Below are 243,793 nucleotides of genomic sequence, written 5' to 3'. Positions count from 1 at the left end.
ATATGCCATAAGGAAGGGCTGGGAGGCCTGAGCGGCCATCTGCCTGGTATGAATTGTTTTGGTATTTTGGAGACAGGGTTTCTCTGTGTAGCTTTGGAGCCTGTTCTGGATCTCGCTCTGTAGACCAGGCTGGCCTCGAATTCACAAGAGATCCGCCTGCCTCTGCCTCCCAGTGCTGGGATTAAGGGCGTGTGCCACCAATGCCCGATGTCTGGTATGAGTTTGAGAGGGAATCATTCTATGCTTTCTCCGGGCCTCACAATTCATAACATCTACAGTGATTAGCAAAGATGCACTTAATTATACCTAAGGATACCAGTGTGCTGTTACTACCACCACTGGCATGTGCTTGGAAACACCCAGGAGTTTCTTGCACCCCCTGTAGCTGGCTGTAGAGGCAGAAACCGCAGCTTCTGTGTGTGGAAATCAAATATCTCTGGCACTTCCACAGAATGGAAGCTGGTTAGCATAACTGTCTCTCTCTCCTTCTTGCATTAATATTTATAGATAGAACCCACTCGGTCATTTATAAGCACCCAAAAGTAGATTACGCTAGCTTCAACAGCCTTTGTAGCTGAAGATGACCTTGACCTGCTGCCCCCCCCCCCCCCCAGCACTGGAATTAGGTCTTCACGTTTTAGTGTATAACATGGGCGCCATTACAGTTTCTCCACTACCGTTTGCTCCCGTCCCCGGTTGACCGCTGTTACCCTCCCTTGTTCCGTCTCTCCCAGTTTCCCCTTTCACCTCTCGTGTTAACTTAGTCAACTAAAGGTATGCACCCCACACCCAGCTTAGAAAACAGCCACTATTTACCTTTTCCTTTGTCCTATGTCACTCCCACTTTCATGTATATATGTACACACACACACACACACACACACACACACACACACACACACACACACTCAAGAGATGGCTTAGCAGTTAAAAGCACTTGCTGCTTTTGTAGAAGACCTGGGGTTTGGTTCCCAGCACCCACATGGCAACTTAGAACTATCTGAAACTTCAGTTTCTGGGGATACAATGCCCTTTGTGACCTCCAATGGGCACCACACACATCTATGGTACACATACATACATACATACATCATACGAAACACTCATACATAAAATGGAAACCTATAAATTCTGGGCCCGGAGAGACAGTTAAGAAACCTGGTTCTGTTTCAGGACACAGCCAGTGGCTGACCACCTTCTGTGACTCCAGCCCCTGGAATCTGTTGTGCTCTCCTGGCTTCCACAGGCACCACAGACAGACACACATACAGGCGGACCCCCCCCCCGACACACCGCCCCCCATATATGCCATAGTTTTTCATCCATCCATTCACTGATGGGCATCTAAACTGGTTCCATCCTGGCTATGGATGCACAAATATCTATGTGGTGTGTCAACATAGACCAGGCTGGCTCCATCTCACAGATCTGCCTGCCTTGCACCACCACTGCCCGGCCCCATATTATCTTAAGTAGCTGTTAAATTCTGTAGCTAAATTGTTTCAAACAAAACTTTATTTAGAAGATACCAAAAAGGGGCAGGTATGATGGTAGCACTCTGGAGCAATAGGCAGGATTGGGAGGAGTTCAAGGCTAGCCCCAGCTAATAGCAGGTTTGAGGTCAGCCTGCACTACATGAGACCCTGTTTTAAACAAATGAGTGAACAAAAAGTACCAGGAATTACACTAGCATCAGTTTACACACTACAGCCTCTTCCCCAGGAATAGCCATTATAGCTTAGTAAAATGAAATAAAAAATAATCCGCCGGGCGGTGGTGGCGCACGCCTTTAATCCCAGCACTCGGGAGGCAGAGCCAGGTGGATCTCTGTGAGTTCGAGGCCAGCCTGGGCTACCAAGTGAGCTCCAGGAAAGGCGCAAAGCTACACAGAGAAACCCTGTCTCGAAAAACCAAAAAAAAAAAAAAATCCAGGAATAAAATTTGAGCAGCTAGCCAGGTGGCGGCGGCGCACGCTTTTAATCCCAGCACTTGGGAGGCAAAGGCAGGCGGATCTCTATGAGTTCAAGGCCAGCCTGGTCTACAAAGCAAGTTCCAGGACAGCCAGTGCTACATGGAGAAACCCTGTCTCAAAAAACCCAAAACAAGAACAAAACAAAAATTTTGAATAGTTCATAATAAAAGAAATGACATAGGCAGTTAGGAAACTTTTCATACCTCAATTACTGTTTTAACATTTACTAAGAGACTTTCAAATATGAAAACACAGAAAAGAAACATAAACTTTGGAAAAGGTAGACTTTTAATAACTGCTTTTTTCATGAAGTCAATCATGCAGTTACAAAGTAGTTAGAAATTTCTGAAAGGATATTGTTAAAAAAAAAAGCACTCATTCTTATATAAATAATATCTGGTACTTCTGTGGAACACTCCTGTTCAAAAGCCCTGGCCAATGACTCCCAAACAAAAGTCAACTCCAGGCAGTCTCCAGCCTCCTGTTAGAGAAGTGGTGTGCAGAATGCAAAGCCTTGGAAGAAGGGGCACACAGTCAGTGGAGCCAGCCAGACTCCAAACGGGGAGTCCAAGGGTTTTTTCTGGGACACTATTTGAATTACAGCTCAATTACTCAACACAATGGATCTTTAATGAGAAGAACAAGTTATTTTCATGGTAAAGAGGTTACTGCACTCCCTGGATGGTGGTACAAATTTCCCAGAGTCCCTGTCACTTGCCGGTATGAGGAGAGTGCTCCCACAGTGCCACTTTGTTTCTCCTGGACAACAATGCAGTGCCAATGAGCTATAAATGATAGGTTATAAAAACTAGCGTCTTCCATTTACTATGTTTAAGCATTCACTGCTTGAGTCAAGGTTAGGCTTAAGTGATTAAAGGCAATTCATTACAGCAGCATGGACTCATTTTATTCTGAAAGAATAAAATACATAAGAGAAATAGCTTTATTTTTGTTTGCAACTTTGAAAACTGAGTTATTTTGCAGATGTGAAATAGCAATAACTCATTTGCGGACCATGCCACCTTTGGAAAATGCCACACACCTATTTCTTCTATGTGTCCAAGTTCCCAGACTTGTCCTGAAGTGGCTGACTGCTCTTGATTGCTTTCCCTGGCAACAGCACTGACCCTGTTGGGAAGGGCCCAGAGTAAGGCAGCACAGCCAGGAGGCAGGCAGAGACTTTACTTAGAAAAAGTACCTAAGCGGCTCTCGGATACACGTGATTCCTACTTTTACACATAGCTTGTACATGATCCTCTAACCTAATCTCTCTTAAGGGGCTGATTCAGACTGACTTGCTGGGAACAGTGTCCATTAACTAATGGGTCACAAGAACAGATTTCTGTGGTTACATGTAAACTTGTGACAGGTCTGCAGAGATTATAGGTGAAGTGGGTGGTAAAGAAGTCAGTCAGGACCTGTCTATGTGAAGGTCACACCAGCCTCGTTGTACACCTTGAAGACTTTCTCAATGGCGTTGACATAGGCAGCTGTTCTCAGGTCCAATCCCAGGTTGTACTTCATGGCTGTGCGCATAATTTGCTGGAATGAAGGAGAAAAGGCGGTGAGACCATCTGACTGAGTAGCCAGCCAGGAACACAAAAGATATGTGTGGATTCCTGGTACTAGTCACCCACCCCATGACCAAGTAAGTGTAAGACTTCAAGAGCCAAAGACAAATGATTGTAGCAGCAGCAATGTTTTTGGAGCAGTGACAAATTCTCTGTTGTCACTGTCCAGGGAACAGCAAGAAAGAACTCCGAGCACTAGAGATGTGAACGGTTCCTCTGCTTGTTAACTAGCCTGTCATCTGGAAGGAGCGCAGAGCACATACACACGCAGTGACTGTTTAAAATAACTAACAGAGCTGGGCGGTGGTGGCGCACGCCTTTAATCACAGCATTCGGGAGGCAGAGGCAGGCGGATCTCTATGAGTTCGAGGCCAACCTGGTCTACAGATTGAGTTCCAGGACAGGCACCAAAGCAACACAGAGAAACCCTGTCTCAAAAAACCAAAAAACTAACAGGACAATGAGAACATTTCAGAATTTCAGTGACGACAGCTACACAGCCTGTGATTACACTATAGGCTGATGAGTTCATTCTGTGTATGTGTATGCTGTGTATGCACACACCCATGTGCCAATGTGCATGGGATGTCAGAGCAGTACTTAAAAGGAGTTGGTTTTTCCCTCCTACCACGTGAGTCCCAAGAATTGAACTTAGATGATCAGATATATCCAAGGAGCCATCTTGCCAGCCCATTATAGTGTTTTAATTATATCTCAATTTAAAATAAAGCAGCAGAAATTAAGCATAGCAGCACATGCTAATAATAATTCAGTTCAGGCACTAGGTAGGTAGAGAAAGGATGGTAAGGAGTTCAGTCACATCCTCAGTTACATAGTGAGTTCAAGGCCAGCCTAGGACACATGAGACCCTGTTTTAAAACAAAACACAAAACCCCAGCAGACACAGCACACCAATCAGTGCCGCCTTCTTGAGCGGAATCTGTCTGTGCTGCTTCAACCTGGAAATCCAAATGGGCAGAATTTGATCAAGAGGAAACAAGCCTTTCTCCCCAGCACTTGGGAGGCAGAGGCAGGTAGATCTCTTTGTGTTCAAGCCCAGCCTGGTCTACATCTGAGAGTTCCAGGACAAGTCAGTGCTACATAGAGAGACTGACCCTATCTCAAAAGACAAAAAGAAGTCAGAAAAATTGTACTCAAATTGTGTTACATTTAAGGCCCTGGTGTAAAAAGGGTTCAAGTGATTTAAAAACAAAAAAACAAAAAAAACAAAAAACCTAACAAAACAAAACAAAAAAGCTAAAAGTAAAAAATTTCTTACTTAAACCAAAATCTATAGTCAGTCACCTTTGGGCTAATAAATAGCAATGGACTGATCAGCATTCTAGTTTGGCCAACCACCTTTTTGGTAAGAGTCAACTGCCTAACTCAGCCTGATTTCTTCCTAAAGATGTACTGACAGTAGTGCTCATCAACTGAGGATGAAACAGTACGTGTCCTGCTGTACATACATGGAAACCAGGTGACAGCATCACAAAACAATCTGCCTGCTGAGACAACATGCTTATCTGTGTTTCATGTTATTAACACAAAGGCAGCTATCATCTGCACACATACCCTGGCAGATCGCTCCATTGTGTAGGCCAAGCCAGAGTGCACGATGTCTTTCTCAGAGGCACCCTGTTAGGAAATAGAACATTAACTTAACAAAAACACATCAAAATATGCTTCAGGTCTCTAGAAGGATATCGAGGATTAAGCTGATACTGCAGTAATAAAGGAAAGACAATTTCTGTACTGTATCAGGATAGACACATCACATTTTCCAAACACAGTTGTTTTAATTATATGGGATAGCAACAAAAACTCATGAGTTAAGATCCCAATGAAAACAAACACAGAAAGCAGCCTGAGGGCAGGCAAGTAGTCAGATTAGCATCCTCCACTCAAGCTACCCTACCCAGCTGCTATCCTGTACACTGGACACCTCTCTCAGTGAGCAGAGCCACCAGACACAGAAGGGACATGGCTGCTGACCCAGACAGCAGCTCTGGGAAGCTCTTGCCTATGTTGTGTACTCAGTAGACAGCTGGAGGAGCTAAGAGCTTTCTGTTTCTACAGACTCTTCTATCTAATTTGCTTCTTGAGCAATTTCTTTAAAAATTAAGTGTAGCGCTGGGCATGGTGGTACACACCTTAAATCCCAGCACTTGGGAGGCAGAGGCAGGTGGATCTCTGTGAGTTCAAGGACAGCCTGCTCTACAAAGTGAGTTCTAGGACAGCCAGGGCTACACAAAGAAATCTTGTCTCAAAAACCAACCAACCAACCAACCAACCAACCAACCAACCAACCAACCAACCAACCAACCAAAGTGTAAGTTACTGCCACTCCCAGCGTGACACAAGACAGCTATACGATATATATCCTAAGTGCCAGATAAAAACCTGAAGTGGGTTACCAAAACCAGTGATCTGTTCTGGCAAGGCATATGGCACATGCCTGTGACTCCAGAATCTGGGATGTGGAGGAAGGAGGATCAGGAGTTCAAGCTCATCCTTGGCTACCTGTTGCAAAACAAAAACCCCAAAAACCAAAAACCTTCAAAGTTATTTATACTGAACATCTTGCAATTCAACCTGTGTTATACTTTGTTTTGGTCTATAAAATTAGGGAGATGAAACAAACTTGCTTATCAGGCAGAAGAGTGTGGTTTCTTTCACCCAAACATTTATTGAGAGGAAATACTATGTTCTAGGCATTAGGGACACAGCAAAGAATAAAATAATCAAAATCCTGAGCTTCCACAGAGCGTGTGTGTGTGTGTGTGTGTGTGTGTGTGTGTGTGTGTCGTAGATACATATGTATGTACGACACACACATGCTGGCCTTAAATTCATAGCAGCCCTCCGAGTTCTGCCTCTTGAGTTCCAGAGTACAGATACAAGACAAATGAGACACAGGACACTTGTAAATCATTATCTGGCACCAAATGCCTCCTAGGAGGTTACAGCGTAAGGGCCACCAACAGTCAAGAGCATCAGCGCTCCTCTTCTCAGTCCTCCCCTTCCCACTTTTTGCCCTCTGTGGTGCTATAGCACTTTATAACCCAAAATTTTCAAGAGAGTTCTACCTATCTGCAGTGTTGTTGGAATATAGGTTTGACTGTTCAACTGAGATAGTGAGTTTTTAAGATATGTTACTTGGGAATGGGGTTGTAGCTCAGTGACAGAGCACTTACCTGACATGCATAAGGTCCTGGGTTCAAGTCCCAGTACAATAGAAACAGAACCTAACAGTTAGGTTAAATATTTTTTCCCATGCATGTATGCTATGCCTTTGTAGCCCATACTTTCTGTAATGTCCTGGTAAGATCTTTGTAATATGTCTACACTATTGATATACCCGGCCAAAAACTGATTTATTTTTTCTAATCTGTTAACTCTATGTGTCCATGTAATTATTTCATATTTTCATATAATTCAGTCTCTGAAAGCTGAGTTAAAAAGTATGGCAACCCTTCACGATTATGTTGAATCATTAAGTACCCAAAGCAGAATTACTCATTTGCCATCATTTTTTGAATGATGACATATAACCACATACTACAATTATGGTTAAAATCCTTTGATAATACTCCATTTAATTTACCCAGCCTAAAAGACAGGGCAGGGAACATGTGGAAAGTGCCACCTTGGTGTCACCACACTCACCGATATCCTGTCCTGGAACTCTGCTGTAGGGACCACAGGAATAGTCCCACCATGCTTTCCAAACTTCCTCTCTAAACTCTCTTGAACAGACACTGTAAAGCCAAGACATCAAGGGGAGACACTGTTAATAGAGGGAGAAAAGAAACGTAGAACTTAAAGTAACTCTAACCTGTATGTGTAGCCCCAAACTAATGTTTTAGAAATCTTCACTCCTAATGACACAGAAGGGTTAACCATTAGAAACTCAGCAAGGAGAAGCCTGCCAAATTCCTATAGAAATGTGAATTTAGGTCACTGCTCTGTTTCCATAACACCCATCACTAGGGCTTTCTTTTCTTCTCTTGGCTCTGTTCGAAAATTCTGAGGGAAGAGAAAAGGACAGAGAGGAACATTCTCAGGGTGGCAGAGTACAGGGACACAGCTGGAGGTCTTGGTTTTATTTCAGCTTGGATGAGAAGTTCTAAACTTACTCTGGCCAAATAAAAACTCTTACCAGAGGACTCAAAAAGGGGTTTCCCCACTAGGTAGCACTTCTTTTAATCAGTGTAAAAGAATGGGTTTCATTGTAACCTTTTCATAAATGTTAGCTAGGAGTTTTCTGAGAACAATTAGAGATAGGGATGAATAAGATCAGTGGTGGAGTTCAGGCTTAAAAAAGACTTAGAGTATCATTAATTTACAGATATTATATTTGAGAAAAATGACATTATAAAAAAATGTGTCCTTTTGCTCTATGAACCAGGAAGACAGAAACACTTGTCTCCTGTTCTTAGGCGAAGGTCTCTGGCATTATCAGGAAAGGGTCTCCTCAGCGTGTGTGCTCTCCCAGCTCTACCTTTGGCTCAAAGGACAGTTTCTGGAGACACAAGCGATTCTGAGAACTCACTGAGCAAGTGGTAGTTAGAGTCCCTTTCGTATTTGAAGGTCAATCGGCCATAGCTGACATGATTTAGGTTCTTCAGCCACTCAAAGTAAGACACTGTCACTCCTCCAGCATTTAAGTAGAGATCCTACACACAAAACATGACATGGAAAAAAAAGGATGATGACTTCAATAACTGCCAGGCTTGGTGCTCAGGAAGGACCGTTAGCTGCTTCGCATTCTGTCAGGGCAGGAACTCAATTTCAATACCAAGGCCGATTAACATCTGTGCTGGACAGTTTTATGCCAACTTGACACAAGCTGAAGTCATCTGAGGAGGGAACCAGGGGTTCTCAACCTTCCTAATAAGTTGCAACCCTTTAATACAGGTCCTCAGGTTGGTGACCCCCAACAATAAAACCATTTTCACTGCTGCTTCATAACTAATTTTGCTATTGCTATGAATTGTAATGTAAATATTTTTGGAGATGAATGTTTGCCAAAGGGGTTGTAACCCAAAGGCTGAGAAATGTTACTGTAGGCATTTTTTTAACTAGTGATGTGGGAGGGCCTAGCCCATTGTGGGTGGGGCCTGCCTCTGGGCTGGTGGTTCTGGGTTGTATAAGAAAGCAGGCTGAGCAAGCCAGGGGGCGGGCCAGCAAGCAGTTCCCCTTCATGTCCTCTGCATCAGCTCCTCCTCCAGGTTCCTGCCCTGACTTCCTTTGATGGTGGACAGTGATGTGGATGTGTTGCTTTGGTCATCTAAGGGAACACTGCAAACGTATCTTAGCTAGCTTATTCTTACTGTGATCTCAGACTAAACTGTTGGTTTACCAACTAGTGGGCTGATGGTACCTCACCAGAAGATAGCATTACCTTTGCCACCACTTAAGGCAGCCTATTCCAGTTAAGTGAGTTTTTTTGTTTGTTTGTTTGATTGTTTTTAAAAACACATGCTTTCTACAAAGTGGTCTCTTCAGAGTCCATATGAAGTCCCAATAACACCCCACCCCCCCATTTTCACCCCAAACTCTGAACACATGTTTTTCTTCACAGTAGCAGGAAAACAAAACAAAACAACTAAGTGTGTATGTGTGGGTATGAGTGTCTATAGAGGCCAGAGAGGGTGTCAGATCCCTGGAGTTGGAGGTCTAGGCAGGCTGCGAGCCACCCAAGGATGACGCTCTGAACTTGCAAGAGCACTCACTACAGGCTTCTGATGGCTGTGCCATCTCTTTAGCACTCAGTTTTCCTTTCCTTTTCTTCTTCTTTCTTCAGTAAAGCAGTCAGAGACATTCAAAATGCATCAGGTTAGGAACTGGGTAACAAACCTTAAGAATTTAATTTAGAATTGTATTTCTAGCACAGTATATATTTATCCTAACTAGATTTTGAGGGTTACTAATACTCAAGTTACAGCTAGAAGCTAGACAAAGTATTCAGGACTAAGAGAAAAGTGACTGGCATATTATCATCTCTCTCTCTCTCATTTGTTTCTTGAGATGCTGCAGATTGAACCTTGAACTTGTGTGCTCTTGCAAGGGCCCTACCACTGAGCCTACCCTGGCCTCAGCCTTGCTGCCGTTATATTTTCTTGAAAGTAAATAAAGATTAACAATTTACTACAGCTGTGACACCGGTGTGTCCTCTCTCTGCCAATTGCTAGCAAAAGAAATGATCCCCAGAACATATAAAACTGAAGAACGTAGGCGACCTACCGGAATAACCATGATGTTCCTTTCCAGGAAGATCTTATCAGCCTCTGGAGTGGTCGGTCCATTGGCTCCTTCGGCAATGATCTGCAAGAGAATTGGGGACATGCACAGATGCCAGGAAATCCTCATAGGAAAGAGATGAGTGTATGTGTAAGGAGTTAAAAGGAAGAACATAATTTTGGTTAAAATTAAATTGCTCTACAAAGTGTATACAGTTACCTTTTATTTTTCTGTTTCTCTAATTTTCTTAACTATGTTTTGAAAGTGGTAATGGTGGTATAATTTTGTGACTCAAACAAAATCACCGACCAGACTTTTTATGATATTCCACACTGATGATGCCGATCTGTTTTTATAATGGTTTTACCTTGGCTTTGACTCTGGGTGCATTGGATTTGGTCAACTGCTTCTCACTGGCTGCAGGGATAAGGATGTCACAGTCAGCCTCCAAGATGCTTCCTTCGTAGACCTTTGCTTTGGGGAAGCCCAGAATTGACCCATGTTGCTGTAATTGATTGAAAATCAGAATTAATGGCTCCAACACAGTTTAAATGCTATCTTCAGTGCCTATTATACAAAATCTACTTATTTAGAGCTCTTTGAGAACCAGGTACAGTGGCTCACATCTATAATCTCTACATTAGGGATGCTGAGGCAAGGAGATTGCTGTGAGCGTAAAACCAGCCTGGGCTACCCAGGGAATGAGGCCAATCAAGCATACACAGCAAAAAAAAAAAAAAGAAAAAAAAAATTCCTACCAATACTTGGAAGAGGCAAGATGATCAACCCAAGCTTGAATACAAAGACCCAACACCACCACCGAAAAATAAAACCAAAAGACGAAAGAACACTAATGTCCCTGCCACCAAGCTTGATGATGATTTCAAGCACCCAGGATCCATGTGGCAGAAGAAGAAACAACTCCTGCAAGTTGTCCTCTACGTGTGCACGGTGGCACATGCCTCACCCACCTCAAAAGAAATAACAAAAACGTTGTTGTTATTATTTTTTAGGGCTGGTGAGATCTCAGTGCTTACGATCAATGACCTGAATTTGAGCCCCGGGACCCCTGTGGTGGAAGGTGAGAGCAGACTCCTGTAGAGTGTCCTCTGATCATGAATTGAATGCCACAGCATATGAACACATAATTAAATCCCCCAACCCCCAAAACCAAAAAAAAAACTATTCTCTTAAAATTTAAGACTGTTCAGCTATCAGAATAACATACCAACTTGAAATCTTCCAGTTCCTTTGGGTCAATACCATCTGGATTCCATATACTCCCATCAGATTCACCAACGCCAACACATTTAGCACCAAAACGATGTAAATACCTCATAGAGTGCAGGCCCACATTACCAAATCCCTGTGAAGAACAATTATGCAAGACACAGACTTGATGTAGATAGTATGGGTCATTTTGACCAACATAAATCTATGCTGATAATTTAGAAGCAAGTCTCAATATTTTTTGCTAAAAGTAGCAATTTCCTGGGCCAGTAGACGGCTTATGGGAAAGGTACTTGCCACCAAGTGTAACTCTGATGACCCGTACAGTGAAAGGAAAGAACCAACCACCATAAGTTTTCTCTGACCTCTACACGTACTGTATGGCACATAGATGTCCACACAAGTACTAACAGAATGAGTAAATATATTAGCAAAAAGAAGCAGTGTATGGAATGGCTTCTTCAACGACAATTTCTATGCTCAAGAATCTGAAACCCAACCTTGTTACCTACGAGACTGAGCCCTGGAGAAGTTTAGTTAGGGACCGTGCTTGCTTATAAAGCCCGGGCAGTGGGGACAACCCTTGTCAATGCAGTCAGAGCCTGTGGTCTTATGACTGTATAGATAAAGGTATGCTATCATTTTAAGGAAGTGCTGAATGTAAACTTCTAAGTGAAATACGTGTGGACACAGAAACAAATTTAGGTCAATGTGGAAATATTTCTGCACACTTACAATGGCTGCACAGTTGAGGCCTTTACCCTCTCAATGCAAATTTATGCTTAAATAAGGACCAAAAGAAGTGATAGTCATGTATTTAATATCTGAGAGATATTAAATTGGGTCTAATTCTATAAATCATATCAAAGTTAAGAAAAAAAAGATGTTTCACTCTGAAAACCTTCTAAAATCTAACAAACTCTCAAAGAATCTAATTTTAATGCCATAAATTGAAAAAAACTTTTAAAATTTTAGTGTATATCAGTTAAGAAAACAAAAATTGGGCTGGTAAGATGGATGAATGGGTAAAGGCATGTGTACCCAAGCCTGACAACCTGCATTTAATCTATGGAATTTACTTAGCGGAAGAACTGACTGCTGCTCTGACCCCCAATGTGCCCTGCAGCACGTATGTCTTCCCACATATATAAATAAACAGATGTAAGCAGCAGAACAAAACCAAACCCCCAATTGTTTTACCTGAACAACAAATGTCTTGTCACCAAACCCTGGTGTCATTCCTAAAATGCTCATGTAAGAAGCTTCATTGATGAAGTTTTCAATTCCATGGAAAACACCACGGCCAGTAGCGGAGATGCGCCCGTGGATGCCTCCTTGACTGATGGGTTTACCAGTAACACAGGCATGTGCATTGATATCCTGTAAGAGAGGGCTAGAGGTTTAACCCCTGATACCATGAAATAGTAATAATAATAATAATAATAATAATGATAGTAAATCCTTTGAGAGGAAAGGAGTCACAATTTAATGGAAGAATTTAAATTTCTTTTGAGACACATCACTGACCTTAAACTTGAGATCCTTGTCACAACCTTCTGAGTGCTGGGATTATAGGCATGTGCCACCATACCCAGTACTAAATTCTGTTTCTATGATCAAGCCAATACAACAGAGTGCATTCTCATTAGCTAAACATATTTTTAGTAACAGTGTGTGTAAGTTGGTATGGTGGCACTGCCTGTAACCCCAGCATTTGCTGAGGCAGGAGAAGCTCACGTTTAAGGGTACCCTGATTATAAAAACACAGAATCTACAAGCTTGTGCAAATCTCTGAGTATGTGTGAGTCATATAAGTTCATATTCATTAACAGGGAGGGGCCTTTTCCAACCATCTGTTCTTAGGAATCTAATAAGGTAGGCTGTTTTTTACACTAAGAGACAGTTTAGTAATTTAGTGTTAAGCACAAACAACAACACCATAAGCGTAGATATGATTCAGCTTGAAGCTATTACTCCTTCACCGAAAATCTAAGCCACATTAAGTTAGGGTGGGCAGTGCTGGGCAGTGGTGGTCCCAGCATTTGGAGGCAGAGGCAGAGGCAGGTGGATCTGTGAGTCCCAGGCCGGCCTGGTCTACAGAGTGAGTTCTAGGACAGCCAAGGCTACACAGAGAAGAAACCCTGTCTCGAAAAACAAAAAACAATAAGTTAGGGTTCACATTTCACTTGTGAGTGCCTTAAGATTGCCAAAACAAAAACCAAAAACTCAAGAACCAGAAAAAGCATTGCAATTTTCTTGAATGGAAAGATACTGTTTTATAATCTACCAAGCTAATTTTGAAATCTAACATGTCAAAAAAACCAAAAACCAAAAACAAACAAAAAACCCTGCCTCAAATGAAGAAAGAACTTCAAAAGAAAAATTTAAAATGGTGTTCATGGGCAAGATGCAGAAGCCTGTACCTTTGTAGCAGTAACAGATCTGCAAAGTGGATGGAGGGGTGATTTCAATCTTACCTACATTTTTACCTTCTTTAAATCACGGCTGTGCATGTCTTTTTGTTTACAAAGAGGCACAGTTGGTAAAACAGGGTCTTGAGGGCCTGGGTAGATGGCTCAGCTGGTAAAGCACAGCTTTGCAAGCTCAAACATCCCTGGGGCTGGCTGGCGAGTGAGGGTAGGCAAATCAGTGAGCTCCAGGTTCAACAAGATCCTGCCTCAAAAAATGAGGAGAGCAACTACAGAAGACAGTGCTGACCTCGGGTCACACATACACACGCACACACAAAAGAAAAGGAGAAAAAAGATGGGTGTGGGAGGGTTTCCCTTCCGAAGCACCACACATTATAAACATAGCAAGCAGAACATTGTGGAACAGACACAGTGATCACAGAACAGAAGATGGAGAATTTTACACCAGGGGCAAAAGCATGCCTAAGTGAATTTATTATCTCCTGCAATGAAGTGTTCATGTTCTATCCCTGCCCAGAAGTCACCTGAGTTTTACTCCTCTATTTAAGTATTTTCTACAGAGAACTTGGACTTGCATTACTTGTACAGTTACCAACAAAAGAATGAAAACAACTCTGAAAAGAAGGCAGTCTAGTAAAGCCCTCAGAATTAGTAGTTTTCCCACAGTTCTCTTTCATGAATAATTAACACCATGAATACAGAACTGCAAAGCTGGTGCCAGACAGTTCTAAACTGTGGAAATGCAAATGCTGGGGCAGAAGGAAATACTGTGTGTGTGAGGTCAGGCCTGGTGCCAGCTGACTCCCCAGCGTATGTGATGGTCTGGGAACCCAGGAGGTAGGGACCATGTCCATGCTCCCCCAACACCATCCTGTCAGTAGGGCTGGCTGACCAGTCATGATGGCTTCCTTACCGTGATCTGGGTCTTTAGGTTTCCTATCAGTTAAGGATGGAAGGGCTTTGACCAGCCACGTCCAAGGCTTACTTGGCAGAGCCTCATAAGACTTCCTCACACTGCCACATCTGTGAAGGAGCTAACAGTGCACTGCCTACCAGCTTGCAGTGGTCAGGGCAGAGCTCAAGAACAAGAGAGCACATCCAGTGCTTTTTTAGCATTAGGAGGCATGCAAGCTGGGGTGACGGTGGAGATGGTGAAGCTGCAAACCCAGCACTTGGGGAGCCTAAGCAAGAGGACAGCTCTATGTTTCCGTCTAAATTAGGCCAAAAAAAAAAAAAAAAAAAAAAAGAGGCATGAAAGCAGAGTGGTGGTCCAAATCTATCACTGTTGCACTTCACTTCATAGATTCACAACCCACACGGGGTAACACTTCCTTTTTTTTGTATTTCACTAAGGGCTGTGGACTATTCTAAGAGTCTTACGGAGACTTGATTGTTAGCTTACATTGAGGAAGCTAAAGCAGAGACTCCCAGCGCATGAAGCTGTGGGTGAAGGAGGCAGGACTAGAATGCAGATGGCTTGCCTGAGCTCCAAGCATTGTGCAACACCGCTTCAGGAAATGTGACCCCCCTCCAAAGCCTACCTTCCATGCAGGCCCCGGAAAGAACCCTGACAACCCCAGCATTTTACTCCCACGAAGGCTCCTATCCATTAACAGCCAGACAACAAAACTCTTGCAGGCAGCAGTGACCTTTTAGACTGCCATCCCTTTGCGTCTCTCCAACGCCACTTTTCTTAGCTGGACATTTCCTGGAAAGCTCCCATTTCCTTCTTTTCATGCGCTCCTGTGTCTGGGATCCTCTGTCCAGCCCTCAACAATTCCATCTCCTGCTATATATCCAGAGTGAAACACTGATTATAAGCTCACCATAGCTTCTTTTTCAGACAAAGACTGAAGTCCTTGATAGGCAGTAACCTGGCAGGAGCTCTCCTCTCTACTGATGGGGACAACACACGCTCCCTGCCCTTCAAGCTCACTGCTCTTCTGTACTTCAGGACTTCCTAAACACCTCTTTCTGCTTCCACCTCTCCTACACGAGTGCCCATCTTTCAGAGCTCAGAACATTCCCAAAGAGGGCCGCACTGACCCCATTTCCAAAGGCTCTGGTTAGGCCCCACTCTCCTTGTTCATAGCTTTGAAACAGCTTAGACACACACCAGTTGTAGTGCACACCTGACTTCTACTTAGTGCAAATGAGTATGTTTTTAAAAAATCCTTTTTTCCTAAGCTACTCACCCAACTTTATGTTCTTGTATTCTCTTTCTCTCTCATAAATAAATAAATATTCACTTCTTAGTTTATGGATGTTTCCTTTCCCAAGGTTTCATAGGTTTCAGGGACACGCTGTTCTCTCCAGCCCTGGGGTCGTGAGTCAGGGGCTGGTGTCACACAGACTGCCCCTCTTCCTAAGGATGAGTCACAGCAAAGCCGCTTCACTATCAGTAAAAGCCCCACTAGAGCTGACATCTGTGGCTCACTTACCTCCTCTGTCACCTTTACACAAGTGTCTTACCTTCTTCAATCTCAGCTGTTTCTCTTCCTCTTAGCCCCCAAATCTCCAGATGTTGAAATCCAACCCAAATTTCAAGGTTCAACTCAAATACCTCTTCAAAAAGGCCTTCTTCAGAACCCCAGACTCTACCTTTATATCACACCATTTTCATACCTCAGCTCATGGCCTTAGCTCCTCTCTAAGTGAAAGCACTCTGACGGGAAGGCAGAACTGAATGTACCGTCTAGTGCCTTGCAAGTGAGCTGCCCTGGTTGGGAACGTCAGGCCTCAGTGCTCAGTATAGTGCAGCATGTAAGTAAAAGCCCAATTCACGTAAACTCACTATGCTTACAGTTTCAGACTAGAGAGAGGGCAAAGTGATATGCATATCAAGTTTATGATTAAAAGGAAGGTGAACCCAGCAATTACCAACTTCTCATGAAATCAGATTAGTGTTACTTCTTATGGACAGCAATGCAGGAAGCCTTGGGAATCCGAGGATACTCACATAGTGCCCTATGGTGCTGGCATAGGTGTCAGCGATCCAGGACATCTCCCGCTCACCCGTGCTCATGTCTGGGGCAGGCACATCAATGCCAGGACCTGGGAGCACAGGGAAAGGGCAGTGCGCCAGTTTTTAAGATCAACTTATCCCAAACAAGATGCTTGCAATTCTCTAAGAGAACAATGTTACTGTGGCTAGAAAACTTTAGATCTCATTTTGGTAACAAACTGAAGCCACAAAAATACTCATTAAATGCCTCTTCTCTATGAAACTTGTATACATAATGTCACGTGGCTATTTTTTCCACTCAAATTTACTGGATTGTACCTGGAAGTTAGCTGCAGACAACAGACAGAAGTTACTCCTGGGACTTCAGAGTATGAAACTGGCAAATGTTTGGTCTCTCAACCTCAGTTTCCTAAACTGTACCATTCTGACCACCATGACAGGATCATTCTGGTTCCTGAGTAGATGGGTATGAAACAGTTTAGCTCCCTACTGGCTTAGGCCTTCTCACTAAGGGAAAAAAGGGGGGAACGTGACACTGCTCAAGATAGTATTTATAAGGTCTGTGATGCTCTCACTCATGGAACACTTTTGTTGGATTTAGCAGCCAATGGTTGGTATATAGAAAGGTTTTGGGCTTAGCATTTAGTTCACCAGAGCACAGCAAATTAAAATAAGTATGAGAGCCAGGCGGTGGTGGCGCACCACACCTTTAATCCCAGCACTAGGGAAGCAGAGCCAGGCAGATCTCTGTGAGTTCGAGGCCAGCCTGATATATAGAGCGAGCTCCAGGACCAAAACTACACAGAGAAAGCCTGTTTCAAAAAACTTTAAAAAAAAAAAAGTATGGGAATAGCAAACATTGGCTCACAATGACAGTACCACTGCTGTTTCTAAAACCACTGGATTTGGTGAACTTACTGAGCAACACATTCAGTGATATTCACCCCAACTGCAAAGGGAGAACTATGTAGAGATACTCCAAACTAAGATAAAAATTATTAAGATGCCAATTAAGTAAGATATGGCACAGCTACACAAAGTAATGGTCATTCAAAAGTTTTTTTTTTTAACCCATGTAAATAACTTGGAAATATTACGAAACCCACCATATAGAAAATGGCAGGTTTCATATCGCTATGTATGCTCTCATTTACATAAAATTCTATCCCCTTCTTCCTTCTCTTTCTATCCCCTCACATGCATGTCTACATACATATGCACACAGGTTTAGAAAGATAGGTATCAATAACTTTTGTTTACTATATTCTTGGATTTAAGCATTATAACTCTACAATATGCTGTTTGAATTATGTAAGTTATTTTCATAAAAATAACTTAAAAAATGCTCAAATTATTAAGCCCCTTCACAAAATAAAGCTCTTCCACAGGACCCAATCCTAGACACTAATTTTCTGAACAAATTGTGATGTCATAAATACAAGAGAGGCAAAATCAAAAATGAGAAAAATCTTTAGGTCAAGGTTCAAGTCTTATGTTCCTACCTAATCTGTCACTGCACCTGTTTTTAGGCATCTTTAAATCCAAGGACGTCTAGCCTCATAAGCCTGTCTTCCGTACAGTGCTTCTATCCCAAGGCCTGACGATCTAGCCTTACTCACTGTCTGCTTTGCTCGTGTTCCACTGACATACTCAGGCTATAGGGCACTACAACCTTGTTTAACCACAGTTCTTTCCTAAGCTACAAAGGAGAAATTGCCATCTAATCTGCTTAGAAATATCTAAGGAGTGTTATTCTAGTTTTCGGCAACATTTCTTGCTTCAAACAGCAATATGAACTGGTAAGTCTGAGGTAATCAGTTTGTAATCAGAAAGACATTCTGAAAAAAAAAACATAAAGACATGAATGTTGACTGATACTAAAGGCAAGACAGATTTCCTGCTAGGTTCATGAGTTTCCTGCCTCTCATAAAATCGATCTATGAGGATGTACATATCACAAGTAATTCCTGCAATACAGATAAATTCTTAATTCCATTTTGATTTAAAGGAAGGGCTAAAACCATGATAATGTTGGTGATGGAGATACAGGGGAAATAAGACAGAGATATGAGGAACCTGCAGGGTAAAGTTACAGGAGATAGGTACCATCTAAACACACACTAAGAATGAACATTTCCAAGCTTTCTCAAGAATCTAAAGGAGTATTTTCCAGTGTATTCTGTGAGGCTGGTATCACTTTATTACCAAGGCTGAACAAAGAATAGTTATAAAATGAGAAAACACTGCACAGAAATAAACAGCCATATTGGTCTACAGATGTCAAGTATCACTTATTTCCTTTTGTACAGGGGCAATTACTAAGTATCTTCAAAATAACAAACCAAAACCAAAACAAACCAAACCAACAGAAAAAGCCACCCCCAAACCCAACAAATCAATATCCCTTATAACAGCATCAACTAGACTATGTAGTTGTCTCTAGTACTAAGAAAGTGAGAAGCAAAGCTTAAGGAACTAAGAGGCTCAACAAACAGATGTCCATGTTCATGGGTTGGAAGACTTATTTTGGTAAACATGGCAATCCCCACAAAATGGTCTACAGATACCATTCCTATCAAAATCTTAGCTCTCCTCCTCTATCACCACATCACCCAATTTCCCATGGAATTTGACAAGCTGATCTTAAACCCACAAACTTAACAGGGTAAGAATTCGTACTCAAGTCTGAGTCACAGTGGAGAACTCTGACTCAAGTCTGAGTCACAGTGGAGAACTCTGCAGCAAGGGAAGTGAGGAAATAACAGAGGAGCTTTGAAAGTTTGCCCTCTGCAAGCAAAAGGCCCAAGTCTTCATAGTTAAGGTCTGCCTTCTTTCAGAGTTCCACCGAGTCACTTTGTACTTTGTGAAACTGTCATAACTAAGCTGATAAACACTCTAGATGGCAACAGCTATGGCGGAATGAAATCTAGAAACACAAGGATATTAAAATATATTAAGATTTTAGGCTAAGAGGAACCATTCTATTCAAACGACCACGAAGGCCATCACCAGGCTGAGAAATGATTTCAATTCACCATCTTGAAATAAAAAAGCATCCCTGTAGGTATGAGTGAGGTGCTCATTAACTTCTGTTAGCAAAATGTTCCTGGGCAATGAGGCACAAGTAAAGCTCATAACAGTGTTCATCTGAGGCATGTCAAGAACTAAGGATTTGAGACCAAATCTTATAACATTCTACCTCTCTGTGTATTCACTCCTGTATTAATGCATTTATTTCATATCTTATTTCCTAAAAACAGGGCAAGTTTCAAAATATAGCTTAATTTCATAGGAACTTGCCACTGGTGGAGGAAACATGGAGGAAAATACAAGGGCAGGAAGCAGAGCTAAGAGTGTGGTCGGGTGCCCCACCCCCTTTCAGCCAGTTCTCCTTTAACATTTCACTGAATAACCTTAATTACTGAAATAAACCAGAAGCCTTCTAGACCAAGAAATATAAGACAAATTGCTTAGAAATCAAAGAGTAAATAACATGTATACATCACAAAGAATACTCATATTTCACAAAGAACATCACAAATACAATGAAAAATGTCAAACAAATGGAAGCACCCTTAGAAATTTAGCATGCTTCACAAAAGCTCCTGTAACTACCGAGTACTCCTCAGAGACAGTGGTGGTGCATGGAGTAGTGAGTATATCACATCAGCCTCACTGTCAGTGCTCAGCGAACAGCTAATACACATTAAAAAAAAAAAAAATCACTGGCTTCAAGTAACATCACATTTTTATTGCTTCAGAAAAAACTGGATGGATTTAAAAAAAAATATTTTTTCCACATGTTAAAAACAGTTATAAAGCCAGTATTTGGTAGTCGTGTCCTTTTTCATGTTTCAGAAAAGAATGCAAACAAGGTAGCAGAGATTTCTCCTTGGTGTCCTTGTCCCACATTGCACAGTGAGAACCTAAACTTGCCTACTGGAGATGTGTCAAAACAAAAAACAAAAACCAAGATACGACTATGAGATCTATAAGAAACCTGGTTTCTGGAAGGGAAAGGACAACTATATCCTGGCACTTTATAAAGGCAGGAGTTTAATTCAAGACCATTACTTTTTAGGTGTTTCCACTTTATACAGAAATGCATAGAGCAATGAGCAATACACACCAATAAAACCCTTCTTTGCCAACTCCATAGTGAACCTCCGTGTGATCTTTTCTAATTCGTTGTCCTGCAGAGACAGAAAAAAACAATGAAAAACATTTTGAACTTACTATGTATCTCAGACTGGTTAAGAAAACTAGTGGTCAATAATCCTAGCATGAAAAATGATTAAAAGGTTTGTATGGAGATATTTTATCTGTGTACTCCAATAAAGTTTATCTGAGGATCAGAGGAAAAAGCCAGCCACAATAATAAACATAGAAGTCAGGCAATGGCCAGGCAGTGGTGGCATACCCCTTTAATCCCAGCACTTGGAAGGCAGAGCCAGACGGATCTCTGTGAGTTGAAGGCCAGTCTGGTCTACAGAGTGAGATCCAGGACAGGCACCAAAACTGCACAGAGAAACCTTGTCTCGAAAAAAACCAAAAAGAAGTCAAGCAATGGTAGCACACACCTTTAATCCTATCACTAGGAAGGTAGGGATCTGTCTGGATCTCTGTGAGTTCAAGAACACACTGGGAACAGAGCTGGGCATGGTGGCACATACTTTAAATTCCAATACTAGTTAACCATAAAAGTCTGGAGGTCTGTATAGACAGACAGGAAATGATGTAGCTGGGCGGAGAGGAAGTGAGATGCAGAACAGAAAGGCATATAGGCAATGGGTATACAGGAAGTAGATCTCTTTGGCGGAGGATCTCCACATGGTAGAACATGGCTGGCTTCTTTCTGCTTTTCTGATCTCTTAGCTTTTTACCCCGCTATCTGGCTCCGGGTTTTTATTAATAAGACTGTTTAGCAACTCGTCTACAGGCTTGCCTGGACTACAAAGATTTCAAGGCAACTCTATGAAACCCTGTTTCAGAATAAAAAAGCAAAGAGGGATAGGGAGATACAGCTTCGTGGTAGAGCATTTGCTAGTATGTGAGGATCAATCCTGTGTATGTGTGTGTGCATGGGGTGAAGACATGACTGAATTCTTTCTGAGAGTCTTAACTATGAGAGAGTCAACCCTGAATGGTGTTGAACTTGTTATATGGTCTATACTGGCTGCCAACTTAGAGATCCACCCACACCTGCCAGGTGTGGTTTCTGTAATTCCAGCACTGGGGACACTGAGGCAGAAGGATCTAGAGACAGAGATATCATCCCCAAACTCTTCCTTCTGTTTCTGTCTCTCTCTCACACACAAAACAATTATATCTCTATAGAACCCATGGTTCATGCCTGCATTTTCATTTACATGTGAATTTTAATATGGGTGTGACGGCTCATGCCTGCAATCCTGGGTCTCAGGAGGACTGAAGAGAATGAGGTAAACCTGGGCTACACAGTGAATTCCTGTCTTAAAAAAAAAAAAAAAAACCTCAGGCAAAAAAGCAAAATAGAGCTGGGGTTTAATAAAGATGTTTTAATATAGGCATGAAGGCTAATAGAAAGGTACTTAAAAAAAAAAAAAGGACAAGACACATCTGAGAGGATGGGCGTGGGCTGCTGCCTCCCTTCCCCCTCCCCCAGTGTTTCTCTGTGTAGCCCTGGCTGCCCTGGAACCAGCTCTGTAGAGCAGGCTGGCCTTGAACTCAGATCCACCTGCTTCTGCCTACCAAGTGCTGGGATAAAAGGTGTGTGCTACCACCATCCAGTGGGTGTGGGATTTTTTGTTTTTTAATTTTATTTATTTCATGTGCTTTGGTGTTTTGCCTGCATGTATATCTGTGTGAAGGTACCAGATCCCCTGGAACTAGAGTTACAGGCAGTTGTAAGCTGCCATGTGGGTACTGGGAATTGAACCTGGGTCCTCTGGCAGAGCAGTCAGTGCACTTAACCACTGAGCCATCTCTCCAGCCTGGGTGTGGGATTCTTAAAGAATTAACAGAAAAAATAAGACACACCCAAGTGTGGGTGATAGGATGCTCAAGGAAGTCATCAAAGGTGAATTTCAGAGTGAATAAAATCAGGTACATTTGTACACAGATCATTAATTTAGTCTATGTTGACCACTGTAGCAACCAGTTTTAATTAACTTGGAATTAACAGAATAAACATGATTTTTATTAGATTTGTTATTTATTGCAAGAACAAAATCTCTACATCTCTTCATGTCAAGGTGGGTGGTGGTGGTGGTGGTGGTGGTGGTGGTGGTGGTGGTGGTGGTGGTGGTGCACACCTTTAATGCCAGCATTCGGGAGGCAGGCGGATCTCTGCGTTACAGGGCAGCTAGGACTGTTAAAGAAACCCTGTCTCAGAACAAAACCAAAACCAACCAACCTCCCCCCCCCCAAAAAAAACAAACAAACCCAACACCCTTCCGGTCAAAATTTTGTTTAATTTTGGTTTTTCAGGACAGGGTTTCTCTGTATAGCTCTGGCTGTACTGGAACTCACTATGTAAATCAGGCTATCCTTAAACACAGGGATCTGACTGCCTCTGCCTCCCAATGCTGGGAACCCAGCTTAAAACTTCAGATCAAAATTTCACAACATGAATAGAAATGTCTAATAGCATGAAAATATTAACTCTTTACCAAGTAAGAAAAAGGTATCTGTGGCAAACAAGCAGGTAAACAAGTATGGCAAAATACAATACTTAGCTAATTTATTATTAATTCAATAGTTATTTCTTTCCTATTCCTTCAGGAAAGCAATGGAAACCATTAATCTCACTGTATGAGGAACCCACTTTCAGGCCCTGAGTATACAAACCCCACTTGGATACTTACTGTATAGCTCTTGGGATTGATCTTAACACCTGCTTTAGCACCTCCAAATGGCACATCTGAAAGAGAAGACTGAAAGATGTTGTTCCTTATAAAGCTTAAAAAGTGTAAAAACAAAAAGCATTGTCTAGCACAGGTCGGGTATTCCTCGTCTCAAGTGCTTATTTCTTCTCTCTCTCTCTCTCCGCCCCCTCCCCCCCCTCTCTTTTGTTGGAGGTAAGGACCTAACCCAGGGCCTTGTGCTTGCTAGGCAAGCACTCTACCACTGAGCTAAATCCCCAACCCCAAGTGCTTGTTTCTTGTATTTCAAATTTTTTATTTACATATACACAATTAGACATCTTGAGGATGGGATCCAGCTCTAGATGGGAATTTTGTTTCATATACACATAGACTACAGGTAATGGTGTAGGGCATTTTACTATTGCCTACATTTTGATAATATGGATCAGGTATGGAGCTTTCTACTGGGACATCATCTTGGTGATTATATAGTTTCAGATTCTGAAGCATTTCAGGTTAGGAATACTTAACTTTGTGGTGATAGATTGCGTACCCTAATAAAGCTTGCCTGAGGATCAGAGGACAGAGCCAGCCACTAGATTAGACATAGAGGTCAGACAGTGGTGGCACACACTTAATCCTATCACTTGGGAGGCAGCGATTGGTCTGGATCTCTGTGAGTTCAAGGCCACACTGGAAACAGCCAGGCAGTGGTGGCACATGCCTTTAATCCCAGGAGGTGACATGACTGGGCAGAGAACAGTATATAAGGTGTGAGGAAACAGGAACTAAGGCAGTTCAGCTGAGACCCTTTCGAGTCAAGACTCAGAGGATTTCAGTCAGAGGATTCGTGGAGTTGGTGAGGTAATAGGTGGTGGCCGTGGCTTGCTTTGCTTTTCTGATTTTTCAGCTTTCACCCTGATATCTGGCTCTGAGTTTTTTATTATAAGACCATTTAAGATTCGAACAATACGCCGGGCGGTGGTAGCGCACGCCTTTAATCCCAGCACTCGGGAGGCAGAGCCAGGTGGATCTCTGTGAGTTCGAGGCCAGCCTGGACTACCAAGTGAGTTCCAGGAAAGGCACAAAGTTACACAGAGAAACCCTGTCTCAAAAAACAAACAAACAAAAAAAAAAAAGATTCGAACAATACAACCTTTATCACAAAAATGTATGACTGTTTTAATTCTAGAAAATTCCAGAAATTTCTAGAATTAAAATCCACTGCTGAATGCTGAAGCTATAGCTTAGATGGTAGCGTGCCTGCCTAAGAGGCAAATGCCCTGGGTTCAGTTATCCGTATCACAAGAAAACAAAGATTGTAGGCTGGCTTCTTTCCTTGTTTATGTGTTTGCATGTGTGATGTATCAGTATAGATTGATGCACACATCAATATGTAATGCAATCTCTCTCTCTCTACACACACACACACACACACACACACACACACACACACACACACACACACACGTACACCAAGGAGATATTTGTCATCATTTCCAAAATGAAAGAGTGAAATTTGTATAAAAGCTAACTGGATTTTCTTTAAACATAAATCTTTGTTAAATGCTTATCTATACTTTATAAATAAGATCAAATCATAGTAGAAGGAAAATAAATGCAGTATTCTCTTAGACATAGAGTACTGGTTAACTCTAACACCTGGCTAGCATTATAATATCTGTTCAGTAAGATTTCATTTCAACCAACCAACCAACCAACCAACCAACCAACCAACCAACCAACCAACCAACCAGGCCCTTTAAAAACAAAACAATATAAGAACTCAAGAAACTAGACATCAAAGCACTGAACAGTCCAATTAAAAAATGGGCTAAAGAGCTAAACAGAGAATTCACAAAACAAGAACTACAAATGGCTGAAAGACATTTAAAGAAATGCTCAACATCCTTAATCATCAGAGAAATGCAAATCAAAACGACTCTGAGATACCATCTTACACCTGTTAGAATGGCTAAGATCAAAAACACCAATGACAACCAATGTTGGAGAGGATGTGGAGCAAAGGGAACACTCCTCCACTGTTGGTGGGAATGTAAACTTGTACAACCACTGTGGAAATCAGTATGGCGGTTTCTCAGAAAATTAGGAATCGAACTACCTCAAGACCCAGCCATCCCACTCTTGGGCATATACCCAAAGAATGCTGATACATACCATAAAGATACATGCTCAGCTATGTTCATAGCAGCACTATTTGTAATAGCCAGAACCTGGAAACAACCTAGATGCCCATCAACGGAAGAATGGATGAAAAAAATGTGGTACATATACACAATGGAGTACTACTCAGCAGAGAAAAACAATGAAAGCATGAAATTTGCAGGCAAATGGATGGAACTAGAAAAAATCATCCTGAGTGAGGTAACCCAAACCCAGAAAGACAGTTATGGTATGTACTCACTCATTGGTGGATTCTAGATATAAAATGAACAATCAGACCACAACCCATAGAACCATAGAGGCTATATATATAGCATGGAGGTCCCTAGGACGACTGTGGCATATAATAAATTTCAGTTTTACTCAATTATTGAAAAAAAATAGCCAAATGAATGGAAACACATGAACTATGAACCAAAGGCTGAGGGGCTCCCAGCTGGAGCAGGCCCTCTGAATAGGTGAGACAGTTGATTGGCTTGATCAGTTTGGGAGGCATCTAGGCAGTGGGACCAAGTCCTGTGCTCATTCCATGAGTTGGCTGTTTGAAACCAGGAACTTATGCAGGGGAGGAAGGGACTGGACCTCCCTGGACTGAGTCTACCAAGTTGATCACAGTCCTCGGGGGAGGACTTGTCCTGGAGGAGGTGGGAATGGAGGGTGGGCTGGGGGTAAGGGGAGGGCGTGGGAGGGGGGAGAATAGGGGAACCCATGGCTGATATGTAGAACTGAATGGTATTGTAAAATAAAAAATATATATCACAAAAAAAAACAAAAAAAAAAACAAAAAAAAAAAACAAAACAATAAATCAAAACAGTTCTGTTAAAAGAATAACAGTTCTGTTAAAAAATATTTGATATTTCGAGACGGGATTTCTCTGTGCAACAGCCTTGTCTGTCTTAGAACCAGTTCTGTAAACCAGGCTGGCCCTGAACTCTAAGATCTGCCTGCCTCTGCCTCTAGAGTGCTGGGATTAAATGTGTGTGCTACCACACCGCCTCTGTTAATTTTTTTAAAAATTTATTTATTTATTTTTTATTTATTTATTTATTTTTTGCCAAGGATGGCCTTGGACTTTTTTTTTTTTTTTTTTTTTTTTTTTTTTAAAGATTTGTTTATTTATTATGAACACAGAAGAGGGTGCCAGATCTCATTTCAGATGGTTGTTAGCCACCATGTGGGTGCTGGGAATTGAACTCAGGACCTCTGGAAGAACAGTCAGTGCTCTTAACCTCTGAGCCATCTCTCCAGCCCTGTTAATTATTTTTATAGCATACTAAAAGTAACCTTGGGGCCAATAAGTTGGCTCAGCAGGTTAATAGTACTTATAAGCCTGACAACCTGAGTTTGATTCTAGGAACCCAAGTAAAGGAAACAGGAGAGAACTCTACAATGTTGCCCCTGACCCCCTTACACATATATCATAATAAACACAGTAATAAAATGGAGTCATTTAAAAGTACCCTTGCACATGAACACACTTCTGCAGAGAGTCACTTACCAACCACTGCACACTTGTATGTCATCAAGGAAGCCAGCGCCTTCACTTCATCCACACTCACATCAGTGCTGTAACGGATACCTGGAGACAGTCATTTCAAGAGTTACCGATTTAAAGCAAACTTCTGGCCAGGTAATAACAAATAAGAGCTGTAAACTAAAAATGACTACACCATTTCTATTTTATAGCCATGCCATTTCTATAAACACTTGAAATATCTTATGTATAAGGAAATCATAAAAAGCAAAAAGGAAAGATGCTAATTAGACATCCAAAAGGAGTTACAGACTGGGTACTTAATTAATTTAATGTATTCTGATAACCAAGAGTGGTCATGAAGTCTAGTTTTTACTTATAAAGGAATTTGAAGATGACAGCAGTAAGTGATTTCACAAAGACAAGGTTCTCTCCCCGGGAGAAGAAGGCAAGGCGAGAGGGCTCAGTGGGCAAAACTGTTTCCTGAGAAAGTCTGACCGACTGGGCTGGACCCCCACCCCGGAAGCTAACAGTGAAAGGCGAGAACCGACTGCTGGAAGGTATTCTACCATCTTCACAATATGCTCTGGCATGTGTGCCTACACTTCAGACAAAGAATTCAACAACAACAACAACAACAAAAAAAAAAATTCAGAGGTATCTCTAGGGTGTGGAGAGATGGCTCAGCAGTTAAGAGCACTTATTCTTCCAGGGGACCCAGGTTTAGTTAGTTCCCAGGACTCTCATGGCAGCTAACAACTGCCTGCAACTCCGGTTCCAGGGGTCCAAATGCAGATGTAGTACATAAACAGGCAAAACATCTGTACACATAAAATAAGAATAAAATTTAAAAATCACAAACAGGGTTTCATATGGCCAAGGCTGACTTTGAACCCTTGACCATGCCAAGTGGTGAGATTACAAGGATGCTTACACTATTTCTTATGCTACATTTCAGTTAAGGCTTATTAATTTTCCTCTTACTCCTTGGTTTGGGTGATTTGGTGACAGGGATCTCAACACAGGCAAATGAACAGCTACAAACTCAATCTCATTACCCTATGTGTAATTCTAGCATTCGGGAAGCTGAGGCAGGAGGATTGGCAGAAGTTTGAGGCCAGTTTGGACTGTATAGTGAGTACCAGGTCAGTCTGGGCTACACAGTGAGAACCTGTAAACCCAAATGTGTCCCTACGTATCCTGGAAGGACTAAAGTAGAGTACTGTGAAGTATTAAGCCCTAAGCCAGGCATGGTAAAGCACACTGTTGGCAATCCAGCACTCAGGAGGTGGAAGCTGGATAACTAACAGCCATGAGTTTGTGTGCAGCCTGGGCTATTCAGTGAGTAGCCGGAACCTATCTGAAATGAAACACATAAAACTAACTGAACACTAGTCCAGGAAAGTAAGTTTGTAAATAAGATGAAATAGTTTTAATAACAAAATTTTGCTTAAATACTAAAATGTTATTTTTTGAAATTACTGAAAGAGCCATAGAGTAATCTATTAGTGTAAACTGCCAAAGCACCGGGCATGGTGACGCACGCCTTTGATCCCAGCACTCGGCAGGCAGAGGCAGGCGGATCTCTGAGTTCACGGCCAGTCTGGGCTACAGTTCCAGGACTGCCAAGGCTACACAGAGAAACCCTGACTCATAAAACATACAAGCAAACAACTACGCTAAAGCAAAAACTAGGTGTGGTGCCTTGCCCAGGTGACTAGCCCAGTACCTGGACAGGTGATAATACTGCTCTTCCCTGGGGTAAGCGCTGTGGAACTCGGCACAGAACCTTGTACTGTCAAGTCAACTAACTACTAGTTACTACTGTCACAAGCAATTACAAACTAGCAGCACACATCAAAGCAATTTACAGGCAGGGTCTTGCTGCACAGCTTAGGCTGGCCTTGAACTTGCTACCGTCCTGCCTTCATTTGCCAAGTGCTGGGATTATGGCTGTGAAGCAATTTACTTTTTCAAAAGGGTGTATTCTGACAGAAAACTGAACACACACATTAATTACCTTGGCTTTATTACTTCTCAAGATAAACCAGTAGAATTTGCATGTCTGCAATTTAAACACTCAGGAGGAGGGTTTGTGGCCAGCCAGGATTAGTGATTTCCAGGCTAGGGAGACTTGTCTCAAAAAACAAAAACAAAAAACCAAGGGCTGGATGGAGCTTAGGGTAGAGCAACTGCCTAGCACTGAAAAGGCTCGGGTTTGGCATGCAGCACTGTAAAACAAAACCAATCAACCAGCCGCCAGTGTGCGGGCTCAGCGGCTAACAGTGCTTGCCACGAAGCGTAACTACTTGCCTTTAATCCCTGGGACTCACATGACAGTAGATAACTGATATGCAAATGCTGTGGCACCCCAAACACACACAAATAAACAAAATCAAATAAAGTTACTACTTCCCTTACATATACCATTTAAAAATTACTAATGTTCTTTTATTACAAAAATCTTGGAAAGACAACAGTTAGAAATTGAGGGCATAACAAAACACGTGTTTCCAATTGATGGATCTCTGGGATTCTTGTTTGTGAAGTGAAGAAAAATTTCCCCAACTACACCCACGTGGAATTATTAGTCGAGCCTCAGGCATTTTCTTGCCGACTATGAACTAATGAGGAACTTGTACTGGAGGCATGGGAGGAGTCTCAGGAAAGCAGAAGCTGAGTGGATTAGCCCTGGAGCAGACAAAAGCAGGAAGAAAGGGGCATAATAGAGACTGTGGGGTCAAGAGGGTTTTCTAATTAATCACAGCACATATAGATGTTTTTACTACTGGACTAGCAGGCACAGTAGTATATGGTCAAGCTGTCATAAATAACAGGAGATGGCAAAGTAAACCCCAGGAAACAAGAGATAACCTACACTCCAGGAAAGCTAGCTATTCTCCCTCTGGGATCCAAAGACAGTCTTGGAAATTCTTCACCACATCTGAATAGACATTTAAGATCTTTATGTAAGAACAGGACTGCAGAAATGAAGATACAGTGGTAATTCATTCTGTTGAGGAATTAGCACAGTTGGAGTAGACGAAGAACAAACTATAATTCTAGAAACAGAAAGGTAAAGCATCTGAGTGTCACCTGTAGTCTCTATTGCTGTTGGCATTACTGTGCTTGGAAAGAACTCATCTGGGTTTGGGGCAGCAGTGCTAGTCGGTATAGAGATTAGCACTAAGAGGACTGAGTGTAGAGGATGGTAATAAAAAGCAATAGCCCCACTGGACACCTAGAATGGCCAATGGGTTGATTGCAGAACTGCGAACCACAGAATGGGTATCTTTAGAGGAGGGACCTCAAATCTGGGGCCATGTTCTGCTCTGCTGACAAAATAATCTATGCTCTGGTCCACCAGAGAAAACCACAACCGCCACTGTGACAATGTTGGTATCTACCCATTGGGGAACACTGGAAGGGCAGAGTCTTTGTTTTAAGGTCTCTACTGCTGTGATAAAACACCATCACCATAAAGAACTCGGGGAAGAAAGGGTTTATTTCAGATTACACTTCCACATTGTTGCCTATCATCAAAGGAAATCAGGGCAGGAACCCAAACAGGGCAGGAGCTGATACAGAGGTCATAAAAGAGTGCTGCTTACTGGCTTGCTCAGTCTGCTTTCTTACAGCACCCAGAACCATCAGCCCAGAAGTGAGGCTGCCCACAGTGAGCTGTGCCCTCAATTGCTAATCAGAAAACACCACAGCTTGTCCACAGGCCAATTTCTCAACTGAGGTTCCCTTTTCCAAAATTACTCTAGCTCTTGTCAAGTTAACTTAAAACCAGCCAGCACAGGCAGTGACAGAACGAAAAGTTTACTACCATGGGAAACTTTGAAATAGGACAGTTCCATCCCCGGGATTCACATGGTTGAAAGGGAGGACCAGATTCTTCCAAGTTGTCCTCTGACTTTCATGCACATACCCTCAACCCCCACAAAATAAGTTAAACAAAATAAAACCCACAAAAATAAAAAACAAAACCAAAGCAAACCAACCAAGTCTTCCACCCCTTCAAAACTAGCTGGAATTGCCATAGTGACAGAGAAAACAAACCACCAGCTCATAACATTAAAAAAAAAAAAAAAAAAAAAAAAGACTGAGTGAAAACCACAACTGACAGCTTAACATTTTTTCCCTTTTTCTAGCTGAATCAAAACCGAAGACCCACTGACACATCTCCTCAGCTACCATCTTTTGGTATGGTGAATCAGTAAATAAACATTTACGGAAATCAAAAAATTTTAAAATGACTTGAACTGGTATCTCTTTAATGGGGCATAGTTTATCCATCAGAAATTCAAATTCCGGCTGTGTTCTAGATGATCTACTTAATCAACTAGAGTTCTAAGCTGTGAATGCAGCTCAGGGCTAGAGCGCTTGTGCAAGGCCCTGGGCTTTGTCACTCACAGACAGGAGAAGGGAAAGGAAGGGAGAGGAGGAAGAAAACCAATCAGCTCCCGTGGTGGTGCCGAGGAACTGCTCTGTCTCAGAAGGCAGGAACATGCCTTTTAAGAACTGCCAACCCACTACTGTACCTGTTCACTTTAGCCCCTTGGAAGAGACAAACTCAAGCTTCCTGAGAAACAAAGTTTAGCCTCTTCACTGAAAATTTAAATTATGTCTTACACATGAATGTTTTTAAATCACAATTTAAGTCACTTGATCAGCACTTGTGACCAGCCTTTTCCTTTGGGAGTGGGCATTCTCAGTAACTTAAGTCTGCATCCTGGGAATGGGCTAATATATATTATTCATATCTTCCCAAATAATCTCTATGTGTTTGTTACTATAAACACTGTAGCTGTCTTTGTGCTTAAAGCTTATCACCCTGACAGATGAGAGATTATACATTAAAAAGGAATTTTTAAATAAAAATATTTCTTATTCTTTTCTTCTGACAATGACTTAGTCCTTCTTTCATTTCCAACAGGTTTGATGCTAAACTACTGAGTATAAAGTTGGGTGACAGCTAGGTATGATGGTGCATGCCTCTAATCCCAGCACACAGGGACCTGAGGCCAGCATGGGCTACATAGTCAATATGATAACCTGACCTCCAGATGATGATGGGTGAAATTTAGCAAAAGGCAACAGTAACTATCCTAACTTATTATGAAAAGATTCAAAGGGCTGAAGGATTAAAACCTCAGCTATCTAGTTTCAGTGGGTCTTCAGAGAGTAAGAGCGAGCAGAGTTACTACTAAAGAAAGGGGGGCAACCGACCACAGAGACAACTGTCAAGACGGGACTATGTACTATGCAAGGGCAGTCAAGAAAAATACACGTGTGACCGTTACACATCACTACACAATACAGCCTTCAACTTTTAAAGCCTTATCTTTAAAATGAGACATTTTCATTGATGTGTGTGTGTGTGTGTGTGTGTGTGTGTGTGTGTGTGTGTGTGAGAGAGAGAGAGAGAGAGAGAGAGAGAGAGAGAGAGAGAGAGAGAGAGAGAACGAGAGCGAGAGACCCAGTATGTGTGTGCAAGTCAGAGGACAATCTGGAGTTAGTTCTCTCCTACCATGTAGATCCCAGGGATGGAAATCAGGTCATGAGGCTTGGCAGCAAATGCATTTACCTGATGAACCATTTTGCTAACCCTATTCTCTTTACTGGGTTATGGTCTAAAGCCTCCAGGGGATAATTGAAAGTATGCATGATACCACACCCTTTAAATACTATGTATTTCCTAATCATATATACAAACCATATAAACTATTACTTTTCAATAAAAAACTTAAAAAAAAATAAGTTTGATGTGTATGGGTTTTTTGCCTGCCTGTATGTCTGTGCACTAAGTGCATGCCTGGTGCCCAGGGAGGTCAGAAGAGGGCACCGGATCACCTGGAACTAGAGTTCTAGGCAGTTTTGAGCAGCCGTGTGCTGAGAACTGAACCAGGGTTCTCAGAAAGGTGCCCTTAATGGCAGAGTTATCTCCCGAACTTCCATTTCATTTTCCCTTAATTTTTTTTAAGACTATGGCTTTGCAGCCTCAGCCCTCCTCCTACCTCAGCCCCCTAACTGATGGGATTGTAGGTGTGATCCATCACACTTGGCAAAGGAAGCTCTTTATGGCTGCTCTTTGGCATATCTAAATATCACAAAGCACAGGAATATGAATATGGCAAGACAAAGGTATGGCCATGAGGAAGCGGTTAGCATGAGATTGTATGCCACTTCCCAGAATGGCCCACAAGACTACTGATGGCCTATCTCTGGGATTTCCTACTTAATACATTAGACTATGCTTGAACGGCTTTTCAGGTGGGGCTGCTGTTGCCCCATTCTGTCCCTAGTACCATTACTTTTTCTATCAATCTCTTTGACTGGAAACTTTGTGGTTTTCCTGTCTCCATCTCATATATACTCACTATGGAATACCATCGTTCCTTCAAAATATTTTTACTTTAATTTACAAATACTGGGTTTGTGCCGGGTAGTGGTAGCAGCACTCAGGAGGCAGAGGCAGAGGCAGGCGGATCTCTGTGAGTTCGAGGCCAGCCTGGTCTACAGAGCAAGTTCCAGGACAGCCAGGGCTACAGAGAAACTCTGTCTCAAACAAAACAAAACAAAACAAAACAAAACAAAACAAAACAAATAAAACAAGAACTGGGAAGCTGGGCGGTGGTGGCGTACGCCTTTAATCCCAGCACTTGGGACACAGAGGCAGGGGGATCTCTGTGAGTTCGAGGCCAGCCTGGTCTACAGAGCAAGTTCCAGGAAAGGCTCCAAAGCTACAGAGAAACCCTGTCTTGAAAAACCAAAAACAACCAAGAACTGGGTTTGACTTGGATACAAATCCAGGGGTTTCGACAGACCCTCCTCAGGTTCCGCACTATGCTACTTGGACAAATACTTTACATATAACTAAGGATACAGGAAGCGAATTTCCTTCCCCAAGGAGCTAGGGGTACACCATCCTCCAGGCACATAGATGTACTCACCAACCTGGAAGCTCTCTGAACTTCCCATTTTTTCTTTCTTTCTTTCTTTCTCTCTCTCTCTCTCTCTCTTTCCTTTTTTTTTTTTTTGGTTTTTTGAGACAGGGTTTCTCTGTGTAGTTTTGGTGCCTGTCCTGGATCTTACTCTGTAGACCAGGCTGGCCTCGAACTCACAGAGATCATCCTGCCTCTGCCTCCCAAGTGCTGGGATTAAAGGTGTGCGCCACCACCGCCTGGCTGAACTTCCCATTTTCTTATCACCATTTTCTTTTTTTGTACAAGACCCACTATGTAGTCCCAGCTAACTTGGACTCTCTGGAGACCAGACTAGCCTTAAACTAAGAGTTCTTCCTGCTTCTGTCCTCAGTATCTATAACATTAGTGTTAGATAAAAACTGATTTTCATAAACAGTTTAAGTTGTCACAGTGGAAAATCCAACTTCTTTCTGTCACAAGCCCAAAAGCTCGCCTTCTCACTTCTTCTATGTACACATTAATCATTACCCATTTTCTGGAGTTCAGTGTGCACTGGGGCTTGGTTTCCGATCTATGACGTGCCAGTTTTTACAAAGTGTGCTCTACAAGTGACCTGTAACTAGTTAAGTGGACTTGCATACACAAAGAACGTGAGACAAGACAATCTGTAGCACACATTGCCTCAGGTTTCAGAGCTCCTCATTTGTTAGCACATTGGGGCTGGAGATACACGGATTTATGAAATGACAGGTCTTTCTTTATAAAGGCAAACGGTTTTGTATTTAACTAAAAAGTATTACAAACACCTCACAGCTAAGTACAAAAGAATGTATAAATCATCTGGCTTATAACACAGCCTAAATTCTGTATTTTATTTTGTACCAGCAAGATAGCCATGCTTTCAAAATATTAGAAGGTTATACAAGATACCCATCTACTGCTCACCATCTATATTTAAATGATGATTTGAACAAGTTCCAACATAGGAGAAAGAACCATTGATGGGATTTTTTGACTTAATGGTTTTAAGATCAAGACACTGAGGGGTAAGTTAGAAGACAAAGAAAAGTGACTCATAATCAGTTGATGGCTGAATTCTTTCTTCTAAACTTTTTATTTTAAAGTTTCATTTTGTGTGTATGAGTGTTTTGCCTGCATGTATGAACGTGCACCACATGATGTCTGGTGCTTGAGAAGGTCAGAAGTAGGCACATCACTGGAACTGGAGATGTGGATGGTTGTGAGTCACCATTGAGGGCCGGGAATCAAACCGGGTCCTCTGTAAGAGCAGCAAGTGCTCTCAACTGATGAGTTGTCCTCCAGGCCCCAAACTGAATTTTAAGATCTTTATGCTAGCTGTTAATAGAACAGTCTGCTGAGAAAGTTGCTCTCTTTCAGAATGCGTAGCTTCAGGAGAGATGCAAATGGAGAGGTGAGGGAAGGCACCCACCAAAATGCGACTCTACCCTGGCAAACAACCGTGTGACATGATGCACCCAGAACATCCTCATGCCTAATAGGAACAATCTCTACAATGCTTTAAAACATATCAGAACCTTTGAACAAGTCCTCTCAGATCAGTTCTTTACTACAATATCCATCTTTGCTACAGAATACAATTTTTTTTTTTGAACAGGGTCTATCTCTGTAGCCCAGGCTGGCCCTGAACTTCAGATCCCCTAGCTTTGCTTCTTTAGTGCTGAGGATTACAGAATAAGGTGCACACTGCCATACCTGGCTACTGATTAAATCTAAGACCTTGAATATGCTAGGCAAGGCTCCACTCAGTTAAGTCACTAGTCCCAGAGGCAAATCTAGTAGCCTCAGTTAAATATGACTTGGAAAAACAGAACCACCAAAGCAGGTTTATTAAATATTTACTTAGAATAAAGTACTCACCAGTACCCCCACGTCTTAAACTACCTCTTTTCATTATAGTTCAGACTACTGCTTCAATATGATTTGTTTTTGTTTTTTTGAGTCAGGGTCTTACTGAGTAGCTCAGGCTGAACTTCAACTCACAATTCTCCTGGCTCAGCCCTCAGAGCTAGGGTTGCAGGCAAGTTGTCACTGGGCCTGGTTCAACCTTGAGGATTTTATTTTAGGGAATTCAGGTCTAAGGTCACCATGGAGGAAAGATTAGATATAGAAAGTTGAAGTCTGGGAAAAGGATTTCAAGGAACAGATGAGGGTTCCCTTAATAAACACTGGGAGATCTGGGCATGAGGACACAGGCCTTATTTCCAGCAAGCAGGAAACTGAGGAAGGAGAAACAAAAACAGAATCCCCAAAATACCGAGAGAGAAGAGACTTTACTTGGGGGTGGTAGAGGCATTGTAAAAATATTTAAGAGTTAAGACTGTTCAACTGTACAGGGGTTATTTAAAGAAAATGTTTTGTCTTGTTTTTTTAAATCCCAAGCACCTAAGACATCCTATATTTCTAAGACTGGAGGCTATGATTAACAGCTTTCAAATGAGAGATTCGGTCCTATATTACCCAGACTCATCTCTAACTTCTGGGTTCCAATGGTCCCCCATATCTCAGTCTCCTGAGTAGCTGGGAGATGCATACTAAACAGTTGGCTTTTTGATAATTTTCTTAGATAGCTTTAGGTTTTTGGCAGAAAAAAATCCCCACTGAAAATAAGTTCCTCTTAAGCATGTTTTCTGCAGGAGTGCTGAGACTGCTAACACTTTGAAACAAATGATGGGAGTCCATAGCACTCAGATTTTGCTAATCATCTAATATACTATTTATTTATTTTCTTAAGGGCTTTCATGGTTATACAATCTCTGCCAGTTCATAAAGTTTAAAGATCATTTTTTTTCTTGCTGTATCATCATGCAGTGCGGTTGCTGTTAACTAACAACACATCAGTGTCTCTGTTTCTGTCCTGGAACTTAGCAGCTCTCTCTCTCAGTACCAGGCCTCTCTGTAGGATTTTGTCTTTCAATGTACTCTGGGCAAGTGCTATGGTTACTGGGTAAGGCTGATATTTGTTGCTACGTACATTATTTTGGTATTAAAACTTCTGTGACAACAAAAGCATTTAAAATGACACACTATGGCAAACTTGAATTGCTTATGGAGCTGTGACAAGACAGATAGAGGACCTGGGCTCAAAAACACCAAATCACAGGACACAGAAGAGCTATCCTAAGAGAATGGAAATGTTGCATGCCCTTTGTAAAGACAAGGATAACTTAGCATTTGCAATACAATGCCTCTTGCTCCAACATCCTTGTTTGCTCTGTAGCGGGCACAAAAGTGTTCCCGGCTTGGGGAATAAAGGAGTGGTAGGAAGAAGGAAGGTGCCGGACAATGACTACCCGTTTTATAGGATTTCCCAACTGCCTGGGAAATTAGAGGTCAAAGTGGTTCCAACAGCTGCTAGCAGAGGGAACTACTGAGTTAAGGGACAATTAGGCTCCAAAGGTACATCCTAGAAGTAGGTGGACTCAATGCAAATTTGGTAAATCATTGAACTCTCTTAGCCATAACCTTTGTTCCACCACCAAGAACACCACCCCAGCTTCAGCTTTTCCGGTGTAGAAACATTTTTACAATTTACCCTAAAAAAAAAAAACCTCAGCTGGTAGCAAAGACTACGGGATAACAGAGGCTGACAACGGTCTAGCCCAGTGGTTCTCAAACTGTGGGCCGAGACTCTACAGATTCATATAGCATTTATTTACATCACGATTCATAACAGTAGCAAAAATAGTTATGAAGTAGCAACGAAATAATTTTGTGGTTGGAGGTCACCACAACATGAGGAACTGTATTAAATAAAGGGTCGCAGCACTAGGAAGATTGAGACCCACTGGTCTAGTCCAAACTCCTCTGTGTTCACTTGCCAATCCAACCCCCGTCAAGGCTCCTACTCCACAGCAAAGGAACAAAGATGGTTTTCCCGTTACTCTTATGTCATTTTTTAGCACTCTTAAAGCTGTATTGTGAAATGTATTGGGGACAAAATGAAAAAAAGGTTTTTACTTGCCTAAAAAAAAAAAGCAACGTGACTAGAAAACCCAAATCTACACACATCCAAAAACTTAAACCACAGGATACCTTGATGACTGCGGAGGCTCAAATCTGGTACTAGCCAGGACAAGAACACACCCCCACGGCTATTTCATTCTATTGGCTGGCAGGTAGTTCTGTAGTCTACACCCTTTAGATTTAATGTCAGGACGCCCTATGTTTGTCAGAGACGGTTACAGCGCTCCATTTTTTTTTTTTTTTTGAAGGGGAGGAGAGGAAAGGGGCACAACACAAGAAGCCACCAGTGTAAAAATTCTATTAATTTGTAAGACTAGTGAGCTCCGTTGGTCAATAAAACTTTCTAGATTCCAACACCAGAAAGAAAATCATTTGCTCTGTTCTTGTATCATCGGCCACTGGTGTTTCGGGGCTCACGCTAGGTGACAGGCACTGAGGCCAAAAGGGAACCGGTGCAGCGTCCTCAGTGCGGACGACACCAACACATGCAGAGGCCCGGGTGAAGGTCTGCCCGGAAAGAAGGCTGGCAAATTACGTGGTAGTTTCAGGGTGGAAAAAATAAAAAAAAATCAGTATCCTCTAAGGCTGCCACACCCTAGGCGGGGAGCTTGGAGGGGGCCCGGCCTGCTGGGCTGGGCTGGGCCGAGTAGCGGCCCGGGCTGCTGGAGGCTGGAGGGGAGGGCGGGCGGGACGGGGCCGGCGGGCGCTCACCTCCCTTGCAGGGCGTGCGGTGCTGGCTGTGCTGGGCCCGGTAGCCTTCGATGACCTCCCAGGAGCCGTCGTCGCGCCGGATGGGGAAGGAGAGGCTCAACACATGGTTGCAGGGCTTGATGATCCGCAGGATGCCGCGCACCCGGTTCCGCTTCTGCTCCTCGCTCTCCCGGGTCTTCAGGTCTTCCACCAGCTTGTCCTCCACGATGCTGGCGCCACGGTCGAAGAAGCCCTCCACCATCTTGAAGAAGTTGGGGTCGTCTTCGCGGTCGGCGGCCGCCTCGCTGTAGTGGCGGCGGGCGGCGGGCGCGAGCCCGGAAAGCGGGGCAGCGGAGGGCTGACCGCGGGCCCAGCCCAGCAGCGCGGCCGAATCTGCGACCGCAGAGCCCAGGGCAGCGGGCCCGGAGCGGGACAGCAGCAGTGCTTCTCCCAGGCGGCGGTACATGGCGGCGGGCTGAGGAGAGAGCGGCGGGGCCCGAGGAGACCAGAGCTCGCAGGCCTGGACGGCGGGAGGAAGGGCTGGGCGCGCGCTGCCCTTTTAAGCCGCAGCTTCCTGCTTGCCTGGCTGTCCCCTCCCCTGCGCAGCTTCTCGCCCCACCGGGAGGACGGACTTCGGCGGCCGCGCGCCGCCCAGGGCGCTGGGCCTCCCCCTCCGCCGCGGCCTCGCCCGGCCTCCAGGCGGCGGCGGCGGCGGCGCGTGCCGGTGCGGCGTCGGGGGCGCGCAGGCGCAGACGGGGCTTGGTGCGCATGCTCGGCGGGGCGGGGCCAGCGCGGGCACGCGCGCGCGCGGGGGCCCCGGGGAGGGAGGCCTAGGGTCTCGGGGGCCGTCGGGAGCGTGGGCGGCCCGCGAGGTCGGTCCCCCGTCACTCGTGCGGAGGCCAGGTCGGGAGGAGCGGACTGCCGCCGGGCCACGCGGTCTGGCCAGCCACCCGGGGCCGCGAGAGTCACCAGGCCCCTCCTTTCCGCCCTCGGCCGGAGCGGAGTGTGCGGGTTCGCGGCGCGGCGCGGCCGGCCGGAGAGCGAGGCAGTGCAGCGGCCGCCGAGGCGCCGGGGGAGTTCAGACTGGGAAGCAAGAAGTCTTAGGACTAGAGGGAGGAGACCCAGGCCGCACTGGCCTTTCCGTTGCACACGGTTTTAGTGTGTTCTGTTCAACTGTTCAGCGATTTTGAGGTAACATAGTAATGCAAAGCATTGTTGTCTCTTGAAGTGTGCCAGTTTTTAATTTTTATTTTTTTTAAGCCAGTTTCACACTGTAGCCCCAGGCTAGCCTGAAACTCAGCGCCACATGCCTGCTTCATCCCCTCGAGTGCTAGGATTACCGGCATGGGTCACCACACCCACTCATTGTTGTAACTACAATGGACTGAGTGTGTGCCTAGCCTTTAGAATTATGTCGTAAAGTGCCATACATACGTACATATGTACGTACGTACGTATGTATGCTTTAAGTGGTCCAGGATCTGGTTTGTGAATTATGTTTCAAAATTTAAAATTTGTAAATTATGTTTCAAATTTTAAATTGTAAATTATATAAATTATAATGTATACTTACACACACATGTATAATGTTCTTTAAATGGTCCAGGATCTGATTTGTAAATTATAAGTTTCACAATGGTAGCCAGGCTTGGGGGTTGTATGCCTGGAACCCTAGGACTTGGGAGGTGAGGGTAAGGGATTGAGTTTGAGACCAGCCTGCGCTACATGACACATCCTTTTTTCTTCAAAACAAAAATGAATCTACATGAGAATTCATTCTCTCTCTCTGTCTCTCTCTCTCTCTCTCTCTCTCTCTCTCTCTCTCTCTCTCACACACACACACACACACACACACACACACACACACACACACACGTGCTTGCAAAGGCCCAATAACATCCTTTAAGGCAAGTCACCAAATGTCACATTGCCACATTACTAGTGAAAGCACCCCAGGTGACAACCTAGATCAGTTAAATGACATTCATTTACCTCCGTGTACTCTGAAGCAAAATCGATCTTTCTTTACCAGTGCAGCTTATATCTTACCCTACTTACCGAATAAATGATAACTGTTAATTATATTAGTATTGTTTTTTTTTTTTTTTTTTTTTTTTTTTTTTTTAGTAAAAAAGATTATCTGGCCTGCTTCATGATTTTGGCTTGATGTGAAAAGATTAAGGTACCGAAGAATATCCTTTTCACTTGATAATAGTATCACTTTATGATTTTTACATTGTAAGAAACAAAACATTCCCTCTCCTACCTGAAGCTCCAGGAGAAGAGAGCCCTCAGATCCTGAAGTTTAAGCAGGACCCTGCTAGTGTCCCTGAGCACATGGGCATGGTTTTCTTTCCATGTTAAAGTCTTTGATACGTTTTCAGAAGAATGGTTTAAGAACTTAGTTTTATCTTTCTTAGTTTTGGTTTAGTTTTTTGTTTTGAGACGAGAGTCTTACTCTATAACCCAGGCAAGTCTGTAACTGAAGTGGCTCAGGCTGGGATTGCCTCATAAGCTACCTTATCAGATAATTTTCTTTCTTTCTTGATAACCATAGCCTTCAAAATAAATAAATAAATAAATAAATGTTTAATATTGCTTTTTCTATGGTTTAGTTACCCGAATGGAAGATGGTGGAGTTGACATTTTTAGAAGTGATGAGAAACACAGCAGTAGAAACTGTTTTTTAAATTGCATTTTAATATACACAATTTATTTATACACATAATTAAATTTATGTATGTAAATTATGTACATAATAATATACATAATTAAATTAATATACATAATTTAAAAATATTGTTTGTCAGTATTATAAAAATGACTCTCAGATCAGTGAGCATGGTGGTACTGCCTTTTTTTCTCAGTGCTGGGCAGTTAAAGCAAGAGAATTGCCATGAATTTGAGGCTATCCTGGGCCACATAGTGAATTCCAGGATAGCCAGCAAGACACTGTATTAAGGAGAGAAAGACAAACCAACAAAATAACAACTCAGAATCTAATAATGTAGCTGCTTTTGTTAAGAATTTTTAATAATGTTTTAACATATGCAAGTTACACAACATTTAAACAGTGTATATTTATAGGTTCTAAAGAGCAAGAGTGAGTGGGCATGTGTTTGACAACATGCCTTTGATCTCTGGCAGAGGGGCTTGTATCTGATTTGGAGAGGAGCTTCGCCTACATAGTGAGAACCTATTCCCCTCCTCCTCACCCCCCCAAAAGGACGAACTTCTACAAGTCCACCTCTTTAACCCCTGTTTAGTATATATATAGTTGGAGTTTTCCTTCCACCTTGAAGGAGGTGTTGTAACCCCTTACTTGACAGGAGGCCCTGAGGCTGGGGGCACAAGTACATTGTCAGGGTTCACCTATCCAATAAATAGGCTGTGATTCAAACATGCATATATGACTCCAAAACTGTGTTACTTTTGCCTATTCAAAAATGTATATTTGTTTCATTTAGAATACATTTGACTGCTTTGTAAAATATATGAATAATGTCCAAATTACAGTTTAATTATTCATAGTAATTTTCATTTCAAAAAGAGACCAAAATTTAACTTGAAAGGAATTTTAGTCTTTGATGGCATCCAACAAAGACAAATTGGTTTTCTGCCTTTGAGGTTGATATGACTTTTTCTTGCTATTTTACAATCTTGCCCTGTTCTTGATCTATAGTGCTCTTTTGTACTTTCAAGTACTTGAAAAAGATTTTAGAAGAATGTTAGAACTTAGACATAGCATATAAATACAGGAGCAGAAATCATTGATGGATTATTTAGCTTGAAAGGGTTGTATACATTTTCTATTCTGTACATGTCATTTAAATGGAATCATTCGGTATATGATCCTTAGATGCTGTAAACATATATTAATGTAGCCACTTCATTGCCTGACTGTACCCCTCCTCCTCTCTTTGTTTATTATCTATCACTAAACTATACCCACAACTGTCACATTTTTAAGATTCGTTGGTTACAGACAGGCCTTTGCTTATTTTGATAGGAAGAGTATTTGTTATGAACAGTCTTATACAAGTTTTTGTGTAGAAGTAATTTGCCATTCTCGTGTGTGTTTACCTGGGAAGGGAATTGCTAGGCTATGTGGTAAGTTTGAGTTTTACCGTCTGAGAAATTGTCAAATTGTTTTCCACATTGACTGCACTGTTTTAATTTCCATTGACCGTGTAAATGGATTCCAGTTTCTCTCCTCACCAGTGTTTCTATCTTTTTCATTATAGCATCTTGTGGTGTTAAGTGGGATCATTTGCCTCTCCTTGGAGTCTAATAGTCTAGTAATGTGGAGATTGAGCAGCTTGCTGTGTGCGTGTGCGTGTGCGTGTGCGTGTGTGTGTGTGTGTGTGTGTTCTCTCTCTCTCTCTCTCTCTCTCTCTCTCTCTCTCTCTCTCTCTCTCTCTCTCTCTCTCTCTCTTTCTTGACAGGGTTTCTCTACGTTACAGCTCTGGCTGTCCTGGAACTCACTCTGTAGACCATGCTGGCCTGGAACTCAGAGATCCGCCTGCCTCTGCCTCTAAAGTGCTGGAATCAAAGGCATGTGCCATTATACCTGACTCTTCCTCTCCTCTCCTCTCCTCTCCTCTCCTCTCCTCTCCTCTCCTCTCCTCTCCTCTCCTCTCCTCTCCTCTCCTCTCCTCTCCTCTCCTCTCCTCTCTTCTCCTCCTTCCTCTCCTTCCCCCCCTTTCTTTTTTTCTTTTTGGGACAAGGTCTCATTTTATAGTTTAGGGTTGTCCAGTAACTTACTATGTAGCCCAGCCTATAGCAATCTTCCTACTTCAGCCACTTCAGTATTGAGCTTAGAGGAGTGAACTTTGAATCCTAGATTGTCTTTTTATTATATATATATATATATATTTGAGATAAGGAGGGTCTCATGTATTGTAGTGTGGCCACAAGATCACTTTGTAGTTGAGGATGACCTTGTGCCCCCAATCCTCCTGCCTCTTCCAAGTATTGGTATTACAGGCATGTGCCACCTCACTCAGTTCCCTTTTATTAATGAATTATGAGCATTCTTTTGGTACTTCGGCTGTAAGTGCTCTGTAGGATATGTGCTTGCAAGTGTTTTCCTTCTTTCTAAGCGTTATCTTCATGTGTGTGTACGATAGTATATCTCTGGAAAATAAACTTACTAAACTTGTTTGTAGATCTTCATTCATCCATATGCCCATTCTCTTATTTAAATTTTGTTGTTATTGTGTGTTGGGGGCTGTGCCTGTTGCAGCGCATATGTAGGTCAGAAGACAAGTTTTCAGAGTAGGTTTTCGTGGGGTTCCCTGCAGGTGTTATTCAGGGAAGTGAACCCCACGAAGAGATAAGAATGAAAACCCGGTGCAGATTGACTTTGTCAACCTCAATCAGACTTCTGGGAGTCTCATGCCAGGCAGTTCATTGTCGGCATATTTAAAGCAGTACCATTTGGGAAAAGGTTTCTGGGGACCAATTAGTCCAGTCAGTCCAATTTCAGGTGCACAGTAAAGCTTAAGGTGTGACTACGTGGAGATTCCTTTAGGTAGCACATGTGACCACGAGGGTGGATTCTATAGCTAAAGGCCTAGAATCTAGTGTGCTCTCTAACTGATAGCATAGTGGTCAGCAGGCCATAAAGTACTTGTGACTCTACCCTAGGGATGGGTAATGGTCTAGGAAGGGAAGATGGGAAAGGGCCTAGGGATAATCATTCTAGGGAATTAAGGTGAGGTCTGACCCCGCAGAGAGCAAACAGGTCACCAGGTCATTAACCTCCACTCTCAGCTTTCTGGATGGATGCAGGTATTTGATTGGTATCCCTTGAGGAGACACCCCTGTGTGATTAACATTCCTGGTTCTCTTAATACTCTTCTGTGAGTACAAGACCTCTGTGTCCCCAACAGGTTTTCTCTAGCGTGTGGGACCTGGGGATCCATTCAGGTCATCAGGCTTGGCAGCAAGCGCCTTTACCCACTGAGTCACCTCACTGGTCCTCATTCATTCTGATATCTGCGCCACACTGTCCTGATTATTGAAGCTTGTTTGTTTTCTGTTTCAGACAAGTTCTCGTAGCCCAGGTTGGCCTCAGCCTTGCTGTGTGACTGACTGGACTTTCCTGCCTCCTGAGTGCTGGTTCTATAGGTGTCTTCCTCTCTCTGGTCTTCTCTTTCTCCTTTTGCTCTAGCTTTGTTCTGTATCCAAACTTGTTCTTTTTTGTTCTCTGCCACTTGAATTTCCATATGAATTTTAAGATCTTGCTGATCTCTGTAAAGAATTAGGATGGGGATTATGTTGACTCTATAAGTCAATTTGGGACAATTCTGAAAAGTTATATGAGACTGTAACCATGAAATTTGGTAGACTAACAGAACTGGTGCCTCAGTGGTGAGCACATTTCAAACGCTGAGCACTTTGGTATCAGGAATAGAATTGAAAATCATAAAGACGTCAGTAGTATGTTTTGGATTTATAGATTTGTACACATCTGACTTAAGTGTTTTTGTAGAATTACCTTTTAAGACATCAGTCTGTGATTCCAAAATAAAATGTGTAGTAAACTAATACAAAATAAAATGTGCCCTTCCTTGAGTTTCCTTTAATTGTGTGGGTTTGTCCATCCATGTGTAATCTGTTTTAGCTTTCCACTTGCTGAGATTGCATTCCTGCACCGTCATTCCAAGTTTATACTTCTTTAGGCAAATTAATTGCCAAGTATTTTATTTTACTGTTTTGTGAGATATGGTCTCACTGTGTAGTCCAGGCTGACCTTGAGTTTAGTCTATGGCATAGGCTAACCTCAAACCCGAGATCCTTTTGTTTCTGCCTATCAAGTATTGGGATTATAGGCATGTGCTACCATGCTTGGCTTTCTTTTATTCTTTTAAATGTTTTTTTTTGTTGTTTGTTTGTTTTGTTTTTTTGAGACAGGGTTTCTCTGTGTAGTTTTGGTGCCTGTCCTGGATCTTGCTCTGTAGACCAGGCTGGCCTCAAACTCACAGAGATCTGCCTGGCTCTTCCTCCCAAGTTCTGGGATTGAAGGCATGTGCCACTGCTGCCTGGCCCTCTTTTAAATGTTTTTGTGATATTGCCCCAAGTAGCTTATGCTGACCTAAATTCAAGCATAGCCTACTCGGGCTGGAAGTTCTAACACTCTGGTCTCTGCTTCTCAGGTGCTGGGATTGCAGACATGTGCCATCAACGATGCCTAGGCTTTAGGTGTATTTTAGATGGAATTTAAAAAAACTAAAATTACATCTGCCCTGGTGTATATGTGGAGGTCCGAGGACAACTTGCTGGTACTGGTTCTCTCCTCCTCTCATGTGGGTCCTGGGAATTGACCTCATGTCATCAGGTGTCAAGCACCTTCACCTGCTGAGTCACTTGGCAGGTGGTTTTTAACTTCATTTTCATTATTAATGTAAGCAAACAGTTCTTTATTGTATGTAATGATGTTATAAAGGTCAGCCATACTGAAGTGACTTATTTTTATAGTTATCTTAGTAAAGTTCTTAGGATTTTCTCTCTATAAGATTGTGTCGTCTTCAAATAGTTCTATTGGGGCTGGAGAGATCTGATGGTTCAGATCACTTGCTGCCCTTCGAGAGGACCCTGGTTCAATTCATGGCATGGTGCCCACAAGGTGGCTCACAGCTATCTGTAACTCTAGCCCTAGGGGATCCACTGCCCTCTTCTGGCAACTGTTGGCACTGCACACATGTGGTGTACAGACATACATGCAGGCAGGACATACACATAAAATAAATACTTTAAATAGAAAAATCAGAAATTTATTTTAAGAAAGAGTTCTTTATTTCCAATTTTGTGTATACATAAATGAACATAAGTTTTAGATCTAAGGATTTCTGTTCCCCATGTAAGTACAGTAAACATTTTGTTTCCTAGTAGTAAAAATGATAATAAGACACACAGTCTAGCAGAAAAAGGCAGACATTATTTAATACATGATGAGAAATCTTGGCTAATTATACCTCTGTCCCTGGAAATATTAATTGTAATAGCAATTATAGCTAAAATTTAATACGTTTTCTGATATTTCAGCCATCTGATGTCTATTCCTCTTTTTCTCCTCAGTGCTCTTTTGTCTCCCCTCCTGAAGGGAAAATGAACGGAGGAGGACATGACTGTTCCTAAAGTGTGGAGAGAACAGAGAAAGCAGACTAGGAAGGAGTCCAGGCTAAACATGGCTGGCAGACTAAACTGGACCATGAGAGGAGATGGGGGGAGCAAGACAGGAGCCACCGACCAAGAGAAGTGGCCTAGGCAAGAGGCCAGCGTAGCCCCAATGGCTGGATTATACATCTGGCTGGGAGAAGGGAAGCAGAAGCCCAGCCCCTGGGAGGGAGAGGTGTAGGGTAGCGGTGGGATCATGAGTACTGAGTGATGCTGGGAGGGCTGGCCAGAGTCTGCTTTGATGTATTAATAGACGCCTCAGTTAGGCATGTGTCCTGGGTTCTGAGACCTAGCATCCAGCCTTTTGTTGATGATGAAGGGACTAGGTGATCTCTTATGTAACCACTTCCTGCTTAAACTGGGATGTCGTTGGGGCCCAGCAAGGCTGGGATGTCGTACAGAGCCGGGAGGGGAGAGGAGTGCAGGCTGGGGACACTTGCTTTGCTCACTGCCCGGGTTCTGAGGGACCGCCCGGGGCTAGTGGAGTGGTAGGCTGCTTTGGAGCCATCTGGGGTGTCGGTTCCAAGAACTGGCGCTGGCCCGTCGCAGGCAGGTTGGCAGCAGCCTGCAGCTGATTGGAAAGCTGCCAGGACAGACACAAACTAGAAGGAAAAGTTAAGGAGTGCAGGAGAAAAGTTTTGTCTTTTGTGTACATTTGAAACTTCCAGACTCACAGTCCTGGTAGCTGGGGGAGGGGAGTCCTAAGACCGGGGGAGAGAGAGAGAGTCCACCCCTAGGATAGGCAGGTGGGGAAATTTAGGACTACTTATCTGATGTCTGTTGGACCTGCAAGAGGTGGATCCACATGGATTCCCGGAAGCTTACATGAATTTTTTAAGTTTATTAAAAAAAGAAAAGAAAAGGCTGGGTGGTGGTGGAAGTGGCACATGTCTTTAATTCCAGCACTGGGGAGGCAGAGGCAGGTGGATCTGTGAGGTCGAGGCCAGCCTGGGCTACAGAGCTGTTTCCAGGGCAGCAGTGAAACACTGTCTTGAACACACCCTCTTCCCCACCAAAGAAAAAAAGTCCAAGGCAGCACAGCTTGCTGGGTGTGGCCAGTGCAACTGGCTGACACTCACTGTGGAAGTGTAGAAAGGTGGGGAACTCTTTCAGTAAGAACAGTTCATCATGTCTGCAGCCTCTGGGCAGTAACAGCAGGGACAGAGATGGGATGTCCAGAACCCAGCTCTGGCCCCATGGCTGTGCTCAGAAGAAAGAACAGGATGCTGTGAAAGTTAAGAAAACAACAACAAAAATTGAATGGCCTTTGGTAAGAAAGCTAAGTTAAAAGTTAGGGCGTATCTGTTAAGCAGTTAAAAGTCGACATAACTGAAAAGTATACTAGAAAAATAAAAAGTAATTTTCCCTTAATCATGGAAGACTTATGGCAGAAATAGTCATTTAATTTTTTTGGGGGGATCGTATTTTGAGACAGGGGTTCTCTGTGTAGCCCTGGCTGTGTTGGAACTCACTCTGTAGACCAGGCTGTCCTTGAACTCATAGAGATCTGCTTACTTCTGCCTCCCAAGTGCTGGGATTAAAGCCATGAGCCACCAGCACTCAAGAAACAGACTTTTACTTGAAGTCATAGATATGAGCATAATAGCACTTGTTCCTTAATTGCAATCAGAGTTTTCAAAAGGCAGAAGAGATATAGGCCAATGACAGTGATGTGTGGAGTCAACTGAGCAAGCAGGCTTCTGACTTCAGACTGGGCAGCATGGAGACAACAGGTATTTGCTAATGAGTTTAGTTAGGCTGTTTGGCATATCTAAATAAAAATGACTTAAACTCAAGCCATAAACTAAAATAACTGTTGCTTATCAAGAAGCCTGGAGATAGGGCTTCTCACTTTAAGTACAAAAGTCAGTGATAACGTCAGATACCAAAGTACTCTTTTTCCTGTTTTATGTTCAGATAGCTAGTGATAATTTTCCTAACGGTTATAAGATGCCTATCTTAGTTCCAGGAGTCATAGGCACACTAAGAAGGATCAGCAGTTCCTAACTTTATTAGTGCAGATAACCCTTTCCAAAGGTTACCATCTCTCTTCAGGTCTCTTAGGCCCTATTAGCTAGGTCTAAGTTACATGTCCATGCCCTGGCTGTGAAGAAGGCTAAGAGAAGGCAGGATTTAACAGCAAGGTGGAGGTATGCAAGAAGTAATTACTTGAAAGGCAACTTTCCTAGTTTGCTTTATCTTTCTGTGATGACAGTCATGCCCAAAACTGGTTTAGGGAGGAAAATCTTTGTTTTACATGCCCTGATCACAGTCCATCATAGTGGGAAACCGAGGCAGGAACTTTAGCCCAGCCCATGGAGGAATGCTGCTTACTGTCTTGTTCTTTGTGGTTTGTTTAATTTTCTTTTGTTGGTGTTTTTTCTGACAGGGTCTCTCTATTATGTAGCCCTGGCTGTTCTTGAACTTGCTGTGTACATCAGGCTGTCCTGAAATTCACAGGAGTCTACCTGCCTCTGTCTCCAGAATGCTGGGATGAAAGGCAAGGGCCACCATTCCTGGCCTACTTGCCACCTTACACAGGCTCAAGGATGGTACTGCCCACAGTGGGCTGGACCCTCAAACAGCAGTCATTAATCAAGAAAATGCCCCACAGACTGGCCTTACAGGTTGATAGGATGGAAGCATTTTCTCAGTTGAAGTTCCCTCTTCCCAGATAACCTTGGCTTGTGTCAAGTTGACAAAAAACTAGCCAGCATAGCAACCAACGGTGTTCAGCATATTTGCCACAGAAAAGAACTACCTTGTTGTTTGTTATCACATTGTGATAATGCATTTCTCTAGACCATAGTTGAATGGAGGGATTCTTCTGGAGTATGATTTGGGAATTATGGTGCTTGTAGTTTGACGTTTTCAACACTAAAATATGAAAATTCTGGTTCTCTGAGATTGTATATAATGATAATCATTTTAAGATAATGCTTCTAGTTTTTGAATAACAGCCTATAAACAACTTTGTGGTCTGGTGTTTTCTGTGTTGTTAGATAGGATGGCAGAACAGAAAGCCATCCTCAACTTGTGGGGCTTCTAATCAAAACCCGTGCTGAAATGATCGTGACGGATCGTCTGATAATGTTGTCAGCAGTGCAGGACATAGACGTAGCTGAAAACAACGAGACTGCTACTTTGGTCTTTATGTTGTTAGAAGTTCTTGTCTTTGTCCAGGGCAGAGATGACAGACTATAGATTGTTGCAGTGATGCTTTATCACAAGCATAATTTAGGATAACACTGCTTTAAAGATACGTAAGGAAGTGGGGTAGTGGTGGCACGTGTCTGTATTCTCAGTTTTTGGGAGGCAGAGGCTGGTAGATCTCTGAGTTCAAGACCAGCTTGGTCTAGAGTTAGTTCCAGGACAGCTAGGGTTACACAGAGAAACCTTGCCTCAAACCAAATCAACCAACCAACCAACCAACCAACCAACAACGCCCCCCTCAATCCAAAACAAGATACTCTATTATCCGTAGAGGTACCCTTTAAAATATTTACCCACCACAATTTTTTCTGTCAATGTAGAATATTTATGATTGTCTTCTCGGAGAATCCTTGAAAATGAAACACAAAGAGATTTTACACATATACATAGACATGCATATAAAATATAATAAAAACTTTAAAACATTTATAAATGGCTAAATAAATGAATGAAGAAATGGAAATGCAAATAAAAATCACTGATACTATTTTATATCCTCTAGGAATGACTGCAACAATAATAAACCAAGAAACTAACAGGTGTCAGTGGGATGTAGAGAAATCAGAACCTGATGGAGACAATGGAGTACAGCAGTGGTGGAAAATAGCTTGGCAGTTCCTAAAGGAGTTAGGCACAGTTACCATGTGATTTAGCAACATTCCTAAGAGATTTGGAGCCATGTATGTATACAGTATCTTGTATAATAGTGTTGATGCCAACTGTATTAGTAATAATAGAAACCTGAAACAATCTAAATGCCCTTTAGCTCATAAATGTGTAAACCAAGGAGATATTTTCCACACAATGCAGTATTATTAGCCATAAAAGAGAATGAAATACTGGGCTTGGAATATAGCTTAGTTGGTAGAGTGCTTGCCCAGCATGCGTGAAGCCCTGGGTTTACGCTCTAGCACCTTGTACCCTGGGTGTGATGGTGCTCACCTGTAGTTCCAGCACTTTGGAGGAGGAGGTAGGAGAATTAGAAGTGCAGGGTCATTATTGACCACATAAGGAATTCAAGAACAGCCAAAGACTCATGAGAGTCTCAAAAAACAAAACAAAACAAGAAATGAGAGCCAGCGTGGTGGTGGGGGTGCATGGTGGGGGTGCACACTTTTAATCCCAGTACTCAGGAGGCAGAGGCAGGCAGATCTCTGTGAGTTCGAGGCCAGCCTGATCTACAAAGCGAGCTCCAAGACAGCCAAGGCTGTTACATAAAGAGACTCTGTCTTGGAAAAACAAAAAACAAACAAACAAAAAAAACCCGAAGATAAAACAAACAAAAACCAAAGGAAACAACAGTACAAAGACAATACAAGGAAATGAAATACTGATTCATGCAACACCACCAATGAACCTTAAAAACATTACTAAGTGAAAGAAGGCAGACACAAAAGAATTACATTATAGGATCCCATTTCTGTGAGATGTGCAGGACAGGCCGCTTCATGACAATAACAGGTAGATTAGTGGTTTCCAGGAGATGAGAAGCAGAGGCTTGGGAATAGCTCTTAAGCACATAAGGCTTTTTTTTTGAGGGATGGACACATTCTGGAATTAGATGGTGGAGACAGTTGTAAACATTGAAGTGATCAATTGTATCAATTTTATCCCAACACTTGTTTCTTTTTTACATTATTTGTTTGTGTATATTTGTGCATGTGTGGCAATTGTGTCAGAGTATGAGTGTGGTGGTCAGACAACTTGTAGAAGGCCACTCTTCCACCATGTGGGTCCCAGGGATCAAACGTGGTGGCGAGTGCCTTTACTCACTGAGCTATTTCACAAGCCTTCAAACTTATTTTCACTGTAGAACTAACTGCAGTTCTTTTAGCAACCTAGTTAACTTCTTTGTTTTATATTATACTAGTAGTTGAATGCCATTGATCTACAGAATCAGTGTGCGGTGAGATTTTGCAATAAGAACGTTGTCAGGAAGAGAAATTATTTTTCCTGGGCTGAGTATGTAGCACAGTGCGTGCATGCTTGCCTATCATTGGTAAGACCCTGGGTTTGATCTCCAGCACCTCAAGATAAATAAATACTTTCCCTCCAAGTATGAAGCATACTAATTGAACAGTTTTAAATAATGAGTGATGTTGCCAGATGTAGTATATGCCTGTAATCCTAGCACTTGGAAAGCAGAGGCAGAACTGTTGAGACTTCAAGGCCAGCCTGTGCTACATGGCAAGACCCCATCTTAAAAAACCCAAACTAAACCCAAATCAAACAAAGCTAGGGGTTGGTGTGATGCAGTTTCTATTCTTGAAGACCTCTATCTGTTTCATGGAGATGGAGACTGGATTGAAGAGATTCAGTGACACTGGTGCTATCATAGGTTGTCACAGGCTTTCATAATGCCACCGCTTGAAGATAAGTGGTGACATAGGACATTTTGAAGTTGAGATGTTTGCTAAAGTAACCACATGAAGTTGCTAAATGGGGAATAGTATCAAGGAAATGAGTTCAGGACAGTCTGGACCAGAGCTATAAATGCAAATGATATTTAAAAGAATGAAAAGAAAACTTAGGGGTGTAGTGTAGAAACAGGGTAGTTCCCAGGGTGTAGTCATGAAAGACCCCACATGCATAAGTTTGGATGGTGGATTCTGTCAGCTCTGTCAGAGTGCACTGGGGGCTGCAGAATGGCAGAGAGGGAGTACATTTCTGCTAATGACCCGAATTCAGTGCTGCGTGTGTGTGTGTGTGTGTGTGTGTGTGTGTGTGTGTGTGTGTGTGTGTGTGTATGCGTGCGCGTGCATGCGCATGTGTGAAAAAGAAAAGTGTACTGGCCTGTGAATAAAGCTCAGTAGTAAGGTGTTCACAGCTTGTGCGGGTGGTGTCTTGGATTTGATCGCAGCTGTCCCACTCCATTTTAAATAATGATAAATGTGTCCTTTTTAGCTTACCAGAGAAGCAGCGGTGACCGTGGGAAGAGTGTTTTCAGTGCGGTGGTGAGGACTGAAGTCAAGTGTAAAGAATAAACTTCAAACATGCAGAAGTAGGCAGTGTACCAAAACAGTTTTCAAGAGATTTGATTAGAAAGAAAGGAAAAAATACTTCAGGGTAGGCAGCCTGTAGGTGATAGTCAGAAGGGAGGTTTGCTTTGAAAGTGGTAGACTCTAGGAAATGTGTGCTTCTAATAATGACCATTTGGGAGGGAGAGATTATTGTAATGGAGATGCTGTACAGGAGGTGTATGAAGACTAGGACAGAGGAGATGGCACCTTAGGGAGTCTTGGAAGGGCCATTTTGGAGAACATGAAGTCACACAGAAACTAAAGAAGCAAGTCTGATTTAGGAATTTGGGACAGCAGGGGGCTAACTATCTATATCAATGTCCTTTCTTAGAGACTAAATAGACCCAAAAAGCCTAACTTAGAGATGTAAATTTTGTAAATCACCAGGAGTAGGTAATGTAAATGAGGTGACGGAGCAAACAGAAAGGCCCTGGGGGAGTGTCTGAACCTAAAGATTGAATAGAGAGAAGTGATCTGAGACTGTGAGGAAGAGAGGAAATCATTGCAGAACTTTTTTTTTTTCTTTTTTTTTTTCGAGACAGGGTTTCTCTGTGTAGCTTTGCGCCTTTCCTGGAACTCACTTGGTAGTCCAGACTGGCCTTGAACTCATAGAGATCCGCCTGGCTCTGCCCCCCCCCCCCCCCCCCCCAGTGCTGGGATTAAAGGCGTGTGCCACCACCGCCAGGCCAAATTTCATGTTATGTATTTCACCATAACATATATTAGATTTTTATTTATTTATTATATACACAGAAGAGGGTGCCAGATCTCATGACAGATGGTTGTGAGCCACCATGTGGGCGCTGGGAATTGAACTCAGGACCTCTGGAAGAGTAGTCGGTGCTCTTAACCTCTGAGCCATCTCTCATTGCAGAACTTCTAAGTAGCTGGCTTCTTTTTGGTGGTGGTGATGGTGGTGATGGTGGTGTTGGGGATGGAGCCTGGGGCCTTGGGCATGCTCAGCAAGTACTCCAGTACTGAGATACATCCTCAGCCTTTTTAATGAACCTTTTCCCAGTCAAGTTTGGGATGGCAGCAGCTGAAATGATAGGAAAGGACAGGGTGAGTGGATCTAAGACATTGAGAAGAAAGGGAGAGTTTTGAGAAGGCCTTTGGAGACAAAGTGCAGGCAGATGGAATGAGGGTATCCAGGAGAACTGGGGCAGTGCATTTCCTACTGTTTAGTATGTATAGTAGTTATGTGAGTGATTTTATTTGAAGGTGAGTTAAACAATTCACCTGGTCTTGGTATGGATTCTGTGGCCTAGTGTGACACAAGGGATAATGTGACAAGAGATTACAATAGTAAACTTTTAAAGTGATGGGCTTTGAGATTAGCTGATAGAGAATAAATAAAACCAGAAGATACTGCTGGGATATGAAGAACTGAGAGGTAAAGGTTGGGTGTTGTCATTCAAGAGTTGGAGTACAGTTGCTGTTAACACAGAATGTTGGATCTGGCTATTGAAGGATTTCAAAGTGAAGGTTCTTAGCATTGAGATATGGGGACGTAAAGCTTGTTATAAGGTTGTTGGGAGACAGTGACAGAGGCAGGGAGTGCAGGAACAATGAATAGAGTGACTGAACAGGTCAGCAGGTAACAAAAACGCGTGCATCAAGGTAAAAACAGATGATGTAAGCTTCAGGAAGATTTCTTTTGTTTGAGGGCAACAAACGGATGGTGAACAAATAATGGTTTCTGTGGGACTGCATAGTTGAATGGAGAGTGGTTTGCACTTGACCTTGGTTCAGTCAGTTAAGGATTCAGAATACCTGTTTACAGTAGAACAGTGTAAAGGGCTGTTTGTAGCTAGAGTTTTCCTGCCTTGCCCACAGTCAGGACAAATCTTTGTCACCTGCCAGTCCCACAGCCGCTCAGACCCAACCAAGTAAACACAGAGACTTATATAAAACTGTATGGCCATGGCAGGCTTCTTCTTTTTTTTTTTTTTTTTTTTTTGGTTTTTCGAGACAGGGTTTCTCTGTGTAGCTTTGCGCCTTTCCTGGGACTCACTTGGTAGCCCAGGCTGGCCTCGAACTCACAGAGATCCGCCTGCCTCTGCCTCCCGAGTGCTGGTGTGGCAGGCTTCTTGCTAACTGTTCTTATATCTTAAATTAGTCCATTTACACAAATCTATACCTTGCCACGCGGCTCGTGGCTTACCGGCGGCATTTTCACATGCTGCTTGTCCTGGTGGTGGCTGGCAGTGACTCCTTCTGCCTTCCTGTTCTTTCTTTTCTCCTGTCAGTCCTGCCTATACTTCCTGCCTAACCAAGGCCAATCAGGTTTTATTTATTGACCAATCAGAGTAATTTGACATACAGACCATCCTCCCAGCACAGCCAAGTGCAGACCATCTCAGACATCTGCACTCAGGCTTGTGGTCCTAATCATCCTCTATGCGGACCTGCAGGGTAAAGCCACGAGGAACCTGAGAACGGGCTCCCACAGGACATACAGAACATCCCACAGCAGCTGTTGGGGTACACCTTGGGAGGTTGTGTGAAGGGAAGAGGAGAGGGAATGTGTAGAACAGGAACTAGACAGGAGCACAACAGCAACGGCAATTAATTGTTGGTAGTTATATTTGCAGGATTGTTGTTTGTTTCTGCTCTTTTGTGGGGCTTGACACCCAGGTCCCAAATAAATCACACACAGAGACATATTCTTAATTACGAAGGCCCAGCCTTAGCTTGGCTTGTTTCTTGCCAGCTTTTCTTACAATTAAGTTATCGCATCTGTCTTTTGCCTCTGGGCTTTTCCTGTTTTTTTGTTTTGTTTTGTTTTGTTTTTGTTTTTGTTTTTACTTCTATAAATCTTACTCCATGGCTTGCTGTGTAGCTGGGTGGCTGGCCTCCGGAGTCCTCCTTCTCTGGCTACTTCCTTCTCCCAGATTTTTCCTTCTATTTTTCCTCTCTCTGCCTGCCAGCCCTGCCTATCCTTTCTCCTGCCTTGCTGTTGGCCTTTCAGTTCATTTTTAGACCATCAGGTGTTTTAGACAGGCACAGTAACACAGCTTCACAGTTAAACAAATGCAACATGAACAAAAGTAACACACCTTAAAATACTATTTTTGTAACAGAGAATTGTAAATCGGATGAAGAACACAATCATCTCAGATGTCGAAGTGTCAATTTTATGGAAAAAAATGTTTATGCTGACAGATTGAGATGCTGGATTACTGAAAACTATATAATGTTTCTGTTTCCAGTTCTGCTTACTAATGTTTAACATCCTTTGCTCTTGCTTAGTGTGCCATAAAGCACCCGACTGTAAAGCTGTTTTATTCTTGGCAAAGCTCAGCTGTGAGTGATGAGAAGGCTTACATGGAAGCCATTGGAACTGCTTGATTTGGCTTTTTGGCTTCAGCAATCTTGTCTCTGTGAGATGAGTGGGTAGAGATAACCGTCAGGCCTAGTTAAGAGTGAGAAAACAGTGAGTCTGCAGGTCTTGCAAAAGCCTGATGCCCTATTAAGGAGGGATATAAAGAAACTGAGTCCCAGTAGGAATTGCGGGTGGGACTATCACATTTCACGGTCTGCTTTATTTTTATTTTTGTCTGTGTATATGTGTGTATGTGTAGTAATGCACAAGCCATGGTGTGCCTCTGCAGGTCAGAGGTTGACCTTTGGGAGTCCATTCTCTCCTCCCATTGTGGGGTCCAGGGACTGAACTCTGGTTGTCAGATTTGCTTGGCAAGTGCATTTAACCTCTGAGCCATCTAGCCACTCCTTTTCTTACTTTTTTTGAGATAAGGTTTGTTGTTAACTCTGGCTGACCTTCGCCTTGTAACAGAGGGATGACCTTGACTTTCTGAACTTCCTACCTCTGCTTCCCCAGTGCTTGGGATTACAGGTACTGTTACACATGTTTTTTAATGTGCTGAGGATGGAACCCAGGGCTTCATGCATGCTAAGCAAGAATGTGTGACCAGCAGAGTCACATCCCCAACCCTGATTCATTATCTTTTTCTAGAAATGAAGAGTCAATGGGAGTGCAGCAGTATTTAAGTCAGTTAAGATCTAGTGTAGCCTGAAGTGCCACACATTCAGCACCACTGATAGCTGTGTTAATTATCTTTAGTAATGTTTTATAATTTTTATACCGATCAAAAAATCACTTTGTACCCTATAAGTATGCAATAACGTAATTATTTATTGATACAATAATTGACTTTTAAAAATAGGTCGGAAATTTGGTTGTCTGCTTTTAGCTCCTTTAAACAACCTCTTGTCTCCCATAGGGAAACCAAGTCTGACTCTCCCAGTCATATCCTCCTCCCCCACCCCAGTTATGTTTCTTACCAACGCTGTGAATTAGAATCACATCCTGAGTGCTGCCTCACTTCTGTGTTGAAAGTCTGGATGCTCTTCATCCCTGCATCTCAGCATCTCTTTTTTTCTCAGTATGACATTTTTAGAAGTAATATCTGTGTAATGTATTTTGATCATATTCACCTCCCGTTACACTTTGTTGTTGTCCTCCTCCTCCTACTAATTCCCTGCCTCCCCTCTTCCTAAACTGGTTCCCTTTGTTTTTTTGTGTCTCTTTGTGTCTGTCTCTCTCTTTGTCTCTCTGTGTTGTGTGTGTGTGTGTGTGTGTGTGTGTGTGTGTGTTTGACCCACTGAGTTTAATTGTGGTTGTTTTCATGAGCATAAGTTGGGAGTTACTTACAGGAGCATGAGTAACTTACCAGTGGCTACATCATTGAAGGAAATGTTTTTTACCCCCTCTAGCAATCATAGTTGCCTATAACTCCTCAGGGAGGGATGGAACCTTATGAGCATGTGTCCTCTCCATGCTAGGATGCTGATATACCCATTCTTGTGCAGGTAATCACAGCAGCTATGAATTTAAGAGCATGTCATGCTCAAAAAGTAGTGTTCCACAACATCTCATCCTCTGTGTCTTTGAAATTCAAAGTGTTTGTTAAACCTTATTTTTATTTTATGTGTATGGGTGTTTTGTGTGCATGTATGTCTGTGTACAACGTGCATGCAGTACCTGATGGAAGCTAGAAGAACATGTCAGATCCCCTGGGACTGGAGTTATACATGGTTGCACGCCACTATGTGGATGCTGGGAATTGAACTTGGGTCTTCTGGTAGAGCTCTTGGTACACTTAACTGTGAGCCATTTCTCCAGTTACTCTGTGTCTTATACCTTTTTTGTGCACTCTTTCATGATGTTACTGAGCCTTGGAGAGGATGATATAGATGTTCCAGTTAGGGTGGAGCATCCGACAGTCAATTATTCTCAGAGGTTTGATCAGTTAGGAGCTTTTGCAGTAACCGTTGCCCACTGCAAAAAGAAGCCTTTATTCCCAAAGCAGCACCAGCCTATGGCCATAAACAGTCATTTAGAAGATGATGTGGTGCACACATCATGTCCAAAACTAGTAAATATATCAGTTCATAAAGTTGCTAAATCAATCTCAAAGTTTGTGTCTCCTGAGGTCCTTGACTACAGTAACTTTGGCATGTTTAAAATATGCTTCAGATCCAGTCAGGTCATAAACTACTTAAAACAAAAAGCATGGTGCCTTTTTAGGTTACTAGGAGATACTAACATGTATAACTGCTCTACAAACCAGGAATAATTCTACTAGCAGAAACCATGATTTAGAATGTGTTTAACCATCTCTGCCTCTTCCAAAACAATAGATGATATCGAAAGGAATTCATATCTCACATTTTTTCTTTGTAACTACTAGTCTAGTTTGCCTCCTCTGTTAAAACTCTAGACCAGGGACTGGACCTGCCTGGACTGAGTCTACCAGGTTGATTACAGTCCTCGGGGGAGGATTTGCCCTGGAGGAGGTGGGAATGGGGGGTAGGCTGGGGGTAAGGGGAGGGTGTGGGAGGGGGGAGAATAGGGGAACCCGTGGCTGATATGTAGAACTGAATGGTATTGTAAAATAAAATAAAATGAAAAAATTACAACAACAACAACAAAAAACAAAACTCTAGACCAAAGACAGTTAGTAGTAGATAAGAGGTAAAGAAAATTTGAGGGAATAAAATTTTATTCTTTTATTTATTGCTTGACTAGAGCATGTTGTTTATTTACAGTTTTATAGTTTTAGTGTAACAAAATCCACCCATATGTCAGCATTTTATTCCTTCAATACTTTTTCCTAAATTTGTATTATAGTAAGACTTCTTTCTTTAAAATAGTTGTTTTAAATACAATATATTTTGATCATATTCTCTCCCATCTCACAATTCTTTTATTTTTCTTTTTAGAAATCCTAATGATGACATTTTGTGTGTGTATATATATATATATATATATATATATATATATTTTTTTTTTTTATTTTTTTGGTTTTTCGAGACAGAGTTTCTCTGTGTAGCTTTGCACCTTTCCTGGAACTCACTTGGTAGCCCAGGCTGGCCTCGAACTCACAGAGATACACCTGCCTCTGCCCATTTTGTATTTTTTTAAGAGTTCTTTTTCGTTGTTGTTATGCTAGGTTTTTTTTTTTTTTTTTTTTTTTTTTTTTTTTTTGAGAGAATCATACTCTGTACCCTTTATGTGACTTTTCCTGGGGAGAAATGAATAAATGTTCACTCATCTAAATAAGACACCAACAACATACCAGAGAAGTAATACCACCAAAGTCTGATGTGATGGACTGAAGAGTTTATTGGGAATATTTACAGAACTACGATGATTCAAAGGCAGCCACATCACTAAAAGGTCCCCACCCTAGCATGAATGATGACCCATGAAAGCTGCATCCCTGGGACTCCCTGTACAACTTGTTGGCAGCTTGAGAGCTCATTTTTTCTTCTCTCCAGCAATTGCTATTGCTTGTATAACCTTGAGGAGGAGTCTTAGGAATCTTGTAAGTTTTAGGTATTTTCTGAGAGTATGAATTGTCTACTTTCTGATCCTGAATCTTACTTACACCTTTCTTTACTTGTTACCCCCCCCCCCCCCCCCAAACAGGGTCTCACTATGTAGTGCTGGCTATCCTGGAACTCACTTTGGAGATCAGACTGGCCTCAAACTCACAGAATTTGAATTTGCAGGCTTCTGCTTCCAAAGTGCTGGGATTAAAGGCGTGTACCATTACTTCCTGATTTTTAAGAGCTCCTTCCATGATGCACTGTTTCAGTTTGAAGGAAATTGCTGCATAATAGTATGTAGGGGTGGATTATAGTTTCCTAGCCCAAGTTGACCTGGGACTTGAGACCATCCACTCCTATCAACCTTTTAAGTACTTGTTTATTTTTAAGGACTTTATCTAGTCTTCTTGAGGGTTGTCCTATGAAAAAGATTCCTTTATCAAATAAGTTTGGGAAATTGTATACATATTCCTGCACACACCCATATCCTTCCCATTACCAATTCACAGTGAACGTCAATTTTCTTTCAGGTTAATAAAGGTGCTGGGAAATGGTATTACCAATAATTTTTAAGAGTCTCTCCGTAGGCCTACAAGTATGCTTTTACTAATCTTTACAGCAGCCTGTTTCCTATACTCATATGGCTAAGCTAAAATGGAATTGAAACCCGGAATAACTGGATGATCAGTTACACAGGCTTCTCAAGCCCAGTTTGCTGCTCCCATACAGTGAACGAACAGCTTTAATATTAAATCCCATATTTCTCAAACTCATTTGGTTGTAGACATCATTATTTTTCAGAGATCAGTCGTCCTGAATGAATCCCAGGGATGCTGCCTGAGTTGAACTACACTAGTGATTACAGTCTTTTAAATAACAGTGTTTGGGGGTAGGACTTGGTTTTAAGTTAGTCAAAGTATTGAGTTTCATCATAGCATCTTTTGTGTTAGACTTTAGAACTAGTTTTTCTAATGTGTTTTCCATTGGTAGTGTGTGGAGACCCACAGAAATTTCCTAGGAGGACTTACTCAGGGTCAGAGAAGCTGAGCTTGCTTTACCCAGCAGGGCTGCATGAGGGGATGATTTGACCATGGACTTGTTTACAGGTGTTTGGAAGGGTCTGCACTTGGCTTGCACGGGGGAGGTCTTTTGCTTCTCTGTTAATATTCTGAGCTGCCCCTGAAATCCATCCCCTGGCACTGCTCTGCGCCTTGATGTAAAGCCCCATTTTAAGGAAAAACTCCGCCCCCTCCTCTCTCTCTTCCTTCCTGCCATGAGGTGCACACACATCTCTCTTTATCTCCTTTCTGTGTCTGTATCTCCTATTATAATAAACCATTTCCTCGAGTATCCCCCGGCCCCCACACAAGTGCAATAATTCGTGACATTGGTGCCCAACGTGGGGCCGTTAAACTGATACCCTAGTCATCAAACATTGTCAGATCTGAGAAGGATAAATTTAAGAAGTGAGACAGCTTTCCAGTTATCTAGGCAGCGATCCCAAGTCTCACCATTGTCATTGGGGGACAGAGGCCCCAAAGGTAGCATTTGTTCAGCTGATAAACCCAGAAGATCTGACAGATTTTTTTTTTTTTTAAATAGAAATTTGGGGAGGTCATCCTACCTGTCTTGGCAGAGAGGACAACCTATCTCTTTTGTTCCTCTTAGTCACAGTCTGGGCAGGATCTCAGCTTTTCACTGCATGGCCAACCTTGCATAAGCTTCTGGGTGGAAGTTCTTCTGTGGCCATCCATCTTCCTGGAGGAGATACAGGATGCTGCCAGGAGCTGACATGTCCCTCTATCATCAAAAGCTTTTATATCAAGTGCCATATTCTCAGATCTCTACAGGTGTTTGAGGACTGGGGGAACAAAATCTGTTAGATGTATTTATAACTTTGAGAGCATATATATAAATTAAGTCTGAATATACAGATTCCCAGTTAGTTACAGCTTAATGAAGTTAGCAAGGACAGGGGGCTTGCATTCCTAAGCCTGAGTAGACCTTGAGTAAGGAGAGACACTTTTTAAGCTGTTGGCAGTGATATCTGAGTCTATTACCATTTATTTTTAAGGCCCTGTAGTTGTAGTTCTGATCTTTGAGTACAGCCAGATTATAATCCTGTGGCATAGTTGGCAGGATCCGCACAATAATTCATAACACTCTCCCCTTGGCATATTATAAAAAGCCCTTTTGAATAAACTTTGAGGCTGTTGGGTATTGACCCAGGCCCTCCTGAAGCTATCCTATGTTTCTGCCTTTCTTCTTATTGGCTAGGTCGCTCTATCTATCATTTCTTAATTCTTCTCTCCTCCACCTAAGAACCCTTCAAAAGGTAGGAGCTGGACTCCCACAGTAGTTTTAAATGCTGTAGTTACTTGTTACCTTTTCTGGTTGAACTCATTTTGTATTCTTGTTCACAATGAACTTCCTAGTAAGTTGTTTTGCTTCTTTGTTTTTTGAGTCAGGGTGTATTCCAGGATTATAATCCGGTTCATGGTAATTGTGGATGAACGTGAACTGCTGATCTTCTTGCTTCCACTGCAGAGTAGTTGAAGTTGCAGACAAGTGCTGCCATGCCCACTTTATGTGGTCTTGGAGATTGAACTCAGAGATCTGTGCATGCTATGCAAGCATTCTGAGCTACATCCGTAGTTCTTGCCTTTTCTTTTTTTGAGACAAGATTTTGCTATTTAGTTCAGGCTAACCTCACATTCCCATTTTGCCATAATCTTCCAAATGCTTGGATTACAGATATGTACCACATCTAGCACTTCCCAGGAATTTTTAATACTAAAACAAAAAAGATTCATTTATTTTTATTTTTTGTGCATGAGTGTTTGCCTGCCTGCATGTGTATGTATGTGCACTATGTGTGTGCGGGGCCTGCAGAGGATAGAAGAGGGCATCAGATAACCTGGAACTGGAGTTATACTATGTGGATGGAGGAGGTGGAGTTATACTATGACGGTGTGGGGAGGGTACCGGGAACCAAACCTGGGTGTCGCGCATCTTAAATGGTCTTTTAGTAAAAACAAACCTGGAGTTAGATATTGGGGTGAATGCTGGAAGATCAGAGAAGCAGAACAAGCCACAGCCACCTCACCATGCCAATTCCTCAGCTGATCCTGTTTCCTCAGACTGGAAGCCTCTCAGTCCTCATCTGAATGGATCTCAGCTGGACTGTGTTGTTCAAAAGCCTAAAAGCCTAACCTGCCTAGTTCCTGGTCCTCATGCCTTATATATCTTTCTGCTTTCTGCCATCACTTCCTGGGATTAAAGGCGTGAGTCACCATGCCTGGCTGTTTCCAGTGTGGCTTTGAACTCACAGAGATCCAGATGGATTTCTGCCTCCCAAGTGATAGGATTAAAGGTGTGTGCCACCTTTTTCTGGCCTCTGTATCTAGTGGCTATTCTGTTCTCTGACCCCAGATAAGTTTATTAGGGTGCACAATATTTTGGGGAACACAGTATCACCACACCTGGGTACTGTACAAGATTAGTAAATGCTTTTAGCTGCTGATTCATCTCTTCAGTCTCCTAAAACAATTTTAATCCAAATTAGTCTTTCATTCTGCTCTCTGTGCTCTAAGATTATATCAGTCATAAACTTCAAGTGTTTAGGGGTCCTTGAGACGATCCAGTTCATCATATTACTTTAGTTTTTTTGCAGGTTAAGAAAATGACTGCTGGGCTGGAGAGAGATGGCTCAGCCATTAAAGGGTAGGCTCACAACCCAAAATAAAAGAAAACGACAGCCATTTAGTAATTTGTGTCTGAGTTTGAACCTTGGTCATGCCTTTTTATTATTAGCTCTGTAATCTTAGGAGAGTTACTTCATTCTTTTTTTCCCCCCAAGACAGGGTTTCTCTGTGTAGCTCTGGCTGTCCTGGAGCTCGATCTGTAGACCAGGCTGACCTCGAACTCACAGAGATCCTCTCGCCTCTGCCTCCCTTAGTGCTGGGATTAAAGTTGCGTGCCACCACTGCCCAGCTGAGTTACTTCATTTTTAAAACATTTCTTTGTCTAAAATAGTATCTTGAAGAGTAGCTATATGAATCAAATAAGAGGGCCAGCAAAATGGTTTAGCAAGGAAGGACTCTTGCCATTAAGCCTGGAACCTGATGTGATCCCCAGGACGCACATGGTGGAGGAGAGAACTGACTTCCAAAGGCTGGCTTCTACCTCCACATGTGGACTGTCGTGCATGTGTACACTAGCACATAGACAAAGTGTAATAGGACTTTTTAAACAGGCCAGAGAGATGGATGAGTGGGTAAAGGTGACTACCCCCAAGCCTAAGAACCCGAGTTTGGCCCCTGTGCCCGTACAGAGAACTGACTCCTGCGTGCTGTCCTTGACTTCCTATGTGTGCCTTCACTACCCCCCCCCCCCCCCCCCGCGCCTCCAAACAATAAGAAAATAAACATAATTTAGAGAGTTGAACAAGAAGCAGTAGAGAGGCTGTTGGAATTTGGGGGTTGTTTTAAAAAAATTTTAGGCCAGTTATGTTAGCACAAGTCTTTAATCCCAGTACCCAGGAGAAAGGTCTCCCTGCATTCAAGTCTAACTTAGTTTCACATGCTGAGTTTTAGGCTAGCCAAGTTACATAGAGAGCCCCTGTCTCAAAAAGAAAAATGTCTGTAATGGAAACAAAAAAGACTTAACTAAGAAAATTCATGTATTGTCAAGCGTATTGAAGCTTCTCAGTCTTAATTATCTCCCTCTTCCCCTAAGGAGATGCTGTCATTTTAGAATGTGAATGAATTATGAAATAGATGGAAAGGAGGGACATGGTAAGCAGTGTTAGGTGTGGACTTTCTCAGTTTTATGCTGGCATCAGCTCCACTTCTCATAAAGTGGTGTTGTCATGGTAACTGCAGGCTGTATGGGAGTTAAACCACTTTCCTTCCAGCTTTCCAGCCAACATAATAAGCAAAACCTAAACCTGACTGGGTAAACACAGACCTGTTTATTAGCTCACCTATTAATAATGCTAAACTAGCTTTGTGCTGACTTATGTTCTTTTGGAAATCTTATTATTGCTATCTAAAACCTCAGAGAGGCTTAAATCATCCTCCAGAACATGTGAAGTATCTTTCCTAAAGTGGTCTTAGCCATTAGTATGTTCAAAATCATGCATGTAAGGAAGGCACCATGGGATACTTGTTCGCTGTTTGTGTGTTTATGCACAGTACTTTTCAGATGTAGCCTGAGCATGGACAGTCATTTAAAACAAGGTGATTATAGGAAAAATCTATAGGAAAGCTTAAGCTGCACAACATATTACACCCTTAGCTAAAAGAGAATGGTTGCTGGACATTGTGGTGTACACCTGCAACCCCACATTTGAGAGGCTGGGACAGGAGCATGTGGAGTTTGAGGCCAGCCTGGGCTACATGTGGAGTTGAGGCAGTAGTCTAGGCCACAAAGAGAGACCTTGTCTCAATATATATATAATTTAATATATATTTCCCAGCTATCAAAGAAGTCCAGGCAAGAGGATTGTTAAATCTTATTTTTCTTTCTTTCTTTCTTTTTTTTTGGTTTTTCAAGACAGGGTTTCTCTGTGTAGCCCTGGCTATCCTGGAACTCGCTTTGTAGACCAGGTTGGCCTCGAACTCACCTGGGAGCAGCACTGGGGAGGCAGAGCCAGGCGGATCTCTGTGAGTTCGAGGCCAACCTGGTCTACAGAGCGAGATCCAGGACAGGCACCAAAACTACAGAGAGACCCTGTCTCAGGGAAAAAAAAAAAAAAAAAGGTGTGAGCTACCACCGGGCACTAAATCTTATTTCTAATCCTAACTTGTCCCTTGTAATTTCTATGATCTTGACAGGTTTCTGTTTTTCAGTTTCCTTATATATAAGGAAGGTAGTACCAAATTTACCTACTTTGTTTCAGTAATTACTGTTTAGCCATGTAATCAATGTAGCATATACCCACGTAGGAAGACACAATGTATTGCATGTTTCTCCCAAATAACCTACTGCATTCTTCAGCAATGTTCTTTTCAATCTCATTTTCCTTTCATTTCCTAAACATTTAGAAGCTATATATTCAAAGGAGAACATAAATGTTTAGCAGTTAGACTGAAAATACATCTCTTTTTGGTCCACTCCAAGTGTTTTAGAAAAATGATTTTATGTCTGACAGATTTTTATGGAGTGTTTGTGTTGTGGCTGCAGGCAAATTATTTAAGCTTCTGTAAAGTGTTGTGAGACTGGGCTGGAGAAATGGCGCGATGGGTCAGAACACGGTGCAAGCATGAGGGTCTGAGTTTGGATCCCAGCACCCATGTACAAAGTTAGGTATGGCTGCTTTGTGTACACCTGTAACCCCAGCGTGAGGGTTTGTTTTATAGCCACGGCTGGCCTTGAACTCATGGAGGATTTGTTTTATAGTCATGGTTGGCCTTGAACTCATGGTGAGCCTCCTAGAATTTTGATGGGAAGTACATTTATCAATTTTGGTCATATAATCTTATCTTCATTTTAACAAATGCTTATATAGTTTATGAATTTATATAAAACAAAATCATAAATAGGATCCAATGAAAGCATAGAATTTTAAAGCAGAGGGTAATCAATATAAATAATACTTATGGAAGTTGAGTATGTTAGCACGTATGTGTAATTTCAGCATTTGGGAGGCTGGGGTAAGAGTATCACCATGAATTAACTGCCAGCCTGGATTCCATGATGGACACTAGGTCAGCTAGCAAGGACTGCACAGCAAGACCTTATCTCAAACCAAAACAACCCTACCCCCTGCAAACAAAACAACAACAACAACAACAACAAAAGAAGGTTCTTAGGGTTGATCCAGGCCAACCTGGGCTTCATAAGACCTGTTTCAAAACAAAAAGAATGTAAGAGATTTAGTTGGGGTCTTAGAGCAGTGGTTCTCAACTAGTGGGTCAGGACCCCTTGGTGGGGGTTAAGGTGGCCCTTTCACAGGGGTTGCATATCAGGTATCCTGCACATCAGATATTTTCATTACAATTCATAACAGTAGCAAAATTACAGTTATGAAGTAGCAACAAAAATAATCTTATGTAACACAACATGAGGAACTGTGTTCAAGGGTTGCAGCATTAAGAAGGGTGAGAACCATTGCCTTAGAGTAATATAAATTAAAGAAATTTAAAGGTCTCAGTATTTAGTCCAGGCTAGCCTCAAATTTATGATCCTTTTGCTTCAGCTTCTCAGTTGCTAGGATTATAGGTGTGTGCTACCACACCTGGCTAAGGGAATTCCTTGTTAGATGAGTTTTTCTAAGATTTTATTTTCTTTCTCTCATATTTAAACTGGGGATTGAATGTGATGCACATGCCGGGCACGCTCTCTACCCATTTTCTTAAAATTTTTAAATACAAAGGTCAGTATTATTGTGAATGACAAATAGGTTATTTACTAAATTGTGTAATTTTAAATTGTAATCTTTAGTAATTTTTGCAACACCCATCCCAACTCTGGATTTCTCTGTATAGCTCTGGCTGTCCTGGAACTCACTGTGTAGACCAGGCTAGCCTTGAACCCACAGAGATCTGCCTGCCTCTGCCTCCTGAGTGCTTAAAGTTGTGCACCACCACTGCCCGGCAAGGTTTGCAGTTATTTTTCTGCCTAAGATAATTTGTGTTGTCAGTGAATGACTTTGTGTCACATAGCTTTGTCTACTTAGATAAAGCCAAACTAGGGATTGTTGGATCTGAGCTGGAGAAATACTAGATTTTACTCTGGATTTTTGTGTAAATACTGAGTTGTAATAGTTCAGGGAGAGTTTTTTTTTTAATGTTTAAAATTTTTTATTGTGTGTGTGTGTGTGTGTGTGTGTGTGTGTGTGTGAGAGAGAGAGAGAGAGAGAGAGAGAGAGAGAGAGAGAGAGAGAGAGAGAGAGAGAGAGCGAGAGAGAGAGCGCATGTGTCAGAGGGCAGCTTTCTGAACTGGGTTCTGTCTGCCATGTGGGTTTTGGGGATTTCATGCAGATAGACCATCAGACTCAGCAGCAAGCCCTATTATGTGCCGAGGCTACTTGCCAGCTTTTGTGGGGCAAGGGCATCATTTTGGCTGTAGTTTAGTTTGCAGTTGATAATCTTCTTATTAATTGGAATTGTGCATAAATGCAGTTAAAGAATTGACTTAGATAAAATATAGATCATTGCTGTTTTTATTCAACATATTGATAAAGGAAAAGAAGTCAGGGGAAATTTGGAGGTTAAGTTTTATATGATGAAATCTCAACAGAATGATTTATGCATACTTAGAAATAGCAGTGATCTGACTAAAACATGATTTCTCGGGGATTGCATGCATACACTCTGCAGTTCTTGGTGTTCCAGTTCTGGACTTGTCGCTGAGATTAGGCGAGATGTTCTTTCATGTAGAAATGGTCACGTGTTTTCCCAAGAAATAGCTTGGTTCTAATAGGACTCTGAATTCTCGGTCATTATTCATTAAACAATTATTTTAAGCTCCTCATAGAAGGCAAGTTCTGTGCCGTACATTGTGTCTAAAACAATACAATGACAAATAAAACAATTACAATCTGTAATCTTGTTCTTTGTTTGTTTTTGTTTTTTTGAGATAGGGTGTCTTTGTGTAACCCTGGCTATCCTGGAACTCTCTCTGTAGAGCAGGCTGCCCTGAAACTCAGAGATCTGCTTGCCTCTGCTTCCTGAGTGCTGGGATTAAAGGTATGTGTCACCACCACCCAGCTACAATTTCTAATCTCAAATTTGTGCACTTACTTTTTTTCCTTCTGTGAGGAGCTCAAAATACATGGTTGAAAGTTATCTAAATGGTTATGTTTATTCCTTTCATTTCCAGAGGTTTTTAGTAGGTTCATTATAGGCCTATTTGGTCTTTGTTTATTGCCATGGCCTTATCTTTATTCCATCATTTTAAAAGTACTTCTCATATTTTGTAGTGAACTGTAGATCTCCTTGGAGAACACAATCTATATGTAAGTTGGAGACTTTACCTATGCTGGAATGGTACAGAGCTTACTTCAGCATTACTGAGTTAATGTATAGTTGGTACAAAGTTTCCCTGTTTAATGACTAACTTGTTTAGTGAGAGTGAATGATTGATTATGGCAACTAAAAAGTATAAGATAAAACGTGAGTGAACTTTAGACACACCATTCTTTAGTGTGATAGGTATCTTTATAAATAACTTTCATTAATTGTTTTTTTTTTTTTTTAATCTTGGATCTAGAACATTAGACTGTCACTTTCCTCTTTTGTTGTTTATCTCTTTTTTTCTTTGCTTTTTAGAGACAGGGTCTCATGTAGCCCAGCCTGTCCTCAAACTTGGCATATAGCTGAGGATGACCTTGTGTTTCTGATCCTCCTGCCTTTCAAGTGCGGATGTTACAGGCATGCGCCACCATGCCTTGTGGAGTGTGATACTTTTGTTTCCCCAACAGGGTTTCTCTGTGTAACTGGAACTCACTATGTAGACCAGGCTGGCCCTGAACTCCCAGAGATCCACCTGCTTCTGCCTCCCAAGTGCTGGGATTAAAGGCCTGCGCCACCATAGCCAGCTCAAGGTACTTTTTTTTTTAAAGGATGCGCACATGAAAAGAATAGAGGCTTTGAACCTTTGAGTATACTAGATAAGTGTTACTGTGATAAATGGATATTTTGATATCAAAATAATTGTAGTTGTTTAAAAACATGTTACTAGCCGGGCGGTGGTGGCGCACGCCTTTAATCCCAGCACTCGGGAGGCAGAGGCAGGCGGATCTCTGTGAGTTCGAGGCCAGCCTGGACTACCAAGTGAGTCCCAGGAAAGGCGCAAAGCTACACAGAGAAACCCTGTCTCGAAAAATCAAAAAAAAAAAAAAAAAAACATGTTACTGATTTTATTAATAATATTTATATTCAACACTGTAGTAAGTGCTGTATGTATATTAGCTTTTAAAAATGATCTTTAGATTTTACTTACATTTTTTTTATTTTATATGCATGAGTGTTTTGCCTGCAGTGGTGTGTATGTGTGTTATGTGTGTTATGTGTGTTCAGTGTCCATGGGAGCCAGAGGAGAGTGGTGGGACTGGAGTTATTCTCTGTTGTGAGCCACCGTGTGGGGGCTGGGAGCCGGGCCTAGGTCTCTGCAAGATCAGCACCTGCTTTTCCCCGCTGAGCATCTCTCTGACCCCCATTGTGTCGTTCAGACTTTGAAAAATTGCACAAAAGGGGGGAGGCTATTGTTATACCTACTTTACAGACTAGAGAGGTCAAGGGACTGAAACGCAAGATTTCTGCAGTTGGTATCATTTCCTTGACAAATTTTGACATCATGAAAATAGTGTCATTTCTTTCTCTCCTTTCCCCTTCAAACTCTTAGTTTTGTTATTTCCTGTCTTGCATTTTTGTTAGATGTGTTTTCCAGAGGTCAGGCTTAGTTCCCAAGTCCGGTTTTATGTCTTTATGACTTTGGGAAAGCCTTAGATACTGCATTCCACCCTTTTAATCTTCATAGTTTTTCATAGCTGTGTAGTTTAATGAATCAAGTGGCTTGGCAGGGATCGTTGAAAAGTAATTCTTAATCTCTTATCACTTAGTTTACTCAACCCAAGAAACTTTGTATCAATTGTCTGCATTGTTGGAGCCCACTAGGGTTCCTAGTGGCTGTACCCAGCAGGACTGCATGAGAGGTTGATTGGACCATGGGCCTGGGTACCAGGTGACTGTAACTAGCAAGGGGGAGGTCTTTTGCTCCACCCCTTGGCATTGTTATAAATAGACCTTTGGAATAAAGTTCTGGGCCCGTGGATAGGGATCCAGGCCCACCCGAGTCCATCCTGTGTTTTCTCTCCATTCTCTATTTCTAACTAAGTGTCTTATCCCTCCTCAGTTCTCAAGAGTTCCTGGGGTAAGCAAGTGTGGGGCTGGTCCTCCATACTACATTATCTATTTTTTTCCTTTTGTTTTGTTTTGAAGACATGGTCTTGCTGTATATAGCTCAGACTAGCCCTGAACTCACTGTGTAGCCAACAGGCCTCAGACTTAGTATAGCCCAAATTGGCCTTGAATGGCGCTCTGTTTGCTGGAATTACAGGTATAAGTTTCCATGCCTAGTTTGTTATGTTTTTTTTTTTAAAGTATAGTTAACTTTTTTGTTTTAGCTTCTTACTTAATTAGAGGGAAGCATTTTAAGATCATAGCTTTTAAATCCTAAGGCATTACTGTATCTTTTTCTGAGCATTGGAATCCTTCCTTTTTACTCAGTGCTGTTGTACTTCTTCAGTTCTCTTTATTAAAGCCAGATGTCAAAAATATCAATTTTTGCCACCTGATTGTTAACAGTGTTTTGTTTTGTTTCCAGAAGCTACTAGGATTGTTTAAAAAAAAAATGGTAAGTGATAATTATAGGTGGAGTTTCTCTGTGTCTCAGAAGCAGCTCCCAAATAGCCATTCAGAGACTTACTATTAATTATAAATGCTCAGTTGGTAGCTAACTCTTACATTTAATTAACCCATATTTCTTATCTACCCTCTGCCACATGGTGGTACCTTCTTTCAACACAGGATGTTCATCTTGTTTCTCTCTAAGTACTCTCTTGACTCCTGAGACTCCGCCCTCCTTCCCAGCATCCTCTGTGTCTTGCCTTCCTGCCTATACCTCCTACCTTGCTACCAGCCAGTCAGCTCTTTTATTAAACCAGTCAGAAGGCTCCTTGGCAAAGACACATCTTCACAGTATACAAAAAGATTATTCCATAACAGATAATTAGCAAGCAATGAGTAATACCCTCCTTCATTTTCACTGAGAGCAATTACTAATTCTGTCCTCGTGAAGAGCATATACAGTTTCTGCTCAGAATGAGAGTTTGATAGCAAGATATGAGGAAGTAGTAAATGACTTGTCTGGACAAGCAAATGTGATGAAATGTGTCATGTGCACAAAGAAAGTGACAAGTATTACACAAGTTCTGTTTTGTTTTTTGTTTCCTAAACTTCTGGTCTCCCATGAAAGTATTTCTTCTTTTATTTAATTGCCTCCAAACAAACTAAAATAATCTGTAACTGTAAATAATCGTATTTGTGCAAAACCAGTTTTCTAGATCATAGGATATAGTGACTGATGAGCAAAATAAAATTCCTGACCCATGGACCTAACCTGTAGTGGAGGACACAGCACTGGAGAGACCTTGCCGGGTTGGGCCAAGGTGCCCCGTGGTTGAGGGAAACACACCACGCACATGCGGTGGGCAGTAATGTGGCATGATGGAGAGTCACTCACACCCCAGGCGCGGCATCCACGTGGAGAGAGTTTATTATAATAGCAAGACAGAGAAAGAAAGAGAGAGAGAGGAAGAAAGAGAAGGAGAGGAAAAGCAGAGGTGTGCACACCTCATGGCGAGAAAGGGAGGAAGGGGGAGAGAGAGAAGGGAGGGGTTTTCCTTAAAGGAGGGTTTATGTCAGGATGCAGGGTGGGTCCCCAAGGGGCGGGCCAGAATGCCAACAACAGGTAAAGAGCACAATCTCAGATGAAGATGGAGAGCTGTAGAAGCAAGTAAGGTGTAAATAAGGTATGGGGTGGAGGCCCTACATCTGCTTAGACTTTTTAGATGGACTTAGACCATCATGCACTGAGACAACGAGCCATGTACACACTGAGGAAGCATCCCGTTGCCTTTTCAGATGGACAAAGTTATATTGTCCACTCGATAGCCCAGGCTGGCCTGGGGCTTTGGAGTTCACTCTGTAGTACAGGGTAACACCTCTGCTTCAGCCTCCGAGATGAGAGGTATGAGCTGGAGCAATGTCATTCTTTCCCTGGAAATTACTAGAGCCCATCACAGAGCTGGGCATGTAGATAAGTTGGTAGAGTGCTTGCCTGGCTTTGATCTCTAGTACCTCATAACCAAATATGGTGTTAAAAGCCTACGGTTACAGGGCTCACCCTCTTGAATGAAGGCAGGATGTTCTGAAGTTCATCATCCTCAGATAGATAAGGAGTTGGAGGTAATCTTGGTTTAGACTCTGTCTCAAATGTAAATAAATAAGTAAACAAATTCCCCTAACAAAACCGAGGACGTGCAGACCCTCAGTGAACCACATGTAGCCAGGCACCTCTATTTTTGCACCATAGTCTCTTCAAAATACTGAAAGAAAACCAAAAACTAGAATCCTGTAATCAGTAAAAAGTCTGAATTTTCTTTCAAACTAACAACGATGAAGAAATTGCCAGCAGATTTGATCTATTAAAAAAAAAAAATCTGTGTTGTATGGTTGTGAGTTCTAGGACAGCCAGAGCTATATAGTAAGAACCTGTCTTAAAAAAACAAAACAAAATAAAAAGAAAACAGCTGGGGCAAATTTGTCCTATTATAGGAAAAGAATAGATCAAACAACCATAGACTCTCTGGCAGGCTTTCTCGTAGTCATTAGCAAAACTGATGATTTCTTTTACCACTGTCTACTCTAAGATGTACACTGTACCGGAGTCCATTAGCTTGACTGAAGAGCTCTAGACATTTTTCACTGGCCAGAGTTGGTTCAGAAGTTGGCTGTTGGGTCTCTAGTACAACCTCATGAGAAACATTAAGAGACAAAGTTAATGAGTGAAATGATCTAACATCATGATTAATATAAACTTGTTTGTAAGGTAAAATGTAATTGAACAGCTGGTTGGTACCAGAGCGTTGTAGAAGAATAAGGTCAGAGAAATGGTGTTCTTTATAACTAGAGATACTGACATATTGTTTGGTTTTCAAACCGAAGCAAAATATTAGAGGAGTTGAATGTAATTGAATAGGTTAAAAAATGGAAGCTAGGTAGCCGGCGATGGTGAACACCTTTAGTTCCAGCACTCGAGAGGCCAAGGCAGGCAGATCTCTGAATTTAAAGCCAGCTGGTCTACAGAGCGAGTTCCTAGGAGTTTTACCTTTATGATGATGTAAAGATGATAAACATTCAATAGAAATTGCACTTGAATTTGATTTTTCCCTGAGCTAGCAGTATGTACTAGAGTGCTCTCCGGTGATGCTGGGCAGTAGCAGCTCCCATTCGGCCATGTGATTATGAGAGTAAACAGCTGTACCCACAGTGCGTGGTGTTGCTAAGCTAGGTTGTTCAATAAGCTTATTATGCTGAATACATTTTATGTGTAATGGTAATTTATTTCTTATCTGAGTCCAGGTGGTTTCCTTCCTGTTCTCAAAACTGCCTTTTTTACTGATTCAAATAAAATCCAAACATGACATTTGGTTCATCTCTTAGATATCTTTTATTTAAAACAGGCTTCTCATATTTTTGTTATATGCTAACCTAAAAAAAATTTAATTTATTTACTTATATTTTTACTTGTGTATTTGTGTGTGTGTGTGTGTGTGTGTGTGTGTGTGTGTGTGTGTGTGTGTAAGTCAGAAGATAACATGTAGGAAGGAGTCTATTCTCTGGTCTCATCACGTGGGTCCCAAGGATTAAACTCAGCTTGTCAGACTCCATGGCAACCACCTTTACCCCCTAAGGCAGTGGTTCTCAACCTTCCTAATGCTGTAACCCTTTAATACAATTCCTCATCTTGTGGTGACTCCCCCAACCATAAAACTATTTTTGTTATTACTTCATAACTGTAATTTTGCTACTGTTATGAATCATAATATAAATATTTTTGGAGACAGAAGTTTGCCAAAGGGGTCACAACCCACAGGTTGAGAACTGCTGCTCTAAGTTATCTCCCTGGCCCCTTCCCACTTCTTTATTAAAGAAACTAAGCCACTTGCCTTGTAGATCAATCTTCCTGAGTTTACTTCCATGTGCTGTAACATTTTCTTTTATTCCTTGTATTCCCAGTAAAGTGAATTGATGAAGTTAGCTTTTATTTTTATTCTGGGAACTTTTATTATTTTGAGAGGGGAGGTCTCACTATGTTACTCAGGTTGCCTGTGGACTCATGGGATCCTGCATCAGGCTCTCAGGCTCTCAAGCAGCCATGACTATTGGTATGTGTGCTATCATGCTCAACTCTTTTATCTGTCTGTCTGTCTGGGACAGAGTCTCTCTATGTAGCCTTAGCTGTCCTCAAACTCAACATATAGACCAGGCTGGCCTTGAACTCAGAGACCTCCCTGATAGGATTAAATGCTTGCGCCACATCCCAGCTTTGTTTTTATTCTAAATAAGCCCACAAACCCAAGTCAGTGTTAGGTTTTGTGTTAACAGTGAAGTAGGCAGATGGTTTAAGTTGTGTCTTTCCTCTTGGTTGAATCATACTTTTCGACTGTGATTGTTAACTGTTTTAATAGGTATTAAAGAACCTGAAGTCTACTTTCTAAGCATAGAATTCTTCTATCTAGGAATTTTTCTCTTTTGTATTATTTTCCTTTCTTAATAACAATTGAGCTTGAATGTCAGGAAGTCTTTGGTCTTCTGTCTTCCAAAGCCCTGACGTAAATACCTGCAGAAATAATATTGGTTTGAGTTTACCCAAGCTAAAGTAACAAAGAACTATGAACTAGGGTGACTTAAACAGGAGATGTAATATCTTACAGTTCTGGGGACCAGAAGTCTGAAATAGGTGTTGGTAGGGCAATGAGACAAGATTTGTTCCAGTCTGAGGTGGTTTATTATTTTATTTATTTATATGTGAGGTTAGAGGACAGCGTTCAGATGTCACTTCGCCCCTTTTACCGTGTGTCATGTGCCTGGGGATTGAACTTAAGTCAGGAAACTTGGTGACTAATGCCTTTACTTGTTGAGCCAGCTTCCTGGCCCTAGTTTTTATTGATTGTGAACCAGGGTCTCGTACTGTATTCCAGGCTGGTATAAAACTTATTGTGGCCGGGCGGTGGTGGCGCACGCCTTTAATCCCAGCACTCGGGAGGCAGAGCCAGGTGGATCTCTGTGAGTTCGAGGCCAGCCTGGACTACCAAGTGAGTCCCACGAAAGGCGCAAAGCTACACAGAGAAACCCTGTCTCGAAAAACCAGAAAAAAAAAAAAACTTATTGTGGAGCACGGACTGCTTTTGAACTTGTGGAAAACCTCCCCCCTCAGCCTTTCAAGTACTGAGATTATAGATGTGAGCCATCATATCTGCATTTTAAACGTAGTTTTTACTTACTATGGGTGGGGGCGCCCCCACCTTTTACAGGGTTCCTATGAGGAAGAGAGAGGCATAAGGAATTAGTAGATAGAAAGATAGCAGAGATGAGACAGACAAACACAGGATAGCTTCCGGAGGACCTGGATCAAAATCCACAGGCTCCTTCTGTCTTTTCAGAAAGGCATTTTACAGGAATGCCAAGGGGCTGGGCAAAAGCCCTCCCCTTGCTATATAAAAGCACACTGCACATCCAAAGTGCAGACTCTTCCAAACACCTGGTAACCATGCACGTGGTCAATCCATCCCCTTATGCAACCCTGCTGGGTAAAGCAAGCTCAGATCTCACTAGGAAACCTCTATGGGCTTCCACAACTATGTCTTTAGTTAAGACAGTTCAACAAGATAACAGCCCTATTGTAAATCAAGAAGCATCTCCATCATGCTAGACAGTATAAGAGGTCATTTTTAAGATGTGTATATTGATACACACATCTTGTGAATTTTTCTCAGAAACATGACAAATAAGAATAATTTAAGCAATAAGGGGGTTTTCCTTTTATTTCTGTTCATTTTTCTGGTTAAGATATTTAAATAATAATGAAATACTAATTGAACTAATGTTGCCTTATGCCTAAAAATTAGGAAATCTTAAGATATAGATAAGAATAGAGTAGGAAAGAGAATTTGACTGTTTGGCAATTAAAATTAAAAAAGGCCAAGCTGATAAGTCTGCAAAGAACCAGTGTACGTTGGAGTAAACTTACTTGGATTTTGCTTAACTCTAAAATGTCTGAGACAGCTAGATGAAACATGACCAAAAATCAACTTGTCTAACTCTTCCTAAGGAAGGTTTGAGGAAAAAATACTAAAATATTAATACTTTCCTTTCCAGTTATACAACATCAAACAGAGTTTAATAAGCCTAAGTAATCCTAATTCCTACAGGTAGACAACAGTAATCTACCTGTGAAAGCCTAGATTTATTTTTACCAGTCTACCACACTCTTACTTACTATTTGAAAAATTTTGAAGTATAACTAAATGTTTAGTAGTGGACATAGCTCTGAAGAGTTCTCTGGGTAAGTGCTTTGCTGCCAAGCTGATGACTGGAGTTCAATTCCTGTATCCATGTTGTGGAAGAAGAAAACTTACTCCTACAAGTTGTCCGTTGATCTCCATGTGTTATATATATATGCACAAATATAAACTATTAATAAGGACAATTTTAAAATGGACACTGAAAAAAGAAATTGAAGAAGACAGTAGATGATCAGAAGACATTCCATGGTCAGGATTGACAGAATTCTCCAGACCCAGTGTAATCTCCATCAAAATCTCAGGGACATTCTTTATAGAACTAGAAAAACCATCATAAGTGTGTATGGAAACACAAAGACCGGGATAGCAGAGCAAACTATTTCATGTTTGTTTCCAGTTGTTGGGCTATGGTACCTAGACAAAAGCAACCTAGGGGAGAAAGGGTTTATTGTAGCTCACAATTCCGTGTTATAATCTGTCATTATCTGTCGTTTTGGGCAAGTCAAGGCAGTGGAAACTTGAAGCATCTAGTCACATCCACAGTCAAGAGCAGAGAGAATGAATGCAATTATGCTTACACTCAGCTCACTTTCTTCTTTATACATCCAGGACCCCAAACCAGGGAATGTTGCCAACCACTTTTAGGCTAGATCTTCCCACATCTATCAGATACTTAAGACATGCCCCTCCCCAGTACATGCCTTCTAGCCAAACCTGAAATACACAATCCCACATTGAGAGTCTCTTCTCAAGTGATCTGTAGTATGTGAAGTTGACAAAGTAAACATTACACAGTCCTAAGCTGTGGAGACCCACGGAGGTTTCCTAGTGAGAACTTTCTCAGAGTCTGAGAACCTGAGCTTGCTTGACTCAGCAGGGCTGCATAAGGGAATGCTTTGACCATGGTGTGGTTACCAGGTGTTTAGGAGATACACTTGGCTCTGTGGTGTGCTTTGATCTAGCAGGGGAAGGTCTTTGCTCTGCCCCTTGGCATTGTTATAAAAAGCCCTTTTGAAGAGGCAGAAGGGGCCATTGGGTTTTGATCCAGGCCCTCCCTAAACTATCCTATGGTTCTGTCTTTTTCCTCTTCTCTTTCTGTCTAATATTTTCTTATCACTCTATCTTCTTCATAGAAACCCGTAAAAGCTGGGAGCTGGCCTCTAACACTAACAGAAAGAACGTAGCTGGAAATATTACATTACTGATTTGATGTGACCTGACCTATACCACAGAGCCCCAATGACGAAGACAGCATGGCTTAGGCACAAACATAGACACGTAGACCAGTGGAACATAACGGAGGGTCCAGAAAAAACCCACCTAGCTGTGGGCACCTAATTTCTGATAAAGGTGTCAAAAAGAAAACACTGAAAAAAAAGACAGCATATTCACTAAGTAGTGCTGGAAAAAACTAAATATCCACCCACTGAAGAGTGAAATTAGATACACGACCTAGTGAGATGTCTTAGTGGGTAACACACTTGTTGCCAAGCCTTAAGCCCTAAGTTTGGTCCCTGGAGCTCACATGGTGGAAGGAGAGAATCAACTCTCAAAAGTTGTCCTCTGACCTCCACAAATGTGCCAAGGCGTGTGTACACTCAACACTTGTGAAAAATAAATAAATGTATGTTTAAAAAAAGATCCATATCTCTTCACCCCACTCAAGCATCAATTCAAACTTGAAACCTGAAATGCTGAAACTGTTGAAACATTGGGAAAACACTTCAAGACACAGGCACAGGCGGGAACACTGACTGGGACTCCAGCAACAGCATGGGGGGGAGGGGAATGGGGGGAGGTAGCTTTAAGAATTAATGAATGAGCCTGGTGGTGGTGGTGGTGCACGCCTTCAATCCCAGCACTAGGGAGGCAGAGGCAGGCGGATTGAACAGACAGTTCTCAAAAGAAGAAATACAAATGGCCACTGATACTTTAAGAAGTGTTCAATGTCGGGCGGTGGTGGCGCACGCCTTTAATCCCAGCACTCGGGAGGCAGAGCCAGGCAGATCTCTGTGAGTTCGAGGCCAGCCTGGGCTACCAAGTGAGCTCCAGGAAAGGCGCAAAGCTATGCAGAGAAACCCTGTTTCGAAAAACAAACAAACAAACAAAAAAAAAAAAAAAAAAGGAAGGGGCTGGAGAGATGGCTCAGAGGTTAAGAGCCCGACTGCTCTTCCAGAGGTCCTGAGTTCAATTCCCAGCACCCACGTGGTGGCTCACAGCCATCTGTAATGAGATCTGGCACCCTCTTCTGTATACATAATAAATAAATAAATCTTTAAAAAAAAAAAAAAAAAAAAGAAGTGTTCAATGTCTTTAGCCATTATGGAAATAGAAAACTCTTTTGGGACTCCATTTCACCCCAGTCAGTGGCTATCATCAGGAAAACAAATGCTGGTGAGGATATGCTAAAGAAGAACTCTTATACATTGTCAGTGGGAGTGTAAATCCATGTAGACACCATGTGTCAAGGTGTCTCAGCAAGCTAAAATTAGAACTTCCATATGACCCAGATACATATACCACTCCTGGACATATGCCGCTAAGACTCGATGTCCTGGGGCTGGAGATGTAGCTCAGCTAATAGAGTAGTTGCTTAGCGTGCATAAAGCCTTGGACTCAATGTCTAGTACTACATAAACTAGGCATGGCATGTGCCTGTAATCCTAGTACTCTGTAAGTGGAGGAGTAAGGGCCAGAAGCCAGTCATCCTTGGCTACAAAGCCAAGTTTGGGGCCAGCCTGGGATACATGAGTCACAGTTTTAGCAACAAACTCTCATATCCCACAAGAGATTGTAAATTGGCATAAGAATCATATATGATTCAAAGCAGTAAAAAAAAAATTCAGTTTTATCATTGCCACTGCGTAAAAATATATGTAAGAACAAAAAGCTTGAAGGAAATACAACTTGTTGGTATGTTACCAAGTAAGTGTGAATGTAGTTTCCTTTCCTAGATTTAAGACCATAGAGGGCTAATATTAATTATTGTGTGCCATCTCACAATGCCGTGAAGTGGGAATGATGTTATTCTCAATTAACAAAGAAACAATTCTCACCTGACAGATAAGGAAGCTTAACGTTATTATGAATGATAAGAATATACAGAAATAGGATAGTAGAATGAACCTCGTGTGGCTGTCATCTGGCTTTAGCACTTGCTAGTTTCAGAGTAGGAGGGATTTGAATTCATACCTGCCTTATTCCAAAACTGGTGTTTCTTCAGTTATGACCCCCTCTCTGCTTTGTTGTCCAGTGATATTATTGTGTAATCTTAAAATTGCTTAGTATTTGGGGGAGTAGACATGAAAAACCTTCATAATGGCTATGACACATTGTAATTGTGAGATTTTCTGGTTATTTATGTGGTAGAGAAAGTAGTTTCTTTTAATCACATGAAGTTTATAAGAAGCCTTTTTTTTTTTTTTTAAGTTGTGGTGTTGGCAAAGACAAAATCTGCTGATACAGTTCATCCTGTTTTATAAATCTTGGACACATTCACCAGACTGACCACGCTAAAGATAAAGACTGTGGTGTATTAGTCTTTCTGACTGGTGGCCTTCTGCAGATTGAGAAACTGTGTAATTATTAACTGTGGTAATGGATATGTACTTGCTGGTTTCACCTGGTATTTTAATGAGCTTTAACCTTCTGAGTACAAAATGTAGCCTAGAATCACTGAAATTCATCATTTACCCATGACTATTTGTGTGTAAGCTTGCAATGATAAATACCAGTCCTCACCACTATCCACCCCCACTCACATACTCATCATTTCTATACCTTACACTATTTAGTAGCATCATCCTTGGTATAATTTAAAAAATTGTATTATTTGGTGTGTGTATGTGTATGTGTGTGTGTGTACGCATGCGGACACATGCATGCCATGGCATGTGGAGTTCAAAGGACAGTTTTTGGAAGTTGGTTCTTTCCTTCGATTGTGAGGCCCAGAGGTTGAATTCAGGCCTTCATCAGGCTTGCTCAGTAAGTACTTTTATCTCCGGAGCCATCTCACTGGCTATGTTATAGTTACTCAGTTTTAAATAATCAAGTCCATTTTCTAGCTAATTCTTAAAAGAGTGAAAGTCCCACACTTAGGGTATTTGTTGAGACAAATAAACGAAGGCATAGTGAAATAACTATCACATATGAAAAGCCGTGTGTTTTACATCATTTTGATTCATTCCAGACGTTTCTGGATCTGGAAGGTTTTTCTGAAGTATCAAAATTGTTTGTGTTGCCCCTGTGTGTACCACTATCTCTGCACTGAAGCGAAGAAGGAGGGCTTTGGATTTTGATCCTTCTGTGATCCTGTCAAATGTAGTAATGCTACAAATATGAATAGGTCTGAAGCTGAGGAAGGCTTAGCTCAATACAGACTCCTAAAGCATACTTGGATATGTGGCAATGAAACGAATAGGCTTGGATGCAGTTCTGTACAGTCCTGTGAAATAACAAGACAGCCCAAGAAAGAACAGAAAGGAAAAGAATGATCAGATGAGTGGAAGAACTGGTTGGGAAAGAGCCGTGTTCTGAAACTAAGGAACAGAGTGTTTCCCAGTTCAGTACTGTGAGTTCTCATTTGGCAATTCGGACTTTGTTATTGTCTTAACAGAGATAGGAAGTGAGAGTCAGATTTCAAGATACTGAGAAAATGCTAAGTGAGGACACAGAACATGGGAAGGTTTTACAATCTTTCTGTACATCTTGGAGACAGCCTACAGCCAGCCTGGCCCTTGGGTAAGCCAACTAGCACAGCTTTCTGGGCCCTGTGTTGGTTTGGGGAGTGGAGATGAGTCCAGGCTGTACCTCACTTTGTTTTGAACATTATTAAACTTGTAATTAATCATATTCCTAAGAGCCTATGGAAAATGCGGTTAACAGGCAGCTCCATACTCATTGTGCTTTTTCTGTTGACATCCTGCTTTTAATTCTGTATGACTTCCTACCTCTCTTTGATGATCATCACTCTTATCTTTCCCACTATAATAGGCCCCTTAAACCCCCTTATTGTTGGTTTTCCAGTGCTTAGCATAATGCCTGGCAAGTAATTTTGATTATTAAATAAATTAATACATATCTGTGTTTAAAAACTCCAAGCAGTTCTAATTTGGTGGCCTCACAGAATTAAGAAAGTAGAATGTTTGAGGAAAGGATTGGTAAGCAGTTTCAAATTTCAATAAGGTGAGGATTGAAAACTGACCTTTCATCTGTCTGTTGGAGGGTTCTCCACATTGAGAGTAGTGTAGCAAAATTATAATAGGAGACAGATTTAAGTTTGCTGAAGGAAAAATGAGGACAAAGATGCAACATAGGACTTTTCTTCTTTGCTTGAAAAGACTCAAGGCTAAAGGGAAGAAACATTGGAGAAGAATGCCGAGAGGTTCTTAAGAGGGGAGTTTATAATCAGTGGTTACTTTTATGACTTGATTTGCTGTGTGAGTATTCCCTCTTCCTCTTGATAGCATTTTGAAGGTTTTTGAAATGCTATTTGGGGCCTCCTTGTGGTGAATCTAATTGATGGCATATAAATTAGAAAACCCTCATACACCAGTTACTGCATATGTAGGTAATTTTTATGAGGGTTAAATGAAGGTGGGCTATGTGTTGGATACAGGAATGCTTAGTTCATTGATTTCCAAGGAGTATAATGTGACACCTAAAACTGCTATTACTCTGTCTTCCCAGTACTTCACTATTATAAGCTATAAGGTATTTGAAAATTACAGTATCTATTTTTTTAATGATTCATTGTGTGTGTGTGTGTGTGTGTGTGTGTGTGTGTGTGTGTGTGTGTGTGTGTGCATTTACCAGAAGGCATGGGATGCCCAGGAGGATCCCGTGGAAGTAGAGTTAGTCTGTGGTGAGCCACCTGATATGGGTACTGGGAACCAAACTTGGGTCCCCTGAAAGAGCAATATGTACTCTTAACCACGGAGCCATCTCTCCAGCCCCTTAGCTGATAAACTTCAACAGCGGCTGTCATTGTTCTCAACTTTCATATTAAAAATTAGCAATATTGTTCTATATTCTTAGAACATTATATTCTGTCTGAAGACTGTGAAAGAAATGCCTGAATGACCAAATGAAAAAGAGCTGGCATTATGAAAATAATACCTATTAGTCATATATCATAAAAATTAAACATAGAAGTATATTTAAAACAGTCATTTGTAGCCTTGGTCCCTCGTGGTCTTTCTGAGAGAGTCCAGCTCTGTAGCCTCAGGCTGGACTCACACAGATGAGGCTCTGCTGCTTTTGTCTCCAAAGTCCTAGGATTACAAGTGTGCACTGTTGCAGTGCACTCTACTGTGCTGTACTGTATACCAGCTGCACTACTGCAGTGCACTCTACTGTGCTGTACTGTATACCAGCTGCACTACTGCAGTGTACTCTACTGTGCTGTACTGTATACCAGCTGCACTACTGCAGTGTACTCTACTGTGCTGTACTGTATACCAGCTGCACTACTGCAGTGCACTCTACTGTGCTGTACTATATACCAGCTGCACTACTGCAGTGTACTCTACTGTGCTGTACTGTATACCAGCTGCACTACTGCAGTATACTCTACTGTACTATATACCAGCTGCACTACTGCAGTGTACTCTACTGTGCTGTACTGTATACCAGCTGCACTACTGCAGTGTACTCTACTGTGCTGTACTGTATACCAGCTGCATTACTGCAGTGCACTCTACTGTGCTGTACTATATACCAGCTGCACTACTGCAGTGTACTCTACTGTGCTGTACTATATACCAGCTGCACTACTGCAGTGCAGTCTACTGTGCTGTACTATATACCAGCTGCACTACTGCAGTATACTCTACTGTGCTGTACTATATACCAGCTGCACTACTGCAGTGCACTCTACTGTGCTGTACTATATACCAGCTGCACTACTGCAGTGTACTTACTCTACGATGCTGTACTATATACCAGCTGCACTACTGCAGTGCACTCTACTGTGCTGTACTATATACCAGCTGCACTACTGCAGTATACTCTACTGTGCTGTACTATATACCAGCTGCACTACTGCAGTGTACTCTACTGTGCTGTACTATATACTTGCCTGTTTGGAGTCTGTTTTTAAAAAGTTTTTTGAGACAGGATTTCCTCTCTACAGCAGCCCTGGCTGTCATGGAGCTTGTTTAGTAGACCAGATTGGCTTTGAACTTATAGAGATGCACCTGGCTCTGCCTCCCTGGTGCTGGGATTAAAGGTTCGGTTTGTGCTACCAATGCCTGGCTAAGTTATATATTCTTTACTTTTTTTTTTCTTTGAGACAAGGTTTCTCTGTGTAGCCCTGACTGTCCTAGAACTCACTCTGTAGACCAGGCTGGCCTCTAACTCTGCCTGTCTCTGCCTTCTAAGTGCTGGTATTAAAGGCATGTACCACCATTGCCTGGCTAAGTTATGTATTTTTAATGTTAATTTTTCAATTAAAATTTATATGTTTAGAAGATGCATTTGTATTAACATGGATCTCTTGTTTATATATTTTTGTTGCAATACAGCAGTAGCTCTCTAGGTATTACATATTTCCATTCCATTGTTTTCTTTATAGCTGTTCATTTTTAATATGTGCTTAGAAAGTCTCCCATGTTCACTCTTGTGTATCCTCTGATGTTTTTCCAGTGATTTCTCAATGTGGAGGATTTACATGAGTGCTGGGATTACAGGCACGAGCCAGGCACGGTGGAGGCTGAAGTGGAGGATTACCATGGGCCTGCGACCAGCCTAGACAGTGAGTGACAGGACAACTTGGGCTATAGGGTAAGACCCTGTCTTAAGATCAGTCAGTCCATAGTTAGTCAGACTCAAGATTTCCCTATTCCTCCCTGCTCCATTCCACCCCCTTCCCGGCACTGGAGATAAAAGAGTTTTCGTGCTAGGCAAGTGTTCTCCACTAATTTACATCCTGAGTTCTTTGATATTCTGAACATGCACAAAGTAGGTTAATACAATTAATTGTCATGTGTCTCACCATGTTGCTCAACAATTCTTAGCATATAGCTACTCATGTAAAAGCTGTGCATGGCCTGCCAGTAACCCTAGTGTTGGTGGAGCAGAGACAGGTGGAGCCTGGGAGCTTACTGGATAGCGAGTTTAGCCTAAACAGTGAACTTCAGATTCAGTGAGAAACTCTATCTCAAAAAAATATGAGGGGGGACAGTAGAGGATACTCCCTGTCTTTCTCTGGCCTCTTCATGTGCTTCTGTAGACACACATCACACACACACACACACACACACACACACACACACACACACACAGAGTGTAAGAGCTCAGCCATAGTAACAGGAACCTAGAAAAGAATATAGATCCCATGGAGTTATATTGGTAAATGTGAAAGAAATCAGTAATACGCTTACCTGATGTGTGTAAGGGCAGGGGAGGAGATGCTGGAGATTTAGAGTGAAGAGATATAAGAGTTATTTCAAATGGGATTGTGTAGGCAAGAACAGAATTGCTAGGACCTACTTTGGGATTAATGGTAATGAATTTAAAACAAGACCACTGTTCAAATAATCACCCCGACCCCCCAGTTTGTAGTCAGAGTAAGGGATGATTCTGGCCCAAAATACCTCAGGCCCAAAACCTTTTCTGCCTTTTGCCTCCAAACTATTATACTAATCAATGCTTTTTAGTGGGTTCTAGAATACATCTGTTTAATTAAAGTCAGTTTTGAACAGGTCATCAGTTGATATGATTCTTTACCAACCAACAGGATGTTTACTCAGATTTGCTTACACCAGGTGCCATAATTTATGGGGAAAAAAGCTTAAATGATGAGTTTCTTTTTATGCATTACATAGTTATTGCCATCAATTTGAATTAGTTTGTATTACGGAAAAGATGCTCAGCAGTGATGAACACTTATAAACCCAGCATTTGGTAGGTAGAAGAGAAGGTTAAGAATTCAAGGGCATCCTTGGATGTGTAACAAGTTCAGGACCAACCTGGACTACATAAGACCCTGCCCAGCATGGTGGCACATGCCTTTGATTCTAGCACTCAGGAGCCAGAAGCAGGTTGAGCTCTGTAAGTCCAAGGCCTGCCTGGTCTATAGATTGAGTTCCAGGACAGCCAAGGCTACACAGAAAAATCCTATCTCATAAAACAAACAAAATATCAAAAACACCCCAATTTGTTCTTTGCCTTTCAGTTTGAGCCTTCTATTTTGATTTTGAGATTGAGTTCAGAGGAAGTTCAAAACCTACTGAGAGAGTCTATGGAGTGAAGAAGACAGATATTTAAGGGTAATAGTTAAGGCAATTAAATAAATGTCTACCCTTTAAAACTGAATTGTTATTTAAATGGGGCAGGATTTTATAGCACAAGAAATGAACATTCTAAAAATGTACTTGTTTGATGTTTAGCTTTGTTTCTCTGAGTATTTTAAAATTAAAATTTAGATTTATTATTATTATTATTATTATTATTATTATTTGTGTGTGTGTGTGTGTGTGTGTGTGTGTGTGTGTGTGTGTGTGTGTGTGTGTGTGGTATGTAGGTCTCCGTGTGCCATGGTGTGTGTGTAGAGGTCAGAGGACAACTTTGGGAGTCACTTCTCTCCTCCCACCATGGTTTCTAGGGATTGAACTCGGGTTGTCAGGCTTGCATAGTAGAAGCATCTTTTACCCACTGAGCCAGCTTCCTGGCCCTTCTCTCAGTCTTTAATTGAAGACTTTGCGCCTTTCCTGGAACTCACTTGGTAGCCCAGGCTGGCCTCGAACTCACAGAGATCCGTCTGCCTCTGCCTCCCGAGTGCTGGGATTAAAGGTGTGCGCCACCACTGCCCGGCCTGAAGACTTTCTTATTATTAATTTCTCTTCCTCCTTTTCTTCCACCTCCTCCTCCTCTTCCACCACCTCCTCCTCCTCTTCCTCCTCTTCCTTCCTCCTCCTCTACCTCTTCTTCCTCCTCCTTCATTCTTTTTCAACTTCTTCCTCTTCTTCCTCCTTCCTTCCTTCCTTCCTTCCTTCCTTCCTTCCTTCCTTCCTTCCTTCCTTCCTTCCTTCCTTCCTTCCTTCCTTCCTTTCCTCCTCCTCCTCCTCCTCCTCCTCCTCCTCCTCCTTCCTTCCTTCCTTCCTTCCTTCCTTCCTTCCTTCCTTCCTTCCTTCCTTTTTTTTTTGATTTTTTGAGACAGGGTTTCTCTGTGTAGTTTTGGTGCCTTTCCTGGATCTCACTCTGTAGACCAGGCTGGCTTTGAACTCACAGAGATCTGCCTGCCTTTGCTTCCCAAGTACTGGGATGAAGGACATGCGCCACCACCAAATGGCTGATTTTCTTATAATTTATTATTTATTAATTTTATAATTAAGTAGCATATCAAACTAAACTGCATGTTTTTGATTAATAGTTTGTTTTCATCAGATAAAAGAATATACTAATAAATTAATTTTGAAATTTTCATTTTTATCAGAAATTATGAGTCGAGGATCTCAAGTTCACATTTTTTGGGGTGCTCCAGTTGCTCCACTGAAAATGACGATATCACAGGGAACAGCTTCCTTAATGTCCACTGCCAACACCTGGGAACAAATCCAACTTTTATACAAACAGCATTCTTTATATCTGAAGGCTGAAAATCAGGAGCTTCAAAATCCGAAAGACTACCAAATCCCAGAAACTGCTGGCCCTCCAGATGTTCTTAGTGGTCACCTTTCAACAACTTATGTGACTAGGTCTGCGCAGGTGGAAGATGGTTTCATCTGTTGTGCTTCTGAAACACAGAGTGTAAAGTCCCAGAAGATGAATCCCTCAGGCCGGAGTGGTATGACTAATGTGCAGATATGTGAATTTAAGGACAGAGTTCAGCATTTACCTGAAGAAGAAAAATATCAGAAGTTTCAGTGTGAAAATATGAAACTTAGAGATGAGCAGTCTAAAAACCAGTCAAATCCCTGTGTTCAGAACTTTCAAGCAGATTTGCTTCCATTAGATCATAAATGTACAGCTGAATTGGATTTGGACTGTTGTACTGAACAGATTACTATAGGGCCAGAGGCTGTGAGAACAAAGCCTGTGCCAACTGTACATGAAAGACAGAGTCAGGAGACCGTTTTCTCTGACACAAAGCCTGAGCCAGGGTCTGAGGGAGCAGTCGGGAAGGCCTCAGACCAGAAAGTGTCTACTGACACTGAGTTTCTCAGTATAATGACCTCCAGCCAGTGTGCTTTTCTAGCTCAAGGGAACAATAAAGGGCAAGACTGTCCAAATAAAGGGACTATAAACATGGGGATGGAACCCACAGGAAGTCCAGAAGGAAGACTAGCTGAAGATAATCTTGTTAAGCCCAGGGACAATTCTGAAAACGAGTCTGAGAGTGAGCAGAGCCAGGCGTATTCCCTGGAACTTTTTAGTCCTGAATCAGAAAGCAGTCATGTTAACAGAAACCCTGGAAAAAGTCTTGAAAGTAATATAAGTTCACAAGATCTTTTCAGTAATGAAGAAAACCCCCCACCAAATGAGGTATGCATTGAGTTGTGTGGCTCAGGAATACTGTGTTCCCAACTGAGTACTTTCCACCAAGGTGCTGCTAAAAGAAGCCGGTCCTCTAAAGATAATTTCCATCATTCTAAAGCTCGTTCGGAAGTCCGTCAAGTATCCAAGAAGCCAAAGATGGACTCTACTACAAGAGAGTCGGCCAAAACGGCGCCCCAGAGGATCATGTCTGAATTTAAGGCCATTAAAAAAATATCACTAATAAAAGACTGTGACTCTAAAAGTCAGAAGTATAACTGCTTAGTCATGGTGCTAACCCCGTGCCATGTGAAGGAAATAAACGTAAAATCTGGACCAAATTCTGGTTCTAAAGTGCCCTTAGCAACAGTTGTAGTAATTGATCAATCAGAAGTGAGGAAGAGAGTTGTTCTGTGGAGGACTGCAGCATTTTGGGCACTTACAGTGTTTCTTGGGGATATCATTTTAATTACAGGTGAGGTCATCAAGTACAGTGGTGGCTTGCCCTGTAAAGCTGTGTCCTCTGGTTCTTGTCTCCCAGGGCTCTCTCTTTGCCCTTTGCCTTCCCTCTGTGGCGTGTGTGACGACCTTACTGCTTCCCCAGGCTTAGTTCTCTTCTTCGTTCTCAGCTGCCTTCCCACTCATTATCTCCTCCCAGAAGCCTTCCCTGGTTGTTTCTCATAATCTTCCATCAGGTGACAGTTGAAGTCCTATCATGGGGTTCCTTTTGCTGTCTTGTTTGTTTGTCTCTTGACAGGGTTTCTCTGTGTAGTACTGGCTGTCCTGGAACTGTAGACCAGGCTGGCCTCTGTCTGTCTCTGCCTCCAGAGTGCTGGGCTTAAAGGCATGCACCACCACCGCCAGGCTTCTCTTTGCTGTTTTATGGCTGTATTTATATATGTCTCATTGACACCTTTACTTTATTAGCGGTATTATTATGAAAGGACAATGTTTCTGCACTTCACTCCAGTAGTGCTGTGTACATTAAACTCTTACTGAAGGAAGAGACACAGATGTTGATGGCCGTCTCATGTAGCTCAGACTGGCCTTGAATTTGCTATTATACTCAGCTGAGGATACCTTTGCATTCTTGCTCTCCCTGACTACTTGTCCAATGGAATTTTTGGAGTATTGAAGAAGTTAGGTTTCCCCAACAGTAAAGAGGTGACTGACTGGACCTGTGCTGTGGTCACTTTTAATCAAGGCCATCTTATGTCAAGGTCATTCACTGTGTAATCTTCTCATAGACCTTTTCTAGTAAGTAGAGACAGCCCTGCTACCTGTTTTTTTCCTAACAGCCATATAGTTGTTTACAAATAGGTAACATCAAGTGTCTACTGGAATTGAACAGTTTTTCTATTAAAGGACAGTTAGGGAATACTATTTTTATGGATGCCTTTTAAAATGTATCTTTTTGTTTGTTTGTTTTTTTGTTTTTGTTTTTTTTTCCAAGCAGAGTTTCACTGTGTAGCCCTGGCTGTCCAAGAACTCACTCTGTAGACTAGGCTGGCCTGGAACTCAGAGATCCGCCTGCCTCTGCCTCCCGAGTGCTGGGGTTAAAGGCGTGCGCCACCATGCCCGGCTCCCCTTTTTGTTTTTTCAGACAGATCTTAACTCTCTTGCCCAGGCTGGCCTCAAACTCAGGACAGTTGTCCTGCTTCTGCTTCCTGAGTGCTGGATTACAGGCATGCTACCATGCCTGGTGAAACCATTTTGTTTCATTTTCGCCCTAAGAATTTAGAACCACACCATGCTAGGTAAACACTCTGCCGTTAACTGATATCCCTAGCCCATCATTTTTTTATTTGTAGTAATACCTGAACATGATATTTGGTGTATTTGACATATGAGTGATACAGCCACCAACGTGAAATGAAAAGCTGTTTGGAAATATCTAAAACAGCTGGTCATGGTAGTGAATACCTTTGATCCCAGCACTCAGGAGGTAGAGTCAGGTAGATATCTAAGAGTTTAAAGCCAGTCTGGTCTACATTGTGAATTCCAGGACAGCCAGAGCTACATAGTGAGACCCTGTCTTAAGTATATATGTATGTATGTGTGTGTATTCCAAGGTGAACATGTGGTAGTTTGAATAGTTTGAATATTATATGTCTAAAACTATCTGTGATGTAACTGGTTTCACAGTGAAGTCCTGTGTTGGTTAGTATTTTTATCAACTTAATACAAACTAGAGGCATCAGAGAGTAGGAAACTTCTGTTTAGAAAATGCCCCTATCTGATTGGCCTGTAGGTAAGCCTGTGGGGCATTTTCTTGATTAAGAAATTGGTGCGGAAGGGCCCAGCCCATTGTGGGTAGTGCCTTTCCTGAGCAGGTGGTCCTGGATTGTATAAGAAAGCAGGCTGAACAAGCTGTGGAGAGCAAGCCAGTAAGCAGTATTCCTCCTGGTCTTTGCTCCAGTTCCTGCCCCCAGGTTTCCTCACTAAGTTTCTGCTCTGACTTCCCTCAATGAAAAACTGTAAGCTGAAAGATTAAATAAACTCTTTCTTCCATAGGTTGCTTTTGGTCATGGTCTTCATCACAGCAATAGGAAGCAAATGTAAGACAAGTCCTCAGTGAGAAATACAACTATAAGTCATCTAGCAGATCATTACAAGCAGGAATAAAGTATCTGTGGCTGCCTATACCTACACAGTTACCCACTCACAAGCAATGATGAATAAATTTCCCTTTCAGCAGTTGGACACACCACAGTGTTTATAATTCATTGGTTTCTGAATCAGACAGGTACTGCAGAATATGCTGGAATTCAGACATTTTGTCTCTGTAATTCAGCTATTGTCTTTTTCTTTTTTAGCTTTAAAAATCCCTGGGTCTGGGCTGGAGAGATGGCTCAGCTGTTAAAGGCTAGGCTCACAACCAAAAAATCCCTGGATCTATGCCGGGCGGCAGTGGCACACGCCTTTAATCCCAGCACTTGGGAGGCAGAGCCAAGTGGATCTCTGTGAGTTCTACAGAGCGAGATTCAGGACAGGCACCAAAACTACACAGAGAAACCCTGTCTCGAAAAACCAAAAAAAAAAAAAAAAAAAAAAAAAAAAAAAAATTCCCTGGATCTGATTTTCAAAATTTTCCAGAATTGTAGAATAGTATACCACTATTGGCAAGGAATAGAAGATGAATAAAAAGTTAACATCATTTCCTAAACAGAACAAAATGTTACATTTAGAAATTGGGTGCCAAATATATTCCAAGAGACAATGCATTGAAAGATTAAAAAAGGACTGAAAAACGTTGTAACTCACACCCATCATACAATAGCTCTTTAATGAGACAAGAATCAATATTCAGGCCTGCTATAAGCCCAACCAGCCAGATAACTAGGAAAGGAATTTCTAGCATTTTCTGACAAAATTCCTTATTAACTTTGAGCTTTCTAAGGAAAGATAGTTGTATCCTTTTACTTGCCTTGCCTTTTGTGAATGATCAGTCACCCATGTGCTTTTCCTTCTTTGCCAAATCAAATGCTGATCCACTCTTGATATTCTGAGCATTGTTATTAGCTCTAGCTTCCGGGAGACTCCTGACTGTGGTGTTTGGTAGTACTACTCAGTGTAGTTCAGTGTCTCTGTAGTACTTGCCACCAATGACTCACACATTAAAAACAGTCTAGTTGAATGTATAATGTGTATTCCGTAAGCTCCCTATGTCAAGGGGGCTACTTCAGTCTGACCCATCATTTTGATATTTGGTATTTTTGCTGAGATAAGCCACAGTGACATATGCCCAAACTGAGTAGCCCAACGAACACATCTACTGTAGATTCTCAATCTGTTAATGAAGAATCTGTACCATATTTCATTTTTGGTACAGCCATAGATAAATGGCCTTGTCTTGTGGCCCAGTGCACTAGTATTGAATTCAGGTCTCCTCCAAGTTCATCCACAGTGGCACTCTTGAAACAGAATAAACCAATTCTGTTACTGATGGCAGCCCATTGGAAGAGTGTAGTATTTTCTTTGGTTGTCATGTGTATAACTTTTGCTGGCACAAATTCTCAGTAGTGTTCATATATTCCATATTATCTAGGCTTGACTATCTTCATGTGTTGTAGTTCCGCCCAAGAAGTTCTTCATATCTATGGTTTTAATGGTGTTGGGACTTGGTTTCCTTTGGGTAGAAGAGGGGAATGTTTCAGTATTTCACTAATGCTGGTGATCTGCCATTTTGGTATGAAATCATTCCTACTGCTCCACACTGGGGGAAAGTAGTGGATTGGGATGGGAAAGGTGAGCTCAGCTGAAGGCAATGTGAATGCCTCTTCCTCCTCTCCCTTAGACTGGGTGACTCCCGGCTTGCTCAGGCCTCATAGGCAAGGGTCTAGGTTCAGAGTTTAAATTAGCTGTTCTATCATTTTTGTGCGTTTGGGTAGGTTTCAGTCTATCAGAACTCTAGTTGCTTGGTGTGTGAGATGTATGCATAATGTTTTGCTATGATTAGTTACTACTGTATGTTTAATAAGTTAACCACAGTCTAAAGGAGTTCATGACATGACCAGATTTTGTTTTGTTCTGTTTTTAGATGTTACTGTTTATGAGGACCAATGGGTTGGTGAGACAGTACTCCAATCAACATTTACCAGTCAGTTATTAAATCTTGGAAGTTATTCACATGTCCAGCCTGAAAAATGTAAGACATAATTGAATGTCCTGAATTTAGGATGTTTCAATTCATGACTTTTTGTTTTTTTTGTTTTTTTTTTTCGAGACAGGGTTTCTCTGTGTAGCTTTGCACCTTTCCTGGAGCTCACTTGGTAGCCCAGGCTGGCCTCGAACTCACAGAGATCCGCCTGGCTCTGCCTCCAGAGTGCTGGGATTAAAGGCGTGTGCCACCACCGCCCGACTTTTTAGCTTTAGGATGGTACAAACCCAGTATGAACATACTTTGGATTTTGATCTTTTCTGGACTAGTGATGCTGCCAGTGGCGGAGAGCCATGGTTCACAGTCAGCCATCTGATTATAAGGTGAACTGCTGAGACTTCATATTGGGCTGTGTTTGGTAATTTCTTATAAAACTATGTGTGTACTTGGAAGACAACCCAGAAACTGCACCCTAGAAATCTGAGTCACAGAAAGAACATTTATGTCCACACAAAATTCTATACTCTTAAAAACCTCAACTGGGAAATAACTCAAAATGTTCTTCAACAAGTAAATAATAAAGCAAACAACAGTAGATCCATATAAAGGAACACTATTCAATACTAAGAGTAGTAGGTAGATGGTAGATTAGGTATATCTAATATATTTTTTGATATATCTTTGATATATGTTGGGGTGTGGAGGCCCAAATTACTCAGGGTCCAAGAATCTGAGCTTCCTTTACCCAGCAGGGCTGCATAGGGGATGATCTGACCATTGGCATGGTTACCAGGTGTTTGGAAAGGTCTACACTTGGCTGTGCGGTGTGCTTTGATCTAGCAAGGGGGAGGTCTTTTGCTTTTCCCCTTGACATTATTATAAAAAGTCCTTTTGAATAAATGGAAAAGGCTAGTGGGTATTGGCCCAGGCCCTTACGAAGCTATCCTGTGTTTCTGTCTTTCTTCTTGTCAGCTAGGTCTCTCTTTCTACCTAATATTTCTTATCCCTCTCTCCTCCTCATAGGAACCCTTTAAAAGGTGGGAGCTGGCCTCCCACAGATGGCACCCTAAACGTGGGACTTAGGTACAGGGGTCCTCTCACAGTGGGATTATTGGAATGCTACCTCATAATCTTCTGTAAGTCTGCAAACAGATATATTAGGGAAGATGTGTGTAAAAATTGTTTTTAGTTTTCTAAACATTTCCATTTGTAATATGAAATTGGAATTCATTTATTTTTATTTTTTATTTTTTGCATTACTAGGATTGAACGTAGGGCCCCAGCCGATGCTAAGCCTGTGCTCTACCCCAAGCCTTGAAAAAGGAATTGAAACTAGAACTTTAAAAGATGATTATGGTAGGAGTAAGCAGGGGCCCCCAGCCTCAGATGACAGCTATGTGCCTAGAAGAGAAAGAAAAAAAAAAAAAAAGATGAGGAAGAACTTGTATATTGTTAGCCTTATAAAGTATTGTGGTTTGTGTTTCATTTTCTTCTTAGGAAGTCTACAAAGTGGTGGTTCTTAGCATTTAGTGAGTTATCTCTGAGATGCTATGGTCCATGTTTACAGAAAAATGTAGATAGACAAAAGAAAAAAAGAAAACATTGTTCTCAGTCATTCTATGGACTTCTGAAGCTTACCTGTGTAATTTCTGAGCCTCCGAGCCTTTGAGATAATTAAAATCCTATTGGACTCATAGACAAATACAGTTTGAAAGCTTTCCTATCATTGCTGAGAAAAACTAGCTTCCTTTTTTGGTGACCATTGCATACATCAATAGTTATTTCTCTAAGTATCAAATAGTGTTCCATTATATGGATCTACTGTTGTTTGCTTAATTATTCACTTGTTGAAGAACATTTTGAGTTATTTCCCAGTTGAGGTTTTTAAGAGTATAGACTTTTGTGTGGACATAAATGTTCTTTCTGTGACTCACATTTCTAGGTGCAGTTTCTGGGTTGTATTCTAAGTACACACATCGTTTGATAAGAACTCACCAAACTCTTGTCCACTGTGGCTATACTTACTTTGAAGTCCTTCCATGGGCTGGGGTATGGCACACTGGTAAAGGGCTTGCCTACTCTATACAAGGCTTTGTGTTTGATCTCTAGCACCTCAAAATACATACATCAATGAATAAGCCAGGTGGAGTATCACATAGCTTGAAACCATATTTGGGAAGCTGATGTAGAATATTATAAAGTTGAGGCCAGCCTAGACAATGATACTGATCAAAAAGGTAGATAAAATCAGAGACTCTGGGTTGATCCCCAACACTGCAAAATAAATAAAATAAATACAACCATTTAGTAGGAATATTACAACTTTATCGATGTATTTTAGAATATCTGTAAGAACAGTTATTATATGTCCTGTTCTTTTGCACAGGAGGATGACTACAGATAACAGTCCATACTGTAACAAAGCTAGAATTAAGTACTTGAAATGTTTTCACCCATAAAGAAACAAGAAATGTGTGGAGATAGGTTTCTTTAACTTGATTTGAACATTTTCTGATGTGTGCATGCATTAAAGCATTACATGGCATCTCATTAATATGTATAATTTTACATGTCAATCAAAAAGAAATACATTTTAGTAAATAAAGAAAATCAAGCTGGGGTTGCAGCACTGTGGTAGAGCACTGATCTAGCATGTACATCATCCTGGATTTGATCCCTAGCACCACAGAAATTAATATATAGGATTCATACCAACAATACCTTTTACAGTTTCTCTCTCTCCTTGTCAACTTTTACTGTCATTCAATTTTTTAAAAAATTTAATCTATTCTAAGAGATGTGTTCTGCAACTCATTGAAGAGTCATTCCCTAATGGTGCAAGACAGCTCTAATATACAAAACATAATTAAAGAGATAGAAGATCTAATTAATATACTTCATAGATTAGGTATGTATATAAATAAGGTCAGATAGAACATGCTGCATCAGAAACACTAACTCTAGATTATATTGTCAAAAACTCAGTGACTTCCATCAAGTAGGAGTATAGCATCCACACTTACCAAAGTGTTACAGAACTGTAATTCATTAGTTAACAACAACAAAAACCAGGTTCTTTTTTTTTAAGTTTTGAAACTTTAAAACAAATTTTGGATTTTAAGGATGGATACAAAATTTTACAGAAATAATATGTATTGGAACACAGAAGGTATATTTAAAGCAGCTAACAGACAAATTTCCCAGTCAAACACTTCTACCAATAAGAGTGAAAGAATAGAAATATAATTCTACCACAGTATATAAAGAACTCAAGAAACTAGACATCAAAATACTGAACAGTCCAATTAAAAAATGGGCTAAAGAGCTAAACAGAATTCACAAAACAAGAATCACAAATGGCTGAAAGACATTTAAAGAAATGCTCAACATCCTTAATCATCAGAGAAATGCAAATCAAAACGACTCTGAGATACCACCTTACACCTGTCAGAATGGCTACGATCAAAAACACCAGTGACAGTCAATGTTGAAGAGGATGTGGAGCAAAGGGAACACTCCTTCATTGTTGGTGGGAATGTACACTTGTACAACCACTGTGGAAATCAGTATGGCGGTTTCTCAGAAAATTAAGAATCGAACTACCTCAAGACCCAGCCATCCCACTCTTGGGCATATACCCAAGGAATGCTGATTTATACCATAAAGATACATGCTCAGCTATGTTCATAGCAGCACTATTTGTAACAGCCAGAACCTGGAAACAACCTAGATGCCCGTCAACGGAGGAATGGATGAAAAAAATGTGGTACATATACATAATGGAGTACTACTCAGCAGAGAAAAATAATGAAAGCATGAAATTTGCAGGCAAATGGATGGAACTAGAAAAAATCATCCTGAGTGAGGTAATCCAAACCCAGAAAGACAGTCATGGTATGTACTCACTCATAAGTGGATTCTAGATATAAAATAAAGAAAGAACAATCAGACCACAACCCATAGAACCATGGAGGCTATATATATAGCATGGAGGTCCCTAGGACGACTGTGGCTTATAAAAAATTTCGGTTTTACTCAATTATTGAAAAAAAATAGCCAAATGAATGGAAACACATGAACTATAAACCAAAGGCTGAGGGGCCCCCAGCTGGATCAGGCCCTCTGAATAGGTGTGACAGTTGATTGGCTTGATCTGTTTGGGAGGCATCTAGGCAGTGGGACCAAGTCCTGTGCTCGTTGCATGAGTTGGCTGTTTGAAACCTGGGGCTTATGCAGGGACACTTGGCTCAGTCTGGGAGGAGGGGACTGGACCTGCCTGGACTGAGTCTACCAGGTTGATCGCAGCCCTCGGGGGAGGCTTTGCCCTGGAGGAGGTGGGAATGGGGGGTGAGCTGGGGGTAAGGGGAGGGCGTGGGAGGGGGAGAACAGGGGAACCCGTGGCTGATATGTAGAACTAAATGGTATTGTAAAATAAAAGGGACGAGGGAGAAATATAATTCTAAGCTCAGAAAATTTACAAAACAACTAAGTAAGCCATGAAATCCCCAAAGTAGCTGGGTGGTGGTGGTGCACACCTTTAGTCCCAGCCCTTGGGAGGCAGAGCCAGGAAGATCTCTGTTTTAGGGGAGCCAGAATTACCAGACAACTTAACCTGCTATAAAGCCTCTGTGATTTAGACAGTGATGTGTGATATATAAATAGATAAGTAGACCAGTGGAACAAAGCAGGAGGGTCCAGGTTAGAGTGCATACCTATAGCAGTGTAGTACAGAGTAGAAGTCTGAATGCATTTCTTTGTGATGTGGGGCATTAGACCCAGGGCCCTGGACGTGTGAGGCAAGTGCTTTACCATCAAGCTGCATCCTCAACTCTAAGACTAATGTTTTAGCAAATGGTGCTGAGACAACCAGTAGCTTTTAGAAAAAGATAAAATAAGACACATCATACAACAAACAGAAAGATAAATGCCTAACAATTAGTAATCCACATGTAAAAATAAACTATGTATTTGCCATGTCTGAATTCTTTAATATTGATACAGGAAAAGGTTTTATTAGAATTGCTCAAAATCTAGATGTGGCAAAAGACAAAATTGATAAATTTGAAATAAAGCTTGACCCCAAATGTTACAAAGTCAAAAGACAAATGATAAACTTGAAGAAAATATTTGTATCCTCTACTTTAGACAAAAGGCTAATATATTTCTTTTTTTACTTTTGGTTTTTTCATGACACATTTTCTCTGTGTAGCCCTGGCTGTCCTGGAACTTACTCTGTAGACCTGCCTGGCCTCGAACTCAGAGATCCGCCTGCCTCTGCCCCCCCGAGTGCTGGGATTATACCCCAGTCCAAGCCCAAGGTTAATATTTCTAATACAAATAACTTCTAAAAGGTGAATGATAAAGGTCCTGAGAGGAAATGGGAAAATGGAGGAAAGAATGAGCAGCTCTCAAAAAAGTAATGTAAAAATGATTCTTGGACATAGCATAACTTACTTACAATTAGAGAAATTCATATTAAAGTGGCATAAAGATACTTCTTTCCAGGGACTGGAGTGAGAGCTCAGCAGTTAAGAGTACCCGCTGCTGTTCCCAAGGACCTAGGTTCCGTTACCAGCACCCATATTGGTGGCTCACAATCATCTGTAACTCTAGTTCCAGGGGATTGACACCCTCTTCTGGCCTCACTGGCACCAGACACTCATGTGGTGCACAGACATACATGCAGGCATAACACCCACACACATACAGTTTTAAAAATAAGTAAATGAATACATATAAATGTGTTTAAAACGATCGCTTCTTTCCTGTTAGACTGACAGAATTAAATATACGACAGTACATTGTACTGATGAGGCCATGGAGAGAAAGGGGATCTTCCGAGTAGTCCTGGGGACGCGAACGCCACAGCCCTTCTGGAGGGATTTGGCAATAGCTACAAAGTTATACATACAAGTGTATGTGTACTGTAAGAATGACCAAATTTTGGTACATTCACATAATAGAAAATGCAGATTGAAAAAGAATGACAGGTAAGAGTTACATAAAAACACAAAGCTCCCAGAAGTGTATGTAGTCTTCTCTGACGAGGTAAGGAAGAAGAGTCAGATACAGGTGGCTTTGTTTACTTGTAGAATGAAAATGAAAACGCATGTAGGAGAATCCAGAACCTTACGAGATTGATGCCAATGAGAAGGGAGGAGAAGAGGGGAGGGAGTGAGGACCCGGCCGAGGCAAGTGGCATGTCTGTCTTGTGTGGCTCCGACTAGTAGGACCTTATAATGTGTCATCCACCCCTGTGGTAAGTAAGTGTAACCTCGGGATGCAGGGGAGGGAGAACCCAGTGGCATGCGAATACTGAGGGACCTAGCAGTGTTAATAACTAAAGTATAGAGAAGGGGTGGGGAGGAAAAGAAGCCCAGATAAGTGCGAAAACGGCACATTGGCTGGAGTTGACGTGTGAAGACGAGAGGGCTGTACAGAAAGGCAAATCTATCAGCAAACGTTTCTCAAGGCAGAAGACTTGGTGACAGCTTTGGTATGTGCTAGAAATGAACAGACAACCAAATGAATGAATGTCATCTGAGAGTGTGTCCATTGCTGTGTTTAGAAAATGCTTCATCCTCCAGAAATCATAAAACAGTGGTTGCAAGAGAGTGTGGTCTGGCTTTAAGATCATGTCTAGGCTGTGACACATGAAAAAGATCATCCCAGAAAACTTCAGCAATTTTGAATTCAAGAAACATATCTAAGGCCAATTGAATTATTTAAACATTTTTAAAAAGGTGTATGTACAGTGAAGAATCTTTTATACTGTTTGCTTTTATGGGTTCTGAATGTGCTTTTGGAGAACTTAGAACTTAGGTATGCTAATCTGACCGTTAATTGTGTGAAAACTAAATCTTCCCTCAGAAGAGCTCTCTAGAGTTACCAGCTTCTTGTAAAGGTGTATACTTTGTTATAAGTAGAATGTACAAATGCCATGTATAAGCCATCTCAATTTCCCATCATGATTCATGATATCTTTAATGTATTTTTATTAGCCCATATTCCTTATAGTTGGTGAGGGTATTTGATATGGATGGTTTTTAAATTTAATGTATTTTTATTTTTAATTATCATTAACATTTTTATAGTATGACTTTGCAGTATTAATTGTGCTTGTGAAACAAATACTTTAAGTATTTATAAAGATCCATTGGTATTTAATGTCATTTTTATTGTGTTACTATTAATAGAACAATAAAGTAAAAAAAGTTATTATATGATATGTGAAATATTCACATTAGAGGATGTAGAGTGAGGAAGATGAGGGAACTTTGTATTGTTTTTGCAACTAATTCTATAACTGTGACATTCATTAAAACCTTAAAAGCCTGGAGTGGTGACACACATCTTTAGTCCTAGCGCTTGGGAGGGAGAGGCAGAGCTTGGGGTCCTTCTGGTCTACATAGTGAGTTGCAGAATAGCCAAGGCTCCATTGAAAGACTCAGAAAAAGTTTTTTTAGTGCATATGTATGTGTTCATGTGGAGGGGTGAGGTACATGTGTGTATATCCGCTGCATGTGGAGGGGTGAGGTACATGTGTGTATATCCGCTGCATGTGGAGGGGTGAGGTACATGTGTGTATATCCGCTGCATGTGGAGGGGTGAGGTACATGTGTGTATATCCGCTGCATGTGGAGGGGTGAGGTACATGTGTGTATATCGCTGCATGTGGAGGGGTGAGGTACATGTGTGTATATCCGCTGCATGTGGAGGGGTGAGGTACATGTGTGTGTATATCCGCTGCATGTGGAGGGGTGAGGTACATGTGTGTATATCCGCTGCATGTGGAGGGGTGAGGTACATGTGTGTGTATATCCGCTGCATGTGGAGGGGTGAGGTACATGTGTGTGTATATCCGCTGCATGTGGAGGGGTGAGGTACATGTGTGTGTATATCCGCTGCTTGTGGAGGATAGAAGGCAGCCCTGGGTAAGCGCCTCACAAATGCTGTACATCTTCTTTGAGTCATGGTTTGTTTCCTTCCTTCCTCCCTCCCTCCCCCCCTCCTCCCCCTCCCTCCCTCCCTCCCTCCCTTCCTCCCCCCTCCCTCCCCCTCTCTCTCTCTCTCTCTCTCTCTCTCTCTCTCTCTCTCTCTCTCTCTCTCTCTCTCTCTCCATCTCTCTCTCTTTGGTTTTTCAAAAGGGTTTCTCTGTTTAAATAGTAGTGGCTTTCTTGGAACTCACTTTGTAGACCAGGCTAGCCTTGGACTCACAAAGGTCAGTCTGTCTTTGCCTTCCAGGTTTTGGAATTAAAGGTGTGTGCCACCCCCCCCCCCCACCCCCCCCCTCCCCGCTGAAACATGGTTTTTTACTGGCTTGGAGCTCACCACTTAGGCTGGACTGGCTGAGTAGCGGGCATGAGAGACCTCCTGTCTCTTGTCTCACCGGCACTGGAGTCACAAGCACAAGCACATGCCTGGTTACAGAGGATTGCTTAGGTCTTTGTGCTTGTGAAGAAAGCACTTTCCCAACTGAGCTAACTCCCTAACCTGCAGACATTAAAAAGCTGCTTATCATCCAGTCAATAGGTATAAAGAAATCTTCTGATGAAATTCAATATCCACTCATTAGAAACATCCGAGTCCACAGGCAGCAGGAAGAGGGGGCCACTGGGCCTAGCTTAGGCTTCTGAAACCTCAAACCCCAGTGTTACACTTCCTTTAATGGCCACACCTACCCCAACAAGGCCACACCTCCTAATTCTTCTAAGTAGTACCACTCTCTTTTGACTAAGCAGTCAAATATATGAGCTTATGGGTGGAGGGGATTCTTTTCTAACAAGCACAAAATCCAAGGCAAAAAAAAAAAAAAAAACATCAAAATTAAAAGTATAATGGAAATTTGCTTTTTTTTTTTTTTTTTTTTTTTAGTTTTTAGTTTTTTTGAGACAGGGTTTCTCTGTGTAGCTTTGCGCCTTTTCTGGAACTCACTCTGTAGCCCAGGCTGGTCTCGAACTCACAGAGATCTGCCTGGCTCTGCCTCCCGAGTGCTGAGATTAAAGGCGTGCGCCACCACTGCCTGGTCTGAAATTTGCTTTTAAGGTTTGGACATTAGACTAGGGTACTACTGTTATCACTCTTACTAACGTTATTTTAGAGGCACCAACTAGTGTGCTAAAGTACAGAAAAGATGCAAAGAGATTAGAAAGAATGAAATAAAACATTGTTTATTAAATGATATGATGGCTTATATATTGACTTCTCCAAAAATTATGAGAATTAATGAGAGAGTTTAGCATGGTAGGTAGATATAAGATAAACATGAAAATCAATTGGATTTCTGGAATGGAACACCCAATAATAAAAGAATTCACTGTTTACAAAATTAATATGATACCAACATATATTAGTAAATCTGGCTGAATTTCCTTCATTGAGCTGCATTCCTTTAAAAGATTTATATTTTATTTTATGTATATGAGTTTTGCCTGTATGTATGTCTGCATGTGTATCTGCACACCGTGTGCATGAAGTGCCTGCAGAGACCAGAAGAGGGCATTGGTTTCCCTGGAACTGGAATCACTGATGGTTGTGAGCCGCCAAGAGTGTGGAACTGAACTTTGGTTCCCTGCAAGAGCAGCCAGTTTTCTTAACCACTGAGCCATCTTTCTAGCCTGAGCTGTAGAGTTTTGATCCTGTTTCTTCTCCTCAATCTAGAAGTGTTCTCTTGGCCAGGATTCAGAGTCTAGTCCCATGACATTTACTCTGAGTGTCCTGGGAATGTGGTTCACTGAGGGTCTAAGCACCAAGCTACTGAACCTACTGAGAGATTTATTTATTTATTTACTTTTATTCATTCATTTATCTATCTATCTATTTATCTATTTATTTATTTTCAGAGCTAACCACCGAAGCTACTGAAACTACAGAGATATTATTTATTTATTTATTTATTTTCAGAGCTGAGGACCGAACCCAGGGCCTTGTGCTTGCTAGGCAAGCGCTCTACCACTGAGCTAAATCCCCAGCCCCCAGGATCTTTTTAAACCAGGCTCTTGCTGATGCTCTAGTTAAATGCTGAGAGCAGAGGGTTTTCCTGGGATATCTCTTCTTTCTCTGCTGTCGCCATGTATAACTTTTGTTCCCTTCCCCTTTTTTCCTCTTTAAGGTCTCTGTTACTGAGAGCACGTGTCTAAGATCTTCTGAGGCTTTTTGTCTTAAGCATGGCTCTGTGAGGAGGGAGCTTCCCAGACCACACTAATGCCTCTGGGATAGACTGCATTTGTTTGGTTTTGCTGTCATACTAGAGATTTTTCAGCCATCGCTTAACTCTTCTCATGGCTGTTCTCTGTCTCCCTCCAGTTTATTCCCTGGAGAGTCTAGCCAACTGTTTTCTAAGTAGTTCTGTTTTCTGTGTCTAAGTTTTCAGGAATGTTCCTTCCTTTCCATAGCTCCCCCCACCCATTGCTCCCAGCCATGAATGGTTCTGGGGATAGAGCCCAGAGCCACCTGAGTGCTAGGTAAACCGTTTACTGAGTGTGATCCAAGCCTGTCCTCAGTTTACATTCTATGCTGAGTGTTCGTTACCGTCTGTCTCTAGGTCAATCAGTAACTCTTGCTGTGTTGAGATTGTGATGTGATTTTCCCTGTGTCCTTACTGAGCACCTGGTGTAGCATCTGTCACATAGCAGATGAGTAGTGAGTAATGAGTGAGTGAATAATTAGGTGTTGGTGTAGCAGATGGAGTAGATGCAGATGAGCATGTTAATGGGAGAAAGAAAAATCATAAATTAGTTTAAAAACTCTTGATTTCTAAAAAACAACAAAATATATTTGGGTAGCATCATCTTTTGGTCATAAATCTGTCATGTATATGAACATATCTCCCTTTCCTTCAGGATAATTTAAATTTGATCAGCAAAGCTCATTAGTCCATATTTTTAAATAATTTATTTAATTAGTTAGTTTGCATGGAGGTGGTGGTACCTGTGCAAATTCAGAAGACAACTTGTGTGAGCTGCTTCTCTCCGTGTACCATGTAAGTCCTGGGTTACAGCTCAGGCCATCAGGCTTGCAAGCAAACTCCTTGGCCTGCTCAGTCATCTTGTGGGTTCAGCTAGTGCTTCTAAAGTATGTGTATTTTATTGTATGTAAAGTTGTAAAGTCTGCCTCAACAAAATTAAAAACAGGGTCTAGAGAATTGGCTCAGTGGCTACGAGTACATTTTACATAAAGGTCCTAGGTTTGAGTCCTGGCACCCATATAGTACCTCATAACCATGTAGAAATCCAGTTCCAGGGGATCCACTCTGTGGGTACCAGGAACTCATGTGGTGCACAGTAAAATATTCATATACACAAAATAAAATAATCTTAAAATTAAAATAAACATTGAGAAAGGAAGACTAAAATCAATTAAATGGTATTATGACTGAATAATGAAATGGCTGTTCTTACAATTGAAATTCTAATCAGTGAAGCAGTCAGTCTCTACAGAATTAGCTTCTTTTCAGGAATTTTTGTTCACACTAAGCATAGTATTTTCTGTAAACTATCTTATGTTGTGATATATAAATACATGTAAAACATTACTTAATTTCTATAAAATATATAGTTTATTCTTTACTCAGATTAAACCAAAAAGTAAATGTAGATATTGTTAGGCAATAGAAACTATTATCATCTCCAAAAATTCCATCCTGTTCCCAATCTGTAGCCAGGCTCCGATTTTTCATTATTTTTTAATTCTTCCATAGTCCCGAAACTATCTAGCTGGCTCCCCAGTCTCTAGTCTAATCCTGTCTTTCCCAGCTTTCACGACAACAGTCCTTCATCGACAAGCTCCTAAGCACAGCCCTTGGAAATATCCTACAAATGACCTAACAGACTCTCCTGAACCTGCCCTCCACCATTTAAGTTTAGGATGCTGTCCTTAGCGCTTCCAAGATGCTATGAAGTGGTCACACCTCTCTTCCCAACCAAATTCCACACAGCATAGCAACCACACACACACAACGATTCTTCCTCCCCTAACTCTCATTGACGTGTGTTCCATAGGGAGTGACACCACTTGAAAGGATTAGGAGGGTGGCCTTGTTGGAGAAAGTGTGTCACTGGGGTTTCAGAAGCTCATGCCTGACCCAGTGGCATCTCTTCCTGCTGCCTGCAGATGCAGATGTAGAACTCTCTGCTACTTCTCCAGCACCATGTCTGCCTGTGTGCCGCCATGCCTCCTGCCATGATGATAATGGACTCTGAAACTATAAAAAAAGTCCTAAATAGATGCTTTATTTTATGAGTTGATATGCCCTGGTGACTAAGCATTCAAATTTATGAGCCTATGGGGACCATTTTGATTCAAACCACCACAGCAGTTGTTTTGACATTTGTGATTACCAGCAAAATATGATGCCTGCCTTTGTCCATGTTTTGTGTTTCTTAGATTCCAATGTAGTTGCCAGTGTTGTACTTGAGGACTTACTGGGATATGTGTCTTCAAAACATTCCTATCTCAAAGATCTGCCTCAGAGGCAGCATCAGAAAATGAACACTGTAGAGTTTGTGGAATTGGAGCAACTGCAGCCTGATACATTAGTCCATGCCGTACTCAGAGTACTGGATGTCACTGTATTGACAGGTAAATATTTTTTTAAGTTTTTTTTTTTCATTTTACATACCAACCACAGTTGTCCCTCCCTCCCTTCCCCCCCCCCCATTTCCTCCAATCCCATCCACACCTCAGAGAGGGTAAGGTCTCCCATGGGGAGTCAGCCAAGTCTGGCATATCAAGTTGAGGCAGGACTAAGCACCCTCCCCTCTTGACAGGTAAATATTTTGAGTGCCTCTTTAATTTTAGCTTATAAAAGCTATACAGGACCATCTTAGTGCTTTTGTTGATTACCACTATGTATTTACCATGAGATATTTTGTTGTCACCCAAGCTGGGTAATACCAGCTACAGTGTTCCTCTTCCTTTTCCAGAGGCAGTGTATAGTTATAGAGGACAGAAGCAAAGGAAAGTTCTGTTAACTGTGGAACAGGCTCAAGGTCAACATTATGTGCTTGTATTGTGGGGTCCGGGAGCAGCCTGGTATACTCAGCTTCAAAGGAATAAAGGTAAATACACTGGAAAAAAGGAAAGCATTTAACCTATTTATCCTTGGTAAATGATTAATGTTTGTTTATCTCAGGTGCAGAGACTTTGAAGGGATGATAGCATTTGAAATAATAGTGATTGAATGCTCCTCTGCAAGTCTCTAGTGCTATAATTTTATACTTATAGCAATTTAGTTATCTAGAAGTCCTTTGTAATTAAGGATGACAAGATAAAGGCTTGAATGTTCTCATATCTACTACATGAGGACATTAGTAAAAACTTTATCCCCTTCAAATAATGTTGTTTAAAAAAAGATTTTTATCATTTTTAAATTGTGTGTGTGTGTCTGTCTGTGGGTATTTGCATGTGAGTACAGGTGCCCCTGGAGTCCAGAAAAGGGCATCAGATTTCCTAGAGTTGGAGTAACAGCTGCCTAATGTAGGTGTTGGGAACATTTGGTCTTTTGCAATTGCAATGCATGCTTTTAACTGCCGAGCCATCTTTCTAGCCCCTCAGAGATGTTCTTTAAATTTTTAATTCTGGAAAAGTATCTGCAGTTTGTTTTGTTCAGCCAGAATGCTCTTATAAATAAGTTCCTTTCTGTCAGAGGGCAGATATTAGGGGAGTTATATTAAGTCTTTTAAGTCACAATTCCTATTGAATTAATTGCTATGTTCTGGGTTTTTATTCCAGTTAAAAATGTGGGCTCTTACACAGAGAAACCCTGTCTCGAAAAACCAAAAAAAAAAAAAAAAAAAAAAAAAAATGTGGGCTCTTAGCCGTTATAGAATGCTTGCTTAAAAAATATGATCCAGTGGTACATTATTTAAAAGCACAAGTTAATAATTCATGGTGTATTAAATTAAAAGGGATGTTTCAAAAATTAGTACAGTATCTTCCTTCACTACTGAGAAATTCTGATTTTTTACCACCAGAGAGTTTAGTGGTTTTTGAGTTACCTTACTCTACAAAATAATTAGATGTTGATCAACTGATTCATTATTTTGTACTTGAATGAGTTAATGTTGCATTCCAAACTTCTGTCTCTCAAGTGCTTATCTGGAGGTAGGATCTGTCACATTGTCTCTTAATCATTAATAGCCCGTAACTAGGATTTGAGATAAGTCTGACTTTTATGTTAGGATCAAATAGTAACAGATGTTTGTCCAGTTGTGAAATGTGACAAACGTATCGATGACAGACATGATCACTGACCATCCTATCTCAGCTATGAACACGAGTCCAGTGCATGCTAAACAAATGTAGGTCAGAGGTAGAGTGGTGTTGAGGCAGAACACATCACTCCTTTCTTAGTGTGACTGGTGTTTAGTTAAGAATTTTGTAGTAACAGAAGAGGAATTGTTGGTATCTCTAGATAATTCTATGGCTTTTTAGTTAATACTGAAAACTTAGGAATCCAGTAATTATGATATAAGTTGCTCTTGCTGAATTCACTAATTATACCTAAATTTATGTATACTCTCATCATTTTAAATTTTAACATCTGCTTCAATACCTCAAGACAATTCCTTTTAATAGAAAAATTACAGTTTTGAAGGATCATTTAATTGATTCTACTTTCAGAAACTATTAGTCTTCTTTTTATCTATTTAGCAGTTCTTGCAGTCATCTCCATATCAGAGTCTGTAGTAGGCACTGGCTTTCACATACTCTTAAGGAGAACAAACCTAGCTCATAGAATCAGAAATGATCACCAAGTAGTCATTATTCAATAATAATGATAATGGAATTGATATTTTGGGGGAAGAACAGTAAGAAATCTCAGCTTTACATTACTTTGAAATACGAGTTGCTAGCAGGAAGCTGGCATGCTTTGTATGCAGCATGCATTGGTCACAGCTTAGATTCTAATGAGGGCACACTAGCAACATAAGTTATACTTAAGAGTAATTGGGACTGCCTAGTGGTACATGCTTGTAATTTCAGCACTTGGGAGATAGAGGCACAAGGATCAGGAGTTCAAGGCTATATTTGGCTACATAGGTATTTAGAGGCCAGCCTAGGCTACATGAGACCCTGTCACAAACAAAAGAATAATTAGGTAAGCCTGAAATAATCTATACAGAGTCAAATGCCATTTTCATGCAGTTGTTTAAAAAAGCAGTCTACCATTTCAAATACATAATGAATTATGATAAAGTACTCTCATAATATAGCTAATTAAGCAGAGTAATGCAAATAACCCCAATTTATGTTGTATATTATCCAAAGTCACTGTTATGCCCACATGGACATTTGTAATTCAAATACATCCTAAATCCACAGTTCAAATACATCACAGCTTGTCTACTGTAACTTCCTCAGGTTTGCCATAATCAATAGTTCACGGATAAAGCAATTGAGCTGTCTTACTTAGCTAACTTCTCTAGAACCACAGTTCTAGAAGTCTAAACAAAACGGTGTTTAGATACAGTAGCACCTATTCAGCTAACCTCGGTAAGGACTGATTTGTTGTTGTTATTGAGACAGGCTGGCCTCTAACTCACTAAGTAGTTGAGAATGATACTGGATTTCTGATCCTCCTGTCTTCACTTCTCGAGTGGCTAGCATTACAGGTGTGCACCATCATGCTCAGTTTATGCCGTGCTGGGGATCAAACCCAGATCTCATGCATGTTGGGCACTCTACCAACAGCCCAACAGTTCTAATTTTTAAACAACAGCAGTATAGACTTTCTTTTCAAATAACTACATTCTCTATTGTATATTCAACTTTATTTATTTATTTATTTATTTATTTATTTATTTGGTTTTTCAAGACAGGGTTTCTCTGTGTAGCTTTGCGCCTTTCCTGGGACTCACTTGGTAGTCCAGGCTGGCCTCGAACTCACAGAGATCCGCCTGGCTCTGCCTCCCGAGTGCTGGGATTAAAGGCGTGCGCCACCACCGCCCGGCTAAGTATATTCAACTTTAAAATTACCTAAAGCAGGAGGTAGTGGCAGTTAAGAGGAATGGAGGAAGGGGAAACTGATTGGGATATAAAATTTTTTTTTTAAAGAAAATGATAACATAATGTCAAATTATTGATGTTACTGTTGGAATCATAGGTAATGTAAAATATTTGCATATAATGATAGTATATTTTTGACCAGTAGAAAAGCTTGTAGAATGTTTAAAATAACCCAAAGGAAAGATGTGATGACTAATCTTCATTGTCAGCTTGACACATCTGGGAAGACACAATCTCAGTTGAAGAATTCCCGCATTTGTTTGGTCTCTGGGCAATTTCTTAATTGCTGATTGATGTAGGAGGACCTCCCCTGTGAAAAGTGCCATTCCTGAACATGTTCTGTGTAGGAAACCTGGGAGCAGTTCTGTCAACAGTGGTCTTCCATTGGTTTCTGCTTCAAGCTCCTGCCTTGAATCTTTGCCTTTGCTTCCCTTAATGATGGACTACATCTTGTCAAGTAAAATACCCCCTCCACCACCACCTCCCACCAATTATACTAAAGCAAAAGGAGATTACTCAGCACAGTTTTTTTCTGATAACCAGTTTTAGGCTGTTGGTAGAGGAGCTGGGTTCAGGTCCCAGCACCCATCTAATGTCTAGCTAATGATGCTGTCTGTATAGATTTGTTGATTTATTTGTCAATTCGGAACAAAAATCAGTTCTTACCGAGGGAATCAGAATACATCCATTTCAATGTCCTTAAAAAAAAAAAAAAAAGGCTGGGCGGTGGTGGCGCACGCCTTTAATCCCAGCACTCGGGAGGCAGAGCCAGGCGGATCTCTGTGAGTTCGAGGCCAGCCTGGGCTACCAAGTGAGTTCCAGGAAAGGCGAAAAGCTGCACAGAGAAACCCTGTCTCGAAAAAACCAAAAAAAAAAAAAAAAAAAAAAAAAAAAGACCCAACTAGTTAAAAACTTTCTAGGTCTCAAAATGAGAATGTTCTATTCTAAAAGGCAGTTGTGTAGGGGGTCCAAGAAATCATTCCAAGATTATTGAAGTGCTCTCTCGCCAGATGTGGTGGTGCACATGTAATTCCAGGACTTGGAGGCAGAGGCAGGAGGAATAAGAGTTCATCGCCAGTGTGGACTCTATAGAGAGATGCTCTCAAAAAACAAGTCTGCAGTTTCTAAATTCAATTGCTCTAACATACAGTTATAGTTTGTCTGTTTTGCCCAAATCCTTTAGTGATAAAAGTTGTGTTTAGCTGATTCAGTTAGGTTAGTCTAGTCAATCTGATTCTGAGCATAGACCCTTTTATTTTGGTGACTTTTTCTTTTTATTTGTTTTTGTTTAAGATCGTATTTGGGAATTTAAGTACCTTTTTGTTCAACGCAATTGCATACTAGAAAACTTAGAGTTGCATACAACACTGTGGTCATCCTGTGAGTGTCTGTTTGAGGACGATACAAGAGCAATTTCATTTAGAACAAAATTTCAAAAAAATATACCCTCCTTTGTCAAGACATCAGACTTAGCAACTCACCTAAAGGATAAGTATTCAGGTATGATCTTTATTTATGTAAAATGTTTCTAGTTTTATATGTAAAAATGTTTCTAGCTTTAGTATAAGCAAAGAGGCTACCATTTGTGAGAATATATATAATTAAATATGAAAGTGAAATGTAGCTAGGTGGTGGCGGCTTACACCTTTAATCCTAGCATTCTGGAGGCAGAGGCAGGCGGATCTCTGAGTTCAAGGCCAGCCTGGTCTACAGATTATCAGGACAGCCAGGGCTGCACACAGAGAAACCCTGTTTCAAAAAAAAAAAAAAAAAAAAAAAGAGGAGGAGGTGGAGGGAGAAATGATGTAGATCTCTACAGATAGCTGAAACAGATTTTGATTTCTTAGCTTTCCCCTGCTAACTCTGTGAGTTTTTCTTTTAAACAATTAAGGGTCACCTAACATTTTTTTCATGTATAATTATGTTTTTGTCTTTAAACAGAGTCTCATTATATAGCTCACCCTGACCTCCAACTCATGATCCTCCTGCCATTGGCTGGGATTGCAGGTGTACACCACCATCCCAAGCTCTGAAGTTTCCATTGTTGAAAGGTTTTAACTATAAGTTCAATGTATTTAATAGATACAGAGCTGTTAAGATTATCTACTTGTTGAGTGAATTTTGGTTTGTAATTTTCAAGGAATTAGTTCATTTAAATTATTGACATAGCAAAAATTATTGATATGCATTGATAAGTTATTGATAAGTCATTCTCTTACTATCCTTTTGAATATTGATAGAATAGGTAATGCTATTGATCATACTTGATATTAGTACTTTGTTTTTTTATTTTTATTTTGTTGATTGCAATCACTTTTGGTTTCAGTGATTTTTCTGTTTTCTCTTTTATTCACCTCTGTTCTGTACTATTTCTTTGTTTCTATCTACTTGGGTTTTGCTTTTTCTTATTTAAGATGGAAATTGAGACACACACACACACACACACACACACACACACACACACACACACCCATCAATGTGGATCATTAGTGCCATAAAATTTCCTTTACAGTAAAGTGTCTGGGTTTTCCAGTGCTCTGTGTCTTGTGAGTTTTTCTCTTTTAGCTGTGGTAAAGACACCCTTTCCATACCCGTGGGAGCTCTGGGGACTGGTCTGTCCCTGCCCTGTGCTGGCCATATAGACTTCATCAAGATATCCAAGGGGCCCAGATAATAGCAATTGACCCAGGTCATCTCAGATTCTGCCATAAAAAAATTCTCTTACCATTCTGAGATACCTCGAGTGTTAGGAACGGTGTGTGTGTGTGTGTGTGTGTGTGTGTGTGTGTGTGTGTGTGTGTGTGCATGTGTGTGCGTGCGTGCGTGCGTGCGTGTATGTGTGTTGTGTGTGTGTAACAAGATGGGAGTATAGATCTAGTCCTTGCTCCACTATGACCGAATGATAGATCGACTCTCACTGGTCATGTTAATTCATGCATGCCTTGTGTTGATCCTTCTTCACTGTCGGCTCGCCTGGATTTAGACTCACCTCGGTAACATGACCTCTGCATGTGCATGCTGTGAGAGTGTCTTCATAGAGGTTAACTAGGAGGGAGCACACACCCTGAATGTGAGCAGCCCATCCTGTGGTCTCAAGTCCTGACTGGATAAAAATGGGAAAAGGAGAAAGTGAGCTGAGGGCCAGCACCTATCTTCCTGAGGATGCAGTGTGCAAACAGCCGCGCTCCTATGCTCATGCCTTCCCCTTCAGGGTGGAGTGCAGTCTTTGAGCTGTGAGTCAAGATAATCCCTTCTTTCCTGAGTCGCTGTTTGTCTGGTGTGTATCCACAGTCATGAGAAAAGTAACTAATATATGTACGTATATATGTTTTTCTGAGATACAAGTATAGGCTAGCATTGCTACATCATCAAACTAAGTTAAGAAAAGTACAAGTACAGAATGAACAAAAAAACATTTTAATTGAAAGTAGTGATTTTATTCTTAGAAAATAACTCCATATATGAAATTTTACATTGAAGCCTTTATTAACAGTTAAATTAATATTTTTAAGAAGCACAGATTTTTTAAAAATATAAGCTTTTTTTAATAGACTTTTTTTCTTAGGTTTTTTTTCTTGTTGTTGTTATTTTGAGACAGGGTTTCTCTGTATAGCCCTGGCTGTCCTGGAACTCACTCTGTAGACCAGGCTGGCCTCAAACTCAGAGATCCACCAACCTCTGCCTCCTGAGTGCTGGGATCAAAGGTGTGAGCCATCACTGTCCAGCAAATATAGGCTTTTATAGTGATACCTTTTATACCACTTTCAGACATGAAGTTACTGTGGCCAAAATAGATTTACACTAACTGGTGAAATCTTGGGTAATGAAGCATCATATAATTTTTAAACTGTGTCCACCCTCAAAATTCCATAGACCATAGAGATGGCTGCCATAGGAAGGAGGGCCACGGGCAGCAAGGGGCTGTGCCACTTTACAGTTTTTATTTGTTACTATGGAGGAGTCAGCTTTATCTACTGCTTACACAAGGTAGTGACCTGCTAGGATCAAAGCCTAGGATTAGACTTAAAAATAAAAATAAGCAACCTCACAGGAGTCAGCAAATTGGTGGCCACAGAACCGATGATTAATGGTAGCAAAGGTACAACCTCACTGTCTTGGGGATGATACTGAGCACTGGGAATGTTCTTGGAAATTCGGGAGTGTGCTCCCCATTGGATACCACAACTGTACTGTTGTTGCCAGTCTTTGATAGGTTGTATTCAAAGGGCCTCTCTAGCCTTTTCATTCTATTATGGTCAGCTACAAGAACAGACACAAGGTTTCTGTCATTGTTTAAGTGTGAAAATAGAAAAAGAACATGCAGAAACAAGCAATTTTCCCTAGCCTGTTTTTTCCAGTTAAATAAAAGACAAGAGAAAGGGGCTATCAAACCAGGGAGATGTCCCAAGCCGGTCTTCTTGCTGACGAAAGGTAGAGAAGGGTGGCTCCTTGTAAAGAGCTGAAGACACTGTTTCCCCTACGAGAAGCAGAGCTTTAGTGCCCAGCATTCTAGAATACCCCTGAAAGCAAAGTCCACTTTTAGAAGAAAGTGGAATGCCAATTTGTAAAATGACACAATTATATAACAGTTCTGAAATTATCGCATTTCTCAATTTCTGTATGTGTGTGATTGAACTTGTCTGTGCAGAACTGTAATGTTGAGTCTGCTACAGCTTATATGACCACTACCCACTCCCACTAACTCATGTAGAGATATGTGGCCTGAGTAGAAGAAATGATGAAAGCATCTCTGGGCCCCAAGAGACTAAGACAAATGAAAGACATTCAGGAGAGTCACCACTATTGAATTCTCAAAGAGATAGCCAGAAAACTGCACAGGGACCAACATGATACCTCCTGATCTATAATTGTAAGAGGATCTTGATGGCTAACTTGATTGCTAACTTGATTGGATTAAGAAGGGCTAGGAACTAAGTGAAGTGTAACTCAGCCTATGTCTGTGGGGTATTTCCAAAGACAATTAACTAAGGAAGAAGGCCTGTTCTAACTGTGGGTGGCAGCATCCCCTAGGCTGGGGGTCCAGAGGAAAGGGGAAGGAAAACTGCAGCTAGCACCAGCATTCTCCCTGTTTCCCGGCTGCCATGATGTGAGCTGCCCTGCTCTACTGTCCTCTCCCACCATGTCTGCGCTGAGACCTCTGAACCCGTGAGCTCAAATACATCTCCCTGCCTGTACATGATGTCAGATATTTTGTTTCAGTGACAAAAAGCTGACTAACAAAAAAATATAAGACCAAGTCTGCAAGATTAAAGACACCTTTAAATGAGTATGGAGAGGAGAGTAATGTTCAGATAGATTCATAGGCTATACTAGTATGCAGAAAGGCAAAAATAAGTTAGGCTCAAAAGATCATAGTAGATGTAGTAGATATTCAGTATATATTTAGTGGATGAATGAATTATGAATTGTTAGAGGTATTAACATGCTTGAGGTTACAGTGAATGACAGAATAAACCATGCTCCCCTCCCCAATCCATTTCTTTTTGAATGGTCACTCAGACTCACTCAGTTGCAGGCAAATCCTCCATTATATTCTAGGTTCTTTATTGAAGCCATAAGTGAGTTGAGATTCTCTTGGAAGGGATGAATTCCAAGAGTAAGACCTTGGTGTAGCCTATACTCTAAGTGACTATAAACGAACCACATTGCTAGCTGTGTTTGTCAGTTAAAGTTATTGTTGGCTCTAATAATTATTTCTTCTTCTTTTTTTTTTTTAATGCAGGAGTGGTTCTGATTAAAGCCAAGGTTTCAGAGCTGGTGTTTACTGTCCCAGCAGCTCAGAAGATAGCTCTAAATGCTCACAGTTCTCTGAAGGGTATCTTCTCTTCTCTTCCCAACATTACATATGCTGGCTGTGCGCATTGTGGCTCAGAACTGGAAACAGATGAGAACAGGGTCTACAGACAATGTCTGAGCTGCTTGCCATTTGCTGGGAAGAAAACATTGTATAGGTAAGGCAACAGAGTGGGATGTTTTGTTGATTTGATGGAAAATACTGCATAGGACTGGAAGTGACGGAAAAGTACAAGATCCTGTTTTTTATAATGCAACTAACCGGGCGCTTAAGCAGGAGAATAAAATTTCCATGGGTGACAAATAACTGCTTGGGAAAGCAAAAATTCCCCAGGAACAAATAAGACTATTTTAAACAATGAGGTGGATCTTACTTTATTTAAACAGCCATATTGAAGACTTTGTTCACTTTTAACCTACATCTGACTGTTCCATCGATAACTCATAAAGGTTAAGGTGTTCTGTGACCTCTCCCTGTTTGCAGAGGCCAGGGGATATTTGTCTGGCCTTCAGTGCTTCCGTTTCTCACCTTTCCTTTGGAAGTGAAAGAGAGCTCATCAATGTGTGTTCTCTGGTAAAATTGTTAGCTAGCTCAGTGAAAAGCCCACTGCTTTCGGATCAGTGTTCAAAGTCTTGATAATCATTGTTTTATAATCATAAAATTGCATTACTTTACAAAGGACGAGAAGTCCTTTCCTGTTATTTCCAAATATTGAAGTATAAAGTAAGTACATGTGTATTCAGTACTTTATTTACTTTTATGTTATTTTAAACATGGTCTTGTTAGATAGCCCAGGCTAGTGTCAAACTCATAATCCTCCTGCATCACCTTTCTAAGTGATATGCATGTGCCGTGTGTCATGGCATACATGAAGATAATATACAGAAGCTTGGTCAGTAAGACTCGTTTATCTTTATAGATATTGATGTTTGTTAGAAAGAAGTGAATGAAGCTGGGCCTGTGCTACAGTGTGCAATCCTAGTAATTGGGAGATTAAAGTAGGATCTCAAGTTCAAGGCCAGCCAGGGCTACATAGCAGGACCGTGTCTTAACAACAATAACAAAAATGAATAAAAATAAATAAAATAAAAACAAGTAAGTGAATGAATTTTACTTTTTCTTTCTTATTTTTCAATCCAGAGGATTGAATTTAGGGCCTCGTGCTAGGCAAATGCTATATTTTCTTCTTTTTACCCTTTATGTTGAGACAAGGTCTAAATTGCCCATGCTGACCTTGAACTTACTCTGTAGCCCAGGCAGACCTGAAAGTTGTGATCTTTTTATGTCAGCTTCCAGAGTAACTCTGGAATGTTAGCTTTCCCCAGGGAATTGGTTGGTGGCTGAAGTCTTGCAGTAAATACTAGATTTAGGGCTTGGGAGGTGATGGGGCCTTGGTCATAAGCAGTGGAAACAAGGCTCCTTCTGAAGGGAAGTATAAGATGATGTTTTAGAGAGGGTAAGCCTAGAAGCAGCCAACTAAGAGATGCTAGACTGGGTGGAGTTGGTTGGACCCAGTCACTGGCCAAAATTGGTCCTGGTTTGGCAGGACCAACACTCAAAAACGTGTTGGCTAGAGCTGGTTGAGATGGATTGACTGTGATAGGCTGAGTTGGTTTGGAATGCAACCAGGCAAAGTAAGCTGCTGTGGGTCTTCATGAAACCAGGGACAGTGGCCTTTGAAATACAGGTAATGCTTGAGGCTTGTCCAGGGTTGGGAGAGGCAAAGGTACTAACTTGATCTTCCCAGATGCTCGTACTGGGATGGAGAGGGACACTCCTTTTCAGCCCCTCTCTCCGGTGTCTGTCTTTGCCTGGGGTTTTCTCAGACCCTTTCCCCTCAGGTAGGAGTTGATGGCTGGGGATGGCTGGAGTTCTTTGGTGCTGTTGGTTTCCGAGAGCCTGGGAGGAAGAGATTCCCGTTTCCTTTCCACTCTTGTTATCCAGTGCATGAACGACTTGCAGTGATTCCAGCATGTCCATACCTCAGTGAGTTCAAGGCTTCCTAGCCAGTTCTGCTGAGTTCAGATGGATTCCTTTTCCTCTTTATCTTGAGAATGGTCAGTTTCTCATCTGCTTTGACTTTGTTCCTGGACTGCTTACACTTTTGGTCATTAGAGTTGTTTTTTCTGGTCCTTTTGGTCTTTGTTGCCCACAAGGAAAAAAAAAAAAACCTAAGCAAAGGCAGCTTTCTGACCTTGACTGTCAGAGGACTTGGCCATGTTCTAGGGAGCCCCATCACGCTGTCCATAGCATTGCCCATAGTTACTTCTCCCTCCATCACACATACTGGGCTCTGACACTGGGGTTGGTCTGCGTCGTTTCATCCAGAGACTCAGAGGCCAGAGGCCTTATCCTTGTTCTTCCTGACCTAGTCACAGGGGCCCTTTATGTATGACCCTTCCCAGATTACATCAATAGCTGATGTAGTATCTTCAATTTTTTTTTTTTTTTTGATAGTTTTGTGTATCCCAGGTTTGCCTTGAATTTGCATGTAACTGAGACACAATGGCTTTAACTTCTGATCCTCTTGCCTCTGCTTCCCAAGTTCTGGGAACTTGGGAAGTGTGCATCATCATGCCTGGTTTCTGTGGTTTTGAGGATTGAATCTAGGACTTATGTATGCTAGGCAAGCATACTAACTGAGATATATCCTTAGCACAGTACTTGTTTTTATTGCAAAATAATATTCTACCGTATGTATATCCTATATTATTCATCCATTCATAAGTTGATGAACACTGGAGTTCTTTCCTCCTTGGGGCTGCTGTGAACATGTGTGTACATGTTTTTATGTAGACATAGTTTTCATTAATTTGGGTATATACACAGGAATGCATTTGCTGTGTTGTATGAGTTAGCCACTTAAGGCATGGCCAAGCTGTTTTCCAAAGCAGTTATGCAAGTTTCCATCTTACTAGGAAGCAATGGCTCCACATCCTAGATATTATGTTAAGTCTCTTGTTTTAATTTCTGTTGCTTGAGTTTTTGCTGTCAGATATAAGAAAAGTGCCTTTCTTAAGCCAAGATCATGGAGATTTACACCTATATTTTCTTTCAAAGGCTTAGTAGTTTTAACTGTTTATATTTAGATTTGTAATTTACCCTGTATTGATTTCTGTGTGTGGTATAAGGAAGAAGTCCAATTTGTTCTTTTGCATATTCATATATGCTTGCTCCAGTATGATTTTTTTAAAGTTATTTTACTGATTTTTAGGCTGGTATACAAAGCAATGGGTTTCATCATGGCTTCTTTCTCTATTTGTATCATTATACTTTGTTCTCATTCTCTTCTTTCCCCATCTGTTTCCTTATGCAGTTCAGCTGATGCCCTTCCTTCATCCAGTTAGTCTACTCTTTTGCTTTTATAAATATAATATCTAAAAATCGTATCTGTAGTATATATACTATAGATAATTACATATATAGGATATATAAAATTTTCACATGGGTTCTCCATATATAATTAAATATGTGGTATTTGCCTTACTGAATCTGGCCTCTTTTACTTAACATGATTTCCAGTTATATCATTTTTCTTGCATATGTGTCCAGCATGATTTATTGAAAAGGTTATTCTGGCCCACATTGAGTCATCTTGGCAGCATTGTTAAAAGAAGAAAATCTAATCTTGGAGTTAGATGTAAAGGTCAGTAGTGCGGCACTAGACCATCATGTATGAGCTCTGGGTTGGCTCCATAGCTCCTAATCAACAAAAGCCAAATCCCAACCAACCAACCAACCAACCAACCAACCAGAATAATAGCAACAACAAAATAAGACAGAACACCCAAACAAACAAAACCCGCTTTCTTATAAAATTCCCAAGAGCCTTGAATGAAGGAACCAGTTTTCTTTTGTCCTGAGTGTAAACCAGCATTTAGCACAGTCCATGGTGTGCAGTAGAGACTCAGTTCGTATTTGTTGAAATGAAGAATGGAAGGAAAGATGAGCAGAGAGAGAGCAAGAGAGAGAAGAGAGCAAACAAGAGGCAGAGGCCGCGGTGGACAGGGAGAGTCTGGGCTGTAAAGATGGAAGGACCTGGAATGATGTGGGTAAAGGGGGTGAAATCTGCAGTCATGTTTTATTTTTACTTCACTACATTCCTTTCTGTTCATGAATCTGATTCTAAATTCTGTTGTTTATTTTTTGTAGGCCAGCTTTAATGACCATAGTTGATGGAAGACATAGTACTTGTGTCCATGTAGGGTCAAAGATGATGGAACGCATTCTTCTCAACATCTCTCCAGATTGCCTCAACAGAGCGATAGGTAAGATAGCACCTCACACCAGCACGCAGCGGTTCTCTGAACTGTTGGCAGGAGTAGTCAGGACAGAAGGGTACTGTGTTGTAGATAAAGCTAGTCAGTGTGAGTGAAACATGAAAGCTTACATAAGGTGGAAGGGAAGTTCTTCTTACGTCTGTCTTCGTGTGTGAGTAAAGGAGGGAGGTACCTAAGCTCTTTAGCCGAAGATTGGTCAGCAGAGCACCAGGAGCCCAGTCTCACACTAGTTAACAAATGAACGGGTGGCACCATGCACTGAAAGGAATCTCTCATTGGAACGGATTGTTAAGATCCTCAGTTGCAGGGCCAGGGACAGTCAGGGACTAAGCAAGCAAACAGCTCCCGCCTGTCAGATGATCATGCTCCATGTCTGTCCTCATTAGCCTCAGACTCCTTAGCTAGACAAGCTAATCTAGTTCCTCTGTGTCTTAGTTTTGTAATTGTGGGTTGCTCTTCTTATTAATAATAGGTTGAGCAGCTAATCCAAAAATAGGAAACATAATGAATTTTATGTTTAGATTTGAGTCTTATCCCTAAGATACCTCATTAATGTCTATATACACATACATGTATACATTTTTGTGAGATATATATATATATATATACACACACACACACAATTTTTTTTTTAAATTTAGCATCCCAAAATCTTCTGGTCTCAAGAACTTTGGTTCAGAGATGCTCAGCTTGTATATGTACTTATAACTATGATTAAAAACTATAGAAATAAGAGTATGATGCTTTTTCTGATATGGACATGCCCTTTTTTAAAATTTCTTTTATGTGTATATGTGTTTTATTCATCTGCATATCTCTACACCAGAAGAGACCAAAAGAGGGCACTGGATCCCCTAGAACTGGAGTTAGGAATGGTTGTGAGCTGCCATGTGGGTGCAGGGATTTAAACCCAGGTCCTCTGCAAGAACAAGTTCTCCTAACCACTGAAGCCAATGCCATGCCCTTCTCACTTCAGGCCAGAACAGACCTCAATCTTCACTTTGTTCCAAAGCTGGTGGCTGGAACTACTGTCAGGCTGACATTGCCTGTGCTTGCTTTGGATGCTCAGCGGGAGCCACACCGTCTTTCTAGACTACCTTCAACAACTTGAAACTAGAAAGAGAGGTAGAGAACAAGAAATGTAAGGTGTATGTGAAGCTTGAGGAGCCCAGGGAAACAAGGAAGGCCTTTAGAATAGAATGCGGTTCTGGGAAGCTCGAAGGGGTCCTGAGTGGTGCGTGTGTTGTTCTTCCTCAGTACCTTCCTCCGAAGTCACCTACAGCATGGTCGCAGCAGACTTGCTCCACTCCTTGTTGGCCATCAGTGCAGAACCTTGTGTGTTGAAGATTCAGAGCTTTTTCGAGTTGGATGAAAACAGCTACCCACTGCAACAGGAATTCTCCTTACTAGATTTCTGTCCTGATTCATGGACGATGTGGAGCCCGGGACTTTCTCTGAGGTCGGAGGAGGACACAGGCAGCATTCCAAGGAAGGAGTGATGAAATAAGCTGTCTTTTGAAGATTTATTTATTTTTTATGTTTGTGAGTTTTGCCTGTGTATATCTGTGTACCATGTCTGGTGCCCACAGAGGCCAGGAGAGGGGACTAGATCCCCTGGGACTAGAGTAATATATGGGTGTGAGCTGCCAAATGGATTCTGAGAAAGTGTTCTTAACTGCTGAGCCACCCACCCCTATGATCTGTGCTTTGAAATAAATGAAATGACAGGGCTTTTGCCTGGAGTTTTTAAAATAAATATTTTACTACCATAATATATTTATACCAAATAAATTTATAAGTTAATTTTTAAAAGAATTCTGTGAAGCTTTTATTATTTGCTTTTTTGTTGGTATTCTTTTTATTCTGGAGAAATGAACTAACAATAAAGGCATATATCACAGTTCCTGAGGATTACAGGTGTCTCATCTGTCTCCTAATGTAGACCCTGATGCATTAAGGCACTCAACACTGAAGAGCCACATGTAAGACGTTTCCTTAGAAGTCACTTCTCTGTTATAAACTCTACATGCTTTTTCTTATTTCTATCTTAATAAGTGCCAGTGTGAATTAATTTCTCCATGTTAACGGTATGTGCTAGCTAGGGACACAGGACTGTTGGTGGGGTGGCAAGCGAATTGGCTGCTTCTCTTGTTGCTGAGACGACACCCCTGCAGAGTAACCGAAGGAAGGAAGGAAGGTTGACAGGTGAAGGAGCAGTCCTCATTCTGAAGAGGGACAAGTGTCCATGATCCCCCAGGTCCATCTTTGGGGTCCTGACATGTCTCAGTATTCTGATAGCCAAAGGGAGGGCACAGATATTTCTAGAGTATTGTGGCTCCTGCCAGGATGGTTGATCAACTGGATTAGTATTGTAAAAATGGCTGTATTCCTGAAAGCAAGCTACATATTCAGTGCAATCCTTAACAAAAGCCCAGTGAGTTTCTTCACAGAAATAGAAAAGAAAATCCTAAAATTCACGTGGAAGAACAAAAGTACCCCTGACTAGTGTTTCTCAATCTGTAGGTCACGGCTTGATATTATTTCCTATCAAATATTTACACTGCAATTTATAACAGTAGCAAAATGACAGTTATGAAGTAGCAATGAAATGATTCTATGGTTGGGGGTCACTACAACATGAGGAGCTGTATAAAAGGGCCACAGCATTAGGAAAGTTGAGAACCACTGCCCTAGACAGTCAAAGCCACCTGAAAAGAAAGAGCAGTGTTGGAAGAAGCACAGTATCTAATTGTAGTGGTTAGCCATCCCAGCTTTGACCTGGAAGTTCCAACCCCCATTGAGGCTTCGGTAACGGTCACGCCTACAAGGTCGGGCCAAGAGAGGACCCTGAAGACCCAAGATCTGGATGTGCCAGCTCTCGTGGTTCCTGGACCCTGGACGCTGGAGGTAGACCCAGCAGAGTTCTCCAGAGAACACTGCCAGACTGTGCTACACCTTTCCCAGACCCTGTAAACTTTCCCTTCACTTGTAAGTTACCGCACAAAATAAACCTCCCTTTTAACTATGTGGAGTGGCCCTAATAATTTCACCAATATCTAGTTTCAAATCTCATTACAGAGCTACAGTGACAAAAACAGATGGCTCAGAACAGACATGTAGACCAATGGAATAAACTAGAGGATGCAGAAACAAACCCATACAGTTACAGCCACGTGATTGACAACGGTGCCAAGAACGTACACTGGAGTATGCATGGCATGCTCTTCAACAAATGGTACTGGGAAAACCAGATAACCACGTGAGAGTGAAGCCACTCCTGTCCATTATCCTGTGCAGAAAGTGATTCAAAATGGATCATCACCTTTAAGATCTGACAGAACTGCAGCCGGAAAACACAGGGAGGATCTTTCCAATATCCAGGCTGGTGTGGACACACAGAAAGGACTCCAGCAGCTCAGGAAGTAAGGCCAAGAACTGGCAAATGGGACCGCAGAGAGTTTTAAAACTTCTACAAAGCAAAGCGAACCACAGAGTGAAGAGACGGCCTACAGGACAGGAAATTGTCAGCTGTGTTTTTGCTTGGGATTAGTATCTAGAATGAAGAACAACAAAACCAATAAATGACAAATGAATCAAATAGTTCCCAAAGAGGTTTGTAAATCTGTAAAGAAAACATTCAACGTCTGTAGCCCTCAGGGATATGCAAACAAAAACTGTAGTCAGAGTTCATCTATCCCAACCAAAGGGGCGATCAACAAGGAGACAGACAGCAAATATTGGTGAATGTGGAGAAAGAAGAATCCTTACACTCCTGCTCACAGCTCCAGTAAAGCGATAAACAGCATCATACCATTCACAGGAAGGTCTGCCTGATACACAAGAAGACTCATGCTCAAAGCGTGATGTGAAGGAAGGCAAACAGAAACAGCATACATCTTTTCTCATTCCTTAGATAATATATAATATGCTGTACATTGTACATTACATATATTTATATGGTGTGTCTATATATTATATATGCATGGTCAGGTGATAAAAACCAAGTATAGTGCTGTATAAGCCAGGGAGGAAGAGTCAGTGCTTGCAAAGGGCCACCCTGGAAGGTTGGCTTCTGCGTCCTGCCGGCTCTAAGTCCATCCTTCAGTACTTGCTCTGAGCTGACAGCCAGCCTAGTGGCAGTCACAATGCTAAACAGTAGAGGGTGCTGGAGACGCACGAGGAAGGCTGCGCTGCAGTCCAGGGTGAGCTGGAAGCCACAACAGTGCCCAGCTCTCTGGCCCCGAGTGGGGGCTCAGCCAGGCTGTCACTCACGTGACTACCCTCTTCCGCCTTGCCCTCTAAGCACCCTACGCGGGGTCCCCTTGGGGGACCTCCTTTGCTCACTCACTCCTGCCTGGAAGTTTGCCAGTCAGCAAACCAACACAAGCCCAACCCGAGAGAACGATGGGGTTATTGCCACACTTCAACCTTCATCGTTAGCGATGGACAGTTAATGTACACAGAGACATGAGAAGAAGTGAGAAGTCAAGGAGAAAGGCAGGAAGAAGGTTTTACCCTCTGCAGACCCTGACTGCCAAGTACTGCAGGCTGCTGGGTGTCTTTTTCTGAGCTCTCTGGTGAAATGGAATGCTTGGTAGCATTTCAGACATCTGGAATTGAGTCCAGCTCTGGCGCTGCTTTCTAGCTGCAGGGCACTGAGAAACAGCACATCCTCCCGGCCGGCCGAACTTGCTCCTCTACTGATGGAAGGGAGGTCCCGGACGCCTGGGCGGGGTGCAGCCTTAACCTGCTCCTGTACAAAACCTCACTCAGTTCCCGAGGGATGGTTTCTTCCTTCCGTCCACAATTGAAACACTGTTTCTCTTAAAGCAAACAATGATTCCGGCAAATCATTCCGTAGTAAGTATTAGGGGAATATAATGGGCAAGTATTACAGTCTGTTTTTAAAATTGCATGCTAAATTCAATTAAGAAATTTGTCAATTATGTTGAAGGAGCTGGACATATGGAATCTAATCAGTGAATTATTTCATTATATTCTTCTTGTTAGTTATTCAGACCTTCCTAGCAGATAGCTAGCTTCTCCCTGCTCCTTGGATAAAAACCCAGAGCAAGTCCCATGACTCCTTTTTCTTTCTTTATCTCTTTTTCAGTATTGTGACTTTTGCTCACCATTAGTAGCAAGTAAATAAAATTCCTCCAGTAACTTCTAATTCCACAGCCAAACTCTGTGATACAGTCATCCACAGTGTTCAGTGTGAACAGTCATCCACAGTGTTCAGTGTGAACAGTCATCCACAGTGTTCAGTGTGAACAGTCATCCACAGTGTTCAGTGTGAACAGTCATCCACAGTGTTCAGTGTGAACAGTCATCCACAGTGTTCAGTGTCATACAGTCATCCACAGTGTTTAGTGTGAACAGTCATCCACAGTGTTCAGTGTGAACAGTCATCCACAGTGTTCAGTGTGAACAGTCATCCACAGTGTTCAGTGTGAACAGTCATCCACAGTGTTCAGTGTGAACAGTCATCCACAGTGTTCAGTGTGAACAGTCATCCACAGTGTTCAGTGTGAACAGTCATCCACAGTGTTCAGTGTCATACAGTCATCCACAGTGTTTAGTGTGAACAGTCATCCACAGTGTTCAGTGTGAACAGTCATCCACAGTGTTCAGTGTGAACAGTCATCCACAGTGTTCAGTGTGAACAGTCATCCACAGTGTTCAGTGTCATACAGTCATCCACAGTGTTCAGTGTGAACAGTCATCCACAGTGTTCAGTGTCATAAAGTCATCCACAGTGTTCAGTGTGAACATCATCCACAGTGTTCAGTGTCATACAGTCATCCACAGTGTTTAGTGTGAACAGTCATCCACATTGTTTAGTGTGAACAGTCATTCACAGTGTTTAGTGTCATCCAAAGATCCAACATCCAGTTGCAGCTGACTTCTGCTTGTGTCCTGTTTCTCTGTTTTGTGTTTCTATCCATCCTTCCTTCCCCACCTTGCTCACAGGGATGATCATCCTCGCAGAAACCTGCGTGGGGTAAGGAGGAAGACCACCTAAGGGGTAGGAAGCTATAGGTCAACAGGAAACAGTGCTCAGTCACAGTGCTGAATACTCCCAAGACCCCCTTTTAGTGAGGTCTTCCCCACCAGCCCACTCCCTACAGGAGTGATCACAGGCTCCGGGAACTGCTCATTGCCCACACTAATTCTTCACCCCTCCCTGGAGCTGTGCCCATATTCTGTAGCTTTGCAGAAAGACATGCCTGCCTATCGGACCCTCGATTTTCACCTGGGCCATGTGATTTGCTTTGGCCCAGGGTTATCAGGGGATGCCATGTAAGCAGAAGACAAAAACATGTCTGCCTCCACCTTAAAAAGCGCTGCCCCTGGGTAGCTGCTGCCGCATTAGCTGATGCTCAGTGTGAACAGCTGTGGCACCAGCCTGGTGAAGAGCCCAGCCCGGCCAGACCCACAGATTGAGAACAAGTTGCCTCACCTGGGGCAGCTTATGCCCAGCTGACCCAGAGATGCAGAAGACAGAAATGTTTGTACTGTGTACACTGAGAAGCTGTGATCATTTGCTGTGCACTATCATAGCAGCACAAAGAGCCACCTGAATACAAGCAGCACCCCCACTTGCTCTGACTGAGGGTTTCCTTCAGTCTCAATTCCCCTGCCTCTACCTCCCAAGTTGCTACTATTCTGCCGCCCCCAGCTAGGCATTCTTTTTCTGGGAAAGGCAAACTGATATTCGTGAACAACAAGGGGAAAAGCTGAATGAAACACAGGCAACCCTACAAGAAGAGCCACAAAGTCAGAAGCAAAGCACAGCGATGAAAGGACTTCTGAGAACTCCTCTCCTCTTAAGGAATTTTCTGCTTTGGGCTGAGAGGCTGAGCATGTGAGTGGAGTCAAGGTTAAGGGCAGCAAAGGCTACAGCATCTCTGGAGCTTGGGGGATGAGAAACTCAGACTAGCGTTGCCAAGGCAACTGAGCAAAGATAGATGCAGAAGTCACATTAACCCTTAGAGACTTTCCCCCTGGAAATGTTGGTTGAATTATGGAGCTGAATTATGAAGTTAGCAGTTTGGGGGAATGTCACAATTCTTTTAGAAGTTAGAGTCAGGACCCACAGAGGAAGAGCTCTTGGTTGGGTTCCTTGAAGGACACTCTTGACTCACTTCAAAACCTGACAACTGACTTGACATGCTTAAATAGTGACTGTATCCACGCATACTTCCCCACGTGATATTTACTACACACATATCATCTTCATAGGATGCTCCCTTTCCTGCCATCTTATAGATTCAGAATGAATTTTTCTTTGTTTTCCTGACTTTGGGGTAAGCAGAATACTGATGTTTTTTTCTTAGGATGACCAGTAATTGCTTACCCTTAAATACTTCTGCCCTCTAAACTCCTTTATGAAAGTGAACCCCATCAGTTGATAATTAAATTTAGTAATGCCCCAGTGCTACCTGGTTGTTACTTACTTTGCAAGAAGACGCCAAGAACAGCAGAGTTTGGGGTTGAGCTTCACTGAGGCACTCAAGGCAGGTGGCGAAGGCTGCCAGCGGTGGATCTACTCCATGGACCGTGTTCTTAGAAACCAGTGACTGCTTTACTGGCCTCGCTGTCCCTGTTGCCTGTAGTACTATCACCTCTCGGGCACTGCTAAGAACAGCTTTATGAATGTACAGAGGAGCTGCTGCTTTCTTTTTGTTTAGGGTGGAGACTAACTGCTTCTCTTCCAAAAAGTGTATGAATCTAAATTCCGTTGATTTGAAGGGAAAATGTTTATGTGAGGATTTGAAGGTCCCCCACCCTTTTCTTTTTAGACAGGGACTCATTATATAGTCTGGCTTTAAAGTTGAAGCTCTTCCGTCTCTACCTTCTGAGATGTGCATCACTATGCCATATGGGGATTTGGATTTTAATGGTCTCTTTAAAATCCATGTTGATGGAGCTGAAGAGATGGCTTACAGCAGTTATGAACACTTCTTGCTCTTCCTGAGGATCTGGGTTTAGTTTCCATCACCCCCATGGGGTAACTCCAGTCCCAGGAGCTCTGACACCCTCTTCTGGTCTCCTTGGGCACCTTCATGCACATGGTGCACATACAGACATGCAGGCACCCACACGTACATAGCAATGTAAATGTGTTAAAGAATTATTATAGCAACTATTTTTCTTATTCTATGATTTTAAAAAAATATTTTCTTCCGAAAATAAAAAACCTGTCTAAAAAGAATATATGTTTTTATTTGTTTTTATAGTTAATTGCTCTTAGAGTTAGTATTTCTTATAGTTGGTATCCTATATGTTTGATTACTATCTTTAAAATGCTTTATCATGTTTATGGCTAGATGGCCTTTTGGAGAGTTGCAGTTTATTTACATGATAATTATAAATTATAAATTCTTAGTTTCCAACTCATCACATTTAACTTTCTTTCATATTGTTCAACCTTCATGATAGTGTTCTATTGTACCTGTAACGTATCTTTTACAATGCCATTTAAAACTTATTTTACTTTATGCGTATGTCTGTACACCACCACATGCCCGGTTCCTGCAGAGGCTAGAAGATGATCCTCTAGAATTGGAGTTACAGCTGTGAACCGCCATGTGGGTGCTGGGAATCAAACCCAGGTCTTCTGTAAGAGCCTGAAGATCTCTTTGCTGCTAAGTTAGCTCTCCAGCCCCTCCAGTGTCATGTTTTACATGTACCATCTCTTAGTGCTTTCCGGTGGCTTGTGTCATGCCTCAATAGTTAGGGGATCTAATGCTTTGATTCATGTGACTTTTGGACATCACTGATGGGATGTCTTTGTAGATAGGCTGTTGTTCACAGAACTGTGTTCTGGAGCCCCACAATGGAGCTATGATAGGTCACAAGAAGATGACTATGATCAGTTCTGTTTAGCAGAGCCTTGATTATTTTTGCCAGTTAAAGATCACGCATACTATAAATATCAAAGAGATGTTTAGAAATATATTTTTCTTATGTATTATTGTCTTGGGGTTTTATTGCTGTGATGATAATTCAGAGGTTCAGTCCACTGTCATCACATGGCAGGAAACCTGGTGGTGCACAGGCAGACATGGTGCTGGAGAAGGAGCCGAGAGTTCTAGGCAGCAGGAAGAGTCAGTGACACTTGAGCATCTGATATACTTCTTCCAACAAGGCCACGCCTCCTAAAAGCGCCACTCCCTGTGAGCCTCTGGGGACCATTTTCATTCAAACTACCACAATTATGAAAATTGAAAATTTGAAACTAGTATGAAAATAAACTCTTAGGTAGGGCATAGTGGCACACGCCTTTAATCCCAGCACTTGGGAGACAGAGGCAGGTGGATCTCTATGAGGCTGAGGCCAGCCTGGGCTACAGAGCGAGCACCAGACCAGCTGAGGATGCATAGTGAGACACTGTCTCTTATATTTTTGGTTGTGAGTCTAGCCTTTAATGGCTGAGCCATCTCTCCAGCCCGAGACACTGTCTCAAACACACACACAACAAGAAAAGCCTCAAAGACCTTTCTTATTAGAAGCAAAATAAATGAATAAATATTTCACACTAATGAATGAAAGTTGAATATTCTGAGTTTGACAAATGATCCTCAAATTGATATGTGTTAAATGAAATTCAGACAAATTGTAAGCACTTTTCTGAGGAACTTATCACCTTATTCTAAGGTATTTTATGGGAATGTAAAAGGAGTTTCTGCTGGAGTCACATGCAGACAGGATTTGAGACAGCCCCTGAGAGCTCACACCGGCCCCTGAAAATCTGGGTGTTTCTTTGAGCTTCTATGTCTATACGTGTCTGCACAATATGGCGGCCCCTCCTCCCACCCCTCAGAGCACACAGCCTGCTGATTTCTTGCCATTTCAGTGTTTTAGAGACCTAGCAGATGCACCAGCCAACCCACTCACTTGCCTTGTCATCCAAGAAAGACCATGTCAATCATGAGTCAAGTGGAAACATGGGGGTGGTGGCATCCATTGCCTCAGGGCTCCTGATGAAGCATAACGGTTCCACTTCAGTGGCCTGCCCCACAGGCATAAGGAGCCCCTCTGTGTGAGCTATTAGAAGCCTCTGTAGTGTGGATCACACCGAGAACATATAAGTGAAGAGTAGGAAGAAGCAAACACAAGATGGTCTGTCCATCTGGACCAGTCAGGCAAAACTTGTATTTGTGTATTGACGGAAATGAGAAGTGGAGCTAAACAGACACAGATAAGGGTCGCTGCTGCGTTTGCTGAAGTTGCTTCATTACACACAGCAAGACAGACACAGGTGGGCAACTCCGCTTTAGTTACATCACAGCCGCATTGACTCGGCCAGTCTGCGGCTTAGGGTACAGATGCACACAGAAACACAGCATTGACTCGGTCAGTCTGCGGCTTAGGGTACAGATGCACATGGAGACACAGCATTGACTCTGTCAGCTTCCAGCTTAGGGTACAGATGCCCACGGAGACACAGCATTGACTTAGGGTACAGATGCACATGGAGACACAGCATTGACTTAGGGTACAGATGCACATGGAAACAACAGGTACAGTGCCTACCCATCAGTACAGTAATGGGCATTTGGTGACAGTGACTTTGATTGTGGGGACCACTAACCTAAGAGGTTTATACCTACCAGGGCACAGTCATGCCACTGTCATCAGTCTTGTGGACAATACCATGATCCCATGGATTCACCTGTCCAAAGTAAGAGTCAGGAGCTGAATGCCAAATCCTGTTAATCAGATGAGCACAAAACCCAGCCACAGATCACCTGAAGGCCTAGGGTATGGTGTGGCATTCTGAGGATGGCTGTGGACAAGACTTCACATAGTTTTGGTTGCCATGCATTATGGCTCCAGGGAAGGGCTACATAGTAAGCTGTGCTGATCACTCGTTGACCTCCTGGTATGTGGGTGGGCTGCTCAACATGTCTGTTGGGCCCCCAGAGAGATGTGTGTTTTTTACTGTGCTGGGTGAAAGACAGAGAAACCCCAGCTTGAAAACCAATGCAGTTATGGACTCAACCCATCACCAGCTTCCCAAAGTGGGGGACCCCGCTCACACTGCACTGCACTCCGTTCAGCATATGTAGCTGTGCTCCACCAAATGAAATATCAGCTCTCAGCACCTGACATCCTATTCGAGGTCACGACCTTGATGATCAGAAGTCCGGGTTCCAGGCCCAGGCAGCCCCACAGGGTGGGTTGGGAGGGGCTCCTGGCCACAGACACTGGTCAAATCTGGGCTTCTCTGTCCCTTTTCCCTCCTGCACAGGAACACTCGTGGACCACTGGCTCAGGCTAGCCCCACCGTGTACTAAACGTGGGATGAGATGCCCGTGCTGTGGTGTGGCACGCAGCAGGGAGGGCACGAGTTTCCAAAGCAGAGTGAGGTCATGGCACCGCTCAGGGCTCTGTGGAGCGGCACAGGGCATGCCAGCGCTTCACCAGCTCCTTGGGCCTCCGGAGCATCTCGTCCCAGTGCTCCAGCTCTCTGCCTCGGGTGTACATGTAGGGGCCCACCACCACACGGCCCAGCGGGTAGCTCTCTGCAGAGGAGGGGAAGCGCCGTCATGTTCTTAAACGACACAGGGGCCATGTCACCCTCGTCCTAAACTCTGCACTGACTTCTCTCTGGTTTCCCATTCCCTCTTTGGAAGGAGGTGGCCAGCGGCTCCTCCCTAAGCATGTGCCACCCACGGGCCCTGTCTCCTCCCCTTGGGAACGTGGAGGAGGAGACCAGGGGAGAACTTGCATGGCCGCCCTGTCCTTCACTGCCTGGCCCCCGCCCCAGGCCACGGGAAACCTGAGGCACGTTGAATTGCTATGAGAGAAAGTACTTTGCAGAAGGAAGGCCTCTTCCTTGTACACTGGGCAAGAGCATCAGGCAGTTATGTCCACCTATCAACGGCCACTGCGGAGAAGGCCCCGAGTCCAGCCTGTGTGAACGGTCATGGCCCAGTGACTTTGCTTCGGTAGTCAGGGACAGTGAATACTAGGGGATGGCTAGGGCAGGACAACTGGCTGGGACACCCATCCAGGGCCTTAAATGCTCATCTAGAAGGCAAGAAGAAATGCAGAGAGCACAACACCCAGCACAGGAAACCACCTGCCTGACATCTCTGAGAATTTACTCAGAACGAGGGAGGGGAGACTGTCCCTCAGCCTCTTTCGGGGGCACCACAGACAGAGTCCAACTGAACTAAAGCAGGGTATGAGCCCCAGGCTTCCTGAGGGCAAGCTCTGTGGCCTTGGGCAAGTATCTCAGGCTCTCTGAGAGCTGGTTTCTTTCCTCAGAAGCAGGGACAGCTCCACTTGAGGACAGCCCTTCACTCTGCCCACAACCCAGGAGCCCCTAGCTTTGCATTGCTCCAACCCCGTATCCCCTGCCTCCCCTTCCCAAGCCTTACTGTCCCCTTCCGTGATCTGCAGCACTGTCAGGCTGAGGCTGGCAGTGTCCAGCTCGCTGGGGTCAGCCTTGAAGCTGAAGGTTTCGTTGTACACAGGGCTGACAGAGCCCAGGATGGCAGAAGTCCTCTTGCACTTGACGAATTTGTTGTGATTCATCAGAGACACTTTGACAAACACACCTGTGGGGGCGCAGCGCACAGTGCCAGTGGGCAGAAGCAGGCACAAGCCCTGCCCCTAAAGTGGGATCTCTGGCTAGGAGGGCCTGTGCCCCCTCCCTAAGGACCAGGTCCCCATCCCTTTCTGGTCCCCAGCTGCTGAGGCCAGGGGATGTGACAGAAGGAAACAGTTAATTAGTGCAATGCTTTACAACCCAGGGAAACGTGGCTTCCTTTTCCTTCTGACTCCGGAGGCACCCGTGCTCAGCTGGCCCTGTTTCCTGGGACCTGGCACCATAGCCTGGTCTCCCTGCTGGCGAGACATTGCCTGCTGGACGCTCAGGCTTTGAGCCTCCTTCAACCCCTGCTCATCCAGAAGCTTGGGAGTGGGGTGCGGATGAGTTCAAGCTCTCTGAACTCCCACAGGTAGAAGATAACTTCCACCTAGCTGGGGGGTCATGAGATGAACAGGGTCAGGGCCTGGCTCAGTGTTCTGGAAGGCCAGGAAGCAACAGCACTGTCAGGGTATCAGCAGCCCCCAAGGAGTAGGAGCCCTTCCTCAGGCATAGGCAGGTGTGGGGCTGAGCCTGCAGATACTGGAGCCATTCAGCAGAGGGACAGGTAAAGTAGGCAGGGCAGTTCAACGCACCAAGACCTGCCCTGGGGAACCTGAGGGGCGGGGCAAGGTCTTCAGTCAGTGCAGAGCCCTTGACACCTAAAGTAGCCTTAGAAAAGGCTTTGGATACCGGAAGCACCCGTCGAGGTAGAGGGCAGGGCAGAGCAGAGGGTAGGGCGGAGCAGAGGAAATTCTGAGTGCTTGGTCTTGGGCACACGAAGCTCCATGTGGATGGCTGGTGGTGAGGTCAGGTTCTGCCTAGCCCTGGCTAGGCTCATTAGGAGGGACCTTCCCTAGGACGGGGTGGGGGGGCGCGGGGTGGCAGCGGTGTGGGGGGTAGAGGGGTGGGGGTGGGGGCGACTCACTGACAACACCCCTGTCCTCCTGGAGCTGGAGACCTTTAGCACGGAGCACAACCACAGTCAGGCGGTTCAGGTAGTCATTGTAGCCGAGGCAGAACTGGAGGTCACCAAACTCCGAGGGAGGCTAGGGAGGCGGAGATGGAGGCATCCACTCCTGTCACTCCCGCAGGTGGCAGAAGGACTGAGAATTCTCTCCCTTCTCTAGCTTTCAGCTCAGGTGTCCATGACACACCTGCATGGTTTCCTTTGAGACTCCCACCATTTTATAGACAGGAAAACTGAGGTCTGGGTATTGGAAGACACTCATAGAGTACAGGTTAAGCATTCCCAGTCCCAAAACCCAAATCTGAAATGATCTGATGTTCAAAACTTTTTGAGCACCAAAGGTTAAATTATATACCATGAAACTTAGTTTTGTTTTTAAAGTCTTACTAAGTGTGTATGCACGCATGTGAGCAACATGCAGGCATGTAGGCATGAGTGTGTATGCTCAGATGTGCATGCCCATGCAGAGGCCAGAAGGGGACTTTGGGTAACTTCCTCTGTCATTCCTGCCTTATTGCCTCAGACAGGGTCTCTCACTGTGCCTGATGTTCTCTGTTTGGGTTAGGCTGGCTGGCCAGCAAATTCCCAGGATCCATTTGTCTCCACTTCCCAGTGCCCCAGTTACGGGATTGTAAGGCCATATGCCAGTCTTTTTCATGGGTGCTAGAGATTCGAACTCAGGTCTTCTTTTTTTCCTAGAGAATACTCTTACCCACTGAGCCATTTTTCTAGCCCCATATGCTCAAAATTATTATTATTTTAAAATTTATTTTATTTCATTTTATGTGTATTGGTGTGAGGGTGTCAGATCCCCTGGAACTGGAGTTACAGACAGTTGTGAGCTGCCATGTGGGTGCTGGGAATTGAATCCAGGTCTTCTGGAAGAGCAACCAGTGCTTTTAACCACTGAGCCATCTCTCCAGCCCCCAAAATTATTTAAAGTACTGTATAAAATCATATTTGTGCATTATGATTAATGTGCATATAATGAATATTGCATTGGACTTGGGTCCCCTCCCCAAGATATCTCATTATGTATATGTAAACATTGCAAAATCTGAAAAAATATGAAATCTGATCATTTCCCAGTCCTAAGCATTTGGGGTAAGAGATCCTCAACCTGTAGTAATGGCTAGAACCAGGTCTCTGGATCCTAAAGCCTATTTGGACTCTCCTGGGTCCTCCCTGTGGAATGGGGAGCTAGAGCTAAACCCTTCCCTGAACCTAGGCTTCCCATTGCTGTGTTCCCTTTCACAGAGACCTGAGTGAGAATCCGAATGTGCATTTCTGTAGAGAAAGGGGCTCACTGTATAGCCCAAGCTGGCCTCACATTTGTGATAGGGGCTGGTGCAGTAGCTTAGCAGGTTAAGCCAGACTACCTGAGCTCAATCTCCATGACCTATGTGGCAGAAGGAGAGAACCAACTCCTGCAAGTTGGCCTCTAATCCATAGCACCCCTTGAGTAGGTAAATCAAAATGTAATTATAAAGCTCCAATTCTTCTGCCTCAGCTTTCTGGGTGCTGGGGTTATAGAGGTGTGCCACCACACCTGACTCCTAAATATGTCTTTTTCAAGTTGCTCCAGAGTATCACTTGAAGGATCTCAATGTCCTGTGTCTGCTTAGGTGTGGGCCCCGTCCTCTTCTGTAGGGCGTGGGCTCACATCCTGAGCCACTGTAGGATGATGAGCAGGAGCTGAGGGAAGACACTGGCCAGCAGTGCCAGCTGGGCCCTTGAATATCTTGGCACCCCACAGTAATGCTGATACCAGGTAGCATGTGCCTGGTGGCCATCTCACCTCCAGGTTCTCAGCTTCTAGATCTCTCCAGATGATATGGTGGCGGTCCCCTGCCAGGGTCTCATTCTTCAGTGGGAACAGCACCTGCCCAAGGAGCTGGTGCTTCCTTTGCCTGTTTACATGGTACACGGAGAACTTCAGCACTCTCTGGGAAACGCTTCTGCTAGACACCTGAGGAAGGAGAGGACCCAGGCCAGGGTCAGGTCTGAGAGTAGGGGCCAGGAGTTATATATAATATACACATCCAAACCGAGGCTTTCTTAGGGACTCCTCAGCAGCAAGGCCCAGCAACCTGGGGAAGTACTTGGGTGGCCCTGAGCCTTGTCATACAGTGTTTTAAGGACTTATATCGATGACTGCCTGGACCTTTGGTAGCTCAGTAACCAGAATCTGCCCTTGGAAAATGTTTACTTGCAGAAAAGTTATGCCAGAAATCATGGCCCGGTCTTATGGAAATGGGATCTCTTCTCTCTGAGCCTTGGCCTTCATAGCTGTGAGATGGGGGTCACTATTCTTGTCTAGGCTGTGTCTGGACTACAGCAGCTGGGCAAATAATACTGATTTTCTTCCTCAGCCTTCTTCCCAGAGCAGGGAGGCCAGCATCAAGTTGGGGTGAGGGAGTAAGGTGAGCAAGCAAGTAAGTTTCATTCCTAACTGGAAGATCCTTCTCAGCCCTTCTCTCCATCACCAAGGCTCAGGGAACATCTAAGAGGAAGCAGAAAGAATGTAAGAACCAGGTGTGGTGGTGAATGCCTTGAATTCTTGGGAGACAGAACAGTTGACTCTCCGTGAGTTCAAGAGACTAGCCTGGTCTATACAGGCAACCAGGGTAACACAGTGAGATTCTGTCTCCAAAGAGAACCAAACGTGAACTTGGGAAAACTGTGTTGGGATATTTGGATGGGGGTACTTGGAAGGGGAAATGGGGAGATTGTGATCATGCTTCATTGAAAATGTATGTATGAAATTCTCAAGAATAAAGAAAAATTAATACTAAAAGGTTATTATTAAAATACTCCATGGCAAGTGTCTAGCATCAAGCTGTAACCAGAAGAAGAAAGAGAAGGAGAAAGAAGGCAAAAAACCAAATTTGAATAAATAAGTGAGGTAATCCCCCCCAAAAAATAATAAATGAAAACATGAAAGCATGGGGAAGTGATGAGATCAGAGCAGGCATTCCTCTGTTAGGTCTCCCGGCCCTGGCTCCTGTGGGAGGGCCACTGTGGCTGGGCCACACCTCATCCTAGCTCTCAGCCTCCAGGAGGAAGGCGTGAACCACACTCCAGCCCCAGGAATCACATGCTTTCTGGAAGTGGACTGGCCTTTCCTCCCCTTTCAGGCCATTGTACTGCACAGCTCTTAAGGAATGTTTGTTCAAGCCACTTGGCCGGTCCTTCCCAGAGCCCCTGGACACCTGCTGAGGTTCTCAGGCTGCAGTAAGTTTGGTGCCCAGGCATCCTTCCCAACCTTAGCGCCAGGGTGTGGTAAAGGCACCAATGGGATGCAGCTTGGCTCCAGGGCCTGCCACCACCAGTTTCTGCCCCAACTCCAATAGGCTTGGTGAGTCTCTATTGGGTGACTTTGCCCACGATGCTCAGGGTATTGGGCCACTTCCAACAGCCCCATAGGCCAGAGCCTAGCATTGAGTAGACACTTCAAAATGTACTTTCTCTTTCTTCTTTTCCTCAGGCACCCAGGGCAGGAGGAACCCAGTCCCTGACCATCTCTTTCTAAGTAAGCCTCATCTTAAAATCCCTCTTCACCAGGGGCTACCTCCTGCTGAGGGCTAGAGTCACTGGGTCCCGGAGGGCAGGAGGAAGCCAGGTTATCCTGCACAATGCTCCCTCCTAGGGAGCCAGAGGGCATTGGATACCACTGCTGCAGAGGTGGTACCTGGAAGACGAAGTTCTCATCAAACTGTGGGTTGCAGGTTTTTCGTTTTGTCTTGGACTGGAGGAAGCGCCGTTCATCAGGCAGCAGGTGGAGCTTCACCAGGGGGCTGCAGGTCTCTGAGGGGACTTGCAGTTGCCGAGCCTTGATCAGGCCCACCAGCAACCGCTCAGACTCCTGTTGGTACTCCACGGAGAACCAGAGCCGGCCCAGGCAGCCATCAGGGAAGTCTGTCTCACTCGTGTCCTCTGGGGACTTGTACAGTTCTGGGTTGATGTTCCCTATTACACATGCATCTCCTGCAACAGAAGGGCAGGGATGTCTGGCCAGCTAGAGAAAGACAGGGCCGTGGGTGCAGCAGCCAGCTCTTGGTGCACCCACATCGTGGTCAGGCCACTCGTTCTACGCCAGATCCCCTTGCATCTGTCCCTGTGATTGACCTCGTCCCTGGAGGTCAGGGCTGGGTTCCTGGCACACCATCCCCAGCACCTGGCCTGACTCCTTTCTGCAGTGTCTAGGGAATGATAAACAGTGACAAAATGTTGCCTTTCTTCTTCCTCTTCAAATTAGAATGGATAGCTGCTTACTAGCATGCACCTTGGGAGATTTTCAGAGGAAAGAGGTGGCTGTAGGCTCTGCTACAATCCCCTACCCTTCTGCCCTCTTGGTCAGTCAACCCATGATCCTGGGGCAGAACCAGCCCAGTTCTGCACCAAGGCATGCCTGGGTTCCAATTCTATATTGAACCCTTTAAATTTTTTGTTTTATTTATTATGGTGACTATCTTTTTTTTGTGTGTGTATGTATGTATGTATGTATGTATGTATGTATGTACGTATGTATGATGTGTGTATGGGCATGCACATGACATGGTGTACGTGTGGAGGTCAGAGGACAAGCCCGTGCAGCCCAGTCTCCCCTTTCACTTTTACATGGGATCTGGGGATCAAACATAAGCAGTCACGTTTGTGTGGTGAGTGCTTTGTACCCGCAAAGCCTCCTCATGGGCCCCTGTGTCAAAGTCTTGCTGCCTCCGTGTCCTTGGGCAAAGCACTGATGACTTTCCCCAGCTTCAGTGAAGACTGAGGTCATGGTTCTTCCCCCTTCAGAGGGAGGAACACAGAGAGGTCCAACTCCAACACAGCAGATGAGTGTAGAGAGCAGCAGACTTGGGGAACAAAGCACCAGAAACAGCGGTCGTTGGGTAGCTCTGGCACCCGCAGGCTGGCCCGAGCAGTGGAAGCAGGTGGGTATACCGAGCCAGATCAGCCCCTGAGTGCTGGGAGTACTTACCAGGGCTGGCGCTGGAGGTGTAGGGCATGTGCTCTGGGATAGGACAGGGGTCCTGTGAGGCCGGAGCCCCATCTCCAGCGTGTAGGGGCACCCAGTCTCGGCCTTGGTGAGAAGGGGGTACAACAAATGGTACACTTGGTAGCCTGTCAGAGGGAGGGAAGCAACATGTAGATGGCAAGTGAGTTAGGCGACCTCAACGCTCAGCCAAGAGGCTGAGTGCCAGAGGCGGAAGGGAGGGAGCCAGCAAGAGCCAAGAGCATCACTTATGGGTATACACACACACACACACACACACACACACACACACACACACACAGATGCCACACACACAGACACCACACACACACACACACACACACACACAGATGCCACACACACAGATACCACACACACACACACACACACACACACACACACATACAGATACACACACACAGAGATATCACACACACACATACAAATACACATAGATAAACAAGTACAGAGACACCACACACTTACACAGTGCCTATCTGTCCATCCCACAAGTGTGATATGGGAGTCAGGCAGAGCCTCTGACCACAGCCTGTCTGGGTTCTAAATCCTAATTGTGGTATCTGGACCTGCTTTGTTATATATATATTCTCTGAGCCAGTTTTCCCAGCTGGGAAATGGGGTTCACAATGCCTGCCTCCAGCTCATTGTGAGGTTTCTGGGGTTTCTTGGCATAGTTTCCAGCATGCTGACAGCCTGAGACAGACACCCCACAACAGAACATTTCTTTCCCAACTTGCCTCCCTGAGGGCAAGTGCTCAAGCAAAGCCTTGGAGAAATAAGGCCCGGAACCTCACCTGCCAGGTGGGGGCCCAGCATATGGGCAGGGCCTGTCTTCTCGTCTGCTGGTGGAAGAGGTGGTGGCCGGGTCTGGTGTCTCTGGCAGCTCCTCATAGGTAAAGGTGGCGCAAAGCCTCCTCCACAGACAACAGCTCACTCCGATGATCAGCAGCAGCAATCCCCCAATGATGCCCCCTATCACCGAGGCCAGCTGCTCTGAGGCAGAGACCACCCGTGCAGGCTGTGAGTCAGATGAGGAAAGCCACCCCACGACAGACACACACCTCTATCCTCGAGAGTGAGCAGAACTGGACAGTGCCCCATGCCGAGAATGGCACATAAGTAGGTTGTTTGCTGGTCTCAGCCCAAAAGACATTTCCCTTGGGAACAGCTGGCCCTGGACTTGGCTATGGCTTTGCTCCAGAGGAAAAAGCAAACTCTCCCTCATAGAGCCTCCCTTCCCTGGGTTCCTGCTGGGGTTTGAATGTGAGCTTGGGTGTGGGCGCCACTCACTTAAGAAAAGGCCAGGAAGGAATCTGTGCCCCATGGCTTGGTAGATCTCTTTTTGGAGGGGTCCTGTAGCTAGATGGGAGGCTCCACGTGCCCTACTTTGGCTCGTAGTTAGTATCCCCCACCTCACCCTCTATCAAGGGGAGCCCATGCTTTGGGCAGAAGGTGGCAGGCAGTGAAGCCTAGTGTAAAGGGGGAAGGATAGCAGATTTGAGAAATGGAGACCCTAAGGACTCCCACATTTGCGGGGACCCTCGAGGTTATGCCTGGAGCCCGCAAGAAGGCTTAGAGGCTTGGTCTCACTTGTCGCGGGGACTGGGCAAAGCAGACTCCCAGCCATGTGTGGGCATGGGTCTTGCCGGGTTCAGGGGTATAGAGAGGCTGGTAAAAAGGCGGGTCCTGTACACATCCTAATCCGCAACCGTCTACGAACAGCAGCCGTTTCTGAGGGTGGCAGGGTCGAGACAAGTGCTTGAACAGTCGCAGAGAGCAGACTCTACGCCCTGGGGCAGGGGTGGGAGGTGAGGCCACTTACCCGCCATGGGGCTGCTCCTGGGCGGCGTGGCTCGCGGCTTCTAAGCCTCAGGCTGCCGCTTGGACGGCGCGGCGGGGCCCCAGGCAAGCGGGCAAGCCGAGTCTCCGCACAGCAGCCTTGGGAAGGCAGGGGAAGGCTGCCGCGAGGTGGCTGGGGAGGCAGGGCTCCAGCGCCCCAGGTCACCGCTGCGCCCCGCCCCGGTGCTGGCCTGGGCCCGGGAGGGGCTCTGAAGCAGCGCGCAGCAAGCCCGGAAACCCAGGGCTTCGGGAGGGGCAGGTCCCAGACGCCGGTGTCAGAGCAGCTCCCCGCCGGCCCCTGCCAAGTAGGGGATCCGGGTCACGCCCATCACTGAGGGCAGAGCACAGCCTTCTCCACCAGCGTCTGACTGTGGGCTCCACACCTGCTGTCTCACATACAGCGGCCCTGGCCTTGCCTGCGGCCAGATATGCGCCTGGGTCCTCCGCTGACCCTTCTGTTGTGTCTCCTCCAAATCCCAACAGGCTTTGGCTTCAGGCAGCCTTTCCAATCCTAGGCCAGCGTTCCTGAGCCTTCCCAGGCTCAGATCTACCTGCCTGATGGTTCCAGCAGCAGCGTGGCGCTCAGCTTTCCAGGCTCAGATCTACCTGCAGCAGGGTGGCGCTCAGCTTTCACAAGGCCAGATCTACCACAACTTGAGAGTTTGTTAAAGCCTTTCTCACCTGGGTAAGCAATAAGACCCTGGGAATGTTCACGTGAACATCAGGGGCTCTGACATCCTTGACAGTCTCGTAGAGATAACTTATAAAAATGTGTAAGGGATGGCAGCCACTATTAAGGCGACAGTCTGACCCAGGTGATCATTGACCAGGTCTTCTTTGAACACCATTATCATGATTATCATCTCGTTGTTTTGACGTGGCTCACGCTAGGGCCTTTGCAGTGATCTCCACTGGCTCCCACCTGTGAGTTCGCGCCCCCCCCCCACAAGCACTCTTTTTTCACTCCCATAGAACTTCCCAGGGGAATTTGTAAGAGGGGGCCTATGGTGGATTAAAAGAAAATGACCCCCAAAGGGGGTGGTACTATTAGAAGGTGTGGCTTTGTTGGAGGGAGTGTGTCACTGTGAGGGTAGGTTTTAAAGTCTCCTTTGCTCAAGCTACGCTCAGTGTGGTACACAGTTCACTTCCTGTTGCTGCAGATCAAGATGTAGAACCCTCAGCTCCTTCTCCAGCACCGTGTCTGCCTGCACGCCACCATGCTTCCTGTCATGACGATAATGGATTAAACCTCTGAACTATAAGCCATCCCAATTAAATGTTTTCCATTATAATAGTTGCTGTGATCATGGTGTCTCTTCACAGCAATAAAAACCCTAACAAGACAAGGCCTAAGGAAATGGGGGAGGGACTGTCCATCTTGTGTTTTACAGCCTTAGAAGTAATGTCCAAGGATGATTTTTTGGCTGCTGGGTCGCCAGAGGTGCTGCTGTGGTGTCTACCGAAGGCCATGCAGGGTAGGTAGGATGGTGGGAAGGCTCTGCCCTGCTGGAGCTTCCTTCACCTGAGGCCAGGCAGGATGAGTTGTGAACTGGGGAGTCCTTTACCTCACAGGGACAGGGGTCCTAGAGGTGCAGTCTCCATCCAGTTCTCCCCAAGGCGTGAGCACACTGTCTCATTCCAGAAGCTCTCCTCGTGAGCTCGGCCACCCTGGCATTTCCCGCCTCTCTGGTCTTCCAGCACCTGTCCTTCAGCGTCATCAGATTGGGGGTTGTCAGGAGAGCCCAGTTTTCAGAGGGGATCAAGAAGAAGCGGGGTTCTCCAAGACCCACGTCTAATGCATCTTCCAGGTATTAGATATCTGCACGTGTTAGTGCCTAATGCCACAACACCAGAGCAGCTCCGAGGTCAGAAGGCTGAGGTGTGACCTCATGGTGGTCTCTCCCTGGAGGTTCCAGTGGAGAGTCCTTTTCCAGATGCTGACGACAGCTTACCAGAGGCCCCTCCCTCCGTCTTCAGAGCCAGCTGTGCGGCGTTTTCTAACCTCTGATTCTGGGTCTTTTTTTTTTTTTTTTCCTTTCTCGTTTTTCTTTTTGAGATGGCATCTCTCTAACTCACTACATAGTCCAGGCTGGCCTCAAACTCGCAGAGACCCACCGGGCTCTGCCTCTCAGGTGCTGGGATTGTACAGCCACCACTGCCTGGCCTGGGGCCAACTTGCTGGGGCTGTAGGCAAGCCTGTGGAACATTTTCTTAATGATTGAAGGGGGTGACCATTATGGGTCAGGTCACCCCTGGACTGGTGGTCTTGGGTTCTATAAGAAGGGCAGGCTGAGCAAGCCATGAGAAGTAAGCCCATAAGCAGTACCCTCCACAGCCTCTGCATCCGCTCCTACCTCCAGGCTCCTGCCCTGCTCGAGTTCCTGCTCACTGCTTTGATGATGAAACTGTGAGTGAAATAAACCCTTTCCTCCCCAAGTTCTTTTGGTCATGGTTTTATCACAGTAATAGTAACCCTAACTAAGACAGCTGTGGACAACTTTGGGACAGTCGTTGGGCTGACACAGTGTCTATGTATCACTTGGACTGGGGGCAGGGCTGGTTCACATTCTTCTTCCTGCTATCTGGAGCTTTTAGCGTGCCCCTGGGTGGCCTCAGGCATCCAGCAAGGCCCACATGTCCCCTTCCTGGTAACCTCATCCATAATGAGGCATGATATCCTATCTGTCCTTGTTGCCTTCATTACTGAGCCCGAGTTGTGCTGGGTCTAATCTGGGTGTTGAGGAGAGGTTATACTCCCCCCCCCCCATCCCCATACTATGCCTTCCCATTGCATCCATCTTTCTCTCTGGACTCCTTCTTTGGCCACCAACAGCCAAGCCAGTTCTTCCTCCTCTGTTTATTTCTATCGTTTCCAAAGTCCCATTTCAGGCCTCCCTCCTGGGCTTTCTCTGGGGTCATCACATTTGACCACGTATCTCTCCCACCTCATCTCTTTCAGGCTCTTCCCATCCCTCTGCATGCTCAGTGTGTGGCCTGATGCAACTACTCTCAAAGATCTGCCAACACACTGGCTTCCTTTCAGTCTACCTGAAGTACTCAGTGCCCCTCCCACCTTCCTTGAACAGGCTCATTCATCAGAGCCGGTACATGCCTTTAATCCCAGCACTTGGGAGGCAGAGACAGGTGAATCTCTGAGTTCAAGGCCAGCCTGCTCTACAAAGTGAGTTTCAGGACAGCTAAGGTTTGTTACAAAGAGAAACCCTGTCTTGAAACTCCCCTCCCCCCAAAACAGAGCCATTCATCACTAGTTCCTTGTTCTCAGAGTTCCTGCCGCTGTCATGATGGCTAAGGGAACTCCATGTCTATGTCTGCCATCTATTTATCTTACTATTCCTCCATGGAGGCAGAGCTATGTCATATTCAGCTCCATACATCCTGGGCCAAGGCTGTGATGTCTGTGGCTTGTGCCGACACTGGCCACACGTCACGTGCACTTCAAGCTCCTCATCCTGGACACCCACTGCTACATGCTCCTGATGTTAGCTCTGTCTGTAAGCACCTTCCACATCTAGCCAGCTCACTTAGCGTGGGCCTTTCTCACTGGAAGAGGCTTGCAGATGAAGAAACTAAAGAGGCAGCATGGCTCTTGTAGAAAGTGGTGGAATTAGACCCCTTATGCCCTCTTCCCCACGGGTCAGCTGGCGGGTCCACATAAGTCTCCAGGAGACATGTTGCTTGGTGTTGTGCATGAACTAGGCCAGAACCATAGGTACTATGGAGTTTCCCCTCTGTCCCGTGAGTGCTCTGAGACCAGGCTGGCTTAGGGCCAACTTCACACAATGGAAGTGCCGCCCAGGGCTGGTTGCAGCCATGGCCCCATTTCCTGTTTTCAGATCGGGCTGATCGCTGGATCTCTGGTGCTGGAAAACCTGGAAACAGCAGCAGACATGCTTTCTCTTTTCCATAGCCAAAAGGAAGTCATATCTTCATTGGCAAGCACATTTCCAAGGAGATTTGCTCCAAGTCCAAGAGTTTAAAGGCCTCAATGCCTGCAGGTGATAAATAATTCAGTGTGGTGGATGATTCATGAGAAAGGCCACTTTCAATTAACCTTAAGAATCACCCCCCATCTAAGGAAGTGTCACCTCTCATCACTTAGGAACAGAGAAGCCAGGGCAGGATAAAGGCCACACACAGAGACATGGGCAAGACTGTGTCTCACATCTGTGTAAACTCCTCCCTGGTGTATGAGAGAGGGAAACCCCTCCCCCATCATTCTTTCTGTTTCCTTGTTTAGCTAGGGTGGGCTTAGACTTGATTTCTTACAGTCCTGTTGTAATTTGGGTCATATGCTTATCTCAAAGACATGTGTGTTGGGAGTTGGTCTCCAGCCTGTGGTGCTACTCGAAGGTGGTGGATTCTTTAGCAGGTGGGGCCTAGGGAATGTCTAATAGGTCATGGGGGTGTGCCTTTAAAGGGGACATTGGGATTCGAGTACCCTCCTGATTCTCTCTTTACTTTTAGGCTACTTGTTTTCCTATGCATATTCCTCCATTATGTTCTGATGTGGGATGTCTTTCTGTATGCTGTGAATATGTGTTGCTCCCATTGGTTAATAAATAAAACTGCTTTGGCCTATGGCACGGTAGGATAGAGACAGGCAGGAAATCTAAGCAGAGATACAGGAGAAGTATTTCTGGGCGGAGTCTGAAAGAAGCCAGCCAGCCGCCCAAGGAGCAAGATACCAGCAGACTAGTAATGCCACAGCCATGTGGCAATACATAGAGTAATAGAAATGGGTTAATTTAAGTTGTAAGAGCTAATTAGTAATAAGCCTGAGCCATCCACCAAACATTTATAATTAACATAAGCCTCTGAATGATTATTTACAAATGGCCATAGAACAGGGCGGGACAGAAAAGCCTCTGTTTACAAATGTTCTGTCTCCCTGATAGTATAAAAGCACCAGAGACAAGTGAGCATGGCTAGAAATCTCTGAAGGGTGAATTGTAATGAACCTTTCCTGTCTAGGTTGCTTATCTCAGGCATTTTGTCACAGTAGGGGAAAGCTGACTAACGTATGACTGCTCTCTTATTTTAACAGCCTTATTTTTTCAAATTAGCATTCATTTATTATATAAGTAATAATAAATACTAAATTAAAATAAATAATAGTATATTTTATCACAACATATATATATATGTAAACATACGTAGTGTATTTTTCTCATATTTATCCCCATCATCCTTTTTTGTCCTCCCAGTAATACCACTTCTATCTTCATGCCACACACACCCTTAAATCTAGATTCTACCTATGAGGAAAACATCCAGCATTTGTCTTTCCGAGTCTGCCTAACTTTGTTTAACATGTGACTTCCTGCTCTCCATTTTCCTGCAGATGCCATGCTTTCATTCTTCACGGCTGAACAGAACCCCACTGTGTGTATTTATCGCAAGCCTCCTCTTTTGAGGAGCTTAAAGGGAGCATGTCTGGTTGCGTCAGAAGTCCTCCTTGTCCCTCACCTCACTGTATGTGTCCATTTCCATGGCAACGCCTCTGAATGCCAAGGCAGAGCCAAGGACTCACCCCTAGCGTATCCCAGCTTCCTGGGGTGCTTTCTGCTCTCCTGTCCAATCCTCTCTTCTTCCATTCCCTGACTAACTGTTGTCTTTTCCCATACAGGCCGGGGCATTCTGCTTTCTTCTTTGGGAACAACTTCCCTGCCTCCTTTCCCAAATAGTCCCCGCAAATCAGGTACCATTCTGCTCCGCACATCATTTCTTTACCACAGTTGTGGGGTTTTGCACATGACCTCGCCATGGCCAATCTATGTATTTTATCCACTGGTCACAAAGCTAGTGAGACAGTCTAGGGTCTTGATTGGGTTAATTTTCTGTGCCGGTTAAAGAGTTAAAAGGCAGGAAAAATCTGGAGTGCAATGGGCAGCGTTGGAGAATTCTCAGCCACCACAGACAGCAGCGGGCAGATTCAGTATTTGAAGACAGGCATTCATGGGGGTGAGGAAAAACACATGTGAGTAACAGACACACTGAGATAAAGGTACTCTGCAAAGCAGAAACCTTAAGAACCCTAGCCCTGGAGAAGAGACCCGGGAAGTAAAAAAAACCCAGTCTCTTCTCCAGGGCTGGGGTTCTTAAGGTTTCTGAAAAGTTTTCCTCCACAGATTTAGGCTTGGCCATTTGAAAATAGACAGCATGGTTGATGGCCCCACAACTGTCGTTAACATGTCCGGATCCAGTCCATCATCAAGGGGCCTGCTGATGGGAGAAAAAGTCCACAAGGCCTGTGCTGCAAGCTGCCCAGCTTTGGTCTTGAGTCGGGAGGGTGAGGAAGAAGCCACTATCTAGGAAATTCGCCACCTTCTTTACCTAGCCATAGCCCTTCTCCCTATCTGTCTGCCTCCTGGGGATTCAGCCCAACTCCCAGTGTCTCGTTAGGTTTAGAGATGGATCCATGACCTCTGATGGGATAATCACAATTAACTCTGGAAATTTCTGTGGCTTCTGCTGAGGGAGAGATGCTACTTTTTGAGTAAGAGGTGTTGAGCGGAAGAAGATGTCTGGGTTATTGGAGGCCTGTGGTGGTGTGAATGGGAAGGGTCTCCACAGACTCACGAGTTTGAATGCTTGGCCCCTAGGGAGTGGTACTATTAGGAGGCGTGGCCTTGTTGGAGTAGTTGTGGTCTTCTTGGAAGAAGTGTGTTACTGTGGGGGCAGGCTTTGAGGTCTTAAATGCTCAAGCTGTGCCCAGTACACAGTCTGTCCTTCTGCTGCCCAAGGACCAAGATGTAGATCTCTCAGCTCCTTCTCCAGCACCATGTCTGCCTGCATGCCGACATGTCCCATCATGGTGATAATGGACTAAACCTCTGAAACTGTGAGCCAGCCCCAATTAAATGTTTTCCTTTATAGGAGTTGCTGTGGTCATGATGTCTCTTCACAGTGATAGAAAACCAAACTAAGACAAAGCCTGATGTGGAGGTATGGGTAAGGTACTGAGTTGGTACAGGAGTATGAGGCAGAAGTGAAGGCCTGGAGAAAACCAGTTTGCTGTTGGAACCATGCCTATGCTACGCTGCGGCTGCCTTTCCCTGGGTGTCTATTTCTGTCTAATAAATCACCATGCACATCTCCGTAGCCAGAATGAGGCCATTTCTGCTTCTTGTAACTTAACAGTCATGTGTGCCGTGGTCTTCTCCCCACTTCCCTGTGGTTATGTTTTCCGAGGTTTCAGTTATGAGGTTAACTATGTTCTGAAAATATTAAACAGTATATTAATTACTCTTCTGTTGCTGTGACAAAAATGTCATGACCAAGGCAGTTTATAGAAGAAAGAGTTGACTTTGGCTTACAGTTCCAGAGGGGTAAGAGTCCATCACGGGAGGGCAGAAGTGTGGTACCAGGAGCGGGCAGCTGAGAGAGCATATCTTTAACTGTAAGCACGAAGCAGAGAGAGTAAACCAGAATTAGGCAGAGGCTGTATACTCTTAAAGTCCACCCCCAGTGACATACTCTCTCCAACAGAGCTGTACCCCCTAAACCTCCCCAAACAGCACCACCCACTGGGTGTTCAAATGTCGGAGCCTGTGGGGGACAGTTCTTAGCCAAACCACCACAAACAGGAAACCCAGAAACAAGCAACTCACGACATACCCAGTTATGGGATGTTTTGAATAATGTGATAAAATACCCTATCAGTCCATTTCTTCCTACCTGGGACTGAAATCAACTCTGTTTTTCCAATGTATCCATGCTCTCTATGCTATGCCCTGTTAGTCACAGTAGCTCTCTTTCTTGTCAGGTCAAGCTATTGCAGCACAGCCATGCCTGTGTTCAAGTAGCATCTGTGTGGTGTCCCAGCACTGTTCAATCCTGTCTGCATCACTTACCTCCTTTTATCACATCCCATAGGCACTGCACTTCTCACACATCACAAAAGAAGGGAGTAGAATCGAGAGACCACATTCACAAAACCTTTATTATAGTATTTTATGATTTATTCTATTATATTGTTAGTTACTGCTGTTAATCTCTTATTGGCCCTAAAATAAATCCAGTCTATTATAGGCAGAGTGGATAAGAAAAAGCATAGCACATGCGCAGCACAGGTAGGGTTTGACACTGCTGTGGTGTCAGACATCCGCTGGGGATATTGCAATGTGTCTGTGTGGATGGAGAGAATCTGCTGCAGTGGTCCATTAGCAGAGGACCAGTGGGGTTGCACTGGGCTTTTATTCCATCTTACTTAGTGAGGAAGCCAGTGGCTGGGGTGAGGTGGGTAGGAAGGGCCTGGCTTGGGTCAGCCAGCGGGTAGCCGTCCCAGGTGCTGATTGACCACTGCACTGCTTTGAATAGGCTCATGTGTTTGAACACTTGGTCCTCAGTCGGTGGCACTGTTTGGACAATGTTGTGGAACCTTTAGGGGATGTGCCCTTAGTGGAGGAAACTCTTCTTCTTCTTCTTCTTCTTCTTCTTCTTCTTCTTCTTCTTCTTCTTCTTCTTCTTCTTCTTCTTCTTCTTCTTCTCCTCCTCCTCCTCCTCCTCCTCCTCCTCCTCCTCCTCCTCCTCCTCCTCCTCCTTCTTCTTCTGAGACTTCACATAATATTTTTATTGATTACTTGGGAGTTTCACATCATGCACCCTGATCACACTCATTTTCCAGTCCTCCCAGGTTCACATCCCCACCATGTGACATCCACCCTAAAATAAGAAAGAAAGAAGGAAGAAGAAAAAGAAAAAATAGTGCAATTTGTGTTGACCACATACTCAGTGGAGCATGGTCAAACTCCCAATGGCCAGTCCCTTAAAGAAAACTGGGTCCTTCCCTACCTGCACCCCTCCATAAGCCATCAGTTGTGGAGAACTACACTTTAGCATCCTTATCACAATGTTAAAGAATTCTCTTCAATGGACCTCTGTCTAGGCTGGTACTTTTTGGTGGTGGGGTGCAGTGTGGTGGGGGTATGGTATGGGTGCAGTGAGGGTGTGGTGGGGGTGGAGGGTGTCACAGAAGTCTTCTATGTCCCCCTTTCCCAACTGTGAATCTCCAGTCATCTATACCACTGCAAAACTAGCTTCCTTGCCCTTTACCATTGGGGTGCATAGAACATGGACTTCCCCATGGTTTCTGGCAATAGCATTGGGTCACCAACATCCACATGGTCTCTCCGGTGTCAGCATGTGCTACAGACCTCAGCGTGGTCCCCAGTAGCAGTACAGACCATAGACATCAACACGGCCCTCTACTGCAGCACGGGCCACCAACACCACCACAGCCCTCGATGGCAGCACAGGCCACGGATGTCAACATGACCTCTGGAGGCAACACAGGCCATAGCCACCAATGTGGCTTCACGTAGCAGTCAGACCACAGACATCCACCTGGCCTTCAGCAGTAACATGGGCCATGGACATCAAATGACCTTCATCTGCAACAGGACCACAGATTTTAAGATGGCCCTTGGTGGTAGCACAGACCACAGACATCAACATGGCCTCAGGTTGCACATCTTGAGTCTTATCCCGCATTGATTTTGTTGGCCAGACCACCCACAGCTATGCTAGATTCAGGGGAGACCAAGAAAGTGAGTGACTGACTGGTCTTTTCAATCTTACAGCGGGGAGTTGGTCAAGGGAAAAGGACTCTGGGAACGACTGACTGTGTGCCATTATAAAATAAAATAAAAAACCAAGACTTCAAAAGGTGAGGTAACGGCCCCCAAGACTAGGAATTTCCAACCCCAGATTAAACCTGGTGTGGTAGGGCCTAAAGGTCTTTCTACTGCGTGTGAATCCGAACACAGAGAAACTTCAAGTATAGAAAAGGTAAATAATGGGTTCGGATGGAGCAACAAACTATCCAATAGATAAGGATTGTGTTCCTAACTAGCAAGCAGATGCGATTGGCAGCCCAGAGCACTACAGCTGCTTAACTCTTTTATCAAAACCCAGGCTCGCTGGGCTGTGGCGGTACACACCTTTAATACCAGCACATGGGAGGCTGAGGCAGGCAGATTTTTGTGAGTTCAAGGCCATCCGGTATACAGTGAGTTCCAGGGCAGCCAGGGCTATGCTGAGAAACCCTGTTTCAAAAAACAAAACCAAACCAACAACAAAATGGAGTCTCCTCACATCTCCTTCAGGGTCCACAGCTACGCTTCTGAGGTGTGCTGCCAGTTTCATGTCAGCTTGACAGAAACTCCAGTTGTCTGTGTGGGGGGGGGGGGACAAGCAGACAAGCCTGTAGGGCACTTTCTTAATTAGTGATCAAGGGCGGGGACAGACCACTGTGCATGGGACATGCTGTTCAAGACTGTCAGGAGGGAGGCACAGTGAGGAGGAAGGGGAAAGGCAGATGAATGGGGGTCGTCACTAGTGGGTACAAAGCCCCCTGTAGAATCAGGAATGGACATGTGACTTATTTGGACCCATGAGAATAGAAGCAATGTCTGTCACCTCCCAATGGAAGCTTCAAGAGTGGATGCTTGATTTACCATGTTTTTCTGCGTGGAGGTTGTGAAAGCAGGTGTTAAGAAGCCCCCAGGAAGAACAGAGCCCTCTTGTGATGGCAGTAAGATTGAGAAACAAGCGTTTGTTTAGTCTGCTGATTGTATGTCACAGAGTATACGTGACTGGAGCTTGTCCTTGCCTATACTGACAAAGCAGGTGGTTAGCTGTATGCACATGTATGTGGTCATCAGCAAGATCACCATCAGACCAGCCAGGAGCCATGATCTTGCACCCAACAGGCACATACAGTGTCCAGTTATCCCAAGTGAAGGTTGTGTTGGTGTTCACTTCCCCAAGAACTGGCAGCCTACAGCTCCCAAGGATTAGTGTGAGCTTCTTAACCAGAATTGCCATTGATGAGCCCGGGGATCCAGCCGCTTGCTGTGGGAGGGTCTGTATGTCAAATTGCTCTGATTGGTCAATAAATAAAACACTGATTGGCCAGTGACTAGGCAGGAAGTATAGGCAGGACTAACAGAGAGGAGAAAAGAAAGAACAGGAAGGCAGAAGGAGACACTGCCAGCCGCAGCCATGACAAACAGCATGTGAAGATGCCGGGAAGCCACAAGCCACATGGCAAGGTATAGATTTATGGAAATGGATTAATTTAAGATATAAGAAAAGTTAGTAAGAAGCCTGCCACGGCCATACAGTTTGTATGCAATATAAGTCTCTGTGTTTACTTGGTTGGGTCTGAGAGGCTGTGGGACTGGCGGGTGACAGAGATTTGTCCTGATTGTGGGCCAGGCAGGAAAACTCTAGCTACAGGCGTTCACTCCTGGCTCCTCAGTGCTGTCTTTGTCTCTATCGAGGAATAGACAGGCGCAGTCAGATGTCCCATGTTATCTCAGCATCCTCGATTCCTTCTTAGTGTGACCCTCTTCCATGTGCTCTTCAGCCCCTGGTTAGAGGAGGCTGCCCAGATGCTTTCAGCCTGAGATGTGAAGGGAATAATCCAGATGACTGAGACTGGAGCTCTGAGGGGCTCACCAATCAGGTCCTGCAGTCTAGCTCTGCATACCCTCACTTGGTCCAGTTCTTTCCAGGCTTCTGAAGGAGCTATGCATCCCCCGAGATTCTGGAGCTGGGCCTGGGCGCAGCAGCGGCTGAGTGCCTGAATTCCTTCAGTCACAGCCTCCAGAGGGCACATGATAGCACGTTCTTGACGAAGAATGTGAACAAGTGGCGGGTGAAGTGGCCCACACCTGTAATCCCTGGGGTGCTGATACAGGAGGACTGCCGATTTGAAACAAGCCCGACGACACAGCAGGAGGAGGAGGAAGAAAAGGAGGAGTTCGAGGAAGAAAAAGGAGAGGGAAGGGAGAGGAGAGAAGGGGTGAGACAAGGAAGGGGAGAAAGAGGAAAGAGGAACAGGAAGAAGGAGGGGAAGAGTGGAAGAAGGGGGTGGGGAGGCAGCCTGGGCGCTGTGTTTAAGGCAAGGAGGATGCGGGACTGCTGAGAGGCAAAGGCACAGACTGCGGAAGATGTCTGCTGCTCTGCCCGTCTAGAGTTCACTTTTGCTTTTTCCGATGATAAAACCCACGTGTGCTCCCTATTCTTAAGCCATGTCGTTGGGTGGTCCCTCTTCTCCTTAACTCCAAAGACAGGCTAATCCACCCGGACAGCTGGAGCACCACACCCTTAGGCCTCAGTGGTTGGCAGCCCACCTCAGTGTATTGACTTGAACTCAGAATTCACGGGCAACTGTTGGGTGGGATAACAGCAGTAACTAACACAATGGTTTGGTATGCTTTGAATTTTTAAATTATCCTCACGAACGTGAAGCTGTGGAGGCAATCTAGGAGTTGCTGAGAGGCTCAAAGGATGGTGAGATACCAGTCTCCAGTGACATAATTCAAGCCTGTGTGGCTCCAGCTGAAGCCGGCTCTCCTGGACTCTTGACTTAGAAGACCCAAAGAATAGTAACTGCACTGCGGTGGCCAATTTGATTTGGCACCTGCCTCTTGAAATCCGAGTGTTGACGGTAAGAGAATTCTCCGTAGCATGCAAGACAAGTTGGCAGAGATATATGCCATGCTCACAGCCCTAGCAGGGAAGACAGTCAGTAGATGGCCGCATCTTAGATTATAGGGCTGTTGGATAAAAGTCACCACATTCAAGCGCTGACTCATCAGCTGACAATAACTTGTGCATTATCTTCGACATTAAAAGTGACCATTGTCTGTAGGATTCGTCATTTTTCGAATTGTGACTTGAGAAACTTGGCAGGACCTCAGAAGCAAGATTCCTAGCTCCAGGGGAAGTGTGAGGCATCCATTAAGACGGCTTAGCCGTTAAGAGCACTGGCTGCTCTTCCTTCCAGAGGACTTGGGTTCAGTTCTCAGCACTCACGTGGCAGCTCACACTTGTCCGTAACTCCAAGATCTGACACCCTCACACAGACATACACGCAGAAAAAACAACAATGCACATTAAAAGTATTTTTTTAAAAAAGCAAAAGTCACCTGCTTAACATCCAAACTTTCAAAACAACAGACATCAGCAGAGGGCGCCCTGTGGTTGAGAGAACAGCGTGGAGCAGAGCCAGGAGCAGAGCCAGGAGGAAGGCAGACCAGGAAGCCCCTGAAGGAAGGGCTGGAACTGCGTCTATTTCTGACTCTGAGTACTCAGTCCCGAGGACTGTCTAGTTCTACATCAAGTCCACACGCGTCCTTAGAGCAACTGATTTCTGTCTCTGAACAAGCTTCTGTGGTCTCTGACTTACGCTTCAAGTCTGAGCTTGTGTCCTGGTCTGTGATGCCGCTATGATCCTCCCGAGGCTGCTGATAAAAGCGTGTCACTAATGACATTTTTGGAAGCAAGGGATAGAAATCTCTTCCAGAGAAGTTTAAATAAAATTAAATAAACAATTTGTGTCTGTAGTTGAGGGATGGAGAGACGAGTTAGGCTTTAGTCTTCCCTGGATTGAAGGCTCCATCCAGTGTAGACTTGGATGTTCTTCCTTTGTTATTCTCTGAGCCTCTCCTCTGTTGGCCTTGTGTAAGATGGGTGCAGCAGCTTTAGGGCTCACACACCCTTAGGGAAAAGAGTGTCCCCTCCTCAGATCCTCCAAAGAATTTCACATTGCTGGTTCTAAATGGGAGATATGTTTGTCCTGAATAGTCTCTATAGCCAGGGTAAGGTGATCGCCCGATTGGCTTTTTGCCTAGTCACACCCCTGTCCTCTGAGGCCCTCCTACAGCACTTGGGTGGAGAGGAGAGAAACGGGTGACTAATCTTTAAAATATAGGTTGAACAGCTGGAGGAGAGATTTCATATCGGACAGCTTAAGCAAGAGAAGTTTCTCCATCACCTGCAGGCAGGCAAGCAGCCTGGAAAGCCAGGGATTTCCAGTTTGTTGCTTCACTGTTCTAGGCACTGTTTATCTGTGTGGGCTTAGGCCTTTCCCCAACCTCTCCACTGCCCACTCAGTAGCAATAGAAAGGGCAGAGGGGAGGATTACCCTTTCTGCTTAAAGGAATTGGCTCTTTTCACTGCAGATCCACTGTTCAGTGACTTGGCCAAACATAGATTCCGGGAGATGTTCAAATACACCCTGCTATTATCCACAGAGGAAAATCTTCTCTTTAAGAACAGAAGGAGATAAAGGCAACTGGGGAGTAATTAACAATCTCAGCTCATCTGTCCTTTAGGCCAGCCAAATGTCTGTGTGTGCTGTCCTTCTTATATATGTCCCATCCCTGGGAAAGATAGCCCTGAGATTCCATGCAGGGCTCACAACCAGCTCCAAGCCTGGGGAGAGCTTGCCTGCCCCATCGGGTCTGCATGTGCTGTGGTATATGATACGGTCATGGTATCATTCATTCAGAAAACCAATGCTAGTAAGAACGGGATATGAAGATTGGGAGCTCCCATCAAGAAGGAAAGCAGAAGTTGTCAGACGTTGGTGAGCTAAAATTATGGATTCCCAGGGGGTGGAGCAGATCCCTTAGTGATGATTTCCTCTCTGGAAGTTTTCCTTGGGAGTTGACTTCATCAGTTCTGTGGTTTCCTCTATGTCCCATCTTCTATCTGAAGTGGGCATTGAACTGTGTTCACTTAGAGTCACACATCTTTGTAGCCTTCTTCTTCCTGTCAGTAAAGCCTTGGCGATAATGGGGTGGGGATGCTTAAGTGGACAGAAACACAGACTCTTCCTGGAGAAGCTCTTTGTTAACATGCGTCCTTTAGAAGCTCAGCTGCCTTCCTTCCTGTTTGCTTCCACTGTTTTGAATGGGCAAGCAGTGGAATTAAGCCAGAAAGCCATGGCCTCTTATTGATCAGACTGGATATTCCATGTTCTGTGTATGACGCCCTTAACCTGACATCAGCATGAATATTCATCTTGGTTTGGAAGGAACAGCTTTGGACTGGTCTTGGCCATTCAGCTGCTGCATGGTCAGGCTCAGAGACCCTTAATCAAAACGGCTGGAGAAAGGCACCTCCATACTTGACCTGCTAACATGACTTCTTAGAGACTTCTTCCGTGTCTTCCCCAAGTTGTAGTATTCTCTCCCACCTCGGCCTCTGCACGGTGAGCTCTGTCCATGTTCTTCCTCCCAACTCATGCAGGCCTTTACAGGCAGGTAAGGGACAGTGGAGAAATTCCAGCTCTCTGAAGTTCCCAGTCTTCTCTCCTAGGCTAGGCTAAGGGTGACTTTCTTAGCACTCTGGGGACAGGTGTACCATGTCTGTGGCATGGCCCAGCACAAGCTTCTAGCTTTCCAGCCTGCCTCCTGAATGTATTTAGAAACTTTAAGTTTTGTCTTAGTTAGGATTTATGTTGCTGTGATAAAACACCACGAATAAAATCAACTTGGGTAAGAAAGGGTTTATTCAGCTTCCACTTCCACATTACGGTCTATCACTGAGGGAAGTCAGGGCAGAAACTCAAACAGGACAGGACACTGGAGGCAGGAGCTGATGCAGAGGCTGTGGAGCTGCTTACTGGCCTGCTCCTCCTGGCTTGCTCAGTATACTTTCTTATAGAACCCAGGGCCACTTGTCCAGAGGGGACACTATCTACGATGGGATGGGCCTTCTTGCATTAATCATCAATCAAGAAAATGGACCACAGACTTGCCCACAGGCCAATCTGGTAGAGACATGTTCTCGATGGGGGTTCTCTCTACCCAAATGACTCTAACTGTGTCAAATTGACATAAAAGTAGTCAGCACAAGCTTTGTATCTCTTCCAGGTATAAACTCTGCATTTATTAGTATATAGGCTTTCCTTCTGGAAGACAGACCCTGTCCCAAATAGTGGTTGACATGGAGTAGAAGCCAACTTCTCTTTCATGTAAAATCTTGTCACAAATGATCTAGAGTTGATAGGCCAGCACATTGTTGGGGGATTGGCTCTGATACCTCTAGGGTCCTGTCTTCATTGGAATGGTATAAACAAGCTTCATCACACCTTCATTGCATTTATGGCAGAGGGAAGGAATAGAGCACATGCTTCTGAAGAGCATAAGCAAGAAGCTGCACACATTGCTTCTGCTCCCCTATCATGGGGCAGAACACACCCCCACAGCTTGTATCATGGTACCCGGGAAATGTAGTCTGCGTTCCTGATAGTTCTCTTGGCTAGAGGAGTTTCCATAGATGAGGAGAGAGTAGACTAGGGTTGGTCAGCAGTATCTGTCTCGGGGTTGATGCTTAAATGAAATGGGGGGAATGTGGGGAGCTGGGATGCATGTCATTAGAATCTGTCCTTTGTGTGCCCTGGACCTTTGTGTTTCCTTCCATTGCTGTGATCCAATTGTCCATTTGTGCATCTGCCATCAGTCTCTCTGAACTCCTCATAATGCAGGCCTTGGGGCGAAGGCACTTATGAATCCATCCAGTATGAACTTCGGGCTCACAATCTGGGACTCCTACTTATTTGGAACTCAGGAAAAATGTAGAGTTTAACTAATGTGGAATAGGTATTCTTGGATAAGTCCATCCATCCATCCATCCATCCATCCATCCATCCATCCATCCATCCATCCATGCATCCATCCTCTGCCTATTGTCTACCTGGAGAGTTAGTGTCTTTTATTTGTAGAGTGAATGGTTAAAGGAGTCTTGCATTGTAGGGCTATTTTTGTTAGAAAACCAGATTCTGCTGAAGCTTTCTCCTCCTCAATCATTGACACAGTGGTCCATTCCAACTCATCGTCCCTTCTAAAACTACTGCAGATACCGCACACTGACCCACCCTCCCGCTGAAGAGCTCTTTTCCTTTGCCCTAGGCTAGTCAAACAGGGTCAAGATGATTTTAGTATTTGAGCCTTTTAGATTTCAAGATTTTTAGATCATATTTTGAGGTCAGGGTTACCAAGAGGAAAGATAATGAACCCTTCACTATTGTACTATTTCTTCTTGCTCCTGTTACATTAAAAACAGGAAAGATACCTGCCCTTCCTTCTCCTCAACTCACTCTGGATCTCAGCCCTTTGGAGACTACACAGCAGTGATCCCATGCTTTTGTTTCTATTCACTTTCCCTCTCTGCAGATCTGACTCCCTCGCTGTTGAACATGCTCAATTCACACTACCCTGTCTGTTTTCCGCCACTCTACCTCCCTTCCTCTTTTGAGGGCAAGCATGGAGTGTGTGCATGTGCATGTGGGTGCATGCTTGTGTGTGTATGTGTGTGTTCTCATTGGGGCAATGGGGTTCCCAGAGAGGCATTCTCACAGTGGAGCTATGATGGCTAGTGTTGCATGTATGTATGTGTGTATTTGCATGCGTTCATGTGTGTGAGTGTGTGTGTGTGTGTTTGTGTGCATATGTGTGTTCTCAGTGGAGTGATGGGCTCCAGGGAGGCATTCTTACAGAAGAGCTATGATGGTTAGTGTTAATTGTTAACTTGACAGAATCTGAAATCACCTGGGTGATGGGCTTCTGGTAAGGCCTGTGGAGATTATCTTGATTAAGTTAATTGATGTGAGAAGATCAATCTTAATTATAGATGGGACAGTTCCCTAGGCAGGGGATCCTGGACTGATTGAAGTGGAAAGTGGGCCAAGCATTAGCGTACATTCACTGTGCTCTGCTTCCTGGTTATGAATATGGTGCGAGCAACTGCTTCAAGCTCCCACTTCCTTGACTTCCTGCCATGGTGGACTATGTCCTAGAACTGTGAGACAGAATAACCCATTTGTCTCCCAGGCTGCTCTTATCAGAGTATTTTATCACGGCAATAGGAAAAGAAACTAAGATAGGAGCCAAGTGCTGCCTCCCAAGGCAGTAACAGGGTGTGACATCAGGGAGCATTGCGTCCTCTGGCTCCTGTCTTGCGGAGACAAGCTGGCTCTTGGAAGTCAGCTTCCAGTGGTGCTTCCTGTGTTCTCCCTACACACAGCCCTTTTGCTTAACTTAACCAGAATTAATTGTGTGACAACAAGGCAATATACAGCGCATTGAAATCAAACAAAGGACTGGGCAGGGGTGGTCCACTCCTCTAGTCCCACCACTGCTGCACGCTGCAAGAAGATATTACAGAGATTCAGCTGTATATAGTAAATTTATACCTAGAAAGGTCAAGGAATTTTTCTAGAGGAAGCCATTTATCAGGGAGTATTTGGTGTTATTCAGCTTTTGATATATCAGCTGTCTTCTGCTATGAAATTCTTGTGCACTCTTATACTATTAGGCCATATGGCAAACAGTGTAAGCTTCTCAGACCTACTGCTGATCTACTAGGTAACACCCCTACAGAGCCTAGAAGACAGATGGACTGTAGATGCATAGCTTTGTTTCTTATGCAAATGAAGCCCAGACCATCCCTTTCCTTCAGGCCTAGTGGCATCCCAGAGCTATTGACTCAAGACAAAAGAGGTGTTTTTTTTTTTTTTTTTTTTTTTTTTTACATAACCAGGTGCAGTGAAGACTGGAGCAGAACTCCTGGTCCAGTTAGAGTCACCTGGCTGGAGAAAAGAGAAGAAGGCAGAGTTTCTACAGATGGTAAGGTAGACTGGCTTGGGCCGAGGAGCAAGGAGCAGGGAAAAGTTTTGCAGACTGTAGGTGGATTTGAATCAGGTCAGGAGAGAAGAGGAAGGAAAGATGGAGGATGGAGGAATGGAAGATGAGGATGAGATCAAGAGCATAAGAACTTAGTTATTACTACACCTATGAGAGGACAGAAAAAGAGGGGACAGAGAGGAACTGAGTGTCCAAATGGAACTGAAGCTGTGTAGATTTCTGTGTTTGTCTTTAGAGAAATAAATGAACAGATGATGAAAGAGCATGGTGTAAATAGATTCTTCTCCCTCAGATAATCCCACGCCGGACGTAGTGTCTTCCCCAGGACTCTGGGAAGGATTTTCTCAGGGCAGGCCCCTGGGAAAATTCTGATACATAGAGCAAGTTCCAGGACAGCCAGGGCTACACAGAGAAACCCGGTCTTAAAAAAAAAGCAAAAACAAACAAACAAACAAAAAACTGAATAAAGGGAATAAAACCATGTAAATTAAGAACAGCTTTCTTGGTCCTCATCTTTCCTTCTAGTGACATCTGTCTTCTCCCGTCCCTCCCCACTCCCGACAGTCCTAGCGTGTACCTCCAGATCCCAGCACAGGAGGGGCTTGGTAAATATATCATCAGCTGAGTGACAGCAGCAAGAACATTGCACACGACACTTTCACAACTCCAGCCTCCTCTCAGCCCCTGAGATAGGGAGGTAATTGCCATTGCTTATCAGATGAAGAAACTAATTCCCAGAGAGATGAACAGTCTTGCCTGGGTGTGGGATCGCAGGGTAAATGAATATGTTGGAAGTTGGAAGCTCCTATCCCAGGCTCTCCCTGGGTCACTACTATAGCCAGGGCAGCCTCCTTGCCAAGCCATGGGACCAGTGAGCCAAGAGGCTAAGAGCAAGGTGATGTTCAGAGGTCCCGGTGGTATGGTCCAACCAGACCATGCCTGCCTGTATCTAGTATGGCAGACGTCTGTTGACATCCAACCCCGAGCAGGCTTCCTTGGAGCATATATGGCAAGGTTCTTGTCCGGATGCCCTGATACCTAGGAGCCCAGAGCTTGGGGTCTGGGTCTGGCGGTCAGTGTAGCCACATGTAACCTCATCCCTTGTTGGAATTCAAGTGACTTCTCTGGAATGGGAATATGAGTATGAGAAGAGTGGCGATTTCTGGGACTGACAGGCAGTGGCCAGTGACCCTGCGCAGAAATCTTATATAGGCTCTTTGGGCAGCATCCCTCAGGCAGGCTGAGAGTCATGGGGAAGCAAGAACCTGAGGCCCCTACTTGGATACCCCTGTTATTTTTATTGTGCTCATCTCTTCCAGGATAGCCGAACTGGAGAGAACACGTTGAGACCCTGGTGGAAAGGGGTGACCAGGAAAATCGAGGTCTTTCTGAAAACATAGAGATGCCCCAGCACAAAGGTGGCATTGGCTCCCCATAACTGTTTCAAAGGAGCATAGACAATCCCAGGCATATTGGGGTCCCCGGGACTACTGTCAACAAGGGAGGGTGACACTGGGACTCAGAAGAAGCCCAGGATCCTCTTACCATGTGGCCCTGGGTGCCAGGGTACCAGGAATTCCTTGAAGGTGGACTGGGTCTGGCCAGATCTGGGTAGGGTGGCTTCCTGTCCTGTGTGTCTGGCGATGTGGAAGGAATGTTATGGGGATCCTAGGTCTCCCAAGGGACCAGACATTGCCAGTCTGTGGAGTTTTTAGGAAGAGACAAGGAAGGACGGAAATATCAGGGCTCCGGGAAACTATAGGAGAAGAATCCAGGCTCCAGTGAGGTCTGTGCCCCTGGTAGTCACTGTGCATGCCAGCTCTTGGCATCTCTGGAGCAGACTGGGAAACTGAAGTTCTCAGTTGGATTGGGTCAGAGGACAAGGATGGAAGTGGTCCTGGAGTGGACGGGTTGACATGATATCAAGAATACTGACCTTGAAGGTCGTGGCTGAGGATGTAACTTTGGGGAAGGAAACTGTGAAGTTGGGGTCTGGGGCCTGGGCAGGTGTTCTGAGGACTAGACAGATCGTAAACCTGAAAGGTCTGGGGTCAAGCTTGGGTTTCCCCTGAGGTGAGTGTGGAGCTGAGAAGATAATACTGTAGTAACCAGGCCTGCTGATCCCTAACTAGTAGCTGTGGAACTACAAGGCCTCAGGAGAGCAGGACCTGGGGGAAAGGTCTCTCGAGCAGGGTCTGAGGCCTGAGCGAAAGGTAGGGCAGGATGAAAAGGACACAGGGGCAGGGTGTTGAGGGAAGAGTGTGCAGATCCTGGTGCCGGAGGGAAGAGTTGAGAGGGCAAAGCTCTAAGGGACCTGGAGGATCGTGAGGAGCTAACCATGCTAGGTGGAACACGGCCGAGACTGGGACAGGGTAGCGGCGCCCTTTGCGGGGCGGGAGACTGGAACACACCGGCTGGCTGTGCCAAGAGGGATGCAAAGATGGATGATCCCACAGTGGGAAAACAGCCTTGAGAAGGGGTCGGGAAGGGGGCTGGGCGCTCTTGGGGGCGGAGCCTAGAAGAGCGGGCGGGGGGCGGGGCCGAGACAGGGGGCGGGGCCGGGACGCTGTGGCCGTGGAGAGGCGGGGCGCGCCCAGGTGAGAGAGCCGCCCCCCACCCTCCAGCGCCCCTGCACCGGGTGCCGGTGCCAGCTTCCCTGTCTGCCCCTTGGCAGTGCGGGCTCCGCGGCCGGCTGCACCTCGGCGGGTCAGACCCGGTGCGGCTCCGGCTCCATCTTGGCGCCGGGCACCTGTGGCGGCAGCAGGAGCAGCGCTTCCGTCGGCCTGCGTGGCCCCGGCGGCGGCGGCGACAGGGTGAGAGGCTAGCCGTGGTGGGTGCTAGGGTGGGGTGGGTGGGCGGCGCCGCCCCTTCCTGCAACCCTGAACCCACTCCTCACCGCTGCCTGCGCCGCATTCCTCTGCACCGTCGCCTCCCCCTTGCCCTCTCCGGTCCTCTTTTCCATGTCTCCTCTCTGCCCAGCCTCCGGGTGGTTTTGTTTGTTTGATTTTTGTTTTTCTCTGCCCCGGTCCTGTGTCCATCGGCCTCCACCCCGCCTCCCTTTGCTTCTTCCCTCCCGGTTTCCTCCTCTCTTCCATCCGCATCCCCCACCCCGGTCCTCTGTTGCCAACACCCCGCCCTCTTCTGCCAGGGAGCATCCCTACCCGCGAGCTCCCTGCCCCATGTCCTTTGAGCCACTGCCTTTGTCCTGGGAAGGTCTGTAGCCTAGTTCTGGGGCTTGCCTTGGGTCCTCCTCCCAAAGACCCCTGTGGGCTTTGCATTGGAGGTGCAGGGAAGGGAGTCCTGGCCAGGGAGGCTGCGTGGTTGTGTGGTGCGTTCAGGCCTTTGCCCGCAGCAGGGGCGGCCTGTGTTTGGCATGCAGAGTGCTGCTGCTGTGTGTGAAAGCTCTCTCCTGCAGGCTCACACTGCAAATCGGCCTGTGCCTTGATCTCTGGGGTGACCACTGTGAGGCATGTGCCCATGCTGGGGCACTGTGCTGGGGAGTGCAGGTGGGATCACAGCGGCCACCTGGGCTGCTTCCGTGCTGTGGTAGCTGACCCACTAGAAGCACCTCTAAGGGAGTGAGCAAACCCTCCCAGGGCTTGGCTCAGGCTCAGTCTCTGAGACTCTTAGGGGTTTAGATCTCCCCATGGTGAGCAGGGTGGCATCTTGGAGGCTGTTGCCCCACACTTACCGGAGAACCCTTTCCCTGTATCCTGCCTTTATACACAATGTCATCTGGATGAGGCTAGAAGCTATGAGGGGCTGATTTTAGCCCCTGAACCGTTTTAGGAATGCTCCCTGCTGCGTTCCCCAATGAGTGTTTCTGTTAGGCCCTTTATTTGCTCTGGAATGGATCAAACCACCTGCTGTAGGTGACCACACCCTTCTAGACAAGGGATCTGAGGGGTTTGTGGGGGATATACCTACCAGGTCCTTGAGTAACTTCTGTATTTTAGTGCTGTGACCAGTCCTGGTTCTCTGCTCACCCCCTGCTCCCTCCTTTATGGACTTGCTTTTCATTTTGTGGCTTTCTGGACACAGAGGCCGCCATCTAAGCACCTGCTGCTTAAGAGTACTTACATGGTTAACATAGTGTGGTCTGTGATGGGCCTCTTGGAAGTCTTCGTGGGTACATCCTAAAGGTCTGTACTTCTCAGCTGCGGGGAGGATCAGACCAAGTAAAGCCAACAGTCTCAGGCTGGGCTAGTTTGGAAGTTTCTGAAAATTGGGGAGGGGGTGCTTATTCAAAATGACAATGACTGCTTGCTGCATGTGAGGGTGGTTGATTCTTTAGTTGTTGACAGTAGAACCCTAGGCAGCAGGACAGTCCAGCAGCGACTGCAGGGCACCAGCCACAGCCATCACAACTTTCGCATTAAACGAGGCCAGAGAAAGGACATCAAGGTATTTCTCAACGCGAATGCTCTTGGATACGTCTGCCTTTTATGTTATGCTAAAACATCTTCCCAGGAGAGCGTCTGTGTGTGGGTACGTACATGTGAGTATAGATGCCTACAGAGACCAGAGACATCTGACCCTTTGGAGCTGGAGATGCACATAGTTGAAAGCCACCCAACATGGGTGTTGGGAACCTTAGGTTCTTTGCAAGAGCAATATGTGCCATCAACCACTGAGCCATCTCTCCAGCTGCATCCCAGGATCTCTTTTGGGTAAAACTAGAACCTGCCCAGGAGTGTAACATGGCTTTCTAGGCATGTGGCATGTAACCTCAGCCTTGTGTACATGCACAGTCTACCTGGATGAAGGTTTAAAATAGGCCCTTGGAGACTAAGTGTGATGACGGGGCTCCGGGGAAACTGGTAATGTCACAAGTAGGTTGAGTGCAGCAAGAACTGGAAGACGAAGCCTACTGTTGGGCAGCTTCGTGGTTTCCTAAAAGGGTGCCATGGCTTCTAGCACTTTCCCAGTGCTAATTCCTTCAATGCTGTGGCCTCGAGTCACTGATGAGGGAGGAGGAAAAGATGACTACCTCATGCCATCATGATCAGTCCTCCCAGCAACCTTGTGGGGTAGGAGGACTCTCTAGCTTTAAAAGGGGGAGTTTACATACATGTCACAGTGTGGTCTGAGTTGGCACCTTGGCCATCCTACTGAGCATTCCTAAGGCCCAGATTCCTGGGCTGGGGCAAATATTGGAGCCTCTGACCAAGTGGATCTCGTTGGCTAAGCTAGTCTGGAAGTTTCTGCAAAGCTGGGGTTTTTAATTCAGAATGTCATTGGTGGCTTGCTGTATGTGAGGGTGGTGGATACACTGGTGAGCTTTACATTGGCCATCTGCATCTGTTCCTTGACAGTTTTCAATTGCTCCAGGGCTGAGTGTTGTCATTGGCCACTTGTAGAGTGGTGGAATAAATGAGGTCATCAGTAGATACATAGCTTCCCACTGGGGTCTCTGTGGTCGCTGGTCTCTCTGGGGGATGGGCTGTGTCTGGGGAGGGGGTTGGGATTCCCTCAGTCTTGTCCCACCTCTTTCCTCTGGGGGCCAAGGGACTGGCCTGTCCTTTATTGTTCTACTCCGTAGGAGATCCAAAGTAGTGGATCTCACCTAGGGCTGGGTGGATTCCTCTGATGGGGTTTCCTTAGGGCTCTCAGACCCCATGGTTGGGTGGTTGTCTCCCTGCCCACAGATGCCACTTGGTGGCCAGTCTGCAGGTCTTTCTGCCCTCCTTACTCCATGGAGCCTAAGAATCAGGCGAAGTGGGTGGGTGGTGGTCAAGCTTTGCCCCCACTCATTTGCTCCCTTGGCGTGTCGTGCACACCGTCGGAAGTACAGAGGCAGGGAGAGGTACTGGCACTGCAGGTGTTTACAGTGGTCAGGTCAGAGAGAGGCCCGCCCTCACGGAGCCATTGGCTAGCCCTGTGCCCTTGGCCAGGTCACCAAGCTTCTGAGCTGTGGCCTCATTTGTAGAACGGGCATGATGGATTGCATCATGAGGTCGCTGGGACAGCGGGATGAGAGAGACAGTGTCTGCAAAGCCTGTGGCCCGGGCCTGCGGCATCCAAAGCCGTTACTGTCACCATTGTCACCAGCTCTGGGGCTTACCCCTGTTGGTTGGGTGTGAGCGCTCCCTGAGGGCAGCCGTGGGCGAGAGCCCTTTCTTTACCCCCCATCCAGTCTGGCTCTGGACCCGAGGAACAGCTGGGATGGGGGACACTCCCACTTACCTAACTGGCTGTGTTCAGTGTGGCTTGGCCCAATACGGTGACCATTAGCCACATGCAGCCAGTTATTTACGTTATTCATTGGAAATGCAGTGTCTTGGTCACAGTACGCCTGACAGGTGCTCAGGGGCCACACGTGACTGGTGCCCACCCTACTGCGCAGGGCAAGGGTTAGCCTTCCCATCACAGACTCTGCACTTAGGCTTCAAGACTCCCCTATACTGTTCTGAACTGGAGACGGGGAGCTAATTCTATAGCAGAAGCTGAGTTCAGGAGCACTGGCACGTTGCATTTTGGGTGGCCTTGCTCACCGGGCTGGGTGGTTGGTTTCCTGTCACTCTTTATCTGCCTAAGGTAGGTGGGGAGGATTGGGATTGCCTAAACCAAAACTGTCGCCTCCTGCCTCTGCCTTGCCTCTCTAGCCCGTCCCTCCCGACAGGGAGTCCCAAGGTGATCTTCCCCATTTGACAAGGGCTGGGCTGGCCCACTTCTCCTGACCCTCTGGCCCTGCCCATGTCCCGACCTGCCTGTCACCTTCCTGTGTCATCTGACTATCTGCTCGTACTTCTGGGCACCTCCCTCTCTCCCCAGCCTCGGTTTCCATGATAATTCTCCAGAAAGTTTTCTCCTGCTATCCCTGCGCGTTCCTTGCCTTGGCAGGGCCTTTCCTCAGACAGTGCTGGGCGCCTGGCCCACCCCTTCATGGCCTTGTTTTGGAGTTCATTCTCTCTGTCTGCCATGCGGCAGCTGTCCTCTGAATGCCAGCTGCGCGTCAGGGCAAAGCGCTAATCTGATGGTAAATAACAGACCATAATAGTCCTGCCTCTGCTAACTTTGGGCTCTGGGGAGACAGGCTGAGGGTCAGCCAGAGCGTTCTGTTCAGGCTCCATGATGCTAAACCAGGGACGGAGGCAGCCCAGCTGGGCCAGCCGGGAAAGGTTCTCAGGGGGCTATGGTGAGGTGGGAAGGGGGTTGTGATGAGTTTGGGCAGCTCCGGGGGTGGTGGGGGATCTTGTGCTGGAGTAGGCACACTGGGAAGAGAGTTGACATTTTGCAGAGGGTATGTCTGATTTTTGCCATTGGGCATCTTTTTCTCACTGCTGGATGGTCATCCCTAGGAATAGCCGGAAATGATTGCCACATTCCCAGCTGCAGAGCAGTGACTGCAGCATTCAGCAGGGGTTCAGGAAATGGCAGCCGATGAGCGAGCAAATGGGCTGAGGGCCGGCATTAAGGGCTGATTGCAATGTCTCCCTTTCTTAGGGCGAGAGTCAGGAACCTGTTTCCCTTCGCCTCTGACAAGACGGTCTGAGATGTGTCCCAGTTCAGTAGGTCAGGCTAGAGAGGACAGGAGAAGGGCTCGAGGAGAACCAGGGAAGTTCTCAGCATATCCGGTATTCATTGCGTCCTCACCCCACAATCCTTCTCTGAGGCCCTGCTCTGTACCCAGGAGGCCCCAGTCCCTGTTCAAGTGGATGCCGCCAGTCCCAGGAATACTCAGCTGTGCTGGCTTTAAATCTGCAGTCTTTCTGTGTTGATTGGCTGAGAGCTGTCTTCCCAAAGCCTCCTTTGGATGCCACATGCCCACTCTTGGGTTCCCCTCCCACTGGCCCCCACACCCACACCTATCTCATAAGTATGGTAAACAGCTGGCATGGTGGTGGTCTCTAGGCCCATGTCTGGAGTGGTGATTATTAGATATTTGCAGTGTCATCTATGCATCCCACAGCAAGCCTTGATTTGAAGTGTCTGGTGTGTGTCTGATACCCTTATGGCTCTGATCAGTCAGGCCGGTTTGGACTGAAGCTGCTTCCTCAGTGTGCCTAGCACAGTGTAAGCTCGGAGAAGGATGCAGCTGAAGTGCCAACACCCAACTTGGCTTCACTCACTTTCTTTTTTTTTTTTTTTTATTCTCTCATAGGCAACCATGAGTTCTAGCCACCCTGAACCAGGTGCCCGGGAACCCCAAAGTCCCCGCCCACAGCTTCTGTCCCAGAGTTCTTCCAGCTTGCTGTGTGAAGGCCAGGAGCAGAGGCCAGAGCTGCGCAAGAGTGCCAGCAGCACTGTATGGCATGCACAGCCAGGTGAGGCCAGCGCTGGTCCCCGGACTCTGGAGGAAGAGGGGTGCCAGACTGAGAGCATGGAGCACGCGCAGACCTCGAGCCTTCGGTCACAGGCCGGTGCTGGAGGCCACTGGAGAAGCAGCACCGTTGGCAATGTGTCTACCATGGGCATCGGAGACCTGTGTCGTCTACGGGCCCCCAGTGTGGCAGCTGTGCAGAGGAGCCACTCAGACTTAGTCCACAGTACCCAGACCCGGGGTCACGGCAGTGCTCAGAAGGCCAGCCTCAGCTGTTCTGCCCTTGGCGGCTCACCAGTCCAGAGGGCTCAGCTGCAGCCTGGAAGTGTTACCGGCCAAGAAGGCCAGACCCCTGCAGGCCTGCAAAGTGACCTGGCTTCAGAGGATGGGACTTCGAAATCAGCCTGCATGTTGGGGGAAGGGGAGGTGTTGGTGCCAACTGTGAAACTGGAAGGTCCAACTGGTCTCATGAGCAGTCCCCAGGGTGGACCCAAAGTGGCTGGACAGCTATCTACCACTTCCTGCCATGCTCTGCCCCCAGCAGCTCTGCTCTGCACTGTGAGGGAGGCTGCAGCTGGTGGTTGCTGCCATGCCCTGCCTGCCACAGGCATCCTGACCTTTCCCAAATTGGTGGCATCAGTGAGTGAGTCTGGGTTGCAGGCTCAGTGTGGGATGAAATTCCACTGTAAGATGCCTGGGGGCATTTCTGGGCACCCTCACTGCTGTGTCCACCCTTGGGGGCCTACAGGGCTAGCCACAGAGTCTGGCTCCAGGACCAAAGATGTGTGGACCATGACCTCAGCCACTGACTTGGCCTTGGGTGTGGCATCAGCCCAGGATGCTGGGGTTCAGGTAGCTCCAGTGGCAGCCTGCAAGGCTGTGGCTACCAGCCCATCCCTGGAAGCACCTGAGACTCTGAACATATTCCCAGAGGTAATTCTGGGGTCCGGCCTTCAGCGGGCCTCATCCCCGGTGAGGGAAGTGCGATGGGATGCTGAGGGCATGACATGGGAGGTATATGGAGCCTCGGTGGATCCTGAGGTGCTTGGCATTGCCATCCAGAAGCACCTGGAGATGCAGTTTGAACAGCTGCAGCAGGCACCAGCCAGTGAGGACAGCCTATCTGCAGAGGGCCGCAGGGGCCCCCTGCGGGCTGTCATGCAGTCGCTGAGGCGCCCCAGCTGCTGTGGCTGCTCTGGAGCTGCGCCCGAATGAGGAACTGTGACCCTGAAGCTGGCCCTGACTCTAGACTTGGTCCCACGCCAGCGACAGTCACAGCGGAGACCCTGTGTCACCAGAACCCACCCCTCTCACTTGAACATCAGCCTGGGGCTTGCCGGTCCATGCAGCTGGGCTGTCTTTTAAGGGCTTGACTCCCAGGAGCCGCATCTCCGTTCTGGGCTCTGGACTTTGGGACAGGGTTTTTGCATTGCACATCAGCAAAATCCTGATTTCTTTCCTGTAAAAGTACTTCACTGTTTAGTCCGTCCTCAGAACTTTGCTGTTACTCCCCCAGGACTCTTGGTGGTTTTATTTTTAATAGCATTGCTAGGAAGTAATGAATTGTGACATTACGCAGGAGGTCCAGGTGGTGGGGATTGTCTTGGTCCTTAGAGAAGTGACATTGCTGGAGGCCTCCTGCCTGCCATATCCTGTGCTCATCACCTACCTTGTTGAGGTTTCACCCCTCTTCAGATGTCACAGCAGAAGTCTGGCAAGGATCTAGCTGGTGAGCTCTGAGGTAGACAGTTCAGTATAGTATGGAAGGTTTAGAGCTGGGGCTGGCTGAGCCCTGGTGCTGGCCTGGGGACAGGAAGGACTAATTGAATGCATGATCTCTGCCAGGTCCTGAGGGTCTGTGAGGAATGAGACACAGTCAGTGCCCATGGAGTGCAGGGACCAGAGCATTACAGAAGGGTTGTGTGTATATCACTTGGAGGGGGGTTGCAAAAGCCTGCCCTTGCAGGTCGCTGTTGGAGACCAGGTGGCCACCTGTCCCCAGATGTGTTGCAGTACTTGAAAGAGGTGCCTTCCTCACCCCACCCCATTGGCTTTTATCCTAGCTGGTGCAGTTCTTCTGGGAGGAGCTGGCGGAGGGGGGGGGCTGGGCTTGGGGTTCCCATCAGATAGGCAGTGGCTAGAGATGAGAGGCTCTCAGTGTCAGGGTTAGAAATGGCATATGTTAGAAATGGCCTAGTAAGCCATATGAATTGTGACATTACGTAGGAGGTCCAGCATATTTGGGTGGGGAGGGGGGGCACAGCCTCAGCTGCCTGATTTTATTACCCAAGGGCTTCTCAAGGCCCAGGAGGACTGGGGGAGTCTGTTGAAGATCCTAGGCTCCTGGGATAGAGCCCCTCAGGTCATACATGTGAGATAGCTCTGGGGTTAGGTAGAATCAGGGCCTCTGCTTTGGCCATGTTCCTGTAGGACTGAAGCTCTAATAAGCTGTGCAAGGGGGCGGGGCTGAGGCCACTCCTGGGACCCTGGGGCCTGAAAGATGGCTTATCTGCCCCATCTGCAAGGTCCTGGTGCTCACTGAAGTAGGGAAAACTCTGCATCGTGGCTTATGGTTTGGAGCAGGAATGGCATGTCAGTGGGTCAAAGGAACAGGCAAGGCAGGCTGGCTTTCTGGGTGAGGAGCATCAGTCTTACTGGTACTGTGCCTTTTCCAGGGAGCAAGCACACCCCTTAAAGTCCTGGGCACATGTGACTATTGTGTGATACAAGGCTTGTACTTCGTGCACTGGGGTATGGCATATGGTCACCTCATCTCCTCCACACATGGGTAGCAGCAGCCCAGCCTCGGAGCCTGAATGGGAGTGAGCGGATAGCTTTGGGGACCTGGGGGCAAGGCCACCTTCATACAGGGCCACAGCTGAGAAGGCTGTTGACACAGAGGGCCTGGGCAGGTGAGTGACGTGGAGACAGGCTGGAGATGTCTGTTCTGCTGAAATATGGTGGGCCACTGTTGCGGGTACCATTGGTGTTCATTAGCTGGGAGGCTGGCTGACAGGATCTGCAGAAGGTGGGGGAAGATTCCCACACCCGTGTGTACAGTCTGTTCAGTGAAAAGAAGCCAAGGAGGCTGGGATCCTTTCATCTAGGGCAGGAAGACAGTGAGGCCACTTTCTGGGACAAGCGAGGGTGGTCCGGAGGTCCACATGAAGGGAAGCATGCCAGGGCTTGCCTGTTGATAGTGAGACCTATTGCAAGGCCTTCTCCTCTGCCACATGCAGCTCTCAAGTTCATTGTTGGGCAGATCGTGCCAACCTGCAATTCCCGTGCTGTACCTGGTACCCAGATGAAAGCCAGGGTGGGCCCACTGTGGTCAGGACAGACCAGCCAGCCACCCACTTCATCCTGATCTGATATCAGCTTCATCCTGACTGATAAACGTCTGTATGATGGTGCTAGAACCCAGCCCAGCCTTGTGGTGGTTGGAACCCCTGGAGCACCCACGAGCTCAGCTGTACAGCGCCTGTTCCCAGGTCTGCCTGTGGCACCTGTTGACTGAATTTCTGAGCTGGACCCCATTCTTAGTTCCTCATGGGTGCCCTCCTGGGTAAGGCCTGATTTGGGTACTGGACCAGGGGCTGCTGAACATGGTCACTGGCTTTCCTTATAGACCTCTGCTCTTGGACTCTTGGTTTCTGGCGGGACATTTGGGGTCCCCCTTGGAGGTGGTGGACTCACTGTCTATGTTTGTCTGCGTTTGAATTAAAAATAAATACAAGTTGAGAGATCAGAACTTTGCCAAGCTTTGGCAGAACTGGGGCATTGGGCATGCTTAGTCTTGTCTCCTTTGTTCTGGTAAATTCTGTCCTGAGGCAGAAACCCCAGAATTCAAGGGCTCTGTGTCCTGGTAGGTTTCCACCTTCTGTCTTCTGGGGCTACCCCCTTCTGTCTAATTATTCTCCTTCTGAGGCACCTTGGGCCTTGGACAGCTGAAGCCTGGCTTCCCGGCCCCCCCCCCCCCCCCCCGCAGGACTGCCTTCCTGTGGGTAGCACACAAGGAGTGCAGGCCTTGTCTGGTTCCAGGCTGCATCACTCTCTCAGGGAACCACTTTAAATGTAGGCTCTTTACCTGCTGGTGGTCACAGTACTGGGGAGGGGAGGGAGTAGAGAAAGGCCCTCTTCCACTGTGACATCACCTGTCCCAGTCTCTGTCCCCTGGATATGTTAGGTTACTATTTGATAGTGGCTGACGTGGGCCCTCCCCATGTAGGTCCTAATAATTTGGGCTTGGGGTGGGCTACCATAGCGTCGGGATTTAGAGCTGGGGATTGGACTCTGGATTCACACTGATGTCCATAAAATCTTGGTCAAGGCCCCGGCCCTGGAGACCTGAGACTTCTTCAGCTCCACAGTGGCGTGGCAGCAGGAGCTCACTTTTGGCTTGTGGGAATGGAGTTGCATAACCTGGGCTCCAGTTAGTGCTGGGCTCACACACTGGTGTTGCCCAGGGATTCATGGCTGCAGGATGGGGCTGCCAGCTCTTCGCTGCTGGCCTGGCTGCTCCTGTAGCCCACATCCCATTCCGTGAACATTCCTCCTTCAGAGCCTCACCCCGGTTCTTCACCCCCGGTTTTGTGCCCTGTAAAGGACATGTGCCTTCTGGCTGGGGAGCCTCTGAAATCGGTTCCAAGAGCCACACAGAGGAGGAGATGGCTCCCTACCGGTCTGTTGAGGCGAGGAGAATAAGGTAGGGAAGGACAGAAGCCAAGCAAGGATGCGACCTGAGGCCAGTCTAGACCCACAGCAGAGCTCTGGGTCTCCCAGGGTGGAGAGTAGACCCCGGGTGCTTTAGCTCCTGGGTGTGCAGCTAGGAAGCTCCAGGAGCCTTGAGGCAGCCCTCTGCATGGAGCCCTAAGGTCTGTCCCAAAGGGAGTGCTGTGTACCCACAGGTATGTGCATTTGTGCCTGCATCGGCCCATCACCCAGTCCATACCACCTGGGGTCCACAGACCGCCCAGGCCTTTCCTCTGGATACGGTTGGAAACAGTTCACCTGTGCTGCCAGGTGACCTTGATTGAAGATGAAGCTTGTTGAGTTCTTTCTCGTTTGTCATTTGGCCTGGTCCAGTTTTATCATCTGAAGCTATGAATAGTCCTTTATGAGTGCTCATCCAATGTGTCAGGCCGGGTAGGGCCACTGTGGTGTCTAAAGCATGGCACTGGATTACTCTTTTGTCATCATGGTCCCCAGCATCCCTCCCCCACAATCCTCGCACACATCATGGGGGAGTCATTCAAGGCCGATTTGTTAAAATCAACATCACCTAAGTCCAGTCCCAGGACCCTCTCCTTCAATAGAGGAGGAGGCTGGTGTGTCCTAACAGGGGTGGGGGTGGGGGTGGGGTGGGGAACCTTACTCAGCAGGTCTGCCTCCTCCTGCTTCACCTGCTTCTGTTTGACACACTGTTGGAGATCAGCGAGCTAAGATTTAGACTCCATCTTCTTGTCCCTTGGGGAACAGAGACCAGCTCCACGCTCAGCCTTGGCACACCGCTTAGCCTCCTAAAAACTGTTCCTGGCACATGGGGCCTAACCTCCCAGTTTCCTGGAAGGTGACATTGAGGGTCAGCAAGGAACCTCCTTAATATGTGGTCTTTAGAAACCTCGTTGAGCCCTACAGTTTGCTCACCTGCTTTGGAGGGAGTCCCTAGAAGGACCGAGAGCCATGTTGACTTGTAGGATTGGGAGAACACAGGATTTGTGCTGGGTCTGTGGTCACAGAGCTGTAAGGGCACCTGGAAACGTTGAACTTGTTAAAAAACCAAGACAAACCAAAGTGTCACAGGCGGATCGGGTTGGGGCAGCTGGGCAGTGTCCGACTCTTTCTGCAAGAGCTGGGCACATGTCACCTTTGCTATCCTTGAGCAGTGACTCTGCAGGATTCACGCTGAGTCATGGGCCACCCTCCCCCTCCCTGCCAGCCAGAGACAGCGCAGCAAGGAGGTAGGTCTGGGTCCTGAAACAGGAGCTCTCCTAACAGATATCCTGACACCCATGTCTGTGGCCTCACTTTATTAGGAGGGGATGTGAACTGGGGGCTCGAAGCTGTGAAGTGTGCTCCCTTTTACAGGTACCCGTGGACTTGCCCAGCCTGCCTTGGCCTGGGGCGGTTCATTTCACAGCGTCTTTCTGGAGGATAACCCTGGAGGGCCCTTTTTACACAGGTGTCTGTGTGTGCAGCCCAGGGCAAGGTGGCCTCCTACCTGCTTCCCCTCCATGTTCTTTCTCCAGCGACTCTTCCCCTTTCTGTCTCAATTCTTCTTGTCCCTAGAACACTTTGTCTCTCCACTGTCCCAATATCCCTGTCCCTGGAGCTTCCTTCAGTTTATGTCAGGGGCCTGTCCTGCCTTGACTCTGTCACCCCAAACCTCAGTCTTTCTCTTCCTATGATCTGGAGCATTTACCCTAGGCCAAGGCTTGGTCTGGGTCTCAGTGTCCTTGATTTTGGGGGGGCGGCTAAGCCCTTCTCCTCCACTATTTTGTTTCTTTCTGGACACACATTAAAGGACTGTGTTTACAAAATGCTTTCCGAGCAGACCCTTAGAGGGAGGCCTCACTGGGGTCCTCTGCTGGCTTCCCATTGCCTTGGGCCAGAAGAAGAAATTGCTTGTCAGTGGTCCTGCTGGGTGAATGCAAGGACTCCAGGCTGACTAGAAGGGCATCCCAGGAGTTCTAGGTTTGCTGGGCACACTTGCAGGCCTGAGGTGGGTCATCTCTTCCTTTGAATGCTCAGAATCTTGCTTGGCTTGATAGGTTTGGGTGTGGTTTGAGCCTCCTTGGGGTGGGCATAGCAACACTTTCCTATCCTTGTGTCTTTCCTGTGTGGAACTGGGCTCCTATCCAGGAAGTCAGGTCTAGAGACTGGGTCAGAAGATTTCTGACTTTGACGCCATCTGCCTACATCTCCCTTCTAGACCTGAGTAGGGTGGAAGCAAGGAGCCTCTGTCGGCCGGAACTTTCCACATGCTGCCCTAGAGCTAAACTGGGATGCTGGAGCCCAGGGGCAAAGAGAGAATGGACTTCTCACCTCACACCCCCTTTGTCCTCATGGTAGCTGCCTGTCTGTGCCCTGTTTCTGCTTTTCTTCGCTCAGTTTTAAAGGAAGGTCTGAGAAGACAGTGGGCATGGGTGACATTTTGTATGTATGCTTCCTGCATGCTTTACTTTGAAGAGTTTCTGCTTTTCTTATCGTAGAGCTGGGGGTATGAGGGAGGGAAAAGGTTTCTTGTGCGGGTTTCCATTCCTAAACTCACCGTGCATGGGTTATTTTTCTTGAGGCGGACACTCCTCTGGGCAGGGCAGCAGCTAGGAATGTGGTCACAGATCATTGGCCTGTCAATAGTGCAGAGCATTGCTGAGGCCCAAGTCAGCAAGGAGAGCCATGCTTTAACAGAGATTTTACCGTTTATTTTTTCATTAGTTTGGGCTTTAAGATATTACATTAAGACATTATTGGTCTTAACTACAAAATCTTCTGGCATGCCTGTGCAGTTGGTTCAAAGCCACTGCCTGATTTCCTGGGCCAGGCTCTTGAGTCCCCTCCTGCTCTGGAACTGGGGCTGAGAGCAGAAGCTCTTTCCACCACCCACGGCAGCTGCTCCACTGTCAGCAGGGTGACCAGATGCCCCCTAGTGGGAAGGTGGGGCACAGCATGGGAGCCATGTCCTGGGTGGGGAGTGGGAGCAGTCATGTATCAACAGTGTCCAGTTTCACGGTGAAGGGGGACGCTGCAGGGTTGGTGGATGGCCATCTGGGCAGGCAGTCTTTTCACTGACACTTAACCCCTTAACACTCCCTTCCTGTGGGGGCTCTGGTCGATCTGGAGCGCAGTTAGAGGATCCAGAGAAGACAGGGAAGGCAGAGCCAGGGCAGCAGCTGGAAGGAACACTCATTCTCCCTAAGCCTTCCACTCCATATGGACTCCGTGGGTGAGGGGCTGAGTGGGAACACGTCCCTCCCACCTAACCCACGAGGCTGTGTAGATCTAACGTTGGCTTACCTTCGCCTCTCGACTCACCCAGAGCCTCAAATGTGCTAGGCTGTCTCACCCAAGATGGTCTCCCCAGGCCCGAGGAAAGGGTGTGGACGGTCAGGGCTCCCCTTGATCTGGGCGTGTCTGGCAGAAGAGGCCGGAGGGAGGGGAAAGTGAGCCACCACAGGAGGTGACTGGAAGAGATGGACTGGGGCTAACGCTCCTTGTGGGGAGGCAGCATCTCTACCTGGAGCCCCAGGCTGGCTGGGGATCAAAGTGTAGTGGGAGTCTAGAGGAGCTAGAGAGCGCGCTGCTCACAGAGGGTGGGTGAAGGACGGGGATTTCACCAAGGAAGTGCCGATGATGGGTATGCATGGGAATGAAGGGTAGGATGTGAGCAGCGGCCCTGGCTTCCCTTCCGGAGTGTGGGGCAAGCGCTCCCCCCTCTCCGTGTTCACATGGCGGCTCTGGGGTGCTAGCAGTCTTAGGCTCTCTTGACTGGGAATAACTGAATTGTGAAATGAAAGTCACTTGAATGGTTAGAACGCTTCCTCCCCACTTAAGAATTCAGGAGGTCTCTGGTTCCAGGCTTGGTTCTGTGGTTCAACACAGATAGCAAGGAGTCAAGTTCTTTCCAGCTATCTGCTCTGCCATCTTTAGGGTCTTAGTGAGGGCTGACCTCGTGGTCACATGATAGCTGCTGCACCTCCAGACATCATATCCTCATCCAAATCCGCCACCAGAAGATATTGGCACACATATTAAAAGATTAAAAATTGGGTTTCTTAGTCTGGTTCATAAAATAATTTAAAAATGGTCCCTGGAGGAAATTCCAGGGTGGTTTTACTGGAATTTGTGATGGGGTGGGGGTGGGGGCAGCAGGTGAGCTGTAGGTCTGAGCTGTTGCCAGAAGGAGAGAGATGAAGAAGAGGGGGAAAGAAACCCACACGGGTTGATTAGACCAGCTCCGGTCTGCTGAGGAGGTCACTAAGCGCTCTCCCCCTACCCCCCCAGATAAATGGCTGCATGGTGGATGGAGGAGAGGCAGCTTCAGAAAAAGAGGGAGACATCCCAGAGTGTCTGGGAACTCATACCCAGGCTTTGGCCAGTATCGGAAAAAAAAGAAATAGAAGACAAGGAGAAGTTACGTTTTTACGAGTACCTCAGAAAAGCCAGCAGGTTCTGCAGAGACATTCCCAGAGCATTTGCAGTGAGAGCGGGTTCTGGGAGGGACAAGAGCATCATCTCATTCAAGGGATAACTTTAGTCTTCTCACCTTAGCATGTCTTCAGGTAAACCAAACTTGGGGAGGGAAGTTGGGGGGTGGTCCTGGCCAGGTGATTGACAGGCCAGCTGCATTAACCCTCAGGAGGGGACAATAGTAGAGAATGCTTGTCTCTGGTCTCCTGACCTGGTAACCAGTGGTCTCTTTATGACACCTGTGGTTTTGAATGTCACCTAGTGGGACTCCTGTGGCGGGCAGCCTTTTCAGACTGGCTTCTGTCACCTTCCTCTATGTCTTCATGGCTTGTATAGGAAGCCACGTGCAAGTCTTCACGGCTTGTGAGTAAGAATGCTTGTGAATAAGGAGCTTGTGGCAGCTCCTCCCTTTCATGGATACTGGTACCCTACTGAAACATTACCGGGGCGTCCTTAGCTAAGGGACTTCAAGTGCCAGAGTCTCTCACCTGGGGAGTTTACACTGAAGAGGGTACTGGTGTACCCCTCCCACTCCCCTACCTCTTGCCTGGGCATCAGAAAGCCTGGCTGCAGACTCCTGCTGTGAAACCTTCCCTAGCCTCAGAAACGAACCTGGAACTCTCACATTTGGTTTGCCGTGTGGGCTCTGAGTCCTCTCTTCAGAGACCCTGCCATGCTGTCTGTCTCGTGTGCTGGCCTGAGCTCTCCTTGGAGCCTCCACCACGGCTGTTGCCTCTCTGTCTGTCTGTCCACGATGTTAGTAACTTTCATCATAAACTATACTCCCCGGTAATATGTCCCAGTTTCCTTGAATCCCCTCTGAAGCCGTTCAGTTTGTTCACTTCCTTTTAGTGCTGAGCAGTATTGGATTGTATGGATGCACCAAAGTCTGTCTGTCCTGCTGAAGGACATCTTGTTTGCTATGTTTGGGATTCATTAATAAGGCTTCTACAAACCTCGTCATACGGATGTGACAAAAGTCCGGTTCGGTTGGGTGAATTCTTAGGAGCATGATACCGGATTGAGTGGCAAGACTGGGCTCTAGCAACTCACAGTTCAAAGCCATCTCTCCCGGCAGCCGCCCACATTTGTATTCCCACTAGCAAACACGAGAGGTTTATTTCTCACCTTTTTTATCTTTAGCTAACACAAGCTAAAGTATCACTGTGTACAAAATTTCGTGGGCATGTGTGAGACTACCTGTAGAGTAACTTTTTCATCCCACGATACATCAGCAGATTACTTTTCAAAAAGAATTTTATCCACAGCACCTGAAAATGCTCATTTTCACACCCATGTTTGACTGCGTCCTACCAAACTTGAGTATTTTGGCAATTTGACAAGTGAAAAAGGTATTTCCCACAAGTGACAGTGACAGAGTGTTCTGTCCGACTGCTTGGGTGAGATTCTTTCTCTGGTGACATTCAGGATGTGTAATGTTGGGTAAGTTACTGAATGTCTCTGGACTTCAGTCCCTCCACCTATAAAGTGAATTAAGCAGCGGTCCTTGCCTTGTTAATTGGACTTGAAGGCTCAAAAGAATCCATCGTGTAAATGCTAACACCGCCCCTGTCTCTAAATATGTGGTAAGTTAATGAATATTATTATGTAAGATGTTTGTGACAGTTTGGGTTTCTGGGCTTATGATCTGGCAGTTCATATCGATTCCTTCTTTTCTCTGGATTTTTCTTTTGCATATTAATTGACTGGAGTTCTTTGTGTCTTAATAAACTTCATATATACGTCATTTGTATTTTTTTTTTTTTTATCAAAGTGTTTGATTTGTCTCTGGTTCTGAACCAGTGTGACATTCTTCTCTGGGACACAGCTCATGTAGGCCCATGTTTCCCATCTATGGTTCCTTCTAAGGACTGTCACACCAGCCAAGCCAATGTATTTTTCAGTAAGGGAGGAGACTGGCCGAGGCGGGGCAAGCAACCTGCCTAAGGACACCAGGGAGTTAGTGTCCAGTTCAGACCTTCTATCGGTTTCTTAGGTTTGGCCTTTACTCTTAGAAAGAGGAGGGAGCTTTAGAGGGTTAGGGAAGAGAAGGTCCGAGTCACCAAGATAGGCAGCTTCAACGTGTCCCCCTCCCAGAACCCAGGAGCCTGGGTCCCTTGCTCTGGTAAGTTTGGACTATCCAAATGGAGGATATGAGTTCACTGAGAGAGGCTCCCTGCTTGGTTTGTGGTTGAAGAACAGGTGTGTGTGTGTGTGTGTGTGTGTGTGTGTGTCCATGTAGTATTTTGAGATTGGTATAGCTTCAAACTGAAGCTCTTCCTGACTTCCGAGTGAAGGAACTACCAGTGTGAGCCACTAGGCCTGGCTCAATGTGTCTGGTCTTGATAAAGTTCCCCAGCATCGGAATGTAGAACAAGACTTTGAACTGGATGAAAATGATAGTCAGGCCTCAGCTGTTCCGCTGTCTGTTTCACAGTGCTCCTCAACTTGTGATGGGCTGTGTCCTGATCAACTCACCCATGTTCAAACCTGGCCTAAGTCAAAAATGCATTTAATATGTGCAGCCTCCCTCAGCCCTGGCTTAGCGGAAGCTCAACCTAGAGTATCCTATCCTTTTCTGGACTCGGTAGCATTCTCTACATCTCCCAAGGTTGGGAGCCAATGAAAAAGCCTGTGGGTATACCTGGCTTCCCTCATCTTCATTCTTATCACTCTAGTTCTCACAGCGACAGGAAGTGGCATGTTAGTCCATTTCCTAAATGCTGCAGGTCAGATGACTTACAAAGAACAAGGGTTATTCGGTTCGTGATGCTGAAGGCTGGGATGTTGGCGATCAGGTGGCCGTATCTGGTAAGGCTCTTTCTGCTGGTAGGGATTTAGCAGTTGACCCGAGCGTAGCACCTAGACATAAGGTCCTATGTGTCCTACTGCCCTTTCCTGCCTTTCTATAGCCACAGTCCTATGGGGCCAGGGTCCCACCTCAACAGCTTCAGTTAGTCTCTGGATGAGCCCCATCATTCCCTCTGTGTAGTGTGGAGACAAAGACCGGCAGGCCAGGAGTGTGCCTGAGGAACGGGTAGAGCTGGCACTGCTCCCAAGCCTGGCCTACCACTACCAGGCCACTTGTCAAGGTTTGCAGTAAATCGGTAAGTTGCACAAGAAACATGGCTTGGCAGGGCCTCCTCTCACAGGTCACCTAGTACAGCCTCAAGTCAGGCCAAGCCACCAGGGCTGTCCAAGGCTCTCACATCATAGCTTTCCTCTTTGTGCTTCTCAGGCTTGCTTCTACACCCTGGACATCCTGTCTAAGCCCGGATGCCTCTCCTGATTGAAGGGCCCCCCGCTGTACCCTGGAACTCTCTGCTGGGCTAGCATTCTAAAGTCATTCCTTCAACCACTCATTCAGTAAACACTGCCTGAGACCTGCGGTGAGCTGTGCACTGTAACCAGCACACTGGGGAAACAGGCCCAGAGACCAGGTTATGGCCTTCTCTACAATCTGGAAGCTACTGGCAGAGAGGGAGCTGCTGAGCTCCTTTGGCTGAACTCAGCCCAGTGCTGGTGGCACCTGCTAACACCTGCGAGGTGGCTGGTGCTGTGGTCCAGGCTGAGGGATCAGAGACGTCACCTGAGCAGAGGCAGAGGCCCCTAAAGGAGGAAGGAGGTTGCTTCTGGAAGGTTCTGAAGAGGTAGGATGAACTGGAAGAGGTGTGGAAGAGCCCCAGGGGACATGAACAGCCCGGCAAAAGAGCCGGAGATGCCTGATTGGGGAAGGCAACCCTGGGCAGGTTCCAAAATGGAAAGAACCGTCCTGATGTTTAGGACCAGGACTCTTCTGCCTGGCTGCATGTTGACCCTGAAGGCTTTGCTGTCCCAGTGGCAAAGGGGCCTGAGTGGGGTGCCTTCTGTCCCCCAGGGCTGCCTAGGATCCACACTCCTAGCTCGACTTTTTCCGATTGTCGTCTCCAGGCCTGGCTGGAAGCCTGGAAAGTCCACAGCTGGGCAGTGGCCTCCTGAGGAGGGAGTGGAGCCTCTGTCTGATGGACTGGAGCCTCCCTGTACCTAGCCTTTTGGGGGAGCCCGAGCCAGGTGTCCTGTAACTGCATGCCTTCCAGACTTGGTGCTGAAAAGCTTGGTGCAAGCCGGAGGAACTGGCCTGAGCCCCCGCCAGGAGGATGCTCTCCATCCGAGGAACGAGCTATGTCCAGTGCTGACAGAACCAGGCGTCAGCAGGCCTGAGCCCCCGCCAGGAGGATGCTCTCCATCCGAGGAACCAGCTATCTCCAGTGCTGACAGAACCAGGCGTCAGCAGGCCTGAGCCCCCGCCAGGAGGATGCTCTCCATCCGAGGAACGAGCTATCTCCAGTGCTGACAGAACCAGGCATCAGCAGGCCTGGGCCTGCCACAGTGTGGACAATGACATGTAACTGTCATCAAGCAAGAAGTGCAACCCAGGTTGAGACAGAACCCTTGCCGTGGCACCCGAGTTCTTGATTCGACATGCTTATGGTACGTCCTTGTTCTTTTTTAAGAGTTGCATTTATTTTTGATTGCTACAAGAAAACATAAAACTGTACATATCACCATGTGATGACTTGATACATGCATACATTTACATTGTTTAAATGAGCTTAAATATATCTAACTCCCCAAACATCATTTCTTAAGCCTCACAAACCCCATTCTGTTTGAATGTAGAGTGTGTGCTTTCTTAAAGGAATAATGTAGAACTTTTCCCCCCCTTCCTTACTCCATCGTGAGCTTCTCAGGGATGGGGATACTGGCTCTTAGGTTTGTTTTCTAGCACTTGTTCCTGAGGATGGCCTTAAAGGGAACACAGAGTTTTAAAAGGTCAAAGTGGGGCCTGAAGTGACTGACCAGGCCAAAGTCTCAGCCAGGAGGGAGTGGAACCCTGGAAAGTAGCTGCTGAGACCACTGTTGCCCTAAAGATTTGCAGGTCTCCACTGGCATCAGATGAGCCCCTCATCTGGAGAAAAGCCACGGGGACCCGAAGGGATGAAGGTCAAAACTTAAGATCTAGGAGCCTGCAAAACTCTCCTATTTAGGGAAGGGATTTGGAGCGTATACCTGGGGTCTCATCCCCACCCTCAGCATTGGGTACTCCTGGGGTCTCATCCTCCCCTCAGCATTGTATACTCCTGGGGTCTCATCCTCCCTCAACATCGGGTACTCCTGGGGCCTCATCTCATCCCCCTCAGCACACTTCTATGTTCTGATTCAGCACCAAGAACTTTCCACCTTGAACCCCCGGATCTGTCTGTCCCAGCGTTTCCTGTGGTCACAGGAGTAAGTCCAACCCACCCACAGGCTCCCAAACCCAGCGACTCAACAGCTTCCTGAACGGCCTGTGATCATCAAGGGGCAGGAAGTGGTAGATACAATATCTAAGCCTCCTCACCCTGGAATGGGACAGTTCTGAGGGGTTGTTGCATAGGATGGGGGAGGGTGATGGATGAAGCCTCATTTACAGATTATATGGGTCATTGCCAAACAAAGGCGTTTCTTGTTTTTGTTTTGTTTTTCACAACTCGTTTTTGTTTTGACAAATCACAGTTGACCAGTGTCACATGTGTACCATTTACTAATGCTGGTGACCTGGACAACTAACCCAGATGTCTCTACTAATCCCACACCAGGGTCTGCTCAAGGTGATAGGATGAAGGAGGGTAGCAGCGGCAGGCAGAAACGCTGCCTTCTCTGTGCACACTGTGGTCCCTTCGTGGCGGTCAGCCTCTCCCTGGTTAGCTTTTCAGACTCCGGGTTTTCTTACACTGCCTTTGGATGGGTGACTTTTAACCAGGGCCCACACGACTCCCACATGTGGGGACTGGGAGGCATCTCTGGACATCATTCCTCTTCCCTCCTGTGTTGTTCACAGGTCCCTTCCACAGGCCACCACTCCGTGTTCATGGCTCCTCACAAAGGTCTTTTAAGCAACTTTCCTTCCTTCTCAGCCCTCGTGACTCCCTTGAGCCGTGGCTGGTTCTGCCACCTGGGATGCTGCAGCAAGGTGAGGCTGTGGATCCCTTGACTCTGGGTCTGCCGTGAGCAAAGGCCTGGATGCCTAGAGCTCCTTACCTAGCTAGGGTTCTGTCTGGGCCACATCCTTCCAAGCGCTTGGCATCTTATTCAGATCACTGAAATGAAGGCACACGTTTGCAGAATAATAGCAGTGGAACTTCTCGTAAAGCAGCGCAGGAGTGTAGATCAGGAAGAAGTACCCTGTCAAGACTGACAGCAGCACAGTCTGGAGACTTGGCTTCGTGGTTAAGGACAGTGCCTGCTCCTCTTCCAGGGGACTGGAGTTCTGTTGCGGGTACCTATGCAGGGCAGCTAGAAAAGCCTGTAACTCAAGCATGGGATCCTGCGCCCTCTTCTGGCCTCTGCAGGCACCTGCACATATGTGGCAGACAAACATAAATACAAACTGAACCAATCTTAAAAGATCTTAAAGAGTGACATCAACTCTCACGAGTGAGAAAGAACTCAGGAGTTCTGACTATTGTTTGGGGCTTTTTTTTATGAGGTTCAAGCGAAGGAGGAGTTCCGTTACCAGAGGTGTGATTTTAAATTTTTTTTCTTCTTCTCCTTTTCCTCTTCCTCTTTCTATTATTGTTATTGTTATTATTATTATTGTTGTTGTTGTTGTTGTTGGCTTAAATCTTGTTCTTTCCATTCCTATGTGACTAGCACCTACTGGCTGAAGACCTATGGGCATCCCACAGGGATCAGGGCCCTGCTTGAGCAAGCCTGAAGACCTTTCACTCTAGCTTTACTGTTTTTAAATCCAAGTGCCCCCACTTCCGTCTTTCCCACGATTTCAGCAGAGCCAGAGGCAAATAAAGGAAACTACGGGAACAATGAGTGAGAGCTGTGCTTTCTGGCTGGCTCGGCCGGCCTCACAGACTCCACACTTTTCCCTGAAGCTGTGAGCGGAAGTCGAGGTCAGGTGCATACAGGACTGGAGGAGATACAGCTCTGCAGGGCAGTGCCTGGAAGGTGATGCAGTTTGTGTTTCCAAATCTTCCATTCATAGAATCAACAATTGGCCTGTTTATGAAGTGCTCACTTGGCATGTATTTATATGTGCCTTCCGTGTGCCAGGCATCTAGCTGTGTTTTGGCTGCTTGCAGATTCCACCCACAAGGAGTTCATAGCCAGGGGGAGAGAAATTGTGTTGAGTAAAACAGTCTATGTATGGTGTGATTAAAGCTCACTCCCGCCTACCTGTTGGAACAGTCCCCTCCAGGATCTTCCTGCCTTTCAGAGTATTTCTTGTCCAGCATGGCGGCAAACACCTTTAACCCCAGCACCGGGAGGCAGAGGCAGGTAGAACTCTTAGTTCAAGGCCAGCCTTAGTTCAAGGCCAACCCTGTCTCAAAATGTCAACGCAAGAACAATAAAAATTTCAAAAAATGTTTCTGTACACAAACACTGCAGTTCAGATGGGGCCCTGCTCAGGTTTTATCTGGGTGACTTTGCTTGCAGAGAGGATGCCCTTTAGTGTCAGAATGAGAGGAACCGGAGACAAGAAGTTATGCAGTGAGTGGGTCCCAGGCAGCCGCCGGCACAAAGAACAAAGCAGAGGCGGCAGCGGGGAGGGGGAGGGCAAGTATTCCTCTGGTCCGGCACCGGCCGATGGTAGCTGGCACGCGGCTGTGGTGTTCTGTTTTTCCCACCCACCGGCCCCAGGAAGCTGGATTGGACACGCACACTTTTCTCTGGAAATTAACCCCTGCCCCCTGCAGGCCCCGGGGTGGCTATGCATCCTGGTTCCCCACTGCGCTTCCTTTATATGAATCCAACTGTCCGTCTGGGGCTATTGCTTTGATGGCAAGATTTGGAGGTTCCTTGTCATCTGCGTGAGTGAGTGAGTGAGCGGGTGGCACAGGGCTTGGGCAGGAGGCATTCAGCTGCGGTAAGGGAGAGGAAGGGCCATGAGGAAAGGGGATATACATGGCATGTTGATGAGTGCATGAAGCTGAGACGTGAACATACCCCGTGACTTTCTTCCTTGGAGCACCTCTCTCTCTCTGAGGTCCCGCTCCCCTCCTTCCCCAGAGCCTTTCTCTGTCAGGTGAGATGGACGAACAGGTGAAGGGCAGGGGATGATGGCTCTGCTGTTGGAAGCAGTGGGCAGCTTTAACTTTTCGCCACAGGACAGGCGACCCTGTGTTCCCTCGGTGACCCTCTGTTGGTGCCACGGGGTCTTGCAGCTGCCACAGTGCCCCGACAGCGTGTCTTCTCGCCCTTTCAACTATTTATGCCACACACTAACTGTTCCCAGCAGTAAGGGAAGACCTGGCAGTCCCTCCCCAGGCAGCTTCCCAAGCCCCATCTCTACCTCTCCTCCCCTCCCTTCCAATCCAACGAGCCCCTGTCTGATTTCCAGTAACCACTTCCCTGCTTCTTAGTTTATTATCCAAGTATGCATACCTAGACCCTACAGTTAAGTCTTGCCTGTTTTAGAAAACTACGAATGCCTTTCAAATGCCAGCTAGTACATAAATCGTCCTTTAGTGCCCGCCCCCCGTAATTTATTTGTTAAAGACTCAAATCATTTTTAGTTCCTCAAAGTTTGGGTTTATTTATTTATTTTACGTCCCGACAGCAGTTTCCTCTCCCTCCTCCTCCCAGGCCCTCCCCACAATGCCCTCACTTCCCCAGATCCACTCCTCTTCCTTTCCTTCAGAAAAGAGCAAACTTTCCATGGATATCGACCAGCCATGGCACATCAAGTTGCCATAAGACTAGATACCTCCTTTCCTACTAAGGCTGGATGAAGCAACCTGGAAGGGGAAAGGTTCCCAGAAGCAGGCCACAGAGTCAGAGACAGCTCCTGCTCTTACTGTTAGGAGTCCCACAAGAAGACCAAGCCACACAGCTGTCACATATATGCAGAGGGCCTAGATCAGCCCCATGAGGCTCCCTGGTTGGTGGCTCAGTCTCTGTGAGCCCCTGTGAGCCCAGGCTAATTGATTCTGTGGGTTTTCTTGTGGTGTCCTTGACCCCTCGGGCTCCTACAATCCTTCCTCCCCCTCCCTCACAGGATTTCTTGAGCTCTGCCTAATGTTTGGCTGTGGGTCTCTGCATCTGTTTCCATCAGTCTGGGGTGAAGCCTCTCTGATGACAACTGGGTTAGGCATCAATCTATGAGTATAGCAGAATATCATTGACTTCTATTTTTTTTTTTTTTTTGCCAGTCATGCTTGGTTCTATCCTAGGTCTCTGGGCTGTTCAGCCTCTGGGTCCTGGCCCTCCAGGCAGGGTCAGGGCTCCCTCTCATGGCATTGGTCTCAAGCTGGACCAGTCATTGGTTGGCCACTCACCCAATTTCTGTACCACCTTTACCCCAGCATATCTTGTAGGCAGGACAAATTGTAGGCAAAGGTTTTGTGGCTGGGTTGGGGTCCCAGTTCCTCCACTGGAAGTCTTTCCTGGCTACAGATGGCCCATTCAGGCTCTGTATCCTCAAATGCTAGGAGTCAGCTAGAGTCAATTCACAGTTCCTGGAAGTTCCATTGGACTAGCTTTCTAGCTTGTTCTAGAGATGCCCTCCAACTCCAGCTGTATCCCCCAGTACTCTCTCCCTCCATCCTTCCCCCACCTTATGCCTCCTGTTCCCAACTCCATTCCCCCATCTAGACTCCTCCTCCCATCTACCAGCTGCATCTAATCTATTTCCCCTTCACAGTGGGATTCATTGAGCCCTTCCTGTTACTTAGCTTCTCTGGGTCTGTAGATTGCAGCATGGTTCTCCTTTACATTACAGCTAATATCCACCTGTAAGTGAATACATACCATGTTTGTCTTTCTGGGTTATCTTTTTTTATTTTATTTTATCATTTTATGTGTATGGGTATTTTTTTAAAGATTTATTTATTTATTATGTACACAGAAGAGGGTGACAGATCTCATTACAGATGGTTGTGAGCCACCATATGGATGCTGGGAATTGAACTCAGGACCTCTGGAAGAGCAGTAGGTGCTCTTAATCTCTGAGCCATCTCTACAGCATCTTTCTGGGTTACCTTATTTGGGATGATTTTTTTTCTAGTTCCATCCATTTGCCAGTAAATTTCTTTTTTTTTTTAATTAAAAAATACATGTGTTAGGTTTATTGAAAAATACAGTCATAATCTAATGCCTAGAACATAGATGGTACGTTCATAGAGAATTGTTTAAGTATTAGTTTACAAAAATTATGTTTCATTATGTTCTTTTTTCCAAATAAAATTTGGTTTTATTATTTTTTTCTCCCTTCTTCATCACCCCCAATACATTGTTAAAAGATTTTAAAAATATATTGACTTGACAAAAATATTTTAAAATTTTGTTTCCATGGTGTCAAATTCAAAATATCGGTGACCCCCCTGCAGGAGGGCGGGGCCGGGAGGAAGCCGATGCGCGCTCTGTGGAACTGACGAGACCAAAGCTGCAGGAAAATGGACAGCGAGGTACAACGAGATGGAAGGATCTTGGATTTGATTGATGATGCTTGGCGGGAAGACAAGCTGCCATACGAGGATGTGCGATCCCACTGAGTGAGCTTTCGGAGCCTGAGCAGGACAACGGCGGCACCACAGAGTCTGTGAAAGAGCAGGAGATGAAGGTGACAGACCTGGCCTTGCAGTGCCTCCAGGAGAACGTCCCACCGGCTGGAAACTGACCCTGGCTTTCTTTCCCATGGATCGGGTTTTCAAAACTATGTAGATAAAACATGTTTCCTCTCTGTCTCCGAATTCAGATCTTTGAGTAATAAATCAACACTCAAAAATAAAAAAAACTCAAAATATCTAACAGAATGTCCAATACTGAGGTCAATAGTATGATTTCTTTTACTATTAATTTAATTTTTTATTTTATGCATATGGGTGTTTTGTCTGCATGTGTCTGTGTACCAATTGTATCCCGGTGCTCATGGAGGTCAGAAGAGGGTGTTGCATCCCCCGGAACTGGAGCTGTGGGTGTTTGTGAGCCACCAGGTGGGTGCTGGACCAACTGGGTCCTCTGGAAGAGCAGCCAGTTCTCTTAACCCCTGAGCCATCTCTCCAGCCTTGGGCTTCTTTAATTTATTTATTTACTTTTTCTTATTAAGAATTTTTTTTATTCATTTTACATACCAACCACAGATCCCCCTCTCCTCTCTCCTCATGCTTCCCCCAAGTCTCCCCACTCCAGCTCACCCCCATCCCCTCTTCCTAAAAGGTAAGGCCTCCCATGGGGAGTCAGCAAAGCATGGTACGTTCAGTTGAGGCAAGTACAAGCCCCTCCCCCTGCATCAAGGCTGTGCAAGGTGTCCCACCATAGGTAATGGGCTCCAAAAAGCCAGCTCATGGACCAGGCATGGATCCTGATTCTATAGCCAGGGGCCCCTTAAACAGATCAAGCTACACAATTGTCTCGCTCACTCAGAGGGCTTAGGCCAGTCCCATGGAGGCTCCACAGCTGTAGGTTTAAAGTTCATGAGTCCCCACTAGCTTGGTTCAGTTGTATCTGGAAGTTTCCATCATGATCTTGATGCTCCTTGCTCATAGAATTTCTCTTTCCTCTCTTTGACTGGACTTCTGGAGCTCAGCCTGGTGCTTGACTGTGGGTCTCTGCATCTGTTTTCATCAGCTACTGGATGAAGGCTCTAGTTTCTTTGAGGCTGTGTGTTGTAGTCTGGTTATTCTTTGCTTTACATCTAGTATTCACTTATGAATGAGTACATACCTTGTTTGTTTTTCTGAGTCTGGGTTACCTCACTCAGCATGATATTTTCTAGTTCCATCCATTTGCCTGCAAATTGCATGATGTCATTGTTTTTTACTGCTGAGTAGTATTCCATTGTGTATATGTACCATATTTTCTTTATCCATTCTTCAGTTGAGGGGCATCTGGGTTGCTTCCAGGTTCTGGCTATTATGAATAATGCCAGCAGATTTCATGATGTCATTGTTTTTAACAGCTGAGTAATACTCCATTGTGTAAATGTACTACATTTTCTTTATCCATTCCTTCAGTTGAGGGACATCTAGGTTGTTTCCAGGTTCTGGCTATTACGAATAAAGCTGCTATGAACATAGTTGTGCAACTGTCTTGTGGTATGATGGAGTGTCCTTTGGGTAAATGCCCAGGATGATGTAGCTCTGTCTTGACGTAGATTGATTCCCAATTTTCTGAGAAACTACCATATTGATTTCCAAAGTGGCTGTATGAGTTTGCACTCCCACCAGCATTGGAGGAATGTGTCCCTTGATCCACATCCTCTCCAGCATGAGCTGTCACTTGTGTTTTTGATCTTAGCCATTCTGACAGGTGTAAGAAGGGAATCTCAGAGTCATTTTGATTTTCATTTCCCTGATGACTAAGGATGTTGAACATTTCTTTAAGTGATTCTTGGCCATTTGAGACTCCTCTGTTGAGAATTCTCTCTTTAGATATGTAACCCATGTTTTAATTGGATTATTTGGTTTGTTGACATCTAGTTTCTTGAGTTCTTTATATATTTTGGTTATTAGCCCTTTGCCAGATGTGGGGTTGGTGAAGAACTTTTCCCATTCTGTAGGCTGCTGTTTTGTCCTTTTGACAGTGTCCTTTGCCTTACGGAAGCTTTTCAGTTTCATGAGCTCTCATTTATTAACTGTCAGTCTTAGTGTCTGTGCTACTGGTGTCCTGTTCAGGAAGTTGTCTCCTGTGCCAGTGCATTCAAGGATGTTCCCCACTTTCTCTTCTGTCAGGTTCAGTGTAGCTGGATTTGTGTTGAGGTCTTTGATCCACTTGGACTTGAGTTTTGTGCAGGGTGATAGATATGGATCTATTTGCATTCTTCTACATGCAGTCATACAATTAATCCAGCACCACTTGTTGAGGATGCTTTTTTTCCCATTGTATAACTTTGGCTTCTTTGTCAAAAAACAAGTGTTCATACGTGTGGATTTATTTCTGGGTATTTGATTAGATTGCATTGATCAACCTGTCTGTTTTAATGCCAATACCATGTGGTTTTTATTACTATTTTTCTACAGTAGAGCTTGAAATCAGGGATGGTGATGCCTCCAGAAGTTCTTTATTGTTCAGGATTGTTTTAGCTATCCTGGTTTTTTTTGTTTTTCCATATGAAGTTGAGTGTTATTCTTTCAAGGTCTGTAAAGAATTGTGTTGGGATTTTTATGGGAATTGCATTGAATCTGCAGATTGCTTTTGGTAAGATGGCCATTTTTACTATGTTAACTCTACTGATCCATGAGCCTGGGAGCTTTTTCTATATTCTGATATCTTCTCCAATTTCTTTCTTCAAAGTCTTGAAGTTTTTGTTTTACAGGTCTTTCACTTGCTTGGTTAGAGTTACCCCAAGGTATTTTATATTATTTGTGGCTATTGTGAAGAGTACTGTTTACCTAATTTCTTTCTCAGCCCATTTATTGTTCGTATATAGGAGGGCTACTGTTTTTTTTTTTTTTTTTTTTTTTTTTTTTTTTGTGGAGGGGTTAATTTTGTATTCAGCCACTTCACTGAAGGTGTTTATCAGCTGTAGTAGTTCCCTGGTAGAATGTTTGGGGTCACTTTTGTATACTATCATATCATTTGCAAATAGTGATACTCTGACTTCTTTTCTAATTTGTATCCCCTTGATCTCCTTTAGTTGTCTTATTGCTCTAGCTAAAACTTCAAGTGCTATATTGAATAGGGATGGAGAGAGTGGACAGCTTTGTATTGTCCCTGGTTTTAGTGGAATTGCTTTGGATTTCTCTCTAATTTGATGTTGTCTATAATAGACTTGCTGTGCATTGCCTTTGTTATGTTTAGGTGTGCTCCTTGTGTCCCTGATCTCTCCAGGACCTTTATCACGAGGGGTGTTAGATTTTGTCAAAGGCTTTTTTCAGCATCTAATGAGATGATCATGTGTTCTGTTTTGTTGTTGTTGTTCAGTTTGTTTATATGTGGATTAAACTGACAGATTTTCGTTTGTTGGACCACCCCTGTATCTCTGGGATGAAGCCCAGTTGATCATGGTGGATGATCTTTTTGATGTGTTCTTGGATTTGGTTTGTCAGTATTCTATTGAATATTTTTGCATTAATGTTCATGAGTGTAATTCTCTTTCTCTGTTGCATCTTTGTGTGGTTTGAGTATTAGGGTGACTGTGGCCTCATAAAATGAATTTGGCAATATTCTTTCTGTTTCTATTTTGTGGAATTATTTGAGGAGTATTGTACTAGCTCTTCCTTGAAAGTCTGGTAGAAATCTGTGCTAAAACCATCTGGCCCTGGGCTTTTTTTGGTTGGGAGACTTTTAGTGACTGCTTCTATTTCCTTAGGGGTCATAAGTCTATTTAAACTGTTTATCTGATCTTGATTTGATTTTGGTAAGTGACATCTATCATGAAAATTGTCCATTTCCTTTAGATTTTCCAATTTTGTGGAGTACAGGTTTAACTATGGCCTAATGATTCTCAGGATTTCCTCAGTGTCTTTTAGGCAACCTTTTCATTTCTGGTTTTGTTAATTTGGATATTCTTTCTCTGCCTTTTGATTAGTTTGGAGAAAGGCTTGTCTATCTTGTTGATTTTCTCAGAGAACCAACTCTTTATTTCATTAATTCTTTGTACTGTTCTCTTTGTTTCCATTTTATTGATTTCAGCCCTCAGTTTGATTATTTCCTGCCATCTACTCCTCTTAGGTGTGTCTGTTTTTTTTTTTGTTTTTTTGTTTTTTTGTTCTAGAGCTTTCAGGTGTGCTCTTAAGTTGCTAGTGTGAGATCTCTCCAATTTTTTATGTAGGCACTTAGTGCTATGAACTTTACTCATATTACCACTTTCATTGTGTCCTGTAAGTTTGGGTATGTTGTGCATCCATTTTCACTGAATTCTAGGAAGTCTTTAATTTCTTTATTTCTTCCTCGACTCAGTGGCAACTCAGTAGAGAGTTGTTCTGTTTCCACGAGTTTGTAGGTTATCTGTTGTTGAAATCCAGCTTTAATCCACAGTGGTCTGATAGGATACAGGGACTTATTTCTGTTTTCTTGTATCTGTTGAGACTTACTTTGTGATAAAGTATATGGTCGGTTTTGGAGAAGGTTCCATTAGTTTCTGAGAAGTTATAATTTTTTGTGTTTTGGTGAAAAGTTCTATAGGTATCTGTTAGGTCTATTTGAGTCATAATGTCTGCTAGTTTCATTATTTCTGTTTAGTTTCTCTCAGATGACCTGTCCATTGGTGAGTGTTATATAATAAAGTCTCCCACTATTAATGTGTGAGGTTCAATGTGTGACTTAAGCTTTAGTAATGTTACTTTTGCAAATGTGGGTACCCTTGCATTTGGGGCATAGATGTTCAGAATTGAGACATCATCTTGGTAGATTTTTTTCATTGATGAGTATGAAGTGTCCTTCCCCATCTCTTGATTAATTTTGGTTGGAAGTCTATTTTGTTAGATATTAGAATGGCTACACTAGCTTTCTTCTTGGGTCTATTTGCTTGGAAAATCTTTTTCCAACCCCTCACTCTGAGGTAATGTCTATCCTTGATGTTAAGGTGTGTTTCTTAGATGCAGCAAAATGATGTATCCTGTTTTCAAATCCATTCTGCTAGCCTGTGTCTTTTTATTGGGTAATTGAGTCTATTAATATTGAGAGATATTAATAACCAATGATTGTTAATTCCTGTTATTTGATGATGTTGTTGTTGGTAGTGTGTGTGTGTGTGTGTGTGTGTGTGTGTGTGTATTTCCCTTCTTTTGGTTTTTCTGGTATGAAATTTTTTATTTCCTGTGTTTTCTTGGGTATAGTTAACCTCTTTGGATTGGAGTTTTCCTTCTTGGTTTTGCCATGGAATATCTTGTTTTTTCCATGTGGGTGATTGAAAGTTTTGCTGGGTATGGTAGTCTGGGCTGGAATCTGTGGTCTCTTTGAGTATGCAAGACATCTGTTCTGTTCCTTCTGGCTTTTGGAGTCTCTGTTGAGAAGTTGGGTGCAATTCTATTACAGTTCTGCCTTTATATGTTACTTGGCCCTTTTCTCTTGCAGCTTTCAATAGTCTTTCTTTCTTCTGTACATTCAGTGTTTTGATTATTATGTAGCAGGGTGACTTTCTTTTCTTATCCAATCTATTTGGTGTTCTGTAAGCTTCTTGTATATTTATAGGCATCTCTTTTTTTAGGTTAGGGCAATTTTCTTCAATAACTTTGGTGAAAATATTTTCTGTGCCTCTGAGCTGGGAATCGTCTCTCTTTTCTATTCCTATTATTCTTAGGTTTGGTCTTTTCATAGTGTCCCAGATTTCCTGGATGTTTTGTTTTAGGAATTTTTTAGATTTAACATTTTCTTTGACCAATGTATCAATTTCTTCTATCGTGTCTTGTATGCTTAAGAGTCTCTCTTCCATCTCTTGTATTCTGTTGGTGATGCTTGCATTTGTAGTTCCTGTTCACTTACCTGTATTTTCCATCTCCAGGATTCCCTCAGTTTGTGTTTTCCTTATTGCTTCTATTTTCATTTTCAGGTCTTGAACAGTTTTATTCATTTCCTTCACCTGCTTGTTTGTGTTTTCCTGGGTTTCTGTAAGGGATTTATTCATCTCCTCTTTAAGGGCCTCTGTCATCTTCACAAATTGAATTTAAGGTCATTTTCTTGTGCTTCAGCTGTGTTGAAATATCAGGGCCTGCTGTAGTGGGAGAGCTGGGCTCCAGTGGTGCCATATTGCCCTGGCTGTTGTTGGTTGTGTTCTTAAGCCTGCCTCTAGGCATTTGGGTTTGGGGTTATTATAGGTTATTATAGGTGCTGATTTCTGAGTTTTTCTTTGTTAAATGTTTCTCTTTGGTTTCTGTTTCCTCTCTTGTCTTCTGGCCTGAGTAGCCTAGGGTTCTGGTGATCAGCCAGTCTTCAGGTCCTGTATGGTGTCTCCACTGAGGTTTTTGAAGCCTGCATGACCTTTGGGGTTTTGGGTGCCACTGTTGCCTCTGGGGTTCCAAGTACCTGTGTGGCCTCTAGGGTTCTGGGTACCTGCTTGGTCCCTGGTGTTCCTATTACAGCATGGCCTCTGATAAAGCAGAAGTCTTCTGCTGAAGCTGTGAACCAGGATATGGAGCCCAGGGGAGGGGGTGCTGTTGGGTAGGCTTTAGGGGGTATTAGCACGTGGTAGGTAGTGTTGGGGGTGTTAGCTGGGGTCCCTAGCACCAGCATGGCCTCCGGTACAGCACAAGTCTTCTGTAGGAGTTGTGGGTCAGAATATGGAGCCTGGGGGCTGTTGGGCTGGCTTTAAGGAGTGTTAACATTCAGTGGACAGTGTCTTACCTGGGGTCCCTGGAATGGGCCTGGCCTCCAGTAAAACAACAGGAGTTTTGGGCTGGAATATGGAGTCCAGGGAGGGGATCCAAAGTTTGGGTTTTACTGATTGCATTCTCAAGAGGCTTGACATGACCATCTGCTGTATTTCCTGTAAACTTTAGCTGGATCTAGAGGGTCATCCACACTATATCATGGGTCAGCATTAGTACTTGATTCCCTTTCACAGCTGAACATTATTCCATTATACATCACATTTTGTTTATCTATTTGGTAAACCATAAGGAGGTGTTTCCACCTTAGGTCCATTATGCCCAGCACTGCTATAGGCAGATGTGGACATATATTTGTTTGAAGTGTTCATTAATTCTTTTGTATATAAACCTAGGGGTGGAATTGTGGGACTGAGCAGTAATTTTACATTTGACTTTGTAAGAAATCATCAAAGTGTTTTCTACAACTACTGTACCTTTTGCATTCCTATCCATAATATGTGAGGGCTCTGCTTTCTCTGTATGTTCGACAACATTGTTAGCTTCCAGGGATTGACTCTCTTCATCTCAGGGCATATGACATGATGCATTTTTGTGATCTTAATCACCAATGACCTTGCCTATCTTTGTACGTACTTATTGGCATTTATAGATTTTTATTTGGAGAAGTGAATATAAAATTCCTTTGTAGAGACTTTAATGAGAGTGTTTGTATCATTGAATTGTAAGAATCCTTTGTATTTTGGGTATCAGCATGCTGATTTGAAAATAGTTTTTTCCTCCATTATGTAGGTAGTCTTTTCACTTTCTTGATACTTCACATTTAATTTTTTACTTTATGTATTGATCCAGTTCTGTAGGCTAGCATGCAAAGTGGTGGTTCCCTCCTGGCATCTTTATACACACACGGCATTGAACTCTGTTCCCATTTGGTCCCAGCCTCCACTGCCCTCCATTATGTAAATTTTTTTTTTTGTTGTTGTTGTTTTGAGACAGGGTTTCTCCATGTAGCTCTGGATGTCCTAAACTGGTTCTGTAGACCAGGCTGGCCTCAAACTCATAGAGATCTGACACCTCTGCCTCCTGGGTGCTGGGATTAAAGGCATGTGTCACCACCAGTAGCCTATTTAAAAAATATTTAATTCACTGCCATCCTGAGATTTCCTTGATATAAAAAAGGTTATTATTTTAGGAAGTCCACATTTTTGTCTACCTTTTAGTTTACAGTTTTGGTATCCTAGCATCTATTGTTGAATCCAAGGTCATGAAGATACAGTTCCATGCTTTGGTCCAAGAGTTTTATAATTTTAGCTCTTATCTTTATGTTGTCAATCCATTTTGAATTAATTTGTGGACATTGTATGTGCCCCCAGCACAGTTATTTCGCCATTGAATGCTCTTTGTACTTTGGTGAAGACCACCTTGAGATGTTCTGATAAAAGAAAATATTGAGCAGAAATTTCTCCAGAGCAGTTCTCTGGCCTCAACAGAGGCAGAGACATTGGCTGAAGTAACAGGGCATGCCACAAGAGTTGCAGGCTGATGTCATTCCCACACCCATATAACCATTGCTCTTACACGATGATGCTGATACACAAGCCATCTACCAGAGAATGGGCCAGAGCTTTTTCTTTTTTACTTTTTTTAAGTTAATTTTTTCATGTATTTTTATATCCAGACTGCAGTTTTCCCTCTGGGTTAGAGCTCTGTAAGACTTATGTTTCCTTGTTTCATAGAAGACAAAAATGCAAAGACTGGCCAGATACACTGTGTACTTGTTTCCAATCTATACAGACTCCAAAGCCCTCAGGATATGAGAGAGCTGGAATCCAGAACATATTGTACCTCGTACTAGCATGGAGCAAGTGTGCCTTGAACCAGGAGTAGCAATGCAAAGGTCCAATGCCAGGAAAATTCCCAGGCAGGATGATTCTCAGCCTTACAAGGCTGGACTCAGCAGTCAAGATCCACAGTGGCCCAGCATTTATCAAGATGCCAGTCAGATGTCAGCAGCCACTGGGCCTCTCCTACAGTGTTGGAGGATAGACTGGGGCCCAAGCAGCAGCAGTGTCAGGAGATACGATATGAAAGGCAGGTAGAGAGGAACTTGCTTCCCTAGAATAAAGCAGGAGAAAAGAATGCGGGCAGATGACAACTCCCAGCATGAAACCCACTAAAGCTAAATTAGTTTTGAAGAAGATGAAGTTGGAGCATTCACATTACCTAACGCCATGATTTATCACAAAGCTGCAGTAATCAGGTATGCTGCAGGCAGAAGGACAGACACATAGATCAAGGAAGAGAAAGGAGAACCTAGAAACAGACCCGCAACAATATTCCTGGCTAATTTTGACAAAGTACAAAAGTAATTCAATGAAGAAAGAACAATCTTTTCAGCAAGTAATATGATGCAACTGAACCTCCGCAGGCCAACAAAAGGAGGGGGCCTCAACCCAAATCTTACAAGTGCCTCAAAATGTAGCATGGATTTAAATGTAGGATATAAAACCTTTGGCCAAAAAAAATCATATGAGAAAAATCTTCAAGGGACAGTTCCTAGACTTCAACCTCAAAGCATAATCCACAAGGCAAAAAAAAAAAAGTAGATATATTAGAATTTATTAAAATTAAACTTCTTACTGTGTAAAAACTTAAGAGAGATAAGAAATTATTTGAAAACTATGTAGTATCAGATCAATATGGAAAACATAACATACCCCAAACCCAACAATAAAAAATCCAATTAGAAAAGAAAAGACACAAATAGACTGTTCCAGTTTCAGTCTGATGCTATAATAAAACACTCTGATCAACAATAACTAGAGGAGGAAAGGGTTTGATTCATCTTTGACTTCCGGGTCACAGTCCATCTTTGAGGGAAACCACGGCAGGAGCTCAGGCAGGAACCTGAGGCTGCCTGCTGGTCCACTTAGTACTCCTCCAGCCAGGAGACCCACTCACAGCCAGGGGAGTGTAGCAGGGACCACGGAGGTGCTGATGCTAGACAAATCACTCACAAGTTCATACTGGCCGCACAGCCCGGGACATGCCCAGGAGTGGTTCTCCCTGCAGTGCACTCAGCCTGCCCTGGAACCTGGGCTGTCATTTATCATCTTCTTTCATGGTATTCTATTTTCCTAGGCTCTCTGTTGCCACTTTTTAATCTCATTAATTCACAGTAAATTAATAAATAAGCAATATACTAAGCGCCATGGTGATGCCCCGCCAAAGGGTCTTTACCTTCAAGGATCTGGTTGTCTCAGGGAAGGAAGACGATTGCATATATCTAACTGTAAATGACACTTGAGGGAAATGCCTTCAAGAAGAGGCCATGGTGCCACAGGGATGCACAATGAGGAACTAACTGAGTCGGAAAGTTTGGAAAGAGAGGATGCTCTCAAGAGAAGCACTAACACGGGTCTATAGCACCACATGCGTGGATCCTGACATGTTAGTCACATGAGACTCCTAGGCTCAGTCACCTTCCCAAAGCCCTTGGGTAAAATGAACCAATTACAGATGGTCTTCAACTTGCGTGGTGACTTAGGATTTTTATTTTTAACCTTAGGATGTTGCAAGAGTGATATGCATTCAGCAGAAATCATACTTCAAAAAATTAAGTAACTTGTTTTATTTTTGATGTGTCCCTGAGTGTTTGACTTGGTAGGTAAGTGCTCTATTACTGAGTTACAATCCAATTCTAAATTCAGGTCTTTTCATAGGCTGGTGATATATGGTCCAGTCTTGACCCACTGCTGGGCAGCGGTAAAGGGCTGTAGCTCCCAGAGAGTCATTTGATCACAAGGGCAGTAGATGGCACTCCACGGTGTGCTGTGCCGCTAAGCTGGGCTATGCTGTGGGTTAGGTAGAGTGAGTGCATCTTACACTTAAGATGGTTTCAGCTTACGATGGATTTATGGGGATATAGTGTCACCCCATTATAAGTCAAGGTAAAGGGAACTTAGGAGTCACTGACTGAAAAGTGAACTTAGGGGTGGTTGGTCCCCAAATCCACACCCTTTTGTGGCAGGGGGGACGTGGTAGAATTATTTTTTTTTAGCTTTAGACAAAAGTTCTTTTCTGAGTTTTTCTTAAACCCAGAGCTCCAATCCTCAGAATTCAAAACCAATTCATGTTATGATACTTTGCCAAGATACAACCACCACCAGGAGGGCGCAGTTGCATAGTATTTACTTCATTGCTGTTCTTTGAGTCTCGGCTGCTACTATGTTGCTTCCCTTGTTTCTATTTTCATTCTCTAGACTTGCTTTTATACAGTTGTAGTGGATTCCCTGTCGGGACAACAGTTCACTTTTACCTTCCTTTTCTGTTTTAAATATCTGCAAAGAATCCCAAAATGGGCCTTCGTAATTCAATTATCCACTTCCTTAGGGTGGAGATTTGGAGTGTGGAGTTTCTCTCATCTTCAGGGCTTGATCTGAACTGAGAGCCGCTCGCTGGAGGTGACACTCAGAGAAGAAGTGACAGCCCTGTCCCCCAGCATTCTCCCTACCTCAAAAGGGAGAACTGAGTCTGAATTCTAGGCTCCTACTAGTTAGGTCTCAAACCTGGACCAAATGCCTAGCTGAGGTGCCTGTGTAGCATATCAAAGTGGATGTGGCCACCAGATTCTCCCAGCATCCCTCAGCCCTCACCTGTTACAGAGTGTGGCTGGCACACCCCGCCCCTTACCCTAAACTTCTCCAGTCCAGGGGCTGGGCTGCTCTTCCCTCAGTTCCCTTCCCTATATGACCCAGCCACTTTGGTTACTTGGCTCTTTCGTCTACCCTTACTCTCTGGCTCTCCCCTCCCATCTTCCCCTCTCCTCACATGGCTCAGGGTCATGTCCACTCTGGACTCTCCCAGATGTCTCTGTCTCTGCCTATATTATCCCTTTTATCTACAAGAAACCTTCTCCTCCACCATGCCGAGGAACACTCATGTCCTCCCCTCCCCCCTTTCATTCCTCTGGTGCCAAAGCCCAGGATTGGCATATATGAGTGCCTTTCCAAGGGACTCAGTCTCTCCAAACCAAGCTGCTGGTTTGACTCTCCTAAGGTGTGTATGGATCATTTGTTTCTGCTGGCTTCTACCACCCTCCAAATTCTAAGAGTCCAATTCTTCAGCTGCTTCTTCCCTTCACCTGCTCTAACCATCCATCTTTTCTCTCCTACTCAGTAAGTGTCAGCTTTTCAGCTGCTCTAACCATCCATCTTTCCTCTCCTACTCAGTAAAGTGTCAACTTTTCAGCTGCTCTAACCATCCATCTTTCCTCTCCTGCTCGGTTAAGTGTCAGCTTTTCACCTGCTCTAACCATCCATCTTTCCTCTCCTACTCAGTAAGTGTCAGCTTTTCAGCTGCTCTAACCATCCATCTTTCCTCTCCTACTCAGTAAGTGTCAGCTTTTCAGCTGCTCTAACCATTCATCTTTCCTCTCCTACTCAGTAAGTGTCAACTTTTCAGCCCACCTATGCAGATCTTGTCTGTTGGACCTGGGATCTGAGGACCTGAAAGAATGGGACAGACTATAGTCTAATGCACAGACAACTTTATTTCAGTTTCAGTGTTCTTTGTACAGGAATGAAACTAAGAAAGAAATGACCCATGGAAGGTTGTTTGAGTTCAGAAAAACATGTTTAAAAAAAAACCACCACCACCGATAAGCACATACTGAATATTAACAGAGCAGCCCTTTCCCAGAACTTTCTCAGGACAGACCAATTTAAACACAATTGCCTGGCACCTACTATTATATCTGGGAAAACATGAAAGCAAGGCAGAAGGCCATATCCAGATCCAGGGCACACTGACCAGATTGGGTTCTATAGCTGTGTTCTGACATCTAACAAGAATGAATGTGTCTTATAAATTGAGAATAAATGTTCGTCACAGGAGACACGATATCACATCCAAGAACAATTTAGGGAATAAAATGTACTTGAGGTAAAAGGCCCTTTTTCCTGGGGCCTCTCTCGTAGTTCCCCAAGGCATTGTTTCCCATGCGTCATTCTTTTGACTGTGTTCCGACCGTAAGCCCCCGTGGGACACCCACCACATGGCAACTCTCTGCTTACTAAGACATTTACTTTCTTTCTCTATTGGAACCCTCCCTTCCCCCAAAGCCCCACCCCAGCTCACAGGCCCCCTTTCTTCAGTTCCCATATAACTGGAAATTTTTCTTCTGGCGCTTCTCCCTGATTTCCTGGGAGACAGCCTTGGAAGTTTGGAACAAACTTTTCCCTTTTCACCCATTGACTGGCTATTTTGGTCTTTCTCTTTCTCTCTTTCTCCTTTTCTCTCTTTCTCCCTTCCTTCCTTCCTTCCTTCCTTCCTTCCTTCCTTCCTTCCTTCCTTCCTTCCTTCCTTCCTTCCTTTCTTTCTTTCTTTCTTTCTTTCTTTCTTTCTTTCTTTCTTTCTTTTTCTGACAAGGTTTCTCTGAATAGCTCTGGCTGTCCTGGAACTCACTCTATAGACCAGGCTGGCCTTGAACTCAGAGATCCGCCTGCCTCTACCTCCTGAGTGCTGGGATTAAGGGCATGCACCACCACCATCTGGCTTGTTTTGGTTTCTTTACTGCACCCATTTTTTTTTTTTCATTCCCTAAGGGATTAGGAGCTTCTTACAGAAGATGGTTTCCAGTCTGTGTAACTCCTAGCCACAGCACAGCTTAGCTGAACTGACTCCCCAGAGCAGGCTGCATGGACAGGCAGTCCCTCTGCAAAGACTAAAGGGCTTCTCCAGCTCCTGCTGAAGAATACCAGGATGGAATGATTGGCCAAGGCAGGGTCATGTGACTTCCAAACTGCTGTGTCTGGGACTGGAGGGAAATGAGAGCTCCCACAGGAAGAGGCGAGGCAAGTTGCCTTCCTAAGAGGGTGTGGGGACAAGTAGATTTTCTCAGGGCCCTTATGCAGCCAGGCATGGATGTAGAAGGAAAGTTTATTACCAAGAGCCTCTGAAATATCACCACTGACTCTCTCCACTCAAATGCAGGCCTACCAACCACATACATACATCAGATAACACATACACACAAACTACACCATACACAACCCACGTCACACACTATTCATACGCTTCACATACCAGATGGCATGCATAAACCACACCATACCAATATTCCAGATTATACAATGAATCACACCATACCACATACATACAAATACTGCACACAACACATAACATCCACAGCATTCTACTCTATATATCACATATACCAGATCCCCCACACACAAACATCACACAACATATAACATATAGAATACAAACACACATACACGCATGAGTGGACTGGGGTCTGGACTTGTGGTATATTTTATTGTATCTTGAGGCCTGGGGGCTGGTTCTGAGGGTGTATGTGGGGACACAGGGTCTTAGCTTCTCTCACCCAGAGCTTTGTCACTGACTCTGGTGTCCTGTAGAAGTTCAGAGCTTGTGCCTTGTGGGCAGCGGGATGAAAGGCCCCAGAGAAGATCATGTTTGGAACACTAAGGACGATGCTGGCCCTTCTTTTCTGCTGTGGGGTCCTAACTGGGCATCAGCAGAACCTTGATCATGACTGTCTTTCAGAACCAGCCAGGTTCACTCATAGGGGCAGGTGGGTCCTCCAGTGAGGCCGTCAGGGAGGTCTGGAGCAATTCAGCATGGCTTTGGAGAGGGGAAAGCAGACAGTTCCATGGTTGCCCCACTGGAGATCATTTTTGACATGAAAGCCAGTCTGAGAACACATCAGAGCACGCTCACAATCAACCAGAAGGCCTGCTCAGAACTGTTTCCGCCTCAGAAGCAGACTCAGAGCCTGTCTCTTTCCTGCTTGCATCTATAATCATGAAGTAACAATACCCTCGTGGTTCAGAAAGCACAACGCTCTACAGAACCCCCATCATAATCATGGAACGTGATGGTCCAGAACAGGGCTTCCCAGACCCTTCCCACTAGCAAGCCCTTTCGGATGAGAAAGTTCCACATGACCCTGGATATACAAGTAAATGAACTAAGTCTACAAATCAAACGTTTTCTGACAATGTCATTAATAAATTTGTGTCAAAACAATTCTTTTATGTATATATATATATATATATATATATATATATATAATTTTTACCATTTATTAAAGGTGAAAAAACATACATACTAGAGAGACAGATTCGCTCGTTTATTTTTACATAAAGAATTCAGTCTTGACCTAGTGAGATGGCCCAGTGAGTCAAAGGGCCTGTTGCCAGGCCTGGTGACCCGAGTTGGATCCCTGGAATCCACATGGTGAAAGGATAGCGCCAACTCCAACAGGCTGTACACACACACACACACACACACACACACACACACACACACACACACACACTGTAGAATATTATTTTAAGGTGTGGTACATTTGTTTATATTCTGGAACATTTGTTTGCGGATGCAGAGACATGTTGCATTTGTTTAACTCTGTGACGCTGTGTTACTGTGCCTGTCTAAAACACCTGATGCTCTAATGAGGAGCTGAACAGCCAATGGCAAGGCAGGAGAAAGGGTTGGTGGGGCTGGCAGGCAGAAAGAATTAATAGAAGGAGAAATCTGGGAGGAGAAGAAGGAGGAGCAAGAGAAGGAGGAGGACACTAGGGGCCAACCACCCAGCCACCCAGCCACCCAGCCACCCAGCCAACCAGCCACCCAGCCACCCAGCCAACCAGCCAACCAGCCACTCAGCCACCCAGCCACTCAGCCACCCAGCCACTCAGCAGCTGTAGAGTAAGAGTTAGAAAAAGAAAAAGCCCAGAGGCAAAAGGCAGTTGGATAACTTTTAAGAAAAGCTGGAAAGAAACAAACCAAGCTAAAGACCAGGCATTCATAATTAAGAATAAACCTCTATGTGTGATTTATTTGGGAGCTAGGTAGTGGGCCCTCAGAAGAGCAAAGAGTAAAAACCACCATCACCACCACCCCCATCCCCACACATGTGGAGGTCAGAGGTCAGTATCAAGCATCTTCATTGTGTTCCACATTACTTTTTTGAGACTGAGTCTTTTTTGAACCTGGAGCTTGCTGACTAGGCTTGACAGTCCGGCTCAGGGATCTTTTTCCTAGCTGTGGGATTACAGGTCTTCACTTCCTGCCCTGCTTTTTTTTTTTTAAATTTAAATTAGAGTTTTATTTTGTCTGTGTGAGCATTTCCCTGCATGTATGTTCGTGTACCACATGTGTGCCTGTTACCCACACAGGCCATAAAAGGTTGGAGCCATTTCTCCAGGACCCGATCCCTAGCCCTGCATTGTCTTTTCTTTTCTTTCTTTTATGTGGGCACTGGGAATTGAACTCAGGTCCTCACGTTTGTACTCCAAGCACTTTATCCACTGAAGCATCGCCCAAGGCCCTGGAATCGGCATTTTAGTTACAAGTTGCTGTTATCATCTAATGTATAGATACATGCTAACCGTATGCACGGTTAACATTGCAGTGTTCTTCTGTGTGCATGTTAGTCTGCCTTTCTTCCAGAACGTTGTATGATCAGATCTGAGAGTGGTGAGGAACTGGGTCTGCCCCACAGGAACACTGCTGTAGGGAAAGGAAAGTTCCCAGCTCCACACAGAGATGTCCCTGTGTCCCGCCTTGCCCAGCAGTCCAGAAGAGTCTCTCCCACCCGAGGTCCCACAGGGGCTTGGAATAAATACTCAGAGGCTTATATTAATTACAAACTGGATGGCCTATGGCTCCAGCTTCTTGCTAGCTCGCTCTTATAACTTAACTCAACCCATTTCTATTACTCTATATGGTGCCATGTGGCCATGGAGTTACCGGTCTGCTGGCATCTTGTTGCTCCTTGGGTGGTGGCTGGCATCTCCCTGACTCCACTCTTCTTTGTCTCGTCTTCAGTTTGAATGTACCACCTAACCTTATCCTGCCCTGCCATAGGCCCATGCAGCTTTATTTATTATCCAATGGGAGTCACACATATTCACAGCATACAGAAAGGCATCCCCCAGCACCACCCAGCTTTTTGTTTGTTTGTTTGTTTAACACCCCATGGAGAGAATGGAGTTGGGGTTTCTTTCATTTGCACAGAAGAATGAGTTGACTCAGTAAAGATGGATGGCAGATGCTGTCTCCCTTGCTTGTTCCTGGACTGTATTGTTGTCTGTGATAGATCAGACTATTACTCTAACACACCTGCTCTGCCCCCTCTCCCCTCACCAGAAGAGAGCACTTCCCGGTTCTGCTGATGTTGGGTACAGCTCTGTGGCTTGCTTTGGTGGTTGGAGGGCAATTTGTTTTCCCTTGACCTTGTGCTGAGTCTTTGGGCTTGCTTTGGCCATCAGATGTTAGCAGATGTGCCTCAGGGCAGGCTGGAAATGACCTTGCATGGCTGAGCTTCTCTTCTCGCACTCCGGCCATGTCCACGGTGAAGGTGAAGCATCTTTTGAGTTTCTCCTTTAGCCTGGGTGCCAGGGTGGAAATAGACAGAGAAGCCCAATACTTGGTGAGGAGCCTAGTCCTGATGGACCCATGGCTTGAAACAGGATGCCCTCTGGAGCCCAGCCTAGACCAGTGACTCTCTGGTTGACATGTAGCTAAGATTATGGTTCTAAGGTTTTATGGTTGTTTGTTACTGAGAACATCTGGCTCAGGCAGATTTGGTAGCATGATACAGCTAAGTTAGGAAATAGAAAAGTCTTTGTCAAGGTCAAGGCATATGGTAATGTGGTGTATATTTTACTCACATTCAGTCTGCAAACAGTTAAACACGTCTTAGGGACTAAAATGTCTATCCAATGTAGAGCATGTTAAAGCTTTTTTTTTTTTTTTTTTTTTTTTTTAAGGATTGAGCTGAATGAATCTGTGGTTTCAGGAGGTAGAGACAAGGCTGGAAGAGTCCAAACTAAGAATGCTTGCTGGTCTGCTTGGGGACATCTTTGGCAGGAGCAGTTGGTTTCTTCTTGGTTTGCTAGGCACATGGTGGACAGAAGTCAGGGGAACCAGACCTCTAGTGGAAGGGAATGCCTTTGTCCTCTTTCTCTTACCCCGTTGAAAGGAAAAAACACTGTTCTGGGGTGTCTAGATTAAGATCCAAGTCAGGGATTGACCATGGGGAGTGTGACTTAGTGGCAGAGAGAACCAAGAAGGCATTGATAAAGTTGGGACCAGAGAGCAGACTCTTGGGAATCCATCCCTTTCCTGAAGAGAGGTTGAGAGTGAGGAATGGGATTGTCAATCATCTGGGGTGGGAGTGGGGAGTGGGATTGTCAATCATCTGGGGTGAGAGTAAGGATGGCAGCCTCAGCCATCGGGGAGGAAGGCAGAGAAGGTGTTAGCTACTCAGCTGGCATCTCTTATCTTTTCTTCCTGTGGCCTAAGGAGATTACTTTCCAGCTTAGCCTCTTTATGGCCACCACACAGAGTGAAGGCAAACAAGGTTGCTCTAGTTAGGGTATTATTGCTGTGATAAAACACCGTGACCAAAGCGGCTTGGGAGGAAAAGGTTTATTTGGCTTACACCCCCACATTACTATTCATGGAAGGAAGGCAGGACAGGAACTTAAACAGGGCAGGATCCTGGAGGCAGGAGCTGATGCAGAGGCCACAGAGGAGAACTACTCCCTGGCTTATTCCCCTGTTGCTCAGCCTGCTATCTTCTAGAACTCAGGACTACCTGCCCAGGGTGGCCCCACCCACAATTGGCCAGGCCCTCCCACATCAGTCACAAAGAAAATGCCCTACAGGCTTGTCTACAGCTCAATCTTAGGGAGACGTTTTCTTAATTGAGGCTCCTTCTTCTCCAGTGACTCTAGCTTGTGTCAAGTTGACATAAAACTAACCAGCACACAAGTCAAGGGATGCCTTGGACCTGGGAGTCACTGGAAGTGTCTGCTTTTCTTGCTGGCTCTGGAAGCTGGAATTCCTTTTAGAGTGTTTCCTGGAAGGCAGACCCTTGTCCTTTCCCTAACTTTGAAGTCCTGGCTGCTTCCCTCATCATCCCCTACTGTGAGGTTTTTAAAAACAACTTAAATATTGTACCCTCAGCTCTCTTCGTCCTTTGTACCCTCATCAGCTTTTAATAGGCCTGGACCCATATTGACTACTCTATAAACAATGATGTAGAGGCCAGCATCACTGTTAACAAGACTCGTTCTCACCTGTGATGCAAAATACCACTGAATTGATTTCATTTGTGATTTTCCTCATAAAGTTTTAATTATTCCTTCTTTCTTATAAGATAGATCTTTAGAGAATATTGGTTAGTGAGCACGTTAGTAGAAGAGCTAAAACTGCAGAACAAATCTTTTTTCATTTTTCTTTTGTTTTAGTTTCTTAAGGAAAGGTCTTATTCTGCAGTCTAGGCTCATCTAGGACTCACTGTGTAGCCTAGACTAACCTTGAACTCATGGCATCCTCCTGCCTCATCCTCCTGCATTCTGGGACTCTTTCTGTAGTAGAAAGAACAGAACAGGTGCTGAAGGAAATGCTACATTTTGCCATTATTCATATTATTTCTTCTTTCAAATGTTCCTACTCCAAAGATGCCATCTTTGTGTGATCCCAATGACTAGTCTACTATTTTTCATGGCTGTCATAATGTATTCAGCACATTTCTCTGCTTCTTCCTTCTATTGGAACATTTTCATGTCTTTAGGTAACCTATCAACCCAGAGGTAGTTCCAAAGCTTTGCCCTTAATTTGCATTTTTTCCTTTGAGACATGGTCTAGCTATATGGCCCAGGCTGGCCTGGAACTTGCTATGTTATGAAGGCTGGCTTCAAACCTACAATCTCCTGCTTCAGCCTCTGAAGTCTGGGTCTGCAGGTGTGTACTACCTTCAGCTGTAACTTCTCTAAGAATATCATGTCAAGCCATTATCTTGTCTAAAGCTTTTCTATCCATGTGTCTTTGCAACTTGCCTGTTTATGCTCATGGCTCAGCTCCAGTGACCAAAATGAAACACCCAATGGCGCAGTCACCACTGTAAACACTATGAGACCCTTATACAAATCTGTAACCAAAAGGCTGGATGGTCCAGTAGAATGTACATATCTGGGAGGGACATAGCTCTGATTGAAGGATGCTTTAGTGAAGCATCACAGTCAAAGTTAGATTTGGGCTCAATCCATTTCCACCAAGAAAAATAAAAATAAAGCACACAGTTCTTAAAGGATGAGTTTCTCTACTCCAAAGATTCCATCTTTATGTGTGATTCCAATGACTGGTCCACTATTTTTTATGTATTAATGTCATTCAGTATATTCGTGTCATAATGTATTCAGCTTGGGCAACTCTTCCATGAGGTGAGAATGCAGAAGCTGATAGGTCAGTTCTGATGCTGACTGAGCTCATAGTCCTAATACCACCAGGACACATAATGCTTCCATGCTTCCATGTCTAAAGCCCACTCTATTCTATTCTTCTCTTCTCTTCTCTTCTCTTCTCTTCTCTTCTCTTCTCTTCTCTTCTCTTCTCTTCTCTTCTCTTCTCTTCCCTTCCCTTCCCTTCCCTTCCCTTCCCTTCCCTTCCCTTCCCTTCCCTTCCCTTCCCCTCCCCTCCCCTCCCCTCCCCTCCCCTCCCCTCCCCTCCCCTCCCCTCCCCTTCCCCTCTCCTCTCCTCTCCTCTCCTCTCCTCTCCTCTCCTCTCCTCTCCTCTCCTCTCCTCTCCCATCCTATCCTATCCCATCCTATCCTATTCTTTTATCCTGTTCTATCTATCTATCTATCTATCTATCTATCTATCTATCTATCTATCTATCTATGTTGGGCATCAAGGATGGAAGCCAAGGACTTGTATATGTTAAGCATGAACTCTACTACTGAGCTAAAAACCCAGTTTAATTTCCTTTTGATGGAAAACGTTTAGAGAAGATAAACACACGTCCTGACATGCCACTCCTTGGTCAACCCCTGTTAACATCCTTCACACAGCCAGTTCTGCCTAGGGGCTGCTATGTTCAATCTCCACTCCACCCCTTCAGTGCTGACATCACAGACATGCACAATCACACCCCATTAGAAGTTGCTTTTTTTAAAAAGTCGGTATTTGTAAGAGAGGTGGAGTTGTCTTAGAATCCTTAGAGTGTTTGTCACGATTCTCCCATGAGAGTTAGCCAAGGGCTCCATACAGCACATCCAAATGTCAAAGGCACATCGAGTACTTTTGAGCATTCTGGGTTGTAAGTCATAGACTTATGTCATAGGTCTGCTGTAACACCTCTTTCATTCTGAACCCTGCTCCAAACTGGCTGTCTATGAGGGGCTCACTTAAATGTATCATGTAGCAACGTGCTGTGGGACCCCTCTAACATGTTCCATATCTATTGTGCTTCTGCAACCTTTACCAAGGTGGTAGCCCCTGAACTTCCACAGTGCACTGGAATGTAAGTGTCTTATGAAGGCAAATGGCTATATTTTTTCCTGCTCATCAATTCATCCAGCATGTCTTTCCAGTGACATCATAGTGTTTCCAGTGTACCAGAATGCCATCATATCTGTGCATTGTTCAGTGATTGAAGTCTACCAACTATACTAGAAAAGAAAGCTGGTGAGCTGGCACTAGTCTTGTACTGTGTCCTTACCAGGCAAAAGGAAATTTGTGGTCCCATTTGATTTATATGGAGAAAATAAGAGCCAGATTAATAGATACACACTAAAATCCAGGGATGAGTAAGTGGTTGTGTATGAGATCTAGAAAAGTAATTAAATAAGCATCACTGTCTAATTAAATTTATGATAATCCACTGTCATTCTCCAAGATGCAGCAATTTTCTGCATAGGGGAGTCCAGTAGTCTTTGGTGATGGCGTCACCTTTGACATTTCTCTGTGGTATGATGATACTGATTTATCTTTTTGAGGATGATTGAGATTTCTAAGTTCCTGGGTCAAGTTAGTCATTTCTTTGGCTTTTCTTTTCTTTTCTTTTCTTTTCTTTTCTTTTCTTTTCTTTTCTTTTCTTTTCTTTTCTTTTCTTTTCTTTTCTTTTCTTTTCCTTTCTTTTCTTTTCTTTTCTTTTCTTTTCTTTTCTTTTCTTTCCTTTTCTTTTTTTAATTTGCTTTTGGCATCACTAATGCTGGTTATTAAATAAGAATATATTTTCTTAATTTATAATGTCTTCAGATAGTGTTCATGAAAAGTGAATTTGCAAGTCTGAAAATATCCATACACCATGCTTACCTTTGATATTATGGCTGAAATGAGAGCTTAGGTATCAAAACATATTTCATAAACATGCTTGATCATTTCAGAATCTTCCATCATACTATTTTGCTGCTGAGAAGAACAGTGGCCAAACACCTTCTCATTTTCCTTCTGTAGGCAACATTCCCCCAGTCTCTTGTGGAGCAGCTTAGAATCTTGTCTTTATCCTTGGTGTTTGCAGTTCTCCAGTGTCCGGTCTAGGAGTAGGGTGGTACCCAGTGTATTAGTTACTTCCTCATCACTCTGACCAAATACCCAACTGCTTTGCAGAGGAAACTACAGGACACAGAGAAAAGTGACTGAGAGACTCTAGGCCTGTGGGCTGAAGACAGATGCTCCAACTTTACAGAGAAATTTTGGATGACTGTCCAGGCTGCCACCTGTCTCTGTCTACTCTTGCAAGACTCCCAAAAGTTGCTTGCACCCTTCTTCTGCTTCTCAGGTAATATTATGTCCTTCTGAGGTCTTTGATGTAGTTGAAGACTAGATAGTTATAATTTTCCTTAGTTATGATAAAAGATAAGTTAGATATGAAACCTTAGACTCACAAATATAGGATAGATAGGATATCTTCTTTACTTTTGCCAAATACAAATAGACTAGATATTATAAATAGACTAGATATTGTAACTGTAATTCTTGCTTGATAATTTTGCTTGATAACAATACATATTGTTTTGCTATATGTAATTTTACTATGTAAAAGTTAAAACCTTCCTTTAAAAAAAGGGAAAGTACTGTGCGATAACAAAAAGCCTGCCACAGTCATACAGTTTATAAGCAATGTAAGTCTCTGTATGTTTACTCGGTTGGGTCTGAGTGGCTGCTGGACTGGCGGGTGAGAGAGATTTGTCCTGACTGTGGGCCAGGCAGGACCAGAAAAACTAGCTATACCCAGTTTAAGGAGGGTGGGTCGATTTGGGTTCATGATTTAAGCACAGTCTATCACGGAGGGGAAGCATGGATGTGGGAGGTGCTCTCAACTGTGACAGCTGCTTGTCACATCTCCATGAATTAGGAAGCACACACACACACACACACACACACACACACAGAGAGAGAGAGAGAGAGAGAGAGAGAGAGAGAGAGAGAGAGAGAGAGAGAGAGAGAGAAAGAAAGAAAGGGGAAGAAAGGTTTTAGTTAGGTTTAAACTTGTTTGTTTACTAAATGAACCTGCCTATCTTCTCCCACTCCTTATGACTAAAATAAGCTTAAGGATAACGAGTTATATCCATCTGGAATACGTAACAGAAATGTATTGACTTATAAAACAGCCAGCCACATCAACGAGATCCTATGGAAAAAGCAGTAACCAAGTGCTTATTCTGTGTAACACTATCCAGACGGACAGGATACAGCACACATACACAGTCCACAGGCTACTCATCAAGTACAAGTTTGGCAAACACTGCAAAGCAAGTATTGTCTGTAATCACATCTGTGGCTCTTCCAATGGCGACTCAAGAGCTTCCATCAGCTTCTTGTTTGCCTCTTCATTGTGCCGGCTTTGACAATGAGTTAAATGTTTCTTAAAGCCTCTTGGGAAATTTGATTCAAAATTACAGCATGGACACTTAAGTAAACTTTGCCCATGGGCTGCTACATGATTTTTAAGGAGCGACTCCAAAAGAAATGCTTTCCCATAGATTGTGCACTTGTACGGGCTATGGACATTGTGCTTATTAACCAAGTGGTGCAAAACAGCACCCTTCTTCATGGCACGACAGCAGCAGATTTTGCAATAATATTTCCCTTTTCCATGCTTCATGTACTTTGCGATCTCCTCCTCAGAAATGAATGCCTCCTTCTCTTCACTGAACTGAAGCACATTTTTGGACTGCTCTGGACTACTCATCTCCATTTTGTTCTCTTTGCCAAAATCAATAGATTCTACATCCACCTGCTCTTGGTCGCTGCTTGACTCCTGGCCTTGATGTCTATGTTGTCTAAATCTGTTCTGATGTACTCACTGCTACTGAGCTCAGCATCCAAGTTCTCTTGGCTGTCTTTCTTGAGCTTCTTGGAAGCAGGAAATAAAGCATCCTCTAACAGTTTCTTAGGCGTAGCCAAAAGCCCTTCCTGGACCAGACTACCACATTTTGCATCATCTACAGCTTCCAGCTGTAGCTCATCACTAAGCTCAGCAGCCTTCTGAGCATCGGAGAACATAGCAGATTTGGGAAGCTCAGGGAAAAGTACATGCTTCCGGGACTCTGGGAAAAATGCACGTTTCCGTGGCTCAGGAGAAGCAGGAAGGACTGTTTTGGTGGGCTCAGGAAACAGTATGGACTTCCTAGGCTCGGCATCAATAGAGAGGACAGGCTTCCAAATGTCTGAGGCCACCTTTGGGGGCTCCGATGAGCCAGAAGAAGCATGTTTCCGTGTCTCGGGGAAGACGCTAGGCTTCTGAGACTCTGTAATGAAGGAGGACTCATATCTTGGTTTTGTACTCCAAAATTTCAGTTCTCACAGTCAAATGTAGTTTGAAGATATTAAATAGAAACTTCCAGAAATAAAAAAATCAATAAATTTAAAATGAATTTATTAAAATTGCTCTATTTTATTATTAGTTATTATTAATCTCTTAGTATATCTAGTTTCAAAGTGATGTATGTTTTAATATATATGTTTATGTATGTGTGTGTGGGCATGTGGTTTGACAATGTTTCAGGCTTTCACTGAGGATCTTGGGGTGTATCCCCCATGAACAGTGTGGGGAAATACTGTTCTCTGTCCACACACAGATCCATCCTCCATCACAGTTTCCTGCTCTTCTCTATGCCTGAGGAGGGTGGGTAACTCTTGCTGATGGCACTCCAGCTGGATTCAGCTAATGGGAAAGACTTGCAGGATCCTGGAAGTGGAAGCTGGTGGTTTTTTTTTTTTTTTTTTTTTTTTGCGTTGTTTTCAAGCAGAGTCTGGGAGCAGTGACCCAGCAGGTCCTGTGAAACGCGGCTTCACACTCCTTCAGACTCCCTCAGCTCAGCTAGTCTGACTTCCCCCCTCCATTCATAAGCTGTGGAGAGGTAACTGCCCCCTGCTTTTGCTTGTGTCCAAGCGCCTCACCCCCATGCTTTGCTCCCTCACCTCACCCTCATCTCCGTAAATTACCTTCCCAATAGAGTCTCTTCGTTTGACTGTGAAGAGCTGAATTTTGCTTTCTGCCCTGACTGTGACAGTCACATTTACCTTTCACTTTTGGGGCTCCCCTTTCCTAGACATTTTATTGATTACACAATGACCATTTATGTCAATTGTCTATGTTTATGATCATCTATGCTAATCATCTAGGTTTCTTGTTTTTACTTGAGCTTTTCCACATTTCTGTGGTTTTTGCTCCAGATCACAGCACGTTTCCTTAATCCATTTTTCCACTCTTCGCAGCGAAACGTTATTTACTTAAGTAGTAGTCACTTTTACTCATTTAGTTTTGAAATAGGCTCTCACTGTGTCATAAGGGTGGCTCTGAATGTATGGCTGTCCTGCCTCGGCCTTTCGAGGCACACATGACTTGAAATGGCTTATACTTTTCAGCAATTGTGTTTTATCTATTTTCAAGGGTCCTTTCTTGCTTTTTTTTTCTTTTAGCTTCTCTTGCTTCATGCCAGGCTGCTTCTGTTGGATGAATCTAACCATGTCTGCAGTCTAAGGACTAACAGGAAGCGTTTGATCTCTTAAAGCACTTTCCTTTAAGAAGCCAATTATTTTGTTTATTCATTTTGATACATCCTCTCTGCGCTGCTGATTTTCTGACCACACAGGCGACTGTTTACAGGAGTGAGCAAACAAGTGTTCCCCGGGGGGGTTGATGTGGTGTTGCTGCACCTTCCAGGGAAAAGTAGGACAACTGCTTTACCCATGGGGCCTTTGTGCTCTTGGGCCATGCTTGGGTGGCTTGCTTAGGATGAGTAGATGTGTGTGTGTGTGCGCGCGCGCATGCATATACTGATGTGTGTATATGCACAGGAAGGGGAAAGTAAAGGCATATTTTACAGATGGCTGGGTCTCCAAGAATGAGAACAAAATTTTCATGTGGAAAATGGGCTTGGTGAGCATTATCTACAAACTAACTCAATAGTGGTTCCTAAACACAAAGAGTGTGAAATGGAGAAGAAATTTCAGGGAGCCGAGAATAAAGGGCTCAGAGAAAACTGTGGTCAGGGTGGTTTTAGCTGTTCATCAGGCCTGGGCTCTGGGTCCCCCTAGGAATACAATGGGAGAATCCAGAGAGGCATGCGAGACATGACATGGGTCTGGACAGGCTTTAAATGACGGGGGTTGCTTATTAGGAAGGGTGGGCAAGGGTCTGCAGAAACTCAGAGAGAATATGGCTCAGCTCTGTGGATGCTTCTTCACATCTAATGTATTCTCACCACATTCCCTGTAGATTTTAGCTGTAACACTACCACAGTAACGAGATGCCTTCAGTGTCCAGACTGTGACCACCTCCCACACTGGCTGTCAGAGTGGGGACAGCAGCTGTGAGTAGGCCTGACTCCTAGTCTTAGGGAATCTCCCATCAAGGAGAAGTCTGTCTTTCTGACTCTCCGCTTGGCTCACTAGGTAAAAGAACATCCCGACCTTGAGTGGACTCAGAGGTCCAAGAACACTCCTGGACGAGAAAATGCCTTACCAGCAGCCGACTGGAGGGTGGCACACACCTGAGGGATCACTTCTCCCCCTGTATTCCAAAATGATTCGTGTGGAACATCCTGAGGGATAAGAAGGGAGGCCCACTTGCAAGTTACCAAGGAAGAGCAGATGAGCCAGCTGTTGCTATAGCAGAAGGGAAGCCGCACCTGGGACTGGAGAATGCACCCCGTCTGCAGAACTTTGCAGAGAGGTCAGCTGGCCCCGGGTGCCAGAGAGTGGGAGTGTTCCTGGCTTTTCCACACCGGGCTCCTTAGATGATCCACTTGTGCTAGGGCAGTGACTCTCAACCGTTCTAACGCTGAGACCCTTTAAAACAGTTCCTCGTGTTGTGGTGACCCCCAACCATAAAATTATCACATTGCTACTTCATAACTGTAATTTTGCTACTGTTATGAAATCATAAGGTAAATATCCAATATGTGATCCCCCCAAGGGGGCCATGACCCACAGGTTGAGAACCACTGCGTTAGGTCTGGCTCTAGAGGCCACTAGAGGGTGCTGTTCCTTTCCCTAGCAGAGACAAAGTATCCAAGAGCCAGTGTGGAGCATGCTGGTCACACTAGGGATCTAACAGGTGAGAAGCTACCTATCTTCCAAGGGGCCATATGGTCCTAGAAAAGGACCTTTGATCCTGGGCTCAAATCCCAGTCCTCCCGGGTACAAGCTGAATTGGTTGGAGGATACCACACTCTTCAAAGCTCAGTCTTCTCAGGAGTGAAGGGGGATGGCCACACCTTACTAGGCAGTCATGACATTGGAATAAGGGTGAGCGCTCCTGCCCGGCACAGGAATGGGGATGGTTTTGTTGCCTGCTGAACTCCTATGCTATTATTCTCTAGCCCATGGGTGCTCAGGCTTGTGAAACTGGGCAGGGGGGCTCAGATGTGCCCGTGTGGAAGCCTGTCTCCCAAAGCTTTACAGGCAGCCCAGACCCTTTATAACCACTGGGTGAGGCAGGGGTGGGACCATCTGACTTGCTGTCTATGCACAGGGGGCCGGTGTTCATGGATGTCTCCTGGAGTTGAGTGGTTTCCATACAGGCAACAATTTCAGATGTTATACTCCCAGAAGCCACCATTACCATCAGGCCCTGTAAAATTCCTTCCTTCCTCTGTCAGGGCCACCTTCATGTGTGCACCTATGATAGGGAGGCCTGGATGACAGGGACGAGGATTGTGCCTGGAAGATAGACCGAGGAGACAAGTGCATCCCCAGCCATTCTTCTGCTTCAGCGGCAGGGCTGGAGGGTTGGGGGAATGCATTCTGCAGCAGGGATATGGAGGCTGGCCTGAAGGAGAAGCAGCATGTTGCAGCCTGTCCACTGGGAGGAAAGTGGTCCCTAGAGAGCAGACAACAGGCACAAATCCACAGCCTGTGAGCAGAAGCCTGAGCATGTAGCAGGCCAGTGTCCTAAATCCGGCTGCTGCTTAGCACAATGACTTCAGGCAAGTTGCTCAATTGTGGTCCATTGCTTCACAGGGAGGCAGGGATGAAGATGCCCCTCTCTCAGAGCAGCTGTGATGATTAAATAAGGTAATTTCTGTATAGTTTTCAGTGCCATAAGTGACAACTGAATGGCCACTGGCCACAGAGCCGGGAACCATTTCCCATGGGAGCTCCAGAAGAGTTTGCAGGGAGCTGCGGAGACCTGGTATTTAGGAGGCTGCCCTAGAAACAGATGTGTTACCCACAGACAGTCCTCTAAGCTCAAATGTGACTTTACTGTGTGGCCTCTTGCAGGAGGGGCTGCCTTACTATGTTAGAAGCAGTTACCTGGCTCCTCGTCAAATCCTCTGCCACAAACCTGGAGGTCTGTCCAGGACTGTCCTGATTGCTTCTGCAATCTCACCAGTTCTGGAAGCCCACCTCTTCCCTTCTGGCCACACTGTCCTAATGCCCCCAGCTCTGCCCTAGTCCTTGCTGTGGCCCCGGCTTGGACCACTCATCTAAAGAGGATGCAGGTCAACTTGCTCTCTGGAATAACTCATTTCTGTGCTTACTCATGCCCCTGTCTGCTTTCTCCAAGCCTCAGCGCTCTGGAATGATGTCAGCTCTGGAAGACACCTGGACCCGATCGTGTCCCACTCAGCTATGTGTGTCCAGCCGGACAAGGATGCAGCCATATCGGGCTGAATGGGTTGAGTGAGTTCATGAACTTTTTTTTTTTTTTTTTTAATGTACCTGGGAACTGGCTTGGAACTTCAACCTCTGCCTTTTAGGTTTTGGGATTAAAGACACGAGCCACCACGCCCCACCGTAGGTAGGCACATTTTCTTAAGCCCATTCCATGGTTGAGGAAACCGAGGTTGAGAGGAAGCCAGAGGGAGGAAGAGCAGTGTAGTTCGTCCCTCCGCAGGCTGCAGGGTGCTTCCTGGGGCGGACCAGTGTGCAGCTTGAACCTCCTTGGCTGCGGGCTGGCGGTGGGTGCGGCTCCCGAAGCGGGCGGTGCTAGAGTTTTGTGGGCGGGCGGACCCGGGCTAAGGCGAGGACCAGCGGGTGGCCCCAGGCTAAGGAATACAGCTCTGCTTCGGGAGGAGCATGTGAGGCCAGTGCAGAACTACTGTTCGCCCAGCAGGTTCCGGATGCTGCGGGAAAGGGGGCCAAAGAGTTCAAGGCATCCTCCGGGAAGTTGAGCAAGCTGCTTGGCTGGGGCACCTGCAGCAGGGTTCCTGGTGGGCTTCTTAGCCCGGACTTGGCGCCATATCTCCCGGCTGTGGCCCTGGCCTTGGTGCTCGGGTCTCCTCACGTGGGACTCGGTGGCCTGATACTTCCCCAGGTGAGTGCATCTGAGGAAGTAAGCTGCACCTCTGAAGTGTCAAAAGTGTTGCAGGCAGGCATTCCGAGCTGGTGGCTGGTTGTGGAGACTTTAGGAGAAGATCATTGCCAGCAATCTTCCTTCCCGGGGTGATTGACATTGGTGTCCATTGGCTTTCCTTAGATTGGTTAGCAAAGGGAGCAGCAGAACTTTGGGTCAGGGGCGGCAGTGGAGGTGGGGTCGGTGCAGCGCACTTATTTCCACGCTTCAAATTGAAATCCAGGCAGGGTTTGGCTGACCTGGCATAATATGCTCCCCTCCACGCAGGGTTATTCCACCTGCCAGTTCCTAGGGGACTTGACACCAGCACCCCTGGAAAGTGAATGAGGTCACCAGGAGGAGAGTCAAGTCCACACCGGTTTGAAAAAGACCTAGGACTGAAGAGGCAGGCCATTCATTGTTGGTACTGCCGTGGAGTGGGCTTTCTGAGCTATCTTGAGGGATTACAGGCCAGCGAACTATCTGACAGAGGACCAAGGCTTTGGGGACATCCTCTCATGTGTCTGAACCACATCCCAGCATCCCTACGATCAGGCCGGGTTTTGTCAGTGGATCAGGGATATTGTCTTCAGCATCCCCTGGCCACTTGTGCCTCAGCTCTGCCACGAGCTCACTTCTGGTTCCTCTTTTCAAAATCTGTGTTTGGCAAGAGGGGTGTCAGGGAGATTAGAGCCAGGTGGGCCGGGGACCCAGTTCTGCTTCTCACAAACTGCAACCTTGGCCAGGGACCTTCATCTCAGTAGGCTTCCTCTTTAAAATGGAACCATTGGGGCTAGTCAGGTGGCTCAGCAGTTAAGAGCACTGGCTACTCTTCCCAAGGACCTGGGTTTGATTCCCAGCACCCACATGGCACCTCACCGCCATCTGTAAGTCCAGTTCCAGGAGATCTCACTCTCTCTTTCTGGTGTCTATCAGCACCACACATGCATACGGTATGCAGATATACATGCAGACAAAACACTCATACACATAAAATAAAAATAAAAGTTTAAATGGTGCTAGCATTAGATAGGACCACGTGAATTTGTCATCTTTACAGTTTCGATACTGACCATGCCGTATGGTTCAGTCTAGTAATGCCTTTCTGGTGGGACTATGGGAAATTATATATGTCTTATAGTTCAGGAGGGATGGGAAGTGAAAACCAATGTCTCTTCTGCATTTTGTCTCCTAGGAAACACCGACTCTCAGGGTAAGTGTCTTCTTGCCTCTCTTCTCGAAGGAGGACTACCTGTAGCCTGTCTTCCAAAGCCCCTTCCAAACACCCCACTCTCTTCCTCCTACTTCAATTGGCTCAGCTCCTCTCCAAGCCAGGCACCCCTCAGATTGTCCGTGGCTCACAGAAGTGATGTTTGCACGTGTGTCATCTCTGCTGCCTTCTCCATGTCTATCTGGAGCCTCATATTTAGGCAGAATGGTGGAGGAGGAGGCACGCGAGCCTCATTTTGAGTGATCCCGAGCTAATTGCTGGCTGTGGGTGGGGTTGGTCCGCAGCTCTGTGACAGGAAGAACAGGAATGTGACCCCTTCCAGCCCTGGGGTCAGAGGGGTCCTGCCTTAAGGTGAGCTCTGGGCAGGGCAGGGCACCATGGTACCACACACGAGAGCTGTTTGAGGTCAGTGCTGGTAAAGGAGCCGAGTGGGTGATGGGTCCTGGCATATGCCTTCATTGGGATATCCCTTCTGGATTGGCATCAGCTGTAGTCAGGTAGACTCAGAGGCCTGGGTGTGGTCTTTCGTCCAGCTCCTGCTGGGAGATGAAGTCCCTTAGGGTGGAGTTGGTGGAATAAATGGGGAGGGATTTAACATTTGATCGACACCTATGATGAGTCAGGTTGGCATTGAGTACCTTTACCTCCCAGGAGGTGCAAAGAAAGTTCCTGAAAGGGAGCTTGTCCATGCATCAGCTCCATTGTTTGCCTGAAGAAGACAGAGACTGGCTTGAAAGGTGTTCAGGGGCTGGGCGCTCCAAGTCCTCCCTTCCTACTACGCCAGTTCCCTTGTCGTCCTGCCCTGAGGCCGAGCCAGACTGCCCTGTAACACGGGTGCCATCAACTTCCCTCCTTTCTATCACCGAGGAAACTGGGGCTCACAAAACGTCAGTGACTCACAAAGCCACGCTACTGATGGGTGGCAGAGTAGTTATCTAAAGCCAGGACAAGTGTATAGCCTGCTGGCCTGTGTGGGATCCTGGCATGGTGCTTTGCTCACTTTTTTTCTTTTTCCTGAGACAGGGTTTCTCCATGTAGTTTTGGTGCCTGTCTTGTATCTCGCTCTGTAGACGAGGCTGGCCTCAAACTCACAGAGATCCACCTGGCTCTGCCTCACTTGGCTCACTTCTTACACACAAGTGATGGTTCCATTTGTGTGTCAGGGAATCCTGTCACTGACCTCAGAAGATCTCAGATGACCTGGGAACTAGGCATAGGCTCCTGAAGGAAAAGTCCTCGCCACACCCTGTTGCCTGGTGACCTGCGCCATTCAGTCTTCTGGTCTCACTCTGGCCATTCTTAATCTTGGTCTCTTTAGTCCTAATTGGTGACACATGGGGTGAGTCATGATAGCTTTTCCTCAGGCCTCAGTGGCACCTGGTCTTTCTTCCTCTCCAGACTCTACTCAGATGGACCCCTTAGGGACAGTCCATTCTGTGACATGCTCTGTGAAAGGAATTAGCTTTCCTGATGACCTGGGGCTCAGGGTTTGAGGGACTGGTTAGCAGCATTGGATGGTGGTCTCCTGGCCGTAAACAACTATCCATCCTCTGAGTTAGACACCAATGGTTTCTCTGAGGAAAAGGACAGGAGCCGGACAAAACTCTGAATGCTACCTTTAGATGTCTTCTGTCTTGACTTTCTCCGAGCCTCCACCTACCCTCTGCATCTAAGAGGCCTCCCCGGAATGCACATGGCTTGCCGGCAGCCTTTCTATGGCTCACCTGTCATTCCTGGTCTGGCTTATCTCTCCAGCCTCATCATTTTTCCTTCCTTCTTCCTCCTTGGATCCGGCTGTTCTGAGCTACTTGCTTGTCTCAGGAGGCTGCCGTCCTTCCGCCTCTGTGCCTCTGTGGTATGTGCTATTTCCCCTGCCTCGAGTCTCTCTCTCTTCCCCTTTGTCCAGTGGATCCGTTTCAGCCTGTGGGATCTAGGCTCTACACTGTCTCTTCTCTCTCCCTGCCCTTAGCTCCATCTCTGATCTCCCAGGTCCCAGATACACACAGTACTGACTGTGGCCATAGCACTGTGGCCTTGAGGTCCACCTGCAGTCCCAGCGGTCAGTTTCTCTGGTCTGGGGGGGGGGTCCACGGCTGTATAAGCCATTTTGTGACCCTTGTCTTTCTCCCGGGGCTTGGCCCATGTTGGTCGAGCAGATGGTCAAAGCACTGGTCATGGTCTGGAGTCGTCCCCGTCTGCTAACTCCGCTGTGGTGGTGCTGATGCTGCCCTACACTGATGTCCTCACCTGGCTGATGGTCAGACAGCGTCCGGCTTCTGTTCCTTTTGCTGTCTCACAGACGGTGCATGTACCACAGACTCACGCAGCTCTGGCTTCCTTTTCCTCTCAGACCCTAGTGCTTGTGTTTGGCCTGGTCTGTTTCATCTTGCTATATTTGGCCAAACGCTTTTTGTCCAGAAGACTGTGTTACTGGCCAACCCTCGTTTCCCTGGAGAGCTGGCAGCCCAGATAATCAGAGTGTAAACTGTCAGTCAGATTTATTGATTTTATAAATGGCCAGGTGAGACTCACTTCTACAGGTCAGGTCAAGTAAACAGTAATGTTTGTGACAGTCGGAAAACCTGCTTTTTGACAAAACTGCATTTGATCATGAAGGAAGTGTTATCGAGAATGCAATGTATATTTAAAAACAGGCATAGCTAACATATGACACCAAAAAATATATCAAACAGACTATTCTGCTATGAATAGCATTTCTCAAAGGGTCCCCAAACCACATGTAACAAAATCTTATAGGTTACTTGCTAAATACAGATTCCTTGGCTCCATCCCATACTCACTTAACTGGTTCTCCTGGGGAGGGCCTTGGAATCTTCACTTTGAACATATCCCTGCTAAACATGACCCTGATGTTTAGTGAAGGTTGAGAATGGCAAACTTGTAGGATTAATGATTCCTGGAAAACCTAAGTGATGATTTCCAGGGGGATAGTCAACAGTAGGGTGGGTGCCCTCCATATCAGGCTGCCCATCACTGGCATTACTGTTGGAAGGATTTGGAGCCCAGGGTCTGAAGAGTCAGTGTTGTTAGAGGATCCATTTATTCAGGAAGCCCACGTGGAAGGGTAGCTAGTGCCAGCGGGTGGAGGCATGTCAGGTGACTTGAGCAGAGGTATGTTGTAGGGAGGGTGATGAGCATCGTGTGTTGGTGGCCAGGAGTGTGCGTGAGTAGGTGTGGGCAGCACATAGAAGGCAGTGTACGGATGAACCAATCTGTATCCCTGGAAGTCTTCTCCTTCACCGTGTGCAGCCTCGGAATCAGGAATGACAGTGTGTTAGGGTCTGACACCAGGAGGGTGCACTGTGTGCCAAGCCCCTGAGTTCAGGTTCCATGAGTGTCATGAGAGACTGACAGGGTCACTATATGCAGTAGGATCTATCGCTGTCTTTGTTGGGATAATGCTACAAAAGGTTTTCTATGCTTCAAGTTCCTTCTCATCAGAACTGCCTCAAATCCTGAGGTCAGAGGGTGCTTGTTAGGCAAGTTACGGCATTAGATAGTCAGATGCCTTATTAGCTGTGAGAGTATGCGTAAATGGCTTCCTGTGTGGCTTTTAGGTATTTCATCAATGAACTGGGTTGATAACACTTGTCAGAATCAAGTAGCTAATATGCAAAGCACTGAGCACAGTCTCTGGCACACAGCAGCTGCCTACAAGGTAGTGATTCTTGGATACAGTCTATTACTTTAACCCTTACATGCTAGCTCTCAATGCCATGGATAGAAGGAGCCAAGAACCTTCTCCCTCACCCTTGTTCTTACCTGGGTTCCATCCTAGAGACATGATCCTGGAGTCCTATCTGTTTGCTTTGCAGGCTGCACCTCTGCCCTGGGCCCTTCAGTCCTGGAGTTCCTGGATCTTCTCACACCCACCATGAATACCTCCCAATTCCCGGCCTCCCTCTTCCCAGGATTCCTGCAGGGTAAGAATGGGACCCATCCACTGGATTTCCTCTACAACTTCTCTGTTGGCTGCCAGGATTCAGTGGACCTGTTGGCCTTCATCATCACCACCTACAGCATTGAGACCATCTTGGGGGTCCTGGGAAACCTCTGTTTGATATATGTGACCACGAGGCAAAAGGAGAAGTCCAACGTAACCAACCTACTCATTGCCAACCTGGCCTTCTCTGACTTCCTCATGTGCCTCATATGCCAGCCCCTCACAGCCACCTACACCATCATGGACTACTGGATCTTTGGTGAAGTCCTTTGCAAGATGTTAACTTTCATCCAGTGCATGTCAGTGACAGTCTCTATCCTCTCATTGGTCCTCGTGGCCTTGGAAAGGCACCAGCTCATCATCCATCCAACAGGCTGGAAGCCCAGCATTTTCCATGCCTACTTGGGGATTGTGATCATCTGGTTCATTTCTTGCTTCCTCTCCTTGCCCTTTCTGGCTAACAGCATGCTGAGTGACCTCTTCCACCATAACCACTCAAAGGATGTAGCATTTCTGGAGGACAAGGTGGTCTGCATTGTATTCTGGTCCTCAGACCACCACCGTCTCATCTACACCAGCTTCCTGCTGCTCTTCCAGTACTCTGTCCCTCTGATTTTCATCCTGGTCTGCTATGTACGTATCTACCAGCGCCTGCGGAGGCAGAGGCGTGCTTTCCACAAGGACGCTTGCAGTTCACGAATGGGGCAGATGAAGAGGATCAATGGCATGCTCATGGCAATGGTGGCTGCCTTTGCCGTGCTCTGGCTGCCCCTGCATGTGTTCAACACTCTGGAGGACTGGTACCAGGAAGCCATACCTGCTTGCCATGGCAACCTCATCTTCTTGCTATGCCACATGCTTGCCATGGCTTCCACCTGTGTCAACCCCTTCATCTACGGCTTTCTCAACACCAACTTCAAGAAGGATATGAAGGCCCTGGTGCTGACCTGCCATTGCAGGTCACCCCGGAGGGAGTTGGAGCATCTGCCCCTGTCCACTGTGCACACGGACCTCTCCAAAGGATCTCTGAGGCTGGGTAGCAAGTCTAACTTTATGTAGTCCTGTCCAGGCTTTTCCTTACCATTTTCTTTTGACAGACCCTTTCACTTAGCTTAAGTAGACCCATTGCAGACCGGGTTAGCATCCTGTTATTTTTGGCTTTGGGAACTAAGATAGGCTGGCAAGAGACTTGAAGCTTGGCAGTCAGATGGTTTAGACATTTGCTTGTGGGAGAATTTTGAATCCAGATTCTGCAGATTACACAGTGAACTTTGCGTTTGAGCTTCAGGGTGTTACAGCCAGAGACGGTGGACGCTAACAGCCATTCAGCACAGATGCCTGGCCTAAAAACCTTCATCCACGTCCTGGGCATTCAGCTAACTTGCCCTGAGCAATGTGCCATGCTATTTCAAGGGATGCTGGGTGTCCCAGTAGCCTTCGACAGAAGGAGGTTCAGGGAGTTGGAAGTCTGTTTAATAAAGGAACAGGGACAGTAGGAATGGGCAACAATGAATGTGACTGTCTCATCTATGGAGGTCAAAGACCAGTGCCCCTCCTGGCTGCTGAACTGGGTTCAGGCATCCTCAGTGTATGCACTAGACAGCTTGCCTTTAGAAAGAAGGGAATGCCAACACTGCTCTTGGCCCACATACGATGGGATGTTACAGCCCAGTTCTGTCTGTGTGGAGCAACCTTCCAATACAGTGAATACACTCGTCCCACGGAAGGCCTGTCCCCACCCTGAGCAGTGTCTGATGGGCTCTCCGGCCTTGGTCCCTTACCAAGCGTATGTGTAACTGATGTCCAGGACAGGTGCTTCTGGCCACCACTTCCTTCTAGCTCGTCTCAGCGTTTGGTCACATTTCCAGTTTAACTCCTTTGTTCCTGGATTTTGAGATTTCGTTTCTTTTCTTTTTTGAAATGGGGTCTTACTATGTAGCCCAGGCTGGCCTAGAGCTCCTGCCAAGCCTCATTTCTCAGCACTGGTTGAAGCATAAGTCATCACACACATCATGAGAGATGAGTGTTTGAGGCATTCTTGTTCTCTGGTAGAGGCTAGTGCTGACTATTTCAAGTGACCAACTTTGAGCAAAGGCTAGACTTTCAGGACCACCCTGGCAAGATGTCATTGTCCAAAACACACACACACACACACACACACACACACACACACACACACACACACACACACACACACACACCCAGGACCTCAGCCTTCTCCAGATATGGTTCTGGTTCCTAGAATTTATGCTTTTCATTAATTAGGCTCAGTGGGGCCAAGATGCCAATGGTTCAGGTTAGATATTTGGTGAAGGTGTTAGGAATTGGGATGTTATGTAGAAGCTGCCCTGAGTGTCTCTTCTGTCCCCATCCCCCGACCCTGGTTAGGATGACATTAGCCTACCCAGACGGCGTTTCCTCATCCTGGTGTCCTGGTGTGTAATGGCCCAGGATTTGTTGGTTACCAGCTTCCTTGATGTTTGCCAACCTGAGCATGTTCTGCAGACCAGTCTTCCTTGCACCTGGAGGCTGTTAGATTCAGTCTTTGCTGCAGATGTACTGAAGATGAACCTGCTTTTGGCCAGAAGATGTAGGTTAATTGTAGGCACACTGAAGACAGGAAGCTCTGCTTAGGAAGTAGGTCACCCTGGGGCTTGGGTGAAAAACCTGTAAATGTACACTCTGGGGGCTGAAGTGGATCCATGTTCTGAACAGCTCTTTAAACGTTGAATTGCTAAAAAAAAGAGATATTCTGTTTTGGCTGTTGTTTCTCTGGCCGCATGTGGACATATTTTTTGTGAAGCATTTCCGTTATTACCATAAATACTTGCCAAATACATAGGGTGCAAAGCTCCATTCACAGGGAGCCTGCCCTTTGTATTCTGCTTTACTTCACATAAAACTACACTGCTAACACTTTCCCCTTGGGGTTGATAGCTGCTCACCAGTGCAGGAACTGCTGGCACCCTGCAGCATTCCTGCCTGACTCCTCGCAGCGGGTGGTTGGGGGGAGGGCTCCTATGGCCACGTTAGTAGCTGCTCCGTGTGGGGGAGCGCTGGGGTTAGCTCTGGAGACTTTCCCACAAAGCAAGCCTGGGAGTTCTGAGACTATGTGAAGCCTTATCAAATCCTGGCAGTAAGAGCTCAACCTTGTTTGAATCTAGCCTTTTCCTCTTCAATAAACAACCTTGACTTGCCTTATAAAACTAATCCCATTCAAAAGTAAACATATTCCAAAATAAAGTTAAAGAAAAAAATTGTCCACAGTTCCACTGTTCAAAGATAATCACTGATTATATTTTTGGGGTTCATTTTTAGTTAGTATATGCATATGTCCATTTAAAAAATATTATTGAGATTAAATTGTGTATGTATTGATATTTACATTATATAGTATTTAAGGATCATGTACATAATATTTAAGGATTATTTCACCTGAGACAGGCTACTGCTATTTGACTTAGGCTACTATGGAACTAACTGTACAGTCCAAATTGGCCTCCAACTTGTGATTCTCCTGCCTCTGTCCCTTGAGTGCCGGCACCACCACACGTGGCTTAGCTTGATTTTCTCCTTTTTTCAAGACAGGGTTTCTCTGTGTAGCCCTTCCTTGCCTGTCCTGGAACTCGCTCTGTAGACCAGGTTGCCTTTGAACTCAGAGATCTGCCTGCTTCTGCCTCCCGAGTGCTGGGATTAAAGGTCTACACTACCACTGACTGGCTCTTCTTTCTCTTTCTTTCTTTTTTTTTTTTTAATTTTGAAAAATTTTTTATTTTTGGTTTTCCGAGACAGGGTTTCTCTGTGTAGTTTTGTGCCTTTCCTGGAACTCGCTTTGTAAACCAGGCTGGCCTGGAACTCACAGAGATTCACCTGCCTCTGCCTCCAGAGTGCTGGGATTAAAGGTGTGCGCCACCACTGCCTGGCTTGCTCTTTCCTTCCTTCCTTCCTTCCTTCCTTCCTTCCTTCCTTCCTTCCTTCCTTCCTTCCTTCCTTCCTTCCTTCCTCTCTCTCTTTCTCTCTCTCTTCCTTCTTTCCTTCCTTCTTTCTTCTTCCTTCCTTCCCCCTTCTCTCTCTTTCCCTTTCTCTCCCTCTTTCTGTCCATATTTCTTTCATTAACTTGTTCACCAAACATGCTAGATGCTGTATTAGCTATGAGGGGTACAATGGTGAGCACAGTAATTATTCCAAAGCTGTTCTCTGCCCTTTCTTCTTTCTGTTAGGGTGCAGCCATAAAACACATAAAATATGGAGGTGGGAAAGAGAGATTTATTTATTAAAAAAGATTTATTTTATCTTGAATTATGCGTAAGCATGTGCATCAATGTGTTGGTTTGTGAACATGAGTGCAGGTGCCCCTGGAGGCCAGAGGTGTTGGGAACTCTGGGGCTGGGATTATAGACAACCAGTTATGCAGCACCTGATGATGCAGGTCCTGGGAACCGAACTTGGGTCCTCTGTAAGAGCAGTACCTGCTCTTAACCCCAGCCATTTCTCCGGCTCTGGGCTGCTGTTGAAAATTTACCATTTACCATTACCAAAGTCTTTGTCCAGAATGACCTGGTCTAGAGTATATCTGCTTTCTTTCTTCTGTGATCCACCCAGCCCTGTGAACACTGACCTTTCTAGGTTCAGCCACTATCTCTCTGTGAGGCTGCAGGGGCTCCACATGGTTGTGCAAGACCGTGGTTGTGGTGTGAATGAGAAACGCCCGATGTAGGCTCACGTATTTGAATACTGAGTCCCCAGTTGGTGGAACTGTTTGGGGAGATGGAACCTCACTGGAGGAAGTGTATCACTGGGGGTGGCCTTGGAGGGTTTATAGCCTTGTCACACTTCCTGTTCTCTCTCTCTCTCTCTATTGACTTCCAGTGTGTGAAGGAAATGGGATCTCTCAGCTTCCTGTTCTTGCTTCTATCTCTCTCCTATATTATGGACTCTGTCCGTCTGGAACCATGAGTCAACATAAACCCCTTTCTTTCCTGTCCCGCTTCTTGCCAGGGTATTCTATCACAGCAACAGAAAAGTAGTAATGCAACTGAGTACTTACTTCACCATCTAAACTGGGGTACTTGAGCCCTGATAATGATCAATCTGGGACATCAGGAGAAAATACCCTGGGACACAGGAATGTGAGGGGGTCCCACTAGAGACAAGCCCAACCCTTGAACACAGCCTGACCCCAGCCATCTCTCTCTCCATCCCACCTTCACTGTCCTTTGCTTTATATTGTATCATATAGTCTCATTGCAAAGGACACACAATTCCCCAGCAGGCCTGGGTTTCCCACTCTGTACATTTACTCCTGATGTTTTCCCTCCTGCCTCCCCAAAACCCTCTGCCCCATCAATGGCCAATGTTTTACCCACCGTTCAAGTAAGTCTAAATCCTACTTTTCCTTCAAAACACAAGTCCACTGTCACTATTCGTTATTACATCCACCCAGCAAATACTGACGGCTCATTACGGGGCAGGAACATGGTAAACAAGACTGAAAAAAAAAAAAAAAAAAACATCTAAACTAAGATTCTTCACACTGTCTGTACTGGCTGGTTTTGTGTGTCAGCTTGACTCAAGCTAGAGTTATCAGAGGAAGGAGCCTCAGCTGAGGAAATGCCTTGATGAGATCCAGCTGTAAGGCATTTTCTCATTTAGTGATCAATGGGGGAGGCCCCAACCCATGGAGGGTGGTGCCATCCCTGGGCTGGTGGTCCTGGGTTCTGTAAGATGGTGGGATGAGCAAATCATGGGAAGCAAACCTGTAATCAACTCCCCTCCATGGCTTCTACAATAGCTGCTGCCTCCAGGATCCTGCCCTGTTTGAGTTCCTGTCCTGACTTTCTTCAGTGATGAACAGCAATGCTGAAGTGTCAGTCAAATAAACCCTTTTCTCCCCAACTTGCTTTTTGATGATGGTGTTTCATCCCAGAAATAGAACTCCTAAGCAGAGATGGCCTTTTAGGGACCTCTTAACTTACCTGTGCAGCTGTAACAGCTGGTCCTAGGGGTGGCCACTGTGATGTGCTGCACAGTCTCCTGTGCTGTGGATGTCGGTTTCAATAGACACACCAGTTATACCACAAGACTGTGAGCTCTTTGAGAGTAAGCCCAAGAAGCCCATTCTACATCCCCGTGACTCTCACATGCCCTTGGGTAGAGTATGGACTCAACAAATGTTGGCTGTTGTGGGATATTTGTACACTAAGTGAAGATGTATTGCTGTGATTGGTGTAGTATGGAGCTGGATGGCCAATAGCTAGGCAGGAAGGATAAGTGGGACTTCCGGAGAGAAAGAGGAAGAGGAGGAGGAATCTAGGCATGTGGGAGATGCCAGCAAGACACCAATGAGACACACAGAGAGACGGACATACAGAGCGAAAGAAAGATAGAAAGCCACATGGTGAAACGTAGATTAATAGAAGCAGGTTGATTTAAGTTAAAAGAGCTAGTGGGACAAGCCTAAGCTAAGGCCGAGCATTCATAATTAATAACAAGTCTCCATAACATTATTTGTGAGCTGGTGACCCAAAGAAAAATCTGACTATAATTGGCCAAGGGCAGAATTAAAGAAGGTTGTTTACTTAGTTTAAAGAGGACTTTTCTTTTTAACAACCAGTTCAAGGTTTCCTTGAATCTGTGCAGGATTAATCAAAGGAGCAGGATTAATCAAAGGAGAACCTGAATCTCCATTGACCTTAAAGGATCCCCTCCCCATTCTTCAAGTTTTGTGACCTCAAGGAGGGTGTATGGCTGGGTAATCATGGCTGCTTTTCTCCTTGTCTAAATATCACCACTTACTTGGAATTTGTTCCCTTTGACTCTGAAAAGAGTTTATCAAAGTAGTCAATTGGAGGCCAGCCCAAAGCTCTCTTAAATGCATGTCCCTTCATTCGTAAATATGTGAATAGGGCCTGACTTACAAAGAAATCAGACTGGAAATAGGCCACACATTCAGAGTAAAGAATACTAGCCTGCTGGTGAAAACCCTGAGATAGCTCTTGTGAGGTAGTGTGCTTTGTGAAGCCGGCAGCCTGTACCACTTTGTAAATGTCATTTGTAGCCCTTTGTGGGTGGTAGATGGATGCCAAGTTTCCCTAGAGGGAGGGCCTCTTTTAAGAATCTTCTTTCTGGGGTTGGGGAAATTCTTCGGTTGGTAAAGGGCTTGTCATGCAGCCCCGAGAACCTGGGTTTGAACCCCAGAACCCATGTACAAAGCCAGGCATGCTTCTGTGTGCTCATAATCCAACCACTGGGCAGGCAGAGACAGGTAGACCCTTGGTGTTGCTGGCCAGAGAGTCTAACCCAATAAACAAGCTCTAGGTCCCAACGAGAGACCTTGACTCAAAAAACTAGGAGAATGACTCTTGAGGAACCATACCCAAGGTTGACATTTGTCCTCCATGTACATTTGAGGACAAGCATGTGCAGCCCCTACCCTTTTGCTTTATGGACGGACACACACACACACACACACACACACACACACACACACACACCTCTTTATCCCGAGTGTGTACAGCAGGAGGGAGGCTTGTGTCCTTGGCTGTGAGCTTTGGGCTGGTTCTCAGGTTTCTAGGCTTTGTCAGAGTAGGTTGGCAGCGGAGCTTCATCTCGATGGAGGAAAAACCGAGGTCTCTCATTGCTATCTTTAATTATTCTGAAGCTATGGTCTGTTCTCTCTTACTCTTCAGGGTGTGGCCTTAAAACACACAAAAGATGGAGGTGGGTGTAAATGATTAAACACACAAAAGATGGAGGTGGGTAGAGATGGTGATGCAGCACCTGATGATGTAGGTGCTGGGAACTGAACTCGAGTCCTCTGCAAGAACAGTACCTGTTCTTAACTCCAGCTGTCTCTCCAGCTTTGGAAAGAGAGATGTATAAGTCAGGACGGGAATAAACTGGATGTGGAGGTAGACTCAAATTCTTCTTACTTTGTTTCACACATTCAGCTCCTGAGACAGACTGCTCCCTTCTGTCACCTGATTTTGGACTCTCCAGAAACTGAACCCATGGCCTGTCTCCCAGAGAAGCACACATCAAATCATGTTATCACATAATTAAAACAGATGTCTGAGGCAGCCCTGTGGACCTCCCGCTAAACTCAGGGGTAATGAGCTGAGGGTCCCTCTCTTCTTCCTGTAGGTTTTCTGGGTACGTTTGGGTACGGCCTCCATTCAACTCTTCCAAACTCTGGGAACTAGGGGAAAGAGTGCAGGCTTCAGAGCCCCATAGACCTGAAGTCTGAGGTCCATCTCAGGAACCTTCTCCAGTCCCAGCTCCCTGATTGAGAAATGAAGACAATGGAGCAGTATTGGCTGACACGGAAAGCCCTCTTAGATTGGCTCATTTGGGTTCGCCTGCTTTGAGAAAAGGTTGACAGTGGAATTGTGGGAGGGGTGGGGGAGAAACCAGGGACTCCTAAGTCACATGGGGCTTCTGTGTGGGTGAGACACAACCCTTCAAAGTCTGTCTGAGTTTTCCAGGAGGGCAAGTGTAGCTATCAGCTAACCCCGATTGGATGTTTTAGGATTTTTGCTACTGATGAGGAGCTGATTTTTTTCCCTTCTCAATTCCAAGTTGAGATATTCTAGGAAGGATTCTGATTGGCCAGGTATGGTGATATTTTATTTGTACTGAAATGTGATTTTATTTGTATGTTAATAAATAAAGTTACCTGGGGGTCAGAGCTAATAGCAAGCCATAGCAGAAGTTGGGCAGTGGTGGCACACACCTTTAATCCCAGAACTTGGGAGGCAGAGCTAGGCGGATCTCTGTGAGTTCAAGGATACAGCCAGCATGAAGACACACCCCTTTATTCTCAATACCAACCTTAGAAGACCTGGAGGTCTCTATAGACAGGCAGTGACGAGGAGGTCATGTGGTTGGGTTTACAACCAATGAGAAGGCAGAACAGAAAGTCAATAAAAGGACAGACACACAAGAAGTAGGCCTCCTTGCTGAGGGGAAGGACAGCAGCAGCAGTGAAGGGTAAGAAAGAGTTTTTAGCTCTTAGCTATTGCTCTGACCTCTTGGGCTTTTAACTCTGCAATTGGCTCTGTTTCTTATTTAATAGACTGTTCATCTACAGCCAGGTTTGTTTAAAATGTTTGGTTGGCCAGTGGGGTTAAAGAGCAGTGGTGTCCTGTAAGAATGAATGGGAGAGATTTTTCAGGGAGGGAAGTTGAGAACTGGGTGGAACTGCAGGATGTGAGGACTAAAGGATACATACATCATTTGTATAGTGTCTGACAGTGGGCCCATGTGTAGGAGCCACTTGTCCATAATAATGATGGTAATGTCAGTGTGCAAGCACTGTAAGACTCAGAAACCAAAATATACCAGCTGCTTCACCAGAAAGCCCTTATTGTAAATACTCACAAGCTTAAATTAAATTATTAATTTATTATAAATTATTGTATTAATTTGTTGACTGAGTGCACAAAACCAAGAGGAAATTCTAGATGAATGGGGAGAAGCTGTATCAGGAAGCTCCCACCCTAGGGCTGCAGAATAAAGGAACCAGTTGGATGAATTAAAATTGGGAATTTGGGGACTGAGGAGAGAGCTGAATGGGTAAGCACACTTGGATCTGAGTTCAAATATCCACCACTTCATAAAAGATGAACATGGCCATTTGTGCCCATAAGACAGGAAGATTCTGGGAGCACAGTGGTCAGCTAGCTTAGCCAAAACGGTGGCTTCAGGTCCAGTGAGAGACCTGCCTCAAAAGATAAGGAGGAGATTGATAAGATGATATCTGTTGTTCTACGCAGGCCTCTGCAGGTGAATGCACAGGTAGGTATGTATTATACATGCACGCATGCATGTATGCACATGCGCACGCGCACACACACACACACACACACACGCGCGCGCGCGCACGCACGCACGCGCACAAATGAAATAAAACCGAGAAACTGGAACGGGCACCTGACCATGCTGCTATCTCATAGGGACACACCCTGAGACTGGCTCGAAAGGTGTTACTATGCAAACTGGACTCCTTTACATCTTTGGGAAGAGAAGCCATTGATGGGTGAAGGAGCAACAGGAAGTACTCCCAGGAGGAGCAGCAGTTACAGAGCACTCGACCCAGCCAGTGGATTCGCACTAGTGCACTGGATTGGTAGACTCTATAGGGAAGGACTGGTCACACAGAAAGAGGTTTGCAGAGCCCCAGCCATTGATCAGGAAGTGTTCGGAGCTTGAGAGGAGGCACTAACTAGCTGGCAGTGTGCCATTCAGAGAAGGCCTTGCTGAGCACTTTGTTCAAGGCTGGGGAGCTGGTTTGCAGTGTAGCCTACTACATCTGCAGGACCTCATTCAGGATTGCTGAAGTTCTGGAGCCCAAGTAGAAGCTGAGCTACCGGAGCTAGCGCTCACTGGAGGCTGGGAAGCGTTACATTCAGGTAAGTCTATTTCACACCTGGGAAGCTTGCCCAGGTGTGAGCCTTCTGTGTTTCCCTGGGCTGTGAGAGCTCCCCGGAGACGTCTGGTGCCTGTGGGTAAGGAGCCACATTTCTTACTGTGAGTTCTGTCCTCTCAGACTCTCAACTTAACCCCGAACATGCCAGTGTGGCATCTTAATGGTCCAGAGGCCTCTGGCTTATTCCATCCCTCACTGTATGTCTGGAGTCTGCCATGAAAACTCTCCATTGGCACGGGAAGGTGCTGGCCTTCAAGCTTCCTTCTGAGTATGTCTTTCAAGTAACAGGTTTCCAAGATATCCGTTATGGTAGCCACTGGCTACCTGTGTGAGGCTACTGAGCACTTGAAATATAACTTGCCCAAATTGAGATGTATAAAGTGTAAATTACACGTAAATTTTCAAAACTTGTTTCCCATCTGTGGTAGTTTGAATGTAAAAGGCCCCATAATCCCATAATCCCACAACCCCATAGTCTCACAGGGAGTGGCACTATTAGGAGGTGTGGCTTTGTTGGAGTGGGTACGGCCTTGTTGGAGGAAGTGTGTCACTGTGAGGGCGGGCTTTGGGTTTCATATACTCAGGATAATGCCCAGTGTGTCAGTTGATTTCCTGTTGTCTGCAAGATGTGGCCAGCACCACCTCGGCCTGCATGCCACCGTGATGATAATGGACTGAACCTCTGGAACTGTAAGCGAGCCCCCTAAATTAAATGTTTTCTTTATAAGAGTTGCTGTGGTCATGGTGTCTCTTCATAGCGATGAAAACCCTAACTAAGACACCACCAAAAGAACATGAAATGTCTCATTAAAAGTTGTATATGGATTATATATTGAAATGGTAACCATTTAGCTATATTGGGTAATGTCTGAAAATTACTTATACACTTTTCTTTTAATTAAAGAAGTTAGAACAAAGCTTTAGGTTCATGGAGAACCTAAGGAAGTATAAGGGTTTTCGTATACCCAAGGCTCCTGTGCAGGCCAGCTTCTGTCATTGCCAACATCTGTCCAGAGTGGTACATACCTTCTCAGTGACCCAGACCTACCAGCTAGAGTCTGTAAGCTAGATCTACCATTCATCCTTGGCGATGTCCATTCCATGGGTATAGAAAAATGCATGAGGACACATGTCCACTGTTATGGGAGCACACTTCCACTGTCCTAGAGACCCTCTGTACCCTGCCTTCTCACCCGACTTCCATCTGCTGGCAACACCTGCTCTATACAGTTTTTTCCTTGATGTAGTGAAGCTGAACTCACACTCTATGGAAACGTCTCAGACTGACTTCTCTCTGTTAGTTATATGCATGTAAGGTTCCTCCATGTCTTTTTCATGGCTTACAGCCCATTTTCTCAACAGACCATGGTTCATCCACGCACCCCTTGAAGTACATCTTGACGACCTCCAAGTTACGGCAATTATGCACAAGGCTGTAGTAAACATCTGTGCAGGTTGTTTTGTGGAAATGAGCTTTCAAGGTCTCTGGGTAAATGCCACAGGGTGCTTGCTGTTGTTGGGCTGTGTAACAGTGTTTGGTGTTTTAGAATCTGTGAAACTGTTTCTCAAGATGGCCATGCTCACTTGCTTCCCCTCCAGCAGTGAGAGAGAGTTTGGATCTCTCCCCTAATATTAGGTGTTAGATTTTGTTCATTTTGATATTCATACAGTGGTACCTCTTTGTTATTCATAGTTCTCTGATAACATGATGCACGGTGTCTTCTTGTGTCTCATTTGCCTCTGCGTATCTTCTCTGACAAGGCGTTTGTTCAAGTCTTTTGCCCATTTTTAAGTTGGGGCATTTACTTCCAGCATTATTATCTTTGCATATTTCAGATAATAATCCTTCCCAAAACCACTCCTCCCAGTCTGAGGAAGTATTTTCTTGGATATATATTTTTTTTCCCAGTCTGAGGCATGTCTTCTTCTTTTCATAATTTACAGTTACAGTCATGGCTTTATTACACTTTGGGGACAGCACTATAGTGAAGCCACCCCAACTGTGATGCCGGTGATACCTGTTCCTTTGTGCTGCGTGAACAAGGGTCCTTCTACGCATTCAGCTTAGACACATCTTTCATCCCTAATGCCTGCGTTTTTCACCAAAGATGAAGTTGAGGTTCATGGTGATGCTCGGGGTAGAAGGTCTGGAGCCCAGTTTTAGGCAGGGAGTACACAGCTAGTATCCATCAGCCTCATTATTCACCGGGACCTCCTGGGGTGACTGAGACCCCTTGCAGATAGGTAGATTCCAGAACACCTTCCAGGGAAGGATGCAATTGAAGAACTCTTGCTATTGAGAGGAGAGGGCCGCTCTTCACAGTGACATGTAGAAGAGCATGGGCGTTAGCTAGGCTGGTAGGCCGTAAAATAACAATGGTGTTGTGGGAGAGCACTTGGCAGGTATGAGAGCCTGGAAGTAGCCAACAATGCATTTGGGAATGGGAAGGTGACTGAAGATAAGCCTGCATGGGGACGGAGATGTGGGATGGAAGTCTTTGTAGCAGAAATCTTAACAGTTCTTATTAATAAAATCAAACCTGGGGCCAGTTATTGGTGTCAACTGGAAGATCAGAGAGCCAGAACAAGCCACAGCTACCTCACCTCGCTGGATCCTCAGCTGGTCCTGTTTCCTCAGACTGGAAGCCTCTGAGTCCTCATCCAGAATGAATCTCAGCTGAACTGCTGCTCGAAAACCTGAAAGCTTAACCAGCAAAATGCTTAACCAGCCAAATGCTTCTAGTTTCTGGTCTCCACGCCTTATGTATCTTTCTGTTTTTGCCATCACTCCCTGGGATTAAAGGCTCACTTCTTGGGATTAAAGGCGTGTGTCACCATGCCTGGCTATTTCCAATGTGGTCTTGAACTCACAGAAATCCAGAGGGATTTCTACCTGTGGAATGCTAGGATTAAAGGTGTGAGTGCCACCACTTTCTAGCCTTGGTATCTAGTGGCTGTTCTGTCTCTGACCCCAGATAAATTTATTAGGGTGCACAATATTTGGGGAACACAATACCACCACAAGTCTTTGCATCTCAGGCTGAGCAGTTTGGTCATATCATATAGGTGAGGAGAAAGGCTCTAAGGGTCCACTGCTGCCTTGGTCTCTGAAGTATCACCTCTCAGGGAAGCTGGCCTCTTGGCAGTGCTCCAGAGAAGGCATCTCCGGCTGAATCTGAAAGATGTTCAAGCATGGTAGGACACTGGCACGTCACCAAATATGCCAGGTTGGGGATGCTAATGAGCTAAGAGCAAAGAAGGTGGTCACAATTCTGTATCCCTCACCCTCTAACTGGACCCCAAGTTTGTGTCCCATCAGGTTCAGGGCTTGCTTCCCTGAACTTCCAAGCCTGAGATAGTGACATCAGCCCAGCTGTCCAGGCCATTGCCCTGGAATGGGACAGTATACTTGTTTTTGAACTTATCTCTGCCTCTGTGGGCATCTGCCAGTGACATCTGTTCCAACAGGCAAGGCAGTCTGTGGGCTGCAGAGCAATTTCCCCTGGTTTAGGTAGGGAGTGTGGGGTCCAGGTCTTGTGTACAGCCTCTGCCTTCAGCTTGCTGAGCAGGACTGTTTCCCCACCTCAGGCAGAGTCTTGAACAATGCAGGGCTTCAGAGGATGATGAAGATATACAGGAAGCCCCATGAAAGCTGTGCTCCCCTGCCCTGATGCTTCCTTTTACTGTCTTGATGCTATTCTCATGCATTATCCAGACTTCTTCCCTACCCAGAAGTTAAGGGGCCTCTGTGTCTAGTCTCAAACCTCATCCTTGTCCAGAATTGGCCTGGGCATCCAAGGAACCTGCGTGGATCCTAGTGTTTACTTTTATGCTCTCTGTTTGCTCTTTGGTGGCCTGCCACTCAGATTTCAAATAAATCACATGGAGGCTTATTCTTACTTATAAATGCCCGGTCTTAGCTTGGCTTATTTCTAGCCAGCTTTTCTTAAAATATCTCATCTATGTTTTGCCTCTGGGCTTTTATCTTTCTCTATTCTATATAGCTTTCTTTACTTCTTACTTCATGCCTGGCTTTGAAGCTGGGTGGCTGGCCCCTTGCATCCTCTTCTCCTCCTTTTCTTGCTTCTTTTTCTTTCCTCTTTCTCAGATTTCTCCTCCTATTTATTCCCTCTACCTGCCAGACCCACCTATTCTTTTTCTGCCCAGCTATTGACCATTCAGCTCTTTATTAGATCAATTTAGACAGGCACAGTAACACAGCTTCACAGAGTTAAACAAATGCAGCATAAAAGAATGCAACACATCTTTGCATCATTAAACAAATGTTCCACAGCATAAACAAATGTAACACATCTTAAAATAATAGTCCACATCATCCTGGTGGACATCTTCTCATTGCATAGTGAGTTCCATGTCACCTTCCTACTGAGAAGGATTGAAAGTTGGTAATTCTCACTTTCTATGTTAGTCAAAAGGATATTTGGACCAGAATATATCCAGTAATCCATGCTTCTGAAACTCCATGATTTCTTTATCTCTGTTGGAACTGGAGTGAGTTTTCCTCTCTCCAACCACAGAATAAAGCAGAGGCCCTTAAAGAAGTTTCCAGACTGAGTGGAGTAGTTAACAAGGAGGAAGTTATGTGTTTTTGTTACTCTCCATGATGTCCTTTCAAGAGCACTTGCTTCATTTTTCTGTCCTGGATACTCAGACCAACATATGATTTTGTGGTTTGATTAGTTATTCATTGAAGTCTAGCCATGTCAGAGCTACATAAATCGCTGTGAAAAGTTAGACAACAGCCTCATTGTTCCCAGTTATTGCTAAGAACTATTCTGCACGTGGTACTAGATAAGGAACTGTAAATGTCCAACATGTTAAGAAACAAATGAATGACTTGGGCACTGCCAGCCTGGGGTCCAGCCTGGAGTTCTGTGAGGCTGCACCTGTACCATGAGGTCAGGATGGAAACTTCCCTGGCAGCTTCTTCATAGAACGGTCAGCTTCTACCTCACTACTGCCTCTCCACTTGGCTGGCCCGGCTCAGGGCTGGGGAAATGTCCAAGTGGCTAAGCCTGGCAGCCATGACACATGCGAAGAACATGAGGTCTCTTCCTCTGGGCGAGTTTGTGGGCTGAGTTGTACAGTCTCCCGACTTTGCCCATCCCTCCAAAGTAGTCGACCATCCTGGCCACCATGCTCACTTCCCCTCTGCTTTTCAACTGACTGACATTTTGACTTCTGTGGTGGTTCAGATTGATGACCCTCGGCCTCAGCAATGGAGTTTGGATCCTCACTCTGCTGGAGCTTTTGTTGTTGTTGTTTTGTTGTTGTTGTTTTTAATCGCTCCTCCCACTAGTTTTCATGATGTGACTCCAGTCCGGTCCTTCATCTCTGCTGCAGCCTGGCAGGCTCCTCTGTCCCCCAGACACTGGGCTGGCTGTCCCTGGGTCTGCCTTGGCTTCACTGTCCCACATCACGCACTTCTCTTGAGTAACTGTGTTTGTTCCCAGACTTCAAGACAGGTTGGTCTCTCTTTCTTACTTTCACATCTCCACACCCATTCAACAGCTGGCCCTGGATATCTAGGAGATATCCAGACATGCCTCTAGTTCAAGTCTAAAGCAAACAGGAGCCGCTCCCTGGCCTTCCTGCTGGACTTTCTACCACAGCCTCTCCCGGCACGAGCAGCCTGATTATCTCTTTAGGAGCATCTGACTCGTTCCGATCCCTGTTGCGTGGACGGTGGAAGGCTCCCTCGGGGCCTCTCTGCCTTCTGTCTTGCAGGCTGCTGGTCCCCTCACACCAGTCCCAGACCTGCCTCTGACTTTGCCATTTCACTCTTCCTGCCACGTGCTGGATAGAGTCCCAGGGCTTATGCACGACCCTGGGCCTTTGACGGTCTTCCTGTTGCTGGCCTCCTCGTCTTGTTTCCTCTAAACCGCGTTCCCACTCCGTTCTGGCATACCCATTGTCTTCTGTTCCTTCAGTGCGGCACATTCTGTCCAGCTTGACGCCTGGTCCATCCCTGGACGTTTTTCAGCTCTATGTTTAGCTTCTTGATCCATTGCTTATTTCTGTGTCCACTGAGCATGCTGTCAAGGCTTTGCTGGGCACTGGGGAGTCTGAAAGCTGGAGAGAAGAAAGGACAGGTCTCGGTGTCTGTCCCCTCTCTGTCCCCTCTCAAGCACAGGCCTTTATCTCTTGGGTAGCTACTAGACCATGAAAGGAGAGTGGGCTAGTTTTCACCATGAGGAACAGACAGGAGTTAATAGACATTTGGAGCTGATTGTGGCCTCTGAAAGAGGAGCAAGGAGAAGCCAGGCCACAGACTCATCTTCATGATGACAGTCAATCAATGTCACAGCTGTCATCAAGCACCAGCAAGGCAAGTGAGACTCTCCTTACAGAGCACCGAGCCAGACTTTGGGGTCAGGAGAATGAGGTACTCACCCACATTTAAGCAAGTGGGACAGCGAGGCTTAATAGATTCCGAGGGAGAGAGAAAGATAGAGACAGAGGGTGGGGGGAGGAAGACGGAAGGAGGAGGAGAAGGTGACTGTACCCTGCAAATCCTTTGGAGGAAGCAGCTTCAGTACTTTATCACACACCATACTTTCTCCGCTAAGCAGAATTATTGACAGCAATCTACCAAATTTGTTTATATAAGAGCCAAGGCTAGAAAGCTGAGGCTTGTGTTACAATACAAAAATGTAAACATCCTTCTGCAGACAGGGCTCAGCAGGCATTTGGAGTGATTTTAGAAATATTTAACAAGCATGGGTTCAGAGAAGACAGGAACAATGTGCACTCCTCCAGGAGGCCAGGTACTCTGCCTCCTCAGTGTTTCTGTCTCCTCCGCTGACTCTGCTGGGTTCTGTAACCAGAGGCATCCTCTTCAGGTTGACACCTTCTCAGTGCTTAGGACATGCAGGATGTGCAAGAGGGATTCTGTGGAGCATCAGTGGTTAGGGCTCAACTTAAAATGCTCAACATGCCAGGTTACTTAAGATGGGTCTCCCTATGTAGTTTGAGCTGGTCTCAAACTTTTATTTCTTTGAAAAGGATTTATAGCCGGGTGGTGGTGGCTCATGCCTTTAATCCCAGCACTCGGGAGGCAGAGGCAGGCACATCTCTGTGAGTTCAAGGCCAGCCTGGACTACCAAATGAGTTCCAGGAAAGGCACAAAGCTACACAGAGAAACCCTGTTTTGAAAAACCAAAAACCAAGAAAAAAAAGAAAGAAAAGGATTTATTTATTTTTACTTTCTGTGTACAGGTGTTTTGCTGGGGAGTATGTTTGTGCACCATGTGCATGTCTGTAGATACCAGAAAGAAGGAGTGAGACCCCTGGCACTGGAGTTACAGACAGGTGTGAGCTGTCCTGTGGGTGCTGGGAACCGAACCCAGGTCCTCTGAAAGAGCAGCCAGTTAACCGCTGAGCCAGCTCTCCAACTCCACCTCAAACTTCCGATCCTCTTGTTTCGGTCTCCTGAACAGGCATGTACCACTGCATCTAGCCTTAAAGGTCCTTTTCTGTATTCTATATCATATTAAAAATGATTAAATGTCTAGCTTTGATAAAAGGCTAAGCAATCTCTGGTGTGTCTGGCTACTGGGCTGCTACTAGACTTCTTAATCACAGTGAATAATGAATATGATCTGTCTAATAACTTTAAACCATGATAGTAAACCATGGGCACATGACCCGATTCTCACGCATGCTTATGTGTTTGTGGAAAGCCAACACCACTGCGCTGGAATAAAAACTCCAGTGGTTCTGGGGTTCTAGCAACATTTGTGTCTGTTCTCCATCCTATTTCACAATGTTGTATAACAAGCTGATGTTACATTCACGAACAGAAAAGGCTGCTTTAAAAAAAGTCCTTCATGTGGCCGGGCAGTGGTGGCGCACGCCTTTAATCCCAGCACTCGGGAGGTAGAGCCAGGTGGATCTCTGTGAATTTGAGGCCAGCCTGGGATACCAAGTGAGTTCCAGGAAAGGCGCAAAGCTACACAGAGAAATCCTGTCTCGAAAAACAAACAAACAAACAAAAGTCTTTCATGGCTATGTGGGAAATCCCACCAAGGATGTTCCTTAGGAGCTCCTTGATTCTTGATTCCCTGTTACCAGGGACCGTTTCCAGTCATTCCAACAGGAGAAATGAAGTCGGACACTCACAGTCATAAGCTTCCGATATCTGCTGCAAAATTACCTATTTACTGTTTCTCCCACCTGCCAGTGTGAGAGTCAGCATGGTACTAAGGGGATGGGTGTTCTCTTTGGTGACATTTGATGAACCCTATTTCTCTCCTGACCTAGCCTCCAAGGCTCCTGTTCAGGCCTTATCTTCAGACATTCAGGCCTTGTTGAGAGCTGAGAAACAGTATGTCATGGGGACAAGTGTCAGGGGCACATTTCAATCAGCCCTCAGCGGCGTTATCTGGGAGTGCTAATGAGTCTGAGATTACTAGGGACCTTTCTCTTCTTTGGCTGGAAGGGTGTGAGTCATTTTGAATGGATGGTTATCTCCAGGAGGCCTGTACTGCAGCTGCTATTGCTGTAGCTAAGACTGTATAAAGAACACAGGTGGCAGGAAGCCAAGGGCTAAGACAGAGGGCGCACTCAGCAGGTGGCCAGGCAGCTGGGGGATCCTGGGCTACAGTGTCCTTATCTCCAACACGTGTTCTTGTGTCCCTCCTATAAACATCCACTCCTGTGCCTGTCCTGGGATTGACAAGGCTAGGTGAGCGGTCAGGGTGAAGGATAAACTCCGTGGCTTTGCTGATGTCGTCTAGGTTATTTGATGGCCACGGCCTGCTCAGGCTGTCAGTGTGATTTCTAGGATTCTGTCCCTATGGGAGTGAGATGGGCACAGTGGAGGTGCATTCTTCTTTCCTGGAGTGGATGAAAAGTCCGAGAGGAGAAACCATGGAGATGTGTCAGAAGGGAGAGACCTCTCTGGCCTCTGCCCACTCAATGGTGAGCTGAAGACCAGGGCTCTTGGGGGTAGGAGTGAGGGTGAGAATAAAGACAGCAAATGTTTCTTTCAGCCTTCCCTGGTCCTGCAGCCATGATCCAGCTCCTGCTGTATCCCCAGAGGGGGTGCTGAGCCATGAATAGGGCTTTGCAAGTGGACATTTTTCATAGGGAATTCCAGAAAAGCCAATATTTGTTAAAACATATTTAATTTAGTTATCTCATTTGCAAATTATGCCTCTAAACAACAGCTTCCTTCATTGTAGCTCGTGACCAATATGGAAGGGTAAAAATTTGGCAACAGTAAGACATTTCTGAATATATAACAACCAAAAACGAATCCAAAATAAAATGTGTAGTGAGTCTGAGTTGTTTCTGGCACTGTTTACCTCATGTTGCATTACATGACTCACCTCGGTCTTGGTTCCGAACACAAAACACACGTGCTTTGCCCTGAGCATGTACTTAGTCCATAAACACCAGTGAACATTGCCTGAAATGCCTTGCTCAAATCCAATGAATTGAAGAATATTTACTGTGTACGTAAAATTTTCTGCTCTTTATACTGGCTTCGTTACAGAAAACAAAGACTTTAATATTTTCCTGCCTTGATTCCTCAGCATATAAGAATCAAATTATTATGTCTTTTTGGGTTGTATTGTCTTAGAATATTTGATTTAAAAAACTGAGATGTTGACTTGAGTTTCAAACAATTCTGTGCAATTTTTTTTCCAGTGAAGGGCATTAAAGGCAAGGCCTCCCATATGCCAGACAAATGCTCTACCACTGAGCTGCTTGAGAAAGGGCTTCAATGAACTGCCCAGGTTGGCTTTGAACTTGCAATCCTCCTGCTCCAACCTCCAGAGTACCTGGAGATACAGGCTTGAGTCACCTGGCTCATAGACTGAAGAAGGTCAAGAAACACACTGTCTGCTGTCAGCACTTGGTGGATTAGAAATTTGCCAAGTTTGCTAAGGGCATAGCCATGTTGGCCTCAGCTCTTCTTTTATAATCAAGTCCTGGTAATATGTGGGTTGTTTATTATTATGACATGATTTTGCGACTGATTCTATTGAATATTTGAGTGTGCATAAATGAAAATGTAGAGAATTTTTTTTAAAGCTTTGTCAATAAGGTTAACTTTAGAAAGATATGCTGGCTGCTAAGTATAACCCTTTAAATCTTGACTCACTATAAATAATGAGACATCCTGAGATGTCAATGTAGATAACTTAGCATATTCACATAAAAAATGCCTGTTTAGGAAGGAGAAATACTTTCTTTTTTTGGTTTTTTTTTTTTTTTTTTTTTTTTTTTTTTTTTTTTTGGTTTTTTGAGACAGGGTTTCTCTGTGTAGCTTTGCGCCTTTCCTGGAACTCACTTGGTAGCCCAGGCTGGCCTCGAACTCACAAAGATCCGCCTGCCTCTGCCTCCCGAGTGCTGGGATTAAAGGCGTGCGCCACCACCGCCCGGCTAGGAAGGAGAAATACTTTCATTGACTCTGTTGGTGGTGTTTATCTTTTGAACCAAATATTGGAAAATTTTCCCTTTAGAGGAATAGAATTTAGGATTAAGTCATCTTTCAAAATATAGCTTCATTATAAATATATTTATTTTGTAATTCTGTAATAAATATAATGACTTAATGTTAGGAAAATCTATATTAAGAGATGTTTTCAAATGATAAACATGGCCATTTAAGGTGCTAGCTCCAGTTTTTAGAACTTTAGCTTACTTAACCACAAAATTTGTTTTATTTAATGGAGATGTCCTGTGGTTTTGTTTATTAAATAGTAGATGGCATTGCTAAAATATTAAACAAATATCCAAGGTTTGCCATATTTAAAGGCATGGGGATATCACTTAGACCTATTTGTCTGTTCCAAGCCACACCTTACACTTTGGCTCTGTGTCTTTAGGGTGATAGTGAATGGTTGCTTTTTTATATCTGGAATTTCAGAGCGATGTGTTAAAGATAAATTGGTTAAAAGAACATTCGGGACATTGAGCTTGTACATTACAGACTGACAAATAAGAAAAGACAAATTAAAAGTTCGCATGGCAGGAGAGTTTCTATAATTTTGTTTTATTTTGGTTTTGGTGATGCATAGCTTTAGTTTTTATTCTTGTTAGGTCTAAGAGGGAGGCAACTGTCACATAGAAGGAAGCTTACATCTTCAAAATTTGAAAACTGTTTTGTGGTGTTGATCAGTCATGGTTGACTTTCCTTGGTCAGTTAGTCTGACAGGTTTGTATTCGGTCATAAGTTTGTATACAAAGCTGGCTTAGTCGCTCCAAACACTTAAAGTGTACAATTGCACATTTATCCTGTGAGTAATCTCCTTGGAGTCTGGTGTATTATTTCAAATGACTTAGACTGCCAGACAAGTGTTTTAAAATACTTAGATTATCTTAAGATGTTTAAACCTAATTATGAAGAGACACAAGATAAATCACAGTTACATAAACAGAATCTTAGAACATGTTTGTGATATTTAAAGTGTTGGGTCAAGATTCACTTTCTCTTTCCACAGTTGTAAACGCTTATTTCTGTTTTTATAAGCCATGTTACTATATGATCGCTAAAATTTTTCTTAGTAGAAAAATTGGAGAAAAAAGCCTGGCATGACAAGAAGGAATAGAAATTCCTGAAAGGGAAAAAAATAAAACAAAACAAAACCCTAACAGCCAAAGATATTATACACAGCAAATCTAATTCCATGAACAGTGGCAGAACAAAGACTTCACAAGATGAGAGATCCGTCAGCACTCTACAAGAAACACACAAAGAAGCCCCCCGGATGGCTGCCATCATGAAAATACATAAAAGAATAAAACTCATGAGTAAAGCAGACACGGGAAAAAGAAAAGAATCAAACTTAATCACTATAGAGACCCACCAAACTGTAAAAACAAACCCCAAGAGAACAAAACAATACACAAGTCAGAAAGCAATTATGAAAATGGACAGAGAAAATTCTTCTAAAGAATAATCCAGAATATATACAGATTCAAACCCTCAGTCAGAATACAGAGCAGCTGAATAGATTTTAAAGCTACAAGCCCTAATTGTTGTCTATAAAAAAACTTATTCTGTCAGAAACACACACACACACACACACACACACACAGAGAGAGAGAGAGAGAGAGAGAGAGAGAGAGAGAGAGAGAGAGAGAGAGAGAGAGAGAGAGAGTGAGAGAGAGAGAGAGAATAGATTTGGAAGAAACCGTCTATGCAAACCAATAGAAGTAGTGGTAGTTTTTTCAGAGAAAGCAGTATTTAATTAAAAAACAAACAACAAAAACAAAAACAAAAACAAAAAACAAAAAAGAGAGAAAGAAGGACACTGTTCAGTGATAGATTAATTCAACAAATGGAAGAATAATTATATGAAATATACACTGAACCCAATTTTGGAATACCCCGTATACAAAGCCACCGCTCTTGGCTCTAAGGGTCCATTAGTGGATCACACACATGATATACTGGGTATTCCAACACCCATCTTTCATCGATAGATATCCAGGCAAAAATAAACAATTGGAGTTAAACTGCACTGTAGACTGATGGACTTAACAGACATTTCTAGAACACGTCATCCAAGAGCTTTGGGATTCACATTCTTCCCTCAGTACACAGAATTTTCTGAGACAGAATGTACTCTACATCACAGGACAAGCCTAAACACTTGGTGTCAAACTGCTTTTGTACGTGGTGTCTTCTCTGGCCACCATGGAAGGAAACTAGAACCCAACAATGGGAAGGACTTCAGAAACTGAATTACTACCGCTACAGAATTTCCTAAAATGAGGAAAGATGGAAATGAATATCCCATGAGTTATGAGATGCAGAACAAAGCAATACTCAGAAGAAAGTTCACTGTGACATGTGCCTACATCTTAAAAAAGAGAAAGATTTTACATAGGCAATCTAATACCCCAAATTAGTAG

General features: G+C 44.7%; 6 protein-coding genes and 2 pseudogenes across 25 annotated transcripts; 4 read left to right on the top strand and 4 right to left on the bottom strand.

Annotated features, from left to right (window-relative positions):
• Positions 1–2,242: 2,242 nt before the first annotated feature.
• Positions 2,243–39,246, bottom strand: Glud1 (glutamate dehydrogenase 1). Its single transcript, XM_006976701.3, has 13 exons — positions 38,569–39,246; positions 26,945–27,025; positions 23,262–23,317; positions 20,546–20,609; positions 16,411–16,505; positions 12,220–12,399; positions 11,018–11,155; positions 10,157–10,294; positions 9,793–9,873; positions 8,099–8,222; positions 7,213–7,304; positions 5,119–5,181; positions 2,243–3,514 (listed from the first exon to the last, which is right to left on the bottom strand). Exons 1-13 carry the CDS (start codon positions 39,011–39,013, stop codon positions 3,395–3,397), a joined length of 1,677 nt encoding a protein of 558 aa, XP_006976763.1. The 5' UTR covers positions 39,014–39,246; the 3' UTR covers positions 2,243–3,394.
• Positions 39,247–39,355: 109 nt separating this feature from the next.
• On the top strand, positions 39,356–120,992 carry Shld2 (shieldin complex subunit 2). Of its 20 annotated transcripts, none has more exons than XM_076544395.1 (12): positions 39,356–39,738; positions 40,675–40,729; positions 84,556–84,664; positions 86,087–86,180; positions 87,347–88,861; positions 92,927–93,034; positions 105,371–105,565; positions 105,910–106,044; positions 110,288–110,494; positions 114,738–114,966; positions 118,962–119,077; positions 120,347–120,992. In XM_076544395.1, the coding sequence occupies exons 5-12, from the start codon at positions 87,352–87,354 to the stop codon at positions 120,586–120,588; spliced, it is 2,742 nt and encodes a 913-aa protein (XP_076400510.1). In that variant the 5' UTR covers positions 39,356–39,738; positions 40,675–40,729; positions 84,556–84,664; positions 86,087–86,180; positions 87,347–87,351; the 3' UTR covers positions 120,589–120,992. The 20 variants fall into 20 exon arrangements, with proteins under 20 accessions (XP_076400510.1, XP_076400511.1, XP_076400506.1 ...); XM_076544399.1 differs by lacking the exon at positions 40,675–40,729 and adding an exon at positions 81,527–81,651 and having other exon boundaries at positions 39,358–39,738; positions 84,556–84,693; XM_076544396.1 differs by lacking the exon at positions 40,675–40,729.
• LOC143267456 (palmitoyltransferase ZDHHC17 pseudogene) lies at positions 91,469–92,375 on the bottom strand (annotated as a pseudogene).
• Positions 120,993–127,554: 6,562 nt separating the features above from the next.
• LOC102905245 (synaptotagmin-15) lies at positions 127,555–139,625 on the bottom strand. Its single transcript, XM_042284327.2, has 8 exons — positions 139,503–139,625; positions 138,475–138,673; positions 137,645–137,787; positions 136,355–136,650; positions 134,462–134,632; positions 132,622–132,742; positions 131,485–131,664; positions 127,555–130,623 (listed from the first exon to the last, which is right to left on the bottom strand). The coding sequence occupies exons 1-8, from the start codon at positions 139,507–139,509 to the stop codon at positions 130,481–130,483; spliced, it is 1,260 nt and encodes a 419-aa protein (XP_042140261.1). The 5' UTR covers positions 139,510–139,625; the 3' UTR covers positions 127,555–130,480.
• A 20,939-nt stretch (positions 139,626–160,564) lies between these two features.
• Positions 160,565–167,809, top strand: Gprin2 (G protein regulated inducer of neurite outgrowth 2). The gene is made up of 2 exons (XM_006976704.4): positions 160,565–160,796; positions 166,088–167,809. Exon 2 carries the CDS (start codon positions 166,094–166,096, stop codon positions 167,459–167,461), a length of 1,368 nt encoding a protein of 455 aa, XP_006976766.1. The 5' UTR covers positions 160,565–160,796; positions 166,088–166,093; the 3' UTR covers positions 167,462–167,809.
• A 17,960-nt stretch (positions 167,810–185,769) lies between these two features.
• On the top strand, positions 185,770–186,203 carry LOC102905870 (anaphase-promoting complex subunit 13 pseudogene; annotated as a pseudogene).
• Positions 186,204–208,913: 22,710 nt separating this feature from the next.
• Positions 208,914–210,932, bottom strand: LOC107401185 (chromosome alignment-maintaining phosphoprotein 1-like). The gene is given in 3 exon segments (XM_015995573.3): positions 208,914–209,766; positions 209,769–210,271; positions 210,922–210,932. Coding segments are annotated over 3 exon segments (1,014 nt in total). The 3' UTR covers positions 208,914–209,266.
• Positions 210,933–214,975: 4,043 nt separating this feature from the next.
• On the top strand, positions 214,976–223,741 carry LOC102906184 (neuropeptide Y receptor type 4). The gene is made up of 2 exons (XM_006976705.4): positions 214,976–215,263; positions 220,349–223,741. The coding sequence occupies exon 2, from the start codon at positions 220,408–220,410 to the stop codon at positions 221,533–221,535; it is 1,128 nt and encodes a 375-aa protein (XP_006976767.1). The 5' UTR covers positions 214,976–215,263; positions 220,349–220,407; the 3' UTR covers positions 221,536–223,741.
• Positions 223,742–243,793: the final 20,052 nt, after the last annotated feature.

This window comes from Peromyscus maniculatus, chromosome 9, assembly GCF_049852395.1.
Source record: "Peromyscus maniculatus bairdii isolate BWxNUB_F1_BW_parent chromosome 9, HU_Pman_BW_mat_3.1, whole genome shotgun sequence".
In the NCBI taxonomy this organism is placed as follows: Eukaryota; Metazoa; Chordata; class Mammalia; order Rodentia; family Cricetidae; genus Peromyscus; species Peromyscus maniculatus.
The sequence above is the reverse complement of the archived record's forward strand: the minus strand, read 5'-3'. Positions and strand labels throughout refer to the sequence as shown.

Excerpts from the sequence above, each read along its gene's own strand:
- Shld2 (XM_006976702.4), top strand. The coding sequence starts at position 81,588 with ATGGGAAGGTTTTACAATCTTTCTGTACATCTTGGAGACAGCCTACAG. Across the intron at positions 81,652-87,346 it reads ACAGCCAGCCTGGCCCTTGG|AAATTATGAGTCGAGGATCT; the intron begins GTAAGCCAACTA and ends CATTTTTATCAG. Across the intron at positions 93,035-105,370 it reads ACATGTCCAGCCTGAAAAAT|ATTCCAATGTAGTTGCCAGT; the intron begins GTAAGACATAAT and ends TGTGTTTCTTAG.
- Gprin2 (XM_006976704.4), top strand. The coding sequence starts at position 166,094 with ATGAGTTCTAGCCACCCTGAACCAGGTGCCCGGGAACCCCAAAGTCCC.
- LOC102905245 (XM_042284327.2), bottom strand. Across the intron at positions 136,651-137,644 it reads CACCTCCAGCGCCAGCCCTG|GAGATGCATGTGTAATAGGG; the intron begins GTAAGTACTCCC and ends CTTCTGTTGCAG. Across the intron at positions 130,624-131,484 it reads GCAGATCACGGAAGGGGACA|AGAGCTACCCGCTGGGCCGT; the intron begins GTAAGGCTTGGG and ends CCTCCTCTGCAG.
- Glud1 (XM_006976701.3), bottom strand. The coding sequence starts at position 39,013 with ATGTACCGCCGCCTGGGAGAAGCACTGCTGCTGTCCCGCTCCGGGCCC. Across the intron at positions 23,318-26,944 it reads ATACAAGTGTGCAGTGGTTG|ATGTGCCATTTGGAGGTGCT; the intron begins GTAAGTGACTCT and ends CTTCTCTTTCAG. Across the intron at positions 16,506-20,545 it reads GGCAAAGAAGGGTTTTATTG|GTCCTGGCATTGATGTGCCT; the intron begins GTGTGTATTGCT and ends CTGTGCTCCCAG.
- LOC102906184 (XM_006976705.4), top strand. The coding sequence starts at position 220,408 with ATGAATACCTCCCAATTCCCGGCCTCCCTCTTCCCAGGATTCCTGCAG.